Source organism: Xyrauchen texanus, chromosome 1 (genome assembly GCF_025860055.1).
Source record: "Xyrauchen texanus isolate HMW12.3.18 chromosome 1, RBS_HiC_50CHRs, whole genome shotgun sequence".
NCBI lineage: Eukaryota > Metazoa > Chordata > Actinopteri > Cypriniformes > Catostomidae > Xyrauchen > Xyrauchen texanus.
Genome location: NC_068276.1, coordinates 14,002,615 through 14,271,505, shown reverse-complemented (window position 1 = coordinate 14,271,505; position 268,891 = coordinate 14,002,615). Strand labels below are relative to the sequence as shown.

Below are 268,891 nucleotides of genomic sequence, written 5' to 3'. Positions count from 1 at the left end.
ACTTGTAAACAGGTCTGACATGATGTGGGTGTAATTCATAGGTGCTCCTCAAATGTCCTCTATGTGATTCCACGTTTATCCCCCATCATTGTTTGGCAGAATAGTGTGGCTTAACAGCTACACACAAAGGCTTTTTCACACACCAGTGCTGACGTTTAGAACACAGAAACAGGGATTCAGCTCAGATTATTTAGTGGTGTTTTTGTAAGGCAAGCATCACTATTACTATTGCTCAGACTTAAGGTTAGGGATTTTAACAAACCCATCGCTAATATTAAACTTTACACGTAAATCATGCCACACTGTTCATGCTACGGATATAAGGAGAGGTGTGTATTTACTATTCTAACTGAACAACAAATAATTTTCATCCCATAGATGTACAGTACATTGAAGGAGATACCCAAGCCAAATCTAGGGAACAGAATATAAGTAGCTATGTTTCCATCAAAGTTTTTGTGGCAAGGTCGGAAGGCGGGGCCAGGCCTTGATGCTGCACACCCGGCCCCTAATCAGGCTGATCAAGCCCGAGAAGGATAAAGGCAACTGGAGGCGGCAGTTCAAGAGAGAGAGAACTACAGGCAGCTGCCCTGTATGTGTTTGTGCTTGTCTTTTTGTTTAAGTTAAATATTACTTATATTGTTAAGCCGGTTCTCTCTCTCCTGTTCTTGCTACATGTTGGCCTTTTCCTCTCTTTTTAAATATTAGTTTTGTGTGTTTTAGATTGGTATCATCACCATTACGGTGTACAAATACTGCGTTTTAGGGATGGGCATTTTGGTCATTTTGTCTACTTGAGTACTCGTCGCATGTTCATAACTGTATATATAATAACATGTCTGACAAACGTCTATGGCAGCTGCATTGCGTCTTGTTGTTTCAGTGTATCGTCTATTCATATTTATAGGCTGTTATAAAATAGCATGTTACAAAATGTACAAAAGATTGCATAATAAAAATATAATGCATCATATTTTGTCATTATGTGAAGATTCGCTGCCCAACTCTGAAAGAATGTGCACAATGCACATCTGTCTTTTCTTCCTTCAGGTTACCGTAATCTTAGTAAGTGCACACCAGTTTTTTTTAGTGACTGTCTGAACAGTCTATTTTCAAATAACAGGAGATGCCATAACCACTGTGTTTTAATATGCGTGAAGTTGAAGTTCAGTTTTGAAGATGCTGCATTGTGTTCCATTTAACTGTGCTGTTGAAACTCTCGCCTGCTGTACACTGCCACACGAGCCTGGTGTGTATGTGTAAGTGTGTGTCCCCAAATGTTCGCTCTTGTGAGGAAAGCCGCGATGCTCTATTGTTGTTGCTGTGATTTGTAAAGCATTCCATTCAACTCAGAGAGTCTGAATTTCCACTTTTCAACTGAGGAAAGTGCAACGGAATGACACTTTATATCAGATATCAAACTTGGAAACTCGAGCGGATGCAGGTGTGTGTTACGTCACGCAGGGCAGGGAGGTTTAGTCAGTGACAATCATTCACTTTTATTAATTAATATCCATTGATGTTTTAATAAATTATTTATTTAAACATTATATAATTACTTTGTTTTATTTGAAATAATTTTATTAAAAGTACATTTTAATAATTTATTTTTATTTCTATTATTTTATAATAATATAAGATAGTTATTATTTGTGTTTTTATGTTATTTTTAATAATCATTATTACTATCATTATTATAATTCTTATACATGTTTTATTTATTTTTTGTTGTCTTTTTATTTGTTATTTATTATTTTCATCATCATCGTCATCATCATCATCATCATCGTCGTCAACATTATTATTATTATTATTATTATTATTATTATTATCATCTCCAAAAGGCAATAGCTACACAATCCTCTTATGGTTTAAAAAACTGAGAACATGACCTTGAGATTAAATGATTGTTATACATTTTTAGAAGTTTAAATCTACAGGATATGAGCTGACATTTCAAGTACTAATACTCTGCCATGGTGGCTTTGCGGCAGAGCTTACTGCATGCAACTTATAGTCAACCAGGGATGCATCTGCCTCTGCAAACTTGTGGGTTTGAGTGATAACACAGAAAAATAAATCCCAACCTCTCTGGGATTTGGCAAGATCTGAGTGTCTCTTTTTTGCCAGCTTCTTTGCACTTGACTTAACTCTCACTTACTGTCAAAGCGAAGGACAATTCATAATTTGAAACTACACTTGGAGGAACATTAACAGAAAATGTATATGCTTTCACAATCAAATTTTAGAACATTTCCAATACTGTAAATGTATGGCTATTTCCATCATAAATCATTTAGAATTACTTTAAAATATTTACTTTGCAGTTAATATTAATTATATCCATAATACCATCTAATCCCTTGCACAAAGGAAAAGGTTAAACAATAAACTTACTTTTTTTAAATCTTAACATTCAATTACACCAAATAGTTCAATGTGCATATAATCATTAACTTCAAAGCAAATAAAGGTTTAAAGTTGAGGTTAGAGCTAACCATTAAAGTTAAGCTGTCCAAATGGCATCCAAGTAGCTTCAATAATGTTCCAAACACTCTTCCATCATGAACCTTTTTTCATTTTTTCAAAACTATGGCTTGGCTGTTCAGGGAGTCCAGACCCACATGCAGCTGTCAATACAAAGACGAAAAAAAATATATATATAAATCCATCCTTACATAGGCCAGTTGACACCTGAGAATGTCTGGTTTCCTATCAAAATGGTTGTTTATATTTGGCCCTAAATTTTAAACCATTGGTAAATACCAGGGATAACGTAACAGTAAAAATTGACGTTTTTGCAAACAAGGGCAGAACCCACAACTGTTTCTATGGTGTACAACTGTTCTGGGTACATATGGTGTACAATTAAATATATATTTGTGCAATAGATTATGTATAAAGTGTGCATATTGTGTAAATGGTGTATTGTGCATATAGTATTCACTTTCTTTTCATCTATCAATCTATCTGGTTCCCACACCTTTTGACCAATGAATTTCCATGATTTTTTCATGACCATGGGAACCCTGTTTTAGAGCTCTGTGAAAGCAATAATAAGATTACATAGCACAATAAAGATTTTTATCTTTTTTCAAATAAGTTACTGTGCAACATTTCAGCACAGCATCATTTTTCCTACTGATGCCAGTTATGACAATTGTCAAACCACACATACAATAGTCAAATTTTGTTCCTCCCATAATAAAATGGATTGAACCTCCTTTCACTTTCACAAAGGAGAATATATTACTGTCTACAAAGTGACAACCAAAAATGTGCTGAATCCAATAGTTAAGAAACATACAAACTAGTGCTGCACGATTAACATATCGCAATCGCGATGTCAGCCTGTGCAATTATATGATGGCAAATGCTGCAATTTTATTAAATAAATAAGTACATGTGTGAACTTGACAGCCTATTCTCTCTAAGAACTGTTTGCCCATTTTCTACACCGCTAATAAAAATGACCAGTCAGTCTCAGTTTAGGGAGTGGCACGTGCGGTCATGTCGTGTGAGTTTCCGATGTGTTCAGCGTGGAAATCAGGTGAAGATGGATGCCGAGCAGACCGACACTGATAACACAAAATAACACAGAAACACAGATCACAGCTTGGCGATATATCTTTATTTCATCATTAATTAAAGTTAATATAATACGGGAGCGTGACATGTAAATAAGCTCAAACTCCAAAACTGTCATTCTCTGTGCGGTCAGAGCTGCTTCAACCAATCGCGGAAGAGAACCAATCCGAGCAGGAGTCGAGACCGGGAGAGATATAAAGTTCCGCCGGATGATGTGCACTCTAATACGGAGATGCTCGTCTCTCACCCCCGCTGTCTGCAACTTGCAAAGTGTTGCATCATTGATGAGATCATCATAAGATCAATCTTATGTGAAAAATAACATTAAAATTACAACAACAATAAAGTGTGTGTGTGTATATATATATATATACACACACAACAACAACAGTTTTAGTGGTTTGATTGAGTGAACAACACTTTTATATCCAGTTTCCTTTTCAAAAGAGTTTACAGAAAGTACATGTTACATCCTGCTTAAATGTCCCTCTTTGTTTGGACAATCTTATTTGCGTGAAAATTAGTATGGTCTTATTTATTGTTCTATTTTATTTAGGTGTAATATTGAGAAAATAACAAGTTTGCAGTAATGCAAAGATATTATTTAATTTTGTAAAATGTCAGCATTATCAGTAACCTATTTGTGCATTTTCCTTGATAACCAAGCAAGTTGACTCATGATACCTTTTGTTTATTATATCGCAATCGCATATCGCAATATTAACCTCAATAATCACAAAATGACATTTTTCCCAAATCGTGCAGCTCTAATACAAACATTCAAACACCTGCATTGTGATTGGTTATTCTGTCTGTCATATGAAATGCTGTCAGGGACATTTTGGAGCTATTAAGTGTAAACAGATTAAACATTTTTAATTTCCCACCCACTTTAAGTGTCATAAAAGTATTAATATAACTACTAGAGCCTTCTGGGGACTGTCACAACAGGTATCCAACAGACTATTTATTTAAATAAATAAGCACTTGTTTGAATAAATCACTTTATCAGAAGTTATCAGAAACATTCCTACCTGAAGTCAAGCTTTTAAACCATTTCCACTTTTACTTTTTGGGGGGGCTCTCAAGTTTTGGACCGGAGAGAAAACATCTCAGTGCTACTTGTAAATAATTTGAGCACCTTGCCAAGCAGATTGCCGTCTGGACGATGGGGCAGAGCGGGGCGACAGGTTGGGGCGGAGCGACATGTGTCTTCCCGCCCCTAAATACGAAAAGGGAGGAGGAGGGAGAAAATGAAGACGTTGTCGGTGCGCGAGATGAGAGAAAATGGCGTCCACATCGTCCAGACTTCTCTCTGGAGTTCTTGACTAACTTCCTACTCGAGTGATACGAGGAATGTCGACAGATTACAGTCACAGAAAGAGAAAATGTGGGTAGAATGGCATTACTAAAGGATTGAAGCAGCTAAATGGGCTGGAAAAGTGTCCAGTTGCTTTTAATTGTTTAAATAGGATGGGTAAACATTATTATTCTCCTGTTTATTTTAGTTCAGTTCAATTGCTATTTAAGTAAAAAGTCCCTAAGCAGCTAAAAGACAGTGTTGTGTAGTGATGCTACTTTTCTCAGCGCTGGTCATAATGGACCAATCACAGTCGCCTGTGATTACTGGACGTGTGGGGCGGGGGGTATCAATGCATGTTAGGTTGATAATTTTACATACTGTTAAACATATCAAAACGATTATACTTTTATTGTCCAAACCTTTTTTTTTTTTTCAAGTCCTGATTTTTTAAAAGCAGTCCTATGGAATATGCTTCTTTCTGACCCGCGAATCGCCCCCTGGTGGAAGACAATTTATTGTCTCATTGGAAGCATAAATGGCAATAATTTCCGCCCAAAGATGCAAGGTCACTCTTTGGCCCATATAAAAGAAGGCTGCTGTAATCTGTTAGTCACATGGCCAAATAGTAATCCATTAGAATGTCTAATAACTGGTGGCTGCTTGATATTCTTTTCTTTTTCAGTTGTCAGTTCAGGTTGTCCTTAACTGTCATAAGCAGATTCGTTGCATGTTGTTTTCCCTCTGCTGAGCATTTTGAGTCACATATAATAAGTAAAAATCAGCACACTGAAAGTGGTCTCCAGTAAGAAACTATATCCCATATGTTTTATTGTTTTGATTGATTGTCACAATCTATATATGGCCCCTGGTGGTTGAATGACAAATATAGGGGTGGTGTAATCAAGTGTTTTAAAGGAATAGTTCACTCAAAAATGTTTATTCTGTCATCATTTACTCACCCGCATTTCAGCATTTTCCCCGATGTGTATGACTTTCTTTCTTCTACAGAAAACTAACAAAGATTTGTTAAAGTATATCTCAGCTCTGTAGGTCCATACAATGCAAATGAATGGTGATCAGCACTTTAATGCTCCAAAAATCACAGACTACTAGAGAGGCAGCGTGAACTGGATCCCCTCCTGGACACGCAATGGAGAGCTACCAGAAGTAAACAATTAGTGGACTTAAATATTGACCTGTTTCTCACCAAAAGCGATCTAATTGCTTTAAAATACATAATTGTAAGCACTAGAGTCGAAAGGATCAATTCTTCTATGATTGTCTGTGCTCTTAGTAGCTTTAAAGTGCTGATCACCATCCACTTGCATTATATGGACCTACAGAGCTTATATAGTCATCTAAAAATCTTTATTTGTGTTCTGCAGAAAAATAAAGTCATACACATCTGGGATGGTATGAGTGTGAGTAAATGATGAGATCATTTATATTTTTAGGTGAACTATCCCTTCAAGATCTTGTCTAGTAACCGGAAGGTTGCAGGTTGGAATCTCACAAGATGCAAATCTAGAATGATCAATATTGTGCATAAGGCCCATAACTGCAGACTGCTCCAGGGGATTGGCCCTTTCAATAAAAAATATTATTATAGAAGTACAGTAGCTTCTAAAGCATCAGCTAAATTAGCAATATTGTATTTAATATATTTACATGATGATATGTAGTATTGAAAATGTGTTTTTAAACTATAGCTCAAAACTAAACACTGCATTCTCACAGAAATTGATTCATTTAGCAGATGCTTTTATCCAAAGCGGCTTACAAATGAGGAACATCGCAAGCAATTTGTCATACAAAGTTCAACAATTTCTTAAGTGTTGTACTGCCAAGATCTCAAAGTGGCTAGAGTAGTATAGGGGCTAGCGCAGAAGAAAGAGGTTTGTGTGTGTAAAGTAAGTGGAAGTTAAACTTAAAGAGTTAAAACCTTTCCTGTAATGTTTACCAGAGTGAAGTGCATGAGAGTATGTTGTGAATGATGTGAGCTCTACATGCTTTTGTGGTAATGAGGAAAAAACCTCAAACTGAATTCTGTCAACATCAATGAATTCACATCCTGTTAAACACCAATAAACAATTTCCAACAAAAGTAAGTGTCCTAGATAATTATTTATGAAATGTAACTCCAAAGCAACCAAACAACATAGATATCCACAGAGCTGTGTAATGTTGTTTATTGCCATTTATTATGGAGTATGGGTAATAAAGGGCTCTGACAATCAGCCTCATGTGTGCTTATAAATAAAATGAGACCACTAGAGTTGCAATGATTGCATTGGCATCTGAGAAAACTGATTTTATCTGGCATGATAAACCTTTGAGAACATTTACCTTCTGCAAAATAAATGCTGATAAGCAAAAAAACTTTTGTACTGGAAAACATATAATTAGATACAGTGTGGGCTCAATGTTTGCTCTTCATGTTCACATAACAACCAGTAGATATAAAGCCATTGTATAAACGTAAGTATCTACTACGATGTAAACACTGTTCCTTTACAAAGTCCCCATCACATTCAGTCTGAATAAAGGATATAAAATACATTTAAATATGCTATATATATTTTAAATTCTTGTGTAACTCAGGTTCCTTATCTGTCACTCACTCGACGTTGTGTTAATGTAGTGACACTAGGGATCGCTCTTGGGAGCCCCAAACACCTCTGATCTTTGAGAAAAGGCCAATGGGAATTGGCAAGTGGAATTTGCATGCCGCTCCCAAGGACATACGGGTATAAAAGGAGCTGGCTCGCAACCACTCATTCAGATTTTTTCTTTGGAGCCGAGCGGTTGATTCTCAGAGAGCTGAATTCCACTGCCAGTCCTTTCACCTCACTAAGAAGTGTATGCTGTTGGACGTACGGCACATTTCAGAGGCTTTCTCTTCCTTAAATACACTTATCCATCTGTGTGGTATTCCTGGTTGCAGTCCCTATCTCTCTGCTTCTGATGGCCACGATCGCTGCCTCGCGTACCATGGCCATAATCACATTGAGGCAGCGTTCGTGGATGCTCATTGCGAGAACATGACCATGGCAATGTTGCAATCGCGGCTTTCCTTCTTCCGGGGTAAAGCCACTCCAGCCCCCGAACCCCCTCGCACCAGGCCATGTCGGTTGATGCCGGAGGCGATTTGGGGGCTCCAATGGGCGCGGCTCCACCGGGTAATCCCTCGCGGACCGCCCATACCCCAGCATGCTTGTTTGAACTGGTCGATTCGGAGTCAGGCAGCTCGCCTCAGTGCCAGCTTAATGTCTCTTTCGGAGCTTGCGAGCAGAATGAGGTTTCGATAGCAGCATCGGAGAGCGCGTTGTTGATGTCGGATACCGAGGACTCGACTGGGCTGCCACCTTCGGGTATTCCCGCCCAGTCTGAGGCCAATGCAGAGCTGACCACCATGCTTGCCCGGGCCTGCGAGTGTTGGGCTGGAGTGGAACCCTCCACCCGCCCCTGAAGCTCACGGTTTGATGATTGGTCCCTGGGTTCCAGGCTCTCCTGCAAGTACACCTGGCCAAGGCACTGGAAAGAGCTGCATGAGGGTAGTCCTGATCCCGATGTGATGCAGGAGCTGCATTCAGAGACTGACCACGCCCTCCGGGAACGAAGGTCATGGCGCGGGCACTCGGGCAGCCGATGTCCACCTTGATGGTCCAGGAGCGCCGGGCAGAGCTCTAGACACTCTGAGCAGCTCTTTGTCTGCTTTGGTGGACAGCGGAAAGGGAACGTTGTCTCCAAACAGAGACTTGCCCATGGATGCCATTGCATCGGCATACCAGACCTGAAAAGTCTGAGACCCTGACTCAGCTCCTCAGCCAAAATACTCTGTGGAGAGAAAACAGCGACTGGCACCTTTATAATAGATGCTCCCATTATAGATACCCATTTGTCCGGGGGAGTGCCATTTTTTGGGGGCTCCCAAAAGCGACCCCTAGTGTCACTACATCGACACAACGTTGCATTCCCTCCATCAGGCTGGTTACAACAGTAACCAAGTCATTTTTCAGAGCAACAGTATTTACAATGTTAACATAGTATAAATGATTTCAGTCATCTAATTCAAAAATTCATTTTGATCAGGGACACGTGACATGTTTATAGTCTGTTCTATTAGGAGATTGGGGAATTTAAAGTCAAAATAAAGTCAAAATTGACCAGATATTTATCCTAATACACATTCCTGATGTTATTGTTCATGATCAGTGGCGTTTGGTGTTTTATGGTAAGTATTTTTTGTTTGTTGTTTTATTGTTTGGTTTGCTTGTTTTGTTTACATGTACTTTCATGTTTGAGCATTTGCTGAAAGTGCAATATAATGTAATCATGTTATTATTATTATTGTCATTATTACTGGTAGTAACTCAGTCAATTGCATGACAGTGTCATATGCTGTCAACATGGCAGTGCCCGTTAGAGGGCGACCCACTCCATGTGAAATTAAACAGCTTTTATTGGTTTTCTGATTTGACTGGAGTCTTCATTGTGTGTACATTCCTTTCAACATATTTATAAAAAATACTATTCATGTCTTTATGTGTGAAACTTTAAATTTACAAAAACTTAGTGCACATTTAACTCTGTATGTCTGTGTATTTTCTAGTAGTAGCAAGTATCCATACTTGCTCTGCAGCAGTAGCAACTGCGGATCTACCACGTCAAAACCAATATGTTAATCTTATTAATATGTCTTACCAACATTGACATGCTAAATGTTTCAGAGAGTTGCCATGACTGAAATAAAGTAATAGTCAAATAGCTATTTAGCCATTGTTTTAGTTATGTTGTGTGTAGGTAATGCAACCTTTTCTAAAATCTTAACTTTAATGCTGGTTAATGCTAATGTGAATTCGACCTCCACATCCCAGTCACCATACTGTATTGTTTCACAGCAAATATAGGCAAAAAAGATATAGCCTGATCTGGGACAAAATTGACTGCAAACTCAATTCTGGTATGGAACACCCATTATATATGATGTAATCCATTCCTGATAGATAAAATCCTGCCAAACATTTAATAACCTATTTCACTCATAAATAAGTCACGAAAAAAAAATGGGTTACGAATGTAGTTTCATTATGACTTTAAAAATAAATTATGGTTCCAAGTTTATGAGGCATATTGCTTTGTTGGTATTGAGTGCAGGCATTATTGTCATTTGGGTGACTCCTGTGTGAAAGTTCACCGGACTGAAAAACAGATACACCAGAAGTTCATCTAAAACATGCCTACCAAAAAAACACTCTGTGGAGGTGAGGGCATGATCCAGCGTTCATCTGGAAAGAGAGTAAGTGGTAAGGGTTCTCACCGTCTTTCTCTTTCTGTGTTTGCAGTGAGAGACGGGGGAAATAACGGGGGCCAGACCTCAGAGAGTGAGACGTGTGCATGTGTTTTGATTGCCTGGCCCTCAATGATAGATTGAAGCTTCTCCTTAATTGTTTTGTGCATTAACATAAAGAGGTATTCTTGAGTTGGAATCTCAATCTAACACTTTATGGTATAACACATGATCACTAGGGCATCAAAACTCATACACTGGATAACAGTGTGTCTCAATAAATATTTACATGGCTTTGATAGAGGAATCACACAAGATAAAAATACGAAAGATAAAAACAACACATTTTGGTTACAAAAACTATTGTTCTGCAAAAAAATACAGCAAAGCCTCCTCTGCTGACCGAAACATCTCAGGACAATTCATAAATTGGATTTTGAACACTGTAAAAATGTGGATCCTAAAACAATAAATGACTAAATACTGTCCCTCTCACATATACAATATAGCTGTCTTTGCATTTCATTTGTCTTTTTCAGAGACACCGCTGTGATCACAGCCTTCACATTGTTTGCTGGCTGTACATAGCAGAATACATCAGTGCCCATGTTGACAGAAACAGACTTTTTGAGATTTCCTTTGAACTAGTTGTGGTGCTAAGTCACCCAGCTGTCTGTTCTTATGCGTTTGATGGATGGATCTTCCTGGTCCTCTGTCCCTGGTGATATTCTAGTACCTTGTCCTGGGGTAGCAGTGACCAACTGAAAGTCCACTCGCTGGTCCTCACGGTCGCTACTCTCATATGAACTACCAGAGGAGCTGAAGCTCTCCGCAGGAGAACGACCCACTTCATGTCTGGAGTTGGGCAGCTGCATAGTGTGGATGGAGGTGTAGATACAGTGGGCTGCATGTTCTCTAGGTAGGGAGATGGGCTCTGTTTTGATGGTGATGGAGCTGCTGGAGGGGTCAGAGGCCTGTGTGCCTCTGGAAAAAGAATGGCCAGATCAGCCATGTAATTTGTGTCTCAAAGGAATTGTTCACTTAAAAATACAAATTAAGTGATAATTTACTCGTCCTCATTTTGATTAGAAAACTAGAAAAGACTTGGAACAAAGTGCATGAGTAATATGGACAACTTCAATGGAGCTTTTCTGTCCTTTTGGAGCTAGAAAGTATGTATGAAGTCATTTTTATTTGTAAAGCGCTTTTTACAACATACATCATTTCAAACCAGATTTACAGAACATTGTGTTGTAATAATGTCTTAAAGTCCTCATTGAGCATATTAAATGAAAAGCGTGTTTGAAATATATATATATATATATTTTTTTAAGTATTTGTCTTTAGGCCCCCAGTAAGCACTGTGGCAAGGAAACCATCTTCATCAGATATTAATTAATTGAGAAAAATAATCTTGGGAGAAACCAGGCACAGCTTGGAGACAGCATGAATATAATGCCAATATTAGTTATCTACAGTATGTGTAATGTGTTATCTACATCATCTTTCACTACTGTACAAAAGAGCTGCCTGGACATTCGGCTAAATATCTCCATTTGTGCTCCATGAAAAAAAAAAAAAGCATGCATGTTTTGAACGAAAGGAGGTTGAGCAAACTGACAGAATTGTCATTTTTGAGTGAACTGTTCCTTTAATACTTAAATGCATGCTCATTACGGATCATAATGTGACAACACTCTTCTAGATCTCCTCTTTGTCTCACCTCTGAGTATTGAACCCTGGCTGACCATGCTGACTATGTTGCCGTGACAACCCTGATGCGATGCCCTCTGGTGAACTGAAGCTGTATAAGGTACTGGGCTCTGGACTGTTCAATTCATAATCTGTAAGAAAAGAAAAAAAGAGAGCTGTAAAACAATGTTGTCAGCTGAAAAATTATCAATTGCTGTATGGGTGTGTGGTGGGCTGCTTACCTGTATTGAATGATGAGGTCATGGCTGAGTACACAAGGTCCTGGGGAGGCAGACTGGGTGTTGTCACGGAAACCACCGGCGTGCTCAGTGATTTACTGGACTGGGTGTTGTTTATTCTCTAAGGTTTAAATCAGCAATAAAGTGTTAATGGGATAGTTCACACAAAAATGAAAATTCTCTCATCATTTACTCACGTTCATGCTATCCCAGATGTGTGTGGCTTTCTTTCTTCAGCAGAATACAAATAAAGATTTTTTAGAAGAATATCTCAGCTCTTTTGGTTCTCACAATGCAAGCAAATTGTGACCATGAATCTCCAAATATAACATAAAGGCATCATAAAAGTAATCTATAAGATTCCAGTGATTCAATCCATATCTTCAGAAGCAATACGACAGGTTTAGTGGATATGTGGATTAGAAACATTAGAAACATATAAAAGTAATTTTTTTCTTTTTGACTAGCCCCGACCATATGCACGAAGATTGCAATAACTCCAAAAATAAAGTGAAAAAGTGGAAGTGAAAGTTAAAGATTAATAGTAAAATTACTTAAATATTTATATTTTTTCACCCACACTTATCATATCTCTTCAGAAGACATGAATTTAACCATTGGAGTCATATGGATTACTTTTATGCTGCCTTTATATGCTTTTTGGAGATACAAAGGTCTGGTCACCATTCACTAGCATTGTACGGACCTAAAGAGCTGAGATATTCTTCTAAAAATGTGTGTTCTGCAGAAGAAAGAAAGTCATACACATCTGGGATGGCATGAGGGTGAGTAAAATGAGGAGAATTTTAATTTTTGGGTGAACTATCCCTAGTATTAAGGAAACAATATACATATATTTGTAAGGATTAATTGATTTACAATTCATTTTATAACGAGTATTTTCAATATCATTAAATATGTGTTTTCTCACAAACTGTATGTGAAGTTTGTTAGGATTTAAATAACAAAAACAGAAAAAATACTGTTCAAAATGGAGACAAAATGTATTTGCATACTTCACACTTTCCGTGTGAAAACGGCGCCCTCAGACCAATATTAGAGCTCAGGGTTTTGAACAAGGTGCTCGCAAAAAGACCGTTCAAAATGCTTACAATCAGGAAACTCCTCGCGCATGTGCGCCAGGGGGACTGGTTTATTTCTCTCGATCTGAAAGATGCCTACTTTCAGATTCAGATAAATCCCCATCACAGGCCATTCTTGAGATTCGCCTTCGACGGCCAGGTTTATCAATACACCGTCCTTCCGTTCGGCCTGTCTTTAGCACCCCGTACTTTCACGAAGTGCATGGATGCGGCGCTCGCACCCCTGCGGAGTCAGGGCTTGCGAATTCTGAACTATTTGGACGATTGGCTGATTTTGGCACAGTCAAATACGGAGCTTCTGTCTCACAGGACAGTTCTCCTCAGTTATCTGAACAGTTTGGGTCTTGCAGTCAATTGGACCAAGAGCTCACTACAGCCCAGTCAGGCAATTTCCTTCCTTGGAATAGAACTAGACTCCATGGCGATGACAGCTCGCTTATCTACACAGCGCGCACCGTGTTCAGCGACTAGCCGCGTCCTTTCAGATGAACAGCCTCACGCCTCTGAAAAAATTTCAGAGAATGCTAGGTTACATGGCCTCAGCCGCAGCAGTACTTCAGCTGGGTTTACTGCACATGTGCCCGCTTCAGCATTGGCTAACCACCCGCGCGTCTCGCCGGGCTTGGGCCACGGGCCGCCAGCCGATCAGAGTGACTCAGACCTGTATCTCAGCTCTGCAGCCCTGGGCAGTGGCCGAATGGTATCAGCGGGGAGTGACGATGGGAGCTGTATCTCGCCGAAAAGTCATCTTGACAGACGCGTCCAACACGGGCTGGGGCGCGGTCTGCGAGGGCTCTCCGGTTTTTGGCCTATGGTCAGTTCAGGAAAAGCTCCTTCACATAAATTGTCTGGAAATGATAGCGGTCGAGTACGCGCTCGTGCGCTTCCTCCCGGTCATTCAGGGTCACCACGTCCTGGTCCGTTCGGACAACAGATCTGTGGTATCCTATCTAAACCATCAGGGCGGTGTCAGATCCAGAAACCTCTTCCATCTGACAAAACGCATACTTAGTTGGTCCCAGTGCCACCTGCACTCGCTGAGGGCGACGCACATGCCAGGCCACCTGAACGACGGCCCAGACAGACTGTCCAGAGACAATATTTCCCCAGGGGAATGGTCCCTGCACGCTCAAACAGTCCAGAAGTTATGGAGCATATTCGGCAGAGCAGAGATAGACCTCTTTGCATCAGAAGAGAACTCTCACTGCCCAGTATTTTTCTCGAAAAGCGAGGACGCGCTGGCCCAGGACTGGCCCAACCGCCTGCTTTACGCCTTCCCTCCCGTCTCGCTATTGCCACAGGTAATGCAGAGGATCAGGAAACACGTCACTCGGTGCTCCTCATAGCCCCGCTGGGAGAATCAGACATGGTTCCCGGAGCTTACGCAGCTGTCACTGACAGCCCCGTGGCCCATTCCAGTGAGAGCAGATCTCCTCTCTCAAGCTCGCGGCACGATCTGGTATCCCCACCCAGAGGCTGGGCGCTGCACGTGGGTGATCAACGACTACCCGTCGCTTTGCCATAAGGAGTAATAAACACTATCATACATGCTAGAGCCCCTTCCACGAGAAGACTCTATGCGTCCAAATGGTCTGTGTTTTCAAAATGGTGCACCGACAGAGACCTGGACCCACGGACATGTGGGGTGTCGTCGCTGCTCGTGTTTTTACAAGAGCTGCTGGATAAGGGCAGATCCCCATCCACGCTCAAAGTGTGCGTGGCGGCCGTCGCGGCGTTCGCTGAACCCCTGCACGGCCAGTCACTGGGAAAAACGAGCTGGTCATCCGCTTCCTCAGGGGAGCTAGAAGGATGAACCCCGCGCCCCCATCGGTTCCTATCTGGGATCTTTCCGTAGTTCTCGAAGCTATGAAAGCCCCCTTTCGAACCGCTTCAATCCGTGGATTTGAAATACCTTTCACTCAAAACCGTTTTTCTAACTGCCCTGTCATCAGTTAAACGTGTGGGAGACCTTCACGCTGTCTGTCAGCGCTGCGTGTCTTGAGTTTGGACCAAGTGACTCCAAGGTCATTTTAAAGCCTAGACACGGCTATGTCCCCAAGGTGATCGGTACTCCTTTCAGAGCACAAATCATTTCCCTATCGGCGCTGCCAGCATCCGATAGCGAACGCGACGCCAATCTCCTTTGCCCAGTCAGAGCACTGAGATTGTATACTGCGCGCTCCGCCTCTTTCAGACGCTCTGAGCAGCTTCTCGTTTCGTTCGGAGGGCGCACCAAAGGTTTCGCCGCCTCGAAACAGACACTGTCTAGATGGATAGTGGACGCTATTGCTGCCGCGTACGCGTCAAAAGACCTACCATGCCAGTTAGGCATTAGGGCTCACTCCACTAGAGGTATGGCCTCCTCGTGGGCATGGTCCAGCGGGATTTCCATTCACGACATGTGTGGCAGCGGGCTGGGCTTCCCCCTCCACCTTTGTCAGATTTTACAATCTGGAAGTGCCCGCTCTGTAGGCAAAACTACTAGTGGTTTAATATGCTACAGCTCCCTGGTGAGCTGCACTGACGGGACACATTCCACACAGACCGGCACCGCCGCTCTGTCTTTCCCTTCCCACTATGTGCTTATGTATTACACACACACTGGCCCGCACTCTTGCCGGCCAAATATTATTCCCCCACTCACAAGGGTTCCTCCAGGTCCCCCCACCCCCGGGGCTCATGCAGTGGATGCTTGGCGCGCACGGCGTTGACAATGGGTTCCCGTAGCGTAAGCTAGCTTACGCATATGCAGAGAACCTCTCGTGAAGAGAACGAATCAGTTACCTAACGTAACCTCGGTTCTCTCTAGATGAGGGAACGAGTATTGCGTAGCCGGCCGTGCTCGCGCCCACGGCGATTTTCGCTTCATTCAATGAAAACCAGGGTTCCAGCCTACTGAACTTACGCTTATATGCACTCTAGCCACGGCCATTCTGGCGGGCTTTGATACAGTGACGGCGCTGGCCTGTCATTGGACGCGAGTTCACTCAAGTTCGTCTATAGGCTGCAGCAGTTGCCGCAGAGCAACCAATGAGCTCGCTAGCTAGCCCGCTCAAGGTATGCAGCTGCTGCACTGCGTTGATAATGGATACAAAATTAAGGATAATTTTTTGGCTTCAATATCTCAGAAAAGATGAATCTTTCCCGTAGCGTAAGCTAGCTTACGCAATACTCGTTCCCTCATCTAGAGAGAACCGAGGTTACGTTAGGTAACCGATTTGTTTTACTGCATAGATTGTAGCGACACTGTAATCAGACCGCAGGCGACAACTGCGCGTCCCGGGGGGGCGGGGAGGGTGAAAGCGAGGCTCGAGGGAGAGGCTCCGGTGAGGTAGTCGCTTCTAACACCTGTTCCGGCAGCCTTTGGGAGCGGCGCTTCTTTCTGCGCGGCGAAACGAAAGGCGGCGCGGCGGCTTCAGTTTTGAGTGCTTCAAGTCGAGCCCGCAGGGTCGACATCGGAAGCTCCTCGCAGAGGTCGCATCCGCCGTCAGCGAGGGCGAGCTCTGCATGTTTCAGTCCCAGGCAGAGAGCGCAGATGAGGTGGCGGTCTCCGGCGCTGAGAGGGGCGCGGCATGAGGCGCAGGTGGTGCGAGGCATCTTTAAAAAGACGCTCGTTGCTCTTTTTGTGAAGTTCGCTGAGGAACTAGCTTGCTCAAAGGATACGTCGCCGGATGGCGTTGCTCGCAGGATGGCTTAAGGTGGCGAAGTCGGCCGGCTTCTTCGAGCGCTGTCCAAGCTTGCTAGATGCCCCTCGAACGGCGACGCGGCTTCTGCAGTTCAGAGATGCGAAGAGCTTCACTGAATAGATGAAAATCAGGGTTCCAGCCTAAGAACTTACGCTTATATGCAATCTAGCCACGCCCATTCTGGCGGGCTTTGATACAGTGACGGTGCGGGCGCCTGTCATTGGACGCGAGTTCACTCAAGTTCATCTATAGGCTGCAGCAGTTGCCGCAGAGCAACCAATGAGCTCGCTAGCTAGCCCGCTCAAGGTATGCAGCTGCTGCACTGCGTTGACAATGGATACAAAATTAAGGATAATTTTTTGGCTTCAATATCTCAGAAAAGATGAATCTTTCCCGTAGCGTAAGCTAGCTTACGCAATACGAGAGAACCTCTCGTAAGAGAACTGCAGTCTGATTACAGTGTCGCTGCAATCTATGCAGTAAAACTGCAGTCTGATTACAGTGTCGCTACAATCTATGCAGTAAAACTGCTATCTATGCTGTACAGTGTCGCTACAATCTATGCAGTAAAACTGCAGTCTGATTACAGTATCGCTGCAATCTATGCAGTAAAACTGCAGTCTGATTACAGTATCGCTGCAATCTATGCAGTAAAACTGCAGTCTGATTACAGTATCGCTGTGATCTATGCAGTAAAACTGCAGTCTGATTACAGTATCGCTACAATCTATGCAGCAAAACTGCAGTCTGATTACAGTATCGCTGCAATCTATGCAGTAAAACTGCAGTCTGATTATAGTGTCGCTGCAATCTATGCAGTAAATCTGCAGTCTGATTACAGTGTCGCTGCAATCTATGCAGTAAAACTGCAGTCTGATTACAGTATCGCTGCAATCTATGCAGTACAGTGTCGCTACAATCTATGCAGTAAAACTGCAGTCTGATTACAGTATCGCTACAATCTATGCAGTAAAACTGCAGACTGAAACTGCTGTCTGATTACAGTATCTCTGCAATCTATGCAGTAAATCTGCAGTCTGATTACAGTATCGCTACAATCTATGCAGTAAAACTGCAGTCTGATTAAAGTATCGCTGCAATCTATGCAGTAAATCTGCAGTCTGATTACAGTATCACTGCAATCTATGCAATAAATCTGCAGTCTGATTACAGTGTCGCTGCAATCTATGCAGTAAATCTGCAGTCTGATTACAGTGTCGCTGCAATCTATGCAGTAAAACTGTAGTCTGATTACAGTATCGCTGCAATCTATGCAGTACAGTGTCGCTACAATCTATGCAGTAAAACTGCAGTCTGATTACAGTATCGCTACAATCTATGCAGTAAAACTGCAGACTGAAACTGCTGTCTAATTACAGTATCGCTGCAATCTATCCAGTAAAACTGCAGTCTGATTACAGTATCGCTGCAATCTATGCAGTAAAACTGCAGTCTGATTAAAGTATCGCTGCAATCTATGCAATAAATCTGCAGTCTGATTACAGTATCGCTGCAATCTATGCAGCAAAACTCCAGTCTGATTACAGTATCGCTGCAAGCTATGCAGCAAAACTGCAGTCTGATTACAGTATCGCTGCAATCTATGCAGCAAAACTGCAGTCTGATTACAGTATCGCTGCAATCTATGCAGCAAAACTGCAGTCTGATTACAGTATCGCTGCAATCTATGCAGTAAAACTGCAGTGTGATTACAGTATCGCTGCAATCTATGAATTAAATCTGTAGTCTGATTACAGTATCGCTGCAATCTATGCAGTAAAACTGCAGTCTGATTACAGTATCGCTGCAATCTATGAATTAAATCTGTAGTCTGATTACAGTATCGCTGCAATCTATGCAGTAAAACTGCAGTCTGATTACAGTATCGCTGCAATCTATGAATTAAATCTGTAGTCTGATTACAGTATCGCTGCAATCTATTAATTAAATCTGTAGTCTGATTACAGTATCGCTACAATCTATGCAGCAAAACTGCAGTCTGATTGCAATCTTTGCAATAAATCTGCAGTCTGATTACGGTATCGCTACAATCTATGCATCAAAACTGCAGTCTGATTACAATATCGCTGCAATCTATGAAATAAATCTGCAGTCTGATTACAGTATCGCTGCAATCTATGAATTAAATCTGTAGTCTGATTGCAGTATCCCACAGGTCCAGGTGTGTGCCACAACAAATTCTAAAATGTATTTTTTTAATAGGAAAAGGGCCCTAACAAATTTACGGTCAGGGGGCCCAGAATACCTTACTATGGATGTTATTAAGAAAAGCATAACAGGAGCTACAGTGATTGACACTAGGCGATTAAAATACATCAGAAATAAGGAAAAGATTGACAGCCTCTCTGTGATGTTGCATTTTTATGAGGGAAAAATGCCAGAAAGCATGTTTATAGGAGTTGTGTGTTCCACAGTAAGGCCATATATACCTCTCCCACTGAGATGTTATAAGTGTCAAAAATATGGTCATGTGGTGACTGTATGTAAAGGAAAGCATCGTTGTGCAAGATGTGGCAGAGATAATGAGTATAGGAAGTGTGAGGAAAGAGTGAAACCTAAGTGTTGCAACTGTGGGGGAAAACATAGTGCTGGATATGGAGGATGTCAGGTAAGAAAGAATACTGTCAAAATACAAAATGTTAAGGCAATGGAGGGATTGTCTTATGTGTCTTATTTTTGTTCAAGAATCTTGGTTGAAATCTCACTTAAATTTTGTGGTTCAAGGGTATTAAGCAGTATGTAAGGATAGGAATAATGGTAAGGGTGGTGGAGTAGAGACTTTCATTAAACAATGAGTAGGATTTAGGGTGGTAGAAGTGGTGGAGGTATGGACAAGAGTAATTAAACAAGAGTGTAAGAGTGATACATTTTTATAATCCATGTGATAGACTAAAAAAAACGTAATACAAAAAATGAGGGGTCAGGGCAACTTCAAATGGTGTGATGCATTGATTTTAACACACATAGTACTTTATGGGGCAGTGCACCTAATGGATACATTGTGAAAGAAATATTAGATTGCAATGGCCTAGTGTGCTTAAACGATGGAAGAGCAACAAGGATAGAAGAAGCTCGGGGGCACAATTCGGCAATAGATTTAACAATTGTGTCATAAAGTCTGGCTAGATAAAGCACATGAGATGTACTAGACCAAAGTACTTTGGGTAGTGATCATTACCCCATCAGATGCAGAATAGGGATAGAAGTGGAATAATGTCTAGAAGAGAAAATTCCTAGTGGAAATTTAAAACGTTTTGTGATAATTTTAAAGAATTAAGTGAAACTAAGATGTTAGGAATGAGAAATAATATAGAGGAGTTACATTAAAAGAAATTCTCTGTAGCACAGCTGAAGAGATAATCAGGAGAAAGTCAGGGGAGAGGAGAAAGAAGGCTGTGGCGTTGTGGACAGAGAAATGCAGTGAGGTCATTACAATCAGAAATGGAGCACTGAGAAAGGTAAAGAAAACTCTGTGAACTCAGACAGTTGTTAGAAAAGTAATTTGGGCTGCTAAAAGAGATTACTGGAGACAATTTTGAGATGAAATCGGTGAAAATGTAGACATAAGTGAATTGTGGGGCATGATTAGGAAGATGAGAGGGATTCAAATACACAGGAGTATACATGTAATAATAGACAGGAATAAATATATAATTTCTGACAGTGAAAAAGCAGAGATCTTGGTAAAAGCCAAGAGCTGTGTACCTTGTTAAGGTACACAGCAATAGTAATATATCATAGGACATGAAAACACAAAGAGAACAAATTATGAGAGACAATTCTGATATCCTGGTCCAAAGAAGGCCTTCTGGATGCATTTTGGATGTAAATTTTGCATTGTATGAACTGAAGAAGGTATTGTCAGGGGTAAGATATACATTTCCAGGAAAAGATGACATATGCAATGAAATGATAAAGCATTTATCAGATGTATCGTTGAATACTATTTTACATCTTTGAATAAAGTATGGGAGATAGAAAAGCTTCCCTCTTCTTGGAAACATGGAGTGATTATTCCTATAGCTAACCATTCTATAGCAGCTAATTATAGACCAATTGCTTTAACATCTAACTTATGTAAAATAATGGAATGAATGGTATAGCTAGATTAAATGATATGGTAGGATTTATTTGTGTCCACATCAAAGTGGTTTTAGGAAAGGTCACAACACAATGGATTCTATTATATGTTTAGAGTCTGAAATCAGAAAGGCATTAATTAATAAAGAAGTGTTAGTGGGAATGTTTTTCAATGTAGAAAAAGCTTATGATATGCTGTGGAAGGAGGGACTTTAAATTAAATTGGACAGAATTGGTATTAAAGGGAGGTTATATAATTGGATCATGGATTTCTTTATTTGGTCAAACTATACAGGTCAGGGTTGGATCATGCTATTCAAAGATACACTTATTAGATAACGGCACTCAAGGCAGTTTATGTAGCCCAATCCTGTTCAATATTATGATAAATAATATCTACTCTAAGATAGGACAAGGGATAGGGAAATCCCTATTTGCAGATTATGGAGCACTGTGGAAAAGAGGACAGATACCATATGTACCATATGTGGAAAGAAGCTTGCAGATTGGGGTTGAAGAAGGTTGAAGCAAATAAATGGGGCTTTCAGTAGAAACAAAATGCAAGTCAAGTTTCAAAGTTTGAGTTCAAAGAAGAAGAAAACTCATTAGAACAAGTTTCAATGATTAGGTTTTTGGGGGTGTGGATGGATTAAAATCTTAAATTAGCTTTTCATATAAAGAAAATATTAGACAAATGCAAAAAAGAATACAAATTTTCTATCGGTTTGAGGTCAGGGCCTTGTGATGGCCACTCCAATACCTTGACTCTGTTGTCCTTAAAGGGTAACTAAACCCTAAACCAACTTTTTTTAGTTAATGATCTGTAAGAATGGGGCTTTATTAGTACTGGTCATTGATTCAAGTAATTTTTTTGACATTTATGTATAAAGTGTTTTAATTCTACAATATATGGTGTAAAAACGTCTGAGTGCTGCCCTCTTCAGGTTGAACGGTGGCTACTGCAGTTGAATTTTCCTATTGGCTGTTTGCGGTACTTCGTGACGTAACCGGTGACAGCTGACGTAAGCAGGTTCCAGCTCACCACGCCCTTGGTACAAGCTACCACACCCATGGCAGTATAAAAACCATCACGTTTCGTCAAAACCACTGTAGCGAGTCAGGAGTTGGAATTGCGAGTATTGAAAACAATCAGGATAGAGTATTTTAGCATCTATTTAGCATAGCATTTATATAGTTATTTAGATTATTTTGTGTAGTCTAGGTAGTTAATTAGCATATTTGTTAGTGTAGTATTGTTAGAAGCATAGTTAGTTAGTAGCATAGTATTGCGTCAGTTAGGATAGCTTCAAGTTAGCGTAGATTATCTGTATTTAGTACAGTGGTCAGGATGGTACGTAGGTGTAGTGTTGCTGGTTGCAACAGCACTGCTGGACTGTATAGCTTTCCAGCAGACTTGGAAATTAGAGCCAGTGGTTGCATGTCCTTGGCCTGGAAGACCATGAGTTCCCGCCTAGAGCTGTAGGAGTGTGCAAACTGCATTTTACGCGGGATTGCTTCTCCAACGCAATGGAGGTGGAAATGGGCTTCTCCAAACAGCTTCAGCTGAAAAGCGACGCAGTGCCAAACGCTGCTCCTCCTGCATGGACTCCACCACCGCAGCGGCGTCTTGAGGTGAGTGATCATATATATTTGAATCACAATTTATGGTTAGGCTAAAGTTAATCCTCTGGGGTAGACAAACGCGCCGGCGCATTTGCTGGATTTTTTCACATAGCGGCAAAATATGAATATGCCTACAGAGCGCGCGCTATTGACATCAACTCGATAAAACTCATCAGATTCATGTATATGTCGTCTTGCGACCGTGTGAGGTATAATAATAACATAATAGTAATACTCCTGGAGAAAATTACCACTCCAGTCACTCTCCATTTTAGAGTCTGACAGCAGCTGTCAATTAATCCGTCACTACGGGTCTCAGGTGCACCCCCCCGCTCAGCCCAGCCCTCGTTTCGTCCCCTCTATCCCCGCTGGTGTCTGCCCACTTTGCCAGCATTTTTCAAATATTGCTAGTGGGTGGAGTCAGACTCTGAGCAGGGGTTTAGTTACCCTTTAAGCCATTTTGCCACAACTTTGGAGGTATGCTTGGGGTCATTGTACATTTGGAAGACCCATTTGCGACCGAGCTTTAACTTCATTGCTGATGTCTTAAGATGTTGCTTCAATATATCCACATACGTTTCCTTCCTCATGATGCCATCAATTTTGTGAAGTCCACCAGTCCCTCCTGTAGCAAAGCACCCCACAACATGATGCTTCCACCCCCATGCTTCACGGTTGGGATGGTGTTCTTCGGCCTGAAAGCCTCACCCTTTCAATCAACAAAATGATGGTCATTATGGCCAAACAGTTACATTTTTGTTTCATTATACCAGAGGACATTTATAGAAAAAGATCTTTGTCCCCATGTGCATTTGCAAACTGTTTTTGGAGCAGTGGCTTCTTCCTTCCTGAGTAGACTTTCAGGTTATGTCGATATAGACACATTGTACTGTGGATATAGATACTTGTCAACATGTTTCCTCCAGCATCTTCACAAGGTCCTTTGCTGTTGTTCTGGGATTGATTTGCACTTTTTGCCCCAAACTACATTCATCTCTAGTAGACAGAATGTGTCTCTTTCCTGAATGGTAAGATGGCTGCGTGGTCCCATGGTGTTTATACTTGAGTACTATTGTTTGTACAGATGAACCTGGTACCTCCAAGCATTTAAAAATTGCTCTCAAGGATGAACCAGACTGGTGGAGGTCCACAATTGTTTTTCTGAGGTCTTGGCATATTTCTTTTGATTTTCCCATGATGCCAAGCAGAGGCACTGAGTTTGAAGGTAGGCCTTAAAATACATCCACAGGTACACCTCCAATTCAGTACACCTCCTATCAGAAGCTAATTGTCTAAAGGCTTGAAAGAAAATAAGCTGCTTAAAAGCACAGTTAACTTAGTGTATGTAATCATCTAACCGACTGTAATTGTGATATAGTCAATTACAAAAGAATCTGTCTGTAAACAATTGTTGGAAAAATTACTATATTCATGCACAAAGCAGATGTCCTAAATGACTTGCCAAATCTATAGTTTGCTAATATTAAATCTGTGGAGTGGTTAAAAAACGAGTTTTAGTGACTTTAGTGTATGTCAACTTCTGACGTCAACTGTCAAACTAAAGTTAGGGTTGGTGGCTCAGCGGTTAAGGCTCTGGGTTACTGACCAAAAGGTCAGGGGTTCAAGCCCCAGCACTGCCAAGATACCACTGTTGGTCCCTTAAGCAAGGCCCTTGACCCTATCTGCCCCAGGGGTGCTGTTTCATGGCTGACCCTGCGCTCTGATCCTAGCTTAGTTGGGATATGTGAAAACAACTGCATTTCATTGGCTCTGTACTCTGCACAATGACAATAAAGTTGAATCTTAATATTCAGGTGGCGTATTGGGCATACCTTCCTTAACCATTCTCTTTTTGTCTTTGGGACAAGTGAATCTGAGTGTTGTGCACAGTGTGGCCTCCCGGAGACAGTTGAACATGTGCTGATTTATTGCTCCGCATATGAGAGGGAAAACGTATTCCAAAATGCACTGAAAGACCCAAGTGTACACAATGCTCTGTTAAGATATTTAATGGAAACAGGCTTGTTTGGTAGGATTTAGTTTCTTGGGGTTTGTTTAGTTTTTTCCCTTTCGTGGATATGCACAATTAGCTGGTTTGCCAACCACTATAAAATGAAAAAGAAGTTTGAGATGCTTTTGGTGTGAAGATTTCCTCTTCATCTCCTTTGCCCTATTTTGAGGAATATGTTTTCTGAAGCTCAATGAAAGTACTTTGTAATTGTATTTATTTGTTTGCTTTATCCCCTGTACAATTAGCATTTTCATGGATTTAGTTGTTAGCATATGGTCTTTGTTTGTTTTGTGTTTATGCACAGAGGTTATTTATTTATTTTGATTTTTTTGTCGTTGGTATGACTCTTCATTGGCTACCACTCTTATGGGCCTTTGAGCAAATCTTGGATTCATGAGTAATACCTTGGACTACTGCTTGCATTGCTGCTTTGATTATTGCTTGGATTTTTGCTTGGATTATTGCTTGTATTGCTGCTTGAATTACTTCTTGGGCTAAGTAATTTTCTACTCTTTTTGTTTTCACAATTTTGTCATGCAAAAAGACAGGGCAACTGCTATTCGGCCTTTGAAGCCTGTCCTGGAATCTAATGACTATTGGGACTATATAGGGATTTGAGGGTTTATGGGGATTGTGTTGGGCCTACTCTGCTGTGTTACAATTTGTGTTGAAACTGAGGGTAAAAATACAAGTGACTTACTAAAACTTGGATGTTGTCCCTCCCTTATTTCTTATGTTCATTTACTCAAGTTTAGTAAGCATTACAACGCACTGGTTGGAATAGGGCAGAACCTTTGCGATGTGTCAGAATCGACATACTGTGTCAGCAATCAAAGTGGTTAAATTTTTTTAATTTTTTAATGAATTTTTTTGTGCAAACTAAGCCACATTCAAGAAACTCATTGGCAACAGCCAGTGTTTTCTCTGCACCTCGTTGCACTTTTGTCTTACCAGACTATTCGGATAAAGTATCATTATGTCGCCAGCGCTAAAAGCAAAACATGACGCACTGCTTTTCATGTGGAGTTCAAAGCAGCGCGAATCATGTGAATATGACTTCACGATTGATGAGGTAAAGTGGACAGCCACATCCTGTTAGATGATTAAGATTGTGCAGGATGAAGGTTTACCAGATTCAGTGTGCACTGAAACCTACTATATGTTCTTTCAATTTGTCTATTTCCTATGTAGACATTTATATCTTTACAAAATGAGACTTTATTTTGAAAATATTAATAAAACATTATTGTTACATATTGTTTTGTTTTCTAAGTAACAAGAAAGAAGTATATTTAAAGTCATATTTCAGCACTTTCACAATTTATGTTGTGAATTCAATATTTTAATTGACTTACAGAACTAGTTTGCTGTCATTGGTCAAGTTTTTAAGTAAACCGTAGAACAGCAAATGTATGAAGTGTAGAAGTTACTTACACAGACTCCCGTTCAAAATGCTCACGCAGAAACAGATTCTTACCTGCATTTGACAGCTAGATTGGTTCGTGGCGGTAGACCTGAAGGACGCGTACTTCCATGTCTCCATTCTGCCTCGATACTGACCCTTCCTACGGTTTGCATTCGACGGCCAGGTGTATCAGTATAAGGTCCTCCCTTTCGGCCTGTCCCTGTCCCCTCGCGTCTTCACAAAGATCGCAGAGGCAGCTCTTAAGGGAAGTGGGCACCTGCATACTCAACTACCTAGATGACTGGCTCATCCTGGCTCACTCTCGAGAGTTATTGTGCGCTCACAGGGACCAGGTGCTCAGGCACCTTAGCCTTCTAGGGCTTCAGGTCAACTGGGAAAAGAGCAAGCTCGTCCCGGTTCACAGCATCTCTTTTCTCGGCATGGAGTTAGACTCAGTCTCAATAACGTCTCACCAATGAGCGCACTCAGTCAGTGCTCAGGTACCTTGCTCTCTTCGAGCCCGGCACAGCGGTTCCTCTAAAACAATTCCAGAGGCTCCTGGGGCGTCCTCAGCCGTGGCCGCGCTGCTCGGGTTGATGTATATGAGACCACTTCAGCACTGGCTGCAGACTCGAGTCCCGAGATGAGCATGGCGCCACGGCACATATCGTGTGACAATCACCCCTTCTTGCCGTCAGACTTTCAACCCTTGGACAGACCTCTGCTTTCTGCAGACCGGAGTCCCCTTAAAGCAGGTGTCCAGACGTGTCGTGGTAACCACAGACACCTCTCAATAGGGTTGGGGCACCGTGTGCAACAGGCATGCTGCCGCTGGCCCTTGGAAAGGACCCCGGCAGCGTCGGCACATCAACTGCCTAGAGTTGTTGGCTGTATCTCTTGCCCTACGGAGGTTTCTCCCACTAATCCGGGGCAAGCACGTCTTGATCCGTTCAGACAGCACCGCGACAGTAGCGTACATGTATCGCCAAGGCGGCGTGCGCTCTCGTCATATGTCACAACTCGCCCGCCATCTCCTCCTTTGGAGTCAGCCGTGACTCAGGTCGCTGCGCACCACTCACATCCCTAGCAACCGCAACATGACAGCGGACGCGCTGTCGTGGCAGGTTTCACCCAGCGGAGAGTGGACCAATTCGGCAAGGCACAGACAGATCTCTTTGCCTCCCAAGACAACTCCCACTGCCTGCTCTGGTACTCCCTTACAGGAGCTCCTCTCGGGACAGACGCGCTGGCACACAGCTCTCCCCGGGGGCTGCGCAAGTACGCATTTCCCCCAGTGAGCCTTCTTGCTGTGCAAGATCAGGGAGGACGAGGAACAGGTCATCCTGGTGGCCCCTTACTGGCCAACCAGTGCCTGGTTTTCGGATCTTACGCTCCTCGTGACAGCACCTCCCTTGAAAATTCCCCTGAGGAAGGACCTTCTCTCTCAGGGACGGGGCACCCTCTGGCACCCGCTCCCAGACCTCTGGAATCTCCACGTCTGGCCCCTGGATGGGATGCGGAAGATTTAGTGGATCTACCACCTGCAGTCGTAGACACGATCAACCAAGCCAGAGCTCCCTCCACCAGGCAACTTTACACCCTAAAGTGACGCTTATTCGTGAACTGATGTTCTACCTGAGCCGAAGACCCGCAGAGGTGCGCAGTTCCGTCAGTGCATTCATTCCTGCAGGAGAGGCTGGAGGGGAGGCTGCCCCCCTCTACCTTGAAGGTGTATGTAGCTGCTATCGCGGCCCACCACGACGCAGTAGATGGAAAGTCCCTAGGTAAGCACGACTTGATTATCAGGTTCCTGAAAGGCGCCTGGAGACTGAACCCTCCCCGACCTAGCCTATTCCCCTCCTGGAATCTCTCAGTGGTCCTCTCGGGCCTCCAGAGACCCCCCTTCGAGCCGCTTGATTCAGTTGAGCTCAAGGCCCTCTCCCTGAAGACGGCCCTCCTGGTACGTGCTTTGCATATATATTTGGACCGCACGCAGAGCTTTAGATGTTCTGAGCAGCTCTTTGTCTGCTTTCCTTTCCACCGTCCCCAAACAGAGGTTTGCTCACTGGGTCGTTGATTCTATTTCTTTAGCCTATCACACCCAGGCCGTGCCCGCCCCCTTGCAGGTTCGAGCACACTCTACGAGAAGTGTGGCATCCTCATGGGCACTGGCCCATGGCACCTCCTTAGCAGACATCTGCAGAGCAACGGGCTTTTACAATCTCAGGGTTGAGTCGGTCTCGTCCCGTGTTTTGTCAGGTCCGAGCCGGTAGAACTCGTTAACGTGGCACAACCGACCAGGTGTTCCGCCTGCACACAGCGCCCTTCACCAAGTTTATCCAGTGTGCCTTCTATCCCAGGTTAGCCACTAAGCATCGCTCCCTGGATGTTCTCCTCCCTAGCCTTCTGGCCTGCGAATTCAGTGGAGCAATTTGCATCCAGACCCACTACGAGTCACAGGTGCTCTATACTGGGGTCGGGCTCCACGGGCTTAGTTCCCTTTCCAGGCAAACTCCCTGTGATGTGTTCCCCGCGGTATGGTCCCCCTGTCGGCGGACCTGCATTTCCCACGGGCAGCCCCGCTTCCCCGGTTGCCGTACTTGTAGAGTCCCCCCTCATTAGGCTGGACCTACCACTGCCCTCAGGGGGAACAGGTTTTCTATACTGCAGTACATATTTGTTAATTTGGACACAGTATTCCTGCAGTTTCAAATACTGCAGTAATACTGTGTCCAATTTACCACACTTGTACTACAGTTAAAAAACTGTAGTTATTTTTTGAAAGGGTCGACTAACTTAAGATAGTTCGGTGACCATACTAGTTAGGTGCACTACACCTGTGGTTACTCTGCTAGGACATATGTGTGGAGGAACTGATTTTATACAAATCACCTTGATCCAAGTGGGTTAAAATAGCAAAACATGGCTAATAACGGTGAAGTAAGTTTGGTCTAGCATCAAAAGGTCTAGCATCATTTGGTTGGATATTTTGTTATGTAATACAATGGTATTCATATATTTTTCAGTGTGACTTGAGAATCCAAATACATTTTTGACAATTTAGATTTTTTTAATTCAATAAAGCTGTACTTGTAAACTGAGTTTCACTTTAATAACAGGTTTAAGTATATGATTTTGACTGTAATGTGGCATTGAACCACTAGAGGGCCTAACTTAATGTGGATGAGATTAACTATAAAGGGATAATTCACCCAAAAATGTAATTCTCTTATCTTTTACTCACACTCATCCCATCACAGATGTGTATGACTTGTATGTGTCTTTCTTTCAGATGTGAAAGTGAAACTAAACGGGCACTACATGTGACTTTCAGATGTAAAATTGAGCGTGAAAGTGGAGATTTAGAGTAAAAAATAAAAGACTTACATTTTTATCTGTTTCTCACCCATACCTATTATAATCGCTTCTGAAGATACAGATTTAACCACTGGAGTCTTATGGGTTACTTTTGTGTTTCCTGTATGTGATTTTAGGAGCTACAAATGCCTAATCACCATTCACTTGCATTGTGTGGACCTACAGAGCTGAGATATTCCTCTAAAAATCTTTGTTAGTGTTTAGCTGAAGAAAGAAATTCATACACATCTGAGATGGCATGAGGGTGAGTAGATGATGAGATAATTATAATTTTTGGGGTGAACTATTCCTTTAACATGTAGAGACTAGGCAATATAAATTAAATAAAACATATTATTCAATTCTTGATGACTTAGCCAATGAGTAATTTTTTTTTAAGGTTTTTAAATAAAATATTATCAAAATCCCTTACCAAATGCTCATATCCTTTCTCTGACTGCTTGCAAGAAAAATATTTAAAGTGGGTAATTGTATAACATATTTGTGTAACTATATGTAAGCTATTCATAGACAGCTATTCATTGACAGATTAAACACTGTGGCACTATCAAAACATTGCTTTGACTTAGCATAATTTGTTTAACCAATGGTGGGAGTTTGGGGCAGGACTATGTTTGTCACCCAATGGAAGATTGGGGAGTATTCAGGAAACCCATTTGACAATTGTAAATAATGCAATACATTTTTGACAAAAATTACATTCTTCGCCTATGGACTGTTTCAGAAAGGTCAATAAACTCACCACTCGGTCTCTCAGATCCACTGAACTTTGCTTTCTGTCCATTCCTAGATTTCGATTTTCCTTATACCACCATAGGTGGTAGGTCTGTTTTGTTTCTACTAAGCTATGGAACTCACTACCTCTAAAGCCCTATTCGGATGACAATTGTTTCTCAGGGTGATGTCAGTTAAAGTACATTTTCATGGCTCCTCTGTGATAAAACTCATGTGTTCACATGTTTGCAGTTGTGCTTGTTATATGGAAAATTCATCAATCCGCAAACCGTGACAAATATGTTTGGAATTACGCTAAAGTGAAAATTAAATTTTTAAAGCATGAGTGAACCACGCAGCGGACATTTACAGTGAACATTTTCATATACGGACCAAGCCAAAATTCTTGCAAAGAGCAATTAAATGAATCAAGAAACTGTAGAGACAAGACTATTTATCAACGTAACAAAATAAATCTGTCAATGGGGGTACGCATTTTTCGTCTCACACAATTGCAAGCAAGGAGATATAGAATCTGCATATATCAAAGACAGTAAAGATAGTTAAAATGACATTTGAGGAGCTATGATAAAAAAAATTTCTTATGTTTTATCTATCAAAATGAAAGACATCATTTGGAATTATCTGTCAGTGTTTAAAAAGTGAAGGTGGAAATATGGGATCCAGCTGGTATGTGATAGCTATGTGGTATGTGTAAGCCTCACTCCCCTGGCCTCAAGAGGCACAATATTGACTAATGCTAGAGGTTGTAGCCTTTAGCCTCCTCATTAGCGCACCTGCCTCCCATGCCGGAGATAGCGGTTTGAATCCCGCTCTGAGCGGTCAAGCAGGACCGGTTACACTGCCATAATAATGGACCATTTCAAAAGTTTAAATTATCTGGCTCTTCATTTCTTTTCCTTCTACTTAAGAGTTCCCACTCATGGGGTCCTAGGTACCTCAGCAAGTATAGACGCTGACTACCACCCCTGGAATCATGAGGTCGAATCCAGGGTGTGCCGAATGACTCCAGCCAGGTCTCTTAAGCAACCAAATAGGCTCAGTTGCTAGGGAAGGTAGAGTCACACGGGGTAACCTTGTGGTCGCAATTAAGTGGTTCTCGCTCTCAATGGGGCACGTGGTAAGTGTGCATGGATCGCGGAGAGTAGCACGAGCCTCCACATGCTGTGAGTCTCTGCGGTGTCATGCATAGCAAGCCACGTGATAAGATGTGCGGATTGACTGTCTCAGAAGTGGAGACATTTGAGACTTGTCCTCCGCCACCTGGATTGAGGTGAGTAACCACGCCATGACGAGGACCTAGTAAGTAGCGAGAATTGGGCATTCCAAAATTGGGGAGAAAATTTCCCACTCACTGTGGTGGAGCGGTGATGTAATTTTATTATTATTAATTATTTTAAAAGTTTCTGTTACAAAATCCTCCAACTTTCACAATTTTCCATAAATGCCAGAGCTGTTACCATGCGCAGTGCAAACGTATGGCACTTAGCAGTAGTCAAAAAGGATTTCCAAAACGGCTTTTGGATTATAAATTCAGAGATGTGGATTCGGACAGTAATTAAATTACCACACGACTTTGGTGTTTGTCAAAACGCAGTATGTAATGTGGCTGGAATTTTCTCGTGGGCGGTGGGAGAAAAACACTGACATTTTGGATTCGGACGGCAATAAAATCACTGACTAGCCCCTGTAAATGCTGGAATTACCTCACGTCCCCATGTAAAATAATAGCTGTCCGAATAGGGCTTTAGTCTTCATAATATCTCCTCTTTATCCACTTTCAAGTCCCACAGCCAGGCCGTGCCCACCCCCTTGCAGGTTCGAGCACACTCTACGAGAAGTGTGGCTAAAGAAACCCACTGAAACCCACTGAGGTGTTATAGTTACTTTTTCTTCTGTTGAATGTGTATTTTGTGTAATTGTAATAATGATATCAACTTATTGTAAAGCGACCCTGTGCTTGGGAAAGGCACTATATAAATAAAACTACTACTTCTTCAGGACAACATAATGTTTCATTGACATTGGAGATTTGTTGGTAATTGGAGACTGGTGAAGCTCTTACCAGTGGAGAAACAATGTCCTTGCATACAGGAGGTATGAGCACTCTCAGATCAGGTTTGTGGCCCATCGTAGACGACACTTGAAATGTTTGAGACTTGACTCTTTCCATACTGCTTCCTTCAGAACCACCGATAAAGCCATTGGCTGAATGAGGCATAATAAATGAAGAGATTACAACATGTTTGGAGCTGTGTGGGTTTACATTGTAAACCGTAATCAAAAAGGTACAACTTTTTGTAACCCTACTGATTTAATCTGGTGTCAGGAGTTTTCAAAATAGTTACAATACATTTTGGTCCAAGTTAGTCTCATAGAATGAACATTACTATAACGTAATTTTTGCAAACTGACTTTTACATGAGGCGTTATATGTTTTGTCGCAGTTTCCTGGCGGAAAAAACACTTCACTTCACACAAATCCCGACTACAACGGCTGATTATGACATTAAAAACACGTCTTTTTTGCACTATTACTTACACACTGCTATGTTATGATATAGAAAAATTGTACTCTAAAAAAATAAACATTTTAATGCTTGTATTACAGACCCACCTACATTTACACACTTACTCCAATGTGAATAGCTTGCATGGTAGCTCACCTGATAGAGTTTGAACTCAGAAGACCATGGTTTGAGCCCAGTCAAGCATGTACGCTGACAGGTGAAACGAAAGTATCATAGAAGTGCCACAAAATGATATGGTTGACACAAATAGGCTTTTCGTTTTGCATTTAGTTTTTTATTACACTCGCTTTTGGTGCCCCTTCTGAACATTTCAGTGGGAAACTGCAGCAAAACGTGTAATAAGGCACATCATTTTGTTTTCCAAAAATGTTGCCACGGTCACGTAATATTCATGTGATCAGGCTGTTTTGGTCTGTTCTCACACAAAACAGATTGCATCACTTCAGAACGTATGGATTACCTTTAGGGTGCCTTTAGGGTATCTCCTTTTTGGAGTTAGAAAGTGTTTGGAATTCCCATTGACTTGCATTGTATGGATATAAACACATAATATCTCCATCAAAATATCTTTATTTGTGTTCTGCAGAAGACAGTCATACGACTCTCAGATGGCATAAAAGGTGAGTAAATGATGAGCAAATTATGATTTTTGAGTGAACTATTCCATAAAATTGTATTAAACCTGGAATATTCCTTTAATAAAGATTATTTCTACTTTAGCATGCAGAACTAGCAGTCCTTAAAAACATAAGTCTTATCTAACTCAGGTATTGGCCTTATTTCGTGTCTTCACCAATCAACATCAGAGATTACCATACAGAGTTGAATTAAAGGACATAAAAACAAGCATCTCTTACTGTATACATTCTCTGGTACTTTCATAGATGGTTTACTATACCAGTAGTAAGTGTACTTATTACAAGGCTCTCTGGAATACTCCATTCTGATTGTTCAATGGTGCCATCTAGTGGTCTTATATTTCTCAGTAACAACCGCACATCCACTTATCAGACTGCTTATCCAGGTTTTGTGAGCCATACTTCCTGCTTCTCGGGTCACTGTGCAATCTCTACAAGTAAGCTAATAAAATAATATCAACTCATCAATCATGCACATTTATTTATTTGGCAAGTATTAGTGTAGCAAAATGTATAATGAGCATTCAGACTGTCATTAATTACAAAAGAAACACCAACACTCTGGATTTCAGCTGTTCAGTGATACATTTCTTCTCACATAATGTCATAATTTCAACGCAAATCAATATTTTATGTTTATATATTTATGTATTTAGTTAGTTGCCATGTAATAGAGTCAGTCGGTCATTATCACAAAATAAAATTCTTCAGGCTGGCACAAGATCTGATCACCCTGTCAGGGTTTATTTTGCTATGCCATCTGTCTGTCTGTACAGTATCCCTTACTTGTTTCAATAAAAATTTTCCTGATTTGTGGATGATATGCGATCTTATCTCCAATAATATGTTCTTTCATACACCTATTCAGCGAGCACAGGAGTAAATGACACTTGTCATATGTGTTATTTAAACAGACTTGCAAGTTAGTTGAACATTATCATTATAATCATTCATATTGTATCATAAGTATAAGTATAATTTAACCTGCTATCTCCACAGTAAGTACCTACCCACATGACAGGAGTGGACACCATTTGGAAGTGTGACATCTGAGTAACTTGGCAAACCATCTGATCATGAGAAAGATGAAATCATGAGATTAGAGATTACTCGTAAAAAACAGAAGTTCATACTATAAAATGGGCGAAACTGATTAATTAGCTGTGAAGCTATGTGCATGTGCTGCCTGCTTTGTTTTACTTTTCACTAAAATAATTATGCAAATGAGAAGTAAAAAACAAAAAGTACTGTGGTGTACCATGATACAATTTTGGTAACGGATGGTGATGCTTTGTACTTTGAAACATTATATATAATGATGACTACAATTTCCATATATGTATTCCCACATGTGTTTCAATATACTTTACTCTATCATAATACCGTGGCAATTTTTGGTACTTTTATTTGTACATACCCATGACCCCTGTGCTATCAGACCTCTGGAGAGACAGTATGTTCGCCCCACTTAGGGATGCTGGGACGTCCAGCGAACTGTCTGTACTACAGGAGAGATGAGAGGGGTTGTTGTTGGGCAAAGTCAAAGGTAAAGAAAAACTCTGCTCACCCAAAACAACTGGCTGGTGATGATAAGGAGAGAGAGAGAGAGAGAGAGAGAGAGAGAATGAAATAAATGTCAGGGATATAGATTAAACATGATTTCAGATACTGCAGAAATAATCATGCTCATTTTAATGTCTGCCAGATGAAAATAATCAGTTTTATTGCTTTGAAAAGTGATATCACACTCTGCTCAACAAGCCACCCCAGGTCACTGTAAATTAACATTGTGCCATGCTATGATGATGTCATGTGAAACATTTGAGTGACAAGGTTTTGAGGTGAAAGTTTACTCTTAATTAACATAGACGCCGTGAAGAAAAAAGATGCCTTGGGCTTTGCTTACAATTTTATGATTTCTCATCATATTGTCGAACTCTTCGTTAATTTTCTGATATTTCTTCTCTTTGTGAGGGGTGAGGATGTATGATGTCTCTGGATCTGGGCTGGCACAGCCTCTTTGCTCTTTCTTTTTCAACACCTATAGGGAGCAGCAAAGAATGAGAGTATGAAAATGTTTCATTCATTAGCAATTTAATGTTTTTAAGCAAAGCAAATATAAGCTAAATTAAAAGGTAGTTGACACAACATGTCCATAAGGATTTTTCAAGATTTTGGTTAAAGTTTATATGAATTTGTATGGGAAAGTGTATATCTTAGCCTCTTAGTGTGTAACACCTCTTTACATTTACATTTATGCATTTGTAGACGTTTATCCAAAGTGACTTACAGTGCACTTATTACAGGGACAATCCCCTCTGGAGCAACCTGGAGTTAAGTGCCTTGCTCAAGGACACAATGGTGGTGGCTGTGGGGCTCAAACCAGTGACCTTCTGATTACCAGATTACCAGTTATGTGCTTATATCACTACACCACCACCACACCGTTCTATGGTGTGACAAATTAATTTTAAATGTACAAATATTAATAAGCTAATAAGAACTGCACACAAAATAATACAGTATATAATCAAATATATTATAATATATGTTATAAATATATTAGATATTATAATAATTAGCAAAATGCTGTTTAAAATGGTTTTAGATGGAGTACAGAATGCCAAACTGCAGAACATGCCACCTCCCCAAAAGTATATAGTGTCAATGTAACCCGCACAAGAAGAGACAGTCACAATGTCGAATTCAAACAGCTTTATTAGATAACAAAGCGTGCGAAGTACACAAAAGGGCAAATCCAGTGAAGAGGCGTCAAAGGGGAGCGTGATGTCGGAGCCGGGGAATCAGAATAGAAGGAAGGGGCAAATCCGGGAGAGAGTGGTCAACGAGAGCGGGAGGTCGAAGCCGGGAAAACAGTTAACAACTATGGCGTAGAACAAGACGGGACTAGCGGGATCAACGACAGGGGAACAAGGGGAGCTGGCAAGCTAAGGGCTTGAGGAGTTCAAAACTAGGCGAGACTAGCGGGGGGCAAGGACACGGGAAACTAAATACAATAACCAACAGGAGTGAGACGAACGGGTTGTGAAATATATAGGGGCGAGTGCAGGTGTAAACAATGATAGGTGATGAGACGAGTGCAGGTGAAACTAATGTGCAGGAGTGCAGATGACGTGAGTGCAGGTGGTCATAATGTTCTGGGGGATTGGAAACGCGTGAGAAACTCGAGGAAGGGAGATAACCTACGAGCATGTGAGCGAGTAGGAGCAAAGTGGGCATGAGGGCTCGAGCGAGCAAAAAGAGTGTGCAAAGCTCGAGGGGGCGGAGCGAGGGAGTGAGGTCGAGGGAGTGAGTGTGTGTGCGACGAAGCGGGGATGGGGCAGAGGAGCGGGGTTCGTGACAGTCAACTATTCGAATGCACAAGTTTCTTTGATTTTTTTTTATTATATGAAAAAACTCATAGAGAACACACATAATACTCCAAATGCATTACATTTACATTTTATCTAAAGTGATTTTGATTTCAAATACAAATACAAATGAGAATAATCCAAGCATAAACAATTAATCCAGGGGAAACAATACAAGAGTTGCCACACTTCTAGTACTGCACTATATGTCATAATACAGCAGAAGTGTTAGTGTGGAACAGCACAAAAAGGGCTTTTCAGCATATGGAGGCAACATTATCACAAGGGACGTTGGCATGTTTTTTGATACTTAAAGTACCCTAGTATCGGCCACATTATGCAGACTCCCTGACAAGCACCATCTATTAACAGACATTTTTGTATTGGCTACAGAACCCAGAGACCCGGATTCGGAAACCACGTTGAATCCAAGAAGTAATCACGTTTGCCTAATCAGTGTCGAATGCGATTTGGATGTTGCATTCTCTCTAACATAACATTTTTACTCCACTTCATTTATCAATTATGTTAAAGCTCCAAATATGAAAATATGCTAATCTGGGACCGAAGTATAAAAGCTTTGATTCAAAAATGCCTTTCCTCATGCATGTAAGCAATTTTCATTCATGTAAGCTAATGGAAGCAGTGCTTTCCTGGGCAGTTGAGAACTTAAAGCTGGAAGGGCCCACTCCCAGTGCACATGAGCATACTCGCCTAGATGATTGGTTATACTTGCTCAGGGAGATGGACACAAGCGGGTCTTTCAATAAGCTGCACCGCACCACTGACATGGCTCTCTGGCTACAATGATCACTGCACAAGCCATCGGCAGATTGATGGGTAGCCTGGTGTCCGCAGAGCACCTTCTCTGGATTAATTTGTTAGAAATTAATCAGGCTAATCAAGCCTCAGAGAGGGATAAAGGCTGACTGGAGACTGCAGTGGGACAGGGAGAAAGATTTACGGAACCTGTGTGTGTGTGTGTGTGTGTGTGTGTGTGTGTGTGTGTGTGTGTGTGTTGTCTTTGTGGCACCAGTGTAAAGCAGTCAATGGAAAGGAGGAGGCGAGAACCGGCTTGACAATATAAATAATAGTTTTAATGATAAACTTAAAAAGACACAAACATAAACATGACAGACATGTCCGTAAACTATCTCTCTCTCGTCGCACCACCATTTGCCATCGGCCTTTATCCCTCTCGGAGGCTTAATTAGCCTGATAAGGGACCGGGTGTGTATAATCACGACCCGGCCCTGCCCTCCGCCCTGCCACAGTCTTTTTTTCGGAGTTTTATATTAAAATATTATTTATATTGTCAAGCCAGTTCTCGCCTCCTCCTTTCCATTAATCCCTTTACACTTGTGCTGATCCAGGGGCGGGAGAGACAACTACCAGCCGCAAAATGCGGCAGGGTCGTGATGACCGCGAGCGGGGAGGGGCTCCCAGCCATATAACCGCTGCCGGAATGGGGGAGACCCCTTCTGTTTACCGAGAAAGCGGTGAGGCATTCCGTCCACCAGGGGCCAGAAGACTACCTCCGATCCACCCGGGGAGGCATGGCTGTCGTCCGTTGGAGGAGTGGCCAAGGACCAAGCTACGGCGTATCGGAGAACCGGCGAGTAAGTGTTGTCCTCGCCCTCCACTCTGCCAAAGTGTAAGAGGGACAAAGCTGTGCTGTTAGACACCCCGGTGTCTCAACAGTGCCTGTTCAGTGCATTCACAGAAAGGTCTCAGGTGGTGCAAAAGCAGCCACAGGCCGACAAGCACCTCTTGCCAAATCTCCGACTTGCTCATGCTCTTTTCAGGACAACGCCCATGCATTCTCAATGCATTTGTTGCACCATCACAAGGAAAACAGAGATGGAGCCTCCGATGAGGTCCCAATGTCTTTGGCCCAAGCGCAAGATCGTGGTTTGGAGGTGCACTCATACTGGCAGGAGGTCTCCCGCCAATCGTGAGCAGCATTTGTGACATCACCGGCATGAAGATTAAATTACAACACCCAAATTCTTTTGTCAGATAATCCAGGACCTGATGTCCTTCTGTCATCATTAAATAGATACATTTTTGTCTCTGCTGTCCAAAACTATTTATTGAACTACTCACACAGAATTTGTCTCAGGGTTAACAGCTAGGTGGCTAACAAAGCTTAAAATTTTGCAAACTAACTGAAGTAGCAAATTCTTTCAAAAAAGTGAAAAAAAATTCCGAGTGATTCCAAACTCCTGAAAAATTGCGTGCGTGTGTGTGTGTGTGTGTGTGTGTGTGTGTGTGTGTGTGTGTGTGTGTGTGTTGTAAGTATTGGAAAAGCATTGATGTACTCATTCTCATAACTATTTTTAGAATTAGAATAGAATATCTTTAATGTCATTGTACAAGTACATTACATTTTCAGAATTGAAACCATGCATACGAGTCTGGAGTGGGCAAGGGGGAGGCTTTATTCAGATGGTTCGGAATTTAGACAGGAGAACACATTAAGGGAATTTACTAATTACTCAATAGTCTAAAACAAAGTATGGCAGAATAATATTTCTTCAGACGGATCTGGGTATCGACGGCCATTGATTAGTAGTGGATCAAGAGGTGCACCATTTTATGCCATTACTTTACATTACAGAGTCATCTGTCATTTCAGAGGTCTTGCAGTTTACAGTACCACAGATGGCAGATATTCTCATCACATCTTTATCCACAATAAAAATAACAATAAAGGTAAGTTGTGATTGTATTACATACACTGTAAAATGTGGAAACCTGCAATGGCGGTCAATACCCAGATCCATTTGAAGAAATATTACTCTGCCATGCTTTGTTTTAGACTACTGAGTAAGTAGCAAAGCAAACTAAACAATTATTCCATGAAGAGGATCATTATTTAATTATATTATAATTGTCTCAATAATTACTATTCAGAACAACCTCAACAAGAAAAGCATTTTTTTTTTAATCTTTGAATGAGTTTCATTAATTTTAGTGTGATGTCATTCCCCTTTATGTGTTCTCCTGTCTAAATTCCGAACCATCTGAATTAACTCTGTTATCCCATGGATTATTTAATCTGCAGCCTGATCATTTATAAGCCTCCTCCTTGCCCACTCCAGACTCCTATGCATGGTTTCAATTCTGAAAATGTAAATACAATGTAAAAATAGTTATGAGAATAAGTACATCAATGCTTTTCCAATAATTGCAACACACACACACACACACACACACAACTTTTCATAAGTTTGGAATCACTCAGAATGTTTATCACATTTTGAAATAATTCACTACTTTATTTAGTTTGCAAAGTGTGTGAAAACCAATAGCTAGCTTAGTTAGCCTCCTGAGGCAAATTCCGTAGGAGTAGTTGAATAAATGTTTGGACAGCAGAGACAAAATCCTTACCTATTTAATGATGACAGAAGGACATCAGGTCCTGGATTATCTGACAACAAAATTCGGTTTATTATTATAAACGCATTAATGTGCGTTTGCAATGTGAAACAAAGTTCCTCTTTGTCGTTAATGATTTAAATCCTCTGACTTGCCGTAGATACCTCAAACGCGATAGGGCAGGAGTTATGTAAATGAGCAAATTAAAGCCAAGAGGGTCAGAATTCACGTGTTTTGCATCAGCGTATTAAGCTTTGAAAAGGCGTTTTCTAAACATCGTAAAGCTGCATTCACACTTTCAGCTAATTTGTTGCAGCATGTCGCCAGTGGCTGACAGTTAGGTTGCTAATAGTGTATATGTAGAGTCTAAAAATCACTGTTTCTTTAAAATTAATATTATTATTAAAATATTAGGATCACATGAGCTCTACCATCTTCTCTCATATTGGCATTAATTTCAATCCTCCGACTTGCCGTAGATACCTCAAACGCGATAGAGCAGGAGTTATGTTATCCTGCCTTATGGCGTTTTGTAAATGCCGTTTCAAAGCTTAATACAGCGATACAAAACACGTGAATTCTGACCCTCTTGGCTTTCCATACCGGGTCACCTGAACCGCAGTGCAGATTTTCGCTTGTGACAGAGTGTTATACAAGAAGATTGGAGACATCATCCTCTGAAAGATCTGATGATATGAGATCTATTTGATGAATATAGACCTATTTGCATCCCTGGAGGCAATGTATTGTCACCTGTGGTACTCCCTGACTCATGCTCTGTTGGGCTTGGATGCTCTAGCCCACAAATGGCCAGTGGAATGCAAGTATGCATTCCTTCTCGTCCACTTCAAGTGGCACCAAAATTATACACTTCAGCTTTAAATAAGAACAAATCATTAATCATAACTGAAACTTTGCTGTAATGAAACACTGCCCATGGTTCCCAGAGTTAATAGAGCTCTTGGATGCCCAAGAGACGCACGAGTTGGCAACCACAACCGGAATTGTGGAAACTTCACATCTGGCCATTGAACTGTGCCCTTCTGATGCAGACAGGCTCTCACAACCAGTGATAAAAAATATATATTTCAGGCTTGTTCAGCTAATGCACATGCACATTCTCAAGATGTCTGCATTTAAAAGGTGATTGGCTCTTTTACCTAAAAGGTAAATACTTCCTTATCTACCTCTTTTGGCCATAGGGTGTTCCAATTTCTCCCATTTATTTTTATAGAAGTGGTCCGTATCTGCTAAATTGTCTCTGTTAAAGGATAATTGAATATTTCATTTTTTCAATTTTAAAATACTTTCTTATATTTCAGCTCAATATGCAGAGACTATAAGTAGGCCATTCGTGAGTTGATTTCCCTGAAAAGACTAAACACTGTGGCTCTGTGGCACTATCAAAACACTGTTCTGTTCATTTTAGTATCCCAATATTTGACTCAACAAATGGTGTGAGTTTTGAAGAGGTCAAACCAATGGCCATTTCAAAACCTTTCAAAACCATAAAACAAAATTAAAACAAGGACCTGTTTCATCCTTATATTTGCAATTCCATTTGGTGGCATTAGTGGCACCAAAATTATACACTTCAGCTTTAAATAAGAACAAATCATTAATCATAACTGAAACTTTGCTGTAATGAAACACTGTTAGAAGCATAATCCATATTCTGCTTTTGAAGTTTACAACCTGCCTGAATGTGCAGCCACTTACTTCTACGATGTCAGAATTGGTTCTGCTCTCGTGGGGCTCACTGTATTCTGTGTACTTGAGTAAGACCTTGTCCATATCCGTGCTGGCGTACTGGAAGAGCTTATTAGAGCTGTTGAAGATTATCAGGGCTATTTCACAGTCACACAGAACACTGAGCTCATACGCCTTCTTCATCAGACCAAACTTCCTCTTTGTGAATGTCACCTAAGACACAAAAAATTAGTTAATGAACTCAAGTAACTTGATCAAGTTCTATTTGCCTATAAAGTGGGTTGACATTTGTAGCTATTCAATTATAAATGGTTACAACCAAAAGACACATCCAAACAAAAAGAATACATAAAAAATACAGAGAAACTACTGTACAGAGAAAGCTGTTATACATTATGCATATACTGTAGTTACAAACAGGGCTGGTACAAGATGTGGTCAATTATTCTACCTGATCTCATCCCTAAAAAATGTTTTGTTGGTGTCAATATATTATAATATATGTTATTATATACTGTATTACTTTGTGTGCAGTTTTTATTAGCTTATGAATATTTGTACTTTTAAAATTATTTTGTCACATAATAAGACTTTTTGAACGCATACAGATAGGAGGCTGTCTGATGCGGTCACAAAAACCTTGAGCTGAACATGCTCAAAACAGTGGAGATGGTTGTGTACTTCAGGAGGAACACACCAACATTGACCCCCCTCACCATCCTGAACAGCACTGTGGCAGCAGAGGAGTCTTTCAGGTTCCTGGGCTCTACCATCTCTCAGGACCTGAAGTGGGACACCCACATAGACTCCATTGTGAAGAAGGCTCAGCAGAGGTTGTACTTCCTTTGCCAGCTGAGCAAGCTTAGCCTACCACAGGAGCTGCTGACACAGTTCTACTTGGCCATCATTGAGACATTTATAACTGTCTGGTTTGGTTCAGCCACCAAATCAAACAGAAGGAAACTACAAAGGATAATCAGGACTGCTGAGAGGATTATTGGTGCCCCCCTGCCCACCCTCCAAGACCTGTACGTCTCCAGAGTGAGGAAACATGCAGGTAGAATCACTCTGGACCCCACACACCCTGCCCACTCCCTCTTGAACTGTTGCCCTCTGGCCAGCGCTACAGAGCACTGAGCACCAGGATATACAGACACAATAACAGTTTTCCACATGAACAATTAAACTGCCTTCAGGACTCCCCAATAGTGCAATAATGTTAATAAATGTCTCATGCACATATGCATATTCACTGTAAATACCCCTACCTTGCACATACAGTACTGTGCAACATTCTTAGGCACAAAATAGGAAAATATATCAATAGGAAATATAAATGTTAGCCTCACAAACATTACTTCTGCAAATAGAAATGATTAGAATAGATGAACAGGGAGACATCTGCAACAGATGTCATGGCCCCAACAAAGCCGCCCACTGAACATTGTATCAGTCTGAGATTACATAAAGAGACAGAAGCAATTGAGACAGCCTAAATAGCTAGAAGAATGATTGTTGGTGCCAGATGGGCTGGTTTGTGTATTTCTGTAACTGTTGATCTCCTGGGATTTTCACACACAACAGTCTCTAGAATTCAGTGAGCGGCAGTTCTGTGGATGGAAATGCCTTGTTGATGAGAAAGGTCAGAGAGGTTCGAACTGACAAAGTCTACTGTAACTCAGATAACCGCTCTGTACAATTGCGGTGAGAAAAATAGCATCTCAGAATGCTATTCTGAGATGCGGGTTGACGCTGTTTTGGCGGCACGAGGGGGGCCTACACATTATTAGGCAGGTGGTTTTAATGTTGTGGCTGATCAGTGTATACTGTGTGGTTGAGCCCAGTTGTCAGGGTTGCCACATCTTATCATGCTTCCTGCCAATTATCACCCCTCCCTGAGGAATCTCAAGTATAAGAGCACTTCCATGCTAAGGGCCAGATTCTTACAGCAGTGCATGTAACACTAACTGAGAACAAGCTCTTTTGTGTTTGTTGTCAATGTCACAGTGTAAAATCAAGTTTTAATAGCCTAAGCATGGGTTCTAGTAATGCCATGGCTTTTTGGACATGTAACATGGTAATACCATGTGTTTTGGGACCTGAATACCATGGTTTTCTTTGAAGTACCTTGAAATACTGTGTAAAAACATTGTTTATGAATATGTTCATTGTTTATTGTATTATCTTTGACAGCATCCCTGTGCTAGGTACCACCTACCAGTTTTTTCTAAGGGTCAGGCTAACATAGTCAATAGGTTTCCTACATCAGGCCATCGTTTCACTTAAAATGAAGGCAAAGGAGAAATGACATACATGTGGTTATTGTGTCCAAGAGGCTTGGTTGACAATGAAATACTGTATGAATATGATTCACCCAAAAAAAAATCACAGCTACACAAGCACTATTCATTTATACAGGAATTTATTTCTACATATGGTTATAATTGACTAAAAACCATCAGAGTAAATCACTGATAAAAAAAAAAAACACTGTGTATCCTAAAAATAATCTGTCAAACAAGAGTGTCCAGACAAGATAGGGTTTGTGGTCCTGGTTGGTGTTTTAAATTTAGATCCCAGGAAAGACTGGGTAAATTCAGGACTGTCTCTGTGGTTTTGTTTTGAGTGATGGGCGTCAAGGGCAAAGAGAGAGACTGTACAGGCCCTCATACTGACCAAGTTGACTAATGAGAGATGTGGAGCCCTGAACTGCTCTAATTACTGCAACCACACCACAGGGACTGCAGTCCAGAGAGAGCCCCAGACAACAACTCCTGTGTGCAGCCACAAGGAGGTGGGTCAGTCTAGTCCCAATAATACAGACCTAGAGTCTGCCCTCTATTCTCATTAAACCAGTTTAAAAAAATGGGGTATTCCAAGAAGACCATTTGAATAGATAATGTATGTAAAGAACGAAGGTGTAGTGTTCCCACTGCTACAAACAGACAACAAAACTGGAATCTTGTACAGTTCAAATATATTTTGTATGCAAATGCATTTCAGTGAGCATTTTGTACACACTAATTGATTGGTACCATAATGCAATAAAATAAAATAAAAATAATTCATTAGGTAGCAACCAAAGACAGACAAAATAACAGTTTTCCACATATGAGTTTAACATTACTTATGCCATAAGGGATGGAAATCGTAAGGAATTTATCAAATCAAATTCTGAATCTGAATCCTCTTTTCGATTTCGGGTTCATTAATGATTCTATTTGCTTTGGAATTGTCTTAGCACTTTAAAGAAACCATTACGAAAGTAACTGCCTGATCTGATGAAATTTACATAATCATGGCAACCTTTTTGCAAACCAAAATGAAGTGTTATATTACACATTTGGCTGCAGTTTCCCAGTGGAATGCAGTGGGGGGCGCCAAAAGCGATTGAAATGATGTAATCAGGTGTGGTTTTTGAGGTGAATATTAGATGGATGTTTTAATGAGTAAAATGTACTTCCCTAACCTTAAACTTTAGCTTAAATCTAACCAATAGTTTATCAATAGCGTGTTTCTGCGTGGACATTGTTTTTTGTCTATGCTATATGCTATACATAATTTCATTTAATTTAAACGACTGATCTCAGTTCAAAAAACCAAGAAAACCATTTGTGCTGGTGGAGACATGAGTGTACGACGTAAAACGCAATTCGCAATGTTTATTCTATGAAACTAGGATTTAATGTATTGACTTGTTGCTCAGTGATGGTCAGAAACCACTCCAATCAATTCAGTAAGGGTTGTTTCAATTGAGACTGATAGCTCGTCAGTTTCTAGACTGATTTGTAAATCTAAAGATTCATTAAAAATAACTAAATTACCGGAGTAATTTGTTTGTCAATCACACTACACTGGTCGAACTTAATGGTTGTTTTTGTATGCAATCAACGAGTGCTATGCAATAGAAACATGTGTTGTCTATTCAATGTCGCAGCACCTAGTCTTTCTCATTTGCAAACTCAGCTAAAACATAATTTCTTTTCAACCTATTCTCATAAAATTAACTTTAGTATAACTTCATTTTTGCAAACTGACTTTACATTATGTGTTCTATGTTTCGCCGCAGATTCCTGGTGAAATTAACACTAGAGTCACTGCTACAACTCAACTGAAACTCAGCCCGGGATTTTACATGGCAACTGGCCTAAAAGTTGTTGGGGGTGGGGGTTGATCCAAAAGTTGTTGATCGGTGGGGGGGGTCGCTGTCCTTTTCTGCAAATCGCGGCGGCGTTTTGTGGTCTGTTGTGCATAACATGGCGGCTCATTTTTGCTTATCGTGGCCCATTCGGCATGTTTCGCGGACGCACCAGCGACCTGCTCGGTTCCCCCGCTGGCCAGTCTGCACATGATCAGCCCCACGGGAAAATGCCTGATATGCCAGATTGCCAGTCCAGCCCTGGTCACGGCTCTTTGAAATACATGACTCTGCCGTCAAATCAGTGACTTCAATTTTGGTAAGCACAAACCGATTTCAGCAGCAGAACTTTCAACCTACTCTTGACAAATTCACAGTGCAGTCAGTCGGAAGCTATACTAATTGCATGTCACACATAGCAATCAGCAGCAGTGTTCATTTCCTGGTGAAATGAACACTGGAGACACTGCTACAACTCTGCAACTGAAACGGCTCATTGTGACTTCGTAAACACTTATCTTTCACTCTTTTACTCACACGCTGCAATGTTATGATATCAAAACACTTTTACTAAAACACATCATATGAAATACGACGCTTGTATTACAGACCCACCAACATTCACACACTAACTAAGATTAGCTTGTATGGTAGCTCAACGGTGGTGTTGAATTTTGGACTCAAACTTTGACCCAGCCAAGCAAGCAAGCTGACACATGAGACAAAAGTGTCATAGAAGTGGCACGAAATGATGTGGTTGCTTATGAAAATTTGCTTTTCATGTCACATTTGCTTTTAGAACTCTATCGGTTAGGTTTAGGCATTGGTAAATGGTAAGGGTGTCTGTTTACCTCTCACTTGCTTTGAGGACAACAATGGTTAAGTTTAGATTAAAGTTTTAGGTTAGGGAGGTACGTTTTACTCATTAAAACCTCCATTTAATATTTATCTTAAAAACCTTGTCTGATTAAAACACAATTTCACTCTCTTTTAGCGCCCCCTGTTGGACATTTCACTGGGAAACTGCAGCCAAGCATGTACTTAAATACGTAATTTCAATTTGCAAAATTTGCCACATTTACATAATGTTCACGAGATCAGGTTTCTTTTTCCATAGCACTGTAGATTTAGTAGCGCCACTGAATTGTCTGTCAGAGTATATTAGTATGATGTATTGCCTGTAATGGCATAAGAATGCAGACATTTAAAAAATGTTATTTGAATCAAACATTATGAAAATTGTTTCTAGGAATTAAAAAAAAAATGGAAATATTAATACAATCATAATCAAGTATTAAATATTAGCTAATAACAGTTTTTAAAATTGCTCAAATTAAACATGAAATGTTGATTTAAAAAGATAATTGAGAAAAAAAAAGTGCATTATCAATTGACAAGTTTGTTGGTAGATTTGGCACTGACACACCCCTATAGCCTACCAATAATCTCACAATGGCCAAATATGAGATGATAAATTGGTCTGCCTGATATATCATCTACAACTAGTGGCAGACAACCAGTTCATCAGCTGATATTTGGTCTTTCGTCTACTTACAGTAGATATAGCTTAGACATGGTTGAGCAGATGTCCTCATCTCACCTGTCTGTTTCTCTCATCCATTATCCGGGTTATCTGGATCTTCTTTCGCCCCATTGTCACTTCCTTTAGTTACTCTGACAAACAATCCTCTTGATTCTCCAGTGATTGAGGGAGATTATGTTTTGGTTTTATTGCCAAGTAAGAAAACACTTTCTCTCTTCATTCTTCACCACACCATAACCTGAAAGAGACGTCAGGAGACATTGAGGAAAACGGAAAAGCTACTTTTAAGGAAATGTATGGAATTGACATAAAAAATATCAAAACTAGAATATCACAAACAGCCTAGTTGGAAAAATTTTTTTTTACAAGCTACATTTCCATGTTTCCTGCAGTTTAATCAAACAAACATTTTTCAACACATCCATCTTAGAGAGCTCTCTTGTAATCTCATTTGCTGTCTGGTGTACACATCAACAGAACTGTCCTAAAGCCACTGGATTATAGGGGCAGGAAAAGTCACTGTGCAAATTCCCAAAGTACAGTGCAACATCACTGACGGTAACAATATTTCTCATTAACATGGATTCAAGTCATCTTATTTCCCACTACAATAAAATCACATGGCTACTATCAACAACAACAACGCTAAAACAAAACAAACCATGCCATGATAGCCTTCATCCAATGGCAGGCCAGAGTTTACTTAATTTAATACATTTCTTTTCAGAGCAGAATCATACAGATCCAAAAGAAAAACAAATCATCTACCTTTGATTGCATTTATTCTTGGCTTTGAATGTTTCCCAAGAAATATAAGATAAAAAAAATTGTCAAATTCCAACTATATTTGGAGCTACTTCTAAAGAATGGACCTAAAAGTCTATACATCGACCTTTTAAGCAGATGAAAGAAAACTGTCCCAGAATTCCTGTCTGGTGTCCCCAGTGCAGAAGCAGGTTTTGATATCTGCCTGTGAGAGAAGACAAAGAACGACACCCTCATTCCTGCACTTTCACTCCTTCCTGTTCATCTTCACGGTTACCAGGGCAACCAAGGAGCTGCCTCACACATGATCTATCAACTCTAAGTGTAAAGAAAAGCCTGTTTAAGGAATAGGCCAGGCTGCTACCATATGGCAGCTGACAGTTAAATATGTCTGTAAAGAGATGAATGGAAAGGAGGAGGCGAGAACCGGCTTGATAATATAAATAATATTTTTAATATAAAACTTAAACAAACACACACATGACGGACATGTCCGTAAACGATCTCTCTCTCTCCCGCACTATCCTCTGCAGTCGACCTTCAACCCTCTCGGGAGGCTTGATTAGCCTAATACGGGACCGGGTGTGTAGGATCACGACCCGGCCCCGCCCTCCGCCCTGCCACATTCCTCCCTCGTTCTCTCAGGCTGGGGAGACCCCAGCATGACGTACACCCCCCCCCCCTTCCCTGGGGGAGGGCGTGCCGTAAGCCCTGTCTGCTGGCAGGTCATCCCCGTCTACCTGGACGAGGGAGGGGACAAGGGGAGGGAAACAGAAATTATTAAACTGGGGGGGTACTTCCTGTAACAGTGTAGTAACCCCCCCAAATAACACTGTAAAATTCAAAAGAGAGGGGAAAGGCCAACGCAGAGCGGCAGTGAGAGAGAGAGAGGAGAGAGAGATGAAAAAAAAAAATCTCTTACTCGCCAGTTCTCCAATATAGCGTAGCTTGTTTCTCGGCCACTCCTCCACCCTCTATCGGGCAACAGCCGCGCCTCTCCGTGCGGATCAGAGGCAGACCTCCAGCCCCTGGCGGACGGAACGCGCCGCCGCTTTCTCGGGGGAACAGAAGGGGTCTCCCCCGCACCTGGCAGCGGTGCTCCCGCTCCAGGCGGTCGGCAGTGAGCCCCTCCCAGCTTGCGGTCGGCGGTCTTAAACCCCGCCGCGTTTCAGCGGCCGGTAGGTGACTCCTGCGCCCCTGGCAGCGGCTCTGACCACTCCACGAGGTCGGTTAGGAGCCCCTTCTCCCCTCGCGGTCGGCAGCCATTGTCCTCTTTCAGGCGGCTGGGCTCCTCGTCCCCCGGCAGATGGCCGCGGCTGCTCCGTTGGGGTGGACGGTAGTGGCGAGAACTCTACTATGGCGTATCTCTCCTCCTTCCCGAGTTTCGGCACCAGTGTAAAGGGATCAATGGCAAGGAGGAGGCGAGAACCGGCTTGACGATATAAATAATATTTTAATTAACAACTTAAAACAAGGACACAAACACACATGACAGACATGTCCATTAACGATCTCTCTCTCCCACGTGATCCTCTGCAGTCGACCTTTATCCCTCACAGAGGCTTGATTAGCCTAATACGGGACCGGGTGTGTAGGATCATGACCCGGCCCCGCCCTCCGCCCTGCCACAATGTCACAGCTCTTTGAAATACATGACTCTGTCATCAAATCAGTGACAGTAAGCACAAACCGATTTCAGCAACAGAACTTTCAACCTACTCTTGCTGAATTCACAGTGCAATCAGTCGGAAGCTATACTAATTGCATGTCACACATAGCAAAAAGACTGGACTGGCCAGTCAAAAGGCCACAAAAGGCTGTTTTTAAGTAAATATATAAAATGCACACGCAGCTCCAGCGCATCAGTGAATGGCGCTGCTCTGTTTACACACACTCGTGGTATTTAGCTTTCAAACAGTGCGCAATATTTGAGCTCTACTCACGAACAACATGCTCAATAGTTCGGTTCACTTATAATATGCATTTAGAATGGCAATGGAGGTTCTTTTTCCAGAAGCGAATTAAACTACTGTGAACTTGCCTACAAACAGACACACTTACAGGACTTCCTGGAGAGTTTAGAATGTCAAAATAAAAGCATGAGGGTTTAAAAGTCAAAGGTGCATGGTTGAGATATATTACTTTATATTACTATTATAATATATTATTGTTTGTTTACAAATGATTATAATATTTATGTTGAAAGGGTTCCATAAAATAACTATGTGAATGAAAGGTGAGCTGATATCTTAAACAAAAAAGAGATCTGAATCCTTGTCAAGATACAAGTTGAAAACAATTTGCAAAAATATAAATAAAACTTCTTCTTTTCTACAGATGACTTGTACTGGAATTACTGTTAATTTTGCTACTACATTATTCAGTATACTAGTTAATAATAAAGTGAATCTTAATAAGCTATACATTTATATTGAAATAATGTGTAGTTAGAAGTTTGTGTTTCTTTACATATTAAAGATTACACCCAATTAGTTCCACACAATAATGAGATTCTAAACTGATTATGAAAAAAACAACACCGGTATCGGATCGGAATCGGTATCGGCCGATATTGAGATTTCTGATATCGGAATCAGATCGGAAGAGAAAAAGTGGTATCGGTGCATCCCTAATTGCAAGTATGATGAATAAAAATAGACCATAGTGGAAATTTAAAAACTCTGCCCATCAGAGTGAAAAAGATATGGTAAATGATTTGTTTGAAGCGCAGAGAGCAGCATGGCCTTTCTGTAGAATACATTCTGTAGAACATGACCATATTCTCCAAATGTGTAAAAGCTTAAAGAACACTCATGTGAGTTGTAATACCTGTAATGCCTGATTGGTCAATGCATTTTACACATGCAAGAAATGTAATCAGTGCTTGCCAGCGCAATTTGCCAAAACAATGTTAGGGTGATCTGGATGGTTGCTTGCATGGACTAAAAATAAAATGTTTTTCTTTCTGGCTCCGGCATTCCACAGCCTCCTTTCCCAATGGTAACCAGATAGAACAAAAGAAAATAACAGTTAATGAGGTTTTAGTTAAAATTACAGTACTCTGCGCAAAGGGTATATACACTCACCTAAAGGATTATTAGGAACACCATACTAATACTGTGTTTGACCCCCTTTCGCCTTCAGAACTGCCTTAATTCTACGTGGCATTGATTCAACAAGGTGCTGAAAGCATTCTTTAGAAATGTTGGCCCATATTGATAGGATAGCATCTTGCAGTTGATGGAGATTTGTGGGATGCACATCCAGGGCACGAAGCTCCCGTTCCACCACATCCCAAAGATGCTCTATTGGGTTGAGATCTGGTGACTGTGGGGGCCATTTTAGTACAGTGAACTCATTGTCATGTTCAAGAAACCAATTTGAAATGATTCGAGCTTTGTGACATGGTGCATTATCCTGCTGGAAGTAGCCATCAGAGGATGGGTACATGGTGGCCATAAAGGGATGGACATGGTCAGAAACAATGCTCAGGTAGGCCGTGGCATTTAAACGATGCCCAATTGGCACTAAGGGGCCTAAAGTGTGCCAAGAAAACATCCCCCACACCATTACACCACCACCACCAGCCTGCACAGTGGTAACAAGGCATGATGGATCCATGTTCTCATTCTGTTTACGCCAAATTCTGACTCTATCATCTGAATGTCTCAACAGAAATCGAGACCCATCAGACCAGGCAACATTTTTCCAGTCTTCAACTGTCCAATTTTGGTGAGCTCTTGCAAATTGTAGCCTCTTTTTCCTATTTGTAGTGGAGATGAGTGGTACCCATGGGGTCTTCTGCTGTTGTAGCCCATCCGCCTCAAGGTTGTGCGTGTTGTGGCTTTACAAATGCTTTGCTGCATACCTCGGTTGTAACGAGTGGTTATTTCAGTCAAAGTTGCTCTTCTATCAGCTTGAATCAGTCGGCCGATTCTCCTCTGACCTCTAGCATCAACAAGGCATTTTCGCCCACAGGACTGCCGCATACTGGATGTTTTTCCTTTTCACACCATTCTTTGTAAACCCTAGAAATGGTTGTGCGTGAAAATCTCAGTAACTGAGCAGATTGTGAAATACTCAGACTGGCCCGTCTGGCACCAACAACCATGCCACGCTCAAAATTGCTTAAATCACCTTTCTTTCCCATTCTGACATTCAGTTTGGAGTTCAGGAGACTGTCTTGACCAGGACCACACCCCTAAATGCATTGAAGCAACTGCCATGTGATTGGTTGATTAGATAATTGCATTAATGAGAAATTGAACAGGTGTTCCTAATAATCCTTTAGGTGAGTGTATATATATATATATATATATATATATATATATATGAAAACAGCTTGATGTCTAAAGGTCTTGTCGTCAGGCATGAGCACTGTCCCGACAAGTGAGAGATCGTTATGAGCGAAAACCAATTAAATATATATTTACATTTATGCATTTGGCAGACACTTTTATCCAAAGTGACTTACAGAGCCCTTATTACAGGGACAATCCCACTGGAGCAACCTGGATTTAAGTGCCTTGCTCAAGGACAACCTTCTGCTTAACAGTTTAGTGCTTTAGACCACTACAACACCACCACTCTCTTATAGAGAGAGTCCAAGAGTAGGGCAAGGTATTAGGAAGCAGAAGACAAAAAATTATTAGAAAATAAATAACTTTTCATCCAAATCTCCCTACACACTGTCTTTATTATTTTCAGCTGTTTTTAGTATTTCTTTTCCTTTGTAAATTACCGCAAATAAGCATAAAAATGGGCGTGAGCCATTCTTTCATGTTTACTGAAAAACGAGAGCAGGATATTGGCTAATAAGAGATAAAAATAATAATAAAATAAAACATCACCCACATCTCCCTTCTCACTGTTATTATTATTTTCCACTGTTTTTATTATTTTCAGCTATTTTTATTTTTCCTTTGCAAATGGGGTCAATAAGTGCAACAACGGGTTTGTTGACATGTTATCAAGAATAAACTGCATGAGTTTGTGAATTAATTTCATTATCTTTATTTTAAGATGCATTTTGGGAAATCTGTTTGAAACAGGACGACGCTAAAGGCAACCGTTTTTTTGCAAGTTAAGTGTGGATCTTAAGGGAAATAAGCATAAGATAGGAAAAATGTTTAAAGCGAAAGCATGAACATATACAATAGGGGCACAGATATGAGCAGCATGCACACTAGAAGCTCAGTTACAGGTACTGCACTAAAACAACTCAGAATTCTGCCGTAAACATCATGTTTGCGAATAAGTAAGAGAAACTGTGCACCGGTTTTTAGCACTTTCTGTCTCGTCTTTTACTTTTTTGTGCTTTATTATCATTCGGTAATACAAAGATTGATGATTGATGTATGTCCTCATGAAATCAGAGACTCTCTCCAAAAAATCTTAACACAAGTGGTCAAAAGAGATGACAGGCCATATCGGGGAGTTGAACACGGACTGACAGGATTTCATGATCTTCAGAGCTTGTAGGTTGATGTGGTACTGTTTCTGTAGTGCCGGTGGGGTCCCTGTGACCAGAAGCATGTTTGCACTCCTGCAATCATTTTTGTGTCCAGCACACACTTCGGGGTATTTGGAGCATAATGCTCCTCATGAACCTGTCAGGGCCCAGTCATGATACAGCACGGTTGCTATGTATACCTTGGCTGTCCCTTTGGCTATTTTCAGATTTCCTCTATATTGTCTGCCTTCTCCCCATACCAGCTGTAGGTTACTGATCCCCAATATTTGGACCTCAAGTCCTGGCAGCACATTGACATTAGTTGTGTTGGAATGATCTCCAACCTCAAACATAATCGGTTCTGACAGGTACGTTTACTTTGTGTCCCGTCATCCCATTGATTTCAAATGATTGTTGAGTGACAGGGAGATCCAGGTTGGTAAGTGTGATGGAGGTTCCAGTATCAGTAGATACCTGGAGATACAGTGGAGTGTCTCATTCACTGGAACCGGTCACCCCTAGGCATAGATCCATTTTCCGGAGGACCACCTCCATGCGGTGCCAGTTTCTTGATGGGGGTTATGTGCTTGGGGTCATATTACACCTACTTGGCTTCCAGGGCATTGGGCTGGGAAATGATCTGGTGTGGTACGCCCACACCCATGGCATCGAGAGGAATGACAGTCTCTCCAGAAGATAGAAAGTTGAATACTTCTACCAAGGTCACCGTTGTTGCGGCGGTCACAGCGTGCTTCTTCCCTGCCTGATGTACTGCATGTGCACACTAGAGGGTATCTGCATGTCCTTCTACACCTTTTCATGGTCCTTTTTGAGGCCCTCTTTGAATAGCCTCAGTAAGATTTTTCTGTACGGATTGTCCAAGCCACTATGGGCCTGGAATGCTGTTCTTCTCTGCTTACTCTTACACATCCCCATCTGTCGCCAGGCATATTTGGTCGATAAGGCCCCAGTTGAATGAGACCTTAACCAGCGAATTCTGGGCTTTCTTAATGGTTTCAGCTGTCAGGGTACCCATCTTGTCTGTGTCCTTAAGTTTAGTAAGGTTGGAGGTTTTTAAATCCTTTCATGCTGTCCCATTCTTTGTATAGGGAGGGAATTGTGTTCTTCTATGCCGGCTGTGATGCCACCATGGCTGTGGGGCAGGCAGTAGTTTCTGGCACATTCAGAGTTTACATTTTTTTGTAGTTCAAGAATGGTGAATGATGATCCTTCTCTTACCTCCATTCTCTTCTTCCCTTACCATTTAGTCTTCAGTTTGTCCACGAGGAGAGTTAAATTGCTAAATTTCAATTTGAATGCCTAAATAGCTATTTGACTATTGGATAAACTACTGTCGACCGATAGCCTGTACAGCCATAGTGACGTTGACCAAAAAAAGAATGTTGTTTCAGAGACAGAACAATTTATAACATCTCGATGGAAACTTTTTTCTTTAGAATAATGTTCTATCATGAATTATGCACAGTAAGACCAGAAGTGTGATGAGACAGTAAATAAGATTTATTTGGATTGCATAGTGACTCTAAAGGCACTTTTCCACCATCAGGCCAAAAGGTTCTGAGTATGGAGTGTAACAGTTTAAGTAGCATGTCACTTTAGCATGCTTTAGTGGATATGTCCATCCACAGAACTGCCGCTCACTGGATGGTTTTTGTTTCTGGCACCATTCAGAGTAAATTCTAGAGACTGTTGTGTGTGAAAATCCCAGAAGATCAGCAGTTACAGAAATACTCAAACCAGCCCGTCTGGCACCAACAATCCATGTGATTATCTAATCAGTCAATCGTGTTGCAGTGCATAAAATCATGCAGATACAGGTCAGGAGCTTCAGTTAATGTTCACATCAACCATCAGAATGTGGGAAAATAATTTGATCTCAGTGATTTGGACGCATGATTGTTGGTGCCAGATGGGCTGGTTTGAGTAATGCTATTCTGAGATGCGGGTTGGCGCTGTTTTGACGGCACGAGTGGGATCTACACAATATTAGGCAGGTAGTTTTAATGATGTGGCTGATCGGATGTTTATATATATATACAGTATATATATATATATATATATATATATATATATATATATATATATATATATATATATATATATATACACACTGTATATGTAAGTATGTATTTTTTCTTTTACCTTTTTGTATTACAATGAAAAACAAACATCAACAACTAAATGAAACAAAAAACACTCCATCATAACAATAACATACCAATAAACAAACAAACAAATTCTAATAATATATATACTTCTTAGACTATTTACCATACAATATTTTTTCTTCCCAAAAATAATAAATAAACTATATGAAAATAAAGTTCACTTTAAATTTCAGAGTAAAGGCACATCAATTACCTAAGCATTATGCATTTAGGCTTACAAATAAGTCTTAGAAATAACAAATCATATTTATTTTTTTATTAAAAAATGAGTGAGAGAGAGAGAGAGAGAGAGAGAGAGAGAGAGAGAGAGAGAGAGAGAGAATAAATGATATAGTCACTGTATTCACACTGTATAACATAGTTAAAATGTACTTTTCAAACCAAAGTGACAACAACATTCACCGTTGTACTTTCCAAATAGGATTACAGCCCTGACACAATTCAACAAAAGCTTTATCTTTATCTTTATGACGTCAAACTACTGCGCGTAATTTAAGTGAGATTATCAACACTCGAGAAAATATTATCAAGTCTAGAAAAGATATCGTTATCATATTATCGTATCACTTTTACACTTTAATTATTCTATTGTGACTGGTTAATTCCCCAGCAAGCCTTTAAAACCATGTTGTTTTGTAGCATAACAATTCATCACTTACCACAAATAGCAACGTAAACATGAAGGAATGGATTAAAATGACGGGAATGATTTTATCCTAGTCATTCCTGGACTCCTGAGCGCGCGCTGTTGAGATCTGAGGAGGATCATCCAGCCAGCGCTCACAGCTCCTCCCTCTCATCCATCAGTGTCCTTCAAAGACCTTCCAGCCCACTTCACAAATAAACTTATCGATTTCGTCTCCCTGAGCCAAGGAGCTACCTGATAGCATGCCATTTTACACAGGGCTGTTGCAATACTGTGTATTAATAATAATACTATTATAATTGTCATAAAAAGACTATGTTATTATTTAGTTTTATTAACATGTGTTCTACAAACAGAAGCTACAATATGGAATAAAAGTTATTAAAACTAAATCTGAAACAGTTTCAGTCCTCTAATCTATTTGGAGAAGCAAGTTTCAAGTGTTGAAGCTAAATAAATGTAATCTACTGTAGACACTTTCCTATCCCATAAGGCCATGTGAGCTTAGAAGTCTTCAAATTTGGCATAGATTTCCGCAAAACTGGAATGTCATAGTGTTTCTTTATTAAATAATTTGGCTACTTTAATCATGCCTGCAGCTACCATATGAGTGTAGTATGCTCAGGTCAGTTTAACACACAATTCTACAGATTTTGACCAAAAACATGCACAGAAAATGTGGAAAAGTGGTTGGAGGTCCTGTGCCAAGAAAGTTGTTCCTTGTGGTTACTGTAAACCTATTTGTTTAACAACACCAGAGTAAATTGTTTTCATGGTTGTTGTTAGTACGTCATAGGTCAGAGAACAAACCTCTCAAAAGGCAATGCCAGCGTGGCGGATGTAGTATTTATATTATATACCAGCCCACTTGCAGAACGTGAATTCATCAAAAGTTGAAAAATCTGTTCTATTCAGGACATATATTGGGACGGAATGGGAATTCGGATACAGACAATATTTCATTAGAGGAGCAATAATAGACAAAATATCTGGCTATATTGTGTTTAAAAGTTAAGTTAGGTCTACTCGATATCAACTTGTTTATCAAACTGTTTTATAAAAGCAGTATCACACTAGCAATATCACATGCCGTTGTACTGAATATGTGATTCATGTACGAGGCCACACAACTGTGCTAATATTCAGTACAATAGCATTCTAGCTTTGATCATGCTTGAATAAATCCATAAACAAATAATCACATTCAAAAATAAATACATAAATAAATAAATAAAGCCATCAATACAAAAATATAAAATTAAATAAATGGCTGTAAGAATTAGCAAAACTCAAATGCAAAACTGATAATTGAACTGAATTTATTTATTTGAAGGTTTGGTCCTCCATACTCAAAGTGCTGTACAAATAAGTGAAGAGTTATAGGTGAACCTTTAAAATAAGGTTGTAATACACTAACAATGGACGACATATAAATATATATGTTGAATTTCTAATGAACCAATATGACAAAATGCTGTAAAATTATTGTTGCTTGTTAGTTCATGTTAACTAATGGAACCTTATTATAAAGTGTTACTTACTGTTGCCCAGAAGTGCACAAGACAACTAAATTTAAAAAGCAAACAAAAGTTCACAACACAAATAAATTAAGCCACAACACAAAGAAATTTGTTATGTTGCCTGGAGGCCATTGTTAATGAATTACAACCTTATTTTAATGTTGCCTGGTGGCAACACCATACCATAAAGAGTTACAATACACAGGAATTAGAATACTCAGCTACACATGCACAAATGTCTTTGCCAAAATGTATTTAGTTAAATTAAAATCATAATATTATCAAAATATAAATCTACTTTACTAACATTGGGAATGTCTTATTGTGTCCTGTCCTCCTCATGTAAGCATGCAATACTGCCAAAGAAATTAAACAACCTAAACATTATTTACCAGGTTGACGTTGCCCCCTAGTGGCAGGGAGCATTTCTGTTGTGTTGTGGTTTAATATATTTGTGTTGTGGCTTAATTTATTTGTTTGTGGTTTAATTTATTTGTGTTGTGGCTTAATTTATTTGTTTGTGGTTTAATTTATGTGTGTTGTTGCTTTAATTGTTTGTGGCTTAAATTATTTGTTTGTGGGTTAATTTATTTGTTTGTGGCTTAATTTATTTGTGTTGTGGCTTAATTTTATTGTGGATTAATGTATTTGTTTGTGGCTTCATTTATTTGTGTTGTGGCTTAATTTATTTGTTTGTGGCTTCATTGTATTGTGGATTAATGTATTTGTTTGTGGCTTCATTTATTTGTTTGTGGCTTCATTTTATTTTGGATTAATTTATTTGTTTGTGGCTTAAGTTGTTTGTGGATTAATGTATTTGTTTGTGGCTTAATTAATTTATGTTGTGGCTTAATGTATTTGTTTTTGGCTTCATTTATTTGTTTGTGGCTTCATTTTATTTTGGATTAATTTATTTGTTTGTGGCTTAAGTTGTTTGTGGATTAATGTATTTGTTTGTGGCTTAATTAATTTATGTTGTGGCTTAATGTATTTGATTTTGGCTTCATTTATTTGTTTGTGGATTAATTTATTTGTTTGTGGCTTCATTTATTTGTTTGTAGCTTCATTTATTTCTGTTGTGGCTTAATTTATTTGTTTGTGGCTTAATTTATTTGTGGTGAAACTTAATGTATTTGTTTGTGGCTTAATTTATTTGTTTGTGGCTTCATTTATTTGTTTGTGACTTCATTTATTTGTGGTGAAACTTTATTTATTTGTTTGTGGCTTAATTTATTTGTTTTGTGGCTTAATTTTTTTTGTGTGGCTTCATTTGTTTGTTTGTGGCTTAAATTATTTGTGTTGTGGCTTAATTTAGTTTTGTTGTGATTTAATTTATTTGTGTTGTGGCTTCAGTTATATGTGTTGTTAATTAACTTTGTTGTCTTGAGTGTTAATTTTGTAGTGTTTTTGCTTGATTTCTTTGTGTTGTGAACTTTTGTTTGCTTTGTAAATTTTGTTGTGTTGTGCATATGTATTGCTGTTGTAACGTGGGCTTAATTGTATTTTCTTAAAAATAAAATTATTTTTGTTTCATTATAGAAAACTAAATCTCTTTGTGTTTCAGAAACATTTGGTGAGAAGATGAACAGAAACAGGAGAGACATCTGTTGGCCTGCCACATGGAATATTGTGTCTGAGACAGGAAAATGTATTACAATAAATGTTTCATTCAGTGTGATTTATGAGATGCCTGAGGACAGTGGCCTGGATGTTACAGTCTCAGTGATGTCAGCGAAGCTTTTCTGCAGACCGTAGAATATAAAAGGAATTATAAAAAAAAAAAAAAAAAACACACAGTTCTTATTTAGTGAGGTAGTAAGTCACGTACAAGTCTCGTTTTCCAGCAGCTTAAAGTTTTCAAGGTCCAAAATGGTATTTGGCTGACTTAAAGGGATTGTTCACCCAAATATTAACATTCTCTCATCATTAACTTACCCTCATACCATCCCAGACACAAAACGCTCATGCAGGGGTGTCAAACTCAGTTCCTGGAGGGCAACAGCCCTGCAGAGTTTAGTTCCAGCCCTGCTCCAAATGCCTCCTTGTAAACTTCAAGCACTCTTGATTAGCTGCTTCAGGTGTTTAATTAGGATTGGAGCTAAACTCTGCTGTACTGCGGCCCTCCAGGAACCGCGTATGACACTCCAGCATTAAAGTAATTCATTTAAAAAGAAATCTGACTCCAGTGGTTTACATGATGTATATGGCTTCAAGAGACATTTGTAGCAAAGATGGGTTGCAAAAACAGCCAAATTTTTTAAGGAAGAGAAAATCTGCTTGATTACAGGCCATATAAACTCTGACCCACCTCAATGTTTAGTATCAGAAGTGATTCTGATGTGACTTGCCCCATCAGAGCAGCGCTTAGCCTTGCCCTTATGTGAATCAGCACTTTTTCGGTCTCCTGTGCAAGAGAATCAACAATCAATTTTCGAGCCTGCGATACAGTTTGCTAATGTGATTCCTTTAGTTACGTCACCTAGGGGTAGGACACAATAAAGTAAAGGGAGGTGTGCTCCCCGCACAACCGTCAAACTAAAAACCCATTTACAACAAGATCATGGATCCAGTATTTGTTTTTATTGGAATTAGATACAGTATTAAAGATGTAAAAAAAAATATGCAGCAGGTACTTGGGCTTCAGGGTGACCCCCGGCCCCAAAAAAATAAACAAAACAATCTAGAAAGGAGAAAATAACTAACCTGAAAGAAGAAACTAAGAATACCATTAAACTAACCCGACTTAACTAACAAAACAGGATGAGCAGTCAAATAGAAGCACAAATGCAAAGAAGCATCACAGTTCTTGAAACTCAAGGTGGTGTAAACGCAACCTTCCGTGTTAGATGTGCCACATTAGACTCAGCTTCTGAGCCACCTTTGCAGAATAAAGATATCTTCATTTCTTGAACTTTTCAAAATTCCAAAATGCACTTCATTTGGATTCAATTTGTGCGTGAACTTGAATTAATGACACACAACACACTTTTTAAATATTGTTGTTATTGGCAAACATCAGACATACAAGAAAGAGCACAATCGTTTAGTTAGAAGTGCCAAAATCAGACAAAAAGAGCAATGTAAAAGTGTAGCTGAACAAACAAACTATTCTGCTATTCCTAGACAGCAAAATACCTGGTGATTATGTATCATTTATGAAACTATTAACAGAAACAATAATACTTTAACTTCAATATATCATCATCTTGCAGATCCACTTAAAAGGACAATATTGAAAGTTGATAGCTTGTAGCAGTACATGGCACCATGACAAACAGTTGTAATCTAGTAGTTAGCTAATCTCCCAAAGAACAATTCATGTCATGGTTTTGTGAAAATATTCTCCTCTACAAATATAAAAATATTTGGGAACTATTCCTTGAAGTTGCCTTCATTTAGAACAATCAAATGCAAGTTTTCCACACAAGTCAATTGGCACTTTTGAACATTTCATAGACAGATTCACACAGGACCCATAACTTATGGGATAACAATATACACATGGTTTTCTTTTTACACAGTGCTTATTTAATCCTGGTCACTTTCAACAACACACACACACACACACACACACACACACACACACACACACACTTGTTTAGTGGGCTTGGATATAAAAGCCATCTTTAAAGGGAAGTATTGGGTCATGGTTTAAAACAACAGCTAAGATGCAGATATAGATTTGTAATTCTTCAACAGACACTTTAGTACTGTTTGGACATAATTTAGGAACAAACATTTCACTCTGCAGTAATATAGATGAAACATGGTCCATTTTCAAAATAGAGAGCTCTGAATAAATATGCTCGCTTTCATTCTTTGAAATGGAAACTGAAAACGTTGTCCATTTCGCTCTTAAAACTCAAGTACATTCATATTATTAATAATGTAAACAATATGACTTTCTCAAGAAACCTTCTTCAATTACAGCCTGAATGTTTTACATACTTTCATTAAGAACAATCTAATCTAGATTTCTGATTATTCTTCAGTTTAGATACCTACAACATTTCTGGGTAAACAATTCTTTATTGTTTGAACAGGTCTGGTTCTTCTCATTCAACATTCATTTCTGTACTGTTATCAGGTTTGCGCTGACTGCTGGCTTTGTAAATAAAGGATTTAACACGTTGCTATGTGGCTGTCTTAAAAATCTTCAGTACTTTGAGCTGCCAAATATTGATTGTGTAGTGAGGCCTGATGCACAGATATATACAGGTCTGGAGACCACTCCAAAATTGTCAGTTTCTCTGGATTTATATGTATGTGTTTGAGTAAAATGAAAATGTTTGTTTTATTCTAGAAAGAACTGACAACATTTGTCCCAAATTCCATATTAAAATATTGTCATTTAGAGCATTTATTTGCAGAAAAGGACAACTGGTCAAAATAACAAAAAAGATGTAGTGTTTTCAGACCTCGAATAATGCAAAGAAAACAAGTTCATGTTCATTTTGAAACAACACAATACTAATGTTTTAACTTTGAAAATCAGGGTTATTCCACCAAATATTGATTTCTGAAATCTTCTATCACAGCTTTCATACATCTTGGCATGCTCTCTACCAGTCATTCACATTGCTGTTGGGTGAATTTATGCCACTCATGGCGCAAAAATTCAAGCAGCTCGGCTTTGTTTGATGGCTTGTGACCATCCATCTTCCTCTTGATCACATTCCAGAGGTTTCAATGGGGTTCAGGTCTGGAGATTGGGCTGACCATGACAGGGTCTTGATCCGGTGCTCCTCCATCCACACCTTGATTGACTTGGCTGTATGACATTGAGTCAGTCCTCAGAGCAGAAGGAAGCAAGTTTTCTTCCAGGATAACCTTGTACATGGCTTGATTCATGTGTTGATGAATCTGCCCGATAACAGCCTTGCCGAAGCACCCCCAGATCATCACCAATCCTCCAACTGGTCGTCTAATGGTAAGACAGAGACCAGGGGAGACCTTCAAGCCACAGTGTCTCACATCTACTGTGAAATTTGGTGAAGGATTGGTGATGATCTGGGGGTGCTTCAGCAAGGCTGGAATCGGGCAGATTAGTCTTTGTGAAGGACGCATGAACCAAGCCACGTACAAGGTTATCCTGGAAGAAAACTTGTAGATGGGTTTATTCAACAAGGTGTGGATGGAGGACCATCAGATCAAGACAATGTCATGGCCAACCCAATCTCCAGACCTGAACTCCATTGAAAACCTCTGGAATGTGATCAAGAGGAAGATGGATGGTCACAAGCCAACAAACAAAGCTGAGCTGCTTGAATTTTTGCACCAGGAGTGACAGTCTCCCAACAGCAATGTGAAAGACTGGTAGAGACCATGCCAAGATGCACGAAAGCCGTGATTGAAAATCAGGGTTATTCCACCAAATATTGATTTCTGAACTCTTCCTAAATTAAAACCTTAGTATTTTGTTGGTTCAAAATGAACATGAACTTGTATTCTTTGCATTATTCAAGGTCTAAAAAACACTGCATTTTTTTGTTTAATTTGACCAGTTGTCCTTTTCTGCAAATAAATGCTCTAAATGAAAATATTTTATTTGGGAGAAATGTTGTCAGTACTTTATAGAATAAAACAAAAATGTGAATTTTACATAAACACATACCTGTAAATAGTAAATCCAGAGAAACTGATTTTTGCATTGGTCTCTTAATTTTTCCAGAGCTGTATTAGTTCAACAGAAAGTCTCTTGCAGTTTCCTACACATCCATGACTATGAAAGCACCATGAGAAGTGATGTGAGGTCAGCAGATGAGAGATGTCAGCCCTGCAGGTCAAACGTCCTCAGACACTGGCTTGAGCAGCAGTACGCTACAAAACTCACAGTGGTTCTGTTTACACAAGAGCAAAAAGACAGTGAGTGAGAAAAACAGAAAGTATGCTTTTAATGAGACCTCAAGAGAGGGAAAGAAAAACACAAAGTAATAACAAATGACTGATTAGCAGAGCAACCTACTGCACAACCTTTCTACAGTTAGAGAACAAATAAAACCCCTTTTCAACTATCTCACTTTCAAAGAATATAAGAGAATGATAGAAGAATGTTAATAAACTTTCATATCAGCTGAGATCTCAATATATTAACATTAACATTTGACATGTAAAGAGACATTGTTTTACTTCCACAAAAATACGTGTTCCTATTTGGCAGCTCCATGCAGTGATATTGAAATAGTCAGAGTTTTATTGTATGCTTTCACAAATACACACACAATGGCTAACTTGTTGACCCCAAGAGCGAAAAGGAAATATGTAAAAGGAGGAAAACAAGGCAGATAGAACAAAATTCTCTAACATTTTCTTCAATCTTAAATGGTTAGTTCACCAAAAAAAAAAAAAAAAAAATCCTCTCATCATTTACTCACCCTCATCCCATCCCAGATGTGTGACTTTCTTTCTTCAGCAGAACACAAATAAAGATTTTTAGACGACTATTTAAGCTCTGTAGGTCCATATAATGCAAGCGGATGGTGATCAGCACTTTAAAGCTCCAAAATAAACAAACAATCATAGTAAAGTAATCCATATGACGTAGTTAAATTAATGTCTTGTAAAGCGATATTATAGCTTTGGGAGAGAAACAGATCAATATTTAAGTCCTTTTCACTATAATTGTTTACTTGTGGTCGCTCTCCAATGCACGTCCATGAGGGGATCCAGTTCACGGTGCCTTGCACATGACATAAGTGCATCATGTTCATGCGATAAGAGATGCAATACAACTGGAAGCGCAGCTTGATTTGTTTACAAGAGTTCACAAACTTCATTGGTTTTGCTTTCATTTGAACAGGCCAGCGCACTTACATCTCGCAGTGAACTGGATACCCTCATGGATGCGCATTGTAGAGTGACTACAGTTAAAAGGACTTGAATATTGATCGGTTTCTCACCCAAAGCGATTGTATGGCTTTAGAAAATATTAAATCTAACCCCTGGAGTCTTCTAAGGATTATTTATGGATAATGGATTATTTTACTAGCATTGTCTGTGCTTTTTGGAGCTTTAAAGTGCAGATCAACATTCACTTGCATTGTGAGGACCTACTGAGCTGACATATTCATCTGAAAATCTTCATTTGTTTTCTGCAGAGGAAAGAACATCATACAGAGTGAATTTGTCTTTTTGGGTGAAGTATCCCTTTAAATGAATGGCAGCTGCCATTTTTGTGAGATTGTAATGAGTGTGTTATTGTATGCTGTGATTTCAGGGTCGCTCTTCTAACACAAACATTCATCTCCAAACAGCAAGTGAACACTCCATTAGATCTCGTAATGCATGTGAAGTAGCTTAGAGCTGCAGCTGAGCAGGCTGATTGGGTTATGCTGGGAGATGCTGATACCAAAGCACAGTGTTGCGTTACAGATGGGGGATTACAGGCAGTGGAGTAAGCACAGCTCATTTCCACACGCTCAATATTTCAACCAATCAAATGAGAAGGAAGATGAGCAGATAAAGGAAGTGAGGTGGATTAGAGAAAACAGGCAAGGAAAAGAGAGAGCGAGTCTGTAAATGAAGGGATAAACAAATGAATAAAAGCACGACTGAGTGAGTAAATTAATGAATAAGAGAAAACCACAGAATGACTGAATGAACAAGTGAGAGAGGGTAAATGAATGAATGAGGTGAGTGAGAGAGAGAGAGAGTAAAAGTGAAAAGTGAGAGTGAAATAATGAATGAAGGCATGAATGTGTTAGTTAATACTAGTGGGAAAAAGGTGAATGACTACATTTGTGAGTGAGTGAGTGAGTGAGTGAGTGAATGATTAAGCGAGTGAAGAAATTAATGACAGATTAAGTGAGAAAATGTTTGAATACATTAGTGAAAATGTAAGGGTAGTGCATAGGGAGGGAGTGAAGGATTGAGTACATGAGAAAGTGAATGAATGAGTGAGAAAGTGAATTAATGAGAATATAGGAATGAACCAGTGAGGAAGTGAATAAATGAGCATGGAAGTAAATTAATTAGGCAATGAGTGAGAGTGAAGGATTAAATGAGTGAGGGAGTGAATGAGTGAGGGAGTGAATGAGTGTGGAAATGAATGAATGTGTGGAAAGGTGAATGAATAATTGAAATAGTTAATGAATGAGTGAATGTATGAATGAGTGTAACAAATGAGCGAGGGAGTGAATAAATTATGGAATGTATGAATAAGTGAGGGAGTTAATAGTAAAAGAACAATAAAATGATGGCATGAATGTTTGACTTTTTGAATAGTGAGTGGATAAGTGAATGAGTGTGTTTGTGAGTGAGTGAATGAATGAATAATTGAGTAAGTGAGTGAAGGAAAGAATGAGAGATTGAGTGAGAAAAGTAATGAGTGAGTGTAAAGGTAAATAAGTCAGTAGTGAAGGAGTGAATAAAAGAGTAAGGGAGAAAGTGAATAAATGTGTGAGGAAATAAATGAATTGGGGAATGAATAAATGACTGAGTGAGAAAGTGAATGAATGAGGCAATACGCGAGTGAAAGGGTGAATGAGGGAGTGAGTAGTGAGGGAGTGAATTAATAAAAGTCAATTAATGAGTTAGAGCGAGAGAATGAATCAGTGAGGAAGTAAATAAATGAGTGAAATAGTGAATGAATGAGTGAGGAAGTTAAGGAAGGAATGAGTTAGGGAGTGAATAAATGAATGAGTAGGAATGAATGAGTGGGGGAATGTATGGATGGTGAGAAAGTAAATGATTGGGTGAGGGGTGAATAAATGAAAAGAAAAAAGGAAATTAATGAATGAGTGAATGTGTGAGGGAGGGAATTAATGAGGTAATGAATACATGATTGAATGAGAGAGAAAGTGAAGTACTGAATGAGTGAGGGAGTGAATGATTGAGGGAATTAATGTATGGGTGAGAGAATACAAATGAATGAGTAAGAGTTAATGAATGAGTGAGAGAGAGAGAATGTGACAGGTGGAGAGGGAAACAGAGCGAAGTGAAAGTAAACAAGGGGAATACAGTGCTTCAAAGAATGTTTTTTTGAAATGCGAAAGAAATTAGAAACAAAAACAAGATGACATTTATGGTACATATGCATGAATTAATCAATCTTAGGACAAGGCAGCAAAGAGATGAAGAGGCAGAGTAAATGTATGATATGATACAAGAGCACGCTCAGAGCAGTACCTCTTGTGCACACCGGCGAGTGCGGTCTCTCTGAGAGGGAAGAGTTTGGGGTAGACGATGGTGAACATAGGCTGACTGCAGCGGTGACAGTGACCCAGAGGCCACTGGACCACATCCAGCAGACTCTTAGGCAACTGGAACTGCACATCTGCATGAAAGTCCAAAGAACAACGATCAAGAAGAGCTCAGACAAAGATCTTGGCGAGGGTTAAAACCCTTCAAGGCTTCATCCATGAGCTATTACTATTGCGCCCTTGATCAAGACACTTAACTTTAGGTTACTCCGGGGAGATTGTCCCTTTAATACTGCAAATCTCTCTTAACTCCATCCACCATTGTGAATGCATTTTCGGAAGAACAAATGGAAAGCTGTCTTAGAAATATCTTATCTGGCCAAAATAAGATATTTTAGAAGGCTGAATGGCCTTTGTGTGAAGAAGTGCATCTATTATACTTTAAAATGCACTGGAGGCAGCTCACAGGCTTTTCTAACAGAGCAAATTAGCACATTCAACCAGATACATTGTTGTAGGTTTGTTTGAGACTCTTACCTGCACTTGTTCGGTTATGGGCCGCATGCAGGACTCTGCACGCCAGCTCTTCCAGAGGTAATACACAGTCAGTCTCGGAGCAGATGGCCTTCACTTCAGAGGGGAGAGGAACGGTCACATCTCCCAGACTCAAAGAGAGCTGCTTCACGTCAGAGATCTCAGTTGCTAGACCGCATCTGTGCACAAGCATTTTTGTTTGAGGCATACAGTAGCGAATAAATGAGATATCCTTGAGCAAAACCGTATTATTGGCTTTAAATTCAGCGTTATTTCTTAGAATTAACCGGTGCATTTTCATTAAAGATGGCCAAAATTTCTGACCACATGCACATACAAGTACAGTCAGTGCATTAACATCAGGTTCTTACATGTGTGGTCATGTAAACACACTTATTAGCTTTCCTTTATTGGTGTAAGGTCATTAACGGCATAAAATTTGGGATTTTTGCCCATTACGCCAATTTCGTGTTACATGTAAATACCATAACTGCCTTTCTTACCGGCTCATTAAATGTACACACATATTGAGCGCATGCCTCTTCACGGCTTAACATCAAACGTGGAGAATAACACAATTATTTCAAATGTCATGTAAAGATTTCTTGCTTGTTAGATTTTTTAAATAAGCTGATTATTGGTAGTTATCAGTGTATTTGTGTGCATGAAAATGAGCTCATAGTGTGCCTTGTGCTCCATTGTTTGAATTAGCTACTGACCCTGATATCTTGTGTATATAAACTATCCAAACTGTGGTTGGTCACTTGTCATGTCAGCTAGACAACCCCTTCTTCTAAGGATATTGGATTGAATAAAAAGCCAATAATCAAAAGTGTGGCTCTGTGAAACTAAATGCAAACAGTTTGTCCCATCGCAGAAACCATTCCTAATATAACACCTTAAATAATTAATGTTCTGTAAACAAAATCATTAGAGGTTTTAAACTTTGGATTCTGAAGTCTGATAGCACATTACAACAAGAGAAAAGAACTCACCCACTGCAGCCAATGACTTTGTTATAAAGATACGATGGGAGACCCTTCAGGTGAGTGTTGTTGTCCACAAAGACAAACTGCAGCTCCATGGAGCGCCCCATATCTGACATAAATAAATTAGTCTTCAGTATATGTGCCCATCATTAAAGATGACCCCCATGTTCTCAATACCCTCAATGTCATTCAAATCCTGCCCAACATAAATGTCAGATAATTCCCTTGGACTGCCCCTCTGATGTCTCATTGCTGCCATAAACATTTATCCATGTCCCCACTTATGTTATGTGGTGTAACAATCTGATTTTGACATGAAGTTGACATGCACAGCTGTCTGAAGGAATACAACTTGCTCCTCAACTTTACAACATATGATTGTCTCAAATAATTACAATACCCTTCTCTCAACTCCTACTCCAAACACAGATCCCCATCTTCAAACCCTACATTTTAACCCCAACCAGGGTCATTTTGACCATCAGGAAAGACAACAAATTAATAAGAAATACCCAATAAAAAAAAAAAAATCCCCTTTAAAATATACTACTACTGGTGTACAATATATAAAAAATGTATATGGCCCTGATTCATTCCTGAATGTTTCATGTGACAATTTCAAGAAGGATTAAAGAAATTAGGAGTTCCTGAAAAACACATATGTTATATGAATTCCCATTGAGAAAGACACTCTATAAATACAAATTATTATTATTATGTAGGCAAATGTTGCTGTTTACCACTATACATTGTAACACTGGATCATATTCAGGAATATATATATATATATTGAGTATTGTGAAAAGGCAGAAAAACATTGAGAATTTTTTTTTAGCTATAGCCTGTTCAGGCACAACACACTTGTACTTGTTTGATATGGATTCTGTTAACTTTACAAACATAACTTTATTCTTTCTTTCTTTCAAACAAGAATAAAGAATGTGTGTGTGTGTGTGTGTGTGTGTGTGTGTGTGTGTGTGTGTGTGTGTGTGTGTGTCTGCTCACCCAGAGGCAGTGAGGTCAGGCAGTTGGCGGCCATGGAGAGCTCATTGAGGTCAGGCAGCAGGCAGAGCTGGCGAGGAAGGCAGTGCAGGAGGTTGCGGTCTGCCGTCAGGCACTGCAGGGACAGACACCTGTGCAGACGCTCTGGCAGAGTCCTCAGGAAGTTCATGGAAACATCGAGTGTCTCCAGCTCTCTCAGATCTCCAAGCTCTACCAGCACAAGCAAGTCATTTTGAAAAAAGAACCATGAATACATACGTGACATACAGTATGTATGGGTGAGGCTTTGAAACACAATAAAATTATCCATGCTAGTTAAATCATGTTAGAAAGTGTTTGAACAAGGCATTGTAAAACAATTGCACATGTTATGAACTCTTTCTGTAGGATAAATTAAAGCCAGTCTCAGCTTCAGACGAAACGTTAACCAATTTACATGGAAAAGTGCAATAAAAAGAAAGACAAAATATGACTTTGCTCAAGTGTTTTGGAACAACTGTTTAAAGAGTGTCAAAGGTGACATTTTGACAAATTAATAAGACAATGTTTACGTTTTAGATTTATAGAAAAATTATGCCCTCGTAAAAGTGAAAAATGCCCCTGAAAATCAAATATATGGGGCAAATATTGACCATAAATGTAAAAGTTAATGTCTGACACTGGAACACTACTGAAATAAAGTGATTTAATTGTGAGGAAAATTATAAAGCCACTATTTTCTATCAAAGAAAATGTTCCAATTCCCTATCATCATTTGTATGTTCTCATAGTATGTAGTTGCAACGACTTATTGAGGCTTACAGCCAGTTTTAAGCCATGTTGTTCATAACAGTTGTCTGTTGAGGGCACTATTTTGCTGCTGTTGTTTTAAACAACCGTTTCTGCAAGATGTTGATCTCAGTAAAGCTCATTGGTTATCTTTAGGGTGTGGGGTTTTGGAAAGAGGGGGCATAGCTAATTCAACAGCTCAGTCTAGTGGAAGCAGAATGGCTGAAATTGCTTACAGCACCTTTAAAGAAAGCTATAAATGCATTTTTTAAAAAACGCAGAATTTAATTGTTAATCGAATTTCCTAATCATTTTGAATTTGCAAAAATTGTTTTTAAATGGAATAAAAACCTTTGAATCGTGATGCGAATCGATTCGTTTTCAACCCAAAGATTCACACCCCTAGGCTTATTTACTAGAAAACTCCCCAGAACTCTTTAATCATCATATTTTTTTGCTTTAATTTAACTTCTTAAATCACTATTTCAGTTTAAATGTGGTACGCTCCTTCCATTTTAGATTCATGAAACATTTCAATTTACCTTCATGTGTGAAGTTTAAAGTTTCAGAGTAAAGATGGCAGAGTTATCTAGCTTCCTGCTCCTTTTTTGGGATCAATTCAAGCAAAACTTTAACACAACTCGCTTGCAGTAATATTTTCAGTAAGATTCTGAGAGTTCCAAGCATTAGTACGTTTCTGTGTATCGTTAAAAATAGTTTTGCTTATGGTTTTTAAAATTAAGCATGCTGAAAAGCAACACAGTGAGCTTAAGAGGAAAATATAAAACCAAGAGAGGTAAAAGGCTTGTGTTCTCATTTAGAAGCCAGGCTTAAAAAAAAAAAAATCAAAGTCTTGGCTAAATTAAATTCACTAATTGCATTGTCTACTGAAGTTTAAAAGCTCCTGGTGATGTCGTTTCCTCATACTTAGCTGGTGAGCAAAGAAACAATTAGATGCAGTCAAAACTTGAAAGGGAATGTTTCTACTGGAACTACTGTATATTCTGATGTGTTTGGTTCTATATTATATACAGATGTGTGTCAGCGTTCTCAATCCCAAACATCATCAAATCAGTTTGTTCTAAATTTACTTTTGATTATCTGCACAAGTATCCGGCTGATGCACAAATTCACAATATGTGCAGGACAAGGAAAAAAAATGTCTCTCATTGAATAGGAGGAATCTCACCCAATTGCTTCTCTTCCATAGTCTCTGCATCCCTTCCCTCCACAAACCATTTCTCTTCACTTGACTTAAATGAAGCTACAAATGCTCTTTGCTCAACATTAAATTCTTGCCTTGATAGTGTCTGTCCTCCTCCTCCAGGCCAGCACATGGCACACCCTCCAGCCCCTGGCTGTCAGAGATACTTCATGTTCACTGAACCGAGCTTAGGGATGCGGAGAGAAAGTGGCACAAGTCAAAAGACCCTGCTGACCTGTGTAATTATCAAATCACTTCTCTCTACTTTTTCCACCAGAGATTCTGCTGCTAAAATGTATTACTAGAACAAGATCAGTAAAATTTCAGATTGCCATAAACTATTTTCAACTTTCTCATCTCTTCTCTATCCTCCACCACATCCTACTACTTCTCTGACTGAGAATGACTTTGCCATGTTTTTTACTGACAAGCATCAGCAGCCAATTCTCTACACCTAACACCCACAGCTACTCTCTTCCAACATCCATTCCTGTTTTCCTCTTTCTCTCCTCTCTCCGAGACGGAGGTCTCCAAAGTAATTTTTTTTTCTAACTGCCCTACCACTTGTCCACTTGACCCTGTCCCCTCCCATCTTATGCAAGCTGACTCTCCATCGATCTTACCCGCACTCACACACATTCTCAACTTATCTCTCTTAACTGGAAACTTTCTCAATACATTAAAGCAGGCAGTAACCCCGCTGCTTAAAAAACTAACACATAACCCCACAGTGGTCAACAACTACAGACCAGTCTCTCTACTACCCTTCCTGTCTAAAACTATTGAGAGGGTTTGTGGCGGCAGCAGTGTGGTCGAGCATTTGTCTGGAGAGAGAGAGAGAAAGTGGTAAGTGCTATAATGTCTAACACCTGTTTGTGATGGCAGTAAGCACTGGGGAGAACGATGAGACACTGAGGCCACCGGTGGCGGGACAAACCACCACGATCTTGAAGCTGGCTTCAGCGGCAGGATTCCACACCTACAGGGTGCTGGAGAGTGAGAGGTGAGGGGGAAGGGAGAGAGAGAGTGGGAGGGCTCTTCCGCCATCTGATACGCTGACATATGTTCCTCAGCCAGTTAGATGGCCTCTTCCAGTGACACCGGGTGGTGGCACTGGACCCACTCCGGCATTCCTTTTGGGAGATGACAGATAAGCTGCTCCAGCACTACGAGATCAATGACTCCCACACGTTGTGGTCCTCAGCCAGCAGCCACTACCGGCAGGTGAACCTGAGCTATTGAGTGAATGCAAACGGGTGGCCGCGACCATCCTTCTTCATCGACCAGAAGAGTTGTCGGAATTGCTCTGGGCTGTGACCGACCCGCTGCAGGATAGTCTTCCTCAGATCATCATACACCAGGAGACTCGCCGCCGGTAGTTGTTTTGCCACAAATTGAGCTTCCCCAGAGAACAATGGGATGAGTCTGGCCAACCACTGGGCATGCAGCCAGCCCCAGATCTCGGCCTTCCTTCCATCTAGGAAGGCCTCGGGATCATCTTCTGTCCTGTCTTCATGAGGGCAATTGGGGGCATGGGGGCTGCTGGGTCCGGGGTCACAGCCAGGGTTTTCTCCTTGTGTAGTAGGCTCCGGATCACATGCTGGTCCTCTGCTTGAGCTTGGAGCACCTCCCAGAATCGGCGATCCTGGTCCTGGGCGTAGCTCAAGCAGGGCCTGATGTTGTGCATGGTGCATACTGGCGAGGGACTTAATGAATTCCGCCAACTCTGAGGACTCCATGCCAGCGTATTTCCTCCAATTTTCCTGGGTTTCTGAACCAATATAACAAGGTTTAAAATGGGCATTGAGGAGGTGGGAACCAGACGAAGCCTCAAAACAGTGTTTAATGAAAACTTAAAAAGATACAAACATAAACACACATGGCAGCTGCCTGTCGCTCTCTCTCTCTCTCTCTCTCTCAAGTAGCTCTCTCTCCCTCATCTCTGGTGTGGTCCCTTTTTAATTGCTCTACCCAGTGCTTACTGCAATCAGAAACAGGTGATAGACGTTATAGCTCTCAGGTGTGTGCACCCTTACTGCTTTCTCTCTCTCTCTCTGGCTGAATGCTCCAGTAGTCTGCTTTTCTTTCACAGAACAACCTACTCGACAGACATCGGTCTGGGTTCAAAAAAGGACACTCAACAGAGACTGCCCTCTTGTCAGTAGCTGAAACCCTGCGACTGGCGAGAGCTAACTCCAAATCATCCATCCTTATCCTCCTTGAATTTTCTGTTGCTTTGACACAGTGAACCACAAGATCCTCCTGGGCATCACAGTAAATGCGCTTGGATCGTTTGAATCATATCTAAATGGCAGATCATTCAAGGTCTCTTGGATAGGAGAGGTGTCCAAGACACTCTAGCTGACCACTGGGGTTCCTCAAGAATCAGTGCTTGGACCTCTCCTCTTTTCGATGTACACAACATCTCTCTGACCGGTCATTGAGGCACATGGTTTTTCCTATCACTGCTATGCAAATACCGGTCATTCCAGCCTGATGACCCTACTGTATCAGCTTGTATCACTACCTGCCTCTCGGACATTTCGGCCTGGATGAAGGAATGACCTTCAGCTCAACCTTACAAGACAGAATTCCTTGTGATCCCAGCAAACCATCTGTTGACTACAACCTCACTATTCATCATGGTTCAACTACACTAACACAACCAGAACAGCCCGGAACCTGGGAGTGGTAGTAGATGACCAGCTTAATTTCACTACATGCATCTCATCAACCACCTGGTCTTGCTGATCTGTGCTTTACAACATCAGAAAAATCAGACATTTCCTGTCTGAGAATGCTACACAGCTCCTGGTCCAAGTTCAGGTCATTTCAAACTGGACTACTGCTAACCAGATATCAGCTAATACAATTAAGCCACTGCAGATGGTCCAGAATGCAGCAGTATGTCTGGTCTTCAATCAGCCAAAAAGGGCCGTAGCTGCCCACATCAAATTCAAGGCTTTGACTCTGGCTTTCAGAACATCCAATGCAACCGCAACCTCTTATTTAAATTCACATCTTCAGATCTATGCTCCAACTTGCTCTCTGCAGTATATGAACAAGCGACGCCTGGTGGTTCCATCACAAATAGACTCAAAGTCTATTTCACTTTCTCTGCTCCTCTGTGGTAGAATGAACTTCCAACCTGCACACGATCTGCTGTTACCTTCTAAACATTCAAGAACCAGCTGAAAACACATCTGTTTGGCAAGCACTTAACAAACCTACACTAACTACTTTTATTAAAAAAAAATAATAATCCTTGTCTGTCTCTTTTTCTGTGGTAGCATCTTTACTACTCCAGCCACTGTGAGAACTTAGCAGTCCTATACTGCAGATGTTGTTAAACTTTGTATGACAAATTGCTATGTGTCTCATTTGTAAGTCGCTTTGGATAAAAGCATCTGCTAAATTACTAAATGTAAATGTAATTGAGAAGAAGACAGTTCAACATTAGATTTCCATTGTTTTCTTTTGCAGGTTGATAGTGTCAAGGATTGCAGACTTTAGCAGATCTAAATGCTCTTCCTCAGTTTTCATAAACAATAACCCTACATTGTACGTACCTATTTGTTATTTGAAAGTGTGAGGTCATGTCTTTTCTTCAGCCAGATTTTAAGAAGGAATTTATGGCCATACCTTAACATTTTTAATTTAATACCCCTGACTATTTTAATGTAAATAAATGCATATTATTAACAGTGTTTTGTTTTTCATGTAACATGTTAGTTACAATGAAAGTGTTAGATAAGATAAATACGGGGAAAATAAATTTGGCCTGCATTGAGTTTCATCTGGACATTCTTGCCCCTGCAAGAAAGTTGTCGAAGAGTCCTGCTGGATAGTATAAACCCCCCAGTTTTGTTTTTAGAATAAACATACATGATCAACCACAACATTAAAACAACCTGCCTAATATTGTATAGGTCCCCCTCGTGCCACCAAAACAGCGCCAACCTGCATCTCAGAATAACATTCTGAGATGCTATTCTTCTCATCACAATTGGTCAGAGCGGTTATCGGAGTTACCATAGACTTTGTAAGAGGCCATTCTCTGTTGGCCTCTCTCATCAACAAGGCATTTCCATCCACAGAATTGCCACTCACTGGATGTTTTTGGCACCAATTGGAGTAAATACAAAAAAAATGTGTATATGAAAATCCCAGGAGATCTGCAGTTAAAGAAATAATTCAAATCAGCCCGTCTGGCAACAACAATCATCCATGCAATTATCTAATCAGCCAATTGTGTGGCAGCAGTGCATAAAATCAGGCAGATACTGGTCAGGAGCTTCAGTTAACTTTCACATCAGAACATCAGAAAGGGTAAAAAATGTGATCTCAGTGATTTTGACCGTGTCAGATAGTGCTGGTTTGAGTGTTGAGTGTAACTGCTGAGCTCCTGGAATTTTTACACAAAACAGTCTCTAGAATTTACTCTGAATGGTGCGATAAAATGGTTTTGTTTTACAATCTCTGGCACGAGTCGAAATTATTTTCTGTAGTGCAGCAGTGGTGGAGCAACAACAAAAAAAAAAAAAAAATACATAACTTTTTCAATTATTGGATATTTTTCTGCATAGACAAATGTTCACAATTATCACAATAATCAGTAGTAGTCCAATATATGCTCTACTTATTAATTTAGAGAGTAATGTTAGATGAAATGCTAAAACATGATTGCATGATTCACCTTGTGGGAGAAATTTCAGCTGATTGTTGGCCAATCGCAGGTGTCGTAATGAGCGCAGTTGACCAATCTCTGGGCAGATGACTTGCAGAGCATTGTCACTCAGGTCCAGTGACTGCAGCTTCACCAGGTTGCCAATAGCTGCATTAACATGAAGACAAGAATGTCATCCTTCTAAATCAACCTCCTAAATAATGTACCTGAAACGTCTCAATGTGTAATTATTTCAAAATTACCTTGAGGAATAATAGCAATATTGTTCGAGTGCAGGTATCTGAATGAAAAAGATAGATTGTGCGATTAAGTTTAATAATAATGGTTTTATTATTATTCTTTAAATCAGAAGTTTTAAACACAGTAAACAAAAAAAAAGTGATTCTACCAAGTCCTAACGGTCATACAGTACAGTGGCTTCAAAAAGTATTTGGACATTTAAGCCAAACTTAAAAATGTCTGAACGTGGATGCATTAAACAACAAAATATCAAACTAACTTTTCTCAGAAATATTTTTTTTTAGTGGATGAATAAGGTCAGATCCCCCAGAGTTCACACTAGCAGAGAAACCGCAGATGTAGTTCATCACATCCACTATGAACATGTTTCACAACATTTGACAGTGTCCAAATAAATAATTTGGAAAAGTGTATCTATGGTTTAGCATTTAAAACCTGTAATTTATCTTTCTTAAATGTAAATAACACTTTATTTGGTATTTTGCTATCTAATACAATGACATTCACCCATTTTTAAGCAAGGCTTAAGTTTCCAAAAATCTTTTGGGGCCACTGTACATAAAAAGAAGCTCATTTTAACATGGGGCATGCTGGTTAAAAAGAGATTACAACTAAAATCAGAGGGCCCTCTAATGGACAACAGCAATATTACAGTTGAATATTATACCCACAGCATATCTACACACATCATGAAAAATGTAATTATTAAATTTAGAAATAAAAATAAACAATTAACATATATCAAAATCATTAATAAATTATTCATGAAAAATGACATTATTAAATGTAAAATTATAAAATTCATATTAAAGTTATTCAATTTAAAATAAACAACTCAAAATGTATTCATGAACCATGACATTTTTACATTTAAAATTAAACAATTACATTATTTTAAAATAAATATTAAAGTTATTCATGAACAAATAAAATATTAAATTCTTAAATAAAAAAAACTAATAAATTATTAGAACATCAACATTAAATGTATTCATGGACAATTCAATTAATATATTTAAAAAAAAAATCAATTATAATATCAACATTACATTTATTAATTAAATTACTAAATCTAAAAACGAAAAATAAACAGCTGAAGTATTTTAAAATCAATATTAAAAAGTTATTAATGAACGAATACATTTTTAAATGTGAAAAAAATACATTATTTTAAAATGAAAGTTATTCATGAACAATTAAATTATTATATAAAAATGATATATAAACAAACAATTCAATTATTACAAAATCAACAATAAAGGTTATTCATGATTAATTTAATTATTAAAAATAAACTTAAATTTTTATAAAAATATTATTGAAGTTATTTATTAACAACTAAATTAATAAAGTTATTCTATACAATTTCAATGCTTAAATTTGTGATGAGTGAAACAAAGATAAACACTCACAATTCAATCAGGTTAGGAAGTTTCTGGGCAAGATTCTCAGGCTGTCAAGAAGAGAGCAGAATTACAGTAAGTTAATTATTAACTGTTCCTACATGGAGTCTAAGCACAGGTGGAAACATTATGAATGAGATCTCACCAGTGTTGTGAGGGAGTTTCTCTTCATGTAGAGTCTCTCTAAGAACTGCAGACCTTCATCTTTAAGAAGCTCGACAGGGAAATTGTTGAGGTTTCTGTAGTTCAGGAAAAGATTCTTGTGCCGCTCTTGTTTGGCCATAAAGATCGTTTCATGGAGCTCTGAAGCCATGGTTGCCAGAGATATCTTTTGCTGATAGAGTTTTTTCCTCTTTCAGCTTCTACTCACCAGAACCTAAAATAATATTTTTTAATGAAGCCTGGGTCATATTTCACCCCAAAATCAATTGAAAGAAATAAGATAATATTTTGCATAAAGTAAATTAAGCCTATTCTATGGACCATTACGATTTCCATTATGTTTCTAATTAAATAAATTCTAGGCAGAGCAACAAATACTGCCATGATGTATACATACCTCACAATTTAAATATATTAGCATTTTTCAGTCATGTTAATGAGGGAGGAAACTGTGCCACAATGCTACAGGATGGAACTGATTTTTTCTATCGCTCTCTCTTGATGTTGGGGTAAACTTTGTTGTTGCTGTCATAATAAGAAGTATAACCAGCAGCTTGTCTTTGAACATTAGCGGTTGATGCAATAAGGCTTGCAATGGTCATTAGTTTGAGAGCCCATCATTACCGCACCCCTAACCCTAACAACAACAACAACAACAACAACAACAACAACAACAACAACAACAACAACAACAACAACACATGAAGTTGCTCATGAACTAATACTGACTTCTATATGAAAACATTGTAATGATAGATCTAGCACGAAACAAAGATGTGTATCCACTAATAGCTCAAAACCAGTTCATAAGTAAATATAAATTGAAGTGGTGACTGTCAAACTATTGCTTTCGAGACTAGACTGCGTGGACTGATTTAAGCAATACAGTGCGTGACAAACTGTAAGAATTAATGAAGTACAACTTACATCGCATCCCTGTTTAGCGATAAGAAATCTCTCGCGAAAATCCCTAGTGTTGTTTGTGCACGGCGCTTCTTCTTCTTTGCCGTTTTATGGTGGTTGGCAAACCAACAAAAGGTGCATCTCCGCCATCTACTGATCTGGAGGTATTATGATTTATTTTAATATTATAAAGATGGCAGCCTTTCATTTCCCAATCACACATCTCCTGCCATTTTTTAATCACAGCTACTCATGAATCCTTTAATTTCTGTTTTGCTCAATGGAACATTAATATTCATGTTTGAGTATTGCAAGGCCTGCTTTGCCAAATTATCTACCTCTTCATTTCCTTCCACCCGTACATAGGCACTCATAAGAAAGAAATGATTAACCCTAGCTGGTGGATCCTAAACATACTATATATATATATTGTGTGTTACAATCTTAATCAGTATGTGTGTGACAAATCTTAAACAATGTATGCCTGCTAACAAATGATGAATGATGGGTGTAACTAACTAGAAAATATATGTTAAAACCAAAAACACTACAAGGATAATTGAATGTGAAGATGTGATAAACTACGGCTGCATTTCTGACACAGGAGATGGGCGGAACTTAGAAACGGTTTTCTACATTGGAAATTCTTTTGGCAAGGAACTGATAAGAACGAACCAATGGGAGGCAAAACCAGTAATCCAACTGTGGCAAAAACAAACCAACGGAATGAGTGGAACTTATCTCTTAGAATATTGAAGATGCCCCTGCAGCAAATATAATCCAATTCAAAAGAGTAAAAAACTGAGAACAAAGGAACACAACCTGGGTCAGATATGTAGAAAAGAAGGGAACACAGGAGAAACGGGGTCTTTTTGAGCTGAGTTTACGGGTGAAGCAGACAAGATCCCCAGCTGGGCAAATAATTTTTGTACTTATTTTTTCTTGTTAATAAATACTGTTTTTATCTTGAAAACTTGACTTTGTCTCCTCAAAAATGAACACGACAACATATATATATCTTGTCTTTATGCAGATTTGCCACTCAGTAGACTAGTCTAGTCAGTGCTGAGAAGGAATCAGAACAAATCACTGCGACTACTGTCTGTATTTCCTCCACCCACTGAAGGGCCATTAAAATAGCAATCATATCTGTGGTGAAAACTGAGCCATTATCCGATATCCTCTTTGCTATAGGCCTACTGACTTTAAATTGTGGTATTTATACAGCTGCAGCTGTATGTCCGGATTCAGGTTCTTTTGATCCATCATCTGGACGTAATCTCTGTATTTCTGGTCCAGATATTGATTAACCAGTATATCTTTGGAAATATTCATATCTTTGATCGTATTAATCAACTTAAGATCTATATTGGCATAGTACATAACCAAGGAGGAATGATTCTAGACAATCCCATAAACTGTGCTTATTTATTTCCATTTCTTTCAAAACTTTTAAAAGAGCTGTCTCATACCTCCAACACACTTTTTAAATTGGATGAAATTCTGCATGACCTTGTATTGAAGACTAGTAAGCCATAGATATTATAATCCTATGTAATTCTAATGGCATCTCTCCCATCTCAACCTGAATAACTGGCACAGAGGAGGATCTAAATGTGCCACAGCATATACGTAAAGCTTGTGTTTGTAAAACATCGATGTCCTTTAAGAGAGTTGCCGAGGCAGAACGATAGGCCAAACACCCATAATCTATCGCTGCTCTTATCACTGCACAATAAATACTCTTTAAAGATTGTTGTCTGGCATCCCATGAGACCATCAATCCACGCATCTAATCAAGTGGCTTGTTGAGCATGTTACCACGGAGACGTAGCATGTGTGGAGGCTTCACGCTATTCTCCACGGCGTCTACGCACAACTCAACACGCACCCCACCGAGAGCGATAACCACATTATAGCGACCACGAGGAGATTACCCCACGTGACTCTACCCTCTCTAGCAACCGGGCCAATTTGGTTGCTTAGGAGACCTGGCTGGAGTCACTCAGCACGCCCTGGATTCAAACTTGCGACTCCAGAGGTGGTCGTCAGCATTTTTACTCACTGAGCTACCCAGGCCCCATTTATCCAAATGAATTAAAAGCCCTTCCTTCCATAGCATATCATATGCCTTTTCCACATCAAAGAACACTGCTATAAAAATCTCTTTGTGCCTTTCTAACATCGGTCTCTAAGCAAAGAACAGCATCCATAGTATTGCGTCCTCTTCTAAAACCACTCTGATGATGAGAAATCAATCCCTTATTTTCCTGAATATATGTCAGCCTAACCATTACCATAATTTTCATTAGCTTACATAGAATAGATGTAAGTGCAATTGACCTGTAACTATTAGCTTGGGATTTATCTCTACATGGTTTAGTAATGGGAATAATAATTCCATGCTTCCAAGATGATGCTAACTTTCCTGCTTCCCATATTTTATTGTACATAGATAATATAACATTCAGTGATGCATTAGATAGGTGTTTAAGCATTTCATTACATACATCATCTCTCCCAGGAGAATTCTGTCCAACACCAGCTATAGCCTGTTTTAGCACGAATACTGTCAAATCTGCATCTAATGTACAACCTGTTGGACTGGTGTTCCAAACATCTGGATTCTCATTTAAACTCTGTTCCCTAAGCCTTCTCATTTTGTTAGATACGTATGTTATTGTTACTATGCACTTTGACAAATGTCTTAGCTAATACCTCAGCTTTGTCCTCATCTATTATTGCTGGTCTGTCACCATTCATAAGCACCAGTACTCTACTAAAGTTTTGAATTCCTCCCATCCTTCTAATCATGCCCCATATCTTACTATTTTCACCAATACTGTCACAAAATGTCCTCCGATCTTCTCTTTTGGCAGCTCTGATTGTTCTTCTAACTTCTCCTTGCGCCCTATTATAATTAAAATCCTCATAAGAATATGATTTTCTAAATTTCCTGAGTGCTTTGTTTCTCATACCACCATGGCACAGCTTTCTTCTCTTTTAACTCTTTCTTTTTTTCCAATTGCTTCCATTGCTGTACTACATAGTATTTCACTTATCTTATCATGTCATCAATAGATTTGTCCATCTTTATCTCACAAATCTCGTAGAAGTTTCCCCAATATGCATATTTAAATTTCTATTTATTAATTCTTTCCCCACACATCTTGCTTTACATTTACTCCTATGTTGCAATGTATGGGAATATGATCGCTACCTACTGTACAGTCTTCTAAAACCTCCCAAGCACACTTTCAAGCCAGATTTTCTGACGCAATCGTTAAATCAATTTCCAAATAATGTCCACGACCTACATCCATCAGCCCAGCCATCATTCAGGCACACTAGTCCACTGCATTCTAGTGTTTCCTCCATTATACTACCATTATAAACTGTTTTCACACTTCCCAATAATGTATTATGCATTAAAATCCTCACACCACACCACCCTGTGACCCCTCAATTCTCCAATGTCTTCTAGTACTTCTCTACTTAATCTATTACATGGGTTATAGTAAGTAATTATCCTGATATTCTGTATTCCTGTCCATATTTCAGAATAATCTTTGTTAATATCTATCACCCTGAAACCAATCACTTGCATTGCAAAAATATCCACTCTCCCCCATTACCAGAATTTCAGAACTTCAGAAACTTGTAAAACAAAATGTAACTGTGGTTAAAGCCATGTTTCTTGGAAACACTATCTGAGGTTTACCATCTAATTCATGCACAAAAAAGACTTCTTGCTTTACACTGTAAAATAGTCAAAACTATTAAGATCGCAGACATATTGTTTTTGTATTTGCGGTCTGCATATTTAGCTTCTCATTGATCAACCCTACTGTAACTCCTTCAACATCTAAGTATTTTCTGCTGCTCTGATTAGAATTGTAATCCTTTCTGTTCTGCTTTCCATTTGAGCTGAATAATTTACCACTATAAAAGAAACGAATGCCACCTTGTCAAAAATCAAATAATTTTCCTGTATACATTCCATATCCTGATCACTTCCAGATTCTACACTAATACCTTCCATCAATACTCCAGTCACCGACCACTGTTACCTTACCGCTTCACTTACCTACAAACAGCGCTCACTGGCCTTCCATCTGACAACATACACATCAGGATACTTGCACAGAGAGCATTATGGGTAATGTTGTTTTCAGAATCAGAATGAGCTTTATTGTCAAGTATGCTTCCACAAACAAGTAGAGGTGGGTAGAGTAGCCAAAAACTTTACTCAAGTACAATTACTTAAAAAATGTATAATGTTATAAACTACTTGAGAAAGAGTAAGAAAGTATCCAATAAAAAGAATACTCAAGCATTGAGTAACTAGTTACTTTCACATGTAACATAATGGATGTTTTCTCTCCTATATTCCAGTACATAATACACATTTAACATGCATTACAGAATGATTATTCATTATAATAATACTATCAATATATTGTTAATAATAGAAACTGTCATCATTCACCACCATGTTGTTCCAAACCCATATGATTTATTTCTTCCATGCATCAAATTAAAGGAATAGCTCACCAAAAAATTAAAATGCTCTCATTTTCTCACCCTCATGCTATCCCAGATGTGTATGACTTTCTTCTTCTGCATAATACATATGAAGATTTTATATAATGAGTTGTATATAATGTATAATTATACACTGAAACAAGATTATGCTTTATTCATGCTGGACCGTCACAGCTTTTTACATCCTGCGTCAGTGACGGTCCAGCATAGTCAGTGTCAAAAGAATTTAGATAATTTAATAAAACAAAGCCGCCCACATCTGTCAAATGCACATGAAGAAATGGTCACAATCATGATAGGCAGGGAAAAACATTTGCACTTAACACAGATGATTACAAGGACAGTAGGCACTGATACTGTATGTTGCAGCGCTGATATAAAAATGCAAACTAAGGAACTGAGGTCAAAAGAGCCCACGGTTACAGGTTTACGGTGAAAATGAGTATCGCCATGACACAGACAAGCCCACATTACCTCTAAAACTTACCTCACTGGGATTTCTTAAATTGGAGCTGCAATTTTAATCTTGAAATATATAATTGTCTTGGTGTAAAATGAAGGCACTGTGTGGAGTGAAGACATTTTTATTTTGCTCGCTTGCTGCTGTTGTGTTGAAGGCGACTCGCGTGACAGCGTGCAGCTGTGAAGTTCTGCTGTCGTAAGAGTCCCATTCAAAAATCGCAATAAAATACGCATTTTTTAACTCTTATTAAATTAAAACCAGTAATGTAACGATGGGAACGCTACACATTGTAATGAAGTAAAAGTGAAAAAAAATGATCCGAAATTTACTTGAGAAAGTGTGAAAAATACCCACCATGAAACATACTCATAAAGTACATTTTTTCCAGAAAGTTACTCAAGTAAATGTAACAGGCTAAATGTACCACCTCTGAATATAAGGAATTTTTCTTGGTGACAGAAGCTTCCAGTGTATAAACAATACCACAAGACAGATATAATAACATTTTATACAAATAAAGAGCAAATAGAAATATAAGGATATATAGAATTACACAATAAGACAAAAATATATAGTATGTACAAATACAAATCTGTTGTATACAGTGCAAGGGAATGTCATGCAGAAGAGGTAGGATATGTTAAATAACATGTAATTATAGGGCAGTTTTAACTGTTCATGAGATGGATAGTCTGAGGGAAAAACTGTTCCTGTACCTGACCGTTCTGGTGCTCAATGCTCTGTAGCGTCGGCCAGAAGAAAACAGTTCAAAACAGAAGTGGGCTGGGTGAGTAGAGTCCAGAGTAATTTTACCAGCCTTTTTGTCACTCTGGATGTGTACAGTTCTTGAAGGGAGGGCAGGGGCAACCAATAATACGCTTAGCAGCCCACAGTGTCCTTTGTAGTCTTCTGATGTCCAATTTCATAGCTGAACCAAACCAGACAGTTTCTGAAGTGCAGAGGACAGACTCAATGACTGCTGAGTAGAACTGTATCAGCAGCACCTGTGGCAAGTTGGACTTACTCAACTGACAAAGGAAGTACAACCTCTGCTGTGCCTATTTCTCAATGGAGTCAATGTGGGTCTCCTACTTCAACCTCGGTCCTGTGAGATGGTAGTGTCCAGGAACATGAATGACTCCACTGCTGCCACAGTGCTGTTTAGAATGGTCATTTCATCTCCACTGTTTTGAGTGTGTTTTGACTGCACCAGTGAGCCAGCCGTTCAAACTCCCTTGTGTATATACAGGTGAAACTCGAAAAATTAGAATATCGTGCAAAAGTTCATTAATTTCAGTAATTCAACTTAAAAGGTGAAACTAATATATTATATAGACTCATTACAAGCAAAGTAAGATATTTCAAGCCTTTATTTGATATAATTTTTATGATTATGGCTTACAGCTTATGAAAACCCCAAATTCAGAATCTCAGAAAATTAGAATATTGTGAAAAGGTTCAGTATTGTAGGCTCAAAGTGTCACACTCTAATCAGCTAATTAATCCAAAACACCTGCAAAGGGTTCCTGAGCCTTTAAATGGTCTCTCGGTCTGGTTCAGTTGAATTCACAATCATGGGGAAGACTGCTGACCTGACAGTTGTGCAGAAAACCATCATTGACACCCTCCACAAGGAGGGAAAGCCTCAAAAGGTAATTGCAAAAGAAGTTGGATGTTCTCAAAGTGCTGTATCAAAGCACATTAATAGAAAGTTAAGTGGAAGGGAAAAGTGTGGAAGAAAAAGGTGCACAAGCAGCAGGGATGACCGTAGCCTGGAGAGGATTGTCAGGAAAAGGACATTCAAATGTGTGGGGGAGCTTCACAAGGAGTGGACTGAGGCTGGAGTTACTGCATCAAGAGCCACCACACACAGACGGGTCCTGGACATGGGCTTCAAATGTCAAACGTCTTACCTGGGCTAAAGAAAAAAAGAACTGGTCTGTTGCTCAGTGGTCCAAAGTCCTCTTTTCTGATGAGAGCAAATTTTGCATCTCATTTGGAAACCAAGGTCCCAGAGTCTGGAGGAAGAATGGAGAGGCACACAATCCAAGATGCTTGAAGTCCAGTGTGAAGTTTCCACAGTCTGTGTTGGTAGGGGGAGCCATGTCATCAGCTGGTGTTGGTCCACTGTGCTTTATTAAGTCCAGAGTCAACGCAGCCGTCTACCGGGACATTTTAGAGCACTTCATGCTTCCTTCAGCAGACAAGCTGTATGGAGATGCTGACTTCATTTTCCAGCAGGACTTGGCATCTGCCCACACTGCAAAAAGTACCAAAACCTGGTTCAATGACCATGGTATTACTGTGCTTGATTGGCCAGCAAACTCGCCTGACCTGAACCCCATAGAGAATCTATGGGGCATTGCCAAGAGAAAGATGAAAGACATGAGACCAAACAATGCAGAAGAGCTGAAGGCCGCTATTGAAGCATCTTGGTCTTCCATAACACCTCAGCAGTGCCGCAGGCTGATAGCATCCATGCCACGCCGCATTGAGGCAGTAACTAATGCAAAAGGGGCCCAAACCAAGTACTGAGTACATATGCATGATTATACTTTTCAGAGGGCCGACATTTCTGTATTTAAAATCCTTTTTTTATTGATTTCATGTAATATTCTAATTTTCTGAGATTCTGAATTTGGGGTTTTCATAAGCTGTAAGACATAATCATAAAAATTATATCAAATAAAGGCTTGAAATATCTTACTTTGCTTGTAATGAGTCTATATAATATATTAGTTTCACCTTTTAAGTTGAATTACTGAAATTAATGAACTTTTGCATGATATTCTAATTTTTCGAGTTTCACCTGTAGACTCAACGTCATCTTGGATGAGGCCGATGACATTAGTGTCATCTACAAACTTCAGGAGTTTGACAGAGGGGTCCTTGGTATACAGGAAGAAGAGTAGTGGGGAGAGCACATATCCCTGGGGGGCACCAGTGCTAATTGTACAGGTGCTGGAAGTTAATTCCCCCAGTCTCACTAGCTGCTGCCTGTCCATCAGAAAGCGGGTGATCCACGGACAGATAGACATGGGAACAGAGAGTTGGTGTAATTTATTTTGGAATAGCTGTGATGATGGTGTTGAAAGCCAAAATGTCCACAAAAAGAATCCTTGCATATGTCCCTGGTGTGTCCAGATTTTGAAGGATATGATGCAATCCCATGTTGACTGCATCATCCACAAGCCTGTTTGCTCTATAAGCAAATCTAGAGATATAGAAAGGGTCCAGTGATGTCCTTAAATTCATGACCACATACTAATGACTTCATGCCAGCACATCTGCATTTATATTATGTTGTTATATTATAGGCCACTAATATTTACTAATACAATATAATTTATGCCTTGTAACTATCATTAAAATAAAGTTCTGCTTCATAATTATTCAATTATCTAATGCGATTATCTAATCAGCCAATCATGTGGTGGCAGTGAAATGCATAAAATAATGCAGATACAGGTCAGGAGCTTCAGTTAATGTTCACATCAACCATCAGAATGTTTTTTTTTTTTTATCCCAGTGATTTCAACTGTGGCATGATTTTTGTGCCAAATGGGCTGGTTTGGGTATTTCTGTAACTGCCGATCTCCTGGGATTTTCACACACAACAGTCTCTAGTTTACTCAGACTGGTGCCAAAAACAAAAAACATCCTATGAGCGGCAGTTCTGCGGATGGAAATACCTTGTTGATGAGAGAGGTCAACAGAGCTGGTTTGAGCTGACAGAAAGGCTTCGGTAACTCAGATAACCAGTCTGTAGTATTGTAGTGAACAAGAACAGAGAGATGATGTGGATGTGGAGTGGTGGTGGCGGCATAGTGGGCTAAAGCACATAACTGTAAATCAGAAGGTTGCTGGTTCGATCCCCACAGCCACCACCATTGTGTCCTTGAGCAAGGCACTTAATTCCAGGTTGCTCCAGGGGGGATTGTCCCTGTAACAAGTGCACTGTAAGTCACTTTGGATAAAAGTGTCTGCCAAATGTATAAATGAGATGAGGCTGCAGTGGTCCTACCATTTGTGTACCTCAGAAATCAAGATTCATCAGACCAGGCTATGGTTTTCCAGTCTTCAACTGTCCAGTTTTGGTGAGCCTGTCCCCACAGCAGCCTCAGTTTCCTGTTCTTGGTAGCCTCGTTGCTGTTGTAGCCCAACCGCCTCAAGTTTCAACATTTTTGTGGTGCGTTCTGAGATGCTAATCTGTTCACTAACTTGAAAATATTAAGTAAATTCTATATTTGGTTTTAATTCAAACATGTAATTATAATGATATTATGAGGTTGCATGTTTTCACTATTTGGACATTAATTTACACCATTTATTGATTTTGTTGTTCCATTTCATAACTTCTTGTTTTGTTAAGTCTGAAGTTCATTTACTCAAAAGTACTTGTTCATAACAATAATAATAAAATCTATTCATTGTTACCGTCTTCGTGTTTAGTACCAAGAGTTGAGGTCTGCATGAGCAGCTCTCTATTGTGCTCCTGTGGAAAGCTTGCATCCCTTATGTGCTACACATTTTTAACGTGCATTTAGAATAGTTACTAAAATGTTAAATTAACTTTTTCCCCTCAATCAATATTATATCATGAAATGAAGTAGATTTTACTTAATTTGACACTAATAAAATGTACTTGTATGTACTGTATCACGACAGAATGTCAAAACCTGCTTTATAATCATTCATCCAAACCCACTTTGTATGCAAAGTCAGAATCACAAAGCTATTATTCTTGATTAATTATACACATTATTTGATCCACACAAATAATACATTTTAAGCAATGAGCCACCATGAACTCTCCATATTGGGACACATGAATTCTTCAAACTTATACGAAAGAAAAACAATACAAAGAAAGTTAATACGTTTCTTTTTTTAATCAGAACAGCCAGGTTTGAACAGATTTGGACCACAAAACTTTCTCCATTCTCCCCTCCCTCTGGATCTGTAACACCCCTTTATACAGTATAATTAACTTTTATAATAAAAGTTGTACAACATCTCTTGATCTTGATGATGTGCTGGCATGTCTCAATGGCTCTTGAACATCTTAACATTTTGCTCTACCGGCATCAACAAGTTTAATGAAAAAACATGGAGTTAACCAAATCCTTTTCAGTTTCTATCGAGATGGTGCAATCAGACCATGAAGACCTCCTATTGCTCTACTCTCAGACCTCCTGTACTCACAGAGCACACTGTAATGCCCAGATTTCAGAAGATTCATCTTGTGAGATGATAGGGAGCAGCAGTGTCATCAGCAGCAGGGTCGAGTGAGCTCTCAGGACGGATCACTTCCTGTCCCTTTGATGCCCACTCAAAACCTTCAGCCCTGAGAATATCTAGCCCAAAGTCAATAGACCTGTATCAGGAAACTGAACAATCTTGAAATGGTGTTACAGCTTTGACATGGTCAGAGAGGAGCATTAGGTTGGCGTCTTGAATGATCTTGGACCATCTTTAAATAACCAAATGTGCAACGTTCATGAAGAGAAAAAACAAAACAAAACATCAACATGTAAATGCTTTTAAATCATTCGCTTGGGCCAGTTTCAATGACCAATAGTTTGTACACTTCCCTTGCAATCAGATGTACCAAAATTTTCAGATGTTAAATTTAATCAGCCCAATATCATGCACCAAACACATCACTTTAGTTGAATTGTTTTGAACTGAATAAGTAATATTCTGTCTTGAACAGCTATGAAATAAATAAACCGTTAATAAAAGCTACTTTTATACTGTTTCTGTTCATTTTTACTTCAATTACACTGAAATAGTTTGCCCAATATCGCATTGACCTTTTATATGGGATTTTTCCTGGTGATATACAAAAATAGTATTGTTTTCCAAAGGTCATACAAATTGTTCATCATACTGTACATTTGATGCACCTGATAACATACATCCATTTTCACCCAAAGTGTTTTCGAAATAATAAACATTTGATTTCTGACATATTTAAGTACAATTTTCCAATGAATGTGTAATGACATTTTTAAATAAGAAAGATGAAAACAGTGAAGGGCGAGGAGATCAGAAAATCATTATATATAGTGAAAAAATATAATAATTAAATGTCAGCAACATTCCAGCATTTGAGTCAATTGTCAGACCTGTATTTTTAATCTCAGAAATAAATAGACACATTTGAGCGAGATCCGATAAGAAAGAAAGCAGCTATTCATTAAAAAAATTTCCATAAATCTGCAATTTCTCCACTCCGAGAATGTGGTTTGAAGCGTTTATGAGGTTTACCCAGATACAGAGACCAGTAACATTGCCCTCTTCATGAAAAAAGGTCAGATGTACTTTATATACAGGTACATAAAAAAAGAGTGAGGTAGATAAATGTTTGAAGGAAAAAAAAGTCCCCAAATCATGAAAAAAGAAAACATATAAAAATATCTAAAATGTAACACTTCAAAGTTTTTTTTTATTATTATTATTATTTACAGTGATCATAAACGCATCACAAATAGGTGAGAAACAAAATAAATAATGGAAAAAAGAAGGAAAAAAGATCAGGATGGGGAAAACAAAAAAGGCTCAAAAACTGGCGCTCATGGTCAAACCTGCATCTTAAATGTATATATGTGATTATGTTACAAACACAACTTCTGCATAGAAATATGCTGAATCGTATCTGTAGAATTCTTGTTTATCAGGCTCTGCTTGGAAGGAAGGAAATGCAGAGTTCATAACATATAAAAACGGTGGCAGGATCAGTCACAAATAAGGCTGAACAATCAATAAAGTCTGCGACAAGTTGACATTTACGAAATGAAATTAATTCAAAACAGATTTTGCATTGATTTTCAAACCAGTCGACTTGTGAATACGTATGGACCAAAAACAGAGGAATGAATAACGATACAAGAAAACATTACAGGGGTCTCTGAGACCAAAACTTGAAAGAGTTTGACCTGAGAGAATTTGTTGCGCATTAATATGGTGAGAAACAAAGTGCGGAGCTGTTTGAGAATCGCGTTCGCCGTTGTTATGATGGCATGAAGACAGAAGTATGTTACCTTGCAGGTTTACCTTTTCAAGAGAAAAAAAAAAAAAAAACAGTATGAATCTTACTTTAGAAAAATCAGTCCAAAAAAACCAAGGCATTAAACAACTTTACATGGCAAATCTCAACTCGTGAACTCTATCTCTTTTCTTCTTTTGCAGAACTATAAGCATATTAAAATGGACTGTAGTGGAAAGGCAAAGAATTACACCTGAAGAATCTCTTTATATCTATCCATATATATACTGTATATATTACAACTACAAAAGAAAAACAAGAATAAAATAGCAGCTTTTTTCAGCACAGACACATAGATGGTCATCTGAACTGTAAAAAAGGTACAAAAGTGACAGACAAACCATGTACACACTTTGTGGTCCAACATACAACTGAAAGACCAATCGAGAGATGTCTAGTTAAACATTAAGATAGAAAAACTTGAGCTTTATTTTACCCAAATCCCTTCTAAATTGTATTTTGCGATTTTGTGTCCGTTGCATTTGTTGTCATGTTGTTTTTGCATTATTTCACCTTTTCTTGCTGTCTGAAATGAGTCTAACCCAAAGCAGGAAGCTTCATATACATCCGGGCCAATGAGACAAAAAAGGTGAAAGTAGAACAAGAGGCAGATATAGAAAGTACCGATTTAACTTTTTGGCTAGAATATGACTGGAAAATGCATGTACAACAGTGTAAAAAGAGTGAAGTGTCTTATTTGATATTTTCGAGCTGATTGGGAACATAAAAGGAGAAAGGACTGGGGCTGAAATTACGTTGAAGGGACAGGGAAAGAGACTACAGTATAATTTGGCAACTCAAAATAGGAAAGAATTTGGCAGGTTTGAGAATTTCTTTTGATTTATATATATATATATATATATATATATATATATATATTTCTTCTCAGGACACCACACAGTGGCTTGACAAACACGGAGACATGTCCATGTTTCAGTCAAAGAGACGTGACGTAAAGGGAACCGGATCAGCAAGCCGACGACTGGGGCAAGGCACGCTCATTCTTTCGTCCCCCGTTCATGTGAGCGTAAGACTGGGTCTCGTCAAAAGGGCTCCTGAGAACCATGGAGGGCCCGTTCGCAGCTGATGCCGGGAGCGGGTGCTTGTCCGTGGAGCAGGGGGAGGAAGGGGGTGAGGATGGCCCGGCGGGCGTGACAGAGTCCTGGGGTACAGGTGTACACTGAGGGGGAAGGCCGAGGAGGGGGTGAGGGGCTGCAGGTTGGAGGACGGCTCCAGAGGAACGTTCTCCATGGTTCCCACATTCTCCATGTCCAGCTCTTCAGTGTCAGGAGGTTTGTTCTCCTCGCTGTAGAAGAAGCTATTCTCCTTGAAGCCCAGCTCCAGGTCATCCTTGATGCTGCTGATGATCTCCAGGAAGGATGGCCGCATTTTGGGGTTGTACTGCCAGCACATGCGCATCAGCTCAAACCTGAGAGTTCACACACAAACATAAAAGACAGGCTGAGCAAAATGATCCATAAAATATCATAAATATAAATAGACTGATGTACCCGGCCAGGGCGATAATTCTGTTGATATTTGGACATTTTGAGATTATTACAATGGCTGATGAGCAATTAAATGATTGACTGCTTGGACTATAAACAGAAGAGTTAGCTCACTTTGTGTCAATTCCAAAATCTACTGACAGCCTTGTTTATCAAATATTTTTCAGTAAATTTTGAGTAAAAGTTAAGCAATTTTGTATAGTAAAACCCTGTTCAAAGCGCCTGAGGCATCATGTGACAAAGCGAAACGATCCCATTCATCTTCATGTGGTATGGACTGGGAAAATGGATATTTCTGAAAACAATTATGTATTTTTTGTCATGTGAGCAGTCATGTGATACATTCAACCAAATCAATCAAGATGTTGGCCCGTGTTATAGTGGTGCTGTCATGCCTGATATTCACTTTGATTGTGCTGTTAAAGATATAGGTTACTTTGTAAAACATTCAAATTGCATTCCTTCAAAGGTGACGGGAAGTTTACTCGGAATTGGTGTCTGGTGAAAGAACACAAGAACAATTAAATTTCAGACTGTACATGCAAGGCAATTACCACTTTTTCTCTTTCGATCCGTAAATCTCCTTATCAGCCGATACCGATACCAGTGTTGTTTCTTTGCATAATCAGTTTAGAATATCTTTATATTATTGTGTGGAACTAATTGGGTGTAATCTTTAATAAGTAAAGAAACACAAAGCTCTAACTACACATTATTTCAATATAAATTTATAGCTTATTAAGAAAAACTTTATTATTAACTAGTATACTGGATAATGTAGCAGCAAATTATCAGTCATCAGTAGAAAAGAAACCAGTGTTTTATTATTTATATTTCTTTTTCTTTTTTCCCCCAAAACGTTTCAACTTACATCTGGACTTTAAAGGATTCAGATCTCTTTTTTGTTCAATTAAGTTTAAGACATCAGTCCACTTTTCATTCACAGTTATTTTTTGGAACCATTCAAATTAAAATATTGTTATAAATTGTAAGCAAATACTAATGATGAAAATAATAATAATAATACATTCGTATTAATATTATTATTATTGACTTTTTATTTTAAATACAACAGTAATATATTTCAATTGTGCACTTTTTAAACCTTCACGCTTTTATTTTGACATTCTAAACTCTCCAGGAAGTCCTGTATGTGTGTGTTTGTAGGCAAGTTCACAGTAGTTTAATTCACTTCTTATTCAAATTCTGGTAAAATGCACCTCTGGTGCCGTTCTAAATACATATTATAAGTGAACCGAACTATTGAGCATCTACATCAGAGATGCTGTTATTGAGTAGTGCTCAAGTATTGCTCACTGCTGTGAAGGCTAAAAATAGCCACGAGTGCATCACCAGCCTGTGTGTGAGATTGTGTCAACAAGAGCATTCCGAGTGAGTTTGATTCATACACAGATGAACAGAAATTCCAAAGCTTCTATGGCCAGACATGCAGTCCACCAATGATATTAAAGTGACAGGAGTCATGAGAGCCATGCCATCTGTTGTAGGACTCATTGTTCTATTTCTATTTGTGAAAGGAATGTTTGGAAATCTAAAATACATATTCCTAACCTGACACCCTAAAGCAGAAGAAATAAAATAATCATCTAAAAAAACAAATGCTTTTGTGAAACATGAAGAATTTTGCACAGTGCATTAAATGTTTCACATTTCAGAAAATGTTGTGTTTGTTTTGTTTGCTACTTTTAAATGTTATTAAATTGAAATACTGGTAATAATGTAATTCATAAGTTACCATGATCACTAAATATTGGCATCTACCAAATGAAAAATTATATTGGTCGACCACCAATCGGGTGAAATCTTGTGAAAATGGTCAAGAAATGGCTGGGTAAACTTTCACCCCAACAACAAAAAAAAAGTATAGTTTAAACTGCGTGCATTTTACAGTGCACACCTGTTTTTCTCCTATGTTACATGGATTACTGCATCGATCTCAAAGCACCACACATCAAGAACAACCAACCACAACAAACAATTGCATGAGAGATTCACATGGATCTCAAACCCTAACTACTCAGGAACCACCAACAACAATAAACAACTGCGGTAAGTCATGGCATCCGCTCATGTTATTTCTTCCTGCATTGCATGTCACATTTACAAAAGCTTCTTCTGTCAGCAGTGAAGGATTCACATGTGATAAATGTAAAGAATTAGCCAGGCTGACAGAGAAGGTTAATGAGTTAGAGACACTCATCCAAACTCTAGTGGAGGTCAGTGAGAAAGAGAAGCCAGCAGATACTGTTTCGGATGCGGGCAGTACAGAGAGCAACACACACACACACTTTGGTTCCGGCTGTAGAGCTCCAGCTGCAGGGCCTTTGGGGTGACGTCTCGGCAGCATGCTCGTTCAGCAAAGCGACACCACTCTCTGTTCCTGTTAGGGTTTCCAATCGATTCTCCCCACTTAGTGATGCATCCACAGAATCATGTTGAAATAGCCCTAGTTATTGGTGATTCTATTGCAAGGAACGTGGAAACAGAGACTCCAGTCACTATAGTTAAATGCATTTCATGTTCCAGAGCATCTGACATCAAATCAAATTTACAGGTGCTGGCTAATGCTAAACTTAGATTTTCTAAAATTGTTATTCATGTCTGAACTAATGATGTCCGGCATCGCCAGTTGAAAATCACTAGAGATAATGTTAAAGAGGTGTGTGAATTTGCAAAAACGATGTCAGACACCGTAATATGCTCTATGCCACTCCCTGCTCGTCATGGTGATGAGGTTTATAGCAGATTTGTGTCACTGAATGGCTGGAAGTCTGAGTGGTGTCTGAAGAATAAAATAGGATTTAATAGAAAATTGGAAGAGTTTTTGGGGTAGACCTGACCTGCTAAAGAGAGACTGAATCAATTCCTCCAGGGAAGGTGCCGCTCTCCTCTCTAGTAATTTGGCTCATAGTTTTAATAATGATAGTTATTTGACTAACTGGGGCCCAGGTCAGGAAGCAGACAAACTGGTTAATCCGAACGTCTGACAGCTGTCTTGAGACGTCACACAGCTCACATAAACTACAACACACAGAGACTGTATCACCTAGATATCTCAAAGAGACTGTGTCTGTTCCCCGAACTACCAAACACAGTACCCTCACTAAATCAATTAGAAAGAAATGTGATTAAGGTCAAACTTGAACAAAACAAACAAATTAAAGATAAACATTATATAAAGATAGAGCTACTAAACATTACATCTCTTTCTACCAAAGCACCAATTGTAAATTAAACTATTACAGATCATAGTTTGAATGTGCTCTGTTTGACTGAAACCTGGCTTAAAACGGATATATTAATTTAAATGAATCTACTCCCCCAGGTTATTGTTATAAACATGAGCCTCATCTGAAGGGTCGAGTAGGTGTTGTTACAATTTACAGTGAAGTTTTTGGTGTTACTCATAGGACAGGATATAAATTTAAGTCTTTTAAACTAATAATGCTTAATAATGATAATGATAATAACTAATAATGTTTCCTTGGTGAATTAGCTATTTTTTTATCAGATCTTGCAGTTACTGTAGATAGAGCTTTAATTGTTGGTGAATTCAATATTCACATAGATAATGAAAATGACACATTGGGATTAGCATTTATCGATATTCTCAACTCTCTTGGAGTCAGACAAAATGTAACAGAATTAAATCTAGTGTGTGATTATGGTGATGAGTTGGTCCTGTCATATGGAGTTGATGTTGATAATATAGAAATTCTGGCGCAGAGCGATGACCAGGTTGAACTGCGATGCACCTCACTGATCTCTGCCTGCATCACCTCGGTCTAATGATGGACTACACTCTTGAAATGAAATACATAGACTATCAATTCATTGCCACCAAAACCCTTCATCAGCCAAATAACAAGGACAATTGCATCTATGTGAACTTCTGCAGTTAATCCAGGATGGACTTCAAAGACATTAGTCATTAATCTTACAGTTCATACAAAATCTTTGTTTAAACATGGACCCTTAACACTTACTTAGTTTGCAAGTTTTGACTTGCAATATACATAAGTAGTATTGGCATTATATTCATGATGTTAGCCAGAGGGGAACTGGACCCCACAGTGAGTCTGGTTTCTCCCAAGGTTATTTTTCTCCATTAACCAACATCTTATGGAGTTTTGTGTTCCTTGCCACAGTCACCTTCGGCTTGCTCACTGGGGTTATAAATACAATAATTATTTAATTACTTATTTTTAAATTCACAATTCACAATCGTATTTTATCAAACTACACAATGATGACTAAGACATTATAGATATTTCAGTTTTATCTTCTGTTAATGCCTGATCTTCTGTAAAGCTGCTTTGAAACGATGTGTGTTGTGAAAGGCGCTATACAAATAAAAACGACTTGACTTGAATGATCTTCAACAGGACCCTGAAACTTGGCACAACTCCCCGCGCTGAACAAAAGGTGGCTGTGTGACGAATCAGCAACATAAACATGCATGCTATCAACAGCTACGTCCTAAACACAGCTGCAGTGAGCTCATAGTGAAAGCTGAAGCCTGCTTTACTGTACAGCAAACACAGTGCCGTAATGAAATCACACTTCAAAGCTGCAGATACCCATAAAGGAGGCCTGAGAGTGCTGGCGAAGAGGAACTGCTACAGTTACACAGGAAGAAAGTAAAAGAGAGCGATCTTGCTGACACTCGAGCATTCCTATTCACCGTCTTTAATTATACACCAACAAGCTAAGAATACCAAAGAAGTCTGCTGAAATAAATACTCGACACAGTCTACAAGCTCTCTCTCGCTCTCTCTCTCACTCACACACACACACACACACACACACACATACACACACTTAGTCTTACAAACACCAACACCAACTACACACAGCTAGCACAAACATAAGCTGACAGTTACAAATACCCATGCACCACATAGACAAACATTCACAACAGCGAATCCAAGTGCAGTATTTTCACTGACACTCATACACTTACGAGGTCTCAGCCCTCCAGCTGTGAGATACACAGATTGGACTTGTTGCCCTCAGAGATCTAGCTTGGTTTTTCTGCATGCTACTAAATGAAGTTTCCATTGATGTTGGGTCAGACAGACAAAGTTTTTCAAAATTCCTCACATTTAATCGTAGAAAACATTGCCTGTCTTAGGTCAGTTTGGATCACTACTTTATTTTAAGAATGTGAAATATCAGAACAATAGTAGAGATGGTGATTTCAGCTTTTATTTCTTTCATCACATTCCCAGTGGGTCAGAAGTTTACATACACTTTGTTAGTATTTAGTAGTATTGCCTTGAAATTGTTTAATGTGGATCAAACATTTTGGGTAGCCTTCCACAAGCTTCTCACAATAAGTTGCTAAAATTTTCCAGACAGAACTGGTGTAACTGAGTCAGGTTTGTAGGCCTGATTGCTTGCACATGCTTTATCAGTTCTGCCCACAAATTTTTTATCGGTTTGAGGTAAGGGCCTTGTGATGGCCACTCTAATATAATTTTGCCACAACTTTGGAGGTATGTTTGGGGTCATTGTAAATTTGGAAGACCCATTTGTGACCAAGCTTTAACGTCCTGGCTGATGTCTTGAGATGTTTCTTCAATATATCCACATAAGTTTCCTTCCTCATGATGCAATCTATTTTGTGAAGTGCACCAGTCCCTCCTGCAGCAAAGCACCCACACAACATGATGCTGCCACCCACATGCTTTACATCATTTCCTCCATAATGATGGTCAAAATGGCCAAAAAGCACCTTGGAGAAACTCAACAGCAGTGCAAAATATGAAAAGACAATGCAGAAAAGCAGAGCGCATGTGGCGGAAGACAAAACTTGTAGTCCATTATAACATCTACAAAGACAGCATCCATGGTTTTAATATGGAACTAGGAAAAGCTAGACAGACTTTCTTCTCGAATATTATAAACAGCAACTTAAACAACATACGCACTCTTTTTGCGACTGTAGAGAGACTGACAAACCCCCCAAGCCAGATTCCCAGTGAAATGCTCTCAGACAGCAAGTGCAGTGAGTTTGCTTCTTTCTTCTCTGAAAAAATCAATTGTTGCATTGTTTCAAGTCAAGACCTAGAGAAACTTGTGCATGCTTTCATCACCAGCAGGGTGGATTATTATAATGGACTCCTCACTGGCCTTCCCAAAAAGACCATAAGACAGTTGCAGCTCATACAGAACGCTGCTGCCAGGATTCTGAGCAGAACCAGAAAATATGAACATATCACACCAGTCCTTAGGATATCCATTACATTATTGTGGCAGATGAGTAAAGCATTGAAAAGACAAGACAAAAAGTGACTTTAGATGGCAATATATTATTTATTTCCATATTATTAAACATAAGCCTATCATTGGCCTACAGTCCACAGCAAATAATTTTGTCTGAGATAGATTTATTATAAGGGCTTTTAAAAGTATGGTGTCAGTGTTAATGTACATATGCAACAGATTGATGCTTTTGGAGCATCTCACATTGGTTGTGTCATGTCATAAACAGGTGTTTTTAAGACACTGTGCAAAGTTTTAAATTTAGTTTTTAAACTTAATCTAGAGACCCCTGCATTCGAAATTGCGCTCCATCCAGCTGCACCCCTCTGTCGCTGGTGTCAAGCAAACCTGAAAGTGTTTTTTTGTTTGTACAGCAGCGCGTTGCCTATACAGCTGGAGTTTTTCTTACTGCCCCTGCTGTAAACAGGTGGTACTTCAAACTTGAATTGCTCCATTTCCTTATTATGGTCTGGGGACATGAGTAATATAATTAAATCGCAATGAATGAACTTTTTAAATCGATAGCCCTAATATAAATTGTAATTTATAATACAATTGTATTATAACTATTTATAAAAACATTAGCTCGGTTTTGAAGGCTGATTGGTCAATACAGCATTCTAGCTTGGTCTATCAACAGGACTGAGAAACTAATTTAAAATAATTTACTTCAATATTTCCTAAATTTAAATTATAAAGACATTATTTCAGTTGGGAGAAAAAAAGCTACAATACATAAGTGACAATCAGATTTTAAATTGATGCTGTCCACAAAGTCCAAAAGAGGGCACAATGAATGAATAAAATGCAAACAGTACATTGTTATATTGTTTAATGTAAAGAAAATACCCGCTGTTGACAAAAGTGCATTTCATTTTTAACTAAAGTGCATACTTACAGACTTCAAAATACAGACAGTATTCACAGTGTTTTTCATTAACTTAAGTTGCATGTTCGGTAATAATATTCCCAGATAATAGTGATATTCAGCATTTGTGGGTCAGACTCTGTCACACAGCGGTTATGGCATGTATGAGCACAGTGCTGCAATAGGGGCTGTTCAAACATGTCGCTAGACAGAGTGCAATAGAATTGAGTTGATTGGCACGTGACACCATGCAATTTGGTGAAATCGCAGTTAAACGCGACTCCGCTGCATGTCTTAGCCGTGACTACATTCAGAATACAGCACAGCCTTTTGTACCCTTTCGCCTAAATAGTAAATTAATAATAGTAAATACCGAATGTATTTTGGTCGGGATGCTATTTCCAGTTATGCCAGTGCAGCTCCTATCTACTTGAACGGGGAGAAACCGAAATCTCAAAAACGGTTGGTCAATCAAAGAACATATTTCAAATCAGCAATACAATTTGACAAAACTGGAATCATAAATTGTGCTTCTTTACCTCAGATTACACTAATAAACACAATTTTCCACATGCACATTCTCAAATTGATTGACAGGCAATGTCTGTCTCTAAAAGGTGATTGGCTCTTTTACCTGTAAGGTTGATAATTGGGAACTTAGAGCTCCTTGGTTGAGCATTCCAGCTTTTCCCATTCGTTTTAATTGAAGGACCAATCTCTGCTAAATATTCTCTGTCCTAACATGGCAGCCCCCATGAGGGGACCCTCACCAGGTAGAATAAAACTAAATTGATATGGTTACCGATATGACTAGTGTCCTCATCTCATGTGATTTTATAAATACGTTTCAAAATTACAATTTATTTCTTTAGGAGTAAAACTTTTTTATTGGAGAAAAAAATACTGAGTGCACCGTTCATTTTCAAAACCTTGTTTTTGGCCTTTTTGCAACTTCTACTGAAAGGTTCAATATAGCAAGTGGGCAGGAAATAATGGGTAGAGAGGAGGGGAGCAGCATCGAGAAACAATGCGAACTGGACCTGCCACATGAGCAGCATGGCTTAATGTGTTTGAGAACATGCCCTAACCGCAAGGCCACTGCTCTGATTTATTTTTGCAGTTTTACTGAATAACTGGAATTCCTTTACAAGGTCTAGACCCCCCCACAGGTTTTACTTCTGTGACACTTGGCACTGTGAGTCTCAGCAGTCCTGAACTGGATCATTAAAAAAGAATAAAGAGCAGCAGCAATAATGCAGCACTTACTGTACCACCTCAGAACCCTCCCACACACCCTCCTTCACCTCCTGTTCAGGCAGCTTTAAAGAGCGCTTTCACCCTTCCTGGCACTTCTCTCAAACAGTGAGGAGCCAGACTTGAGCCAACCACAACAAAGATAAACCAGAGCACTGCGAGATGAAAACTAGGCACAATCCAACCTAAACCATTGAGCACTTCCTGTTAATGGACATTGGTGAAAAGTGCCATTACTCTCAGAACAAAATATAATTGTACATTTGTTTCACCGAAACAGTACTGATTGTGAACTTTTATTTCCTTTATAAACTCAAAAAGGATCACATTTTCTGTGGCTGGATGACATATTGAATATTTACAATATATCCAATACTATGTTTGTTGGCAATGAGAAATTAACAATAACATGAAAGTCATATGCAATGAATCTGCGATTCAGTTTTATTCATCAAGTTTTCTAAAGACTATGCCAGTACATTACTCAGGGTTTCTGCAGGTTTTATGAAGCTAAATTTAAGACTTAATGCTTTCTCGATGATCAATGACTGTTTGTGTATTAATTGTTCATGAATCCCTGCTTTGTCCTGAGCAGTGAGGTTAAGAAAAAACCCAACTATAGTCAAATTATTTGGTTTCTCTGCATCTTCTGCACATTTGTGGCCAGATTTGACAATTGAGGGACTAATACACACTATTACAAAAGGTGCAAATAATTATTGATGCTCAAGAAGGCAACATAAGAAGAACCAAGGGGTGCAAACTTTTGAACAGGATGAATTTTGTAAATAAAAGAGTCAATTTTGTGTTATGTAGCTTTTGAAGGGCAGAACTACATAAAAATGTAAATCACATATAGGCTATTTATATACATTTTGAAAGGGGTTTGGAAACTTATAAAAACAAAAGGGTTATGCAAACTTCTGCACTTAACTGTATAGGCTATATAGTTTGTGAAATTGTATATTTTATTTTAGATTTAGTTTTTTCACAATTTAACCACATTTTAGCTTTTTTTAATGTACAAATTCCATGTAGCCTATCCTATCCATTCAATGTCATATTGCACATCTGAACATATAAATGCAGTGTAGCTGTCTAAATGTGACATTGTCTGATTTACCTCCGTGCTCGTGGGAAATTAACATTACAGAACAATGCTTGCTTACATATTCACCTGCTGCATGACGAAATAGATTGTCTTTCAGCTCGTTGTTGATAACACATTTTTTATACAAATACAATTGCTTGCAATTTCTGAGTGTGGGTTGAAATGAATGTACGCATTCAGTTACGTGCTCACACACCAAAAACACTAAAAGATCTGTCTATTGTACAATATTTTGTGTTGTTCAAGACATATCCTAAAGATCACACCCACCAAGAACAAATAAATCAATCTGATTGGCTGATGAATCTGACAATCTGACTTTAGTTGCTCATTCATTTGCACTGTTGAGGGATTCTGTGGAAATTCTGAAGACCTGACGGAGTGGAGCTCAAACTCACGTGCTTTCAGCTTCGGGCATAAGATTTGTGAAACAGCTGTCACACTTTGCTTGTAAGCATCAAGGAATAAATTCTGACTGGATAAACTTTAAATTTTTCTCTATTTGTTTGTAGATTAATTAAGAGTGGAAAGTGATTCAAAATACATAGGCAAAAAGGTGATTGAGATTAAGGATGAAAAATATGTATTTATTTGGCATAATAAAGAGAAGCCGAGAAGGCTTTGCTTGCCCTGAGAAATAACCACTGGTTTTGTTATCATTTAAAATTATTTTTAAACATTATTTGAAAGGATTTTTTCCAGGTTCATTGAATAAAGGCCATTTTTTGCTTTTCAAATTATTTCTTAAATGGCCTCGCGGCCTTATACAGCCCTGAGACCTGACGTTCCCCACCACTGCTTTAGAGGCTCCACCAGAGTGATCGTTTTTTTTTTTTTTTTTTTTACATTTCTATGTGGATTCTCTTGAAATAATTTTCAATGTATGCATGTATTTGTATGGATTTCTCTCTGTATGTATTTTGACATGGATAAGGACCTTGGTGTGTGTGTGTGTATATATATATCATCTTTGATTACCGGTATGTAATGTTAGCAATATTATTGTAATCCTGCATGATTTTAAAGGTTTATTATGCTGTAAATCTAAATAAGGAATGTTAATAAGTTATACTACCTTTAATGTATAATGCCATGTTTTTCAGATTTTATAATATAAATGATTGCTGCTTTGTTGCTTACAGGTGTGTGTGTGTGTGTGTGTGTGTGTAAATAAATACATATAAAATAAATATAAAATATGTAAATATTTAAATATATTATCGAATATCAATAAAGGCAGAAAAAGTTCAAAGATAATCTTAGAAAAGAAGAATGCCACTTTTTTCTTATGTTTTTTTTCTGAAAGTACTCTATCCACTTTATTTTTGGTTTGAATTCAAATGTATTTAATATTTTTATAATGTAGTAACCATCATACAAAAGCAGTCAGGCACTTGAGGTCATGTGATATTGTAAATATGGGTGTCACACCCAGAGGCACTCCCAAAAATGTCCTCTAAACGTGACTATCCAAAATAGCCTCTCGTATGTTACTGTGTAAACAGATAATACACAAACAGTTAATAGTGTCATATTTACATATGCATGAAATACTGATCTTTGAAGCATGATATAATGCTTGGTTTATGACTTAGTTATTAAACAGTGCTACCGAATCTAAATCATTGGATTGATTTTTTTATGTTGCTATTTTAAGCCGTTTCAGAGCAAGTACATACGTTTTTAAATATGTTGTTGAATATCATCAAAACACTGACAAATACAGTCTTCTTTAACCAAATTGACCAGTCCTAATTTTCTGTTATATTTAAACTGCTGATGAGCTGTCACTTAAGCCATGGCCAATGACATAAGAGTTGTGTCATGAAGCCAAGAAGTGAAGTAAGCTATCCCTTACCACAAAAATTGGCTTCCCATTCTTCGCACCACACACCCCTACCTTCCAAATATAATGTTCTATTATTAAAAATGTGGTATCCATGTAGCCACACTTTTCTTTGACGTATGAGAGCAGGCAGTGATCAGCAACATACAAACACACAGATTGAAGCCAGATGCAACCTAACTCATTTCAAGCCAAAGAAAACCCTGAGCTTGGAGGTTCTCACAGATCAACAAATTGTACTTAAATTTAGAGCACAGCACCCACTGGCAGAGTGTACTTAGTAGCTTGAAGTCCAAGACAAATAATGGCAGAATCAAAAACTGTTTGGTCCTGACATTAATTCTCAAGATAATACAGGTTTTAACTTTGTAATGGGGCCACCAGCACACATCATACAGAAGATGGCAGACTGTCTGTTGTTGGCGAATTCAACAATTCATCATGTTTCATGATGAAACCTCATATTTTTCTTTTTAATGCAATGTTATTACCATTAAGATTATTTGCATTGTGACCCCCCCTCCCACCCCTATTCTCATTAACATAATGCAAAGGATTCTAATTGACTGTCCATTTCTGTCATTCATTAAAAAGGTTAATTATATATTCCTTAAGTTAATTTATAACATCTTGCTAAGTGTTTTTTTATAATACATTTTAATAGTGTATTGTAAAAAAATACTGTATTGCAATAATTAGTAGCATTGAGAAAAATTAAAAGAACTCAAAAGCAAAATGTCTGCACACATAACAGCAATAACAATGAGATTATTTGCATTACTGTAGGTAAACTAATGAGGAAATGTGCTTAATTTACATGCAACTAAAGCACACCAATATCAATGTCCAAAAACAGGCTTATTTTCTTTATGCAATCTATGTCTTTTGGTCTAGGGGTAAACTATTACCCGGACATGTTCTTGTGAGATTCATCCTTCTACATCAACTCTTTTGAAGACTACTAAATAGAATTAAATGAGAGGAGACTTACAGCATATCAGGGCAGTTATCTGGTTTGTCGAGCAGTCCTCCCTCCATGACAAACCGCAGTACCTGCTCATTGGACATGCCCTGATAGGGCTGTTCGGAAAGGGTGGCGATTTCCCACAACACCACCCCAAAGGACCTGCCCAGAGAAGAGAATGTTGGAATAGATCTATATTGGCACAGAGTGACCAAAGTGTCACAACATAAGCTGGCTATCATAGAACAAGCATTGTCATGTTACTCTTTTTTTTCTTTCTTTTGCGGATAAAATGTAATTAGAACAACAGTCAATAATGATTTCTGTAAGGTAAGCCAGATTACTATATGTATGAAAGCTGCCTTGCTGCTAAATGAAGGAATTTTCTAAAAGTATGAATCTTTTTTAAACTTCACAAGCGATAAAATTGCTATCCGACTGGGGTATCCAGATTCCATTTACACAATATCACATAAGTAAATCTGTGTATTGATGATAACACTAGGCAGTGCAATTTTGCTTCAACAATTGTGGTGAAAAGGCAACAGCTATTATGTCTTAAACTCCTGAGGTGGTCTGAGTGCCCGGATTACTATCCATCTTGAACGCATCTTGGAAGGCATTTGCACTTGTTCTTGTCATAATCGTCGTTATCTGATCAATAAAAAAAGCAAGTGACCAAGTATAAATATCAACTAAGAATGTGAGTACAAGTAACATGTTGCTAAGCTAATAAGCTCAAAATCTGCTTTCTTAATTAGTATGCATACTACAGCCAATCATACTCCGAGACCTCTGGTAGTATGCAAGGCTTTTAAATAGCATTAAAGGGATAGTTCATCCAAATATTAATATTCTCTCATCATTTAATCACCCTCATGACATCCCAGATGTGTATGACTTTTTTTATTAAGGAGAACACAAACCAAGATTTTTAGAAGAATATCTCAGCTCTGTCGGTCCTTACAATGCAAGTGAATGGTTATCAGATGTTTGAAGCTCCAAAAATCACATAAAGGAAACAAAAGTAATACCAAAGACTCCAGTGTTTAAAATCCATATCTTCAGAAGCAATATAATAGGTGTGTTTGAGAAACAGAAAAATATTTAAGTCCTTTTTACTCTAAATCTCCACTTTAACTTTAAGATGTGAAAGTGAAACTAAACAGGCACCACACGTGACTTTCAGATGTAAAAGTGAAAGTTGAGATTTAGAGTAAAAAAGGGTTACATTTTGAACTGTTTCTCTCACACACCTATAATATTGCTTCTGAAGATATGGATTTTACCACTGGAGACACATGGATTACTTTTATGATTCCTTTATGCGCTTCTTAACAAAATATTTAAGCACAAGCTTCACAGCAAGACCAGCTACATAAGACACAGGAACATGGTCGTGTCAGACCATTCTTGCCCCCTAGGCAAGATCCCTATTACTTGGGGGGTTGGAGTGCGTTGCGGCAGCCTCCTCTTTGGCGCCCCCTTAGCAGGTGTGCCCTAGGCAACCGCCTAGTTTGCCTATGCCTAGAAATAGCCCTCCACTGGAAGATGAATCAGCTCGAGATTCCTTGAGGCTCTGGAATGCCGGTCATATCACCCGCAGCTGAGGCTGTTTCCGGACAAGCGCGGTCTAGACTCTCCGAAGTTTTCTTTTAAATTTGTTAAATGTGAATAGCATATGAAGGAAATGTTTTCTAGCTCATATGAGGCTTGATACCCAGCTTCATCTCAAATATATGGAAAGACGTTTCTCCTCATTCCCTAGCACATAAACGTATGCAGCGTGTAATGGAAAATGTGCGATGAGCTGTGCAAGTATGGGTTTTATTTCACTGCAGTGGTCACTGCGGCTCAAATACAGATGTCTAAGAGAGTCGTTCTCATAGTTGCTGTTTAAAGGATTAGTTCAGCCAAAAATGAAAAATTACCCTCATGTTGTTCTAAACCCTTGTAACTTTTTCTTCTGTGGAAGACAAAACATTTCGAAGAATTCTAGTGGTCCCCCCCCATGCAATTACAATGTATGGGGACTAAGGCTTTCAAGCTTTAAGAGGATGCAAACGTATAATAAATGTATCATCAAGGTGGTCCATACAACTCATGGTCTGCAAGTCATCTGCAGCAGTAAACGACTCACGGGATGTTATCGTATGGCTTCAGAAGTATTGAAATATAACTCAGGAGTCGTATGGGGCACTTTTATAAAACTTTTATGGTGCTTTTGTTTCCTTATTGAAGCTTGAAAGCCTCAGTTTTCAGAATTTCTCCTTTTGTGTGCCACATATGATTTAAAGTCATAGGGATTCGGAAAAACACGAGTCGATAAATAATGACAGAATTCTCATTTTTAGGTAATTTATTCCTTTAATAGAATTGTGAACCAGTGTACCCTGACACATTGTGTATTTCTTGTCTCGGTTGATATTTCTGTGTTTCTAACATTATACAAGCATGCACACACGGATTCTCTGTAGAGTACTTGAAAGCTTACCACACATCAGACATGGTGGTGAATACTCCATCTTTGAGGGACTCTGGAGACATCCACCGCACAGGCAGCAGTCCCTTGCCGCCTTTTCTGTAGTAATCTGTCTCATAAATGTCCCGCGTCATGCCAAAATCTACATATTAAGGACAAATGAGGTGAGATTACTCTTCTTATAATTTTTTTTAAGATTTAACCAAACAAAACGAAGAACATTCAGTCTAATGCAGCATTATAAACAATTGTCAAAATGTGAGCATAAATTCCTATACAGCATTTAATTGTTTAATTTTATCAAACAAGAAACCCATGATTAACCCTCCTATTCTGTTAAAGAAGGGCCACTTTACTGTTCACAACCATTTTTGACTGTAAACAGAACAGGTGTAACTTTTTTTTTTTAAAGAAATTATAACACTACTTCTTCCCTGATTTTTTTTTTTATTCTTTAGATCTAATATACATATCAATTTCTTGATTTCACCATTTATTTGCATATGCAAATAAGCACATTTATGTAACATCAAAACAGTAAAAACCTACACATCTCTAAGTTTATACATGAGAATGTATGGGGGAATATTGCTGTCAAAAAATAAAAATGTGACTTGAAAATCATGTTATGACAATAATAGCCAGTAGATGGCTGCAGTGTTACAGTATATGCAGCGACCTGTGTAGTCATTCTAAATTATAATTGGTTGCATTGTGGGTGTGTTATGCCTTACCCCTTCATTTCTGTGTGTGTGTGTGTGTGTGTGTGTGAGCGTGTATTTATCACTTTGTGGGGACCAAATGTCCCCATAAGGATAGTAAAACCCGAAATTTTTGACCTTGTGGGGACATTTTGTCGGTCCCCATGAGGAAAACAGCTTATAAATCATACTAAATTATGTTTTTTGAAAATGTAAAAATGCAGATTGTTTTCTGTGAGGGTTAGGTTTAGGGGTAGGGTTGGGTTTAGGGGATAGAATATAAAGTTTCTACAGTATAAAAACCATTATGTCTATGGAAAGTCCCCATAAAACATGGAAACACAACATGTGTGTGTGTGTGTGTGTGTGTGTGTGTGTGTGTGTGTGTGTGTGTGTGTTCTGCATTACGGCTGGTTTATATATTGTATTTGAAAAAGTTTATTAGTCCCCATTCATTTCCAATGGTCAGCCAATTTTGACAACAGTAAAGGTGTCACTTTTGTTTTTACTGTTACTTAAGACTTATCAAATCAAGTCCAAATATTTTTTGTGTGTTCAGATGGCAAAAGGAGGAAAAGTCAACAAGTTCTGTACTACTCAGATAAAGGAAACCATTTTTTTTACATCTGAAAAAGTGATTTCGGACACAAATGACCAAACAGTATAGAAAGGTTAAATAAATAATGACCCAATAAAAGGTTTTGCTTAAATCTAATGTTTTCATTTAATTACATACCACCAATTTTCACAATAAAGTCCTCGGCCACCATGCAATTCCTGGCTGCCAAGTCTCTATGAACAAACTTGTTGGCATTGAGGTAAGCCATGCCATCCGCAATCTCTCCTGCCATCTGGATCATCTTTTTCAAGGGTGGTAATGGCAGACTAGAGGTGCTCTGAGGAAGTGGAGAAGAATGTGAATAGCATATGTAGAATGTATACATGAAGCCTTTTCCAAAGGCTTCTCTGACTGTACAGAGCAGCTCATTAAGGCACAGAAATAAACCATGTGAGAACAAGATTAATTCTTATTTGATGGAAAACTCTGAACTATGCAACAGTTCTGCTACACTTACAGGTGGCAATTCTTACCTTGCTGGAACTTTATATAATAGTACAGAAAAATTTGTTCTGATTAGCCAAATCCCTGGAAGTTTCAATGATGCAATTTTGTCAAATGTGTGTCTGAATTTACCTCTGTGGACCGTAGTGAGCGGAGATAACTCTTGAGATCTCCCCGTGTCATAAGCTCCATGATCACAAGAGTGGGCTGTCCCTGCGAGACCACACCCAGTAGACGCACCTACACCAATCACAAAAGGCATCACAGGTCACCAATCAACAACTCTCATTCATTATTGAATAATCAACATTATTCAAGAAATAGTTCACCAAATGAAAATGATCTCATCATTTATTCACCCTTATGCCATCCCAGATGTGTATGACTTTCTTCTGCAGAACACAAAGACTTTTAGAAGAATATTTCAGCTCTGAAAGTCCATACAATGCAAGCGAATGGTGGCCAAAACTTTGAAGCTCCAAAAAACACATAAAGGCAGGATAAAAGTAATGACATCTCTTCAGAAGTGTTCCAATCAGTTTTAGGTGAGAACAGACCAAAATATAACTCCACTTTCACTGTACATCTTTCCATTGCAGTCTCTTGGCACCATCATGATTTCAAGCTCAATTACACTTCCTAGTGCTTGACGCATACGCAGAGCTCTAGATGGGACTAAAAAGTGTACAAGCTTAAAATCATGATCGCTAAGGAGACTGCTAATGTCAAGATTTATAGTGAAAAAGGTGATACATTTTGGTCTGTTCTCACCCAAAAACAATTGGATCTCTTCAGAAGACATGGATTAAACCACTTAAGTCATATTAATTACTTTTATGCTGCCTTTATGTGCTTATTTGGAGCCTCAAAGTTTTGGCTACATTCACTTGCACTGTATGGACCTACAGAGCTGAGATATTCTTCTAAAAATCTTGTATGCAGTAGATGAAAGGAAGTCAAACACATCAGGGATGGCATGACAGTGAGTTCAATTTTGTGTGAACTATCCCTTTAAAGGCTGAGTTACATCAGTACTATAAATGTTTCGCGTTTCACATGACATTTTGCATGTGTGCTTTAACTGACCACATGGTGACAGTTGAATTCCTTCATTACGGAGGCTTCGTTCAGAAACTCAATGCGTTCGTTCAAGCTAGCCGACTCGTTGACTGTTTTGATGGCCACCCTGGTTTCCGGCTCGTCCTTAACGACGCCCTTGGCGATGCCCTCATACACCATACCAAAGGATCCTTGCCCAAGCTCTCTACACATTGTGATTTTCTCTCGCTCAACTTCCCATTCGTCTGGCACATACACTGTAAACGGAAATTACAATAGAAGTTAATCACAGAGCTGCTGCATATTTAAAACATTTTTTTATACATATAAAAATGTCAAGTGCAAACAAGGTGTGACCTGTTTTAGATGGGTTCACACGGAAGCCAAGATAGACGTGTGCACAAATTCATGTAATAATGGCAGAATAAAATTTCCTAAATGGTTCTGGGATCAAATTGATTTCAGTTTCTCTATTTTAGTATAAACAAATGCTGTGCCCGTTTCTGTTTTTACTTCCTGAAATTTCACGAAATAGGAGAAATGTGCCCTGAGTTGTTCCCAGGGACTTTTATACAATGGGTGAAACTTCACTAATGTTTTTTTTCACACTTTCTGTGGCTAAAATTGGCATATATACATTCAGGAGGTCCATGAAACTAATTGTGTGAAGCAGAGCACACTTATTCATACCGCATGACGCATGCCTCGGGCATAATAAACACAGGAGCGGTTTTACTGTACTGAGAAAGAACTCAACCCGGAAGCAGTTAACTGGGCATGCGAGAGATATGGGCAAGCTTTGCATGGCCTGAAAACACTCACTCACTGAACCAGATTCAAAAGTGAACCTGCCCGAGTGAGACCCAGCTTGTGCGCAAGAGGGACCTGTCGTTCAGCAAACTGCAGAAAGGTATACTTGAAGAGACTGAACGGCAGCCAGAAACATATCTCAATAGTTTTGAGATTATATCTGTATGTATAGTGTCTAATAATGCATTGGCAATATACACTTAAGTTTCTCTTGCCAATAAATTTTGATATGAATTGTATCTGCCCATTTGATCCTATTATTAAAAAAAAGTTCACCAGAAAACAGCAGAAGATTTTGCCCAAATTGTAACTGCAACATATCCACTGATTTTATGGCATGTATACATATACTAGCATCAAAGACTAATACCTGTAAAAATGTGTCTAATTAACTATCCGCAAAAAAAAAAAAAAAAAAATTCAATAATTACATTAATTTAAAAAAATTATAAATAAACTAAACTAAACAATTTCTTGCATTATCTTTGAGCAAAAGTACAAATAATGTTCTATACGAATATTTTTTAATGTTTGTTTTTTTATGTATCATGTACCATAATTTAACCTCGATTAATCATGATTAATCATAGAAAACATCATTAATTCGTAAAACAAATTATCGATTCATAGCCCTAACAATTTTTTTTTAATTATTATTATAATTATTACAGTTATTGCTTTTATTATTAATTTCAATACATAATAATAAAAAATAATTTCTTCCATGAAGTCATAGCCTAACTGTAGGTGATATTGTAGATATACAGAATTTTATTAACATAAAATTCAATTGATGAACTATTTTGTGGTTCAGATTTCAGAGCTGGAAATATCTGTATTAGAATGGGAGTTTTATCATTGAAATGATGAATGCTTTTTGTATGTAAAATATGAACTGCACACATTGTTCACTGCCTGTACTGTCCTAAATTGAGTTCATTCTGACCAGGACAGGCCGGTATGGAGATGACAGCATACTCACTTTCAGCTGCACTAAAGTACTCTGGGTTAACAGAAGCGTAAAGGACCCCGTTTCCAAGCCTGTCACTGTTCCTGTAGATCCCAGACAACACCAAAAACAGCACTAAATCATTTCATAGAGGACATTTCAGGGTATTCCCTTTGTTATGTACTGTAGTGTGACAAATAGAAGTCTGAAAGTATGATTGAGGCAGCTTTACTAATATTAATTACGAGAATAAAGAAAGTGTAGATATGTTCAGATTGGTACCGTTTCTTATTGACCAAGATGAAAACCACTCCAGTGAAGACGGCTAATATCATAATAATTGGGATGATCATGAAGTACAGGAAGAGATCGGAACCCGATTCTGAAACATGCCAAAAGAGAACATTTTAACACTCAACATGTCAACAAATCTTTCATTTAAATTCTCGTGTCTTGGAATGTAAGAATACATTCAAGAACTAAGAAAATCAACCTACGGTCATCCTGAAGCACATAGAAAGCTATTGGATCCGTCCACGATCCATTTCCTGCGAGAGAAGTGGCCCGCACACGTGCAGAGTAGTTTCCAGGTCCCAAGTTGGAGAGTTTCATGCCTTTGTGCTCCCTGTAGTGTTGACGGGATACACATTCGTGCTTGTCGGGCTATACCCAAATAAACACACAAACAAACGCCGGTCAATGTACTTACAAAAAAGATTTTTGAACTAGCCACAAAGATGCAAAGATGTAGTATGGGGTTGCTTTATGGGCCAAGGCAAAATAGCCCAGTCCAGAGTCAATGATATTTTTGTGCCTATACAAATTGTCACATTTTATCATCTACGAGACAAAAAAATGCGCTCTTTATCTGAATAATTCACAAAATTTGAGCTATCTATCAAATTACTAATGGTTTGGGGTTTGCTTAGACCCCTAACCATATGTATAGGCAATATTTATAGTGATGCTTGCTAAAGGAAACATCTAATTGGGAATTCAGTGTTCACCTCAGCTCCAAGGCGGTACTGAATCTCATAGAGCAGGATCAGGCCGTTGGGTTTGTGTGGCTCGTGCCACTTAAGGAACACTGAATCCTCTAGACCTTCCCAGGTCACAGGGCCAGGAATGTTATCGGCTCTTTCTACAAGCAAAAAATTAAGAAACATCTTCGATGATCTTACATTGCAGCATGCATCCATTTTCTATAACCACTTATCCTATTTAATTTAGCAGTTGATGATCAATTCCATGTTGACATCCTGCCCTTACCTGCCGGTTTGGTGCGGGAAAATACGAAGGCAGCTGCGCTACAGTGCCGAACCTCTTCATCGCAAGCGTGCAGGTCAATGCGGTAGATGGTAAAGGGATGCAGGGCCCTGATGTCAGCGCTGCGCTCCCTCACCTTCCTCTCATGAAAGAGGTGTTCACGTCTGGTCAGCTCATCATCTGAGAAGTTTCCCACTGTCAGGTTCCAGTTTCCAGGCAGAGTGTGGATGGAAGTTGCGTTGGCCACGCCGAACACATCTCGCCGTCGCCTGTCGGGAGGTCTGGGACGATAGAGATGGGACATATTGGGGCAACATTGTACAACTTTTGGTGGTGCAGAAACTGAAACTAGTGCCATTTAAATTCAAACCAATTGAAGGAATGTTCCACGTCCAACACAAATTCAGCTCTATCGACAGCATCTGTGATATGTCGATTGCCATAGAAAACTATTTATGTAGACTTAAAACAAACAAACAAAAGATAAAGTAATGCACTTACAATTAAAGTCTATGGGGCAAGTGTGCTGAAGTGTTTAAAAGCAGAAACAGGCAGCTCACAATTTTGTTATATTAAAATTTTGCTAAATCACCCTTTTAGGAACTATTATTCTAGGGTGGACACACGTGGAGTTCAAGTTGGTGGATTGTTGGTGTAAACAGATAGCAGATAGTTATGTCATGCTTTCAGGCATCCTTGGGCATAGTGTGTGAAAGTTCCCATGTTCACCGCCTTTACATGGTCATGACATGAGTTGAAATTTGGTCATGACTTAGCAGAGGCAAGGTTATCAAGCGATTTCACAACACTATGTTGAAAAATATTCTGATTAACTTGTGTGGCTACTCTTAAACCGTGTGCGTTTTAAATTTGTTCCCGGTGCAATGCTTTGCCCCTTAGACCTCTATTGTATGTGCATTACTGTACAGTGTTTATATATTTTTTTCTTTGGGTCGATTTTAAATATTTTTTGTGACATTCCACAAATCTTGTCAATACTACTCAAGTAAGAGTAAAAGAGTAGCTCATTTGAAAGCACTCTTGAGTAGTGAGTATTGAGTATAGTGTTGCGAAAGCTATGCCCCTTTATAATATAAACTCTATGCTGCAGATTAAAAATGTAGCGCACATGCTGTAATTTAGCAAAAATTTACTTAAAAACGTATCTGTTTCTCACCCACACCTATAATATAACTTCAGAAGATATGGATTAAACTACTAGAGTCATATGGATTACTGTTATGCTGCCTTTATGTGCTTTTTGGAGCCTCAAAATGTTGGCATCCATTCACTTGTATTGTTTGAATGAACTATTTATTTTAAAGTCCAGCAATAGGTGTTCTCATTCTAATGCACAAAAATAAAAAAAGTCTACTTTCTAAACATGATAAAAGGCTAAGAATAATTATCAATTATTTTATCATCTCTACTTTCCTGGTAATTTATTATACAAATTAACACACTCTCTACATCAGGGGTTGGCATTATTTAAAAAAAATAACAATATTATTAAAAATGTCACTGTTTTATTCTATTAAATATTTTTTTTTAAAGCTACTAAATTATTCAGAGTGGTTTTTTCGTTTCCTTGTTTTTTGATTAATAGCCTTTTTATGACATAGCCTACTAGACAGTGTCAATTTGGTTACATATACACTTCAAGTCTGATATTTGATGCAAATAAGATTTTTATCAGACCAAACCGACTGCGTTTACAATAATACTTCATCTAGATGGGCATTGTAACATGTATTTGACCGTTTAGGTGCATACCCGAATTAGCAATGGAGCACGTGCATGTAAAGCGCACAAAAATTAGCCGGCTGTCAAAAAGCTCGCAGCTACAGACGCCCAGAAATAAAAAGTCAATCTTTTATATTTCATCTAGATCAACCAACCAGTGGTTGTCTTGCTATCGTGATCGATGTATAATGAACACCCCTGCTCTAGATGTAGAACATAGGCTAAGTATGTAAAATTACTCAAATGTTTATCATCGATATCGAGGGCATCTCTCTTTTTTTCTGATAAACATCAAGATTGATTTATTGCCCAGACCTATTGATAACATTGCCTTAATCCGTCACATCAACCCAATAATCTCAGTGACAGATAGATAATTTACAGTCTACGTTATAGACACACAGAATCTAGTAAGCAGAAATATGAAATTGACCTTGATATGCTTCTTAAAATTAGAGGTAGGATTAATGCTGATATCTGGCTTGAGCAAACTAAATTCACATGACACGATCAAGCAATTGACCTTTCAGGTGCGGCCGTGATGTTCAGGTGTTGAAATATGAGGCATCTTCCACATCCATTTGGCGCCTGATCTACAGCTACCATTAAATTTTTTATGAGTGATTTGATGGGAGTCACGACTCTCCCTAGCCAATCATGTTGATAGATAAAAATAAAATCAGGACAGGGAAGTAGCGAACACAAATGGTGGGATTATAGCGCTTTAAAAGTACAGTTACAGCACTTAAAATTTACTCAAGTAAAAGTAAAAAATGTTTAACTACTTAAAGAAAAATTCCTGAAGAAAACTACTCAATTACATTAACGTGAGTATTTGTAATCCGTTACTTTACACCCCTGGTAGAATCCTTCAGTGGCAAGAGCCACAGAGGAACACGGATGAATAAAAAAAAAGGCAACTATCAGCATATATTTTTGAAAAATAAACACTGCAAGAGTAGAGTAGTATGGTACTGTAGCACGCTATTCCGAGCATACCCACTCTCTTGACTAAAGATAATATCTTTCATTCTTTTTCTCTCTCTCTTTCTCCAATTCTTTCTTCAGCCCCCTCTGTGCAGAGTGGCATTCATTGATCTGTGTGCACTCCGGCTAGAGGGGATCTTCCCTTTATTTCACTGGTATTCCAGATGGCATTTTTGTGCATTTCCTGGAAGCCTAGCTGTTTGGGGGGTGGGGGCAACTGAATGGATATGATTTCCTCTTCTCTCACTCTCCAAATCCTAAACTTCAAGGGAACGAGGCACTTTCCTCAATATTTCTGTTTTCAATAAAAACAGGTTGTGCTGGCCCAGATACAGACAGACATCTCAGCTGCCTGATATATTTCTGGCACTGCCGCTTTCTTTGTCAGCCTAGCAATGACAAACATGCAGAGGAAAAAAAGCAGGCCAGACAGAGGTGGATAATCCTGTCCCGAATCATGGTGAGTATCAATGCCATTTCTGTGTCCTCAAGCCATACTGTTCCTGCACCACAATAAATGAACAGAAAATCAAATTCATAAGACACATTGATTTCAATAACTGCCCACGCAGGTGATGCAGCCCCTGTACAGCGATCTTGGCACGCTCCGCAGTACACACGTAATCGCAACCCAATAATGGATAATACAATACAGATGTCGATCCTCCTTTAAGCTGAGAACACATAATGCGTTACACCTTTGAGATAAGAGAGAAAACAAGGCTTACGTAGTCATTTATATTTGTTTTGCATGGTCTCCCGTGCTATTTGGATCGAGCCCATACCACAAAATTACCAACATCAGGGCTGCAGGGAAACAATAACTGAGGGAATGCTGAAAATGTACCACAATAACCATAACAAAGTCTATCGGATCTTTTGTATATATATCAATCTAGCTTCAATCTAACATCCACAAGTTAAAGCACTGATACCCAACAAGGGGTACATGTAACTCAGCAGGTTTTAAGCAGAGGGGGTACACAGTAAGATTTCAATTTGGCTAAACTTATGCTACAGTGCTGTGAAATGTGAAAAAATAAATTTCTTCAATTTTTGTGTATTTTTCATACTAAATTCTTTTATATTATAAAGATATAACATAAAACAAGACAACCTGAGTAATATATATACACATACATACATACATACATACATACATACATATACATACATATATACATATTTTTTTTTAATAAAGCAAAAAAGTTGTCCAACACCTATATTACCCATGTGAAAAACTAACTGACCCTTTAAACTTAATAGCTGATTGTGCCACCTTCAGCAGCAACAACTGCAAACAAACGCTTCCGCTAACTGGAGATCAGTCTTTCACAATGCTGTGGTGGAATTTTGTCCCTCTCATCTTTGCAGAACTGCTTTAGTTCAGCCACACTGGAGGGTTTTTGAGCATCAACTGCCCGTTTAAGGCCCTGTCACAGCATCTCAATCAGGTTCAAGTCAGGATTTTGACTAGGCCACTCCAAAACGTTAATTTAGCTTAATTTGAGCCATTTAAAGGTGAACTTACTCCTATGTTTTGGATCATTTTCTTGCTGCAAAATCCAGTTTCGCTTAATGACCGGACGTTCTCCTTTAGGATTTTCTGGTAGAAAGGAGAATTCATGTTTCCCTTAATTATTGCAAGTCACCCTGGCCCTGAAGCAGCAAAGCATCCCCAAACCATCACGCTACCACCAACATGCTTGACCGTAGGTATGATGATCTTTTTGTGGAATTCTGTGTTTGATTTATGCTAGATGTAACGGGACCCCTGTCTTCCAAACAGTTCCACTTTGGACTCATCAGTCCACAGAACGTTCTCCCAAAAGCTTTGAGGATCATCAATGTGTTTTGGCAAAATTCAGACAACCTTAAATATTCTTCTGGGTTAGCAGTGGTTTCTGCCTCGCCACTCTTCCATGGATGGCATTTTTGGCCAATGTCTGATAGTGGAGTTATGAACAGTGAACTTTATAGATGTAAGAAAGGCCTGCAGTTCCTTGGATGTTGTCCTTGGCCTTTTTGTGACTTCCTGGATGAGTCGTCGCTGTGCGCTTGGAGGGATTTTGGAAGGTCAGCCACCTCTGGGAAGGTTCACTACTGTGCCAAGTTCTCTCCATTTGGAGATAATGGCTCTCACTGTGGTTCTTTGGAGTCTAATGTATTTCAGCCACCTTTTCCCTCATTATTTCTGGAATTTCTTTTGACCTTGGTTAACGTGCTACTTGGTTAGACCTTTTAGCCAACTACATGCTGCTGAAAAAGTTCTATTTCAGTGCTGATTTGATTTAACAGGACTGGCAGTAATCAGGCCTGGGTTTGTCTAGTCAAGCTGAACCCCATTATGAATGCAGTTTCTTAGATTTGGGGATTTAGTAACTAAGGGGGCAAACAATTTCACACAGGCCCATTTGGTATTGGATAACTTTTTTTTTTGCTTCAATAAATTCAATTATCATTTGAAAACTTTAATTTTTTTTTACTCAGATTGTAATCATTGTAATAATGGCTTTTTAATTTAATTCCTAATAATATAAGTACCAATGCCAGTAACAAAGATTTCCAATGTAATACCAACTAAAATGCTCCCATTCTGGCCACTGATGCCAAAACACATTGGTTCTTGTAACTGAACACAATCAAAGTCCCTTTAAGGCAAGTCAGATCACTCGGCAGCCATATTCGTAACGCCTCCGTGCAGCTATTTTCTAGTCATCCAAGTACAGCTAATATTTACTTGAATGGGGCAAGAAGGAAATCTCCTAAACAGCTGGTCAAGACTACAATCACATAACATTTCAAAATTGTGCTTCTTTAAAACAAATCACACAAACACACCAAAAAAGCTATCTTTCAGGCTGGTCCAACAACTGTCCATGCTCATTATCATTGAAAACTGACAGATAATGTCTCTGCCAAAAAAGTCAATAGCTCTTTAAACTGCAAGATGGGACTTCTATTTCATGGCAGCCAAATTGAGCGTTATGATTTCTCCCATTCATGACTATGACCCGTCATATAATGTAACTGACACAGCACAACATTTTTTAATTCTAGTCTCGACCTGTCCTTGTATTGCAAGAGCTGAAAAAATTCCACTTAAAATTTCTACTTTTTATGTTTAATGTAAAAAATAATAGCAAACGGGTTTGGAACGATATGAGTGTGAATAACAATGACAAACTGTGCAATTTTGGATCAACCATTCCTTTAACGTTCCTGTTTTGGAGCATGCAATTATCATATTCATCATCATCATCATCATCATCATCATCACCCTCTCAGGTGTGTTTACCTGGGTGTAAATATGGTATTATGGAGGAAATTTTCAAAGGCTTTGCGGTAGTAGATGTCATCCTCGATTTCCTTCAGATCCTTTTCTGATTTAGGGCATGGACAACAGGGTGTTTTGTCACGACCTGTATCGGGATTGGTGGGATTTGTGTTCTCTGTTTCTGTAAAACCTGTGGCTGAAATCCTGATTGGGATCTTCAGTTCTGTCAGGTAACAACAAAAGCATGGTTACCTGTACATGTTAAACTGTAATGGCTACTGTACTACTGTATTAAAGCATGAAATCATGAAAAGTATGAAACTCAGTGTGTCTATGACCAACATGCAGCTGTTTAAAACTTACCAAACTTCTGCCAACATTTGTCAGATTTATAACTATATATTCATATTTACAACTGCACAATCCAATTTATGTACATAAGTGCTGTTAAATTGTATTTACATTTGAAGTACCTGCATTTATCTATGTCTATAGTTACACTGTTAACCGTAGCTCTAAACCTAGCCCTACCCTTACACTTAACCTAAACCCTAACCCTACCCCAACAGTTACCACAACACTACCCAAATCCCTTCCCCTAAACCTAACCCAACCTATACCTTAAACCCTAACCCAGTTTTTCCAAAACCTTTTTCTTTCATTACACACTTTCACCGAAACAAAAACACTTCACAGCACTTCCCACATCCCCATCGTCAACAATTTTTCTTTTCAAGAACTTATCCATGTTTTCTTTCTGTCTTAGTAGCATGTTAACTCGTAATTGTTTGAAATTCGGCTATGCAAAAAAAGCATGTCACGTAGGTACGCTGTATAATGAGGTCACAGGTGGCAAGAGCGCTAAGTGGCAATTAAAAAAACAATAAATTTTTTGCTCCGTCTAAACCCAACCCTTACCCTAAACCCTAGCACTAAACCAAAACCTATCCCAACCCTTACCCTAAACCCTAACGTTTACTCCTAAACACACCCAACCTCAGTAGCAGGAAATGTGAATATTGTGAGAATTTTACAGAACAACATATAATTACACAATAAATACATTGTATTGAATGTAGTTTAATGTTACTAAATAGTAGTTAAAGACACCTAATACAGTGGAACCAGATTATCTTTATTATTATTATTATTATTTCATGTTTTTCAAAACCAACTTTCTGCTTGATATTTCCTTTTATATTCCTCTGAAGGAAGTCAGTCCTACATGAAGGTGAGTGAATTATGAAAATATTCACTTTTGGGTTAACTATCCCTCAAGATGTAATCAATGATATGTTTAAACTTTTGATGGTTAAAAGTTTGAATTGCTGTTTAAAATAAAAAATATGCTCTTTCCCTGTGACCGAGACATAAGATAATCAGAGTTTGGATCAAGGCTGTAATGGAACGGACCTTTGGAGCAGTAGTTGTGCTGGTAGAGCTCCTGATCCTCTCCTTGCTGTTTCCAGCGGAGCAGGTAGTAGGTGTTGTTCCCATTGGGAGCCACAGGGGGAGACCACCGGATCACCAGCATTGATGAGGAATTCGAGTATGCACGAATATCTACAGGTATTGAGGGTGCTGGAAATGAGAAAAAGAAAGGGTTAGTACATCAATTTCACATTTGTTGTTTCATTTAGCAAACACAAATATCTTTACTACAGGGACAATTTATTTGGAGCAAGCTGAGGTTAAGTGCCTTGCTCAAGGGCACAGTGGAAACTCATGAATCACCCCTTCTAGGGTTTGAACCTACAACTTGTGGGTTCTTTAGCCACTAAGCCATACAGCCCATGTGGAACAAATAGACACTACAATAAAATTATATTCTTAATCAGTGTCTTTGTTTTCTTTAAAACATAATACAATTTTGTGCATATTATAAAAAGTGTATAAGTATAGTGTGCGTATTCTGTCGTGTTCCATTGGCAAAATCTTTTCACTTGTATTAAGCATAAACCTCACTATACTAAAACAACACAAGTTGAGATAAACTGAAAAAAATCTGCCAATGAAACATGACAAAAACAACAACTCTAAAAACAAGTCTTAATATTAAAGTGTGTAAATATCACCCTCAATCATCAACAATACATTAAAATACAATAAAATACCCAAAGTATTATAAATTAATTTCTTATAAACATATTTGTTGACCTATTTTCAGTTGTAAAAATCCACCAAAAATCTACCTCAAGCAACAATTTTCTTCAGCACATCACAAATAAATGAATCAAACTAAATTTCAGATTTCAAGATGCATTTAGTAATGAACTGTAATCAAATCAAATAATTGTCTGAGCAAATTATTTATACCAATGTACATAGGTGTAGATTTAGGTATGGATGATAGGGAAATGTCCCTTTCAATTCAGAAAATTGGAAATATCCAGACAAAAATTTGGGCAATTTTGGACACTTTATTGTCCTACCTCTTCAGATTATAATTTTTATTTTCTTCTCGAGATTAAATGGATGGATTATGTATTTTACAGTGCATCCGGAATGTATTCACAGCGCTTCACTTTTTCCACATTTTGTTATGTTACAGCCTTATTCCAAAATTAATTAAAATCATTATTTTCCTCAATATTCTACAAACAATACCCCATAAAGACAATGTGAAAGAAGTTTGTTTGAAATCTTTGCTGTAAATGCGACCGGAGACGGCAGTGCGAGAGAGAGAGAGTTATGGGCAGCTGCCTGACACCTGCGTGTGTCTTTTGGTTAAGTTTATTATTAAAATATTATTTACATATTATCAAGCCGGTTCTCGCCTCCTATCCATTGAACTGTTACACTTGTGCTATCCATTGAACTGTTACACTCTGCCGACCAGGAGGGGAGGAGGGGCTCCTAACCGACCGAGAGGAGGAGACCCCCACCAGCCGGGTCTGAGACCGCCGACTGCAAGGAGGGTGCCCGGCCTGAGAGAACGAGGGAGGAATGTGGTAGTGCGGAGGGCGGGGCATGATTCCGCACACCCGGCCCCTAATTAGGCTGATGAAGACAGAGAGGTATAAAGGCGACCGGAGATGGCAGTGTGAGAGAGAGTGAGTTACGGGCAGCTGCCCGACACCTGTGTGTGTGCGTCTTAGGGTTACGTTTATTTTTAAAATATTATTTATATTATCAAGCCGTTTCTCACCGCCTCCTTTAAATGTTACAAAATGTTTCCTGTCAAAGTAAAAAATGCACTGAGTTTTGCAAGTAGCTCAATTAAGAATTCTGCTACTAAGGAAGTATTAGTCTAAATAATTCTCCTCTGACATTTTGCTTATAAATGACCTGAGAATAAGTGCAGTTCATTACCTGATGGTTTAGTCCGAATGTACACCACTTCACTCTTCGCCCCAAGATGCTGCCTGTGCTTGTCCTCAACAACTAAAGTTACAGCTTTAACAAAGATAGCATACTGAGTCCAGGGCTTCAATAAGGACAAAAGAACACCAGGATTCTGAGTTCGGTCCTCCGGTAAGTCTACGTCAACCATGTTCCAGCTGTCTGATCCGCAACCATCCTGACCATCAAACTCTGTAATGTTCTGGAAAGGCCTACCAGAGAACACAATGGAATGGTCAATATGGCACACACATGTTAATGGTATTGAGAAAACAAGTATAAACATGTATAATATAGTATAATACTCACGCTTCTTTGTAGTATACGACAAAACTGACAAGGTCTCTGTAATCAGGTGGCCGATATCGTTCCCACGTCAACTTGATTCGATTACTCCTCGTGCTATTAGATATGAACTTGAGGATTTTACTTTCACCTACGAAAAGAAATTGATCAAATTTGAATATTATAAAATGTTAATGAAACACTGATCTGCACAGTCACCCCAAAAATGATTTGGACACTGAAGCAACTCATAAAAATGTATACATGTCTTTGGATTATACACTCACCGGTAACTTTATTAGGTTTATATTTATATAAACCTGTACACCTACTTATTAATGCAATTATCTAATCAGCCAATCTTGTGGCAGCAGCGTAATGTACAAAATCATAAAATCATTCAGATATGAGTCAGGAGCTTCAGTTAATGTTCACATCAACCATCAGAATGGGGAAAAATGCAATCCGAGTGATTTAGACCATGGCATGATTGTTGAAGTCAGGTGGGCTGGTTTAAGTATTTCTGTAACTGTAACAACCAATGTGTGGCAGCTCTGTGGACGAAAACGCCTTGTTGATGAGAGAGGTCAAAAGAGAATAGCCAGACTGGTTTGAGCCGACAGAAAGGCTACGATAACTCCAACAACCACTCTGTACAATTGTAGTAGCAGAATAGCATCTCAGAAGGCACAACATGATGATTCTTGAGGCAGATGGGTTACAATAGCAGAAGACCACGTTGGGTTCCACTTCTGTTAGACAAGAACAGAAAACTGAGGCTGCAGTGGACCTACCATTTGTGTATATCAGAAATCCAGATTTGTCAGACCAGTTGATGTTTTTCAAATCATCTACTGTCCAGTTTTGGTGAGCCTGTGTCCACTGCAGCCTCAGTTTCCTGCTCTAAGCTGACAGTAGTGGTACCCGGAGGGTTCTTCTGCTGCTGTAGCTCATCCACCTAAATGTTCAACGTGAAAATAAAATGCTTTTCTGCATAGAACTGTTGAAGCGTGTGTTTATCTGGGTTACTATCACCTTCCTGTCAGCTTGGACCAGTCTGGCCAATCTCCTCAAACCACTGTCATTAACAAGCCATTTTTGCCCACAGAACTTCCACTCGCTGGATGTTTTTTGTGTGTTTTTCGTACCATTCTCTATACACTCTAGAGACTGTTGTGTGTGAAAATACCAGGAGATCAGCAGTAACAGAAATACTCAAGGCAGCCCATCTGGCAACATGGTCTACATCAGTGAGATCACCTTTTTTCCCCATCCTAATGGTTGATGTGAACATTAACTGAAGCTCCTGACCCATATCTGCTTTATTTTATATATTGCTCTGCTGCCACACGATTGGCTGATTAAATAATCGCATGAATAAGTAGATGTACAGTTGTACATAATAAAGTGACTGGTGACTGTATAACATATCAAATCAAGTGACTTATTTTAACGAAAGATTGCACATGCAGACATGATTGTTTAGTTTTTTTTTGGTCGAAATAAGTTTGCTAGGTTTTCAATTATAAAACAATATACATTATACTGTTTCAAATTAACAAAAAACATTTTTTTTTTATAAACAGTGCAACAAGTTCATATTCAATGTGATGAACTACACCTGTGGTTACTGTTTGGCTTGATATTTTTTTATCTTATGCAATAAAAATCCAGATTTATTTAATTTGCATTTGACATAATGTCCAAAAGTGTCCAATACTTTTGGGGCCATTGTATGTACAGTCCATATCCATTATCATTATTCTTTCATTTGATAAATTCTGAACAAATTAATATTTACAGCTTGCAAGGTTTCCATTGTTGCGGAAATCTTCCTCCAAAAACTTCTCTGTAATTCCTGTTTTGGCCCACATCTTGTGTATCTCGGACATGCAGAGTTTGGGGTTGAGACGGAAGGAAAGTTTTCCATTGTTTATGGTGAGATTGTGCTGAGACCAGTCCCACAGTAACTGGAGGTGCTGGTTATCCAATGCAGTAAAGGCATACATGCTGAAGAAGCAACAACACAGCAATGACCATGAATAAATGATTCGGAGGGAAACAGGCAAAACAATTTAATGTTTCACCAGGTGACAGTTACGACATAAATATAAGCTGTATGAATCACCAGCACTGATGTAAATGACCATCAAAAAATAAACAGATTCAGCAAATATTATAATAGCATTATGCCAAGTATTTCTCTTGACCCTACAGTAAACCTAAAAACATGTCTCGTAATGTTGCACAAAAACTTTTTTGTTTTCTGGTTTATTAACTCTGCTAAAAGATAAAATAGTTGGATGACTTTTATAGTACTTGAACCCTCGGGGTCACTGTCCATTTTTACTATATGGAAAAGATCCGCTCTGCTTTTGCGTTCCACCAAAAAAAACATAATTCAGGTTTGGAAATGATGACGAATTTTAATTTAGGGTAAACTGTCCATATACAGTAAGTCACTAATGCAAATGCTCTCACTATATTTAATCACTTGCATATTAAAGCTCTGACAGGATGCTTGTGTAACAGAATGTTAACAGAACAAACTTAGAAATGTTAAGTATGTAGATTGAGGGCTTGCTTGTTTATATTTGTTTCTAAAAGTGTTTCCAGTAAACAATTTAGTCTTTCATAACAACAAGGCAAACAGAAAGATGCTTCGATCTGTCATGAAAATTGGATAAAAGTAAATAAACTGGGATGGAATAAAATTGTGCATTTTTCTATGACGCATGGGACCCATTCTGTTTAAGGCAAATGTTGACACTAGTATCATTCGTACAATCTCATGACCAGAACGTTCTTAAATTATTAACATGTTCAATGTAGCAAAACCTAACAGTGAAATACAAAATGTATTAAATAGAAACCATCGCAACACTTTACAATAAGGTCCTATGTGTTAACTTTAGTAAATGCATTAGATATATTTTGATTATACCTCATCAGGTTCTTAAGCTACAGACACAAGAATGACACAGTAACAGTCTAAAGTCTCAAAACCAATAGCAATCTTACTCTTCCCACAGTTCTTCTCCGTTGATGTATCTCAGACTCTTGAGGAAGGAGAGAGAGTTCAGGGTGTGAGATGATCGAATCCTCACGTATCCAGTCACCGTCTTGATGAGACCTAGAAAATTCTCCAGCTCTGAGGCGATATTATCTTGAGAGATGGAGAAAGACAGAGCATGTCAGGGGAAACCAATCAGTCCAGTGCTAATTGCATCAGCCTAACAGGTTTAGTCTAATGGCTACTCACTGCCACGGCGGATGTTGATATGCAGGTTGCCTCTGATAACAGTACAGCCCTTGAGGGACTGAGCCGCGTCCACCGAGTCAATGACCTTTTCATCGCAAAACTTGTCACACAGGCCGTCACAGGCTTTACAGAACATGCTGCCAGATACACAGGAACAAAAGATCATGATGTACCACTACAAAACCAACACAGATGAATCCATCCAATTTCTTGCTTTTATGTTATAGTGTGCCCTTTTGCTCAGTCAGTACGTGCATGGTTACATGCATGGTTATAATCGAGCTACAGCAGGTTCTTGTGTAGTCAAGCTACAGTCGTACAGCGTAATTGAATATTTGAAGGAAGGACGTTGGGTTATGTACACATTGTGCATCATGTAGTCTAATACTGTATTCGGAAAGGCACGAATAATGACTTCAAAACGAATAACATATTCATTCATATAATGGGAACATTTCCGTTTGACTGATTATCCAAGAAACAGAAGGATAAAGTTACATTTTAAATAAATGTATCCAAAATTACAACAAATTTGTGAGTCTTTGAAGCCAATATTACTAAAGTTTAAACCTCATGAATGCAAAAGCAGATGGTGTGATTACAAATCGGATGGCCGCTGTCTTGACTCATTTTGCTGTTGCCGTTTATTGGGCACGTCTGGAGCTAATTCTTGTCGAGATTAACCTTAATTAAGTCACAACATTATATACATTTTACACTTCTTGAAATGTCTATGTTAATGTATCACATGATTTACCTGAGCGCAACGTTAATTTGAGTGCCTCTATTCTTCTCTTAAAGTTGACCACATTTATATCCACATCAGCAATTAAGGTAATTATCTGGTTAAGACTATTCAAAAAATACGTTTAAATGCTTTATAAATGTTTAAATGATCCATAGATTGTACATCTGTTCAGAAAATCCCACCTCACATGATACAAAGAACCTGAAACAGGCATGTTCTTTTTCCCTCCGTTTAAACTGCACTAAATTTGAGAATGTTTAGTGTCCTTGATATATAAATGTATTATTATTTTCCCACTATTCTCTTCTGAAACTAGAGAGGTGCACTCTTGTCATTTATTCTGCAGCATTTTGCTGCTCATGTAATTAATTAAATAATCATGTCCCCCACATTATGTTAAAATATGTGTAAATTCCTAAATAGGCTTACGGGACTTTCACGTCTTTATAGGCAATATTGATCTATTTTTATTTATTTTAATGTTTGGAATTGCATTTAATATTCGCTGCAAAATGTGTGCTTAACGTATAAAGGGACCGTTCACCCAAAAATTGAAATTCTCATTTACTCACCCTCATGCCATCCCAGATGTGTGTGAGTTTCTTTCTTCAGCAGAAAACAAATAACATTTTTAAAAGTACATTTCAGCTCTGTAGGTCCATACAATGCAAGTGAATGGGTGCCAAAATTTTGACACTCCAAAAAGCACATAAAGGCATCATAAAATAACTCCATATGACAGTGTTTAATCAATATCTTCAGAAGTTATATGAAAGGTGTGGGTGAGACAAAGATCAATATTTAAGTAATGCATTGCTTGAAATTCTTCTCCCTTCCCAGTAGGGGGCGATATGTATGAAGAATGTGAATCGGTAAAAACACAAGAATGTGAAAGTGATCTATTTCTCACCCACACCAATCATATCACTTCAGAAGATATGGATTAAAATACTGAAGTCATATGGATTACTTTTATGCTGAATTATGTGATTTTGGCACCCATTCACTTGCATTATATGGACCTACAGAGCTTCAACATTTTTCTAAAATCTTAATTTGTGTTCTGCTGAAGAAAGACAGTCATAAACACCTGGGATGGCATGATGGTAAATTAATAATGAGAGAATTTTCAAGTGTCTTTGTTGCCAGAGTTTGATACGCATGCTCAGGGAATGTTATATGCATGCGGGTCAGTTAACGAGTGGCCTCTGTTCAGACAGTATATGATATGGGCTGCTTTAAAAATGTAATGTGAACAACCTTACAAATAAATCAAATTTGAATAGAAAAACTGATTTGGGTATTCATCTGCGGTGTGAATGTAGCCATAGAGAAACATTTAAAAATGGTGTTTCATTTAGTTTTGATGCACTTCCATTATAAACCCCTCCCACATCTGGTTCTGTCCTAATACAGATAATTTTGCATTAGAAACAGATACAGGAAAAGATAATGGCTTCACTGCACACCCCTTTAATGTTCTTTTTCTCAAACGATGTATGTATACGAAATGTCCGTACCTCTGGTTCTCATCATGTGTGAAGCCAGGCGGGCAGTCGGACATGCACTCTCCTCCGTGGATCACAAAACGGTCATAATCAGGCAGGTGGATCTTGGAGCACAAGTCCATGGTGATGCAGCGCCAGCCCTCGAACTTGTATGTGCCGGGTGGGCAGTCCTCCACGCAGCGGCCCTCATGATAGTAATGCTGGCAGGCTGAGCAGGCCCGGTCGTTATTGGGCGTAGTGCAGCTGCCCAGGCACTGGGGATGGCAGCACTCGCCTGAGTCCGTACATGCCCACTGTCCACACCACTCTGGACAAACTGGAGGGAAAAAACAGAAGGGAAATGATATAAACTTTATCTGACTTTATTTAAAATCTTGTTTAAAAGCATATCCTCAGCCCAGAGAGTTTGAAATGCTTCAGAGAGATGAAATTGTGTTCTGTTATTTATTATTTCTTGGTAGAGACGGAACGATACATTTCGATGCATTGCGAACCAAAAAGAATATAGACAAAACTCAATATTTTGAAATTTTAAACATCGTTTTCTGTTCATGAGATCATAAATTAAATGACCCATCAAACATCATAAACTCTCTATAGCTTAAATTTGATCTCTACTGTGTTTTTTTTTTGTCTCGACACGGTTTACAGGGTTTGAACAAGGTCCTTGAAGTGCTTAAAGTGCCTGAATTTAGCTGTATGTAAGTACTGGAATACCTGGAAAATTGCCTTGTTTTGTTGAAAAGTGCTTGAGATTAAAATGGACCATTTCTTCCATGTAATGTGTCCCCATCAAAGATAAGATCCTGCACTCCACTTTCATTCAAGTCTGAGTCTTTTACCATCCTTTCTTGACAGTCAAAATGCGAAAAAAAAAAAAAAGAGACTTCTCTCTTTCATTAATAAATGAACAACAACAGCTATGCGAGTCTGTGATATGCACAATAAACTCAGTACAGTGACAGTACCGTTATAGTACTTATACAAATGGAAACTTAATGTTATTACGTGTATATTGTACACACTATTTCAAACATTGACAGCTCAAAATATAAACAATTTGTCTCATCCATACTTCTTGGTAAAATTAAAAGGTTTCCTTGATTCAGTTAAGGTATTATTGGTTATGGGCAAATCTTAAATATTTTTTTTTCATATTCCAACCCCAAAAATAATAATAAAAAAAATAATAAATTCTATTTTTGCATAAAGAAATTAGGCATATTTTTATGATCATCTCATTGTCATTACTCTAATGTTAAAAACAAATACTAATTTTCTATATATGGCATACATACACTCACCTAAAGGATTATTAGGAACACCTGTTCAATTTCTCATTAATGCAATTATCTAATCAACCAATCACATGGCAGTTGCTTCAATGCATTTAGGGGTGTGGTCCTGGTCAAGACCATCTCCTGAACTCCAAACTGAATGTCAGAATGGGAAAGAAAGGTGATTTAAGCAATTTTGAGCGTGGCATGGTTGTTGGTGCCAGACGGGCCAGTCTGAGTATTTCACAATCTGCTCAGTTACTGGGATTTTCACGCACAACCATTTCTAGGGTTTACAAAGAATGGTGTGAAAAGGGAAAAACATCCAGTATGCGGCAGTCCTGTGGGCTGAAAATGCCTTGTTGATGCTAGAGGTCAGAGGAGAATGGGCCGACTGATTCAAGCTGATAGAAGAGCAACTTTGCCTGAAATAACCACTCGTTACAACCGAGGTATGCAGCAAAGCATTTGTGAAGCCACAACACGCACAACCTTGAGGCGGATGGGCTACAACAGCAGAAGACCCCACCGGGTACCACTCATCTCCACTACAAATAGGAAAAAGAGGCTACAATTTGCAAGAGCTCACCAAAATTGGACAGTTGAAGACTGGAAAAATGTTGCCTGGTCTGATGAGTCTCGATTTCTGTTGAGACATTCAGATGGTAGAGTCAGAATTTGGCGTAAACAGAATGAGAACATGGATCCATCATGCCTTGTTACCACTGTGCAGGCTGGTGGTGGTGGTGTAATGGTGTGGGGGATGTTTTCTTGGCACACTTTAGGCCCCTTAGTGCCAATTGGGCATCGTTTAAATGCCACGGTCTACCTGAGCATTGTTTCTGACCATGTCCATCCCTTTATGGCCACAGTGTACCCATCCACTGATGGCTACTTCCAGCAGGATAATGCACCATGTCACAAAGCTCGAATCATTTCAAATTGGTTTCTTGAACATGACAATGAGTTCACTGTACTAAAATGGCCCCCCCAGTCACCAGATCTCAACCCAATAGAGCATCTTTGGGATGTGGTGGAACGGGAGCTTCGTGCCCTGGATGTGCATCCCACAAATCTCCATCAACTGCAAGATGCTATCCTATCAATATGGGCCAACATTTCTAAAGAATGCTTTCAGCACCTTGTTGAATCAATGCCACGTAGAATTAAGGCAGTTCTGAAGGCGAAAGGGGGTCAAACACAGTATTAGTATGGTGTTCCTAATAATCCTTTAGGTGAGTGTATAAGGCTAGTATTTGTTTTTATTTACTTTTTTTGTTGCATTTTGACATATATGCATATATTTTATATTATATACTGTACATATTTCTTAGCAGCTATGTGACGTCAGGCTTTTGTTTGGCAAAAGCCTGACGTCACAGGCTTTTGGCCAGAAGAGAGCAAACTGGCAAACTGTTTGGCCAGAAGAGAGAGACTGCAGATTTTAAAAGCTTGTATGTACTTGTGTTTTTTTGCAATGTTTAAATGTACACTAGGTTCTAGATGACTTTAAAGCTAATATATATATGGAGTGAAAGCAATTGCAATTTTTAAATTGCACTGGGTCTTTAAAGGCAAGTATATAATTTCTGTGACACTAGTTAAAACAAACAGAATTGGAAAATTACTATTTTCAAACAGGTTTCCCAAACATGCCACTTGTCTGCAACTGGTCGAGAAAACAGATGGTTCTGCCCCTGACTCATGTCAGTGGACAATGTTGTTGTGTTTGGCTGGTCAGCATGCTCAAACAAAGAATTTTGCAAAATACCATTTCTTTTGATTATCGAGTGAAATGCACCCCATACATGTTCTTTACAATTTTCTTGAGATTTACCCTTAGTTAGACAAAGAAAAGGAGAAATTAAAAAAGACAGACTTCAGTTGCACAGTGAATCTGTCTGCTTTGTTTACTGCTTTCTGGTCCTCACATTGATATATAAAACAAATTATTGCACTGATCAAATCTCCTTAAGTATTATTTGAACTAGTTGACAGCATTCAGAAGTCAAATACATGTCCAAATAAAATGTATTAATTTCCTGACCCAGCCGTAAGGTTAAAAGCCTGGCACAAACCCAAGTGGATTGCAGTGCAAAGTCAGGGTCATGTGATAGCGTGTCCTCGCTCCCTTACTGTCTATTTCCTGTCGACCTTCCCAGTGTCTTTCAAGCTTGACTGATGGAGGATACCACTTCCTGACCCAAGGATACAATGCCATACTGTTCACAAACAAGTGCACACTTAACCATAGTTAAAGTGTTACTTAATTGCCAAAAAACTATTTAAACTATTGCTCATCTAAAAATATTACACAAAAACATCCAATCTAATCCTAATAAAATGAATGTTAGGAAAGTATAGACTACTACAAAAACAGACAGAAGGGTGGGAAATTAACCAGTATTTGGGGCAAAACTACTGCAGAAAGTGGCTTTAAAATGGACAAGATATATAAATGTTGGACTTGATGAAGTCAATCAAGTTTTTTTTTTTATCTGTTACATAACATTTTATATAGTCACATTTAAACATTTCATTCTGGACCTTTCTAGTCACGAATTTAATATGGTTTTAGTGCATCTGCAGACTCTGTAGTGACCTGTAGCTGTCTGTATACTAGTATCGATACTATATGTTAATTAATGATACATCCAATATTTATGTGTTTATCAAGAAAATCGAACCACACATAAAAATAATGAATCTAAAGTTAACCCTCTGGGGTCGACAGACGCGTCGACGCTTCATGCTGGATTTTTTCCGTCATTACAGCGGAAACAACTCCGTCATTTTTGGGTATACAGATTTTTGTTAAACATAATTAGAGACTATAAAGGGTCTCCTTTTATTTGTGTACACTCACAATAACAACAACCTTGTGCTTTTGTAAAATAAAGAAAATAAAAAAGGGTGAGCTTTCAGCAGTCTCTGTGTTCACGAGCATATTTCAGAAACACGTCACAAAAATGAACTGAAACTCCACGAATACTTTTCATACAAACATGAAACATATGTCTAAGAAAGCTTAAAATGTCTACTTTTAAATAAAACTACTCAAATTTAAAACAAATATTCTCCTGCAATGCAATCTGTATGAAACGAAGCGATGTACAATTTCTCCTGGCTCAGCTAATTATTCATATGGTAATGTGCTGAGACGATCAATGCGAATGGTAAACGCCCCCGACTGTGCCTTAAAAACATCAAGTTCATTAACTTTTCTGTGCATTTGGAAGATGCACGATACACAGGTGAGAAAGCTCCTGGATAGTGACGAAGAGTTAACGTTTCCACAGAAGAAGAGCAGGACTCCGAACGTTTGCATTTTGAAGAGTGACTTGATCCAGCCGAGGATACAATTTTGGATGAGTAAGTCATTTAGTTTTAATTACATATTAGTTGACATGCTATTTTATATAAACATAAACATATTTTACTAGTGGGACTGTTTCCAGACTTGCCAGCCAGGATTCAGAGTATTGAAATATGACTCCTAAAAAACAAGTTTTAGTTACATTTAAATGCTGTTTCAGCTAAAGCAGGTATTTAAATTGTATGTTGTATGATATATCTATGATATGTAATATGAGAAAATGTATAGTCAGATTACTTCTTTTAACTTAAAACTTGATTTTGATCATTAATTCTCCTCACATTCATTCTCTCTCTGTCACATTCCTCATTGATAGGCCCAGGGGAAGGTCTTTGTCTCCTCAGGTGTGAATTACATCAATATTCATGATAATTCATGCCTCCTCGCATATGACCTTTCTAACACTAAAAGTGTCTTACAAAAGTTAAATTACTATTTTGTTTTCTATGAATGAGTGATTAGGATGGTTTTCACATCATTTTGTAGCAAAAACAAAATTTTTCAACTCGAGCGAAATATCCGCATGATGCATTGTCACGAAATCCTATCAGCATTGAGATTGTCCGGATGTCACTGACGTACTTACATAGTAGCAGAAGAAATCAGGAAAAATGGGTGAGAAAATGGTTGTAGCGGTGTGTGGGCACCTGGAATTGTATGACACAAGGTATCTGGGACTTCCACAACAGATCTAGAGCAGCAATCGTTGTGATATTGGCCATGGTTGATGACGGAAAGATACATTGTTGCAGAAGTCCCTCCTCCTGTCCTTTTCCGGAAGAGAAAGGGGAATACTTGTGGGTTTGTGTTACTATCGCGAATGCGAGTTTAAACACAAATTTAATCCAGCGGTCAAACTCGTGAGCAATGCAAGGCAAAAAAAACCATTTGCGTTGTATGTGAACGCACCATAACTCTATTTGTTGACATGTTAGTAGCTTGTTGTTTTTTATGTGAGAAGTTAGATGTATGTGTTGTATAATACTAGTGTTTTGTGTATTCTGCTCTTTGCATATGTTTATAAATTGTAAAGCACATTGGTCAACTACCCATTGTTTTTAATTGTCCTATATAAATAAATTACCTTACCATACCTTAAATGTTAGAAAATTTCCTGTGGTTTTTGATGAAATCAGCCTTGGAAATGGATTAAAAAAATTTAAAATAATCCTAACACTTAAAATCTTAATTACAGAAAAACCTACTATGAAGGCAGACTGTTGAAAGCTGTATAATGTATCAAACGGATTGGCCAATAATTTTTAATGTATAATAGTAGCGTTATTATCGTCTTACTATATGTTCTCTTCTGCATAACTTATTTTTGTATTTCATATTGACTTGATTTTGTACTGTGGGAAAAAGCCGTTATTGTTCCCATTGATAAATTATTTAAATAATAATAAAAAAAAATATATAAAAAAAATATATATCTTCCACATGAAATGTACACACACAGTGTTTTATAAACAGTGATTTTTATAGTTTATGTATAGTGTTTTACTGTATATAGTTAGAAAACAATATGTCCTCATAAAACGGTAAACTCTAAAAATAAATTACAGTAGTCAAATATTGCCCTTAATAATAATACAATTTGTATTTCTGGCACTTGCTCACATGCATGAACAGTGAGTTTTACAGTGACCATCTATTTGTTCCATGCTCGAATTACATATTAGGGGCATGTGTGAGTGTTTCAAATCCAGCAGCACTTTACAATCAAATCCAGTCCACATATTTAGTCCAACCGAGACTACGTATGATTGGACCAGAGTCCTCGGCTATCATTCTAAATAAAAGCGCATTGTAACAGGGGAGAGGAAAAACTGATTCAGGACACAGCACCACAAGGAAAACACCAGCTTTAGCACAAGAATGCCCTACATTTAGAATTGAGAAGCTCAGTCAACCCGATCTTCCATTCTGTGTCATAACACAGCCTGGAAGGCAGGAATCTCACTTTCCAAAATGGCCAAAGGTAGACTTCTCATATACACTGATCAGCCACAACATTAAAACCACCTGCCTAACATTGTGTAGGTCCCCCTCGTGCAGTCAAAACAGTGCCAACTCGCCATGCTATTCTTCTACCATAGACTTTGTCAGTTCAAACCAGTCAGGCCATTCTCTGTTGACCTCTTTCATCAACAAGGCATTCTGTCAAGGATAAAGCTAGTTGGATTTCGGTTTATTTTTCACTGCAATGGACTATGCATAGTAATGCAGTATAATAATGACACAATCAAGTCAAAATGAATGATACACGATTGTTCATTATAACTGCTTTTCCATTAAAAAATATTTTTGTTTTCACGGCCATCATGGAAATAGCATCTCATTTAAACAAAATCGTTCAACAGGGGGCCAAGCAAAAAACTAAACTGCAATTTGCCAAATATCATTTATTTTATAAAGAAATATTAAAATAACAAACCATTAGGTTTTGTCATATCATTTCTCACCTTGGCTAATTTCCTTGGCTCTTTATTTTTATGACAATTTTCCTCTGATGTTTTGTAGCACAAAAGCGTTTTGCTGACGAAGTGAAGTTAAATGTATCCAGTGTTTCAATACAACTTGACATTTCACATAAACCTGCTGTCCTTCTCCAAGAGACGGCAACTCAAGGCTGTTTAATGTAGGCTAAATTTCAGATTGAGACGCTCCTCAGTGCGGACACACAAAATGGGAATAATGTGTAAAAACTAAAATTTACAAGCCAATGGTTATTCTTTCTCCATCGTGACTGTAGAGGGTTGAATAGACAAAATGCCCACAAAAGCTGCCAAAGATGGATGCATTTCTGCACAGATTTACATTGATACAACACGCTGTATCCCTTTGGTATTGAAGTGGATGTGTACTAATGGTGATACCATCAAAGATTTTCAGCTTTTTATTACAACCACAATAATTAAAGCTTTGATTTGGCCAACCCTGCTAAAGCCATAAGAACTGCATTTACCACAGAAGTACAACTTAAAACATCTTCCTGTCCTCCCAAAACATATTCTACATTGTTTTGTTTCATTTTGCTGAAGACTAACGATCTTTGGGTTTCATAAAGTACAACATTTGCTGTTTTGAATTTCTATCAGCACACCAGCCAATGACATTAAAAGGATGGTTAAAAAATGCTGAAAATAATCTAGTGTCAAGTGGTATTAGATTAGGCCACTCTCACAGAAGTCCCCTCAGAGAGTCGCCCCTTCCCTTCCCTGCATTTACAATCACAGCACTGACAGTAGAGGCACAGAAAGGATGCATCAGGTGTTTTTATTTTTATTCAACATCATCACCTCAGCTTCGTTATTAATTCAGGAAACTCTCCAAGTTCATCTGAGGTCTTTTCATCACTGCTGATCTTGGCTGCCACAAACCAGCATGTCTGAGGAAAACAGTTGGCACAGTGTGTTCCATCTGCCTCTGTTCTGCCTCTCTCTCTCTCTCTCTCTCTCTCTCTCTCTCTCTACATTAAAATGAGTGCAGATGAGAGAACAGCAGCAGACAGTGTAAGAAAGAATAATGTGCAACATCCTCCCTGAACCATTCATTTTTCCAGAGGGACAAAGAAAAATGGGAACGTGTGGCTCCCAAATCTCAAGATAATTTCTCAATTATTAAGTTTCAAAGACATCTAATCTGATACCTCAAGGTCACATTTAGTCTTCAATGCAGTAATGATGAAAATTTGTGGAGGATGAAATTATGCTCCTTCCTCAAGAATATCACTATTATTACTTGTAGAACAGGTTATGTACTGCATAAACCCACCTGCGCACACAATCAAAAACATCGAGAGAGGTCGCAGGGTCAGTCCAATGCCCGAAACATACTCTACGCAAGTACTCAAAGGCTGTTTCTCAATATGTTTTAATCCAATCCTCAAGAATGCAAGTACCGAGGATGCAGGAAATTACTCGGATGTGTCCTTGATTTAGAGGATGCATCGGATGGTGACTTGTGGGCAAGAACTCGGTACTACTGGGCAGACAAGTGACATTTATCAAGTTTTCCACTATAAGCTTGCGAAAGTCTGACGGCTCATGAGAGGCGATATACTCCAACATTTGGGTTTTTTTAGGCATAATTTTAACATATTAATAAACTCATGAGAAAAGTAGTCTGTACAGACTCTTTTAACGTGTCACACTAGTCCTGCAAAACCTCACTGGTGTGATGATATTAATGCCAGTAGTTCTCCCACTGGATTCAAATGTGCTGTGATGGTTAATTGTGCAACAGGAAGATCACAGCTCATCTCAAAACTTGTGTTATGCATCCTCATTTCCTTCCGAGTTCATTCTTCCAAGGTAGCTTGGCAAGACTGGTCTTCATATGCATGCAAGTCCATTCTCTGCGTTCTTAGAATTGAGAAAAACCCAAACTGTAGAGTTAGACAATATATCAGTTTTACTGATTAATCTGTGTCGATAGTTGTTTTTTGGAACTCGGTTATAGGCAAAAACCTATGCAGATATTTTTTTCCTCTGTGGCCGGTGCAGGAGGATTCAACAGCTAGAGCGGCTTGATTCTGTAGTATAGTGGCCTCTAGAGGTGAAATAGAAACAATCACTGATATCTCATTGGGATTCGCTGCACCTAAATCTTTCATCATTTATAATATTCATTCATATTTTTAATCCTCACTTCAATGCATTTTTTTAATTAGATAAATCTAGTGTTTTAAATTGAAGCAAAGACATGCAAAGAAAACTGCAACAATATAGAAACATGCCCTGTCAGCAACTTCATATATTGTAAATACTGCAACAATAAAAAATAAAAATCTCATCTGGTGAATCTATACAAAATCCTTAATCTGGTGAATAAAGGCTATAAGAGCTTAACTGGGTAAATACTTAAATATGGAACATTCTAATGTATGTCATTTCAAAATAAGATTCCCAAAATAACTGTGCTGTTTATGGTTAAAAGTCTTATCTTTTCTGGTTATTATTGGGAGTTTAATTGCACAATAAATTGCATCTGATATTTTGTTCATTTTGGACTCTTGTAGGTTCTATGTCTATGCCGTCATAGAAAGTGTTTTACACATTCTATTGACCTGTTTCAGTGAAGTCACTTTTGCTCGTAGTGGCCATATTTGTGACCATCAGCGGGAGGAAACAATGCCGGTGAATGGAAAAACACCCGAAAATCTATATCAAGAAAAACTCAAAAATTGCTTTTGATACATGCCAAGACCCAGGAAAAGTTAATACAGGACTAAAGACAGCACAATATTGCTAAATTTTACTTTAGCTGACATTTAAAGATATTTTATCCATGATTCATCCATGGAGTCTGATGTAACAATCGTATACACACACTCCCACCTGTACATCACTGTAAACATCTATTATTCAGAAGTTACATTTGTTTTATGTTGTTTTCTGGTCTGATTTAGTCACAGTATTAAAAAAACATCTGTGATAATCTGTGATATATGAAAGGAAGAGCTTCTTTTAACTCATGAAGAAGGTTTTTGTCACATCTCACAGTGCAGCACAATGAAGGTATACGGAAAATTGGTCACAAACATGGCGGTGCAGTCATACAGTGATATCGCATGAAACGGGACAATACATTTTTTTTTTTTATTATTGGCCGATTATTCGGTATCAGCCTTTTCCATGATTGGATTTTAGTTATCGTATCGGCAAAATCCACTATCGTTCGACCTCTAACAAACTGTGTAACAAAATTTGGCCAATGCATTGCAAGCATGCATCTTGTACATTTGTGTACTGTGCGCTATTCGGGAAGTAACAAAACCCAGTATTGTCAGTCCCAGTAGGTCCACAGAGTAACATTTAAATGTTTAAGCCATCAAAATGGATGTGTCATCATTTCGGGAACTAGCGGTAAACATCTCAACTGTTTAAGTAACTTTAACAAACTTGCTCAACAATATTCTTTTTTTAACTGTTGCTTCGGCAATAGTTGACATGAAAGAGGAAACTGAGCCTATGAGAAGAATTACACTAATGTCCGCAATAGCGCCCAGTGTTTCCATTACACGCATAGTGGTGCACCGCTGAGATTTCACATGGTTCATTAATATTCTATACGCAACGTAATGTTTGTTAGGCAAAGTCAGCAGCACGATTTTTACACCCTGTTGAATGGGACTTGTATGAAACGAAAGGACCCAATCTCACACTCACACACACACACTCTGACGACACCGTAGAGCAGTCCAGTGTGTCCTGCAACATTAATTGCCATTCATGTTCCACGTTCAGAATGCAGGGAATTACCACACACTTTTATTCACTTTAACAAGTAGCTGCGAACTGGTAAACCAATCCATACAGATGAACAAATCAGTAATGTTGTGTTCGAATCAAACTGTAATTCCAGAATCTGTGAGAGTAAATCAGCTCATTCGCATCCGTCTCTCATTGCGCCTTCTGAATGCTTGAGTTTTGTGTAAACGTGCGCAAAGAGAAAGTCATAATTATGTTTGTTGCATCCATGCATGAATGGCATTGTACCGTGTCTCTGCGAGCGAGCAATGTGATAAAACTATCGTTCCTGTTTATAATCAACAAAGCAAAGTTTTCAACATTGCAAGTGTGCAACGTTGAAACAATCTAGTTTTCCCGCATTTCATATCGCTGCGTTTTCATATTACAGAACCTTTGACAAGAAAGGCAGAAACAGCAAAAATGCTTTGTGTGAACTGCTACCAGAAATACTCTGTAAAGAGAACCTACTGCAGGGAGAAGAGAAACAAAACACCAGTTAAATTTGTCATCTCCATGATCTATCTGGAGATCCATCTGAGCTGAACAGGTATTTTCTCTGCCCTTTGAATCAGTCCATTTTAATTACTATGAAAAATATGCATAAATATAATATTAATATTATACATCATATTTTATAACTTTAATATACATGTAAAATAAGCAAGGTTCTCTCTCAGGATTTCATCTGTTAACATTTTCAATGCATTTTGTCAATATTAAACAAACATTTGAATGTGATACTGGTGTGTATTGACTTGTACTCTTAAAGTGATCATACTTCTGACATCATGAGTGGCATTACCGTTTACATGCACTTTGTGAGTGGCTTTCTCCACAGCAACGTAATTTCCCCGCAAAGCATGTGTAAAAGACAAACATGGCATCCGAGGAAGACTTCGCTATTTTATTCTCCGTTGTTTCGCTTTATTTCAATATGGTTGTTGCTGTGTTTGTTACTTTAACTTTATATCATGACCTGCAGTGGAACTGCGCCGCAATAGTGGGGGTTTCCTCTTACGTAAAACTACGGGATTACAATAATGTATGTCAGTCGACATTTTACATGGGTGTGTATAAATGGGTATAGTTTATAGTGTTTGTTCTCTTCCAACTGCTCTCCCAAAAATGTTGAATTCTTTCCATTGTGTTGATTTGTCGTTGGTCTCTATCCTACAACGTTTGTTATCCGGTCTGTTCACAATCATGCACGCTCCTCAAAAACCTGTAAGAATGCAACAAAAGCTTTTATATGGCAACATCAAGCCGTGTTGTACTCTAAAATGAGTGTTGAGTCATGAATCTCAATTAGCAAAGCATAATATCACTCATCACTCCTGGTGACAAGCATTCATCTATATAGGACTCTTCGAATGGACAGTGGAAAAGATGGGTATGGAAGGGAACGGAGGGCTCCAGCTGGGTAGGACATCACTGCTCACCAACCTAAAGTGACACCAGATAGAGTTTCACTATCATATCAGATGGCAGACATCACCCGCAACATGCATGGGCATGATCAAAACAACATCCATCACTCTTTGCTCAGCCAGCCACATATTACAGAATGTTTCTATTTTAAATAGACCCTTGAGATTTGACGTCAACACTGTACACAGCAACTCGCACAGGACATCAATGTTGTCGTCTCACAAGCTCACAACTTTGTGATACTCTTTTAGTACAGTCAATGAAAGGTGCACGTATTGACAATGTGCACAGATGAGGACAGTCTGTGTATCGAGAGAATCTGGGTCACACAAGGACAATCCCCATGCAGATTATGCTGATGATGAAATTCGCATCACACATACAGTGAACTTTCTGATCACAAACGTGGAAAACCAAAATATATTCTGGCCTTAGAGGAGAGTAATATGATCACATCATAATTGAGAAAAACAGTGGTATAGCTGAGGATGCCAGTGACTGAACAATTTCAGTGCATAAAAAACAAACTACTTGTAACAAATAATCAATTAGACTTTGGTAGGAGACACCATACGATGTTCTTACCAGTCAAGTGTAGGTGACTAATACTAACATTTCTCTAATTTTCTTATTAGGCTCAGTCAAATCTGCCGAAACCTGTAACTGCTGTTTTACCTGACAATATAAGAGTGCCTCAGACCTGTCTGGTCTCACATTATTGGGCCTGCCCCCTGTAAACCCATTTTAATAAGCCTGAAACCTTCAAATTTACTATACTGAAATCCAATTGAGATGGAAGGCTCAACAGTTATTACAAAGCAGACAGTTGGCTAGGTAACAGTCTACCAAAACACTGCCTAACAATTTCCAGATTTTAAACCTAAATACATGAAGTGTTCAGGGGCCATTTTCCCTTATGTGCCCAGCAAAAGAGTGTCTGTTTTTGACTTGCTCTGAGGGCCTTTTCGTGAATAGTATTTAGCCTGTTCTCTTCACAAGGACTGACTCACTAATAGCCTCCAGCACTAATAACAGAGTCTTCATCCAGACAGCCTTAGGGCCAGTGTCGATTATGCAATGTCTGTGATCCAACACGTAAAAGGGAGTGACAGGGTACATAAAAACTATGTAAACATCAATTACATCTCTACTTGAGGTAAATTTTAAAAGCATCTAAAGGAAAACAGCAAAGTAATGTTTGTGTTAGAAAACAGCACTCAAAGCTAGGACTGCGACCAGTCCACAATGTAGACATAAATTAAGGGCAGCATCTGACTGACAGGAATAAGTAACTCATTTAAAAATGTATTCCCGTCACAGGACTGTGTTTTGAATCTGGAAAGGTTGATGGGTGTCTTTCTTACTTCGCTAAACAGGGCTCACTGCACTCGTGGGCGTTTGAGGTCTTGCAATGATCAGATGGCATGATGCAGAATGCCCAGCTAGCTGAACTAGCTTGAACAGTCATCTCTGCTTTGTTGCCTCCTGTCTCCATGTTTAACAGAGGCCAAAGTTGCTGAGAGTCTAGCCAATCCAGCAGTGACAGGCTTTTTGTATTTGCAGAGCATTCCAGTGGTATAATTTTGTGTTTTTGCTCCCTCTTAGATATAATCTGCAACTTGTCTACATTTAACAGATGTTAAATAAAGTTTGCTTTTACCAATTAGCATTCCACAAAAATATATCTGCTTAAAAATCCCTTCTTTGGGCATTCAATTTTATTGGAAATTATAGTGGACAATAGTCACAGTTATCTCAAATAACCATGTTCAGATGATTACTTAATAATCACGACAGGCCTACTCTCGTGTGGTTTCGTGTTTGAAAATAATTCAGGTGTCAGAAGTTGCGCATTTACAGGAGATGCAAAGAGATACATTAGCTTCACTGTACCTCTCGCACGCATGGTTAATTGAACAAGACTCTCGCACGCTAGTCTCCATTTTCCGTACAATAAATCTGAATAAGTGTGCACTACTCCACACAATCAGTTTCTGTGCTAGGATGTGCAGTAGTATTCATAACCATATACACTACCGGTAAAAAGTTTTGAAACGCGTGACTGAAATGTTTCTCATGACCGTAAAAATATTTTGATCTGAAGGTGTATGCTTACATTTTTGAAATTAGTTTTGTAGACAAAAATATAATTATGCCACCATGTTAATTTATTTAATAATAAAACAAAAAGAAAAGTTTTTGAAATTGATGACTTGTACCAAATAATAAAGAAAAGAAGCCAATAAGTGCCCAATATAGATGGGAACTCCTTCAATACTGTTTAAAAAGCATCACAGGGTGATTCCTCAAGAAATTGTTTGAGAAAATGTCAAGAGCACATCTGCTAATTCTAGGCTAAGGGTGACTACTTTGAAGATGCTAAAATATCACACAGTTTTGATTTATTTTGGATTTTGTTTAGTCACAACTTAATTCCCATAGTTCCATTTATGTTATTCCATAGTTTTGATGACTTTACTTTTATTGTAATATGTGAAAAAAATATATAATAAAGAATGAGTAAGTGTTTCAAAACTTTTGACCAGTAGTTTGTGGAGCCTGTAAGGCTAAGTAGCCTGCCAGGAACAACTCGAGACACCTTTCTTCTATCGTTTGAAGTTTCAGGATGTAAAGAAAAAACAGATACTGCATTAATTGCATAAAAAAATTTAATGTGATAAAATAAAATACTATATCACTGATTTAATTAACGCATTAAATTTCCCAGCCCTAATAAATATTAGTATACATAATATACAGTATACATTTTAGCAATATCACATGAGCAAGAGTGCGATATGGCCCTACATTAGCACTGATGTGATTCGGCCACAGGCACGATGCCGCAGGCCAAGTGCCATTGATAATCACAGCAGAACTGATTTAGGGCCATATAGCATGATTGCGAGTGTGATATTGCTTATACACAATTCAATAAACAAGTACATTTAAAAATTTAGGAAAAACTAAGTACAGTCATAAAAATGCATTTGTGCGTGTGTGTGTGTGTGTGTGTGTGTGTGTGTGTGTGAGTGAGTGAGTGAGTGAGTGAGAGACAGAGAAAGAGAGCGAGACTGAGCTTGTTCGATCACCTGCTGCCACACCCAAGCAGAGATGCGGTCAGCTTTCTGAAGATCAGCTTTCTCAGGTGGACACGTAGCCGTTCAAGCGGAGATATTTCTCCCAATTTCATGGTGGCCGGTGTGCAAGAGTCTTTCAATATAGAAACCGCAATCCCCTACGCCATTTTAAACAGTTTGTCCACTCCAATGTGGAAAGTTCGATAAGAGGTAAGCGCCTTCAGCTTGTGTAATTAATCAGTTTGTTGTGTCTCTCAGCTGTGATGAGCCGTAATGCTGAAATTGTTTGTTCAAACCGTTTGAAGCTATTTCCTAGCTTTAGTAGTGTAGTAGTAATATGAGCGATCACGGAGTGCTGTATGTAAACACTGGCTGACGGGGATTCACTTCACGTCACCTAACTGGCTCATATTACACATAAAAATTATCTTTTGCCACCACCTGCTGGCTAACATGTCAAAAATAAATAAAAAGACAAACAGTAGCTCTTAACACATATGCGCTGCTCTTACACTTTAGTTTAGAATGGCACGAACACAAGCGGAATGACGCACACAGTGAAGCGTCTGGGTGCCGATGTTGTCAGATCATCAGTACACATGGAATATCTCTCGTCCAATCAGATTCGAGGACCGGAACTAACTGTTGTGTGTGTGTGTGTATATATAAATATATAAAAAAAATTACAATCGGCAACCCGCATTGCATTTGCTATTAAAAACCCTTCCAAAAGAATCAAAAAGCTGTACAAACAGTATAATTGCAACAACATTCTATAACAGGAAAGTAGGCCAAGACTGCTGCTCTGCCCTAATGCTATTTTTCCTCATTAGTCCTTTAAGCACACATGGTCAGTTGAAATTGAGCCCCGAGGTGAAACCGAGGCTGTAAGGGATATACAAACAGACTTTTCATTGTCTGTACTGCAGTTTGAAACAGGAGTTGTGGAAAATCAGTTGGGATCTTGGAGCTTTATATAGGTTTATACCATGCATGCCATTGAAAAGATGTTAAGTCTATTCCTCACAGCCTCGCTTTCATTCCCGGTAAAAAATTATGAAAGATGGCACTACTATGAATAAGGTCTATACTCTATAAAAGTGACACTCCTAATACTTCATGGAATTAAGAGGGTAGACCAATCAATTTTAGCTTCATGTCGCAAAAACTAATTTAAACTATTTAAGCATATCTAGAATTATTGAATTTAACCAGGTAATTCTTCTAGTGCTCGTATTTCTCTAGCCTCTATTTCAAGAGAGACCAAACAAAAAACAAAGGTAGTTTGACAGAAAAGTAGGGACTGGATGATGTGGAAAATTATTAGTGGCACTGCAGGCAACATGTACGGCTTTCTAATAAACTTCAACTGTATTCACCTTTATGCTGAGCTGGTCATTTCCTCAAACACTAGCAGATGTGGATGCAACACTGTGTAACATGGGTAACACATTTCAAGTTCATTCTTCCACTCTTATTATTGCGTAAACCACTGGCACATTCGATTATGACAGCCAACCAATAAAACAAATAAATAAATAAACTACTGTGTTTCATTTATAAAAGGTGTAGCATAGGTCCCTGTTTTCCTGAGGAAGGGTAGCGAGGAACTTTAAGGTAAGGTTGTGCTGTACCTTTTTTCCTAAAATTAGTAACGAGGAACATTTTTCTGAGGTAGGGTAGCAAGGAACATTTTTAGGTATGGTAGTGCTGTACTTTTTTCTGAAATACAATAATTATTTATATATTTTTTTGTAGGTAGGTAAGTGAGGCACTTTTTGAAGTACAGTATGAGAAACTTTTTGGGGTAGGGTAGTAAGGTCCTTTTCTCTGAGGTATGGTAGCAAGGAACTGTTTCTGAGTCCACTGCACTGAAAATTCTGGACTGATTCATGACCTACTGACAACAGTAATGAACAGCACCAGTGGGCTAAACACATCAAGCTAAGACTTAGTCTTTCCACTTGGTCATTTAAAACACCATAAGAAGATATAGTAGATTAGAGTCTTATTCTGTATTTCCACTTGATCATGATTTCACAATCAGGTAGCGACCCACTTCACCAGCTTGCTTGCTCAGCAGCAGTGATGGGAGTTTATTAGGAGCTGCACGTGGCAGCCGTGTGGAGGTGGGGCTGCGGGGACTGGAATAACAATGAGGGATGTAGTGGCAGTCAGTAAATGGCAGCAGGCTTATGCAGGTCTGAATCATAGGGATTGATCCCTGTACCAGACAGTTGTCCTGTTCCTGCCCTCACAGGGTGTGCACTCACTGAGTCAGGCAGTCTGCTTCGGGCCAGGAGGATTAGCTTGGCCGGGGAGATTATGAGGGAGTGAAATGCTGTCCATGTTGAGATGGGTGGTCTGCAGAGGTTGAATGCAGTAGACAAGACAATGCGTCCTCTATTCGAACAAATTTGGGGTGCGACACTAGCCTTGCACGTTGCCACATTAGGTGATAGCCAGTGGACAAAGCCTTGCAGAAAAGGCGCTCACTGTGCTTGGCCAGACTTCAAGACACTGGATTGAACGCATTCAAGCTGAACATGGCACATTCTTTGCACATTTTAATGAGTGTTAAATCATGTAAATTGACAAGAATAGAATTGTCTCAGCTGTTTAAGAAGAAAGTAGAGCAGTAGATTTCTTGCAGGTATAGACCACACTGGTCTATAGTACAGCAGCCTTGAATGTTGGCTTGATGGTATTTTTGTTTGCCAAATGGAACCTACCATCATACAGGGCAACCTATTCAAAGATGTGGATATTGGATGCCACGAACAGCACACCAGGTCATGTGTGCGGTTGAAGGAACAATTATAAATCATTCATAGCTATGGGGATTGGGGAAAGAATTTAAAGGACATCCATCATAACCTTAAAACCAAAAATAAGATGTAGTTCTTAGAAGGACCACAGTACAGAGGAATTAAATAGGCCGTCAAAATGTATCAGAGAAAAATGCAATGATGTCGGAGGTTTGAAACTTACCAGACTCAGCAGGTGCAAACATGGTGCTTTAATTTCCCAGAGGATTAATTTGTTTTCATCCTCAGCAAGTCTTTGGCCATCCATAGGACACTTCTTGTTAGTGAGGCTTCATAAGCCATGTCAATGCACTGAACATGTAGAAATCCCACAACTGGAATACATACCTATTTATATTCAAAGTTTCCACTCTGATCCTTACATGCTAAAAGCATGCTGGCAATGCGTAATCAGTGTTTACATTTCCTAGAAAAGCTTCCCTGCCTATAGTCACAAAGAAAAGTTCATACTAGCATCAGCAATTCTATAGAGGAAAAGCTTATCTGATTTAAAAACAAATAAAATATTCCAGATTGACGTCCAGGAAAGATATAACTAAAAACTAAGTGACAACTTGGGACATAACTGCAAAAGGTTTGCAAACTTTAGGGACCACAAAGCCACTGTAATTTCATTCATGTTTTGGAGTGAATAAATTTAGGAACTCTTGGGGTAAAAGCAGCAAATTCAAATGCACACATAGGCTTCATAACATCATCCCTTTCTTGATTCTTTTCAAAGAAATTGTCGATGGAAAACACCTTTCGGAGACAAAAGGGGAATAGAAGGGACTCTCTATCAGTTTTGGATGTTGTCCCAGAGAGGGGCGAACAGTACAGTACAAAGAATATAGTTGCCAAGAGAAATCCAAGCCTTCTTACCAAAGGTCTCCTACTAAATTTCCCCTACCCACATTACTGGCACCATTCTCTACTATCTGCTACCGCCATCTCCCTTGACCGTGGGAGCTCACCTGTGCAAGCACTTTTCACTTAACGCAGCTTGTTTCAAACCACAGCCAGGCATTGTACTAATGGTCCTAATGTTAACTATATGCTGTTGACAAAATATGTCAATAAACAACAAAGATCAGATCTGACAACGAAACAACGAAGATCGGCTTTGTCAATTTTCCATCTGAAAGTGGCTCAGTCAAGTGTGCGTGTTGGAGAAAATACTTTAAGTTAAACTATCACAGAGTAAATCGGCTCCATCTAACAATATGCCCCTTGCTCTCAAGCTCTTGTAAGTCTGAGATAAGGTCAATTCAATGTACTTTGACCTTACTGTACTTATTTTATGTCTAAACTTATATAATGGGGAAAACTGGTTAAGGAGAAAAAGTATTAAGCATAAGACAGCAACTTTTCAGTTGGTAAAAGTCTGGCATTGTGCATAAGGCCTGAAAAACATGTGTGTCAATCTCCTGTGTCTGCCACTACCCCTGCTTACAAAAGAGCTGCCAGACATGCCAGCGGGTGGCACCACTAGGTTACTGCTGCAGCAATAATAAAGTAGGACTAACAGGCACAGACTGAACCCATCTCTTTCACACAACTTAATACAGAGTGTGCTGCACAGTCTCTTCATTGCCAAAGGAAACTGGCAAAGCAGACATGACACAATGTGAGAATGAGTAGTTAATATAAGAATTTAATTAAATTAATATCTTTTGGGGTTGTTTCTCACCAAAACTTATTAGACACATGAGCCACATGGACTACTTGTATGCTATAGGGGCTTATTTTAGGCTTTAAAGTGAGCCACTATCCACTGCCATTGTGTTAAAAAGGTGGTTCATGATATTGATTAATAGTTCTCCTTTTGTGTCCCACATAAGAAAGAAAGTCATACAGGAAATGAGGGTGATTACGTTATGAAACTATTTTCATTTTTGAATGAACTATTACGAGTTCGATAAACACGAACATAAGGGACAGTAGTTTTTTCCATGGGTGTGTATAAATGGGTGAAGTATATAGTTTATATCAGTGCTTCTCAAACTTTTCAGGCCTAGTACCACCTTCGATCGATTCAGAACATTCAAGTACCACTTAGTCACCACAAATATTCACTCAAATATTTTTTCAGCATTCGGCAAATATATATTTTTAAGAGCAGTCTCAGAGGAATATTCCAGGTTCAATAAATGTTTAACTCAATCTAAAGCATTAGTGGCATAATGCCGATTACCAAAATAAATATCTATTTCTATATCTTTTAAAAAAACAAAAAAGCAAAAATGGAGGTTACAGTGAGGCACTTACAATGGAAGTGAATGGGGACAACATTTGGAGGACTAAAAAACAGAAATATGAATCTTATAAATGTATAAAAAGCACATTAATTATTCTGTTAAAACTCATTTATCATTTGAGCTGGACAGTTGTTTAAATCATTGTTTGTACAGACATTTTAGGATTTTAGGGTTTGTTGGCTAAATCATCATGGCAACAAATGTAAAATTGGATAAAACTTTACACAGAAAAGGTAAGCGATTTTATCACACTAAAATCATTGTTCATGCTGAACATCGACGGCTCCTCTGTGGAGATCTTCAAGAGCACCAAATTCCTTGGTGTTCACCTGGCGGAGAAGCTCACCTGGTCCCTCAACACCAGCTCTATCACCAAGAAAGCCCAGCAGCGTCTCTACTTTCTTCGAAGGCTGAGGAAAGCACATCTCCTACCCCCCATCCTCACTACATTCTATAGAGGGACTATTGAGAGCATCCTGAGCAGCTGCATCACTGCCTGGTTTGGGACTTGCACAGTTTCGGACTGCAAAGCTCTGCAGAGGATAGTGAAGACAGCGAAGTAGATCATAGGGGTCTCTCTTCCCTCCATCAAAGACATTTACAAAAACACTGCATCAGCAAAGCAACCAGCATTGTGGATGACCCCACACACCTCTCACACAAACACTTCACCCTCCTGATGTCTGGCAAGAGGTACCGAAGCATTCAGGCCCTCACGGCCAGACTGTGTAACAGCTTCTTCCCCAAAGCCATCAGACTCCTCAATACTCAGAAACTGGTTTGACACACACACATGTACTGAGTTGCACTTTAATTATTGTCACTTTATACCTGGCTGCTACCTCAATAACTGCTATGTGCATAGAACACTATCTCATAGTATGTTATGTTTACATTTGGCATTTTTAGAAACTGTCATCTTTTTGCACTACTGTGTACTGGTCGGCACTGCACTGTCTCTCACTGTGCCCATTGTCCTGTTAATATTTAGTAATTTATTGTACTGTCCCGTACTTTTTGCACACGTATGCACGTGCACTTTATATAGGCATGTTATTTAGTCTGTGTAGTCTCATGTGGTTCTGTGTTTGTCCTATGATGTTTTATGTAGCACCATGGTCCTGGAGGAACGTTGTCTTGTTTCACTGTGTAGTGTACTAACTGTATATGGTTGAACGACAATAAAACACGCATATTTTTCACCTCATGGCTACACTTATGTACCTCGCTGTAACTCAGTTAAAGTAAAGGAGGGACGAGTCAAATTTTTTTTGTTGTAATCAACATTGTCACAAATGCTATCAACTGAGCATAACTTGAACCTAGAATATTCCTTTAAAGATTGTGAGCAACACAATGTCATATTTGATTAATATCAGTATTCCTGCAGTTCACACAATCAGCAAGAGTGTGTTTCCAGAAAACACACACAATAGAAACATTTAGAAGTTATGCAATCCAGTTCAAACAACTTATACATAATATATATTTAGGAATTTGGAGCCTAGGCAAAGATCCTGTATTTCATCTCAGCCCCCTTAAAATTCTGCAAAAATGATCTATATCTTCAATATACCTATATTCCTATGACTCGATCTGTGAACAGTAATTTTGCTCCTTTCAGACTTCAGCAGCATTGTCATGGCAACACAAGGTGTGGGAAATACCAGAGACAGCGGTGTCTCATTTCGAAGGCTGCGTACTCCGGAGGTCACATTTGTTGGCCGCATACATCTTCGAGGCTGTCTCGTTTCAGAAAAGCATGTAGGACACTTCGAATGCAGCCTTCGAATGCGACCTTCTTTCACAGGAATTCGGAGGATGCATGAGGTGTATCCTTCATGGGAACTCACAACCCAGAATTCTTTGCCTCGACGGAAATTAACATAATTTGTTTAAAAAATAAAGCCAATTTGCCCATAAATATGGTTCAAACGCAAGTAATGTTAATTCCCAAGTTGAAGTACCTCAGTAGATGGGTGCAGAGTATATATATATATATATATATATGAAAAACATTTTTAATATTACCATATTACCATAATATAATGCCAAAATAAAATTGATATAAAATAAGGAATAATAATAATAACTATATAAAATAATGACAATCAATCAATAACAAAAATGTCACATTAAGTTAAATTGCAGCTGTGGGTTATCAGTTTGTCATCAGTTTGACACTAAGCTTCATTTTTATAGGGCTGTTTATCTTAATATAGAGAGTATTTTAATAGCCTATACTTGTTTTAAAGTCTTATTAAAAAAAACTTTTTAATGAGCCTTTTAATCTTCTATTGTCAGCAAAAACTAGGCAAAGTGATATTACTGGGAAGAGGAAAACAGTGATAGTGTGCAGAAAGCTTACATATAACCAGTTATGACAGAGATCCTGATAAAAGGTGAAATGATCAGTATCGGGATTGGTATCAGCTGATCAGGTGAAAAGAAGATCGTTGATTGGTATCGGCTGTAAAAATCCTGATCGGAGCATCACTATAAGTGACATAGCGCTGCCTTGCACACAACTGTCAGACGCCTGCTCCATTTCTCTGTCCCTCGTCCTAACAACCTTCCAGTGAAATTACAAACAAAATACAGCCAAATACAACCCAAAGTTTTTGAGTAAAAATCACCATTTAAGATCACCTGAAATCAAGCTCACAGACTTTAAAAGATAAATGAAAAGGTGTAAATTAAACCAAATTATATCTTGCCTCGATCGCATCTGTTTTTACATTTTTATTTTTAGCATTTGTAATGGTGTAAATATTCCAGGTCGTGCTGCGCACCACCTGTGGGCACTCCACATCCCACTGGATTGTGAACCAATGGTTTATGTGATTTTCCCAATGTACTTCAAGAAATGTTTAATTCTTTCCACGGTGTTCCCTTTTTGTTGGGCTCTATCCTATGACACTTGTTATCTGGGTCTGTTCCACATACGTGCACTCTTAAAACACCCATCAGAATGGCAATTATGCGTTTGCATGGCTAGATTAAGCCGCATTTTCCTGAAAGAAACCGAAATACTCTTAATCCCTTAAATGGTGTAAGGAACTAATAGTTCTTGTTTAAAAGATGTTTCAGAACGCCGCTTTCTGCTAAAACCCTGGAATAAACAGTTCTTAAGTGCATGTAAACGTAGTCAGTGAGCACCACAGCTCAACGTGACCAAGCATGTGTGCCAACCACTATGCCACAGCTCTGACCATTTGTAGTTCTTTACAGTAAATAGTCAGCTGTATGATCAGATAGCGAATGATCTGGATCAATACACCACTTTTGTAGGAACCCAGTGAGTGGCAATTATGTTGGAATTGTAATAAAACTGAAGCATATCTTAATATTTTATATTACAAATTTTCTTTTAAATGTTTTAGACCAAAAAAAAAGGAGTTGCTTCTGCTACACGTTCAACATCTGAGTGTATGATTTGCATGAAAAAGCCACTACTTCCATAGAGCTTGAGCATTGGCATTGAGCAATATCAGGGCGTAATGGGTGCAGGTGCCCTCATTTGTCAACATCATTGTCATTAATAATCACATAGGCTATTTGGCACTCAGACGAATCTGAGAAGAAGGACACAATGGCATCTGCAATGCAAACTACTGTATGAGCACATGCTGTTCCTATGAGGATAGATGCAACAGGGTGAGCACAGAACGAGACAGACTGAGCACTTCCTGTGACTCTAAATGCAACATTGATGTCGGCCAAGTATGTAGCTTTTGAAAATAAAATTAAAATATTAAAAGTAATGCATTTTAAGGCATTACCATGCATAATTATATTTCTTGCTCCAAAATAATTGGCATATAAAGTCTGGAAAGACAGACAGAGAGATAGATGCTTTTTTTATTTTTTTAAATTGCATTCCACTCCAAGCATAACCCACAACATATATTTAAAACAGCTGACTATAGACTTTGACATTTTTAATCTTATAGATCAAAAATGGAAGCACTGTTCTGCTTGGCAGTGGCTCAAATTTCACAAGCAGAAAACATACTTTGATAACGCTATCAGCAAGAAACTCAAATGATTTGAGCTAACCCCCCCCAAAAATACTGACGAATAGATGCTGAACAAGGTTGTTTGTCCTCAAATGGCACCATGATTTGATAAAGGGTGTGAGGTCATAACAAGCTGAGACTATTGGACAATGTCAACATGGAGTACTCAGTGCTATAACAAAAATGGAAAGAGAGAAAAAAAAAAAAAAAAAAAAAGAGGCGGCGACCACCACACTTGACCCCGCCTCCATGCAACAAATGCAGCCCCGTCACAGTTTGTACATGCAGTGATGAGCTGTAACTTTGTGCCTGACCCCTTTTTCTCTCGTCCTCCTTATGTTTCTGCAGTTGTTTGAAGCATGTTCTTTTCTGAGAAAGCAGTGTTATAAAAGCCTAGAGTGCCAAAATCTCCTATCCTTTTAAAACTCTTTCAGGTCTCTCTACTTTATTTAACCATAATGCTTTAAAACAGCATGGACATTTGAGGGAAGAAAGATGTTTAAAAAGGTACCAAAGAGGGCAGCTTGACATTTTATGAGGCCTACAGGAAAGGATGTGCCAGTGGGATACGAAAACAAGAAAGCCTTTTTAGATCGTACCTTCAACTAATGAAGGTTAGGTGTGTAACGAAACTTCGGAACGTTTCCAAACAAGTTTACGAAAATCAATGAGACCAATGTTTACATGAGAGTTGAAATCTTCTGTTTACTCTCTGCATTAGTCAGAAATCATGCTCAACACTTGATATGATGGTAAAAGGTGTTGATATGAAGGTACAAAGAATGCAAAATAATTTTTTTGATGATAAAGGAATGCCATATAAGGCATTTATAAAGCCACAAACATTGTTGGTGAAGCATAATCTTGTAAGAATGTGCATGTCAACGCGCTCACCGTTTATACACAAGGAATTCAACCAACGAATGGTTTACTAGCTAATAGTTGTCTCTGGACATTAAACTGGCATAGGAGAGCATATTTTAACCCAGAGCATTTATGTTAAACAGCATTAATTTTACTGTTGTAAACTACGCCACTCTACCAGTCAAGGTGTTCTGAGATATTCAGCTATGTGCACGAGTATAAAGTATACACACAATTTCAAACAGACGAAAGCTTTCATGAAGTAGTATAAATATTTTAGCTACTAATTATGGTGAAAGGGCATTAACATCAGGCCATATAGGGTTTGCGTGTGTGCTAGAGAGTGCATGTGTTTTGATGGCGAAGCAAGACTACCGAGAAGACCGGCAGAACAGGACCAATACAAAAAGCTTTTTCAAAGGGTCGGAAAACAAGTCGAGTTCCAGGTTCTTGGTAGGAGCTCCATGCTGAAGCCTCACAAACCGGTCTGTGTGTGGAGAAACTAGGCCATGGTGTTTGTCACACCAGCAAGGTGAGGGGCTTCTGGGAGGAGGAACCAGGAAGGAGGGAAAGCAAAGAACTCAAATAACCTTTTCTCGAGGACAGAAAGGCCAAGCAGAGGCACTTTGAGCTCATCTGAGAGGCGGGACCATGAAGTTTTGGAGAAGCCATGCTGCCACACTGTTGCATCCTCCACAAATGTTGTATGCTTTTACAGAGGGTACAGAATTAACTTTTACCTTTTAATGTTAAGTGAATGATAAAATTGGCCAAAATATACCAGACTTACCAGACATAAATCTGCATTTTGCATGATCTATTTGAAATATGTTGGCTATATTTTGCAGTTCCAATGGTAAACTAAATTTTTTAGGCTATCTGTTTGGCCAACTTTCATCATTCTTTCATTGCAACTTTAAGCATGTATTATCTTGTAACTAGTGACAGACATACTGGCCAGACAGATTAATCAGCCGATATTTGGCCATTTTGCCAATATCAGTATTGTCTGATAACAGTGTTCACTTGGCGTATTACTAGAAGTGTTAGCGAATCCATGGCGTGCTGAGTGACTCCAGCCAGGTCTCCTAAGCAACCAAATTGGCCCGATTGCTAGGGAGGGTAGAGTCACATGGAGTAACCTCCTCGTGGTCACTATAACATGTGGTTCTCGCTCTCTGTGGGGCGTGGGGCGAGTTGTGCGTGGATGCCACGCGAGAATAGCGTACCAACAAGGCAACTGAGATTAATTCTCCACCACCCGGATTGAGTCACAACACCACCACAAGGAATTAGAATGCATTCCAAATTGGGGTGAAAAAAGTTAACTTGGGATAAACAATATATGAGTGACTATCTCAGAATTGTCCAATATTAGCACTTTTTATTGATATTGGGAAAATATCAGGGCTTATTTTATTTTAAAAATCAAACAGTATACTTACTCTATGTAATCTTATCTCCATGTCAGTTTCAAAGGTACTAAATAGTTTTCCATCTTTTCTGATTTACATTATGTTTTGAATCTAGATTCTACCCAGCTTTCATGTGAAAAAAGGATTAGTAATACTGGACATCGTATATGTTATCTTCAATAACAAACTAGTGATAGACCATTAAATCAAAAACTTGTTGGCCATTTTGACATTATGCTTTACTAAAGTCCACCCAAATGTATAATGGTACCAAAGCCTAAAGGCACAGCAAATTATACCAGATGTTAGTAGTCACAGATGTGAGTAGAAAGCAGAAAATAAGCCTTGTTCTCCTCAAGTACTTCAAAGGGATCTTCACTTAAACCGAAGTGTTTCCCTGAGGCTTCCTGAGATTGAGACAGGGGTTTTAATAAAGAGCATGAGGGCTTCATGATGGCAATTACAGAATGGGCAAGGGCTATAAATCCCACTTAAAGGGGTGTGCAAGGTATTATCCAGGAGAAGAACAGGAAGAAACCATCGCCACAGGATGAGGCGAGAAGAGTTTATCCTAACAGCCTCCAAAAGGAAAGCACGCTGGAATTTCTTTGGATCTGCTTTGCTATATTGGAGCGAACATAAAAAACAAAAAGGGATGGGAAACATAATGAAATTAATGTTTCTGGTTCCGATTCCACTTATCGACTCTACAATGATTTAAGTAATTTTGAGGAAGCACCGCATAATTGAAACTTCGGTGCATCACTACTAATAAATCTAAAATATAAATCTTACATTTTACTTAAATAGTAACAATTAATTAGCGGGGAAAAACGGCTGAACATCTAAGACAAAGATTTTAACAGAATTGTTTTACATTAAAATTCGGTAACATTAACAATCATATGGAGAAAAAGCATAGTTTATATTGCACATTAAAGTACAAACTCCCAGAACTGAAGTGATTGCTCTCTTGGTTATTAGCGCATGAAATGTATGTAATAATGAAGTGTGTTTTCCAGTGCTCCGGTTTTATGTATCAAGGTTGTTACTGTCAAGCTCCAATATTATATTAATGAAGCTTAAAGCCACCATTAAAGTAGACCATATGACACGTGGATTAAACATTTTGTGAATCAAAAAGGATGTGTTCAGGCCCGGTTCTATGCTTGAGGTTGCTAATAGACTGGTTTTGAATAAGAACATGTTCTTCATTGCAAACCCTAATGACAAACTTCTCTTAATTCAAGAGCAGATGTTCTAAACTTTTGAGTAGCAAAACAAGACGTAGTCATCAAAATGTGTGAAATATCTGGGCAAGAGGGAAATTTGAGGCTCTATATACTCGGAGAACATGTCGGTCTTTAATGGGCATTATTCTCACGGGAACAGCAACACAGAGGAGGTTGTAGTGGTCAGTTACTTCCTGTGGGAGTTACGTATGGCATCCACTGAAGGAAAACATGAGGCATAGAATGGGTTTTTAGGGTTGTAGTGAAACGCTAACAGGCTCATACAGTCATAAAACACTATAACCAAAGGCCATTACTGCTTCATTGCAGGGTCACAAAGAACAAACTCTTGCTTGTTAAAACTGAACCACAATACAAAAACAAAACAAAAAACACTTACATGCTTAGGCTATATCTGTACCGCTCCTAATTGATTATTTCAAATGGTGCTTTATTTTGCGACATACAGCATGGATTCATGGAATAAACATCATTATCTGTTGCTCACCTGCTGGATCCAGTTACACGAACACAAGCAAATTCTAGGAATTCTTCAACTGAGGTCCCAGTGGTGAACACACAATAAACAAATTCGTTTGTACAATCACACTACAATCTAAACACATCACACTGAATTAGCGTAGCAGCTATACAAGTGCTGACCATTTCAATATTTAATGCTTTGAAATCAGACAAAAGGGAAAATTATTCAGAAAAGACAAAAAATAAAAGCTAATAAATGAAAACTGAGACCATGTCTGTTCTGAAGGGAAAATTTAATTTGGTTAACATTTAGTCAGTCTGCCAATGCAAGTGTTTTTTCCCCCACCTCCAAATGGCTATTCTAATGATTATATTGTGATACAAAACACAAAACATTTTAATAATTTCAATTGTTTTGCTTGTGTTATGGATGTTAGTAAAACAAGTCAAATTGAATTTTTAAAATGGAAATATAAAGTGCATTCAGAAAGTATTCAGACCCCATTTTTTTGTCATTTTGTTATGTTGCAGCCTTATGCTAAAATGTTTTAAATTAGAATTTTTACATATCAATCTACACTGCATACCCCATAATGACAAAGCAAAAAACTGATTTTTCTTTGCAAATGTATTAAAAAGAAACAACTGAAATATCACATTGACTTAAAGGTGGGGTATGTGATTTGCAAAACGGCCGGCAGATTTTGAAAATACACAACTCATAAGGTCCTGCCTTCTCTCCTCCAACGCTGGCCCTGACTCCACCCATTCGAAAAACATGGACGCGCAATCATGCACGAGCGAAAACTCAGATGCGCGAGAGCGAGCCAGGCTAGCATAGGTTGGAGCTGATTTTCTCATAACTGTAAAAAAAAAAGAACATAGCCAGCCCTGGCGTCTGTACAGCGGTCTTCTATTCAAAACAAGATTCATAGAAATGTGGAACAACCCCACTAGCACTATAAAAGCTCTATTCTCCATACATAAATACAATCGCTCACATCAGCTTCCTCCCCAAACAGGTTGTTTAGCTAGCTAGTTCATCATATGGCTGGGCTATAACGTTAGAACAGCTACAATTCTCATGCGCATATCGTCAGTAAAGACAGTTCCCTGATTAAATACTACTAGTTAATCGGCTTCTCACCTGTCAAGCAGAAAAAATGCCACAGCCGCATCTGTTGGTAGTCCTTCCTGGTCCTTCAGTTGCCGCCAACGTTTAAAAGCATCACCTAGAATGACCCTTGTTTTTGACCTTTCTCTTTCGGCCGTTTTGTTCGCAATTGCTCTCTCGAAAATAGATTTTCTTTTCTGTGATGGTGTCTTTTCTGCCATTCTACAAACGGAAGCAACTACACCTTCTCCTTCTCTCTCTCTCTGTACCGGGGCGACTTGCACTTCCTGTTACTGGGTCACAAGCTTTGAGTATGCGCACGAACGGGACACGCGCGCCAGGGAGGTGGGGGGAGGGGGGCATGGTACGACCGTTTGATTGACACATTTTCTGTCCAATGATTCTAGATGGTCTTGAAAATGATCGGCTGGAGTTTTTCGAGTCCTGCCCGTTCCACAGATGATTAAATTGCTTAATTTTCATTTCAGTGCTTCTAATTTACAGCCAGTAAGTGGGTTAGGAATAGGATTTCAAGTTATTTTGAAAAAAATGGTCAAAAAAGAAAATCACATACCCCACCTTTAAGTATTCAGACCCTTTGCTATGACACTTGAAATTTAGCTCAGGTGCATCCCATTTCTCTTGATCATCCTTGAGATTTGTCTGCACTTTGATTGGAGTCCACCTGTGGCACTTTCAATGGATTGGACATGATTTGGAAAGGCACACACCTGCCTATATAAGGTCTCACATCTGAAAATGCATATCAGAGTAAAAACCAAGCCATGAGGTCAAAGGAACTGGCTGCAAAGCTCAGAGACAGGATTGTGTCGAGGCACAGATCTGGGGAAGGCTACAAAAACATTTTGGCTGCATTGAAGTTTCCCAAGAGCACAGTGGCCTCCATAATTCTTAAACGGAAGTTTGGAACAAACTTGGGCCAGACTCACAAACAAGTTCTTCAGAAAAAAAAGAACATTCTTAGGATAAATAATAAGACATTTGGAAGAACGTTCCTAAGTGCAATTCTTGAAAAGAAATTGAAGAATTCAAATATTTCACGATTTTGAGCATTGTGGTTGTATCTTTCATACTGTGGTGTTGTTTTTCAGTGGCAGAGACTGGTCAGGATTGAAGGAAAGCTGAATGCAGCAAAATACAGAGACATCCTTAATGAAAACTTGGTCCAGAGCACACAGGACCTCAGAATGGGCAGAAGGTTCACCTTCCAACAGGAACATGACCCTACGCACACAGCCAAGACAATGCAAGAGTGGACAACTCTGTAAATGTCCTTGAGTGGCCCAACTAGAGCCCGAATTTGAACCCAATCGAAAATCTCTGGAGAGACCTGAAATGGCTGTCCACTGATGGTCCCCATCCAACTTCACAGAGCTTAAGATGCTCTTCATAAAAGAATGGCATCCAGGTGTGCAAAGCTTGTCGCATCATACCCAAAAAGACTTGAGGCTGTAATCACTGCCAAATGTGCTTCAAAGGGTCTGAATACTTATGTCAATGTGATATTAATTTTTTTTATTTGTATTAAATTTACAACGTTTTTTTTGCTTTGTCATTATGGGGTATGAAGGGTAGATTGATGTGAATTGTTTTTTTAAGATTTTTAGCATAAGACTGCAACATAACAAAATGGGGAATAATGAAGGGGTCTGAATGCTTTCTGAATGCTCTGTATGTGAGCTCCAATTTTGAGGTGAAACGTCTACAGAGTGGCACCAATAGGGAATTGTTTTACTAGTAAATGTCGTAATACGCTCAACAAGAATGCATATTTTATTAACTCTACTCCCTAACCCAAACCTCAACTCTAAACCTAACCATCAGTGGAGTAAACATTTAACTTCAGAGTGACAATTCAACCTCTGAACCATTGTTTAAGTGAATATCCTGGTTGTCACGGGACCAGAACCCGTGTCTCATGCGCTATTGGTAGCACTAGGCTAGTGGAAAATGTGATGTGAATCAATGTGAAAAATGTCTGATGGTGGAAGGTGCTTGTCAGTTATTTGGCAGAATTGGGTTGATTTCAGTGTGAATAAACTTTCGAAGCAGAATGTCGATTTCCTGTTTGATCATGCTGAATAAACTCTAACGTCTCCGTTTATGTGCCAACAAATAAACTATTCTATTTCAACAAATCTAATTTTGAAATTAATGATAAAGGGTTAAGTAGCAGTAAAAACTAGTACTTCTATTTCGCCCTTACTGCGGGTAATCTACAACTGAGCCAGCTTGCTTAACAGGAAGCAGTATCATGCTAGCATTTCTATGAATGAAACGGTGAATGTGTGGGATGAATCACTGCTCCCCTGTACGTGTGCAGGAAACTGGCTCCACACAAGGCCTAATTTCCCTTTCACATGTTGCCATCCCACAAGAGGAAGAAACAAACGGAAGCAAATTATCTTTATTTATCTTCCTGCACTCATTCATGCCATGTGTTTTAATGCATAGATGGTGAGAAGTAGTGGTCGATCAATATGGGTTTTTTAATAGCCGATGCCGATACCCAGAGAGCAGGGTAGCCGATAGGCTGATACAATGCCGATATATCACACAATTTAGTATAGTAAATAATATAAACATAAAATTGCTACAAAAAATAATAATAAACTCTTATTTACCACTATATTTACTGAATTTCACACAAAACTTTAACTTTGTTAAAAAAATTATCTAAAAGATAAGATTGTATTATAAATGGTAGTTAGCCGTTTCTTCTGATTTCTGTTTAGTCATGTTTAGGCTACATTAGAAATTGAATTTAAACATTTGATTAAAGTTTGCTCTGTTACCATTCCTGTTCCATTTTGCACATCAATTAAAAAGATCTAATTTTCGTCAACAAAAATTATGTAATTTTCATCAAGAGTAAAACTGACTAAAATTAATGCATTTGACACAACAAAATATTGACTAATTTTAAAGGACATTTTTGTCAAAAGACTAAAACTACGACAAAAACACTGAGAAAATTAACCGGTCCTATCACAGCGTTGTTCACATTGATTCTTTAAAGACACTGTAATGCACAAAAGAAGTGCAGAGAAGAAGGGCTTTTTTCTTTTTGAAGAAATAGGCTAGATCACCCAAACATGAAAATCATTTATCAAATCAATCCAAACCCCTATTTTGATATAATTAAACTTTTTACATTTTCTACATTCTCCTTGGCTGAAGCTCTGAATTTTATTCATTGCTCCAGGTTTGTCATTATGGACATCAAGATTAATTGGTTCTCGCATCTCTCGTGATGGATCTTGATGTGACTAGGAATGCCGATTTTCAGACATTTTCACAATCGATTGTCATGGAAATGAATGATCAATTAACCGTTAACGTTTATACGACAAAACACAAGTGGAGGACTCCAAATAATATGTACATTTAGCCTACTGTTTAAATGTAATTCTAAAAATATTCTTAAATCAGTGTATTTTATTACATGTAGGCTAACTTTAGTATGAAGTTGTGAATTGTTTAATTACTGTTAATAATAATTTGTATACAAGATACATATTTGTGTTCATTAAAAGTTCACGCTGTGGACCTTGGGATATTCAGACTTTTGCATATTTTTTTTTTTATTTTTTTTTAATTCAAATCATAACATGCTGTGTAAACACAGTGGCCTACATAACATACTGCTTCCCTTGTACTGGTGAGAAGCTATCTGAATGTGCATGAGTGTTTTTCTGGTGAATACTGACGTAATTGTAGGTTGGGATGAAACAAGGAGACAGGCAGATAAACAGTGCTTGTTGACATGATGTACTTTAACAAACGAATCTGTGCATCTGTGTGGTGGTTCTTCTGTGATGTGGACAAATTGTTACATGCAGCGCGCAAGCATCCTCTAGCGGTGGATGACTGTATAGACGGCCATAACTACGAATGCAATTGTTCTGAAACTAATTAATCAACGATCGATAGGCTGAATCGATCAAATTAATAATGACACCATGATTATCAATTAAACATTTCGAAAATCACACAACCCCAGACTATCCTCACAAATCAACTCCTGCTACTACCACAGCATCCCCAACACTGCCTGAACCCCACCCCCCATTTTCACACACATACTTGCAGAATCATTGAGTGAGCCAGTGGTCTCTGCACTGGCTGAGAGCGATGGTTTTCCCCTTTATACTCTCTATACAGAGGTGATTAAGCCAGCTGGAATTCCTGCCTAATGATATGCCCACTTAAAGGGATATTCATCTCTTACCGTTTTCTCCACTGATGCCACACACTGGCTGAGAGTGGAAATAAAACCTGTGCCAATTTCTCAAATGTGACTCAATAGATTCCTGTATAATACAAGTTGGGTGAATCTTACAAAAAAAAAATGTCACTCCAAAATTAAAAGAAAAAATATATATATTTTGCATAAAGTAGGGATGCTGCTCATGTTGCAAAAGACGCACGGTTCCTTTAAAAGGAATGTTCCGGATTCAGTACAAGTTTTCAATCAACAACATTGTGGCATAATGTTGATTACCACAAATATATATTTTCTCTTGTTCCTCCTTTTCTTTAAATATGAAAAAAATAAATAAATAAGACAGACGACAGTGAGGTACTTACAATGGAAGTGAATGGGGATAATGAAAGTGAATGTGGCCAATGTTTGGAGGGTTTAAAACACAGAAATGTGAAGCTTATAATTCTTTCATTAATTATTCTGTAAAAACTCTATTTTCAAATGTCTCAAATGTATTATTTGAGATTTAAAGTTGTTTAAATTGTAATTTTTACAGTACTTCTAGGGTTTGTTGACATTACATCATCATGGTAATGAAGTTGTTAAATTGGCTAGTGATTTCATCCCACTAAAATCACGTTTACACACATATTGTTTATGTCTTGTGGTTATGTAAAAAATTGGCCCCTTTCACTTCTATTAGAACATTCCTTTAAGACTTCAGCAGCACTGTCATAGTATCACAGAGGGTGGGGAATACTGGCATAGTGTTGTAGCACAACAAACTTGATTCAGCGGTTAAGAACAATGCAGTGGAGAGGTATGGCAAATATGAAAAGTTTGTGTACTGCACTGTTTATGTTGCGTTTCAAACTCGACAAGGCAAAGGGGAAAGCTGTGATTAGGGAAGGAAACAATATTGTTTTTCTGATGCATATATATATATATATATATATATATATATACACACACACACACACACACACACACACACACACACACTTGAGGTCAAAAGTTTACATACAATTAGGCTGAAGTCATAAAAACTCATTTTCTAACTACTCCACAGATTTCATATTAGCAAACTATAGTTTTGGCAAGTCGCTTAGGACATCTATTTTGTGCATGACAAGTGATTTTTCCAACAATTGTTTACAGACAGATTGTTTAATTTTTAATTGACTATATCACAATTCCAGTGGGTCACAATTTACATACACTAAGTTAAATGTGCCTTTAAGCAGCTTGGAAAATTCTTGAAAATGATGTCAAGCCATTAGACAAAGCTTCAGATAGGAAGCTCAATATATATATCTTAGGGGTGTAACAGTACATGTATTTGTCCCGAACTGTCATGGTACTCGGTGCATGCAATCAGACGAAGAATCCAGAGGCAATCCACAATCCAATCCAGAAGGGGTCGTGCACGGTAACGCAACGCTGTTTGCCAACTGCCACAACAGGAAAAAGACCAGATGATGAGACCATCTATGCACCAACCCAAAACATGAATGGTGAGTTCAGATGACACGCAAGAGCTCTATGACCCAGCTGCTTGTTTTATATCAGCAGTGTGTGAAAGTTTTGGGTTCCCAGTGAACTACGGCAGCAGTTGAGTGCGAGTGGCAGATAGGACGAGGACAGTGTGTCGCCATTGTAAGGAAGCTGTACGGTGTGTGTGAGTGGAAATACGTCCAACATGCTAACGTCCATATGGAAATGGAATGCATAGACTAACAATTGCCAACAAAAGCCTTCATCAGCCAATTAACAAGGACAATTGCACCTATGTGAACTTCTGCAGTTAATCCAGGATGGACTTCAAAGACATTGGTCATTAATATTACAGTTCAAACTAAATCGACGTTTAAACACTGACCCTTAACACTTACTTAGTTTAATAATTTTAAACCATGACTTAACTAGTCAGAATAAGTAATATTGGCATTATATTCATGATGTTAGCCAGAGGGGAACTGGCCCCCACAGTGAGTCTGGTTTCTCCCAAGGTTATTTTTCTCCATTAATCAACATCTTATGGAGTTTTGTGTTCCTTGCCACAGTCGCTTTCAGCTTGCTCACTGGGGTTATTAATACAATTATTAATTACTTATTTTTAAACACGATAAACAATGGTATTTTATCTAATTACACAATGATGATTCATCAACATTATAGACATTACAGTTTTAATGCCTGATCTTCTGTAAAGCTGCTTTGAAACGATGCGTGTTGTGAAAGGCACTATACAAATAAAATTGACTTGATAAAATTGACATATCAGATGACATCATCCAGATGTGCCAATCACCGTAGCTAGGCAGAAAAAGACGACAGGAGTGCAAAAACCTTTCCCTGCAGCTTTTAACCAGCCTCTAGAAGTGAGAGCAGACAGGGCCAAAGTCATTACCGAGGCAATTGGCATATACGTTTCATCGGCTATGTGCCCATATACAGTAGTAGTAGAGGAGCCCGGCTTCAAGTATTTATTAAAAGTGCTCATGCCACATTACGCTGTCCCATCTCATGCACACATAAGCCAGTCCGTGGTGCCTGCCCTATACAGATGCACACGAGCAGTGACCACTACACCTGCTTTTGCACTAATAACAGATGGATGGACCTCCTGTTCTAGGAGGAAAACACTTCATCCACTCTGAGTGGGAAATGAAAAACCTAGTGTTACTAACGAGACTTGTGTATGAACAGCACACTAGCACGGTCCAAGAGGCAGAGTGGAAACTTGAAAAGCCCAGTGACCACTGACAATGCAAGAAACATTTTTAATGCGGTCAATGAAGCAAGATTGGGAAATCAGAAAAACTGTAGGCTTTTTCCATAGTAGCTCAACGGCTGCCCATATTTTGGAGACAAAGCAGGAGATACTTCAAGTGCCAAAACAGTCTCAAACACGACGTGCCCACGCACTGGAACTCCAGCTATGAGATGGTTGAGCAGTATCTTGAACAGAAATCTGCCGTTTACTCAGCACTAACAGAAAGGGGCCTTAAAAACAAGGATAGTGCTAATCTGACTGACCACGAAGTGAGCGTCGCAGAGAGTTTGATGGAGATTATGAAGCCTCTGAAGATGATCACAACAATTCTGAACACTGAAACAACACCATCAGATTCCATTCAAATCAATGATCTTGGAATCCTAGAAACAAAATGATGATGACACTCCCACCGTCAGGAAAATCAAGCAAGCCATCAGAGAAAATCTGCAAACTAGATATTCAGACCCTGGTTTTGAGGACTTCCTTCACAAGTGCATTGCACTTGATCAGCGGTTCAAGACGCTTCCTCATCTGGATCCGGCCTGCCATCTGAGAATCTATGAAGATATCCTCATCACAGAAGTTCTGAGCACAGCAAAAAAGGTATATATTATATCATTATTTTATCCTAAGGTTGATATTTTCTCTCATCAACTGAACATATTACTGTTGTTACGATATACACTGAACTCACTTACTAACAGCCCAGTCCGTTGCCCATGACAGCAGAGTCAGAGGCAGCAACTTTTCCTACGCCAAAGAGGTCAGCCATGTCAGAACTTTTCGGCCCTCTCTTAGAAATTGGTAAGAACCACCAGCCTGATTTGCATCAGAAGTCGAAGGATGAAGTGTATGCCTACATTGTGCATTTCAATAGGCTCCAACCTCCTTGCCTGGTGGAAGGCTCAAGAGTCTGTTTATTATAATCTAGCTAAGCTGGCAAATCGTTACCTGGCATTACCTGCAACCTCAGTCCCCTGCGAAAGGGTTTTCTCAACGGCAGGTGACAGGTTACTGCCACCAGATTTGCACTCACTAATGATAAAGTGGACAAACTGATCTTTTTGAAGAAAAACATGAAAATACAATAAATCTTGAATAGCTTTTAAGAGGTGCATAATGCCCTTACCGACTCACAAGCTATAAAAGGAACAGATTTTATATTTAACATTTTATTTGTTTTGTATTTTCACACCGTAAGATGTTATTCAGTTCTGTATTGCCTTTTATACTGCATCAGCCATAGGCCAAAATAATTTAAACACTCCTTGTTATTAATTATTTTGTAGTATTTTCATAAAAAAAAAAAAAAGAGAGAGCTTTCAGTTTGAGTTTATTGAACCTTTTAGTTTGACATCAGCCATTGCCAACGTAAAAAATATGGCCTATGAGACACAATGTTCGCAGTTTAAATTGAATGCATAATACAGCACAATATGAAAGGTAGTTTTTTATTTTTATAATGGTGTGTGTGTGTATATATATATATATATATATATATATATATATATATATATATATATATACACTACAAATGTTAATAATCCCCATTTTATTCTTATCTAGAATATATTTTTGAACATGCAACATTGATGAAAAAGCCAAGACATTCAACAAGATACAGTCAAGGCCAGACACTGTCTTTAACAATAACTCCAGCACTGAGCTGCCCTGGCGGAGACACAATACTCTGGTGAAAGATTTATACTCTCCCCCGAGGTTAATGAAGTATGTGGGAAAGGCAGAACACAAAGAGGAAGTCACACTATTGTGATGCCAGGCCAGGCAGAAACCCAGCCTTTATATGTGAATAAATAAACAGGCGGTAATTAAAAAAAAGGCCCACATTCTCTGGTTGTCTGTTTTGAGACAGTCCCCCAAGCGTTTTTCGGGAGCTGAATGTTTCCGGACGTGGTGAGGAGAGGATGAGATCACTCAGAGGAAGCTCATTAAGTGATGAGTGCATTCTCTCCCGCGGGGCGCTGCAAGCACGTTCTTCTGCTAGATAAACAGACACCCCAATCGTAATATAGCTATGTTCCTATGCTAGCTACATTGGTAGTTCTTTAGTCATTTTTAAATCTCTCTGTTTTTAGACCATAGTTTTCACACTAGTACTATAGACAAAAAACAAGTATAGACAAACAAGTTAAACATTTTATTCCAATATGCTAAATTATTCCAAAAAGCAAAACAATTAAGCCATTTATCTTTATGTTATGGCCAAGATGTTTTTTTGCATATGTTTTGTTTACATGCGTACACGTACTCTGGATTTGACGTCAAAACTTAAAGGTTCATGCACGCAAAATTTGCCATTAAATGTGTTTATGCGCAAAGTGAAATCAATAATCTACTTAGTGGAGATCTTTTTTGCTGAAACTGCTTATGATCTTACCACGACACAGGAAAACTGTTTAAAGTGTTTACATGACCTTATGCATACACAGCTTAACATCCATACTTGGTGCAAGATCGTGCATGTAAACATAAATATTAACAAAAAGGGAAATAGTTTAGAGGATCCCTATTCCCAGATCCAGCCAATTCCCGTGGGTCAGAGCAACAGGACGTCAGTCATTTAAGCAAGTAATTTTTGATTGCTTTGGTACGGGCACAATGGTGGATGTTTTGAAGCATGTGGGGACTACAGACAAGGAGAGGGACAGGTTGAAAATGTCCATAAAAACACCAGCCAGTTGGTTCACGTACGCTCCGATGACACGGCTCGGAATGCCATTTGGACCTGCGGCTTTACGGATGTTCACCCGTCGAGGGATCGGGTTACATCCGCAACAGAAACGGAGAGTGAACCAACCTCTGTAGCGTCAGCCACGAGTGCTCTCTCTGCGAGGGCAGTGTTATTTCCATCGAAACAAGCATAAAATGGTACAGTATTTAGCTCATCCGGGAGAGAGGCAGCGGTGTTTACGGCAGAGTTTTTATTCCCTTTGTAGTCCGTGATGTTAATTCCCTGCCACATACTTCTAGAGTCGGTGGTGTTGAACTGTCCTTCAAGCTTGCTGCTCTGATAGTTTGCGGAGAGCATAACTGGCTTGTTTATGCTCCTCCGCATTCCCGGAATTAAAAACGGAGGTCCGCGCATTGTGCCGCGCGAACATCGCTATTAACCCATGGTTTCTGGTTGGGGTAGATCCATATTGTTTTGGTCGGAACAACGTCCTCTATGCAGTTTCTGATGAAACACGTTATGCTATCACCGTAAACCTCGATGTCGCATCAGAGGCGGACAGAAAGATCTCCCAGTCCACGTGATCAAAACAGTCTTGTAGCGCAGAGTCTGATTGGTCCGACCAGCACTGGATCATTCTGAGGGTTGGTGCTTTCTGTTTCAGTTTCTGCCTGTAAGCGGGCAGAGGCAGAATGGAAGAGTGGTCTGATTTGCCAAATGGTGGGCGGGGGAGGGATTTGTTGCCATCCCGGAAATGAGAATAGCAATGGTCCAAAACCCAGTCCCCTCTTGTTTTGAAGCTGATATGTTGGTGGTATTTGGGTGCGATTGTTTTCAGATTGGCTTTGTTAAAGTCCCCGGTCACAATGAACGTGGCCTCCTGCTCACTTATACTCCCATACAGTTCCTTGAGTGCCCGGTCTGTGTCGGCTTGTGGGGGGGACGTACACGACAATGATAATGACCACTGTGAATTCCCTCGGTAGCCAGAATGGTCGACACAGAAGCATGAGAAATTCCAGATCAGAATCAAGACTTGATAAAATTTACATTCCTCCGATCACACCAGGGTTTGTTGATCATAAAACATACACCACCACTTCTGCTTTTACCGGAGAGGTCATTCGCTCGGTCCGCTCGGTGCACAGAGAACCCCGTGGGTTCAATGGCCAAGTCTGGAATCTCCGCAGACATACAAGTTTCTGTAAGGCAGATAATGCACCAGTCCCTCGTCTCTCGTTGGAAAGAGATCCACGCTCTCAGCTCGCAGAGCTTGTTGTCCAGAGACTGAACATTTGCCAATAGAATACTTTATTTGCACGGCGTCTTACTCTGAGGAGTACGCCGGCTCTTTTCCCCCTTTTCCTTCTGCGTTTCCGCGGCCGGGCAGCCAGACAAAGGGCTCCGCTGGCGTGTTTGTAAACAGCGGATTGGCATTGAGGAATTTGAAGTCCGGTTTTCAGTGTGTAATTGCAGAACCAATGTCCAAAAGCGTTTGTCTGTCATACACAATAAGGCAGACAAAATCCAAGAAAAAAAAAAATATAAACAAAACAAACAAAAAACTGCAATGATGTGTCGGAGCTTGCAACGCAGCAACCATACTCGCCGCCATCTTGAGTCCATATGTATTCTGTACATATGGACTCATATGTATTCAGTATCCTGTTTCATTCATAAATACATCACATTATGGAAGTAAAAGGGGGATGTGAATGTTATTTCATGTTGATTTTAAACAAATAAATAACAATGTGTGCTTGTCCAATTGATGAGTAGATGATTGTTTCTGTGGCACCATTTCTCGTCAATGCATTAGAGCACCCTTAAGAATGTTTTAACTGTTTGCATTAAAACAAGAAAGAACACACCAATAAAGTAGCAAATTAAAAACTGCCTAATACTTTGTGGTACTCAGAGGTAGAACGAAACCTCCAGTTCTGAGTGTTAAGTTATAAGACACTGCAATCGTTCCGGCTACAGCACTTGACATTTTAGTGACATTTTCAATTGGTCTGCACCCAAGAGTGGTCAGTACAGAGATGAAACGAAGCATTCACCTGTCACCTGTGAAAGACACTGCAAAATCTCACTACTTCATCACGTCTTACGAATGAACTCCAACTCCTTTCCAATGCAGTCACATAGCACATAACAGCGAACCAGACAGACAGAATTCCTTGTATGCTTCTTCAAAAGACACATTCCAGGTCTAGTCTTTTGGACTCTTTTCCTTCAATTTATCTGCTTATGAAAAAACCACATCATCAACCTTTGGAAATAGCCACTAGCTAGCCTTCAGCAAAGTCTCCTCAATAATGAAAATACACAAAAGAAAAACACATAGATTGTTCCAAAACTTTATAACTAATGAGAATCATTCATCCTAATGCAATGTTTAGAACTTTAGCATATTGTAATATCATATATGACCCAAATGTAAGTCTTTCCTGCTTTGAATAACTCAATACATTTATTGTACTCGTGTTTTGATGCAAATGGATACACCCCCATCATAAGGAATCATATTATGCTGACACATTGGTTACAGTGCTAAATACTCAGTATGTGTGACATTCACAGCTTTGAGGTCATTGTAACAATCGAACTGTAGCTAACAATATATTGAAAAGGTCATGTTTGGGTTTGTGGTATCTGCTAAGTAATCACAAGCTTGTGGGGAGCTTTCCATTACACTCCTTTTACTGGATCTCTCTGTCTGTTGAGTATCTTTTGAAGTCTTTTTGAAACTTTAGCAATCAGGAAGAGGGACAACTGGCTCCAGAGAATTTCAATTAAGGGTTCGTGCAAAGGCAAGCATCCCATCACTATTGCTCATACTGAAATGTTTTGGATTGGACCCTAGGGTTGGGCGATGTCCCCTAAATTGGCAGTTGACGATGTTGACAGTAAAACATCGCGATGGACGATGATATCGTCGGCGGGGCGGGGTATATAATTTCATATAATTTTCAAAAATGATATGACAAATTATAATTTCGTTATTTTACTAACCCAACTAATGACTCGTCGGCGCTTTATCAGTAGGTTGCACGACACGTGAAGCATTTTTTTTTAGCTTTCACTTAAGAAGAGTTGTGCACTTTTTATTTTAATATATCTCTTTACATAGATATTTTTTTTCTACTGAAAAACTATAATTTCGTTATTTTACTAGCCCAACTATTTAGTAGCCTACTCATCCGGGCTTTTTAATATATTGCGCCTAAGAAAAAAAAGTCGTCTTTGGGCAGCCTTCTTGTGAAGAGAGCAGCCACAGCCACGCTCACTGATGAGCAAAAGGTCGAGGCAGAAATGACCATGTACCTGCAGGAAATGGCCATTGATGGGGAAGAGGACGACAAAATGTTTCCGTTCATGGCAAGATTAGCACGGAAATATCTGTGCATATGTGCTACCAGTACTCCATCAGAGCGGGTCTTTAGCACAGCGGGTAGTGTAGTTACTCCAATCCGCAGCTTATTAAAACCAGATAAAGTGAATATGTTGGTATTTCTGTCCAGAAACATCGAAATTTAAACATGGTCTATGGTGAAAGATATTAGACTTCTTTACGCATTTTTCGCCATCCGTTGCGGTGCTATTCGATTTTGCATATTATTTTTTAAACGTTCATTTGTGTAGTTCATATGACCACTTTACAATATTTCAATAACATAATTTATTTTGTAGCCTGTGCTGAAGTTAATTGTGCTGCTAATTATAAGTGAAATGTTAATGCCGAGTTTCGGTCTGAGTGTTGTTCCGTTTTCTTGTTCTTTATTTGTTGTTCTTCTATGTTTTAATAAATGTGTGTTATTCATATTCACCTTGTTTCTTTCATTTGATTTGACATTATAGATTTATGGCCAAGGAAATTTTTCTTTAAAAGTATTAACCAGACAAAAGTTCGCTTTGACGTTCGCTGGTCTGGGTTTATCTTAAACTGCCGCTTCAGTGTATACAAGAGCGTGACAATGAGCAAGATTTTCTGAGACACTACAACTACTAATAATTAATTAATAAAGGCTTAAAATAAAATATTTTAATCTAAATGTACAGTGTAAGACATGTAAAAAAAAGACAAGAAGCTAACAATGTCAAGATCAATATTTGTGTAGCCTGCCTGACACGGTATTTTCACAGACTAACACGTCACGTCTCTGGCATATACTACAGTATTTAAAATAACATATATGCATTAGCTATATTCTCAATTTAATTTACAGAGCAATCCCTGCAAAGTTTTCAGGTTAACTATAGAAGAGACTAGGATTAGTGAGTCACACTAGCAAGACTCGCAAAAGGGGGCGTGGCATCACGATGGTGGCTCTACATCGTGATGTTGGTCAGCCATCACGATGGACGATGATATCGTCCATCGGCACAACCCTATTGGACCCCCTAGCCCCAAAGGTGCGGTCACATTTACCTTCACATGGCAAAATTCCATGTGCGAAAAACAGTCATCTCAATGGAAATCTGCACTCGGGAATTTTGAGCAACGGACTTCACCTGGTGAAGAATTTCCCCTTTAGTGTGGAGTTTTAGTTTGATTAACTTTGACAGGCGAATTCACCATGTTGACCAATAGGAATTTGCTTGGTTTTGGCAGTGACCTCTGTGCAGGCAGTGTTTCGTTAACAGCTACACTAAATATTCACAATGGACAACGATATAATTTTAGCGGTGAGTTTATCCCAGAGCATAAAGTGCTGCATTAAAAAGAACTGCTTGGCAATTTGTTTTTTGCTGGTATCACACGCACTCAACATACATCTATGCCTTCTTCGTCCATGGAATCTCGCAGTGCAAAGGTACATGTGACTGTACCTTAAGAAGAGTTGGAAACTGAGAGCCGGTTCTTATTTAGAACCAGTTCCATTTTTTAAATATAATAGCAGAATAAATTTATCACTTTCAGTTTTATTAACCATTTTCAAATGTGCATTCTTCCACCTATGTCCATGCAACACTGAGCTAAATCATGACAGCAGTCTCCTTGGTGATCGTCGTGATTTGAAGCTCGATTACACTTCCTATAGCGCCATCTAGTGTTCTGCTTAGGCCCATCACAATTCTAAAATAGTCGCCTGATCGTGGTTATTTGATTTAACTGTGGTTATTTGAGAGATTACCATGATTACTGAGCACTTCAAATTCCAATCATGTTTTAATGCTCAAATAAGGGAATATATAAATGTCATGAACAGCACTTGTGTCAGAGCGTCACTGAGCTGCACCGCAGACATCAACCAGAGCAGCTCCTGTCTGGAAGAGCACGTGAAATGCTTCAAGCGTTCTGATGCGCATGCCGTCAGCAGAGGCTCGCACCAAACTCCGGCAAAAATATCAACTAACAAATATAAACTTTCATAGTGATGCAAAGATTGATTAAACCATTGGTGACCTACTATGATGCTTAATTAGTTATTTGGACCTTCAGAGATTTGGTCACTGTTCACTTTCATTGTGAAGACCAACAGAGCTGAAACATTCTTCTAAAAATCTTCATTTTTGTCCAGAAAAAAAAGTCATACACATCTGGGATGGCGTAAGGGTGAGAAAATGATGAGATAATTTTCATTCATTACTGAACTATTTATTCCTTTAGGCAGTGTCAAACAAAATCAGAAGAAGACTTTGTTCTCTCCAAAGCACCTTACAAATACAGGAACATTACTCACAGCAGAGGATTTATCGTCCGACAGTCATTGTCTTATAAAGTTTTGTTGATGCGGCGTTTTGATGACTGAAACAGCACTGTGCATAAATGGACAACACTTTAAGCAATAAAGAAACAAAATGGCTTCACTGTGCAGACTATTATTCGCTTTTAAGCAGAGCAAGCTATAATAATGGACAAAAAACACTCCCCAAAAAGTTGTGTTTCTCAATTAATTTCAAGAGTTGCATCTCCCTCGCAAGTTTGAATCCAGGGTGTGCGGAGTGACTCCAGTCAGGCTACCCAAGCAACCTATTGGCCTGGTTGCTAGTGTAGGTAGAGTTACGTTGGGGTAACCTCCACTTGGTCCCTATAATGTGGTTCTCGCTCTCGGTGGGGCACATGGCGAGTTGTGCGTTGATGCCGCGGAGAATAGCGCGAAGCCTCCACATGCACTAGGTCTCCACGGTGACGCGCTCAACAAGCCATGTGATAAGAGGATTGTCTCAGATGGAGGCAACTAAAATTCGGCAACTGAGTCACTATACCACCATGAGGACTTCATTGGGAATTGGGCATGCCAAATTGGGGAGAAAAAAATTTAATAAAAATTGCATCTCACATTAAAACCACCTGTGTTATTAATCAACCCCACTAATCAACAAGTCAGTCATTGGACACCGTGGCACATCCCTACTAGCAACCACCGAGTACACCTTTGCAACTGCATGGCAACACCCTAGCAGCATTGTGGTGGCAAGTGTTGCATGGGTAAACACAATACACACTTCAGAAAAACTTAAAAATCTACTGTATTTACTATTACTGCCGCTAATGGTACAAGATGCAATCTTGAATATTTAGCAATTCAACTGAACTTAAACTGTTAAGAAGTCTATCTGATGTGGGCTCTTTCCTGTTGTCGTGCACATGTTTGTGTGTGCGCCTGTGTATGTGTGCAGATATTTGCAGTAAGTTCTATCTACTCTAAATGTAGCTGAAATGCAAAGTACAAGGCTGGTGAACAACAAGACCTGACTGGGTAATTAAAGAGCTGGGTCGAAAAAAGGCAAGGCAGACTGACTGGAAACCACTACCAGTCCTTGAAGAAACATCTGTGTTAAAGCAAAACAAGGTAATTATATGGAAAGAGGGAGGAACTGCTCAAGTATTTTGCCTACAGAGCGAGGCGCTTTGTCTGCCACTATAGCATCCTTCTGTCCAAAAAGACCACAATAGTGGAAAACTACAACCAGACTCCTTCGTGCAGCATTTGTTTTATATGTTAGTATAATGTGTATTCCATATTTACATTTTCTTTTCACCATTTCACAGTCAGAACTGATACAAATGCATTTTAGTGACACTTTGACTTCAAACCTACATATATTTATATTTAAATTTATGCATTTGGCAGACGCTTTTATCCAAAGAGTGCTGATGCTAAAAGTATTTTCCCTTTAGTCCCTTCTTCTGTATTTTCCTTTTAATTGATGACAAATTTTAAGTTTGTGATGTTGAAGTTGAACAAATTAATCTGTCACCTAACTGAAAATAGGTAGTACTCTCAAACAAATTCACTTGAATTTATCAATTTCACTAACATAGTCTAGAATTTAACTGATTTCAAGGACCCTTCCAGACACAAACTGTTCTGTGAATGGTTTAATTTTTTGAATAAACTTGAGGCTGAAAACTTGCACTCTCCCAAGACGAAGACTTCACTCTTATGCATTAGCCAGTCAGATGAAGGCTACAGGGAATGAATGAATCCTGGATGACCCCTCTCGCTACTCAACTGATACAGCAAAGATTCACATTGGCAGACTCTCTGCTTTAAGGTTATTACTGATAGGGAAGACATGCATATGAACACTTGCCAACTCTCTTTTCTCTAAAAGTTGCTGGCAAAGGCATGAATAGTAGATCTGTGTATTGATGAAGTACAGCATTAGGCCCGAAATGTACTCAAGAATAGTGGTTGACCAATATGGGTTTTTTAATGGCCGATGCTGATATCCAGAACTCTGATAGGTGGCTGATAGGATGATACAATGCCTAAATATCACACAATTTAATATAGTATATAACAAAAACATAAAATTGCAAAATAATAATAATAAACTCTTATTTAGCACTATATTTACTCAATTTTACAAAACTTTAGCTTTGTAAAAAAAAAAAAAAAGGTACATTTCTTCCGATTTCTGTTTAGTCAAATATTTTTGTAATTTATTTGCACATAAAGACATTGTTAATACAGGAAGAAGGAAATAACAGTGCACACATTAGTCCAGCAACCATTGATGGCATGTCCATGTTAGCAATTGCATTTACTCCAAAAATACAGAATCAATAAGGGGGCTTTCACACTAGCACTTTTGGTGCGCACCCCGGTTCGAATGACATCAGAGTTCGGTTCGTTTGGATGATGTGAACGCTGTCTTCCGAACTCGGGTGTGCACCCGCGAACCGTACTCGGGTCCGCTTAAAAAGGTGGTCTGGGGTGCGGTTCATGTGAACTCCAGTACGGTTACGCTGCTGATATGAGCGTAATCGAACCAAACCGCGGAAGTGAACCGCTATTGATGGCGTATAATGTGGTCGTCAGTCTCACACGCGTCACTTTCAAAATGAGCGGAAAGGGTTTACTTTCGATGCGTGCGTGTGTGTGTATACACTTACCTTGATGAAAAGCGGGATTGGCGCTACACGCACTGCAAGCAGAGAGATGATTTCTGCTTGCCTTCGCAAAAATTGTCTTCGGCGGACAGCCCGCTGTCTTTTGAACGATTTCAGTATTTTTGCGGCAGACAGACGCAAGTGTGTTTCTGTATCTTGATGTTGAAAACAAAACCAAAGGTTAACAAAAAGAAGAACAAATGTGAACCGAGCAAGTCTATTCATTGAATTTTGACGCCTTTTCATTTCGCGGTTATCAAGCAACACGATTACGCACCAGCTGCAGCTTCATGACGCAAGCGTACCGCGGTTCGGATACAAATATATAATGTGAACACAGTCCATCGGGGGGAGCAATCGAACTCTGGTTCGGAACAGGCAATCGAACCAAGTGTGAAAGCCCCCTAAAACACTGTCTCGTTTACCATGCTTTGTGGGGGAGACTTTTTTGCGGCGTCATCACCATTCATATACAACCCACGGCTCAACATTAACATTTGTCAGGTTTTCCAGGACAAATGGATTTTTGAAAGGGCAAATGAAAGAGAATTTTACACCAGCAGACTGATTAAATAACAACAAAAAATAGGGGTGCTGGGTAGCTCAGCGAGTATTGATGCTGACTACCACCCCAGAAGTCACGAGTTCGAATCCAGGTTGTGCTGAGTGACTCCAGCCAGGTCTCCTAAGCAACCAAATTGGCCTGGTTGCTAGGGAGGGTTGAGCCACATGGGGTAACCTCCTTTTTGTGATAGCCTAGGCCTGCGTCACTTATTAGAAAGTTCATATTCTGCTGTTGAAAGTAATTCAGAGCATGACGTTTATAATTTGCAAGTGATCTAGTAACAGCAGCGCCCTGTTTGATTGACAGGCAGCGTATTTGTGTGTGCTGAACATGCACGTGTTCCGAAAATGCTCATGCTAATGCGCACCTGAACGGTCAAATACTTTCTGCAAAATGTCCATCTTGGTGAGGTATTCATGTAAACACAGAGAGTTATGTCTAAAGTGAACAAACATTGGGGAAAAAAGCAGATTTGTATTAAAATGTTGGACTTGTAAGTATAAATGTAAGCTAACAGACCTGCTGCTGTCTAATAATCAAACAACCATAACAAGACCAGTAGTAGTTTTGTATTGCATTTCATTCTGATTGTTTTCTTGAATACTTGATACTGCCATTACATTTTATTAAAGCTGTTACAAAAAGCAGAGAATTTTCTTAATTTGTATCTATTTCTATTCATTGCTGTTTTTTGTTGTTATTTTATTACTGACTGTTTACTAGTCTTGATATTAGTGTTATTTGTTGTCGTTTTGAAGCTGGTATTGAGAATTGTCAAATTTCATTTCAGACTCCTGAAATTGTGAAATTGTAATAATGCATAGCCTGTATTGTACAAGGTAGATCTTGCTGCAATAACATAATGAAATAGTAGTTCTCATTCCATAGAACTGTGAGCACCCCTGCTGTTAATTGTGGCTTTTTGTAATTTTACTACCATCTGTAACAAAATAATTATCATATGCCAAATGCCTCCTCTCCTACCCAGTGCAGTTTACATCTCTGTCACAGAGAATTGAGTTGATTGAATAGGTACACAATTAGTTTGGACATCGGTCATAATTTTTGAAAAATATACAACATAAACTTTTGACATGTTATTGAGCATGTAACTTAAATGTCCTTTTTTCTCTCCGGACAAGTAACTGTTTTACTCGGACAAGTGAATGATCAATGTACTTGCACGGAGGACAAGCACATGGCAATGTTTAATTTCGAGCCCTGCAACAAATGTGTTATGATTAAATTACTACTAGAGTGCAAAGTTCTTCATAGATCTAGCCTCTTAATTTTGCTCTCAAAGTGCACCAGACTGATGCATTTAACTTAAAAATGTAAAGAATTTTCTTACGTGGGAACATGGCCCTGGACCCCCCTCAGTGTTGTCTCACAAACTCCTATAGGAAACACTGACCTGTGTATGTGTGCACAGTCAAATTAAGTATACTTTAAAAGGCTAGCGTTCAACTGTCCGCAGATGCTAAGATTTTGCGTCAAAACCCAAGTATATTTTGTTGTTGCATAGGGTGTTACAGCAGCATTGGTATAAACTTTCTTCTTCTATGGCGGAGCTATAGTGTAAGAGAATCTTGCTAAGAAAGTTAGCTAATAGTTACTTAGCAATTTATTTTAAACGATCACTATGTTTACAGCTAGCTACCTAAATATTGAACACATCCAGTTTAATTGTAAACACATTTGAAGGTAACTCCATCACCCCCTTGAGTACTGAGGTTTCTTAACGTACCGTAATTTCCGGACTATTGAGCGCACCTGAATATAAGCCGCAACCACTGATTTTTAAATAAAATATTATTTTGAACATAAATAAGCCGCACCTGTCTATAAGCCGCAGGTGCCTACCGGTACATTGAAACAAATGAACTTTACTCAGGCTTTAACGAAACACGGTGTGGCAGCGGGGGCGTAGTCAAGCGCCCATCCGGGAGAGAAAAGTGGTAAGGGTGCTTACACCTGAGCTAAATTATGTCTAACACCGGTGTCTAATTTCAGTAAGCATGGGGAGAGCGGCATAAAAAGGCAGCAGCCACAGAGCTGAGAGAGTGACACACGTCAGTCTAGTGTTGGCACATAGAAGAATTGAGAAACTTTATAAAATTGATTGTAAACATTGCTGTGGCCATTAAAAGCCTTACCTGGAACACCAAGTGCCCTGCTGAAAACTGTCACACTGGTGCCCGTGTGACAGTTTTCCCAAGAAGGACACGTGAAGCAGGGCACTTGAAATTAGACACCGGTGTTAGACATAATTTAGCGCAGGTGTAAGTGCCCTTACAGCTTTTCTCTCACGGACAGGCGCTTGACCACACCCCCGCTGCCACACACGGCTTGTAATAAAATATTTGCAGTAAATAGTAGCCTACCAAGAAAGTCATTGGTCACTATCTTCCTCCTCTTGTGCACATGAAACCACTGAAATCATCTCCTTCGGTGTCAATCGTCTTCAACTTGAAAGCAGCATCATATTCGTTTCTCCATGTCTTTGCCATGGTGAGGTTGACAAAATTACTACCGTAATCAGAATGATGGGAAGTTTGAGCGCGCTCGATTTAATCTAAACAGTAAACAAAAAAAGTTGTTTTGACCTTAACCCGTTCGGCAATTTCATTGGTCTAATGAAAGCTTCAAGCCGCCAAAAAACTGAGCACGTCACAGAATGTTTTTTTTTATTTTTTTTTATAAAATTTGAAAGCGGGAAAAATCCATATATTAGCCACGTCATTGTATAAGCCGCGAGGTTCAAAGCGTGGGAAAAAAGTTGCGGCTTATAGTCCGGAAATTACGGTAATTAAAACTCAAGAAAGCACATTAAACTTGTACAACAAAACCACACTTGCAGTCTGTTGGCCAAGCATTTGCATCGGTGTTGCGCAACGTTTAAGGCCTTACTCATTATAGGAGGAATTAAACAAAAACAAAAAAAAGACAATTATAGTACCCTTTAGCCTTTTGTTAAAAAGAAGACCATGTCCTTACCTTTCTGGCAGTGGTTGGAGGTCCAGCATCTGTAATTGGATTTGCTGTTGAAGTTCGTCTTGATACACTGAGGGTTGTCCTCCATGATTCCAGGGCAAACATCTCCACACTCCTTCGACTGCTTATTTCCACCAATAATATTGTTAAATTCAGCATCCATAATGAGGGACCAGTCTACAGAATCCAAGTAGCAGAGCTCAGGATTCTTCTCGATTCGTATCGCACCTCGAGTGATGTTTCGCAGGTTGTAGAGACCAATGTCCTTCAGGCTGGTCAACTCAAATATGACCAGGGCATAGTTGTAGAACAGGTTGCGGCCCCGGATGACAGTGAGGTTTGGGAAGAGTGTGCTGAGTGTGTCAAGCCCGGAAACGCGGAACAGGAGAAGGTAATCCGTAATCACGGTCAGTTTGGGGAAACTCAGGGTGCGGAAGACTTCCTGGTTGTTGTTGTTTTTGCCTCCGATGAGAAGGATTTGCAGGTAGCCCTCAACCACCGTACAGTTCTCCAGACGCTTAAAATTACTGATGTCATTTCCAATGTCAATGCCTGGACCACAGACTGGATTGGGAGAAAGACAGAAGTAATAATCAGATGACACTCATAGCAGAGGACTGCTATATTCTACAGTAACTAGTAGTAAACAATCTTTCAACAGATGCATTCTTCTGTGTTAGTGATGCAATTTAAATTCAACATGGCTATCAAAATAAATATTGGTCTTGAGCAGTTGCTTCAATCTTTCACCAAATAAAACAAGGAGTAGTGGTTGTCTCCTTTCATTGCAAAAGTATTAATATTAACACTTTTGAAAATGTATTATGGGGAAAAAACTTTGCACAGTTGTTGACTGACTGGACAATCCATTAGTCACTTCGCAAATTACGTAATATAGCGAAGACAAACTAAGAAGCGCAAACAATGAAGAACGTACACATCAAAACAGCACATTCAGTCCAGAGAAATTATCTTCAGATGCAATGATTTAAGCCAATAAAATGAACGCACAGAACATTTAAAGACTGTCAAGCCAGTTAGATGTGAAATGTTCCACCAAACTTTTCTTCTGCCAATGACATACTGGCATTAGCCATGAATAAATCTTTATGAGAATACTTTTGTTTTTTGACAGGCATGCCAAGACAGACATCTTTTTGTTTACTACCACCCATTATGCCGTTTCCTCTCTACAGAGTGATTTGCCCAAAGGCCAAAACATTTACGGCAAGAGGAAAACATTGAGAAAGTAATTCTGAAAAATGTAATAAGATAATTATAGACCTCCTGAATTATACAGCTTACATTAACTTTAAAAGAATGTCTATGGTTGTTCCTTTTACTCGATTTATAGAGCATGCCCCTAGCAACCCCAAGGTCTTAGACTTGATTCAAACCTTAAAGGCACTATCATTTAGGATAAAAGCATCTGCTCAACTGCATAAAAGTGAAAGGGTTTTAACCCTTTAAAACGTTGATAACACATAACAGGGAAAAAGCAAGCTGCTGCTTCTTGTAAGCACTAATTTCTTTCATATCCATTTTTAAACAGTAATATTAAAAGTTTGCACTGGAATATTATGCTTAATACAATTATGCTGCAAAACAGAATTAAAACGAAAGAGGAAAAGCATCCTCCTGTCTGCAGACTAGAACATTTTTACACTGCCGAGTAAACAGTACTATCTTTATTGCTTTGAAGGCTCTCCAAATCTCATGTTTACATTTGATAACCCAATTCCAGCCTGCCACTACAAACTTGCCTAGGTAGCAGGGTAGAAGCATTTGTAAATTAGGTCAGAAACTGATGTCATTGTTTAGAAAATGAAACACCAAAAAAAAAAAAAAAAAAAGCAATCTTGTAAATACTAGCACACGGAGTCTACAAGACAGAGCACAACAGAATGCTCCAGTATGAATGAAGAAGCTAAAAGAACCACAAAGGCTGAGCGGTGTCAAAACTTCTCAGTATCTTAAATCAGGAGGAAATGCTAGTGATAAGATCCTTAAATCAGAAGTATCCCTGTTTTATTGATAGAGTTTTCCAAATTTCTTTAATCCAACCAAAAAAAGGCAGATCAAAAAATAAGCCTCTGGTTTAATCTTGAGATAATTAAACCAGTTAACCTGAGGCTACATTTGTGCCCCACCGGGAGTCTTTAGCCATCCTATGCCAAGAGAGACAGGTTATACTTAGGATTTCCATGGAGAACCTCTGCCTTGCTGCCCTGAAACCGCTGGGGCTAACAGTAAAACCCAATTAAACATACTTCACAAACTCCTCACTCTTCCAATCAACAGAACCGGGTCTGTTTTGCAAGAGCGGCTGTTTTTACATGTTCTATTTTAAAAACATGGATTTTTCTCTCTCTCTCGCTCGCTCTCTTGATGAATTGGATGAATCGTGAGGTCTTATTTGCAGTTTACTTGGAAACTTGGACATTTTGTGATGGTCAAACATGAAGGGAAGCAAAATAGCTTTTTTTTTTTTTTTTTTAAGAATTGACGGGGTTGTTGGTTTTAAGGCGACAGAAAAATTAACAGGCCTCCTAGGCATCTTCTGTGTTTTCCTACGGGACAGTTTTTGTTAAAGCTGATGTGTTTTGTTTTTGCAAAGTTAAAATACTGTCTCGTAGGGCTGGGCAACATTAAGCCAAAAGTATGTATTACATTCTCAGTGTTGCCACAAAGATTGCAATACAAGCATTGGCATAAACTCTGAAGTCTTCTTCTATGGTCACTTTTCGCTTTCATGTCAACTAAAGTCATGGGGGAGCAATGGTGTAAAGAGAATGGTTTTAAACTATAGGGGTGAGTGAAAATATTGTTTTTCCAATTAATCGTGATCTTCATTTGAACAATCTTGATATAGATTCTTAAATCCCAAAATTGATCTTTCACTCAATGCGCAACTTCCCCTATAATGAGAGGAAATGACTCGCATTTGCAACCAAATTTTGCACTATGCGACCACAGAGAATATATTTGGCAAATGGCTTGTAAATGTTTACATTTCACTCACTAGTAAATGTGTAAAGTGTAGTTTAGTCGAGAAGTGTTCAGCAATGAGATTCTTTCACAGCATGTTGAGAGTAAAAGTTGTTCCATGTAATGAGTGTCAAAGACAAGATCCACGTAACACACGGCCTCTTTTAATACCCTTTCCATTCTTTACAGTCAGTTGTTGATCAAAAATGACAAACAAAAAAGAACATTTAATTGTAACCATGCGTCGCACAGATGAGGTAAAGCCATTCAAGTCCTCGCTTGTTAACATACGCTCATTTAAAGGTGCCGTTTACAGAAATGCAGTTTTTTTTTGTGCTAAAGAGACAATACCGGTTTTAGCACATGTTCAACAAATCAATGTAAATACTTTGAAACAGTCCACATTATGCAATTTAACAATAAATATGTAACAAAAGTAATCTATGTTTTCATAAATATATTATCTTATTTATTGATTGAATACATTTATTTGTTCATTTTTCAAAAGCCAAAATTTGACCAAAATTATGAATAAGTAATAAAATATAATGACAAATCAATATATTCCTAATGTAGTAAGAAGGTCCCTGTATAAGTATCAGCATTAGCTGGGAGATTATTTATTTTATATGCAACCAAATGGGCCATAATAACTAGTGATGCACCGAAATGAAAATTCTGGGCCAAAACCGAAAATTCAGGATGCACTTGGCCGAAAACCGGAAAACAAAAAGGTATACCTTTTTTAAAATAGTTCTAGGCTAGCATCTTGCAAATACAAAAAGTTTAAATATGCTACAGACTCATTTTAATGAAAACAACAGGCAAAACACAGAACCGCAGAGGGCCTCTATTCTGTTTGTTAACGTATTTATACTTTAATATAAAATTATTGTGCAAAACAACAGTGCAAAACAGCAGTAATCGAACTAAAACCAACCTCAACTGTAAACGACAGGTGTAGCCTCAAGTGAAGAACAAAGTTTTGCAGGGCTAAACTAATTTTAATGTAATTGCTATATGCACAGCAAATTGGACTGCTTTCTATTTAAGTAAAAGTGTCAGGTTTCTCTTCAAGAACAAAAGTTACTCAGCTTTCTGGCAGGAGAGACAGTTCCTCTTCTCATCAAGAACATGAGATGCTGCACTGAATAGTCTCTCTCTCTCTGTGCTGGTGCTTGGTGCAGATAAATACCTGCGTGCAGTCCACGCAACCAATGGAAAGCGATCTTTGTTCATGTACCAGTAGTCAAGAGGATTGTCGCGCTCGCGTGATATGAGTGTGAAGCGATTGTCTGTGTTCCGCAACTGCTTTCGGGTTCTTGAATCCCAAATAATAATAACTGAAATAAACCTATATGAATCGAAATCTGAATCAAAATCTTGTGAATCAGAACTGAATAATGAAATCTGTATCAATATCCAGCCTACTTAAACTATCAATGTTTATAGCTAGCTACCTAAGTAATTAGGCTAAGGCAAGTTATCTTTTAATTTGAAGTTCAAGAAGTACTCATTATAGGATTTAATAATACATAAGTTGTGTGAACTCTTTGATTAAATTTCACCAATTTCAAAATCTTCAGCACACTCCACAGAAAACACTTTCTTGTGACGCTCCACAATACAGATCAGTAGGTGGCAGTAATGCACCATAAGCTTGACTGCAAACGCTAATAAACATCACAAGAAAAATAAATACTTTCTTGCAAGTGACAATATGGATCATGGGGGGAAAAAAACACTTCAATTAAACAGCAATGGTGTTTATGTTGGAGTTGTTGTTGTGTTCAGTTGTCTTTTTCAATACACAACAATATAATATTGGCTTGTTAGCTAGCTGCTAGCTAGCGGCTACAAAGCCTTATTACTGGTTTCCATGACAGCATGGCTTATGTAGCGGCTAGCCAACTAATACTTCCTAACAGGCTGATTTCATGACAGTGATTCAGTTTGCTAGAGGTGCATCATTTTGTCAAACTGCTTTAGTTATTAGTGACACGTACCTGATCCAATTGTCTAGATGTAGAACAAGTTTATCACCGTTATAGGATTTATTTTGTCAGATAAATATTTGTGTATTGATTTTTCCCATAAAGTGCAAATATGTGGCACAATAAAATGTTCATCTGTTCATTTGAGCTGCACGGCCAGCCCGACACAGCAATGCTAACTCAACCAATGGCATGCATTTGGGGCGGGACTATCTTTTTGTTTAAACAATGGCAGAAGGAGTGAGTATTTGGGAATCCGTTTAAAAACGATGCCTATTTTTGCAGATGCCAGTGTTGCAAAAACACTTCAGCTTTAACAGTCGAGATAGCTTTACTTACAAATACAAAGACATATTTGCATTGCCCATTTGGACTTTTAAAAAAAAACTTTTTCCAATTTGCTTGTATGCATTGGTTAACTTTCCAAGGAAATCATGCAAACTATCTTCTCAGCAAATCATAAAACAATTACACGTACAGTATTGTAAGTTGTCTCTTAAAATCACTTTCATTTACAGAGGCAATGCTAACACATCCTAACCAGCCCTCCTCTTGTAACATCACAAAAAAAAAAAAAAACACACAGTTTAAGTCAGAAGTTTTTTTGTTCCTTCGGTTGTATTTTAAGCCCTACCTTCAAACTCATCTTTGTTTGACATCATGGGAAAACCCAAAGAAAGACCTCAGAAAAGGAATTGTGCACCTCCACATGTCTGGTTCATCCTTGGGAGCAATTTCTAAACACCTGAAGGTACCATATTCATCTGTACAAACAATAGTATGCAAGTATAAACACCATGGGACCACGCAGTCATTATACCGCTCAGGAAGGAGACGCATTCCGTCTCCTAGAGATTAATGTATTTCAGTGCGAAAAGTGCAAATCAATCATAGAACGACAGCAAAGGACCTTGTGAAGATGCTGGAGGAAACATGTAGACAAGTATCTATATCCACAGTAAAATGAGTCCTATATCAACATAACCTGAAAAGCTGCTCAGCAAGGAAGAAGCCACTGCCCCAAAACCGCCATAAAAAAAAGTCACACTACAGTCTGCAAGTGCACATGGGGACAAAGATCTTACTTTTTGTTAAGAAAGTCTAGTCTAATGAAACAAAAATGTAACCGTTTGGCCATACTTACCATGTCCTCTAGTCTAATGAAACAAAAATGTAACCGTTTGGCCATAATTACCATTGTTATGTTTGGAGGAAAAGGGGTGAGGCTTCCAAGCTGAAGAACACCATCCCAACTGTGAAGCATGGGGTGCCAGCATCATGTTGTGGGGGTGCTTTGCTGCAGAAGGGACTGGTGCTCTTCACAAAATAGATGGCATCATGAGTTAGGAAAATGATGTGGATATATTGAAGCAACATCTCAAGACATCAGCCAGGAAGTTAAAGCTCGGTCGCAAATGGGTCTTCCAAATGGACAATGACCCCAAGTATACCTCCAAATTTGTTGACTTAATGACAACAAAGTCAAGGTATTGGAGTGGTCATCACAAAGCCCTGACTTCAATCCAATAGAACATTTGTGGGCAGAACTGAAAAAGTGTGTGCAACAAGGAGACCTACAAACCTGACTCGGTTACACCAGTTCTGTCTGGAGGAATGGGCCAAAATTCCAGCAATTTGTGAGAAGCTTGTGGAAGGCTACCCAACACGTTTGACCCAAGTTAAACAATTTGAAGGCAATGCTACCAAATACTAACAAAGTGTATGTAAACTTCTGACCCTCTTGGAATGTGATGAAAGAAATAAAAGCTGAAATAAATTATTATCTCTACTATTGTTCTGATATTACACATTCTTAAAATAAAGTAGTGATCCTAACTAACCTAAGACATGGAATGTTTTCTAGGATTAAATGTCAAGAATTGTGAAAAACCATGTTTAAATGTATTTGGCTAAGGTGTATGTAAACTTCCGACTTTAACTGTGTGTGTGTTTGTGTGTGTGTGTGTGTGTGTGTGTGTGTGTGTGAGTATATATATTTATATTTATATATAACGGTACATGTATTCGTCAACAATCTGTGGCAGACACGGTTAATCACCTGTGACATAAAGGAACAAAAGTTGGAAGTATTTGCATAAAATAGCTGTAAGACTACTAAATATGTATGTGAAACAAGTTAAACTGCCATACGAACGAGATAACACAAAAGGAGTCAGATTGTGTAAGATTGTTCACCAATCTAAATCTTACAAAGCCATATGGTCATTCCAAAAAGCAGTGCCCATCAGAAGGTCAAAACATGATCGGAGTGTAAAAAAACTACAATTTAAGTACTGGGAATATCCTTTGAGTTTTATGCCCAATGTCAAAGTCTGATCTCCAAACAGTGCCCTGAAGTGAACTATGAGTAACGTATGTTTAGATAATTCTAAGACACTCTTGAATAAAGCTAAATACAATTTAATAGGTTGGCAAAACTTACACTAACCTGAAAATAATCTAACTGCACTTCAATCATTTATAGCCCAATAACCTGTTGGGTGTATCAATATGGTTTAAATGACACAGATCCTGCCATCAAAATATCCCATGCTGATTTCATGATGTTGTAAGAACTCATTCTGCAATATGTAGATCTAAACATACGGAGTGGACCAGAAAATCTGTAATTTTGGATTACATTACTATTATTATCTTCATTTATCTTGTAGTTGTAAATAGAAACCCTTATGACTTTTTAAATGGCATGATTTGAATCATGATGAATATAGTTTACTATGTTGTTTTCTTTGACACTGCATAGCCAAAAAACTTAGCAGATAATCCTGTGAAAGCAGGAGAACATTGGATTAAGAGAAAATTAACAGGTTTAAAAATAGTTTTCCTAGCTGTTTATGCACATTTCTTGCCACATATCTCAAATAAAACCTTAGAACTCCACATAACACCCAATGAGATCACTTGCAAAGGAAAATGAAAGTGAATTATTCAGGTTCTCAACCCAGAAACACTTAAATGAAACAAAATCTATTTCACATGCATGCATTCACTTTAACTTACTTTCTCCATGGCAGAGAGTGCTTAGGACCAGCACCAGACCGCAAAACAAGGTCCAATGTCTCTTCTGTTTACTAGACCTCATTCCTGTACAAAAACAAGGCAAACACTTTAAAAAAAAAAATTATAACAATAATGTTGTAAGGGGAGAATACAGCTCAAGCCTTTAAAGTGGATGGTGCTTGTTTCAAAGTATTTAGGTACAAAAATATTTCATCAAAGTTTCTTTATCCAGTTCGGTGCTTCCTTTTGAAGAGGTGATAAATTAACAGATAGAGGAGAGCTGGGAACAAATCAAATAACACTGATTTCGTCCATCTTCGTATTGTTTATGCTTGGATAACTGACCCTCCAGACACCCCAGACACCCCTGCGAGCTATCCTACAGACGCAGCCCGCTCTGCCCTCACCATGAGCCGGATTCACACGCACCGATTCTCGTGCTCTTTAATATGATCAATTATTATTATTATTGAGAGCTGCTTCTCGCCGATAAACGTGAAAGCAATCCAGAAAAACATTTAAAGGCTTGATAATCCACATTTTCGTGCTCCATTTCGTGGCAAAGTGGCGAAAACACGTTGTAGGTCTCCTCGTTGGCTGCTTTTTAGCTGTGAAAACGGCTTAGCTCGATCCAACGGCTAAAACAGTCTGGACGCGTGTCTGTATACATGCGTAATCTTCATGAGCTGCGAGATGCCTTATTTCTATCATACAGCGTGTGTAAAAGGCCTCAAATCGATGAAGAAACTCAAAGAGATGGCAAATAACATCCGTCCAGTCTGTAAAATGGTCTCTCTCTGCTCCCACCCTCTTCAGTATGAGATTTCAGAGATGCATTTGTTCCTTCAAGAAGCGGGAATTGAGGACAGATGGTGTTTAAAGGATCGGTTCTGTGTTAATTTAGGAGATGTGAAGGATGTAGAGTAGATCTCGTAGTTTCTCTTCGTTGAATTGACTCTGTAAACAAGGCTTGATCTCTTAACACACACAGGCATTCACACACAGAGTAGACTAACGTTACGTTGGAAAAGGTATGAGGGGAAAACCCGGCATGGATCTCACACACGCAGAGAAAAGAGATTCGGGTTTCGAGTTCGCCAAGACTGGTGAAAAACAACTTCAGTAGCCTACCTAGTGAACAGCCTGCATGCCTGACAGCAACTTTAGACATCACAGTCGCCTTCCGCACTCTTTGTCAAAGGTATATCTTTTATATATATTTATATAGGGATTTGTATCTAGGAAATCTATAGTGCTTATCTGGACAGAATGTTTGGGCATCATAGGCACTCAAAAAAAAAAAAATATATATAAATATAAATAATATTTACAAATTTAAAATTCATAACAAATTTCCTCTATTTGTAATTGAGTAATCTTTTTTAAAAAATCTACATTTTAAGTTTTATTTACATACGAAACAAAATTTGTTATGAAAATTAAATGTGCAAATCTTAAAAAATAGGCTAAAATAGTCTTTTTTGCAAAATATTTGTTTTTGATACCACACTCTGTACTTTTGTATGCTTGTTGAAACATTCATATGATGTAATTTGAAGTCATGTGAAGTCAACATGTCAACTGGTTTCTTCTAACTGTAGTTTAAACACTCATTGTTGGACTGAATATTAAATACAAAAAATAAGATAAGATAGTTATGTTGTTTTTTTTATGATAGATATACAGTAGTCATATTTTTATACAACTTCTCTATGTGATTATATAAATTCAGGGTGGGATATGGTCCAGTTTAAATATATGGTTCACATGCCCCTACTGATATAAAAATATGATGTTTTAGGTGCTATGAACAGCAGAACACTTCTCAGAAATAGTGTTGTTTTTGTATTCTGAAACATGTTAATAAAAATGTGTTATTTACTGGATTATAACATTGATTATTCAATTGATTTGGCTGCCACATTTTAATGCTTCAAAATTAAGTTTACTTTAAAAATAAGTTTATTACTTTTTAAGACGTATTATTAATTATTATGTCTCAATTTATACTTAAAATATGGTTGTTACATTGAATATATCAATTTAATATTCTACTATTCATTATTATTTCCTTCCAATAGATATGTCTACTCAATTTTACATTAACACTATTTTGATGTCAGTTTATTTCTCCTTATTGAGTCATTGCTTAAATTACAACTGGATTTATCTTACTGGAAACAATATTAACTTTTAACCAAGAGCAATTTCTTTGGGCTGCTCAACAAAAAACATACATTAAACACTGACACATCTGAACCCAAGCTGTCAGCACACTGTGCAGTTCCATAAAGCTGTTTGCTTGGAGGCGCTGCAAAGCACACCAGTGTGAATCCTGGTAAATGAATGACACATCATACTATCTAGTCATGGATTAGTCATATGCACAGTAATCCAAATTGCAAGCCATCTCCTACATGTCTAGACAGGGATCTTATATTGACAATTTTGGTCTAACCTTTATGGAACATTCTGGCACGTGCTTTTTGATGGGTAATGACAAAATTCACTGACAAAATGCTAACCAAAATGTGCATCATGTAGTAGCATCTAAATGTAATGGTTTGGTTCAAATCAACAATATTATTTAACATTACTGAATCATCCTGAATGCATTAGGTTACACCAACAAAACAATTTTTAAGGTTTAGATCAAGTAGAAACAGCTCCTTGAGGCAACAATTGCAGGTTAACACTTCTTACAGTTTACCTTTTATCCAACAATCAAGTTCATTTCACAACACATCGTTTGAAAAAGCTTTACAGAAAATCATGCTTTAGCAGAAAATGAAACTGTCATATTTATAATGTCTTAGAGTCATCCTTGTGCAGTTTGATAAAAATATGATTATAAATTGTATAAAATAAATAATAAAGTAAATAAATAATAATTTTATTTAGAACCCTAGTGAGCAAGCCAAAGGCGACTGTGGCAAGGAACACAAAACTCCATAAGATGTTCGTAAATGGAGAAAAATGAACTTGGGAGAAACCAGGCTCACTCTGGGGGCCAGTTCCCCTCTAGCTAACATCATGAATATACACTGCGTTCACAATTATTAGGCAAATTGTATTCCTCATGATTAATTGCATTGTTGAACAAACACAATGCTCTCAGTCAATACAAAATGTTATTGAACCTCAAACCTAAATGTTTAACAAAGGAAAAGTGAGTTTTGTCTTTCTTAGGGGAATATATAAGTGTGCACAATTATTAGGCAACTACTAGTGTGTAAAATTATTAGGAAACTAAATTACAAAAATAATTCTCCCAACTCAATTGTTTATTTTCAATTTTTAGAGTAAGTGCAACAAATAAGTAACACAAAATAACAATTAAATACCATTTTTGCCTTTCAAAAATATTCAGTGACCAATATAGCCACCATTCTTTTCAATAACTGCCATGAACCTTCCATCCATGGAGTCTGTCAGATTCTTGATCTGTTCACGGTCAAGTTTCGCTTAAGCAGCAACCACAGCCTCCCAAATGTTGTTCAAAGAGGTGTATTGTCTTCCCTCACTGTAAATCACTTTTGTGAAGGGCCCTCAGGGATTTAATTCAGGTGAGGAAGGGGGCCAAGTCATTATTTGGGCATCTTTGAGGCCCTTGCTGGCTAGCAAAGCAGTGGAGTACATGGATGCATGTGATGGATCATTGTCCTGCATAAACATCATGGACTTCTTGAATTCTGAGGACTCCTTCCTGTACCACTGCTCGAAGAAAGTACTTTCCAGAAACTGGCAGAAGGCTTAGGAGTTGAGTATCAGTCCATTTTCACCTCAAAAAGGTCCAACTACCTCATCCTTAATGATAGCAGCCCATACCAGTACCCCTCCTCGAAGTGGTGCCTTGTGTCCATTAGTGTTCCAGCCATGGGCCCATCCATCTGGTCCATCAATCTTGATGCTTCAACTTGTCAATCTTATTCAGTGGTGGTCATGTTTCAACCTGCTTGACCTTGGCCATGTCTCTGAGCACTTGACACCTTGTACTTCAGGTAGGTTGCAGTCCTGGAATATTTTAGCAGTGGAGGTTAATGGGTTCCTGGTAGCTTCACATTTAATTATTTTGCGGTTAATTTGCGTGTTTTCTTCTCCATGCATTTTTTGCGCACCAGTTGACCTTTCACAACAAAAGGTTTGATTGTCTGGTGGTCATGCCTCAATTGCATCCATCTGAAAGGCATTTAACCATTTTTTGACTTTTCAGTGTCAGTAAAATCTTTTTTTTTTTGGCCCATTTTACCTGACGTAATGAAGCTGCCTAATAATTATGCACACCTTGATATAAGGTGTTAGTCACATTCGCCACACCCTCCATCATTACACAAATACATATCACATGAAAATGATTGAATACAATAAGCATTCAAGTTTATATGTTTTCGAGTTGAAAAATGTGCATGGAAAAAATGATCAGAATACTCACTTGCCTAATAAATGTGAACGCAGTGTAATGCCATTATTAGTTATTTGTGTGCAGTGCAAGTCATGGTTTAAAATTTGTTAATTAAGTAAGTGTTAAGGTCCAGTGTTTAACAAGATTTGTACAAATTGTAAGATTAATGATAATGTCTTTGAAATCCATCATTTTAACTGCAGAAGTTCACATAGATACATTTTCCTTTGTTATTTGGCTGATAGACCTTTGTTGGCAATTAATTGATAGTATATGTATTCTATTTTAGTCCATCATTAGACTAAGGTAATGCAGGCAGTGATCAGTGAGGTTCATTGCAGTTCAACTGGCAAGTCATTTCAGTGAGGCTCGGTGAGGTCCATCCTAAATTCAAGCAGTGGCATACGAAGTATCCCATGTCTTACAGTTGGAGGTGGCATTAGTTTATCCTCTGAGATCCATCGTAGTAGTATGAAGTGATGTCTGGCTGGTACAGACTGCAGTTAGTCATCATCACTAAGCGACACATAGCAGAGGAGTCAGACACCAAGCAGGAATGGAGCTGGATCTGGCAGGCTCTGGTAACCTTGAGACATGAATCCCAGGTTGAGACAGGGAAATAAATAGAATAATAGTAGCATATATGCCATTCAATTTATTGCAGATTTATAGAATATGAGAAGTGTTTCCAGCTCCGACAGACCTAACTAAATCAGCATAACTATGAGTTGATGGATACATTAGGTGTATGCCTGTCTGTCGCTGAATAGATGAATCTTTAGTCTAGACTTAAACTGAGAGAGAGTGTCTAAGTCCCAAACAGTGTTAGGAAGACTATTCTATTGTTTAGGAGCCAAATAGAAAAATGATCTACATCCTTTTGTGGATTTTGATATTCTAGGTATAATTAACAAGCCAGAATTTTGTGATCGTAATGAGCGTGATGGAATATAGCATAGTAGAAGGTCACTTAAGTACTGTGGTACTTCAAAACTTTGAACGTAGTTAACAGAATTTTTAAATTAATGTGAAATTTAGCCAATGTACCTTTAGCCAAGGTAGATAATGTTATGATGATAAAATGTGGCTAATATGATCATATTTCTTGGTTCTAGTCAGCACTCTGGCTGCTGAATTTTGAACCGATTGAAGTATATTTATTGAACTTGAAGGAAATGCTCTCTGTTAGGCATGACAACAATCTAGTCTTGAGGTCATGAACATATGAATTTTCTTTTGGCATCAGCAACAGAGAGCATGTGTTGTGACTTGCCATTATTTCTGAAGAAGAATGCAGCTCAGCAAACATTGGAAATTTTATTTTCAAAGGACAGTTTGGTACCAAATATTACCAATCTGTAATTCAAAATATTACCAATCAAAAATATTAATAGAAGTATTTTGCTGTAGAGGACGATGTAACAGTACATCCATCGAGAGTCAAATTATAATTTAGCGGCTTATTTTTAGAGGTTTTTGGTTATTGGTTATTAAGAATTAGTACCTCTGTTTTGTCAGAAGAATAGGAGGAAATTTCTGGCCATCCAATATTTGATTTCATTGATACACTAGAATTGTGAAATTTTGTTGGGTTTTGAAGAGATATAAAGTTGGGTAACATCGGCATAACAGTGCAAACTTATTCCATGATTCCTGATAATATCTCCCAGGGGATGCATTTGTAATGAGAAAAGCAGAGGCCCTAAAACAGATCCCCGTGGCACTCCATACTTAACTTTTTTTGATCTGACAATTCCTTGTTTACACAGACAAAGTGGTAATGGTCTGATAAATAGGACCTAAACCATGCTAATGGCTGTCCGCAAACGCCAATATTATTCTCAAGTCTATCAAAGAGAATGTCGTGATCTATAGTATCGAAGGCAACACTAAGACCTAAAAGTAATAGAAGATATATGCAGCTGTGAACAGATGATAAGAGCAAGTAATTTGTAACTCTGATAAGCAGGTTCGCATTAAGGTGGTCTTGGGCCCCTTGGCTCATTGTTTCGCTGGACCCCTGTCAGTCATCAGAGCGTGGGGGGTGGGGGGTGTAAAGCAGAACATTTTCACTAGATGATCATGCACTACACGGACGGGTTTAGCCTTTGCGCACCCTCTCAATGTTTCCATCAGCATCTCCAACAGAACGCATTTACATACGCGCCCTCTTGAGAACATCGATGGGAGAATACAATGACTGGGCACCCCTGGTAGTTTGGGGCCCCCTTGCTGCCACAGACCCTGGGGCTTAAGCCAAGGTAAGCCCATGCATTAATGCGGCCCTACTGATAAGTGCAGTTTCTGTACTGTGATGAGGCCTAAATCCAGACTGAAATTTATAACATTTAACATAGTTGGGAGGACACTACTTTTTCTAGTATTTTCAACATAAATTTATATAACTAGCCAATTCTCCAGGATCAAGCTGTAGCTTCTTAATATGCAGTTTGATAACTGCCATTTTAAAGTTTCTTGGGACATGTCCTAAGGATAGCAAGGAGATAATAATATTAAGAAGAGGTTCTGTGATTACAGGAAACCTCTTTTAAGAGCTTAATTGGTATTGTATATAAGGTAATGTTCTTGCTTTTGTTGTTTCTATAAGTTTTGTTATCTTAATGATCTATGACAGCAAAGGATTGAAGTTGCTCATGAGGAAAATTATGAGACACTGTTTTCCGATGTGCTGTGGCAGATGCTTGCATAATTCAAATTAAATTTTTTTGTGATTTAAATTTTGTCAGTAAAGAAAATCATTAAGTCATTGCTATTGTGCTACGATATCTAGGATTGTTGTGTTTTTTTCTATGAGATTCTTTAAATATACTGACCTGGCAGTTTTTAGAGCCTGTCTGTAACTAGAGACACTATCCTTCCATGAACTGCAAAATAGCTCTAATTTTGTATTCTTTTACTTGCACTCCATTTCCCGAGCTGCTCTCCTGAGAACATGAGTGTGATCATTGTACCATGGCGTGGGGCTTTTTTCTTTAATTGTCTTTAATCGAAGGATGGCGACACTATAAAGAGTGCTAGAGAAGACTGTATTTATATTTTCTATGACTACATCAAGTTATTCTAAACTTAACTTACTGAGTAGTTGAGATAAATCTGGAAGATTATTAGTGAAGCTGTCTATAGTGGTCTAAAGAATAGTTCTACCTTAATGATAATGTGGTATAGATTGAGTGACATTAGCTAATTGCAGCATACAAGAGACAAGGTAATGATCTGAGATGTCATCACTCTGTGGTAGAATTTTTATATTATCAACATCAACTTCATAAGACAGAATTCAATCTAGCATATGGTTATGGTGATGAGTTGGTCCTGTCACTTTTTTCTAACTCCAAGAGAGTTGAGGATATCGGTAATGCTAATCCCAATGTGTCCTTTTCATTATCTACCTGTATGTTAATGTTGAAGTCACCAACAATTAAAGCTCTATCCACAGTAACTACTATATCTGATAGAAAATCTGCAAATTCACCCAGAAAATCAGAATACGGCCAAGGTGATCTACATTATATTCTGTAGTAATGGCAAACAACGACAGATTTTTTATTTTTATTTATATCTGATGATGTCACATTAAACATTAGACTTAAACTTGTATCCTGTCCTCTGAGTAACACCAAAACATTTATTGTAAATTGTAGCAAAATGGCCATCCACCGGGGGATTGAGGAGCCCAGCCGCCTGTGAGCGGAGGAATGGCCTCCGACCACGAGGGGAGGAGGGTCTCCTAGCTGACCACCTGGAGTGGTCATGGCAGCTGCCAGGGGTAGAGGAGACCCCTACCGGCTGCTAAAATGTGCCAGGGTCAAGAGAGGTCTGCCGTCCGCAAGTAGGGAGGGGCTCCTTGCCGACCGCCTGGAGCGGGAGAACCGCTGCCAGGGGCGGGGGAGACCCTACCGTCCACAGAAAACATGGTGTCAGACAGGACTGCTTCCGATACGCCCGGGGAGGCATGGCTGTCATCCACTAGAGGGTGGAGGGGTGGCCAAGGACCAGGCTACAGTGTATCAGAGAACTGGCGAGTAAGCTTTCTTTTTCCTCTCTCTCTCCTCTCTCTCTCTCCCGCTGTTGCTCCATGTTGGCCTTTCCCTCTCGTTTTTTTGTTGCTGTTGTTTTCCCCTCCGCTTGTCACCCTCCCAGGTCCGAAGAGGCAGGGATGACCTGCCGGCAGGTGGGCCGGTGTGGGATGTACGTCATGCCTGGGGCTCCCCGGCCTGAAGGAATGGAGGGAGGAGTCTGGCAGGGAGGAGTGCGGTGCTGGGTCGTGATGCACACCTGCCCCTAATCAGGCTAATCAAGCCCTTGAGAGGGATAAAAGTGACTGGAGGCGGCAATTCTAGAGAGAGAGAGAGAGAGAGAGAGAGAGATACAGGCAGCTGCCCTGCATGTAAAAGATTATTTATAATGTCAAGCTTGTTCTCACCTCCTCCTTTCAATTGGACTTTGTTACACCAGGTTTCAGTCAAATAGATGTATAATAATGTATAATAATACAATTTACAATTAGAGATTTGGTTGAAAGAGATCTAATGTTTAGTAGCCTTACCTACATATGATGTTTATCTTCAATTTTGTATTTTTTTATTTTCAAGTTTGACCTCAATCAAATGTTTTCTAAATGATTTAGTAAGTGGTTTGTGTTTAGTATTTTGGGGAACAGACACAGTTTCTATATGATCTCGAGGTGATACAGCTTCTATGTGTTGTAGTTTTTGTGACCTTTGTGACGTGTTACGGCAGCTTGCAGAAGGATGGTTAAGCCATTGTGTCTGCTTCCTGACCTGGGCCCCAGTTCACTAATAAGACTATGAGCCAGATTGCTACAGAGGAGAGCGGCACCTAACCTGGAGGGATGGAGACATCTCTTTTAGCAGGTCAGGTTGTCACTCATCCAATTGTCTATAAATCCTATCCGATTCTCCGGACACCACTCAAACATCCAGCCATTCAGTGACACTATTCTACTATAAATCTCATCACCACTATGAGCAGGGAGGGGCCCAGAGCATATTACAGTGTCTGACATAATTTTTGCAATTTCACACACTTTAATATAATATTACACGAACAATGTAATATATTTGATACAAATATTACAATGGTATCAGTAATGTTTCTGAGAGTATTAGAGCAGTGTTTCCCAACCTTTTTGACTTATGTACATGCAAACACCCATTAGTTGGGCTCAACTCATCAACACCAAACATGGCCAGAAATATTACTGATATTATACTGCATATAATTTAGCATGATCACTAATATTATTAAAATAGCCATTATTAGAATTATAGGAGGGTGGAGTTTTGGCTATTCAGGGCGAGACAGTCATACTTTGAGTCGGGGGACAAGGCAGGGAAACTCCTGGCTAGATATATAAATCAGAGAGAGTCTTATTCTACCATTCCTTCATTGATATCTGCTGGTGGTGAAATATTTACCTCGACCATTGATATTAATAATGCTTTAAAGAATTCTATCTTGATCTCTATAGTTCCGCGTCTTCGTCTACTGATGAGAATATTAGAAACTTAGTGGAACCATCAGAACTTCCTAAACTGATGACTGAGCAAAAAATGATCTTGATTCTGAGATAACCTCAGAGGAGCTTGGCGAGGGCAAGGCTTAAGGTCCAGATGGCTTTGGCTCTGAATTTTTAGATCTTATGCTACAAAACTGGCTCCACTTTTGCTAGAATATTATACGGAATCAATAAAGAATGGAAAGCTTCCGCCAACCATGACAAGAGCCAGGATCAGTCTGATCCTTAAAAACGACAAAGATCCAAGGGAGCGTAAGAGTTACCCTCCAATTTCCCTGATCCTGCTAGATATTGTCAAACAAATTTGGCTAACTGATTAAGTACATTTATGATCTCTTATACATATAAATCAGGTGGGGTTTATTCGGGGCCGTAGCTCTTCTGATAACATTTGGTGCTTCATCAATATCATGTGGTCAGTGGCGAATGATCAGATTCCAGTCGCTGCCATCTCATTGTTATGTTCCCTGTTGTCTTTTGTTTTTTGTACTGTTATTTTGAAGTTTAGTTTAGTTCCTGTTTTGGTTTTTGTAGTCCTTTGTAGTTTCTTTTATGCTGTCATGTTCACTGTTGTCTTTTGTTTCTGTGCTTTTATGTTGAAGTTTAGTTTAGTTCCTGTTTCCTGTTTGGTTTTTGTAGTCCTTTGTAGTTTCTTTTCATGATTGGTTTTCCCCTGATTGTTGCCCCAGGTGTCCCTCATTCCCTCGTTTGTTCCTTTGTGTATTTAAACCCTGGTTCTTTGTTTAGTCATTGTCGGTCGTTGTTTGATGTATGTGCATGAATGTTTGCTGCCCTAGTTCTCTGTTTATGTTTGCCCTGGTTCTCCGTTTAAGTTGATTTCCCCCTTGTGGGTTTTTCCTTTGTTTATTCGTTTGTTCATTTAATAAAAGTCTAAACTGCATTTGGATCCGAATCTCCTCATCTGCCTCGCTGCTCAAACGTAACAGAACGACCGACCACACATGGATCCAGCAGCTATTCGGGCAAAATGTCGGCTGCTCAATCTGCAGCAAGAACACTACCCACTTGTAGACCATGCTCGCTACTTCCTCCTCCTGGCGAATGCTACTAACTTCCCGGACTCTGCACTGATGATCTTTTTCAGGAGCAGCTTGAACCCCTCGCTGAGGGAGCAGGTGCCACAGGCAGCGCCCGGCTGCACTTTCCGCGACTACCTGGGAACGACCCTACTAGCGTGCAGCTCACCGCTCCCTGACACACCAGCCCATCCTGTCAGCGAACAACCCCACGCCTATGGCTTCCCTTAAACCCGCACGGCCAACTTCGTCTGCCCGGAGGAGGAGGAGAGACGCCCAGCCAGCCGCCGTCAGCAGCCGAGCCCTCGCAGCCACCCGCCTGCCCCGGTCAGCGAGCCAGAGCCCTCGTCAGCCACGGTCAGCGAGCCAGAGCCCACGCCTGCCCCGGTCTGCGAGCCAGAGCCCACGCCTGCCCCGGTCTGCGAGCCAGAGCCCTCGTCAGCCACGGTCAGCGAGCCAGAGCCCTCGTCAGCCACGGTCAGCGAGCCAGAGCCCACGCCTGCCCCGGTCTGCGAGCCAGAGCCCACGCCTGTCCCGGTCTGCGAGCCAGAGCCCACGCCTGCCCCGGTCTGCGAGCCAGAGCCCTCGTCAGCCACGGTCAACAAGCCTGAGCCCTCGTCAGTCACGGTCAACGAGCCTGAGCCCTCGTCAGCCACGGTCAACGAGCCTGAGCCCTCTTCAGCCTTGGTCAACGAGCCAGAGCCCTCGTCAGCCACGGTCAACGAGCCAGAGCCCTTAGCCCCAGAAGTCAGTGAACCAGTGCCTGTCGCCTCAGAGGTCAGTGAGCCAGTGCCTGTCGCCTCAGAGGTCAGTGAGCCAGTGCCTGTCGCCTCAGAGGTCCGTGAGCCAGTGCCTGTCGCCTCGACCGTCCCTGAGCCAGCGCCTGTCGCCTCGACCGTCCCTGAGCCAGCGCCTGTAGCCTCGACCGTCCAAGAGCCAGCGCCAGTAGCCATGACCGTCCAAGAGCCAGCGCAAGTAGCCATGACTGTCCAAAGGCCAGCGCCAGTGGTCACGCCCATCCAAGAGTCCGAGCCTCCCGAGCTTTCCAGAGCTCCGCCTCCCGAGCTTTCCAGAGCTCCGCCTTCCGAGCCTCCCGAGCTTTCCAGAGCTCCGCCTTCCGAGCATTCCAGAGCTCCGCCTCCCGAGCTTTCCAGAGCTCCGCCTTCCGAGCTTTCCAGAGCTCCGCCTTCCGAGCTTTCCAGAGCTCCGCCTCCCGAGCTTTCCAGAGCTCCGCCTCCCGAGCTTCCTAGAGCTCGAGCTTCCCGAGCCTCCCAGGGCTCCGCCTCTCAAGCCTCTCGAGCCTTCCAGGGCTCCGCCTCTCGAGCCTTCCAGGGCTCCGCCTCTCGAGCCTTCCAGGGCTCCGCCTTCCGAGCTTTCCAGAGCTCCGCCTTCCGAGCCTCCCGAGCTTTCCAGAGCTCCGCCTTCCGAGCCTCCCGAGCTTTCCAGAGCTCCGCCTTCCGAGCTTTCCAGAGCTCCGTCTTCCGAGCTTCCTAGGGCTCTGCCTCTCAAGTCTCTCGAGCCTCCCAGGGCTCCGCCTCCCAAGTCTCTCGAGCCTCCCAGGGCTCCGCCTCTCGAGCCTCCCAGGGCTCCGCCTCTGGAGCCTTCCAGAGCTCCGCCTCTCGAGCCTTCCAGGGCTCCGCCTCTCGAGCTTCCCGTGCCTTCCAGGGCTCCGCCTCTCGAGCCTTCCAGGGCTCCGCCCCTTAATCCTCTCGAGCCTCCCAGGGCTCCGCCCCTTGAGCCTCCAGAGCTTTCCATGGTTCCGCCTCCCTCGGCTCCACCTCCTGAGCCTCCCGAGCCTTCCTCGGCCCTACCTTCCTCGGCTCCGCCTCCCTCTGCTCTGCCTCCTGAGCCTCCCTCAGCTCTGCCTCCTGAGTCTCCCACGGCTCTGCCCCCTGAGCTTCCAGAGCTTTCCATGGTTCTGCCTCCCACAGCTCCGCCTCCTGAGTCTTCTACGGCTCCGCCTCCAAAGTCCTTCTTGGCCCCGCCCACCACGGTTCCGCCTCCTGGTCCACCCAAGGCCTCACCACCTGAGTCTGCCACGGCTCAACCTGCCTCTACTCCACCCACAGTGTCTCCCACGGCTCTGCCTGCCTCTGCTCCGCCCCCAGGGTCTCCTGCGGCCTTGCCTACGCCTCCTTCGGCGCCGCCACCCAAGTCTGCGACTGCTCTGCCTCAGAAGTCCTCCTTGGCTCCGCCAGCTCCCCTAGTGTCCAATCATCCTCCCAGGCCCCCTGAACCAGCCCTTGCCCTACGGCCACCTCCTAGGCCACCTAAACCTGTCCCTGTCCTGTGGCCACCTCCCAGACCTCCTGAACCGGTCCTTGTCTTGTGGCCACCTCCCTGGCCTCCTAAACCTGTTCCTACCCGGTTCCTACCAGGCCACCTGACCCTGGCCCCGTCTCACACCCCCATAGACTGCCTGCCTGCCCTCTCGGCCTCCCTGGCCTACCTGTCGGCCTCTTGCGCCTTCGTGGACTGCCTGTCTGCCCTCTTGGCCTCCCTGGTCTGCCTAATTGCCCCTCGTGCCCCCGTGGACTGCCTAATTGCCCCTCGTGCCCCCGTGGACTGCCTAATTGCCCCTTGTGCCCCCATGGACTGCCTAATTGCCCCTTGTGCCTCCTTGGACTGTCCCTGTACCCCTTGTGCCCCCTTTGGTCTGTCTGTTTTCCCCCTGTTCCAGTCCCTTTATTTGTGTTTGTTGTTCTTGTCGTTTTCTTTAGGACCGTCTGGAATCCGGTCCTTTTGAGGGGGGGTTATGTTATGTTCCCTGTTGTCTTTTGTTTTTTGTACTGTTATTTTGAAGTTTAGTTTAGTTCCTGTTTTGGTTTTTGTAGTCCTTTGTAGTTTCTTTTATGCTGTCATGTTCACTGTTGTCTTTTGTTTCTGTGCTTTTATGTTGAAGTTTAGTTTAGTTCCTGTTTCCTGTTTGGTTTTTGTAGTCCTTTGTAGTTTCTTTTCATGATTGGTTTTCCCCTGATTGTTGCCCCAGGTGTCCCTCATTCCCTCGTTTGTTCCTTTGTGTATTTAAACCCTGGTTCTTTGTTTAGTCATTGTCGGTCATTGTTTGATGTATGTGCATGAATGTTTGCTGCCCTAGTTCTCTGTTTATGTTTGCCCTGGTTCTCCGTTTAAATTGATTTCCCCCTTGTGGGTTTTTCCTTTGTTTATTCGTTTGTTCATTTAATAAAAGTCTAAACTGCATTTGGATCCGCATCTCCTCATCTGCCTCGCTGCTCAAACATAACACTCATTTGTTATGATAGAATGGGATTATCTTTTGAAGACTTTGGAAATGTACGGGTTCGGGAATCCTTTTTTTGGATGGATTAAATTACTTTATAGACACCAGGTAGCAGCGGTACAAACAAATGGATTCATTTAAGATTATTTGACTCTGGATAGGGGCACCCATTTTACCCATTATTGTTCTGTCTTGCCCTGGAACCAATAGGAGCCACGATAAGAAAGGAGAATGATTTTCCAAGGGTGATGGCGAGAGGTGTGGCGCATAAACTTAATAAAATATAATCTGTGTAAAACAACACCGATTATATTTTATTATTTGTCTCTGAACCCACTAGATCTATGCCTTGCCTCCACAGATTTATTAATTCCTTTTATAAGTTCTCAGGATACAGAGTTAATTGGTCTAAATCTGAAGCTTTGTCTCTGACAGCGTTCCGTCTGGTAACGGCTTTTCAGCCAGGTGCCTTCCAGTGGCCCAAACAGGGCATTAAGTATTTTATATATTAAGTTAATTTTGACCATTTAATAAAAATGGTTTTGAGTGATGTGGGCAGGTGGGCTTTATTACATTTATCTATGATTGGTAAGGTTAATGTTATTAAAATCAATTGTATTCCAAAATTCAACCACCTGCTACAATATCTCCCTATAGATGTCCCCCTCTTGATAGCAATTTGATAGCATAGCGAAGTCCTACATTTGGAATGGTAAACGTCCCAGATTACATTTCAGTAAATTGCATAGGCCGATTGGCAAAGGTGGGCTAGGCCTACCCAAGATTTTGTTTTCTTATTATGCTTTCGCTGTCAAACATTTGGCTCATTGGTCGCTTCCACCTGAGAGAGCCCCTCCCTGGTTTTGTATTGAACAGGAAGTGTTTCCTGTTTCGCCATGGCAAAGCCGTTCTATCAGACTAACAGGAGGAGTTAAGTTACACCCCGTTATCTCACATTTGCACATTGTATGGACAAAAGTGTCCAGAGTTTTTAATTTGGACATTTATTTAAATGCAGCTTCGAGCATATAGCTGAACCCAAAGTTATGTATAAATAAGTCACCTTTCTGCTGGACAGAGTTGATTGTGAGGGAGGTTAATACGATTGGTGACATATATGAGAGTAAAGTGTTGAGATCATTTGAAAATATGGCTTAACATTTTGGGATTACCAGGTCTCAATTCTTCAGGTATTTACAGCTGCGCCACATGCTCTGTACTATTTATGGGAGTAGCATACACCCCCTAGATCGGCAGCTACTCTGGGAGTGGTGATTACTGCTTTTGGAAATGGTCATGAGGCATCAGTCCCAGCTAATTCAGAGTCTGGGGACAGAGCTTCAACTTCTCTCAAGAGATTATGGGAGAAATATTTAAACTTGGTATTGGAGGATGGACTGTGGGCTAGGATTCTAAGATGCAAGGGTGCGCCTTATGCAATTTAAGATTTTACATCGATTCTATTGGACCCCCTCTAGATTGTATAGGCTAGGTCTTAAAGAACACCCATGTTCTTTGGTGGTGTGTTAAGATCCAATAATTTTGGTTGAGGGTTCAGAGTTTATGTATGATGTATAGGGCACTCAAATTTAATTTGCACCAGACTCTGTATTTTAGGTGATGTTGATGGTCATTAATATAGAGGATAAATGCATAAAAAATTGGGTCCTAGTCAGTGTTATGATTGGCAGACAGATCATTCTTAGAGGATGGAAGTCAGTTGGAAGAGTGGTGTACAGAGATGGGCAGGGTAGGGGCATTTGAGGAAATGTCATGTAGAAGGCTATGCAACTTAGATTAATTTAATAAAAAACGGGGCAGGTATTTGGCCTTTTTGGAGGGCTCACGGGGAGGGGCAGTGGAGAGCGAAGTATAGTTTTAAATGTGTGTGATTATTGTTTTTTATATATATTTTTTTTCTTTATTTCTTTCTTTTGTGTGTGTGTGTGTATACTCAAGTTGTGACCACAGGGATGTTTTTTTGATGGTCGGGGTCGGGTTGGGGATTGAAGATGGGAAAGGGAATAATGGGGGTTAAATGTTGATTCTGTGAATATATGTTTCGCTTTTGTGTCAATTGTGTGAATCAATAAAAAGTGTTAACCAGAAACAAAGCCAAATCGGAATATTTCTACCCCTAGTTAAAGGATTCCCTGGTTGTGAATGACTGTGTTAGACCATAGAAAAAAATATTTAAGTTCATGAACAGAATATTAGCATAATGCCACAAAGTTCTGGCAGAGCCTAAAAAGTTTTGTTGTGTTTTGTTTTTGCCAGGTTCTTATTATCTGAATTGTGTGCTTTGAAATTGTAAACAAATTACATTAACTATGATATAATAAGATTTATCCAAATGTTTGTCAAATATCAGAATCAAACTTGACAAACACTTTTAAGTATGTTTTAAACGATGGACATTAATTTAACTGGCCTGATTCATCCAGCATTTTTCAGCACATAACGCTGAACAGATTTTCCATACTATTATTATGGAGTGATATTTATCAACAGAGGAAAATCATCTCATGCAAATGTGTTCTAATGATGGCAACCGTCCAAACAAGCAAACAGCTCCTCACGCAACACGTCTGATCAGAGAAACCAGAGTGGGAACCTATCATGTTAATGATTAAAAAGATAAAGGAAAGCCAAATGCACTGACACATGCAAATAGATATAAAAGTTCACTGTAGGCAAATGAGCTCTGACAAACATACTGTGTATTTATCCTGTTACTCATAAAATGTGTGATTTCACTCTGACTATGAGGGTCTTTGGATACCAGAAGTGACAGTAATACACTTTAAGGTAAGTTCACCCAAAAACCTAAAATATGTAATTTACTCACCCTCAAGTTCCATGGAACACAAAAGGAAATTTTAGGAATTGACAGACTCGGTCACCTCACCATTCACATTCACTCTATGGAAAAAAAGATGCAATGAAAGTAAATGAGGACTGAGGCTGTCAGTCCTTAACATTATGCCTAATATCTCCTTTTGTGTTGCAGAAAGGCTTTGAAACTACATGAGGGTGAGTAAATGATGACACAATGGTGAAAAACCTTGCTTATTTCTCTTGAATTCTGTCTTCTCTTTAATTTTGATACGTAAAGGAATAGTTCACCGAAAAATTTACATTCTCTAATTATTACATCGTTCCAACCCATATGATGTTCTTTCTTCAGCAGAAATCAAAAGGACAAATGTTGAAGAATGTTATTTCCACAAGTGCAATAAATAATGACTGAGAACCTGAGCTCCCTCACGTGTTCGTGTTGTTTTTGCAACATCCGAGAGCTCAGGGCTAAACAATAGTGTGAACACGTTTACGTAAGAAGACCAAGCTAGTGTGAAAAAGCTTTTCTCATGCACTCTAATGAGCACACAATGCATGTCAAGATTTTCACTGAATAATGACTTACATTTTTAGGTTGTCTGTCACCATAACCTTATATATGCCTTCAAAACAGTTTGAATATCAATATCCACTGCTGTTGTGTTGAAAAGAGGGACCCGGTACATCAGAATTTCCCCTACTGTGTTCCACAGAAAAAAGAAAGTTATACAGGATTGTTAGAACATGAAGGTGTAAATTATCATAGCATTTTAAGAGATTGAGTCTCTTAAAGTATGCATTGGTATTTTATATGCACTATGTGTCTTTCTGTTATATTAGGTTTAGTCTTCTCAGGAACTCCAATAGGCAATAGGAAATCCCTACTCCGTCCGAGAAGGAAATTTTAGGCCTAAGGATTAACGTGTGTTAAATATGCAAATAACTGCTTTCCATCCCACTGCTGAATTTTATTGCCTTATACTATGGTTGATTCAGTTATTTTCAAACAAACAGGAGATACACTGAAAGCTCAGTTTGTTTGCATGTTGGTGGTCCTTTCTCTAATGAAACAAAAAATAGCTTTGTGCTGAATTATAATCTGTGACAGTCTTGATTATCACCATAATTATAGAGCTCTATTGGCCCAAAGAGGAGAGCACAAAAGAACTGTGTTAATGCTGCACAAAAAACATGATTCTGGCACACACATTTGATCACATTTGGACAATTATAGGGAGAGAACACACATACACACATTAAACAATGGACTGCACATCCGTGGCCACCCAAGACTTCAACAGGCACAAATTGAAACTGTACAAACATGTCCGTCTGATCTCACCAACCCTTCCCGCCCACTAAATGTTTTGCCTGTCCTCTTGCATTTGTTAAGTCTTCATAAATTGTCCCCATAAAAGTGGCATAGCCTACGGCCCACCTACCTTGAGTGCCTCTTGTTGGTTTCATTCTCTCTCTGCGCTCAACTGGAAATAAATGTGTTTACCACCAGCGGGTCACACACGCTAATGAATGGCTGTTTGTATTTCAGGAGCAATGGAATTTGAGATGAGAAAATGAGTGAAAAAAATTATAAAGATCCGCAGATGGTGCCTGAATCAAAATATCCACTTAAAAACAGAATCCCGTTCCAGGATGGAAATGTTATACGCTGACCTACTTTGAAACACCTTACTGAGGTACGATTTTTTTCCTTCTTTCCAGGAATCAAAATAGCAGTCATAACGGTATGAGTGACAGAATGACTGTGGCTGATATACAGCCTGTTTCTAACTAAGGCAAAGATTAATAAGCAAGCTATATTAGATATACCTATATATCTGTTGGCTAAACAAAGCATTGCTGTTTTAGTTATTGGGCAAGACATTTCGATTCTGAAAAAGCAACTATACACAGAGTGGATTATCTGGATATCGAAGGTATTCAATGAAGGATTCCTTTCCTAAAAACATTACGACTCCATACAACTCCAGTGGTTAAATTCATGCCTTCCGAAGCTATATGATAGATGTGGGTGAAAAAGAGATTCATATGTATGTCCTTTTTTACTATAATTCTCAATTTTCACATTCTTCTTCTTCAGTTTTTTGGCTATTTGCATTCTTCATGCACATCGCCACCTTCTGGTCGGGCTGGTCAAAGGTGGAGATTTATATTTAAAAAAGGACTTAAATATCGATCTGTTTCTCTCCCGCACTTATCATATCACTTCCGAAGAGATGGATTATGACAGATGGATTATACTGTCTTTATGTGCTTTTTGGAGCTACAAAGTTCTGGCCACCATTCGTCTGCATTGTATGGACCTACAGAGATGATGTATTCTTTTAAAAAACTTTATTTGTGTTCTGCAGAAGAAAAAAAGTGATACATTTCTTGGATAGTATGAGGAGTAAATGAATAGAGAATTTTCATTAAACTATTACTTTAAGTTGGTAACTAAAATGCTGTTCAACACACATATTAGACAGACATACTGTACTGACATGCTGTAGAATGTAAATAAGGTTTTTAAAAGATTGGAGTTTGATGGTTTTACAGACCTTATAGTGAGACAGATGTGACAGACAGACAGACAGACAGACAGACAGACAGGCAGATAGATAGATAGATAGATAGATAGATAGATAGATAGATAGATAGATAGATAGATAGATAGATAGATAGATAGATAGATAGATAGATGATGGGTGGACAGATGGATGAACAGACAGATAGATGGATAGATGAGATGATAGATAGATAGACAGACAGACAGACAGACAGACAGACAGACAGACAGACAGACAGACAGATAGATAGATAGATAGATAGATAGATAGATAGATAGATAGATAGATAGATAGATAGATAGTGGACTGATGGACGAACAGACAGATAGATGAGATGATGGACAGACAGACGGACGGACAGACAGACAGATAGATAGATAGATAGATAGATAGATAGATAGATAGATAGATAGATAGATAGATAGATAGATAGATAGATAGATGGGTGGACAGATGGACGAACAGACAGATAGATGGATAGACGAGATGACGGACGGATGGACGGATAGATCGATAGACAGACAGACAGACGGACGGAAGGACAGATAAATAGACGAGATGACGGACGGACGGACAGACAGACAGATAGATAGACAGATAGATAGATAGATGATGGGTGGACAGATGGATGAACAGACAGATAGATGGATAGATGAGATGACAGACAGACAGACAGACAGACAGACAGACAGACAGACAGACAGATAGATAGATAGATAGATAGATAGATAGATAGATAGATAGATAGATAGATAGATAGATAGATAGATAGATAGATAGATAGATAGATGATGGTGGACAGATGGACGAACAGACAGATAGATGGATAGATGAGATGATAGATAGACAGACAGACAGACAGACAGATAGATAGATAGATAGACAGACAGATAGATGATGATGGGTGGACAGATGGACGAACAGACAGATAGATGAGATGATGGACAGATGGACGGACAGATAGATAGATAGATAGATAGATAGATAGATAGATAGATAGATAGATAGATAGATAGATAGATAGATAGATAGATAGATAGATAGATGATGGGTGGACAGATGGACGAACAGACAGATAGATGGATAGACAGACAGACAGACGGACGGAAGGACAGATAAATAGACGAGATGACGGACGGACGGACGGACGGACGGACGGACAGACAGATAGATAGACAGATAGATAGATAGATGATGGGTGGACAGATGGATGAACAGACAGATAGATGGATAGATGAGATGATAGATAGATAGATAGATAGATAGATAGATAGATAGATAGATAGATAGATAGATAGATAGATAGATAGATAGATAGATAGATAGATAGATAGATAGATGATGGGTGGACAGATGGATGAACAGACAGATAGATGGATAGACGAGATGACGGACGGACGGACAGACAGACAGACAGACAAACAGATAGATAGATAGACAGATCGATAGATAGATGGATAGATAGATTACACTAATGCAGTTTCATCTACAGCAAGCAATGAATCATAAAACTGGCACGATGAGATTTAAAGAACTCTTTGGAACTAATTTGGAATCGACGATACATTGAGACTCGTCCCAATCTGACGTATATATGAATAGAGATCTGAATATTCGTTGCATTCAAGTTGATTTGCTCATCTGGCCAACAGAGGGAGCCACATAACAACTTAACAACTCATCACTGGAACGGCACATCTGAACAGAATGTAAACTGAATTTTCTTTTATTTTCTTGGCAGATACCTATGGATCATAGAGACTTTACATTTAAATAGCTATACATTATTCAGAAATAAAAAAAGATTGGACATTTCTAAGTATGTCAATATGACTTTAGTATTTATCTTTCCCCTTCAATTCTTTGCAATGTATTATAACAGGTAACTGCAGGGCTGGCCAGGCCTGTGTTGATGCTTTTAAATCATCTCCTATCTAAATCTATCTGTCTGTATATCTGTCTGTCTGTCTGTACTCTCTACATGTGAACATGTTTGGGGAGTTAGACTATTCTATTGTAATATTGTAAAATGCACTTGGATAAATGTTTTATTCCATTCTAGAGTTTAAATGTGCTCTCTGTATTTATTTATTTATTTATTTGGCAAAGGCTTACCTTTTAAAAAGAAAAATAAATATTTTTAATAATAAAAAATAATAATAATTAAATGAATATATTCATAATTAATAATTATGAATATATATATATATATATATATATATATATATATATATATATATATATATATATTATCCCAGCTTGTATAGCTAATGCTCATGCACATTCTTGAGTTGATTGATAGGTGATGTCTGTATCTACAAGGTGATTGGCTCTTTTACCTGTAAGGCGGGACTTCCTTTCTACATCTGTTTACCGGTGGGCACTTAGGGCCTCTTCGCTGGGTATTCCAATTTCTCTCGTTCATTTGAATAAAAGTGGCCTGTCTGCTAAATAGTCTCTGGTTACATTAAGATGAGATGATATGGCTTTAGTCATATAAAGGCGGGACTTAATATACAGTGAGTGTAATCCCCCACCTCTACCTTGCATTTATAACAGAGTGAAATATTACTTGGATTGATTTTGTTTCCAAAAAATGGTGTTATGAGCAATCTGTGCAAAATCTGAATGGCTTTACTCTGTTACATACTAAAATCTTATTGGCCTGATTCCAATCCATATCCCATTCAGCCTCTGTTATGTCCACCCTGAGCTCTCTCTCCAATAACACTCTAAGCTCACATGTCTCCACAGATTTTGAGGTTCAACAAAGTCTACATTATTGATGGCACCAAGATGGAATAGAGAGAGATGTGATCAAAACACTGGAGCTTCTGCATCGGTTGCATAACACAGATCAAGCTTAGTACATACAACTCACAAAAACACAAAAAACAACAAAACAAAAAGCACTATACTTCTACTGGATTGTGAGAGAAAAATAGTAAGTACCCATAATGTGAGCAGTCAATCATAACTAAGAACAAAATTAAGCTGGGACGCTACAATACTATATGACCATAATGCTTTGTAAAAAAAGTTATCTGCTTTTGTGACTGAGAATTTAAAAGAATCTTCTAACTAATAATGAAGAGTTAGTAGTAAGAGTAGTACTTTTAAAAATGTAGTCCCTGATTTGAAGAAATCTAAAAAAAAATATGCCTAGGCAGCTTATATTTTATGACCTCAGAGGACATCAAAGACCCTTCCTCAAAAAAGATCACATCTACATATACCCAGGGCCACCCATATAGTGCTATGCCATCCAGAGATCGGCCACTGGAGATCATGCACGCTTAATGCCCGCAACAAAAACTGATGCACCAACATATAGCATGTCCCAGTGTCTGTGAAGTGGCAAACCTAGCTAAATTTGTAAAAAATTCACCTCTTGATTTTCCTGCCACTGTGAGCTGGGAATGAGAGTTTGAAATCTCTTTTTTTGTTTTTACTATTGATGATGACATGCCAGGGACTGATTTGCCTAGAAGCCCTCTCGCTTTCCCCCGCTGTTGCGAGTCGGGAACGAGTTTGTGTCAGTTATATGCCTGTGTTTATTGTTGTGGATGCCATACCAGAAGACTGACATGTTGCAACACAGATATGAGTACACGGTCACCGAGTGCTCACTGTTTGCATTCCGGTTGGCTCCATGCCATGATTGTCACCTTCCAACAAAGTTTTCGAGCCCCATTGTGGTTGCACGAGTCACAAAGCTACTCTATCATCCGACCACTGTATGTGCTTCAGGTCACCAGGAGTCAGGAAGTCTCCGTTTAGCATGATTATACAGATTTTGTCTTACTTCTGCCCTCTGAACTGGTTTGTATGAACTGATCTGAATGACACATTCTTGTGTAGCTTGCCCCTCAACAAAGGCCATTCTTGAGATTTGCCTTCGAGGGGACTGCTTGTCCCTTGCCCTGCAGGTAAATTACATGAGTTGATGTGGCACCCATAAAACTACCTCGCAGATTGGTTGATACAATCTGAGAAAAAAAGTGTGCAAGCACAGTGATCTGCTGCTTACACATCTGGGGCATTTGGGCCTCAAAAGTCAAATGGTCGAAAAGCGTAATGGTGCCCAGTCAACAAGTTTCCATCTTGGAATGAAATGTGACTCGGTGCCCATGTCGTGCATCTGACCGTTGATCATACTTAATTTATATTTCGAGAGGGTGTAATGCTTGGTAGAGGGGCCAGATACTCTTGTCAGTCCCTGTGTGATGACAGACTGGTCTTCGGCACCTGGGAAGGTGCACAAACTATTTGGCACATAAATCACCTAGAACTGCTTGCAGTCGTGCAGGTGCACATTCTGAGCCACATGGACAACACTGCAGTTGTTACCACAGCATTTTCTTGTTCCCAGACTGCGAGAGAGAGAAACGTGATCAGTTCTAGGAATGTAAGGAACCCTTACAACAACATAAGGTTGTTTTTGCACTGATGTTCATAGCCAAATTGAGAATAGATGCTAAGGATGGCTGCAAAACATTTACATGTCCTCAGCAAGTGAATTCATAAAGTCAATGCACTGAGTAAGTTATTTTGTGATAAACACGTTGCAGCCAAGTGGATGAATATACACGTTATTTGTGTTTAGTCTGCCTATTGGCTGGAGTTTGTTTTATAGATCATCTGCTGTTGTCTCACAAAATTTGTATAGAAACACTGGACTTGAGCAATCCAATGGCAAAGTTGTCACGGGGGTTCTCGTAGGCGTACATGGACTGTTTGAGTTTAGAGGAATGGATGACAGTTGGCGCTGTCATGCTCAGGGTTAAGACATGCATTTTTCATTTTTCTGTTTGTTTGGTTCAGGGGGAAGTTATGTGTATGATTGTTGCAATAATGTTGGAATGTGGTATTTATAATTTTATTTTTGACACACAATCTATTTTTTATAATATGTCAAAATGGCAAATCTTAACATGAGTGGAATATATCTGTCCATGTGGAATGTGAATGGGTTGGGGTACCCAGTAAAAAGAAGGAAAGTTATTTCTCTTCTTAAACCTAAGAAATATGATATAGTGTTTCCTCAAGAAACTAATCTTTCCCCGCAGGAAGCTGAACAATTTGGGAAGATATGGAGTGTACATGTTTTAGTGCTGGCTCAAATAAGAGCAGGGGGGTCATTACACTGATACATAAGCATCTACAATTCAAATGTCTCAAACAGATTAAAGATAAATTAGGAAGAGTCATTATTTTTTTTAGCATAAATTCAGGTGCAAAGGTTGATTTTGGCTAATATTTACCTAACGCTGATGATCAGGGCTTTTTTATAGATCTTGAAGGGATGTTGCAAGCCGCTGGCACCCCTCATGGTATAATATTGAGAGGAGACATTAATCTATCGATTGACTCATGATCATAGTGAAGAAAAAGTGTGCAAGCCTCCTAGATCAACACTGAAACATCACAGTATATGTCACATATGTTAAAAATAAATCATATAGTAGCCACTTTAATGTATCCCCAAGACCAACTGGTCCTCAGTATTCTCTGTGGGTGTGGCTTGGGAAGTACTTAAGGAGGTTCTTAGGGGTCGGATCATACTGTATGCCTCATTCTCTAAAAAATCCAAAGCACGAGAACTCGTGGAGTTTGAAGAGAATATTAAAAGTGCAGAGGCAGAGTTGAAGGGCCGAATGTCTTCTAATGGCCTGATGGCTATTCAGGGCAAGACAGTCATACTTTGAGTCAGCGGACAAAGTAGGGAAGCTTTTGGCTAGATATATAAAGCAGAGAGAGTTTTTTTTCTATCATTCCCTCAGTGAAATCTGCTGGTGGTAAAATATTTACCTCGGCCATTGATATTAATAATGCTTTTAAAGAATATTTTATCTTGATTTCTATAATTCCACATCTTCGTCTACTGACGAAGATATTAGAAAATCTGTGGAACCATTAGAACTCCTTAAACCGATGACTGAGCAAAACAATTCTCTTGATTCTGAGATAACTTGGAGGAGTTTGGCGAGGTAATTAAGGCCTTGCCTATTGGCAGGCTCCAGGGCCAGATGGCTTTGCCGCTGAATTTTTAGATCTTATTCTACAGAACTGGCTCCAATTTTGTTGTCAATTTAAATGGAATCATTAAAGAATGGAAAGCTTCCGTCAACCATGACACAAGCCTGGATCAGTCGCATTCTTAAAAAGGACAAAGATCCAAGTGAGTGTAAGAGTTACCATCTAATTTCCCTTATCCAGCTAGATGTACAAATATTGTCAAAGGTCCTGGCTAACCGATTAAGTAAAGTTATGACATCTCTAATACATATAGATCAGGTGAGGTTTATTCTGGGCAGCAGCTCTTCTGATAACATTAGGCGTTTCATTAATACCATGTGGTGAGGAATTTCTGAGTACTTGTACAGTCCTACCACACTGTTAGATGGAGAGGAACACTCTATACAGTCACTGAAGTTCAAAGAATTAATGCTAGGTGGCTCGCCATATTCCATCCGGAAGAGTTCCAATGGAATAAAAACATGGCCTGCATAGGAACAGGCACATCAGAACATATTAATTAAAAGTCAAATGTCACGAGTATTAATATGTAATACACATGAATTTTAGCATTATAAATACATTTCAAATCCTGAATCCACTTAACAAAAAAACAATATGTGATATCATATGCATTCATATTTCTTACATACTAACACACTTGACATAAATTACTTGTCACATACAGTAGATTAAAGACAAGTCAACATAATTATATTTAACACATTACTTGATGAACAAGATTAATCAGTATATGCTTACTTGAACACCACTAAATTAAGTAATTAGTAGGATTAAACCATACTCTTGTAAGAGAAACTGTTTATGTAATATTTTGATAGGAGGCCGGTTAGGGGAGAGGAATGAAAGACACCCGCTCTGCATGTTCACTTGTACTGAGTACTTCAGCACATACGATCAATTCACGTACATACAATTGGGTGTGGCTTTATGAATCCGTCACTTAGCACATCTATTACTGTTAACATCTCATAATTTGTGTTCATGTTCAACATATCAATAAAAGTAACACTTCTATGTCCAAAATCAGTATCGTACATCAAATAAATTTAACTTAATTTGCTAGGTAACAACAGTATTAATCAAAATAATACATGAATATTTGCTTGGTCGCTAAAGTGACCTGTTGCCGTGAAAAAATTCATCAGCACTCACTGAGATTCAAACTAATGTTTTTACATTTCCAAAATCGGTATTTAAGTTTCTTTAACACTGAAATCAACTTCTAACAAAAAACGTTGATTACTTCTTAGTTTATCCAGCCTAGTTCTCTCGCTGGTCACGTTTCATCTCTTTTCTCTCCCTCATCGCTTACTCATACACACGCAGCCCATGAGGCGGGGCTTGCCGCATTTTTTTCCTAGCAAATATTAATTTTCTGTTTGGAAACTCATAGCAGTTGCTAGGTAGATCTTTAGGAATTAGGCTAAACAACAATGATACAACGATATATCAGGAATGGCAGTGAAAAAATTGGAGATGAACTGATCATCATCCCAGTTCTAGGTGTACACTAGAGGTCCCGACGGGACCCGAGAACCCGACGGGTTTTGAGATGGGTTTGGGTTAGTTTTTACACGCTAGAGAAGACGACGGGCATGTCTCTCAGTTTACCAGTAAAAATAACATAGCGCCCGTTTGTATATATATATATATATATATAAAAATAAAAAAAAACCCAGACAGAAATAATGAAAACACAAACAATAATAAGCAATGGCAGCCACATCAAAAACACTAACTTCCCAAACCCCAATACAATCTCATTGCTCTAAATTGCAATCATCACCGTGAATAATAATCAGTCAAACTCAGATTAAATAAAATAGAAAGGTGGTAGCATAATATGCTGTTAAATGAATCATCCTCATGGGTCCTCAAACGTCGTGCATCAGTGGGCTTGTAGAAACTCGCCAACCTCCTGCTCAGATGACAATCGGCTTTTTTTCCTGTCCTAACGAGCTCTCTCATTACCTCTCGATATGCAGCTTGCATTTCCAAAACCTCAGGGCTATAGTCTTAATGGAGGAGGACTACATTGCCTCAGTACTGAAGCTTCCCTCTTAATTTATGAGATTGAAGGATCACCATGTCTTTGGTCTTGAACTGGTGACAACTAACCACCACTGATCTAGGCTTCACCCCAGGCTTCAGTTTCGCTGTGAGGATGCGGTGCACGTGATCAAGCTTTGGAGGCAAAGCCAGCAGCCGCTCACCAAAGATCTACCTCAAATTCTCTGAGAAAAAGATTGTTGATTGATGACCCTCAATCATCTCTGGTAGGCCAAAAATACATCTTTTGTTCCTGCGGCTCTGTCCTTCCGGGTCCATTACTTTGGCCTTTATCTTAGTGTTGTCACTAGCTAGTGTTGCATACTCGTACCAACTGGAAGTCCCAAGCAGAGGCTTTCTTACTGGGTTTACACCTGTTGGTGTTCTTCCATGTTTCATTTCCAGTTGGCTTGTATTGTTGTAAATCCCTGTCCTCTTCTAAAAAGGAGTATTTGTTGTTCTCCCTCCTTCCTATTGTACTATATAATGTGAACTTTGTGTTTGCACTTTTCTACTCTTAGCTAGTAGCGCAATTTGTGTGTGCAATCAGTTGCACAGAGTTATAGTATGGATCCTCTTAGCGTCAGCTACTAACACAATGTTGAAGTCATTGACTTGAAAGGTAATGCTCAGGTTACTACTGTTTTTTTTAACCTCGGTTCCCAGAGAGGAGGAAACAGGATGCTGCATATGCTTGCCACACTACTTTTTCTCACTGTTAAAGGACAGAAAGTTGTGCTGAAAGAAGGGATGCTAAGCACCATATGCCAATAAATTGCCGTGATTGTATAAGGCTGCAGACATTTTCATGTCTGCTTGGACCTCCACTTAGCATCAGCTACTGATGAGGCATCTCGTTCCCACCTTTCAGGGATCTTGTGTTACTGTTGTAACCTGAGTGTTTATAAATTCAAGATGTTGTGCCTGTAAATCACTGAAAAACATCTTTCACTTTAGTGCACATAAATCAAACAAAATAGAAAGATAGCAAAATAACTGGAAAGACTTGAAAACGGGGAGCAGCTGTTCACCCTCACATTTAGGTTCATGGTTTTAAAAAACAGCAATAACATTTCTCTGATTGGCCACTCCAAACTTCCCACAACCACCCTCTGACTTATCACTCCCCCTGCAAAAAAAAAAAAAAACACTGCATTTCTTTGAGTAAAATCTCTGGGATAATGTAAATTTTTGAAGAGGTGCAAAGTTAATAACTCAAACAAAGAGATATTTATCAAACTGTGAACAAAAGAGGCTAAACAGTTCAGTTAGGTACTCTAGCTAGGTTCAAATAGCCATCTTGCATTAATTTTCACAAAGGAAGTGAGATTCATGTGTTTTGGGGCTGAGTTTTTTTTTTTTTACTTAACCACCATGAATCACATAGATGAAAATGTAAAAAGATTTACTGACAGTGGTAAAAATACTTTTGTTAGACTAGAAGCATATTCACAACTCTAAACTATACCTTCAGAGTGTGTAGCATTCAGCACATTTCTTGTCTTTTAGTTTGAACCGTTTTGTAATTTTTAAATAAGTACAACAAATGCTATTAACCTAGGGCAGTTCAAAGGGTATGACAGAGGAGGTTTTGTATGTAGTTTTTTAGTACTAAAATCCAGTGTTGTGAATTCTTTAGTGGTAAGGTTCAAATTAAATTGATCACAGTTTTGTGGGGATATGCATTCCAACATTTGATATCTTTAATGAATATGCATCATATATAGATTTACATGATTTGCAATGGAAATTGTCATACATTGGAATTATTTTTAATTTTTTTAAAATCACATTAATATTGCAATTTCTCCAAAGGGCAGACGTCAGTTCTCATATCAAACAAATAAGAACTGATAAAAGTACCTCGGGCAGTATATAACTGTATACATTCATGCATTTGGTAGAAGCTTTTATTTAGAACAACCTACAATGCATTCAAGGTATATTTTCATTAGCATGTGTTTCCTGAGAATAAAACCCATTGTCTTTTTTTCCATTAAAAATGTATGTAATTCAGTTAAAATATGTTGTAATTAACATTTAAACTATATGAATACAACCTTATTGTAAAGTGCTACCGATCTTATTTATAAACAGAGGTATGAAGTATATTATTTACACTCAAAGAGCATCCTTAATGTTTTTATTTAATGGTTACTGCGGGCTAAAACATAATTATGGCAACCAATTGGAGATGAAACCAGAGGACTATGTACTAACACAATTGTAGGAAATTACTTGTAGGATTTCTTTGCTGGCAGCATCCCAAGAGATATTCCATTTATGTTTACATCAGCAGTTCAAGAATATTGAGGAAGATCGAGATTACTAAACTTTTATTAAGAGGCAACGCATATGTGCTATAGACTTCCACCTGCTCACACATTCTCCAACAATTGTCAACAGACTTTTTTTTTATTATTAGTCGTTTGAATCCTCTCGCTAAACTGGCTGGAAAAATATGCAGCAAACTTCCGGCTGAAAACATTTCCATCAAGACTTCTGGTATTCTGGCAAATCAACAGGAGAATGATTTGCTGAAACGGTTTATTGTACATTGTTGGCAAAACACATAGCATATCACATATGAAGAGTGTACAGCTGGAGATATTTGGGAGGTTCTTTTGCAAAACATTTTGATACATTTTAATCCACAAGTAATGGCCTCACAACTGTGTGGCACATGGAGAACAGATTAATTGAATTTCTACCAATTTCAAAATTCTGCCTACAGTTAGATTTTGTCTATGTTTGAGTCATTGCTCAGACTTGGGGTCAGAGGTGTAACTACAAGGAGGGCAGTGGGAAAAATGCCCCCAAGGATTGAAGAATGGGCCTGAGCCATATCTCTGCACCTATACACTTAGGGATGTGCTTATTTTTACAAAAACAGTCTAGCAACTGCCTAGCAACACCTTAGCAACTTCGTGGCAATGTAAAGGCACCCACCAACAACAAAATGATCTCTTTACAGGAATATCACTTTCTAAATGCGATTAAATGGAGAACAAATGGAGAGTTTTGCTCATGTCTCTTAGAAAAGATCTTTGTAATCTCATGTGTGTCTCCACTACAGTTTCTGAAGAGATTTCAACTATATCTTAGACTCTGCATTTAAATATGAACTAAAACAATTCTCATCAAATTCTTCCAAAATCTAATTATTTTGTAGCTTACAAATGTCAACACTATGCTATATGCTTTGAGAAAAATTTGATACTTTAATGAAACATATCTGAGAGTCTACTGAGCTAAGAAAGAGTAACCTCTGAGCAATACTTTTTTTTTTCTCTGTGATCATTGTAGATTACAAACAAGTGTAAGTTAGCTTTCTATTTGTGCAAAATACAATTCTTCAGTATCTTTCCCCTAAAACCTCTCTAAAAGTTGTTGCAAAGAAATCCACTTGTGTGTGCATGTGTGTGAGAAAACCAGAGATTCGGCTTGCCCCTCCTCCCAAATGGGACAGCGTGTGTGTGGGAGAGAATGTGTTTCCCATTAGCCTCATCATCTTCACTTATTCTCCTACTTTCCTATGGATACCTGGTATGTGCAATTTTTACTCTCTTCTATTCTTCTTAGTCAAGCATGTTGTTAGCTAAGCTGATATGACTAAGGAAATTAGCATTTTGTCTAAAGAAAAATTTATATTTCTTCATTGCTGCCTAACTCTCCAGATTTATTGTTTATGGATTAATTTTTTGTTGTTGTTGTTGGTTTGGACAGCAGTATGGGTGTTTCATATTTGAGAGGGTCACAGAGAACGTTTTTATGTATATAAATGTATATGTATATTTATATAAGTTTGAGATAGTTTGCTTAAAACCAAATGTTTTAAACTCTCAGATTTCATAAGACAAAATGCCAGCTAAAGCATTTAGTGTAAATTATTTTAATGCTGAAAGACCAAAATATGTGACTAGAGGACACTGTAAAACATCTTAACACAATAAGATTGAAAACGTGTTTCATTGCTTTAATAAACTTGTAAGTTAAATCAAAGTGGTCCCAGAAGTTACAGCCTGCAGTGATAAGTCAAATTTACTTCTTCATCCACTTTGAACTAAATTACTGGAAAAAGTAATTTATTCATAAAAATTGTTAAAGGTACAATTGTTAGAGGTACTTTTTTCCTCATTAAAAAAAGTTTTACTCCTAAAAATTGAATTATAATTGTTATATATATATATATATATATATATATATATATATATATATATATATATATATATATATATTTAAGTAATATCACACGAGCAAGAGTGCAATATGGCTCTACATCAGCACTGCTGTGATGCGGCCGCAGGCCGAGTGCCGTAGGTAATCACAGCAGTGCTGATGTAGGGCTATATAGCATGATTGTGAGTGTGATATTGCTTATATACAACAGTTCAATGAACAAGTAAATAATTTTTTTTTTTGGAAAAAAGTCATAAAAACGCATTTGTGCATGCCTTGTGCTGTTTCTAACAAGTTATTGGATAAACAAGGATGGATTGATGGGTGTACGCGTGTCTATGTGTCTTTGTCTCTGTGTGTGGGTTTGTGTGTGTGTGTGTGTGTGTGAGAGAGAGAGATAGAGAGAGAGACGGAGCGTGTTATCAAATGTTGCCACTCCCAAGCAGAGATGCTGTCAGCGTTCTGAAGGTCAGCTTTCTCAGTGGAAAAATAGCTACCAAGCGTGGGTATTTCTCCTTATTTTGTGATAGCCGCACAAGAGTCGATCACTATAGAAACAGTGTGTATCCAATGTGGAAACTCTGTAAGCGCCTCGAGTTCTGTAATCAAACAGTGTGTTGTGTCTCTCAGCTGTGCTCAGATGAGCCTTAATCCTGAAATTGTTAATTTAAAGCCGTTAAAAAAAATTTCTAGCTTAAGTAATATAGTGGTAATACGATTGATCACGGGGCGCTGTTCTATGTAAACAATGACTAACGGAGTGGTGGTGGCGTAGTGGACTAAAGCACATAACTGTTAATCAGAAGGTTGCTGGTTCGATCCCCAAGGACACCACTTGAGCAAGGCACTTAACGCCAGGTTGCTCTGGGGGGATGGTCCCTGTAATAAGTGCACTGCAAGTCGCTTTGGATAAAAGCGTCTCCCAAATGCATAAATGTAAATGTGAATGTAACGGATTCACCAACATCACCAACTGGCTCATATTACACACAAAAATCTTTTGCCACCACCCGCTGGCTAACATATGTAATTTCAAAAATAAAGACAGTAACTCCTAACAGATATGCACTATGCTTTCACTTTAGTTTAGAATGGCAGGAACACAAGCAGAGTGATACACCTCGCAGTGAAGCGTCTGAGTGATGATGCTGTCAGACCAAATGTGCCCATGGAACGTCTCTCGTCCAATCACCGGAACTAACTGTTGTATATATGTATATATAAAATCATGATCACTCACATGAGATGAAGACTACAGTCATATTAGAAATTGAATAAAAGCTGTTTTATTCTACATGCTGAGGGTCCCCCTCATGTGGGCTGCCATGTTAAAATCACATGATGACCAGCCAAATACTACTTGCTTAATCTCAGTAACCACTCTGTTTTTGAACCCTTTCACTCTTGGATTAAATAAATTATGGCTGAATGTGAATACTGAATATCAACAATGGCATCTGAAACTGAAAACTACTTATTTTTAATTATGTTGCATCCAGGCCCCTAGGTGTCAGTGTAAGATTAAAACAACACACATAAAAAAATGCACCTTTCAGAAGCCTAATGCAGACCCTAGCACACCAACCAGACTGATCTCAGGAAAACAGTAGGTAGACTTTTCTTTAGTTAAAATCGGCCTGTGCCTACAGAAATGCAAAACACTGCCCCGGTGGCCAAAGCGGTAAGTGTTGTTGGGTGTATGGGCACATGCGGGCTCCATTTCCCCAAGAAGGCATAGCTGCAGGCCAGAGATCTCCAAATGGGGACAGAATCTACAAAATAGGACAGGGTTACTCCAGAAGGGGCCGGCAGGGGTTACTCTTAAAGGGGTTTGCTGCAACACCAAAATGGTGTGTCACTTCCACATGCAGTTAGGGTTAGGGAAGGGGTTAGGTTAGGGGCTCTCTATATCTTTGCTAGCGGTTTGGGGCTCTCACCCCTTTTTGGAGCTTTGCCTGCAGCTAAATCTTTCTTGGTTTTCTTGGTTCTTTATTAATCAAAGTGAAAACAAACAAAACTGGATCAAAGGAAACGTCCACGATGGGAAAATGAAACCAAAACATGAAAACATCAAGGGTACACGAACTGGGTAGACAAGGCAAAACATCAACATCCAACATCCACAAACAACAATCAACAATGACTGACCAAACAACCAGGGTTTAAATATACAGACACGATAATGACAAAATGACATGCAGGTGAAAACAATAACAAAGTGCTGGCAGTGATGAGGGCCGGGAATCATGGGAATTGTAGTTTGTGACGGTGACACGTGAAACGCGGGGCAGACAACCGGGGATCGTGGGGGGGGCAGGCAGACCAAGGAGAGCACAGGGGGCAACCAGACAGTCCAAGGGGGCACAAGGGGCAGCCAGACAGTCCAAGGGGGCACAGAGGGCAGACAGGCAGTCCACGGGGGCACAGAGGGCAGGCAGGCAGTCCACGAGGGCACAAGGGGCAGACAGGCAGTCCCAGGAGGCACAGAGGGCAGGCATGCAGTCCACGGGGGCACAAGGGGCTGACAGGCATTCCAAGAAGGCCACAAGATGGAGACTGGGTCAGGTGGCCTGGGAGGCGGCAACAGGACAGGGACATGTTCAGGAGGTCTGGGAGCTGGCCGCAGGGTAGGGTCTGGGTCTGGAGGCCTGGGAGTCGGCCACAGGACAGGTTCGGGAGGTCTGGGAGTCGGCCACGGGGCCACAGCCATGGGGAACTTCGAGGGCGGAGCCGTGGTAGGCGGAGCCATGGAGGTTTCTGGTGGCAGAGCCATAGGTGGCTCAGGAGATGGAACCCTAGAAGGCTCTGGAGACAGTGCCATGGTAGGCTCTGGAGGCGAAGCCGAGGGAGGTTCAGGAGGCGGAGCCGTGGAAAGCTCTGGGATTGAAGCCGTGGAAGGCTCGAGGGGCGGAGCCCTGGGAGGCTTGAGAGGTGGCGCCCTAGGAGGCTCGAGAGGCGGAGCCCTGGGAGGCTCGAGAGGCAGAGCCCGGGATGGCTCGAGAGGAGGAGCCCTGGAAGGCTCTGGGATTGAAGCCGTGGAAGGCTCGAGGGGCGGAGCCGAGGAAGGCTCGAGAGGCGGAGCCCTGGGTGGCTCGGGAGGCAGCTCTCTGGGAGGCTCGAGAGGTGGAGCCCTGGGAGGCTCGGGATGCGCTGGCTCTGGGATGGTCGCGGCTACAGGCGCTGGCTCTGGGACGGTCGTGGCTACAGGCGCTGGCTCTGGGACGGTCGAGGCTACAGGCGCTGGCTCTGGGACGGTCGAGGCTACAGGCGCTGGCTCTGGGACAGTCGAGGCTACAGGCGCTGGCTCACTGACGTTCGAGGCTACAGGCACTGGCTCACTGACGTTCGAGGCTACAGGCACTGGCTCACTGGCGGTCGGGGCTACAGGCACTGGCTCACTGACAATTGGGGCTGCAGGCACTGGCACGCTGACGGTCAGGGCTGCAGGTACTGGCTCACTGACGGTCGGGGCTGCAGGCACTGGCACGCTGACGGTCGGGGCTGCAGGCACTGGCTCGCTGATGGTCGGGGCTGCAGGCACGGGCTCCCTGATGGTCGGGGCAACTGGCACTGATTTGTTGACCGTGGTATGCGTGAGCTCTGGTTCGCTGAACATAGAAGGCAGAGCCATGGGAGGTTCTGGGGACGGAGCCGTGGAAGGCGGAGGCTGGAGAGCAAAAGCCTTTCCTCTTCTCCTCCTCCTCCGGGCAGATGAGGCTGACAACGCTGGGTCGCTGACCGTGGCAGGCGTGGGCTCAGGATCGCTGACCGTGGCTGGCGTGGGCTCAGGCTCGCTGACCTTGGCTGGCATGGGCTCAGGCTCGCTGACCGTGGCTGGCGTGGGCTCAGGCTCGCTGACAGTGGCTGGCGTGGGCTCTGGCTCGCTGACCGTGGCAGGCGTGAAGTGGGGAGCGGAAGCCTTTCCTCTCCTCCGAGCGGATGAGGCTGGCAGCGCAGGCTCGTTGGCCAAGGAATGATTGGGGAGCCCAGAGGCGGGAGCCGGGATCGAGAGACGTGTTTCCCCGGCAGCGAGTTCCTTCACCAGGAGACCCACATACTCCTGCCAGGTGTAGTCTCCGGTCTCTGGCAACTCCCACCATTGGTGTCTTGGTAGTCCGAACCGGTACGCTACCTTCAGGGCCTCGTCATTCCAGCCGGTGTAACTGGCCACGGCGGAAAAAAAGTGAGTGAACTCCCGAACTGATAAGTCTGCCTGTGTGAGCTCTTTGAGGAACGCCGCTAGATCCATATTTGGTCGATCGTTCTGTTACGTGTAGCAGGAGGAGGCAGACGAGGAGTGAGGATCTAAACGCGGCTTCTTTATTAATCAAAGTGAAAACAAACAAAACTGGAACAAAGGAAACGTCCACGATGGGAAAATGAACCCAAAACATGAAAACATCAAGGGTACACGAACTGGGTAGACAAGGCAAAACATCAACATCCAACATCCACAAACAACGATCAACAATGACTGACCAAACAACCAGGGTTTAAATACACAGACACGATAATGACAAAATGACATTCAGGTGAAAACAATAACAAAGTGCTGGCAGTGATGAGGGCCGGGAATCATGGGAATTGTAGTTTGTGATGGTGACACGTGAAACGTGGGGCAGACAACCGGGGATCGTGACAATAATAGAGTGAAGAAAAATGCACATTTTATAAAGTGTTCACAATGGACAGGGGTCAGCATTCTGCGATGCACACCTGACACCTTTCTAGCATATCCAGCATTACGTTTTTCATCAATTTGTGCTACAGTAGCTCTTCTGTGGGATCGGACCAGACGGGATAGCCTTCTCTCCCCAAGCGCCTCAACAAGTCTTGGGTGCCCATGACCCTGTCGTCGGTTCGCTGGTTGTTTTTCTTTGGACCACTTTTGGTAGGTACTAACCACTGCATGCCAGGAACACACCCCAAAAGACCTGCCGTTTTGGAGATGCTCTAACCAAGTCATGTAGCAATCACAATTTGGCCCTTGTCAAAGTTGTTCAGATCCTTACCCTTGCCCATTTTTTCTCCTTCTAACACATGAAATTCAAGAACTGACTGTTCACTTGCTGCCTAACATATCCCACCCCTTGACAGGTGCCATTGTAATGAGATAATAAATGTTATTCACTTCACCTATCAGTGCTTTTAATATTGTGGCTGATATATGTGTACATCTCAATTGCAATAATGAAATTGTAACAGTCATAAATATCGTCCATCAGTCACCCCTTTCTCTAGTTATCAGTATCTGCCACTGAAAAACCCGTATCAGTTGACCACTACTGTATATCTGACCATTTAAGTAGAAGTGTTGATCTTTTTAAAGGCATATGCATCTTAAAATGCAGTGATTCTCCAAGAAGCCAAGAAGAAAGGTAACAACTTTTTTTTAACAATCAAGGATATTAATCACATAATAATATCAAATTTTTATTGTGTGGCACTCATACTGAGTAATAGAAGGTATTTCATATTTTTCATGGCAAAGATTATCATGATGATTATGTTTTCACTGCCTCCTTATGCGACCACTGCACTTCTTACTTTTTTTTCCAGAGTGAAAACATCTGCAAGTTGAACTTTCACATAGATATCCCACACCCAAGTGCAAAGATTTGGCCTATTCTTTGCAAAAAAGTCAGCTCATGGTATACGTTGGTTTGCATAAGAGAAAATTTGCCCAAGCCTGGTTTCTCAGACTGGATGAGAAGTAGACCTTATATGCATGCCTGATGTAACCATCAATCTGAACATCCAGATTAATAATATGATAATATGTAACTTTTTTTTTTAACTAAAGCTAAATTATGTATGCATAATGGTTGTCTTAAATGGATAGTCCACCCCAAAATGATAATTTTCTCATCATTTACTCAACCTTTTGCAGTTTCACACTCGTATGACTTTCTTTCTTCTGCTGAACACAAACAAAGATATTTTAATTTAGATATGATGTGAATATATCCATACACTGCAAGTGTGTATGGTCCAAAACCTCCAAGCTCCAAAATTGACATAAAGTCAGAATAAAGATAATCCATTACGGTTAGGAGTAGCCTATATTAATGTAATTACTAAAGCTTTGCTGAATAATGGATGCATTGTTCAGTAACATACATTCATCACTGCTTTGTATGCAGACAATTGCAGTTCTATCTTCAGCCACTAGGAGCACTTCTGACATTTGGCAAGCATCTTTTTACACTCACCTAAAGGATTATTAGGAACACCTGTTCAATTTCTCATTAATGCAATTATCTAATCAACCAATCACATGGCAGTTGCTTCAATGCATTTAGGGGTGTGGTCCTGGTCAAGACAATCTCCTGAACTCCAAACTGAATGTCAGAATGGGAAAGAAAGGTGATTTAAGCAATTTTGAGCGTGGCATGGTTGTTGGTGCCAGAAGGGCCGGTCTGAGTATTTCACAATCTGCTCAGTTACTGGGATTTTCATGCACAACCATTTCTAGGGTTTACAAAGAATGGTGTGAAAAGGAAAAACATCCAGTATGCGGCAGTCCTGTGGGCTGAAAATGCCTTGTTGATGCTAGAGGTCAGAGGAGAATGGGCCGACTGATTCAAGCTGATAGAAGAGCAACTTTGCCTGAAATAACCACTCGTTACAACCGAGGTATGCAGCAAAGCATTTGTGAAGCCACAACACGCACAACCTTGAGGCGGATGGGCTACAACAGCAGAAGACCCCACCGGGTACCACTCATCTAGACTACAAATAGGAAAAAGAGGCTACAATTTGCAAGAGCTCACCAAAATTGGACAGTTGAAGACTGGAAAAATGTTGCCTGGTGTGATGAGTCTCGATTTCTGTTGAGACATTCAGATGGTAGAGTCAGAATTTGGCGTAAACAGAATGAGAACATGGATCCATCATGCCTTGTTACCACTGTGCAGGCTGGTGGTGGTGGTGTAATGGTGTGGGGGATGTTTTCTTGGCACACTTTAGGCCCCTTAGTTCCAATTGGGCATCGTTTAAATGCCACGGCCTACCTGAGCATTGTTTCTGACCATGTCCATCCCTTTATGGCCACCATGTACCCATCCACTGATGGCTACTTCCAGCAGGATAATGCACCATGTCACAAAGCTCGATTCATTTCAAATTGGTTTCTTGAACATGACAATGAGTTCACTGTACTAAAATGGCCCCCACAGTCACCAGATCTCAACCCAATAGAGCATCTTTGGGATGTGGTGGAACGGGAGCTTCGTGCCCTGGATGTGCATCCCACATCTCCATCAACTGCAAGATGCTATCCTATCAATATGGGCCAACATTTCTAAAGAATGCTTTCAGCGCCTTGTTGAATCAATGCCACGTAGAATTAAGGCAGTTCTGAAGGCGAAAGGGGGTCAAACACAGTATTAGTATGGTGTTCCTAATAATCCTTTAGGTGAGTGTATAAGAGACAATAAAATCACTGTCGCTGATTTCCCTGTGATATCACTCTGAATTGTTCTACACAATATCTCTTTTTGTTTCCATCAGAATATAGAAAATCATACAATTCCTTTAATGCAACAATTTTTGCTTCTTCTAGGTATATTTGCTTATCCCACAGAAAATGGAAACTACCTGTTCGTTTTTATTGAAAGTAATGCCATGCTTGCATCATCTCAACCTCAATGCAATGAACTGAATGATTACACAAACTACTGCTTCAAGTTCACATCTCAGATCAGAGCCAGCCATGGGGAGAGGATATTATATCAGCAAACATGTGGCCACTGCAGCTTTGGTACTGGCAACAATAGCCTTGGCAACAATCATTGCATTATCCATTGTTTACAATCAAGAAATGGCCAAAAATGCATCAAAATTCACTGACATAACCACATCACCTTCACCGCCCATTTCAAATACTTCAAACGAACCCTGGGACAAATATAGGCTGCCTGATACTTTGTCTCCTCTGTATTACAATGTGAATCTTTGGCCCCGTCTGGTGATGGATGTCAGTGGAATGTATATTTTCACAGGGAATTCTGGAGTGAAGTTTACTTGCGTGAAGGAAACAGACTTGATATTAATTCACTCCAACAAGCTGAACTTGACTCTCTTCAATGGGCACCATGCAAAGCTAATGGGTTTTGGAGGCATAACACCTCCAACCATAAAAACTACATGGTTTCAGATGGAAACACATTATTTGGTGGTTCATCTTGATGGAAAACTGAAACCTGGAAAGTCCTACTGGCTCTATACAGAATTCAGAGGGGAGCTTGCTGATGATCTGGAGGGTTTCTACAGGAGTGAATACATGGAAGATGGCACAAAAAAGTGAGGCGTTTTAATTCTTCAAGCCTGTTTGGGTCAGCATAATGCCGTGGTCAAAAAAAGTATTTTAGACACATAAGTCACACTTAAAAATGAATTAATGTAATTTTATAAACTTTTTACTTTAGTAGTTTTTAAGCTTGGCCACCGTGTGTTACTGAAAATATTTTCCTTGAATATGTTCCTTTCTATGGAAGAAGAATGTAATACAACAAAATCTACAAGAAAAAGTTGAAACCCCCTTTAAATGGTTGAAATGTTTGCCTTTCATTTGAAATTAGTTGACTTGATGGATTTATGATTAAACATTTGAATTGCTCTTCTGTTTTCCAGAATTATTGCCATCACTCAGATGCAGGCCACCTATGCTAGAAAAGCTTTTCCATGTTTTGATGAACCTGGCATGAAAGCTGTGTTTCATATCACTCTCATTCATGACCCAGGATATATTGCCCTGTCAAACAGCCAAGAATTAAGTAAGAGAAACTCTCATTAAGTTCATAGATTGATAGATTGAAGCATACAATACTTTTATATTCTGTGCGAGGACCTGGAGAGCTCACCAAGTATTGACACTGACTACCACCCCTGGAGTCGCAAGTCCAAATCCAGGGTGTGCTGAGTGACTCCAGCAAGGTCTCCTAAGCAACCAAATTGGCCCGGAAGCTAGGGAGGGTAGAGTCACATGGGGGAACTTCCTTGTGGTCTCGATTAGTGGTTCCCGCTCTCAATGGGGCACGTGGTAAGTTGTGTGTGGATCGCAGAGAGCAGTATGAGCCTCCACATTCTGGGAGTCTCCGCTGTGTTATGCACAATGAGCCACGTGATAAGATGCGCGGATTGACTGTCTCAGAAGCGGAGGCAACTGAGACTTTTCCTCCGCCACCCGGATTGAGGTGAGTAACCACGCCACCACGAGGACCTACTAAGTAGTGGGAATTGGGCATATTGGGGAGAAAAGGGGATAATTATATATATATATATATATATATATATATATATATATATATATATATATATATATTATACTGCATATATATATACAGTATATATATATTTTTATAAATATATGCATACAATATGTAAACTGTGTATGTATGTATGTACTGTACACATGTATGCATATATTAGAGGTAGATGATATATCGATTTTACCGATTAACCAATTAATAGGTGCCGATAGTTTCTTTTTGGAACTAATGTATTGTTATCAAAAAATGCTCTGCTGGTGACATGTACTGTGGATCAAAATATTGGCTATAAAAAGCTTCATTTGGAAAATACTTATATATTGATCATTGTAACAGAGCCAAGTTTCTGTCATTTTAAAATAAGAGTCACTGGTGTATTATAGCTAAAAGTCCTGCATTATGCACCAAATCTTAATTTTTTGGGGATATTATTGGGATTTTGGATACACATATACTTTATATTAATTTAGGATTCTTGTAGTCTCAATGTCTTTTACAGAAATTTTTACCATTCTATAAATTGATAAAAAAAGCTATATATATATATATATATATATATATATATATATATATATATATATATATATATAACCCCTTCTGTCATATATATTTACATTTACATTTATGCATTTGGCAGATGCTTTTATCCAAAGCGAGTTACAGTGCAGTTATTACAGGGACAATCCCCCCAGAGCAACCTGGAGTTAAGTGCCTTGCTCAAGGGCCCAACAGTGGCATCTTGGTGGTGCTGGGGCTTGAACACCTGACCCTCTGGTCAGTAACCCTGAGCCTCAACCATACATATATATATACACACACACACATACACTAACGGTCATAAGTTTGAAACACTTACTCATTCTTTTATATATATATATATTTTTTTACATTTTAGAATAATAGTGAAATCATCAAAACTATGGAATAATATAAATGGAACTATGGGAATTATGTTGTGACTATATTTTAGCATCTTCAAAGTAGTCACCCTTTGCCTAGAATTAGCAGACATGTACTCTTGATATTTTCTCAAACAATTTCTTGAGGAATCACCCTGTGATTCTTTTTAAACAGTATTGAAGAAGCTCCCATCTATGTTGGGCACTTATTGGCTGCTTTTCTTTATTATTTGGTCCAAGTCATCAATTTCAAAAACTTTTGTTTTTGTTTTATATTGAAATAAATTAATATGGTGGCACAATTATATTTTTGTCTACAAAACGTCATGGTTACTGTTGTAGCCTCCGTTCCCCTTCTGTCACTCACTCGACGTTGTGTCGAACGTTCCTCTGAACGTGAAAAAAGGCCAATGTCAAGTTGTCAGACAGAATGTGTATGCCCCGCCCGGACATACGGGTATAAAGGGAAGCGGGGCAGCGAATGCCAGTCAGGATTTTGCACTGAAGAGCCGAAAATAATGTACGGCCGTTTACAGTGGTAGGTCTAGTGCTGTGGCAGGAGGGACAAAATGTACGTAACCATGACGTTCCCCTTCTGTCACTCACTCGACGTTGTGTCGAATGAAGTGACACAAGGGGTCTTCCTGGGACACCAAACGTACCTCTGAACCTGAGAAAAGGCCAATGTCAAGTTGGCAGACAGAATTTGCATGCCCCACCCTGGACATATGGGTATAAAGGGAAGCAGGGCAGCGAGTGCCAGTCAGAATTTTTCTTCGGAGCCGAATGGTTGTGCAACAGCAAGCTGAGTTCACCACTGTTTCACTCATCTCTACTGGCGATAAGCTGTGCTGTTGGATCTACGGTGCTGGGTGCTTCGACAGTGCTTTCATTGCCTGAAAGATTGTGAGTTCCCACTCATAAAAGAGCAATACACAGCAGGCGTTGAACGTTCTTTTCAGGACACGTCTTTTTAAAGATGTCTTTCCGCCTCTGTGTAGTTCCTGGATGCGGTTGATTTCTCTCCACTTCTGATGGTCATAAAAGCTGCCTCGCGTGCCTGGGCTGCGATCACACACAGGCAGCGTTTTATGAAATTTTATGAATTTCAAACATTTAAGCATACACCTTCAGATCAAAAGATATTTAAGATCATGAGAAACATTTCAGTCAAGTGTTTCAAAACTCTTAACCGGTAATGTGTGTGTGTGTGTGTATATGTATATATATATATATATAGTAGAGGTCGGTATTGTCGCCTGTCTGTCTCATCCTCTTTAAAGTACAAAGTCAGCATTGTTCTCATGAAGTTATTGCATATTTTGTGTGGCTCTTGAGTCATGGTTGTTGGTTATGTGTCAGTATGTGTCATTCTGCTGACATTTTTTAACCACAGTTTTTAAACACAACTTTGTTTGTTTTCCCTACAATTATTCCCTTACCTACCATTAGCTTCAAGCCTATTCTTAAATATTAGATAATGAGCAAACCAAGCAAATAGATGCCTTTTTAAAATTATGCTTTGCTAGCAGTGCCAATGTCAAACCCCCCAATGACCCCCCCAAACTACAGTTTGCCAATGAACATATAGGCAAAGAGCAGGCCTTTTGGAATAATGTGCTCTGGACAGACGAATCAAAGATAGAGTTGTCTGGCCACAGTAACAGTATACATGTTTGGTGCAGACCAAAGACTGTGAAGCACGGTGGTGGAAATGTTATGATTTGGGGTTGCTTTGCTACCTCAGGGAATGGGAAGTTTGCAATCATTCATTCAACTATGAATTCTGCATCATATCAAAGACTGCTTGAAGAGAATGTGAGGTCAACTGTCCGAAAGTTAAAGTTGAACCAGAAGTGGATCTTTCAACATGATAATGATAAACACACTAGCAAATCCAGTAAGGAATGGCTCAAAAAGAAGAAATTGAGAGTTATGGAATGGCATAGTGAAAGCCCAGATTTGAATCCCATTGAAATGTTGAAGGGGGATTTGAAACGGGCAGTACATGCAATTTTCCTTCAAGTAAAACAACTTGTATTTATATATGCATTTTTGTATTCCATTAGTATTGCATTAGTTAAACCCTGTATACATAGTATTTTAATTTTGACTTAGAACTCTGATTATTGTTAAGATTGGAACACCTTAAACTTTTTTTTTAAACCTCAGAGAAGGAAAATGTCATCATCGATGGAACTGCTGTTACCAGGACGATATTTGAGCCCACAAAGAGGATGTCAACATATCTTGTAGCATTTGTTGTCAGTGATTTTACGTACATCAATGCTAAAGACAACAAGGGTGTTTTGGTAGTTACTTCACACATATTTATTGATTTAAACTCATTTATTTGTACAGGCATGTATTTTAAGTATCCGATTCATAAAATTTTGTGTGCCTTGTCAAAGGTTAGAATATGGGCTCGGAAAAAAGCCATCGAAGAGGGACAAGGAGACTACGCACTCAGTATCACCCAGTCAATACTGGAGTTCTTCGAGAAGTACTACAACACGAGCTATCCACTTTCTAAGTTGGGTATAACCAACACGTTTCATACAATGAAAGTTAATGGTGACAGAGAGTTCCATATAGTATTTACTGTTGTCTAAAAAAAAACAGTATATCTCCTCTTTTCTAGACCAGATTGCTCTGCTTGACTTCAAATCTGGTGCCATGGAAAACTGGGGTCTTGTCACTTACAGAGAGACGGCCCTTCTGTATGACCCCCAAATGTCTGCCAATGGCAACAAACAGATGATTGTGACTGTGGTTTCTCACGAGCTGGCTCACATGGTACGTCACGGTCCAACAAAACGATGTTGCGTCTTTTTTATTTTCACATAGTTTGCCATGTGATTCATGTCTTCCAGTGGTTTGGAAACCTTGTGACGCTGAAATGGTGGAATGATCTCTGGTTGAATGAAGGGTTCGCTTCGTATGTGGAATATCTGGGCACTGATCACGCGGAGCCGGCCTGGAACATTGTAAGAGCCACATACTCCAGATTTTTATGAAATGTTCTATCTCTGGATCTTTGAAATAAAGTTAAGCTGTCCATTAGTCAACCATTCTCTTACAACAATAACTAACCAGCTATCAAGATGAATGGACATTAGAGCTCAGAGACATGGAGAGTCAGCTCTAACTGTATTTAACTCTCAGAGACCCAAGAATTGATGTATATACAGTATTTTATGTACATCTTGCTTATAGGTAGGTATTTAGGCATTATGCATATTTTTAGGGTTACAAAGGGTTAGGGTTGCAAAATTTCACCACTGTTTTTTAGACAGCAAGCAGAATCCACAACTCAATTCAACACACAATAGGGTAGCAATTTATTATAAGGTTACATTTGTTAACATGAGTCAATTGACAAGGTATCATGAACTAACAATGAATGATATACTGTATTTTTACAATATTTATTACCTTTTGTTAATGTTAGTGAATAAAAAATACAATTGTTAGTTCATTGTGCATTAACTAATAGTAACATATTCACTAATGGTTAATGTGTTTGTATATGTTGAAATTAATATTAACCAAGATAAATAAATACTGTAAAAATATTGTTTATTGTTAGTTCATATTAACTAATGTTTACAAATGTAACCTAATTTTAAAGAGTGACATATATATATATATATATATATATATATATATAAAATTATTTTTTAATCAGTAAACTTGTTGGGAATTAAGAAATTCTACTTGCTTGGAAAATTGCTAATTTTGTTACGAAAGTGTTAATATGCATTTTTTTCCCCACCAAAACGTTGTTGTGATACATTTTCAAATGTTAACTCTAGTTATGTGTAGATTTGTACCCATATTTAATGAAAATTAGGTAAAATGCAGTTACTTTCAACAAACATTGCAATTCTGCTGGGAATTTATTAATACAAAATAAATAAAAACAAACAAAAACTCACACAAGGGGGAAAAAACATAAACTACCCCACGTGGGAAAAGGTATCCAGGCTGGGGCACAAGGTACTTAACAGTACCTTCATGGACAAGTAAAAAAAAAAACATTGCACATGGCTGTTTTGTTCATCATGATGACCTGTGATTCATAATCTTTGTCCCTCACCAGAAAGACCAGATCATTCTGTATGATCTGAAAAGATCGTTTGCAGTGGACAGTCTGACCTCCTCTCATCCCCTTTCTCGTAAGGAAGAAGAGGTCAACACCCCCTCGGAAATTAGTGAAATGTTCAGCACCATATCCTACAGTAAGGTAGAATTATCTGATGAATTACCCCGAGAGCCTTGTTTTTTATGATGGAATCTAAACACAGGTTGTCTTCACTGACCAATTATAATTAATGGTATCTGGTAAGGCAAGCATCATTATTGTTATTGCACAGGGATTTGAACAAACCCCTAATCCTGGTTAGACTTTTGAGGGCATCTTGTCCTGCACCATTTGTGCTGCAGACATGAATGAAAGCAAATAAAATATTGCAGCTTGTTAAGCATGTCTGCACACTCTTATTAGGTAAGATGTTGTTGCACACTTAAAAACTAGTGATGTGGTTCCCATAAAATTGTTTGTCGAGCTCATTGATATAATTGGTCCAAGCATTGTCTCTATTATAAATTGTAGTCTGACTAGTGGTTGTGTTCCTTCGAGCTTTAAGCATGCTGTAATAGAGCCTCTTCTTTAAAAAATGAGCTTAGATCCTTTAGATCAAAATAATTTCGGCCTATTTCTAAGCTACATTTGATAACTAAGATCATTTTTACTCAACTTACATAATTTCGAATGAAAAATTCCAGTTTTAGATCTGGTCACAGCACAGAATGAGCTCTTCTTAGAGTAGCCAATTACCTATTATTAAAAGTGAACTCTGGTAGCTGTGTTGCTTTAGTTCTACTGGATCTTAGCACAGCATTTGATACGATTAATAATACTATTCTCATTGAACATCTAAGGCAGCATGTTGGCATCCAATGAACTGCCCTAGCTGGTTTACCTCTTATATGCACAATAGATCACCTGTGGGGTCCCTCGAGGTTCCACTTTCGGATCAGTATTATTTTCATTATATATGCTTCCCTTGGGTGCTATTTTTAGAAAATACATGATTTCATGTCACTTTTATGCTGACGATACACAGATGTACCTCCCTTTGAAATCTGGTGATGATGTATCTGTTAAATCTATTTTTGAGTGTCTGAATGTTGTAAAATGCTGGATGGACAATAACTTTCTCCAGCTAAACAACAAAAAGAGAGAGATTATAATTGTTGTCCCTAGTAACTGTGTTAATAATATCACAGAGTGTCTAGGTCCTCTGTCATATAATTTGCATGCATATGCCAAACATTTTGGATTTCTTTTTGACACAGACCTAAAGTTTGACAGGCAGATAAAGTGAAAAATAGTTTCTATCAACTGACAAATATCCCTAAATTCAAATCTGTTTTATCATTTAATGAGCTGGAGAAAATAACCCATAAGCCTTTATTTTATCATGTCTTGACTATTGTAATGCTTTATATCTGGGTGTATGTCAGTCCTTGCTTACACAACTGCAAAGGGTGCAGAATGCTGCAGCAAGACTGCTGACGAATACAAGAAAAAGGGAGCATATATCTCCTATTCTAGCATCTCAGCACTGGCTACATTTTCAATATAGAACCAATATAAGGTGTTGCTATATGTTTTTAAAGCTCTACATGGACTGGCACCAGAATATGTTTCTGTGCTTATTCATTTTCACCGCTCCCAGAGAACGTTTAGATCTAATAACAGCTGGTCCTTGATATTCCCCGGTCACGCTTAAAGGGAAAAGGAGATCACACATTCTTGGTCGCTGCACCAAATTTGTGGAATGGAATACCACAATCTATTAGGTCCTCAACCTCTGTGAACATGTTTAAAACCTGTCTTAAGATGTATCTTTTTAGTGAAGGATTTGCTAATTTATAATGATCAATAGGTGTTGAACAGTCACTTGTAATTGTACAGCACTTTGGTACACTCTGTGGTTTTTAAAGTGCTTTATAAAGAATTTGGGCCAGCTGGCTTGGTTACACTTACTTCTTCCACTGTGGTGTGGTGAAATCAGGAGAATGCACATAACAACTGTCTTTTGGTGATGTGTGAGAGGTAAACATTGGAGTGAATGAGCTATGGAGGGTGATTGCATATTTCAGTTTTTGGACTGCTTTACCCCTGGGTTTACTATGTGAAAAACAGTGACGATACAGACCATACTGCAAAAAGGAAAGTAAAGAGAAAAAACGCGAGAGGTTTGCCATCATTTGCTGATGGCTTGTGTTTGCCACCGGACGTGAACATGCAGAAAGGTAAAAGTTCCCAGACTAGCTAAAAATTATATTTATCGACAAAATATTATATAACTATCATATGAAAATAGTATATGAGAATACATTATATTGATATATTTTGAGTTTAAATGAACTAGTAATCTACTTCCCTTGCGAAAAATGCATGCTGAAAAATAATTGTAGTCTATAATACTAGTTAAACCATCATAATAAAATGACAAAGATACACTAAATGAGTCACCACGTACTTAAGTCATTCAACCAGCATGCTTGAGAATGGTTGAGTATGGTTAGCTAACCGTGCTGAGAATTCCGGGCTGAGAGCAGTTTAAAATTGTGCTGTGCCGAACCATACTCAAATGGAAATGCTACTTTAACCATGCTGTTACCATGCTCAGAACCATTAGGCTTGATGGTGGAAAAGAGGCATATGAGCTATCCAATCTTTGATGTCATTGATACACTCTGCTAATTTGGAGAATTATGAAATTTAATTGGGTTTTGAAGAAATATAATCTTGGGTATTGTAGGCATAACTATGACAACTAATTCCACAATTCCTGATAATGTCTCCCAGTATAAGGAGAAAAGCAGAGGCCCTAAGACTGAGCCCTGTGGCACTCCATATCTAACTTTGATTTGATCTGACAATTCCTCGTTTACACAGACAAAGTGATTTAAGACAGCACTAAGATCTAAAAGCACTACAAGAGAAATACAGCAGCGATCACATAATAAGAGCAAGTCATTAGTAACTCTAAAATGTGCAGTCTCATTACTATGATTGGGCCTAAATCCTGACTGAAATTGTTCATATATACTATTTCTCTGCAGAAATGAACATAGTTGGGAGGACACAAACGTTTCTAGAATTTTCGACATAAATGGAAGATTTGAGATTGGCCTATAATTAGCCAACTCTCCACGATCAAGCTGTGCTTTCTTAATAAGTGGTTTTATAAATGCCAGCTTAGTTTATTGGGACATGACCTAAGGATAGCGAGATGTTAATAATATTAAGAAGAGGTTCTGAGATTACAGGAAACACCTCTTTTAAGAGCTCAGTTGGTATTGGATCTAACATACATGTTATTGCTTTTGATGTTTCAATAAGTTTTTTTAGCTCTACCTGATCAATGACAGTGAGAAAATTATGAGACACTGATTTCTGAGGTGATGTGTGCAGACGATTGCATTATTCCAATTTTATTTCTGATATTTTTATTTTATCAGTAAAGATATGAATTAACTCATTATTATTGTGCTGCGATGGAATATCTGGTTCAGTCGAGACGTTATTCCTAACTAATTTAGCCACAGTGCTAAATAAACACCTAGGATTGTTGTGGTTATTTTCTATTAGCTTGCTAAAAATGGTAGAACTGGCAGCTTTTACAGCCTGTCTGTAGCTAGAGACACTGTCTTTCCATGCACCATGATCTCAATCAAATTTTTGCTAAATGACTTAATGAGGGTATTGTGTTTGTTATTTTGGGGAACAGACACAGTTTCTATATGATATCTAGGTGATATGTCTCATATTGTTTATGTGACCTGGCTCCAGTTAGTCAAATACTATCACTATTAAGTTACTAGAGCCAAATTACTAGAGAGGAGAACAGCCCCTTCCTTGGAGGGAAGGAGTCAGTCTCTCTTTAGCAGGTCAGGCCTACTACAAAAAACAATTGACTATAAATCCTATGCTATTCTCCGGGCACCACTCAGACATCCAGCCATTCAGTGACACTAATATACTTTAACGTTTTTTCAAGTTCACACACCTCTTTAACATTATCTTTAGTGATTTCTGTCTGGTGAAGCCGGACATCGTTAGTGCCGACATGAATAGTAGAGGGCTTCAGGAAGTCAATGAAAACAACACATTCTGCCCTCTACATACAAGGAGAATAGGTGGAAAGGACAGAGTATATTAAATTCCTGGGAGTCTACATCACACAAGATTTTAACTTGACCCTTGAACACATCCTACCTGGTGAAGAAGGCTCAACAAAGACTGTTCTTCCTAAGGAAGTTAAGAAAGGCCCATTTGCCATCAAAGCTACTCATAAACTTCTACTGCAATATTATGGAGAGTATTATCTCCTACTGCATAACAGTGTGGTATACCAGCTGCACTGCTGCTGAATGGCATAGATGAAGGCAGATTAATGGGTCATTGGATCAGAGCTCCCAAACCTGGATGAGTGCTACACTAGCAGGCTTTATTAGAAGGCTAGCAGTATTAGTAGAGATCCAACCCATTCAGGACACTACCTGTTTGTGCCTCTACCACCGGGTAAGCAATACAGAATAATAAAATTCAGACTGAAGACAAGCTTCTTCCCAAAAGCTGTAGACTTTCTCAACTCATGTAAATTTACTCATTGAGGCATACTGCCAGTAAATTATCTCCCTCTTTATGTTACTATGATCCTATTCCCTTCCTAACAGATGAGTGTGGTAAAATGCACACAGTTGAAAAAGTAGAATAGTGGAAAAACTGAAGCGCATGGTAAAATGGCAAAGATTATGGATTAAATGCTGAAAGTTGAGGAATAAGCAATGCTAAGCAGGCTATCAAGCTACAAACATAGACTCCAGCGACACGCCAGCAGCAACAAGACCAGGAAGGGACTGCAACAGTGTACCTGACTGCAGCTTGGAGAGGGGGTTCCAACTTACATTGAAGGAGAGACCCGAGCCATATCTAGAGCCAGACAATCGTTTTAGAGACTTGGGGGTGGGATCTTTTGACTTGTGCCAGAACATAACCTGCTAGATATGACCAAGCTATGCCCTAGAAACCACTAAGAACACCCTAGAAACCTGATTGCAATGTGCTAACAGCCCCTCCTAACATCTTAGCATTTAGCACCACTCACATGTTCATCAAGAAATTTAAATATTGGTATTGATAATGGCTTTGACAATTACTTTCGATTTCTAGGTTGGACCTTTATGTCAACCAGCACTGATATTGTGGTATTCAGAAAGACCACCACAATGACAATCCCTTGAGCTGCAGAAAAAGTCACAAAGCAGTCAGAGTTGTATCTGTCCAGTTACAGATAATCATATGTTTGTCATTACAGGGAGCTGCAGTGCTTAAGATGCTCTCAGAATTCTTGACGGAGAATGTGTTTGCCAAGGGACTGAGTGTAAGTCTTAATGTAGACTCAAGTTTCAAGTTTCGAATTTTTGCAACTTCCCCATCACAATTCATGACCAAATTATTGTTTTTGTTTTGTGTGCTGTTGCCCTCCAACAGAATTATCTGAAGCAGTTTGCTTTTGGAAGCACTGTGTATTCAGATCTTTGGGATCATATTCAAAAGGTAAGTTGTTTAAATCTAGTGTGATTTAAACATGGTGTAATGGAAACATTGTGAGCATTTGAAAAATGCTAGAACTACTGGAACAACTATTTATTTATTCATTGTTATTTTAAGATGAAGTGTGTAATTTCTGTGCCACTAGCATCACCAAACAGAATAACTAATGATAAATAATTTCAGGGTTTCGAACAAGTTTCCCTAATTCTCTGACCAGGGTCGAAAAATGGTTCAAGGAATGAAACCTAAAACCGAAAATGTAACTGAAAACGGGAACAAAGTGATTTTCAATTGTTCCGGAGTGAAAATGTAATTTTTAAATGCGGGTAACTGGTTCAAATTTTTGGAACTACACCACTTCATGTTACCTGAAAAAATGAAACGCGTGCTTTGATCCTGAAGGAAACTGCTGTATAGCACATTCCTTTGCCTAATTGCCCATTGTGGATGTTGCATTCTGTGAATTATGTATAATATCCACATATACTGTACATGCACGTCTAATCCAGATACAAGGAAAACATTATTAGAGGTAAAAAGTACATTTCTCTTCTCTGAATTATTGTTAGATATGATGCATTACTACATGTCGGGTTTTGACTGAGAAGCAGATCTGTAATTCAAATTATTCTTAACTGTTAATCAACTGTATGCTTAGTTTGGTTAAGCAAGTGGCTTATATTGGGCTTGTTTTTCCAGACCATGTTGATTGTTTCTCTAGCGAGATCTGGCAACACTGCAATTGGTATTTCACCCACCTCTTAGAGCAGAGTACTGTCATTTTAAAAATAATGTAATTAACCATTCTTTTATTATATTTTAACCAGTCACCATTTGGAAACAAAGGCTGCGGAACTTCTGAAACCGAATGAAAGAATACAGTTTTTGCTCAGAATTAACCGAAATGAAAACTATTTCATTTTTAGTCCCTGACTCTGACAAAGATATAGTCCCACACCAAACTCACACTATTGGTTGAGTCAATGTTGCTGTGTCAGGCTGGTCAGGAAAAACAGAGAGCAATGTTTTGTAGCACCACAGAGCCAGTGTTTACATTTTTGGGAAGAAGTGTCTTATTTGTAGATTAGTAGTCGCTGTTCGGTTCATTATTTCTGAAATGTAATCTGGTATGGATTAAAATTACACAATTGAAATTGTAATCAGTTACATAATTTTTTAGATTACACTGTTTATGTAATATAATTTGATTACTTTTAATTGGATTACATTTTAATCAAAACAATGTTTTATGCTACAATTTATACACCTTTAATTAAACATACCATTTCATTTCATTTTGTAACCATGAAATCAAACAACGATTTTCTATTTGTCAGTTACTGAGTCCTCCCCCTTTGGTCAAGACTGATATTTAATGTAATCGATATGTACTCATGTAGTCCATAAAAATGTGACTCATTTAATTTAGCACTTTTACAATTTTAATGTCTAATTACAAGTACTTGATGAATCCATCCATCCATCCATCTTCAACCGCTTATCCGAAGTCGGGTCGCGGGGGCAGCTGCTCCAGCAGGGGGCCCCAAACTTCCCTATCCCGAGCCACATTAACCAACTCTGACTGGGGGACCCCGAGGCGTTCCCAGGCCAGTGTGGAGATGTAATCTCTCCACCTAATCCTGGGTCTTCCCGAGGCCTCCTCCCAGCTGGACGTGCCTGAAACACCTCCCCAGGGAGGCGGCCAGGGGGCATCCTTACCAGATGCCCAAACCACCTCAACTACTCCTTTCAACGCCAAAGGAGCAGCGGCTCTACTCTGAGCTCCTCACGGATGACTGAGCTCCTCACCCTATCTCTAAGGGAGAAGCCCACCACCCTTCTGAGGAAGCCCATTTCGGCCGCTTGTACTCGCGACCTAGTTCTTTCGGTCATGACTCAGCCTTCATGACCATAGGTGAGGGTAGGAACAAAAATTGACCGGTAGATCGAGAGCTTTGCCTTTCGGCTCAGCTCTCTTTTCGTGACAACGGTGCGATAGAGCGAGTGCAACACCGCCCCCGCTGCCCCGATTCTCCGGCCAACCTCCCGCTCCATTGTCCCTCACTCGTGAACAAGACCCCGAGGTACTTGAACTCCTTCACTTGATGAATGTAATCTGAATTAATCCTGATTACATGTAGTCCATTACTACCCAACAATATTAAACAATGTGGGTTTTTCAATAGCTGATGCGTATTCAATATCTAAGATGGCAGATGGTCGATGTAATACCAAAATATTTAATAATAGCAAATAAGATGAAATGAAATTAACATTTTAAAAAAATTAGAACAGAAATAGCCTTTTATGCATTGACAAGGCCATCTGTAGATTTTGGAATTGATACAAAGGGGGAGGTTACACTTCTGTTAACTGGCCAAGTGGACCAGATTCAGCCATTGCAATAATGTCAAAATGACCAAATATTTTCATTGTTTATTGTAATAAAATAAAAAAAACTGTCATAGAAGAAAGTGTTTTAACTTAAAATACACACTCCACCTTTAAGAAATGCATAATTATTGCATGTAATGTCTCAACCAGGCCGTTGATCAAACTCCAGGGGTGAAACTACCATATAGTGTTCATGACATCATGAACCGCTGGATTCTTCAGATGGGTTTCCCTGTTGTCACCATTGACACTCAAACAGGGAACATCAGCCAAAAGCACTTTCTGCTCGAGCCAGAGGCAGTGGTGGACAGGAAATCTGAATTCAAGTATGATTCTAAAACATCTTCATTTCAATATTTCTAGATAATTTGAAAGCCCTTGTTACCATGCTAATTACATTTTCTTAAACCTCAGTTATGAATGGTTTGTGCCAATCACATGGATGAAAACAGGTCAAGTTCTGGATCAACTGTGGCTTCTGAAGAAATCAGGTAAATTACACTTATCATAACTCTTCTAAATCTTTCTATCTTGCATCTAGATGTTGCTACAGTACATCTTGCATTCTCTAGCCGAGACAGTAAAATCACTGGTCATTCAGTTCTTTTGGCTGTGGTTCTCTGTACTCCACTGCAAGGGCATGTGGCCAAACTGTAGTAGGCAAAGGGTCAAATATTAGTCTGTATTCTACAAGGAATTGTATGTGCATGAAATCCTGGATTTTGGAAAAACAGATTTGTTTTGGACGATCATATGATCAGACTTGATTTTGATTGTATCGATAATGTTTTTGAATTGGATGGATTTCATTTGTGAAATAAATTAATCATGGCCAAAAGTGAAAAGTGAATTTTTAAAAGGACATCGGTTACAGAGAACTTTTTGCTTTTGTGTGATGCTGAATATGCTAGGTGAGAGCAAATACAAACAGAAATGTAATTAAGGTGACCGTTAACCTGTAATTAGCAATGAAATAATGCAAACTAAGTTGAATTTGAGCACATATCTGTTAATCAGAAGGTCACTGGTTCGAGTCCCACAGCCACCATCATTGTGTCCTTGAGAAAGTCACTTAACTCCAGGTGCTCCGGGGGGATTGTTCCTGTAATAAGTGCACTGTAAGTCGCTTTGGATAAAAGCGTCTGCCAAATGCATAAATGTAAATATAAAACTTTGAATCTGTTTTACACTTCATGTCTTTGCTCATTTAAATGGAAGTTGTCAGGATCCTGCCTTCTCTGTTTGGTCTTTAACTCCCCCCAGAGTTGTCGACACATCGAGAAGTATGCCTTGGCTCTCCTTGATATGGCCTTGGAGCTGTTTTTGGGAGAAACTCTCATCAAACACCTGTTCTTCACAGACTCAATGAGACTCTCGGCTCAGAGAGAGATGTCTTATTGAGATGAGATTTAGGTGAAATATGTCGAGATGGAGGCCCTGCTCAGGGAAAAGACCTAGACACCTAACAACTCCTCATCTTTGTCCATGCCCTGCCTCCTCTCGGATTCTCGGAAGCGTCTCTGGAGAAGATTTGCTCAGAATGGACTGCTGCAGTCCCCACTGAGATGCCCGTCCTCGCCCCTGCAGCTCCCCTGGAGGTTTCCGACTTGCTCCCTTGTTGTGTAGCCCTCTACCCGACCCTACCCATTCCCCTGCGGCTGCAGCCGACCTATCTTTCTCACCTGCGGCCACCACTGAACCATTTTTCTATGATAGTGTCAGGATCCTGACATCTTTTTGTTTATATATTGTCTTTCTGCCCTGCCTGTTTCTGTACTCAATTTGAAATGGAGAGGTTTTCTCTTTTTTTTTTTTAATAAATAAGCTTTTTTTTTGTTTGTTTAGTCTCCACTTGGTTCTTCATACAATCCTTGACAGGTAGTACTTCTGACAATGTATTGTAAAATGTAGTGTTCTCTAGAGAACATGTTTATTAAGATACTATTTCAAATACCCCTTTGTGTGCCCATTTTAAGCCATACACAAACCCATGAAAGTCAGCAAAAGTGAATGGGTGCTGGCTAACCTCCATGTGTCAGGATTTTTTAGAGTGAATTATGACCTTGGGAACTGGGAGCGACTTCTCATGCAGCTAGAATCAAACCACCAGGTACAACTGTTTGCATAACATAGATAATGAGAAAGAACAGCAAACACTGATGTGATCAGACTAAACTTTCTCTGTCTCTTTTTTTACAAAGGTGATACCAGTGCTTAACAGAGCTCAAATTTTGGATGATGCATTTAACCTAGCAAGGTGAGTAATTAAGATGCATGTTAACAACGCATAATTGCATATTTCATGAATGCATGTATGCCATGTAAAATAAATAAATATATATATAGGGATGGGAGGATATATTGAATTTCTGTATATCACAAACCAAAAAAATTCTCAATATTCGAAACATTGTTTTTTGTCCATGTGATCAGAAATTAAATGACCCATCAAACATCATAAACTCTTTATTGCTTGATTTTACTAGTTTTTCTACACTGTTTACAAGGTTTGCACAAGGTCCTGGAAGTGCTTAATGTGCTTGAATTTAGCTTTTAGAAATTTAAGTACTGTAATACCTGGAAAATCACCTTGTTTTGTTGAAAAGTGCTCGAGATTAAAACAATATTTAATCTATGCAATATGTCCATCAAAGATGAGATCCCGCAAACACCACTTTCATTGAATAATGTCTTTTAATATCCTTTCTGTTCTTTACATTTTGATCACACTGCACAGATGGACTTGAACTCTTAAAGCGACAGTACCATATTAATGCTTGTAATAAATTAATATAAAATCAATGTTATTACTTATAAATTGTACACTATTTTAAACAGTTTTTTAATATAATAATACTTTATGTATTATTATGTATATAATTTCATGATATAATATGAACTGATAGAATGTAATTTTTTTATATGTTTAAGAAGTTAAAATGTAATTATAATAATGATGACAAACAAATTGTAAATATAAACTTTTAGTTTATCAGGACAGGTTCTGTTCAGTTCTATTGCTTGTTCTGCACCTGGTCGGCCTGAATGTAGCCCACTATTTTTGAATTCGATTTTTTTCTTATAGAGGAAGGTATAAAACTCTTGTTATTTAAACTCTGAGCATTTATATTTTGTATTAAAGAACTTAATTTTGATAAGACTTTATAATGCACATAATGCTAATGTAAAATTAAACACCATTTTTTTTCACACTTTGTCATTTGTGTTAGAACATCGAATCAAGATTACATCGAATCGTGAACCTCATATCGTATATTGAACCAAATCGTGAGATAACCATATGTAGTCCCACCCCTAATATATATATATATATATATATATATATATATATATATATATATATATATATACATATTATGCTTTTTTCTTTTTCAGAGCATCCATTATAAACATAACGCTCGCCCTGAGAACAACCAAATATCTTTTGCATGAGCGGCAATACATTCCATGGGAGGCAGCCCTGCGGAATCTCAATTATTTTTTCCAAATGTTTGATCGCAGTGAAGTTTATGGTGCCATGCAGGTTGGTTAAGCCTTATCTTAAGACATTTTCATAATCAAATGAAAAGTACAACAGTTAGAATACAGAGAATGCTGTACATATATTTTTTCAGGCTTACCTCAAGAAACAAGTCAAACCTCTGTTTGAGAATTTTGGTGCTATTACCTCAAATTGGACAACAGTACACTCTGGCCACACTGATCAGTAAAGATACTTGCATATGTCACACATTTATCAGACTCTATTTGACTGATATTAGATAATGTCATGTTTAATCATATGCTATTGTTTCTCCTCAGGTTCACACAGATCATTGCACTATCACTAGCTTGTAGTACTGGCATGGAGAGATGCAGAGATTTAACCAAGAGCTGGTTCAGAAGATGGATGCAGAATCCTCATAATGACACGTAATCTCAGAGGAAACTAAGCAATTTCCTGTCTGGGGGAGGCTATTTATATGATTGCAATCTATGTTTTTGGCAATTTAAATTTTAACTAGATTAAAAAGTTTGAGTACAAACTTTAAGTTGGCTTGTGAAAGTTTGGACCAGAAAGTTTGAAGAAGTTTAAATTAGTTTCAAGTAGTTTCTATTTTAAAGTAGTTTATAGTTTAAAGTAGTTTGAAGTTTATATTAGTTTAAATTAGTTTAAAGTAGCTTATAGTTTAAAGTAGTTTATAGTTTAAATTAGTTTAAAGTTTAAATTAGCTTGTAGTTTAAACTAGTTTAAAGTAGTTTGAAGTTTATATTAGTTTAAATTAGTTTAAAGCAGCTTACAGTTTAAAGTAGTTTGAAGTTTAAATTAGTTTAAAGTAGTTTATAGTTTAAAGTAGTTTGAAGTTTAAAGAAGTTTGAATTTTATATTAGTTTAAAGTAGTTTATAGTTTAAAGTAGTTTGAAGTTTAAAGTAGTTTATAGTTTAAATTAGTTGCTAGATAGATAGATAGATAGATGGATAGATAGACACGTTTTAGCATGTTTTAGCACTTTGCTAGGCGATGCTAGCATGTGTTAGCATGATGCTAGCACGTTTTTAGCATGTTTTAGCACTCCGCTAGGCGATGCTAGCATGTGTTAACATGATGCTAACACATTTTTAGCATGTTTTAGCACTTCGCTAGGCGATGCTAGCATGTGTTAGCATGATGTTAACACGTTTTTTGCATGTTTTAGCACTTCGCTAGGCAATGCTAGCATGTGTTAGCATGATGCTAGCACGTTTTTAGCATGTTTTAGCACTTCGCTAGGCGATGCTAGCATGTGTTAGCATGATGCTAGCACTTTTTTAGCATGTTTTAGCACTTCACTAGGCGATGCTAGCATGTGTTAGCATGATGCTAGCACGTTTTTAGCATTTTTTAGCACTTCGCTAGGCGATGCTAGCACGTTTTTAGCATGTTTTAGCACTTCGCTAGGCGATGCTAGCATGTGTTAGAATGATGCTAGCACATTTTTTAGCATGTTTTAGCACTTCGCTAGGCAATGCTAGCATGTGTTAGCATGATGCTAGCACTTATTTAGCATGTTTTAGCACTTCGCTAGGCGATGCTAGCATGTGTTATCATGAAGCTAGCATGTTTTTAGCATGTTTTAGGGTGTGGCTATGAAGATTTTAGGTCATTACTTTTTGGCTGCTTGATAAAATAAATCCTCTGAGGGAGAGAGAGAGGGAGAGATGCAGGGCTGACAGGCCCTTTTTGTCTGTGTGTGTAGGGTACACTACCAGTGTAGTCTGATTCCAAAACAAATGACTCTTATGAGCCGGTTCTTTTGAATCTACAGTGTGAAACATACAGTGTGACCAGTGTAGACTGATTCCCAAATTAATGACTCTTATGAGCCATTTCTTTTGAATCTACAGTGTGAAACATACAGTGTGACCAGTGTAGTCTGATTCCCAAATTAATGACTCTAATGAGCCAGTTCTTTTGAATCTACAGTGTGACCAGTGTAGTCTGATTACAACATTAATGACTCTAATGAGCCGGTTCTTTTGAATCTACAGTGTGAAACATACAGTGTGACCAGTGTAGTCTGATTCCCAAATTAATGACTCTAATGAGCCAGTTCTTTTGAATCTACAGTGTGAAACATACAGTGTGACCAGTGTAGTCTGATTACAACATTAATGACTCTAATGAGCCAGTTCTTTTGAATTTACAGTGTGAAACATACAGTGTGACCAGTGTAGTCTGATTACAACATTAATGACTCTAATGAGCCGGTTCTTTTGAATCTACAGTGTGAAACATACAGTGTGACCAGTGTAGTCTGATTCCCAAATTAATGACTCTAATGAGCCAGTTCTTTTGAATCCACAGTGTGAAACATACAGTGTGACCAGTGTAGTCTGATTCCCAAACAAATGACTCTAATGAGCCGGTTCTTTTGAATCTACAGTGTGAAACATACAGTGTGACCAGTGTAGTCTGATTACAACATTAATGACTCTAATGAGCCGGTTCTTTTGAATCTACAGTGTGACCAGTGTAGTCTGATTCCCAAATTAATGACTCTAATGAGCCAGTTCTTTTGAATCTACAGTGTGAAACATACAGTGTGACCAGTGTAGTCTGATTACAACATTAATGACTCTAATGAGCCAGTTCTTTTGAATCTACAGTGTGAAACATACAGTGTGACCAGTGTAGTCTGATTCCCAAATTAATGACTCTAATGAGCCAGTTCTTTTGAATCTACAGTGTGAAACATACAGTGTGACCAGTGTAGTCTGATTCCCAAATTAATGACTCTAATGAGCCAGTTCTTTTGAATCTAAAATGTGAAACATACAGTGTGACCAGTGTAGTCTGATTCCCAAATTAATGACTCTTATGAGCCGGTTCTTTTTGAATCTACAGTGTGAAACAAACAGTGTAGTCTGATTCCCAAATTAATGACTCTAATGAGCCGGTTCTTTTGAATCTACAATGTGAAACATACAGTGTGACCAGTGTAGTCTGATTCCCAAATTAATGACTCTAATGAGCCGGTTCTTTTGAATCTACAATGTGAAACTTACAGTGTGACCAGTTTAGTCTGATTCCCAAATGAATGACTCTAATGAGCCAGTTCTACAGTGTAGTGTTAAAAAAGTTTAACTTAGTTGCTAGATAGATAGATAGACACTCAGATAGATAGATATTTACCCTTAGATATATAGAGATAGATATAGATAGATAGATATTTACCGTCAGATTAGATAGATAGATAGACAGATAGATGCTAGCATGTTTTTAGCATTTTTTAGCACTTCGCTAGGCGATGCTAGCATGTGTTAGCATGACGCTAGCACGTTTTTAGCATGTTTTAGCACTTCGCTAGGCAATGCTAGCATGTGTTAGCATGATGCTAGCACGTTTTTAGCATGTTTTAGCACTTCACTAGGCGATACTAGCATGTGTTAGTATGATGCTAGCACGTTTTTAGCACTTCGCTAGGTGATGCTAGCATGTGTTAACATGATGCTAGCACGTTTTTCGCATGTTTTAGCACTTCGCTAGGCGATGCTAGCATGTGTTAGCATGATGCTAGCACTTTTTTAGCACTTCGCTAGGCGATGCTAGCATGTGTTATCATGAAGCTAGCACGTTTTTAGCATGTTTTAGGGTGTGGCTATGAAGATTTTAGGTCATTACTTTTTGGCTGCTTGATAAAATAAATCCTCTGAGGCTGAGAGAGAGGGAGAGATGCAGGGCTGACAGGCCCTTTTTGTCTGTGTGTGTAGGGTACACTACCAGTGTAGTCTGATTCCAAAACAAATGACTCTTATGAGCCGGTTCTTTTGAATCTACAGTGTGAAACATACAGTGTGACCAGTGTAGACTGATTCCCAAATTAATGACTCTAATGAGCCGGTTCTTTTGAATCTACAGTGTGAAACATACAGTGTGACCAGTGTAGACTGATTCCCAAATTAATGACACTAATGAGCCAGTTCTTTTGAATCTACAGTGTGACCAGTGTAGTCTGATTCCCAAATTAATGACTCTAATGATCCAGTTCTTTTGAATCTACAGTGTGACCAGTGTAGTCTGATTCCCAAATTAATGACTCTAATGAGCCAGTTCTTTTGAATCTACAGTGTGATACATACAGTGAGCAGTGTAGTCTGATTACATTAACTAGATTAAAAAGTTTGAGTACAAACTTTAAGTTGGCTTGTGAAAGTTTGGACCAGAAAGTTTGAAGTTTATATTAGTTTAAATAAGCTTATAGTTTAAAGTAGTTTATAGTTTAAATTAGTTTGTAGTTTAAATCAGTTTGAAGTTTATATTAGTATAAAGTAGCTTATAGTTTAAAGTAGTAATGTAATTTTACTCCTAAATTGGAAAAACCCGATTCTAAAACTCCATAGAAAAATCTCGAGGGAACCAGAGGGGTAGGAATTTTAATTTCATACCTGTACCATGTTGTCCTGAGTCGGGAAACACTGGATCACGATGTGATTAAAAGTGCAAGCTTCACTTTTAAACAATCAGGATAGGATTAATATTTTACAGGGACTACATCCTGTTACATGCATGACAAATGTATGAGTTTGTTGATATCTCAATTAATGTATTTTGCATTATATTTGTGTAATTTCACACTTTAAGATTGTAACTTTGTTTCAATTCTCCCACAGTGTTGCATTCAAATGGATGACAAAGGTCCACGAATTTCTCGATCATTACATTGCATCACAACAGGTAAGCAAAACAGTGTTACTTTTCTGCAGGTAATTAGAGGGTATGCATTATTGTCAAAAATATACGGATGATAGGGAAGACAACACTTTGAAACATGTGAAATTATATTTTATTTTGGAACAAACTATATAAACTAAACAAGAACAATTAAATAATTTTCTCAGAACACAAACAAATTAAATAAATTAAGAAAAATGGTTGAGGGAGCAGGCTATTCTGCTGAGCTCTCCCTCTCGCGGATCTGCAGGACCCGTCTGTTAAGGTGCTTCAGCACATGTTTCATTGGCAGTCTGTCGATGAGGTCGTCTGGGTTGCCAGAGAAGACGGTTGACGGCACAATGAATACCTCCGACTCACTGCTGAGGAATGTGCAGGTGTCGTTGACCTCAGAGACACCAATGATGTCTACCTCAGTTTCCTCAACCTGGCCCTCAGGGATCTGTGGAAACAAACCAGTGTGGGAAATGTCAGTGTATTAGTACTAAAAACACCTCACTGTAAGTATTTCTTTTTGTACAATTTTGCTTTCTGTACATTAAATTCTTGTTTATTGACCTGTTGTATTAGAAAACACTTGCAATTCTAGCCTATTATCAGATTAGTCATGCTGATATTCTGAACAGTTATGCTTTTGTTCATGTGATATTTATTAATTGAAATGTAGGTTTACATCTCCAAAAAACGTTTCCTGTTTCAGTGTAAACTATGGCAGCAGTAGTGTTGTGCATTATGTACCTGCACAGACGTGTAGGCCGAGGACTGGAATTTCCTCTGGCCGTTCTTAAAAATGCAGGGACGAAGGTGTGTGAGCACCACCTCGTCACCCACGTAGAGGTCCGTCAGCGCCTCATCCCTCCACAGCGACACGTCAAAGGCCTTTCCTCCACACTGGAGCCGCATGTCCAGAATGGGGACGTTGGTTCTAGTCATCCTCGTGCCACACAACTGGAAAAAGTAAATTTATGGGTGAGTATAATACAGTTCTGTTTCTTAGTTATGTTCCTGGAGTTCCACAATTGCACATTTTGAATTGTTCTTTTATTCAATTTGTTAATTACACGATCATTATCACTTTATCACTGTTTTTTCGTTTTTTTTAGGCAACTTGTAACTGGATGATGAGGAGGTAATGATGTCAATTTAGTACATTATATTAGATACTGCAAAAAGTATTAGACGGATAGAAAATATACTTACTTCTATGATCTTTCCCTGGAGGCTGAGGTATCCACCCTGAGAGAAGATGTCCTGTTCTTCCCCACTCATCAGTGGGGAAGCCGGACACAGGGCATGTTTGGCCTGCATCATTGCCTCCTCTGTGATCTCCATTGGAACCATTTTGAATTTCAGGGTTCCAGGACCCACAAACAAATGTATCTGTCCGTATGCATTTGATATAGTGTGTTTTTGGAGTACATAGCTCACCCCCTCCTCAAACTCCCGGGTAAAGCCATCTTTTTTATTTAAATAGGTTTTTGACCCGTCAGAAAGGGCACTCAAACACTGCGTTTTAAATCTTCCAATATCTATTTTCCGTCCCTTGGTGAAGCTCTGGGCTCGCTGGCTCAACTTGGTTGCAACACACTTGCAAGTCAAAAATGCAGTTGGAGATGGAGTTGACATGCTGAAGACAGAGGAAGGTACATGTAAAAACTCTGGCAAATATTATTAAATTTGTTGTTTGTTTTATTCATAAAATTAAAGTCAAAGCAATATTTTGAAGGAAATTGTGTTAAGTTTCAAAGGAATGGTTCACCCAAAAATAAAACAATATTTTCTCCCTTCTCTGAGGAGGTTCTGACTGAACTTCATAAAAATCATGAATTTAATTAGAAATAAGTGGATAAATTACTTATTATTATTATTACTACCCCTTCTCTCAGTAAAAGTGGATAATTTTTAGTTATTAAAGGGTAACTAAACCCTAAAACAACTTTTTTGTTAGTTATTGATCTGTAAAACTGGGGGTTTATTACTGCTGTTCATTGATTCTAGTCAATTTTAACATTTTGGGGTATAACGTGTTTTAATTCTACAATATATGCTGTAAACACGTTTGCGTGCTGCCCTCTTCAGGTTGAAGAGTGGCTACTGCAGTTGAATTTTCCTATTGGTAGTTGTAGTGCCATGTGACTTAAGCAGGCACGAGCACACCACGCCCATACAGAGAGACGCGGGTCTCAGGTGCACGCCTCACTCCGCTGGGCTCTGCCCACTTTTTCATTATTTATCACATATTGCCAGCGGGTGGAGTCAGGCTCTGACCAGGGGTTGAGTTAAGTAGCACCAAAACATTGCTGGGCGACAGGGCTAAGAAAGAACCGCCTTGCTTCAGGGGCTGGGGTCGAGGTACCGTGACCGCGAGCTGCACGAACGCGCTGGATTCGCCGTGTTTGGATGCCGATGTAGGTTCGCAAAGCCATGAGCATCAATAGTAATGCAACGACCACCATTGTTGATGGAAGGCTTGTTCGAGATGCATCGGAGCTGCGGGAGTGTTTGGAGAGCATACGACTCCTTGTGCTTTTGGATCGCTGTCATGAGCCAGTTCTTTTGAATCTACAGTGTGAAACATACAGTGTGACCAGTGTAGTCTGATTACAACATTAATTACTCTAATGAGCCAGTTCTTTTGAATCTACAGTGTGACCAGTGTAGTCTGATTCCCAAATTAATGACTCTAATGAGCCAGTTCTTTTGAATCTACAGTGTGAAACATACAGTGTGACCAGTGTAGTCTGATTCCCAAATTACTCTAATGAGCCAGTTCTTTTGAATCTACAGTGTGACCAGTGTAGTCTGATTACAACATTAATTACTCTAATGAGCCAGTTCTTTTGAATCTACAGTGTGAAACATACAGTGTGACCAGTGTAGTCTGATTCCCAAATTACTCTAATGAGCCGGTTCTTTTGAATCTACAGTGACCAGTGTAGTCTGATTCCCAAACAAATTACTCTAATGAGCTGGTTCTTTTGAATCTACAGTGTGAAACATACAGTGTGACCAGTGTAGTCTGATTCCCAAATTAATGACTCTAATGAGCCAGTTCTACAGTGTAGTGTTAAAGTTTAACTTAGTTGCTAGATAGATAGACACTCAGATAGATAGAGAGATATTTTTTATATAATTATGGTCATAAATAAATCAACCCAGAAGTCTGTATGATTTTCTGGTGCAGAAATATTTGATTTGTTACTCGGTTGCTGGGGTAAGCCCATGTGGTTGCTATGCAGTTACCAAGGTAATACAATACATGGCTCCTTTCCATCCTGAGTGAAATAAGTGAACCCAGAAGTCTGTATGATTTTCTGGTGCAGAGATATGTGATTTGTTACTCGGTTGCTAGGGTAACCCCATCTGGTTGCTAGGCAGTTACCATAGTGATACTAATCAAGTGTCCTTGCCATCCTGAATGATATAAACCAACTCCCATGCCTCTGTGACATTCAGAATGGAAGATATCCCTCTATGGATTTTGGTTGCTAAGGTGCTCGACAATGGTTGCTAGGAAGGGGCTGGGAAGTGTTGAGGTGATTCATGATTGGCTGTTTTCTGCCCCGAGTCAAACGAGACCACCCTTGTGTTTCTATGACACTGCTATCCGGAGATATCCCTTTGATGTCTTTCATTAGAAGTCTATGGGACTTGTTGCTAAGGTGCTCTAAATTGTTGCTAAGGCGTGGCTTGATAGATTCAAAATGATCCTGAGAGACTGATTGGTCGTCTGAGTAAAATGAGCCCACTCCCTCGTCTCTATGACACTGTGATCCAGAGCTATGTTCAATACAAAATCCCTATGCCATTTCATTTCATGGGCCGTCCTACACCATTAAAAGTCAATTGGGGCATTTTTGGGTAGCTCCTGCCCCCCAGGGGTGCAACTTTTACCCCATATTGAGGTATGCTCTTACAGAGCCTGCCAGCCTCTTCAAATGTGGCAAATCACACGTTTCTGTGAAATCCTCGATCGGAGCTGTGACGCGTCAAAGTTTGTCGCAATGTTAAGTCTATGGGATTTTTCAGCCGCTTTTTTGCCCCTGGGGCAAATACCGTACCCCCGATCGCTTATAAAAGTCATAGCACACGTGTCATCAATAGGCCGTTCGATTTGACACCTCATTCGTGGGTCTACGCCAAACGGTGCGGGACGAGTTAGGTGCCGAAGTTTTGTACGGAGATATAAAAATAAAAACTAGATGGGTACATTTCCTGAAGAAAATGTGAGTGGTGCTTGCCGTGGCAAAACTCGTCAAACAGCATGTTGTAACTTGAAAAGAAAAAAAATTATGGTCATAAATAAACCAACCCAGAAATGTGTACGATGTTCTGGTGCAGAAATATGTGATTTGTTACTCGGTTGCTAGGGTAAGCCCGTGTGGTTGCTATGCAGTTACCAAGGTAATACAATACATGGCTCCTTTCCATCCTGAGTGAAATAAGTCAACCCGGAAGTCTGTAGTGTGTTCTGGTGCAGAGATATGTGATATGTTGCTCGGTTGCTAGGGTAACTCCATCTGGTTGCTAGGCAGTTACCATAGTGATACTAATCAAGTCTCCTGGCCATCCTGATTAAAATAAATCAACCCGGAAGTCTCTATGTTTTTGTGATGCAGAGATATGTGATTTTTTACTCGGTTGCTAGGGTAACCCCATCTGGTTGCTAGGCAGATACCATAGTGATACTAATCAAGTGTCCTTGCCATCCTTATTGAAATAAGTCAACCCGGAAGTCTCTACGTTTTTCTGATGCAGAGATATGTGATTTGTTACTCGGTTGCTAGGGTAAGCCCATCTGGTTGCTAGGCAGTTACCATAGTGATACTAATGAAGTCTCCTTGCCATCCTGATTGAAATAAGTCAACCCGAAGTCTCTATGTTTTTGTGATGCAGAGATATGTGATTTTTTACTCGGTTGCTAGGGTAACCCCATGTGGTTGCTAGGCAGATACCATAGTGATACTAATCAAGTGTCCTTGCCATCCTTATTGAAATAAGTCAACCCGGAAGTCTCTACGCTTTTCTGATGCAGAGATATGTGATTTGTTACTCGGTTGCTAGGGTAAGCCCATCTGGTTGCTAGGCAGTTACCATAGTGATTCTAATGAAGTCTCCTTGCCATCCTGATTGAAGTAAGTCAACCCGGAAGTCTCTATGTTTTTGTGATGCAGAGATATGTGATTTGTTACTCGGTTGCTAGGGTAAGCCCATCTGGTTGCTAGGCAGTTACCATAGTGATACTAATGAAGTGTCCTTGCCATCCTGATTGAAATAAGTCAACCCGGAAGTCTCTACGTTTTTCTGATGCAGAGATATGTGATTTGTTACTCGGTTGCTAGGGTAACCCCATCTGGTTGCTAGGCAGTTAACATAGTGATACTTATCAAGTCTCCTTGCCATCCTGATTGAAATAAATCAACCCAGAAGTCTCTCTGATTTTCTGGTGCAGAGATATAGTTACTGCTAAACGGTTGCTAGGGTACTCTGTGTAGTTGCTAGGGAGTGGCTTGGCAGCTGCCAATCATGAATCTCCAAAGGCTGCTTGTCAGTATGAATGATATAAACCAACTCCCATGCCTCTGTGACATTCAGAATGGAAGATATCCCTCTATGGATTTTGGTTGTTAAGGTGCTCGACAATGGTTGCTAGGGAGGGGCTAGGAAGTGTTGAAGTGATGCATGATTGGCTGTTTGCTGTCCCGAGTCAAACGAGACCACCCTTGTGTTTCTATGACACTGCTATCCGGAGATATCCCTTTGATGTCTTTCATTAGAAGTCTATGGGACTTGTTGCTAAGGTGCTCTAAATTGTTGCTAGGGCGTGGCTTGATAGATTCAAAATGATCCTGAGAGACTGATTGGTGGTCTGAGTAAAATGAGCCCACCCCTTGTCTCTATGACACTGTGATCCAGAGCTATGTTCAATACAATGTCCCTATGCATTTTCATTTCATGGGCCGTCCTACACCATTATAAGTCAATTGGGGCAACTTTGGGCAGCTCCTGCCCCCAGGGTGCAACTTTTACCCCATATTGAGGTATGCTCTTACAGAGCCTGCCAGCCTCTTCAAATGTGGCAAATCACACATTTCTGCAAAATCCTCGCTCGGAGCTGTGATGCGTAAAAGTTTGTCACAATGTTAAGTCTATGGGATTTTTCGGCGCTTTTTGCCCCTGGGGCAAATACCGTACCCCGATCAGCTTATAAAAGTCATAGCACACGTGTCCTCAATAGACCGTTCGATTTGACACCTCATTCGTGGGTGTACGCCAAACGGTGCGGGACGAGTTAGGTGCCGAAGTTTTGTACGGAGATATAATAATAAGAAAAAAAAAAAGATTACAATAGTGATGCTTTGCAAGCACCACTAAAAATAAAAGTATAACTAGATAGGTACATTTCCTGAAGAAAATGTGAGTGGTGCTTGCCGTGGCAAAACTCGGTCAAATAGCCTGCTTGAAAAGAACAGAAATTGTGGTCATAAATAAATCAACCCAGAAGTCTGTATAATTTTCTGGTGCAGAAATATGTGATTTGTTACTAGGTTGCTAGGGTAAGCCCATGTGGTTGCTATGCAGTTAGCAAGGTAATACAATACATGGCTCCTTTCCATCCTGAGTGAAATAAGTCAACCCAAAAATCTGTACTGTTTTCTGGTGCAGAGATATGTGATTTGTTACTCGGTTGCTAGGGTAACCCCATGTGGTTGCTAGGCAGTTACCATAGTGATACTTATGAAGTCTCCTTGCTATCCAGAGTAAAATCAGTCAACCAGGAAGTCTCTACGATGTTCTGATCCAGAGATATGTGATTTGTTATTTGGTTGCTAGGGTAACCCCTCCTTGTTGCTAGGCAGTTACCATAGTGATACTTATGAAGTCTCCTTGCCATCCTGAGTGAAATAAACCAACCCAGAAGTCTCTACGTTTTTCTGATGCAGAGATATGTGATTTGTTACTTGGTTGCTAGGGTAACCCCATATGGTTGCTAGGCAGTTACCATAGTGATACTAATGAAGTCTCCTTGCCATCCTGAGTGAAATAAGTCAACCCGGAAGTCACTACTGTTTTCTGGTGCAGAGATATGTGATTTGTTACTCGGTTGCTAGGGTAACCCCATCTGGTTGCTAGGCAGTTACCATATTGATACTAATGAAGTGTCCTTGCCATCCTGGTTGAAATAAATCAACCCGGAAGTCTGTACTCTTTTCTGGTGCCGAGATATGTGATTTGTTTCTCGGTTGCTAGGGTAACCCCATCTGGTTGCTAGGCAGTTACCATAGTGATAGTAATCAAGTGTCCTTGCGATCCTGAGTGAAATAAATCAACCCGGAAGTCAGTACTATTTTCTGGTGCAGAGATATGTGATTTGTTACTCGGTTGCTAGGGTAACCCCATCTGGTTGCTAGGCAGTTACCATAGTGATAGTAATCAAGTGTCCTTGCCATCCTGGTTGAAATAAATCAACCCGAAGTCTGTACTCTTTTCTGGTGCCGAGATATGTGATTTGTTTCTCGGTTGCTAGGGTAACCCCATCTGGTTGCTAGGCAGTTACCATAGTGATAGTAATGAAGTGTCCTTGCGATCCTGAGTGAAATAAATCAACCCGGAAGTCAGTACTATTTTCTGGTGCAGAGATATGTGATTTGTTACTCGGTTGCTAGGGTAACCCCATCTGGTTGCTAGGCAGTTACCATAGTGATAGTAATCAAGTGTCCTTGCCATCCTGATTGAAATAAGTCAACCCAGAAGTATCTACGTTTTCTGATGCAGAGATATGTGATTTGTTACTCGGTTGCTAGGGTAACCCCATGTGGTTGCTAGGCAGTTACCATATTGATACTAATGAAGTGTCCTTGCCATCCTGGTTGAAATAAATCAACCTGGAAGTCTGTACTCTTTTCTGGTGCCGAGATATGTGATTTGTTTCTCGGTTGCTAGGGTAACCCCATCTGGTTGCTAGGCAGTTACCATAGTGATAGTAATCAAGTGTCCTTGCCATCCTGAGTGAAATAAATCAACCCGGAAGTCAGTACTATTTTCTGGTGCAGAGATATGTGATTTGTTACTCGGTTGCTAGGGTAACCCCATCTGGTTGCTAGGCAGTAATCATAGTGATAGTAATCAAGTGTCCTTGCCATCCTGATTGAAATAAGTCAACCCGGAAGTCTCTACGTTTTTCTGATGCAGAGATATGTGATTTGTTACTCGGTTGCTAGGGTAACCCCATCTGGTTGCTAGGCAGTTACCTTAGTGATACTAATGAAGTCTCCTTGCCATCCTGATTGAAATAAATCAACCCAGAAGTTTCTCTGATTTTCTGGTGCAGAGATATAGTTACTGCTAAAGGGTTGCTAGGGTACTCTGTTTAGTTGCTAGGGAGTGGCTTGGCAGCTGCCAATCATTAATCTCCAAAGGCTGCTTGTCAGTATGAATGATATAAACCAACTCCCATGCCTCTGTGACATTCAGAATGGAAGATATCCTCTATGGATTTTGGTTGCTAAGGTGCTCGACAATGGTTGCTAGGGAGGGGCTAGGAAGTGTTGAGGTGATTCATGATTGGCTGTTTGCTGGCCCGAGTGAAACGAGACCACCCTTGTGTTTCTATGACACTTCTATCCGGAGATATCCCTTTGATGTCTTTCATTAGAAGTCTATGGGACTTGTTGCTAAGGTGCTCTAAATTGTTGCTAGGGCGTGGCTTGATAGATTCAAAATGATCCTGAGATACTGATTGGTCGTCTGAGTAAAATGAGCCTGCCCCATTGTCTCTATGACACTGTGATCCAGAGCTATGTTGAATACAAATCCCAATGCCATTTCATTTCATGGGCCGTCCTACACCATTGTAAGTCAATTGGGGCATTTTTGGGCAGCTCCTGCCCCCAGGGGTGCAACTTTTACCCCATTTTGAGGTATGCTCTTACAGAGCCTGCCAGCCTCTTCAAATATGGCAAATCACACGTTTCTGCGAAATCCTCGCTCGGAGCTGTGACGCGTCAAAGTTTGTCGCAATGTTAAGTCTATGGGATTTTTCGGCCGCTTTTTTGCCCCTGGGGCAATTACCGTACTCCGATCGCTTATAAAAGTCATAGCACACGTGTCCTCAATAGGCCGTTCGATTTGACACCTCATTTGTGGGTCTACGCCAAACGGTGCGGGACGAGTTAGGTGCCGAAGTTTTGTACGGAGATAGAATAATAATAAAAAGAAGAAAAATAAAAATAAGTATGTGAGATTACAATAGTGATGCTTTGCAAGCACCACTAATAAAAAGAAGAAAAATAAAAATAAGTATGTGAGATTACAATAGTGATGCTTTGCAAGCACCACTAATAAGTATGTGAGATTACAATAGTGATGCTTTGCAAGCACCACTAATAACTAGATAGGTACATTTCCTGAAGAAAATGTGAGTGGTGCTTGCCGTGGCAAAACTCGTAAAATAGCATGCTTGAAAAGAACAAAAATTATGGTCATAAATAAATCAATCCAGAAGTCTGTATGATTTTCTGGTGCAGAAATATGTGATATGTTACTCTGTTGCTAGGGTAACCCCTCCTTGTTGCTAGGCAGTTACCATAGTGATTGTAATGAAGTGTCTTTGCCATCCTGATTGAAATAAACCAACCCAGAAGTCCCTATGTTTTTCTGATGCAGAGATATGTGATTTGTTACTCGGTTGCTAGGGTAACCGCATGTGGTTGCTAGGCAGTTACCATAGTGATACTTATCAAGTGTCCTTGCTATCCAGAGTGAAATCAGTCAACCAGGAAGTCTCTACGATGTTCTGATCCAGAGATATGTGATTTGTTATTTGGTTGCTAGGGTAACCCCTCCTTGTTGCTAGGCAGTTACCATAGTGATTATAATCAAGTGTGTTTGCCATCCTGATTGAAATAAACCAACCCAGAAATCCCTATGTTTTTCTGATGCAGAGATATGTGGTTTGTTACCCGGTTGCTAGGGTACCCCCATCTGGTTGTCGAGGTCAGGCATCTTGAACTGGATTCCTTGACTGTGATAGGCTAAGAATGTAAGAGCTACACATGTGCACTGATGATTTCTTGAGAAAGCATTATACCTTGCATCATTCTGGCAATGAGAAGCCTGCACAGATAAAACTCTGGGTGCCTCATGACCATCTTCTGCCTGTTGGCGATCACAAAATGGAGCTGAATCTTGAATGATGCATGCTTGTCCAATCTGTAAATAATGATTTAATAATAATTTTTGTCAAAATTAGTGTTATAGAATCTGTGTTAAATTGCAAATTGCACTTCATCGGGTTTGGGACAGAAATTGTTGATAAAACAGTTTTAAAGATACGATAAATTAAAAAACTAAAGAAAAAGGCATTTGTACACATCCAGTGTGCACAAAAGACAAGTGCAAAATTGTTGTTGTTTGTAAATTACATTTTATTAGAGGTGTTACCACTTAGCTAACGAGATGAGGCGATGCATATGGGTTCACATGAACAAGACCAGACAATATTTTAAATCTTCAATGAAAAAATTATATGACTGGAAAAAAATTATTTTATTCAACTAAAAATGCAGGTGCTTTTTTGTAATATTTTATCAAGTTTTTAGAAATGTCTTATCTAATTTAGGGCGGTCACTAGACTTTCTACGATAGTCTGTGTTGCCAGTGTTCAGTGTCCCCCACCTTCATTTTGATATTTTTATAGTAATAAAATCATTTAGTTCAGTTAGTCTTTTGAAAATACCTAGACGAACGATACATTAATTATACATTACCCAAACATTAAGGTGCCCTCAAATGAGCATGTTGTAATCCAAGACACCGATAGTGTCAATAGTACCTTGTTAATCCTGGAGGGTCTGGTCTGTTCATCCTCCAGGTCCAACTTTCTCCAACGAATTTGTTGAGCCTGAGATCTTTCCTTTCCGCGGCATCCTTCAAAATATGAAGAGGAAAAAAAATATATTATTGAGAAATAACTGACTAACTCACTAATTTGAATGAACTAAGTAACTTCTAAAAGTAGAGATTTTACTTTCAATACTCAAAACATCAAAAGTAACCATGTATTTATTTGTAATCCTCAAAAGTAATGCATATTAAAATACACTTATTTATTAGTCAAATTCATTTACTTTGAATGTTCTCCCGATGTAACAGCTGTTGAGCCTGAAAAGACAAAACCTGTAGTACTCTCAGGAAGAAAAAAAAAAAAAACAGTTAAACAATAATGAAAGAGATGCTGTGTAAACTTGAAAAATGCAATGTTTTTTTTTTTTCGTGGGGGTAAGAAATTAAATTAACTGGTCCCTGTAGAAAGCACAAGGAACCTGTACAGAAACAGAACAGAAACAGACATATTAGGGCACAGGGACTACAATTATGGTGATGTGATGAAAGTGTCATAGTACAGCTTAAGAACCCATTTTAATACTAACCAAGGAGAAAAGTGCAGCAGAAAATGCAGGGTGTGCTCTGATCAGTCAGTCTGAAAAAATAACAATGACAACATAATGAAAAATTACTAAACGCCGAGTCAAATATTCATAACTTCTTTGCATGTTCAATATTAATTATATATTTTGATGTATATGTAGAATATAATTTAAGGAATTTATCTTAAGAATGTATTTTTCTTGAAATACTCCCATATTTTCAAGAAGCACAGTTGTGTAAAATATGCGGTCTAAAACCTGTGATGGTCTGGCCATCCAGCCTGGTTTACTATATAGGACAAGTGTTTTGGAGAATTGATGGGTGAACGTGGTCTTAATTATTTGTTGCATAAAACGGTTTGTATTTTACTAGCTTCTATGATCCTTATAATTTTTTTAAATGTTTCTCATCAAGAAGCCAAATCTAAAGCATTTTGTATGTGGCCATGTCCCTAATTAAACCTTTACCTTTAAAATGCAGTAAGGAATGCTCGTGAAAACAGTATTCTGAAATAGAGAGAAAAAAAGTGTGTCATAAAACTCAACACCACACTCACAACCTAACTTACTCAACTCACAAACCCATAACTTGAACTTTCATTGCACATAATGATAACACTGGAAAAAAAATAATTATTTTTTTGGTTATTTTCTACACATTGTCATATAAATAACCTGAAACTACTGTAGTTTATTAAGGTGAAATCTCGCTAACCACTCTTACTAAAAAAAACTGTGGTAAGCGCTTTCATTTTTTTTTTAGGTGTTCTGAGTAAATGATTTGTATGTAACTTTGGTTTGATTTGTTAACATTAGTTAATATGTTAGGCTAACTAAAATGAACTAACAATGAGCAATACATTTGTTACTGTATTTATAAATCTTTGTTAATAAATATACAGCTGTTCATTGTTTGTTCATGTTACTTCACAGTGCATTAAGTAACAAATACAACTTTTGATTTCAATAATGTAGGCTACTAGTAAATGGTGAAATTAACATTAACATTAATAAATGTTGTAGAAGTGCAGTTTATTAATAGTTAACGTTAACTAATGTTGAGTTTAACTGGAGTTTAATAAATGGAACCTTACTGTAAAGTGTTATCGATCAGTTATACACCGATGCAGACGTCTCGTGAGTTCAGTGTTGGACAGATCAGTTGTTTTAACCATTCATTAAAATGAATTGGTTCAAAGGAGTCATAGTTCGCGAATCGGACGTGTCACTATCGGACGTGTCGTGTACGCGTTCTGTGATTATCTCAGCATTGATGCCAACTTAGCGACTTTGTCGCTATTTTTAGCGACTTTTCAGACCCCTTTAGCGACATTTTTTCAAAAAAGCGACTAGCGACAAATCTAGCGACTTTTTGGACAAACCTTAGCAACTTTCCAAATTCCAAATATCGCCAGTACTGCAAGCGTGAGGTCTTACTTCCCCGCTGCGTCTGCTCTGTTCAGTGAGCGGCTGATAGGAGCAGCACATTCCGTTGACTCCACGCCAGCGGACATAGACATGAATGAGCTGCGCATGTGCACGCTGTGTTAGCAGGAACCAATCAGTGATCACATAGCAGCTGCCTTCTCCTCTGTTTTAATTCAAAACATTTAATTTGACCGTTTTTCGGCTATATACTTATATAAAAACAGTATGAGCACGGTTTAGGGGAGATAACCGTTATTATAAACTGAAGTAGGCTACAGTACCGACAAATTAGGCAGAATGCAAATACGACGCGATGACGTCATTAATATGCTAATGACGCATGACGTCATCTGGCGACATTTAGCTACTTTTCGAGCAGGCTTTAGCTACTTTCCATTGAAAATAGTTGGCAACACTGTATCTCAGCAGTTAGGAAGGACATCGCACAAGATTGTGTTAAAACAGAAAACATTTCGTCACTGGATATGTTTTTTTTTCAGCACAAGTCACACCCAGCGGTAATTCAGGAAAAAAATAAATCTCAGAATGCTCCACGTGAAACTTTGTTCTTCCGACGTTTTACCATAGTGTCATTTGATTTTAAATAATTGCGCGAGGGAGAGAGCAAGGCAGCGCTTGGAGGATGGCGAGGGCGCGCTCTCGCTCTCTGCTCGTTCTTTCACAAGCGCAGCAGTCATCTATCTATATCTACATCACTCACCGATCAAATAAGTGTAATTCAATGCAGGAAAAACCCTAAAACAAAGCTGTCTACAGTGCTAAATGAATTTCTTATATACACTATATTTGCATTTGTGGTTTATGATTAGAGAATTCTGTCAGTTGAGCGTGCACTGAAATCAGTTCCCGCCTTCGATTGGACGTTGCATTTTTAAATTTAGCAGAAAAGCATGTGATTGGCTGTACGTATGTAAGCACGGAGTTGTGTTAACTTGCATGAAGCACGTGACCGCAAGGCGCGAAAGCTAGGTTCTCAACTCACTCTTGAGTGATAAAGTTACCAGTACACTCATGAAACTCTCATAATATTATTACAGAGAAAAATGAAATTCTTACATACATGTATGTGCACTTTAAGATTAGATAATTCTGTCAGTGAGCGTGCAATGAAATCGCTTCTCACTGGATTTTTCTCCCGACTAACTTTGTTCAACCGCCTTCATTAGATTACATGCAGAAACTTCGACGCTGCCTTTGATTGGTACGAAGCGAGCTGCTTCAATCGACAATATTCATTCTTAAATCTATGCATCCATATGCATGAATGTAAAATAGGCTACAACAAACGGCGAGTACCATAAGTAACGTTATACTATAAACTTGTAGGCCCTATATCACATGAGCTAGCATTGCTTTACACAAACAGCAAAAACCAAAGGACGTAATATACATCAAACACACAAAATATAATTTTACGTTTTCACACAAATATAGAAGTGTGGCTGTAGACATTAACGTTACTTATCATGCATAAAAGATACCATATTTAAAGAAAAAATTAGCTTCAGTGCTTAACAAAAAACGATATAAACTACAACTCATATTATAATACGAATAATATTTACTTCACATAAAGAGCTGCATTTGACAATACAAGGCTTTATAAAACAGCATAATTGAAACCAACCGTCTCCACTCACCTCAAGAGAATAGTGCGGAGAGTCCGTCAGCCACTGTTCAGTGAAGTCCATCTCTCAGCCAATCAGCAGCGAGCTTTGATTGAACGACCAATAGAATCACACCTTTTAGTGATGATTCGGTCACGAATGATTCGTTCATTGTGAACAAATCTTTAATATGACTCGGGAATACCTCGGGAGTTGTCTCGAAGGTGTCCGAAAGTCGTTCACTCATTCACTAATCCTTATAGTGAATGGTATTTGAGTGCATTATATCGGTAAAGATTTTTTATTTTTATTTATTATTGTTTTTTTATTAATATAGAGAATTGAAGTACAAACAATTAAGGCATAAATCGACGATCATACAGTTGTATTCGTGTTGATAGATCACTTAGAAAAAGAACATAGAAGAAGAAAAGGAGAAAAAAAAAAAAAAAAGGGTGAGGGTCTTAGTGCAATAACATAAACAATTCCAAAACGGAAAGAAGTTTCAGCGCATTTCTGTCTGTCATCCAATGAAGAGATTTTACAAATGGCTTGAAGTCATTCTTCCATCCATTGAAATGGGGTATATCGGTAAAGAGTGAACGAAATGAAGTGAGTGAATTCGGACGCTGACGTATACACAGTGCGTCGGAGAGCTTGAGCTGTTGCAGAAACTGCTTGTCACACGTAGTGATAAAACTCCTTTTATCTTAAATGTTACTCACTTTATAAAATAATATTAATAACCATTATGACTTTATTTTGTAATTATATATATCTCCTTACCAGCTTTGTAGTTTCATCGAGTGAATTGGTTTATCATCCTTAATATGTGTATAATCTTTCAATACTATAACTGCAAACAAAAATAAACACATTAACAATGGTAAATTATTTCATGTATTTATTGTTTTTAGTTATTTTTTTTTAACATTTGTTAGAAACTCATGCTCACATATGACGTGGTCGTTGAGCGCACTCAGGCGACCGATATGATTACATTCAAATTAATACACTACCCTACAGATTGCTAAGGTGCTCTAAATTGTTGCTAGGGCGTGGCTTGATAGATTCAAAATGATCCTGAGAGACTGATTGCTCTCACAAGCCAACTTAATAATAATAAGTTTAAATAGGATTTCAGTAAGTTGGCTCTCACAAGCCAACTTAAAAAGTAATCTCTTCCACTTTTACCATTCAGATCTTTTTGCAATTGCAGTTTTAGGCAATGCTGTATCCAATGGGGATTGTTAGATGACCCAATTATCATTTCATCATAACTACATTTAGTATCAATCTTAGGAGATCAGTGCAGTTATTGAAACTTCGGAGAAGCAGCATTTTAAAGGATTTTTTATGGATCATTTTTGGGGCGCAGTCCCAAGACGGCATTTGGCGGCCCTAGCACAGTTAGCCAAAAATCAACTTTCTTAAAGTTGCAGTGTGTCATTGTTGTTCATTGTTAAAATGCAGCTTAATATGTACAGAGTGAAGTGAGAATATACACAGTTAAATAACTATAATCTAACATTTGTGGTTACTGAAATACTGTATTGTTTGAAAATGCTGTTGAAATTGTCCTAATGTAATATGTAGGATTAAAAAATATGCTTATTTTACACCTATCAGGATCCATCCCAACCTGAGGTCTACAGTGTACTGTAATGCTATTGCTGCAGGCGGCACAGAGGAGTGGAACTTTGGCTGGCAGATGTTCCAGAAGGCCACAGTTGCAGCTGAAGCTGTGAAACTCAGATCAGCTCTGGCCTGCACAAAAGTGCCCTGGTTACTCAGCAGGTAGCTCCATTTTGAATTGCATATATGACAATGACAAAGAAGGATGTACAAGGTTAGAAAAAGGAAAATTCTTTTAAAACCAGAATTTGATAGCACGTGGCATATTCTTTGAAATGTAGTGTTTCATTTCATGATGTTTCGTGTATTTTTAAAGTTAAAGAATAATTAAAAGGTCAAAGTTTCTGTTATTTGAAATGAACAAACAGAATTTGACACACAATCATGGGGTCTATCGGTGAAGCAATTTTCTGTTTTACTATTTTATTGTCATGACAACATAATGACTTCCAGCATGTTGGTTATTTCACAATGACTTGTCAAATGTTTTTTATAATATTCAAATAATTAATATATTATTAATATTTTACTCCTTATATGATTTTCAAACTACTTAAGAAGTTTAAGACATTTTTATTCTTATATCTATTTTTTACAATCCAATTTTGATACACCGCCTAGACATTTTGCACTTTAAGCCCTACAAAAATATAAATAAGAATTTTGATTTCAACTTAATTTTTAATATATTAAATGATCCAGAACAAAATGAATACATGCATAGTTTGTGTAAATACTTGTTCATACTCTTGGAACGGGAAAGTACAATGTGCAATTTTTTTTTTATCAAGGTACCTGGAATATACCATGAACCCAGAAAAGATCCGAAAGCAAGATGGCACTTCTACCATAGGGTACATTGCTAGTAATGTTGTTGGCCAGCCGCTAGCATGGGACTTTGTTCGGGCTAATTGGGACTATTTTTTCAAAGTGTGAGTATGCAAAAATACGAGAGAGAGAGAGAGAGAGAGAGAGAGAGAATGAGAGTGAGAGCAAGAGAACTATATGAAAATCAATATTGTGTCTTTACTCACCAGGTACGGCACTGGATCATTCACTTTCTCAAGACTGATTGGTGACATCACCAACAGATTTAGCACACCTTTTGAGCTCAGTCAGGTACATGAATTGATCTTTGAACCGCATAGCCAAAATCTATTGCATGCACAATTCCAGGCTTATAAGGCTGTGAGGTGAATTTGCTTCTTAATCATGAACCACCCACAATTGAGTTCAAACGGATGCTTTCTGCGCTGCACCATGCATCATTTTCATTAGTTTCCATGCAAGTTGCAAATTGAATTTATGCAAAAATTGGTTTATTGCATTAACTGTTGCAAATAATGCAGTTTCCATCCCATGTGTTCAAGAGAATCTGGTGCAAACAGTAATGAAAATGGAAGCTTTAGCCACCGTGGAAGTCACTGTGGCTCTTTTATTAATGTAATAAATTACTTGCGGTACCACAACTGGCACAACTATACTTTACAGCTAACAACTATATATACTTTACAGCTAACAACAATTATACTAATTGCCTGGAATGAGTGCACATTCAGCTTTCTGAAGAACCAATTCAGGTGCCTGCATCACAGTGGTGGAGCAGTGCTATGCAGTCCCAGTACAGTTTACTAGATAGTGGTAGTGTGCTGCATTCACCAAAACCTAGCACTCACAATTGGCTTGCAAAATGTTAAATTGCAGCATGCAAATTGCACATTAACTGATTTGCATAATTATTTTAATGATTCAAGTGCTAAAACAACACAGACAGTGTGTACAAATAAATTATGCTATCATTCTTAGTGAATCCTTGCCATTGGTCCTTCTCCCCAAATAACTGAACTTCATCTATTGCACTGTTGTGCTAAATTACTGATTGTCTTCAGTTTTGTTAAATCCTTTCTCTCTTCTTTCATTGCTCAGTTAAAATGGTTCCAAAAGGACAATTCTGAGACTAGATTTGGCTCGGGAACTCAAGCCCTGCAACAGGCCATTGAGAAGACAACAGCCAATATTAAGTGGCTGGCAGAGAACAGGGAACAGGTGCTGCAGTGGTTCATCTCAGAATCAGCATAACATCATGTCCATGATAAGAGAGTGTGGCAGCAGGGCGAGGTCAAGTGCCTGTCCGGAGAGAGAGAGAAGCGGTAAGGGCACTTACACCTGAGCTAACTTATGTCCAACACCTGTCTCTAATTACAGTGAGCACAGGTAAAGTGACATAAAAAGAGCCACACCGCCAGCAGGGGAGAGAGAGTCTGGTTCTGGAAGCTTATTGTGAAGCTAGCCTATTGTGAAGCCTGTTACAAAGTAAAAGCTTATTGTGAAGCATGTCTATTGTGAAGCTGGCGTGTTGTGGTGCCCCTGTATCAGTAAATAAAAGCCCACTAACCTGGGTTGAAGGAACCTGGTTTCCTGTGTCCTCCTTGAAGTTCTCACACTGGTGCCGAAACCCGGGAACAAATTCAAAGTACGCCCCATGGAGTCCCCGCAGTTGGCCGAGATCCTCCAGTCCCTCGGCAGCCTCCATCAGTCCCACCAACAATCCCTGCTTGAGCTTCGCCAAGACCAGGATCGCCGGTTCTTTGAAATCCTGCAAGCTCAAGCAGAAGACTGGCATGCGATCCGGAGCCTGCTTGACCAGGAGAGAGCCCCGGCCATGACCCCGGATAACCGCAGCCCCATGCTCCCACCCACACTGCTGAAAATGGGGGCGGAAGACAACGCAGAGGCATTCCTAGACCTTTCTGGGCGGACGGCTGAGGTC

At 39.1% G+C, this 268,891-nt stretch overlaps 5 protein-coding genes across 6 annotated transcripts; 1 reads left to right on the top strand and 4 right to left on the bottom strand.

The window, feature by feature from the left end:
• Nucleotides 1-10,425: 10,425 nt before the first annotated feature.
• Nucleotides 10,426-56,632, bottom strand: LOC127649599 (myocyte-specific enhancer factor 2A-like). The gene is made up of 10 exons (XM_052134790.1): nucleotides 56,532-56,632; nucleotides 47,524-47,704; nucleotides 41,795-41,998; nucleotides 35,230-35,364; nucleotides 34,741-34,903; nucleotides 34,334-34,393; nucleotides 32,220-32,362; nucleotides 12,116-12,233; nucleotides 11,905-12,025; nucleotides 10,426-11,165 (listed from the first exon to the last, which is right to left on the bottom strand). The coding sequence occupies exons 2-10, from the start codon at nucleotides 47,575-47,577 to the stop codon at nucleotides 10,838-10,840; spliced, it is 1,326 nt and encodes a 441-aa protein (XP_051990750.1). The 5' UTR covers nucleotides 47,578-47,704; nucleotides 56,532-56,632; the 3' UTR covers nucleotides 10,426-10,837.
• Nucleotides 56,633-63,557: 6,925 nt separating this feature from the next.
• LOC127650256 (leucine-rich repeat-containing protein 28-like) lies at nucleotides 63,558-79,169 on the bottom strand. Its single transcript, XM_052135576.1, has 10 exons — nucleotides 79,095-79,169; nucleotides 78,151-78,381; nucleotides 78,015-78,055; nucleotides 76,605-76,642; nucleotides 76,372-76,509; nucleotides 69,707-69,913; nucleotides 68,708-68,810; nucleotides 67,716-67,891; nucleotides 67,165-67,312; nucleotides 63,558-63,878 (listed from the first exon to the last, which is right to left on the bottom strand). Exons 2-10 carry the CDS (start codon nucleotides 78,316-78,318, stop codon nucleotides 63,809-63,811), a joined length of 1,089 nt encoding a protein of 362 aa, XP_051991536.1. The 5' UTR covers nucleotides 78,319-78,381; nucleotides 79,095-79,169; the 3' UTR covers nucleotides 63,558-63,808.
• A 9,791-nt stretch (nucleotides 79,170-88,960) lies between these two features.
• LOC127634221 (insulin-like growth factor 1 receptor) lies at nucleotides 88,961-188,656 on the bottom strand. The gene is given in 22 exon segments (XM_052113699.1): nucleotides 88,961-92,320; nucleotides 92,323-92,558; nucleotides 104,996-105,130; nucleotides 107,463-107,592; nucleotides 108,888-109,047; nucleotides 109,347-109,454; nucleotides 110,301-110,530; nucleotides 112,066-112,136; nucleotides 112,315-112,414; nucleotides 112,530-112,695; nucleotides 113,040-113,173; nucleotides 113,302-113,579; nucleotides 119,327-119,528; nucleotides 120,719-120,886; nucleotides 122,618-122,859; nucleotides 122,957-123,083; nucleotides 124,734-124,942; nucleotides 125,954-126,098; nucleotides 126,195-126,331; nucleotides 128,463-128,766; nucleotides 179,669-180,229; nucleotides 187,669-188,656. Coding segments are annotated over 22 exon segments (4,149 nt in total). The 5' UTR covers nucleotides 187,751-188,656; the 3' UTR covers nucleotides 88,961-92,096.
• Nucleotides 188,657-227,300: 38,644 nt separating this feature from the next.
• On the top strand, nucleotides 227,301-268,256 carry LOC127651792 (aminopeptidase N-like). Its single transcript, XM_052137807.1, has 20 exons — nucleotides 227,301-227,890; nucleotides 228,221-228,363; nucleotides 231,930-232,069; nucleotides 232,169-232,295; nucleotides 232,399-232,553; nucleotides 232,631-232,744; nucleotides 233,860-234,003; nucleotides 239,156-239,221; nucleotides 239,332-239,397; nucleotides 241,939-242,114; nucleotides 242,203-242,279; nucleotides 243,765-243,898; nucleotides 243,990-244,045; nucleotides 245,185-245,332; nucleotides 245,424-245,515; nucleotides 245,611-245,721; nucleotides 266,116-266,283; nucleotides 266,913-267,053; nucleotides 267,159-267,240; nucleotides 268,048-268,256. The coding sequence occupies exons 1-20, from the start codon at nucleotides 227,301-227,303 to the stop codon at nucleotides 268,198-268,200; spliced, it is 2,883 nt and encodes a 960-aa protein (XP_051993767.1). The 3' UTR covers nucleotides 268,201-268,256.
• On the bottom strand, nucleotides 250,107-263,263 carry LOC127651800 (uncharacterized). 2 transcript variants are annotated; one of them, XM_052137827.1, is made up of 10 exons: nucleotides 262,525-263,263; nucleotides 261,899-261,937; nucleotides 261,434-261,483; nucleotides 261,300-261,325; nucleotides 261,131-261,189; nucleotides 260,836-260,930; nucleotides 260,092-260,213; nucleotides 251,202-251,628; nucleotides 250,740-250,949; nucleotides 250,107-250,443 (listed from the first exon to the last, which is right to left on the bottom strand). In XM_052137827.1, the coding sequence occupies exons 8-10, from the start codon at nucleotides 251,625-251,627 to the stop codon at nucleotides 250,216-250,218; spliced, it is 864 nt and encodes a 287-aa protein (XP_051993787.1). In that variant the 5' UTR covers nucleotide 251,628; nucleotides 260,092-260,213; nucleotides 260,836-260,930; nucleotides 261,131-261,189; nucleotides 261,300-261,325; nucleotides 261,434-261,483; nucleotides 261,899-261,937; nucleotides 262,525-263,263; the 3' UTR covers nucleotides 250,107-250,215. The 2 variants fall into 2 exon arrangements, with proteins under 2 accessions (XP_051993787.1, XP_051993780.1); XM_052137820.1 differs by having other exon boundaries at nucleotides 261,131-261,325.
• Nucleotides 268,257-268,891: the final 635 nt, after the last annotated feature.

Bases quoted from the DNA above. Each gene is read 5' to 3' on its own strand.
- LOC127649599 (XM_052134790.1), bottom strand. From the start codon at position 47,577: ATGGGGCGAAAGAAGATCCAGATAACCCGGATAATGGATGAGAGAAAC. The intron at 41,999-47,523 runs GTGAGATGAGGA...TTTGTGTCTTAG, and splicing joins TGGATGAGAGAAACAGACAG to GTGACATTCACAAAGAGGAA. The intron at 11,166-11,904 runs GTGAGACAAAGA...TTCTTTTTCCAG, and splicing joins CCAGGGTTCAATACTCAGAG to AGGCACACAGGCCTCTGACC.
- LOC127650256 (XM_052135576.1), bottom strand. From the start codon at position 78,318: ATGGCTTCAGAGCTCCATGAAACGATCTTTATGGCCAAACAAGAGCGG. The intron at 76,510-76,604 runs GTAATTTTGAAA...ATGTTAATGCAG, and splicing joins TATTGCTATTATTCCTCAAG to CTATTGGCAACCTGGTGAAG. The intron at 63,879-67,164 runs GTACTGCTCTGA...TTGTGTAAACAG, and splicing joins CTCGCCGGTGTGCACAAGAG to AACCACTGTGAGTTTTGTAG.
- LOC127651792 (XM_052137807.1), top strand. From the start codon at position 227,301: ATGGGGAGAGGATATTATATCAGCAAACATGTGGCCACTGCAGCTTTG. The intron at 242,115-242,202 runs GTATGATTCTAA...CTTAAACCTCAG, and splicing joins GACAGGAAATCTGAATTCAA to TTATGAATGGTTTGTGCCAA. The intron at 245,333-245,423 runs GTTGGTTAAGCC...ATATTTTTTCAG, and splicing joins AAGTTTATGGTGCCATGCAG to GCTTACCTCAAGAAACAAGT.
- LOC127651800 (XM_052137820.1), bottom strand. From the start codon at position 251,627: ATGTCAACTCCATCTCCAACTGCATTTTTGACTTGCAAGTGTGTTGCA. The intron at 250,950-251,201 runs GTAAGTATATTT...TACTTTTTCCAG, and splicing joins TCCAGGGAAAGATCATAGAA to TTGTGTGGCACGAGGATGAC. The intron at 250,444-250,739 runs GTACATAATGCA...TTGTTTCCACAG, and splicing joins CGGCCTACACGTCTGTGCAG to ATCCCTGAGGGCCAGGTTGA.